Source organism: Epargyreus clarus, unplaced genomic scaffold, assembly GCF_041222505.1.
Source record: "Epargyreus clarus isolate Ecla_fem2 unplaced genomic scaffold, WU_Ecla_fem_2.2 ptg000027l, whole genome shotgun sequence".
Classification (NCBI taxonomy): Eukaryota; Metazoa; Arthropoda; class Insecta; order Lepidoptera; family Hesperiidae; genus Epargyreus; species Epargyreus clarus.
In genome coordinates this window covers 1,040,470-1,284,262 of record NW_027332234.1, presented here as the reverse complement: position 1 = coordinate 1,284,262, position 243,793 = coordinate 1,040,470, and the positions used below count along the sequence as shown (strand labels likewise).

At 36.4% G+C, this 243,793-nt stretch overlaps 13 protein-coding genes across 24 annotated transcripts; 5 read left to right on the top strand and 8 right to left on the bottom strand.

Annotated features, from left to right (window-relative positions):
- Positions 1 to 6,828: 6,828 nt before the first annotated feature.
- Positions 6,829 to 8,942, top strand: jet (F-box and leucine rich repeat protein jetlag). Its single transcript, XM_073088675.1, has 3 exons — positions 6,829 to 7,136; positions 7,199 to 7,665; positions 7,948 to 8,942. Exons 1-3 carry the CDS (start codon positions 6,933 to 6,935, stop codon positions 8,099 to 8,101), a joined length of 825 nt encoding a protein of 274 aa, XP_072944776.1. The 5' UTR covers positions 6,829 to 6,932; the 3' UTR covers positions 8,102 to 8,942.
- A 2,504-nt stretch (positions 8,943 to 11,446) lies between these two features.
- Positions 11,447 to 29,304, bottom strand: enok (histone acetyltransferase enoki mushroom). 4 transcript variants are annotated; one of them, XM_073088732.1, is made up of 12 exons: positions 28,118 to 29,302; positions 27,240 to 27,404; positions 22,570 to 22,748; positions 22,066 to 22,148; positions 20,556 to 20,609; positions 19,997 to 20,216; positions 19,418 to 19,815; positions 15,240 to 19,302; positions 14,607 to 14,710; positions 13,880 to 14,097; positions 13,177 to 13,324; positions 11,447 to 12,468 (listed from the first exon to the last, which is right to left on the bottom strand). In XM_073088732.1, exons 1-12 carry the CDS (start codon positions 28,664 to 28,666, stop codon positions 12,182 to 12,184), a joined length of 6,468 nt encoding a protein of 2,155 aa, XP_072944833.1. In that variant the 5' UTR covers positions 28,667 to 29,302; the 3' UTR covers positions 11,447 to 12,181. The 4 variants fall into 4 exon arrangements, with proteins under 4 accessions (XP_072944833.1, XP_072944831.1, XP_072944832.1 ...); XM_073088730.1 differs by lacking the exon at positions 20,556 to 20,609 and having other exon boundaries at positions 20,983 to 22,148; positions 28,118 to 29,304; XM_073088731.1 differs by lacking the exon at positions 20,556 to 20,609 and having other exon boundaries at positions 13,177 to 13,291; positions 20,983 to 22,148; positions 28,118 to 29,304.
- A 2,107-nt stretch (positions 29,305 to 31,411) lies between these two features.
- Adk2 (Adenosine kinase 2) lies at positions 31,412 to 44,124 on the bottom strand. The gene is made up of 6 exons (XM_073088548.1): positions 43,902 to 44,124; positions 42,662 to 42,826; positions 40,628 to 40,771; positions 36,901 to 37,090; positions 36,383 to 36,553; positions 31,412 to 35,010 (listed from the first exon to the last, which is right to left on the bottom strand). The coding sequence occupies exons 1-6, from the start codon at positions 43,913 to 43,915 to the stop codon at positions 34,642 to 34,644; spliced, it is 1,053 nt and encodes a 350-aa protein (XP_072944649.1). The 5' UTR covers positions 43,916 to 44,124; the 3' UTR covers positions 31,412 to 34,641.
- Positions 44,125 to 44,548: 424 nt separating this feature from the next.
- On the top strand, positions 44,549 to 46,651 carry LOC140753770 (heat shock protein 60A). Its single transcript, XM_073088547.1, has one exon. The coding sequence runs from the start codon at positions 44,700 to 44,702 to the stop codon at positions 46,416 to 46,418; it is 1,719 nt and encodes a 572-aa protein (XP_072944648.1). The 5' UTR covers positions 44,549 to 44,699; the 3' UTR covers positions 46,419 to 46,651.
- A 1,249-nt stretch (positions 46,652 to 47,900) lies between these two features.
- LOC140753768 (tyrosine-protein phosphatase non-receptor type 13) lies at positions 47,901 to 52,546 on the bottom strand. 4 transcript variants are annotated; one of them, XM_073088544.1, is made up of 3 exons: positions 52,528 to 52,546; positions 51,620 to 51,719; positions 47,901 to 51,254 (listed from the first exon to the last, which is right to left on the bottom strand). In XM_073088544.1, the coding sequence occupies exon 3, from the start codon at positions 51,243 to 51,245 to the stop codon at positions 47,994 to 47,996; it is 3,252 nt and encodes a 1,083-aa protein (XP_072944645.1). In that variant the 5' UTR covers positions 51,246 to 51,254; positions 51,620 to 51,719; positions 52,528 to 52,546; the 3' UTR covers positions 47,901 to 47,993. The 4 variants fall into 4 exon arrangements, with proteins under 4 accessions (XP_072944645.1, XP_072944647.1, XP_072944644.1 ...); XM_073088546.1 differs by having other exon boundaries at positions 47,901 to 51,247; XM_073088543.1 differs by lacking the exon at positions 52,528 to 52,546 and adding an exon at positions 52,097 to 52,319.
- Positions 52,547 to 53,348: 802 nt separating this feature from the next.
- Positions 53,349 to 63,260, top strand: Vti1a (Vesicle transport through interaction with t-SNAREs 1a). Of its 2 annotated transcripts, none has more exons than XM_073088957.1 (6): positions 53,349 to 53,633; positions 53,848 to 53,906; positions 54,277 to 54,397; positions 56,174 to 56,376; positions 57,377 to 57,544; positions 60,001 to 63,260. In XM_073088957.1, the coding sequence occupies exons 1-5, from the start codon at positions 53,540 to 53,542 to the stop codon at positions 57,524 to 57,526; spliced, it is 627 nt and encodes a 208-aa protein (XP_072945058.1). In that variant the 5' UTR covers positions 53,349 to 53,539; the 3' UTR covers positions 57,527 to 57,544; positions 60,001 to 63,260. The 2 variants fall into 2 exon arrangements, with proteins under 2 accessions (XP_072945058.1, XP_072945060.1); XM_073088959.1 differs by lacking the exon at positions 60,001 to 63,260 and adding an exon at positions 59,547 to 59,962.
- Positions 63,261 to 64,340: 1,080 nt separating this feature from the next.
- Positions 64,341 to 73,060, bottom strand: p115 (general vesicular transport factor p115). Its single transcript, XM_073088956.1, has 9 exons — positions 72,812 to 73,060; positions 71,392 to 71,526; positions 70,176 to 71,119; positions 69,153 to 69,474; positions 68,437 to 68,581; positions 67,794 to 68,042; positions 67,200 to 67,363; positions 66,099 to 66,380; positions 64,341 to 64,533 (listed from the first exon to the last, which is right to left on the bottom strand). The coding sequence occupies exons 1-9, from the start codon at positions 72,887 to 72,889 to the stop codon at positions 64,438 to 64,440; spliced, it is 2,415 nt and encodes an 804-aa protein (XP_072945057.1). The 5' UTR covers positions 72,890 to 73,060; the 3' UTR covers positions 64,341 to 64,437.
- Positions 73,061 to 73,375: 315 nt separating this feature from the next.
- Positions 73,376 to 75,944, top strand: Hap40 (Huntingtin-associated protein 40 kDa). Its single transcript, XM_073089146.1, has 6 exons — positions 73,376 to 73,596; positions 73,768 to 74,017; positions 74,287 to 74,500; positions 74,657 to 74,735; positions 74,850 to 74,962; positions 75,280 to 75,944. The coding sequence occupies exons 1-6, from the start codon at positions 73,532 to 73,534 to the stop codon at positions 75,441 to 75,443; spliced, it is 885 nt and encodes a 294-aa protein (XP_072945247.1). The 5' UTR covers positions 73,376 to 73,531; the 3' UTR covers positions 75,444 to 75,944.
- On the bottom strand, positions 75,901 to 78,185 carry LOC140754185 (serine/threonine-protein kinase RIO3). The gene is made up of 2 exons (XM_073089145.1): positions 76,705 to 78,185; positions 75,901 to 76,523 (listed from the first exon to the last, which is right to left on the bottom strand). The coding sequence occupies exons 1-2, from the start codon at positions 78,034 to 78,036 to the stop codon at positions 76,083 to 76,085; spliced, it is 1,773 nt and encodes a 590-aa protein (XP_072945246.1). The 5' UTR covers positions 78,037 to 78,185; the 3' UTR covers positions 75,901 to 76,082.
- Positions 78,186 to 78,976: 791 nt separating this feature from the next.
- Positions 78,977 to 80,330, bottom strand: RpL34 (ribosomal protein L34). The gene is made up of 3 exons (XM_073089147.1): positions 80,256 to 80,330; positions 80,056 to 80,127; positions 78,977 to 79,304 (listed from the first exon to the last, which is right to left on the bottom strand). The coding sequence occupies exons 2-3, from the start codon at positions 80,118 to 80,120 to the stop codon at positions 79,007 to 79,009; spliced, it is 363 nt and encodes a 120-aa protein (XP_072945248.1). The 5' UTR covers positions 80,121 to 80,127; positions 80,256 to 80,330; the 3' UTR covers positions 78,977 to 79,006.
- A 351-nt stretch (positions 80,331 to 80,681) lies between these two features.
- tkv (serine/threonine receptor kinase thickveins) lies at positions 80,682 to 205,883 on the top strand. 3 transcript variants are annotated; one of them, XM_073089143.1, is made up of 3 exons: positions 80,682 to 80,773; positions 202,400 to 202,587; positions 202,765 to 205,883. In XM_073089143.1, the coding sequence occupies exons 1-3, from the start codon at positions 80,770 to 80,772 to the stop codon at positions 204,016 to 204,018; spliced, it is 1,446 nt and encodes a 481-aa protein (XP_072945244.1). In that variant the 5' UTR covers positions 80,682 to 80,769; the 3' UTR covers positions 204,019 to 205,883. The 3 variants fall into 3 exon arrangements, with proteins under 3 accessions (XP_072945244.1, XP_072945243.1, XP_072945245.1); XM_073089142.1 differs by lacking the exon at positions 80,682 to 80,773 and adding an exon at positions 193,491 to 193,851; XM_073089144.1 differs by lacking the exon at positions 80,682 to 80,773 and adding an exon at positions 193,858 to 194,464.
- Positions 205,884 to 207,360: 1,477 nt separating this feature from the next.
- On the bottom strand, positions 207,361 to 210,376 carry lark (RNA-binding protein lark). Of its 3 annotated transcripts, none has more exons than XM_073088614.1 (5): positions 210,218 to 210,376; positions 209,430 to 210,103; positions 208,837 to 209,099; positions 208,514 to 208,555; positions 207,361 to 207,637 (listed from the first exon to the last, which is right to left on the bottom strand). In XM_073088614.1, the coding sequence occupies exons 2-5, from the start codon at positions 210,093 to 210,095 to the stop codon at positions 207,589 to 207,591; spliced, it is 1,020 nt and encodes a 339-aa protein (XP_072944715.1). In that variant the 5' UTR covers positions 210,096 to 210,103; positions 210,218 to 210,376; the 3' UTR covers positions 207,361 to 207,588. The 3 variants fall into 3 exon arrangements, with proteins under 3 accessions (XP_072944715.1, XP_072944716.1, XP_072944717.1); XM_073088615.1 differs by having other exon boundaries at positions 208,897 to 209,099; XM_073088616.1 differs by having other exon boundaries at positions 208,900 to 209,099.
- A 3,771-nt stretch (positions 210,377 to 214,147) lies between these two features.
- On the bottom strand, positions 214,148 to 216,383 carry LOC140753752 (uncharacterized). The gene has a single exon (XM_073088522.1). The coding sequence runs from the start codon at positions 216,339 to 216,341 to the stop codon at positions 214,800 to 214,802; it is 1,542 nt and encodes a 513-aa protein (XP_072944623.1). The 5' UTR covers positions 216,342 to 216,383; the 3' UTR covers positions 214,148 to 214,799.
- Between the last annotated feature and the right edge of the window lie 27,410 nt (positions 216,384 to 243,793).

The following is a 243,793-nucleotide window of genomic DNA, read 5'->3' as shown; positions in this document are numbered from 1 at the left end:
TGTCCTCGTAACCAGATGACGGGAACTCATCGGCTTTATGTAGACTAGTAACAAAGCTACAATTTAAAAATATAACCAATCCCAGAACTCACACTAAAGTGCCAGCAGAGCATACTAGAATAGCAAAAATCGGATGGATTTTCGACAAATATTTTTTTTCAATCATGTCCACGTGACCAGATAGCGGGAACTCATCGGTTTTATGTAGACTAGTAACAAAGCTACAATTAAAAAATATAACCAATCCCAGAACTCACACTGAAGTGCCAGCAGAGCATACTAGAATAACAAAAATCGGATGGATTTTCGACAAATATTTTTTTTTCAATCATGTCCACGTAACCAGATGGCGGGAACTCATCGGTTTTATATAAATTAGTAACATATCTACAATTTAAAAATATAACCAATCCCAGAACTCACACTAAAGTGCCAGCAGAGCATACTAGAATAACAAAAATCGGATGGATTTTCGACAAATATATTTTTACAATCATGTCCACGTAACCAGATAGCGGGAACTCATCGGTTTTATATAAATTAGTAACATAGCTACAATTTAAAAATATAACTAATCCCAGAACTCACACTAAAGTGCCAGCAGAGCATGCTAGAATAACAAAAATCGGATGGATTTTCGAAAAATATTTTATTTAAATTATTTACACGTAACCAGATGACGGGAACTCATCGGCTTTATGTAGACTAAAAACATAGCTACAATTTAAAAATATCACCAATCCCAGAACTCACACTAAAGTGCCAGCAGAGCATACTAGAATAGCAAAAATCGGATAGATTTTCGACAAATATTTTTTTTTTCAATCATGTCCACGTAACCAGATGGCGGGAACTCATCGGTTTTATGTAGACTAGTAACATAGCTACAATTTAAAAATATAATCAATCCCAGAACTCACACTAAAGTGCCAGCAGAGCATGCTAGAATAGCCAAAATCGGATGGATTATCGCCAAATATTTTTTTTTCAATCATGTCCACGTAACCAGATGGCAAGAACTCATCGGTTTTATATAGACTAGTAACAAAGCTACAATTTAAAAATACAACCAATCCCAGAACTCGCACTAAAGTGCCAGCAGAGCATGCTAGAATAACAAAAATCAGATGGATTTTCGACAAATATTTTTTTTCAATCATGTCCACGTAACCAGATGGCAAGAACTCATCAGTTTTATGTAGACTAGAAACATAGCTACAATTTAAAAATACAACTAATCCCAGAACTCACACTAAAGTGCCAGCAGAGCATGCTAGAATAACAAAAATCGGATGGATTTTCGACAAATATTTTATTTATATTATTTACACGTAACCAGATGACGGGAACTCATCGGTTTTATATAGACTAGTAACATAGCTACAATGTAAAAAAATAACCAATCCCAGAACTCACACTAAAGTGCCAGCAGAGCATACTAGAATAACAAAAAATGGATGGATTTTCGACAAATATTTTTTTTTTAATTATGTCCACGTAACCAGATACAATTATTGTTGGCTACTGGCAACAATTATTCGTTGAAAATCCATCCTATTTTTGCTATTCTAGTATGCTCCGCCGGCACTTTAGTGTGAGTTCTGTGATATGTTATATTTTTAAATTGTAGCTATGTTACTAGTGTATACAAAACCGATGAGTTCCCGTCATCTGGTTACGTGGAAATAATTTAATAAAATATTTGTTGAAACTCCATCCGATTTTTGCCATTCTAGTATGTTCTCCTGGCACTTTAGTGTAAGTTCTGGGATTGGTTATGTTTAAAAATTGTAGTTATATTACTACTCTATACAAAACCGATGAGTTCCTTCATCTGGTTACGTGAACATGATTGAAAAAAAATATTTGTCGAAATTCCATCCAATTTTCTTTATTCTAGTATGCTCTGCTGGCACTTTAGTGAGAGTTCTGGGATTGGTTATATTTTTAGTTTGTAGCTTTGTTGCTAGTGTATATAAAACCGATGAGTTCCCGTCATCTGGTTACGTGGAAATAATTTAAATAAAATATTTGTTGAAACTCCATCCGATTTTTGTTATTCTAGTATGCTCTGCTTGCACTTTAGTGTGAGTTCTGGGATCGGTTATATTTTTAAATTGTAGCTATGTTACTAGTCTATATAAAACCGATGAGTTCCCGCTATTTGGTTACGTGGACATGATTTTAAAAATATATTTGTCGAAAATCCATCCAATTTTTGTTATTCTAGTATGCTCTGCTGGCACTTTAGCGTGAGTTCTGGGATTGGTTGTATTTTTAAATTGTAGCTATGTTACTCATCTATATAAAACCGATGAGTTCCCGCTATCTGGTCACGTGGACATGATTGTAAAAATATATTTGTCGAAAATCCATCTGATTTTTGTTATTCTAGTATGCTCTGCTGGCACTTCAGTGAGAGTTCTGGGATTGGTTATATTTTTAAATTGTAGCTATGTTACTAGTCTATATAAAACCGATGAGTTCCTGCCATCTGGGTACGTGGACATGATTGAAAAAAAATATTTGTCGAAAATCCATCCGATTTTTGTTATTCTAGTATGCTCTGCTGGCACTTTAGTGTGAGTTCTGGGATTGGTTATATATTTAAATTGTAGCTATGTTACTAGTCTACATTAAACCGATGAGTTTCCGCCATCTGGTTACGTGGACATGATTGAAAAAAAATATTTGTCGAAAATCCATCCGATTTTTGCTATTCTAGTATGCTCTGCTGGCACTTTAGTGTGAGTTCTGGGATTGGTTATATTTTTTAATTGTAGCTTTGTTACTAGTCTACATAAAACCGATGAGTTCCCGCTATCTGGTCACGTGGACATGATTGTAATAATATATTTGTCGAAAATCCATCCGATTTTGGCTATTCTGGTATGCTCTGCTGGCACTTTAGTGTGAGTTCTGGGATTAGTTATATTTTTAAATTGTAGCTATGTTTTTAGTCTACATAACACCGATGAGTTCCCGTCATCTGGTTACGTGTAAATAATTTAAATAAAATATTTGTGGAAAATCCATCCGATTTTTATTATTCTAGCATGCTCTGCTGGCATTTTAGTGAGAGTTCTGGGATTGGTTATATTTTTAAATTGTAGCTTTGTTACTAGTCTATATAAAACCGATGAGTTCCCGCCATCTGGTTACGTGGACATGATTGAAAAAAAATATTTGTCGAAAATCCATCCAATTTTTGTTATTCTAGTATGCTCTGCTGGCACTTTAGTGTGAGTTCTGGGATTGGTTATATTTTTAAATTGTAGCTATGTTACTAGTCTACATAAAACCGATGAGTTCCCACCATCTGGTTACGTGGAAATGATTGAAAAAAAATATTTGTCGAAAATCCATCTGATTTTTGCTATTCTAGCATGCTCTGCTGGCACTTTAGTGTGAGTTCTGGGATTAGTTATATTTTTAAATATTAGCTATGTTACTAGTCTACATAAAACCAATGAGTTCCCGCCATCTGGTTACGTGGACACGATTGAAAAAAAATATTTGTCGAAAATCCATCTGATTTTTGTTATTCTAGCATGCTCTGCTGGCACTTTAGTGTGAGTTCTGGGATTGGTTATATATTTAAATTGTAGCTATGTTACTAGTCTACATTAAACCGATGAGTTTCCGCCATCTGGTTACGTGGACATGATTGAAAAAAAATATTTGTCGAAAATCCATCCGATTTTTGCTATTCTAGTATGCTCTGCTGGCACTTTAGTGTGAGTTCTGGGATTGGTTATATTTTTTAATTGTAGCTTTGTTACTAGTCTACATAAAACCGATGAGTTCCCGCTATCTGGTCACGTGGACATGATTGTAAAAATATATTTGTCGAAAATCCATCTGATTTTTGTTATTCTAGTATGCTCTGCTGGCACTTCAGTGTGAGTTCTGGGATTGGTTATATTTTTTAATTGTAGCTTTGTTACTAGTCTACATAAAACCGATGAGTTCCCGCTATCTGGTCACGTGGACATGATTGAAAAAAAATATTTGTCGAAAATCCATCCGATTTTTGCTATTCTAGTATGCTCTGCTGGCACTTTAGTGTGAGTTCTGGGATTGGTTATATTTTTAAATTGTAGCTTTCTTACTAGTCTACATAAAAACGATGAGTTCCCACCATCTGGTTACGTGGACATGATTGAAAAAAAATATTTGTCGAAAATCCATCCGATTTTTGCTATTCTAGTATGCTCTGCTGGCACTTTAGTGTGAGTTCTGGGATTGGTTATATTTTTTTATTGTAGCTTTGTTACTAGTCTACATAAAACCGATAAGTTCCCGCTATCTGGTCACGTGGACATGATTGTAAAAATATATTTGTCGAAAATCCATCTGATTTTTGTTATTCTAGTATGCTCTGCTGGCACTTCAGTGAGAGTTCTGGGATTGGTTATATTTTTAAATTGTAGCTATGTTACTAGTCTATATAAAACCGATGAGTTCCTGCCATCTGGGTACGTGGACATGATTGAAAAAAAATATTTGTCGAAAATCCATCCGATTTTTGTTATTCTAGTATGCTCTGCTGGCACTTTAGTGTAAGTTCTGGGATTGGTTATATTTTTATATTTTAGCTATGTTACTAGTCTACATAAAACCGATAAGTTCCCGCCATCTGGTTACGTAGACATGATTGAAAAAAGTATTTGTCGAAAATCCATCCGATTTTTGCTATTCTAGTATGCTCTGCTGGCACTTTAGTGTGAGTTCTGGGATTGGTTATATATTTAAATTGTAGCTATATTACTAGTCTACATTAAACCGATGAGTTTCCGCCATCTGGTTACGTGGACATGATTGAAAAAAAATATTTGTCGAAAATCCATCCGATTTTTGCTATTCTAGTATGCTCTGCTGGCACTTTAGTGTGAGTTCTGGGATTGGTTATATTTTTTAATTGTAGCTATGTTACTAGTCTACATAAAACCGATAAGTTCCCGCCATCTGGTTACGTAGACATGATTGAAAAAAATATTTGTCGAAAATCCATCCGATTTTTGTTATTCTAGTATGCTCTGCTGGCACTTTAGTGTAAGTTCTGGGATTGGTTATATTTTTATATTTTAGCTATGTTACTAGTCTACATAAAACCGATAAGTTCCCGCCATCTGGTTACGTAGACATGATTGAAAAAAAATATTTGTCGAAAATCCATCTGATTTTTGCTATTCTAGCATGCTCTGCTGGCACTTTAGTGTGAGTTCTGGGATTGGTTATATTTTTAAATTGTAGCTTTGTTACTAGTCTACATAAAACCGATGAGTTCCCGCCATCTGGTTACGTGGACATGATTGAAAAAAAATATTTGTCGAAAATCCATCCGATTTTTTCTATTCTAGTATGCTCTGCTGGCACTTTAGTGTGAGTTCTGGGATTAGTTATATTTTTAAATTGTAGCTATGTTACTAGTCTACATAAAACCGATGAGTTCCCGCCATCTGGTTACGTGGACATGATTGAAAAAAAATATTTGTCGAAAATCCATCTGATTTTTGTTTTTCTATCATGCTCTGCTGGCATCTTAGTGTGAGTTCTGGGATTGGTTATATTTTTAAATTGTAGCTTTGTTACTAGTCTACAAAAAACTGATGAGTTCCCGCCATCTGGTTACGTGGACATGATTGAAAAAAAATATTTGTCGAAAATCCATCTGATTTTTGTTATTCTAGTATGCTCTGCTGGCACTTTAGTGAGAGTTCTGGGATTGGTTATATTTTTAAATTGTAGCTATGTTACTAGTCTATATAAAACCGATGAGATTTCGCTATCTGGTTACGTGGAAATAATTAAAAAAAAAATATTTGTCGAAACTCCATCGGATTTTTGTTATTCTAGTATGCTCTGCTGGCACTTTAGTGTGAGTTCTGGGATTGGTTATATTTTTTTATTGTAGCCATAACGTAACCATTACTAGCCTATGTAAAACCGCTGAGTTCCTTCCCCCTGGTTACGTGAAAATAATATTAAAAAAAGTTTTGTCGAAAATCTTTCCGATTTGTACTATTCTAGTATGCTGTGCTGGCACTTTAGTGTGAGTTCCTGGGTCAGTTATTGTACAAATGTATCGTTTTATTGCTAGGCTTTGCAAAATCGACGAGTTTCCACTTTTAAATAACCTTTTTGCAGATTTTTTTTTGGTTAAATTTTTGTCAATTTATTTTATCAATAAATTATTTTTTAAGTTTATTTCGCGAGAACTATCACTGAAAACTATTAGGAACTCCAGGTATTAGCTAATTACACTAATCAATAGCTTTTTTTTCAATTTTGTAGAAAATGCTCTGCTGTGTGAAGTTAGCAGAGCATTATTTCATTCTGCTTTATCTCCGTGAAATCGCCAGAACTATTCCTGAAAACTATCAGGAACTATAGAACTCATGTGCATGCGAATAGAACTCTCATTTTTTAGTGCTCTGCTGGCAAATGCTGTGCTAGTTTCACGGACACCACATTTTCAGCGTAACAGTTTCTGACTATTAAAATTGGTATATTTTCTTATCTAACTTTGATAGGCTAAATTGGATAATATTAATTTATTAATAACAAGCATAACACGTATTATCTATAACACAGATTTCGTAATTTCAATGCGCATAAGTATGACATTACAAATAGTAGATCCTCTGTAAATTAAGTTAGATAAAACTATAGGTTTGCTCCTTTTTTCTCGATAAATAAAATAAACGCTATTTGTTTTCTGAAAATCAAAGTTTCAGAACATAATGTCAACTTTATAATGCTATATGCCCTATGTCAGTAGGATAATATATCTATGGTTATGGCAATAATGTTATAAATTCAAATTGTCAGTGTCAAGATGTCAAGTAAAGTCCAGTCAAATCGTCGTCCATAACTTTGCTACTTACTAAATGTTATTGTTTTATATAAAAAAAAATAGATAAATAACAATGAATTTAAAAAGAAATACACATCTGTTTGATTTATACTGGGAAGATATATTAGTTGCTAAAATCATGCCGTATTTGACCATTCGAGAATGTTTGAATATGCGTTGTGTTTCAAGGACTTGTCTCCAGATCATAAATATGTATTTTTCAAAACTGAAATCATTGAAACTTATGAATAAAGGGTTTTCTCCGCACACGTTCAACGTAAGTACTCATAAATGCTCGCATTAAACTGATACATTATTTACAAGGAGGAATGTTTCCAGGTTTTCGTGATGACTTGCCGACGGCTGACTTTGTTGAATTTGAATCGATGTTCCTCAGTGAGAGACGCCGAGCTGATACCCATGCTGCTGCGCAACCCTGGCCTCGTGAGCTTGAACCTCAGCCAGTGCAAAAACTTGTCTGCGAAATGTCTACAACCTGTTATTTTATATTGTAATAATTTACGAACTTTAAAACTAGCGAAATGCTCGTGGTTAACAACGGGAGCGATGGAGGCTCTGGCGCTACATCAGAGTAATCTAGAAGATGTGGACTTATCATACTGTATATCTATATCAGAGAGTTGTATACTAGTCTTTATAAAGAAATTCAGGTCCATCAAAACCTTGAGTCTAGAAGGCAACAGGCAGGTGACGGACAAGTGCCTGTACACCATGTCCAAGTACAGCACTTCACTGAAGTTCCTCAACTTGGGTGGATGTGGCGAGATAACTGACAAAGGAGTAAGGTATGTTTGTGTACATAATATCAGAATTATTTCGTACTTACTTGTACTAAATTAAATTTTAAGCATTAGAATTTCTAGCTTTTTAATGAACTATGTACTTCTATGGCTATACCAATCTACCATATAAAGAGCTCTACTTTAATCTCTAGCCAGCAAGGTATGTAAATAAATGATTTACACAACTTCTAAAATCAGAATTATTAACACTATGTAGAAGATATTTAATTTTCTATACTGTTTCACTATTCAGTTTATTTTTCCCTTACTTTTCCTCATTCTCAGGTCTTTGGGATTACACTGTTTAAAGTTAGAGGGGCTGTTGGTGCGAGGGTGTACGAAGGTGACTGAAAACAGCTTGCAGCTGATGAGATCCAAAGTTCATTTGGACCGGAGGCCAACTGCACCTGTGCCATTGCCTGTTTTTGTGCAAATTTAAGTATAACTTTAAAATGGTTGTGTTGCAATAACATAATTTAGGGTGTTTTATATTGTTGTACCTCATTAGTTGTACATTTACCATGAATACAAGATAATTACAGCAAATATGCTTGAGGTAATAGTATACTAAGCATATATCTAAACTTTGATTCTGTATATTTTCTTACAGGAAAAAGTTCAGTAAAATTCCATTGGATTGTAGCAAAAATATAAGGTTTAAGTATTTGTATAGTGTAGTTTATAAGGTGTTATTGCTAAGGCTGTGCCAAAGTATTACCTAGGCTGTTTTATTATAATTTATTTTATACCCTATAAAATTGTAAGGAAATTTAGTGCCAGATTAATTTTATAGTGGAGCTCTTATAGGAAAACTATAATATAAACGTGGGTTTATTTCTATAAGTATAATGTAAATGAGTCCTTAGGTTACTCAAGATACTCCAATTTTTAAAGATAAAAGTTTCTTTATGCCAAAGACATTTGACAATATAGTAATAGTTGGCCAGAAATAGGGTGGAATAAATTTCATCATTATGACCATATTAAAGCAAAATAGGAGCTGGTGTCATTAATCTAACATATTCATTATAAGTCAGTATCATTAATTTTCTTGAATTTTTGGGCTCGGCACAAGAAAAAAGATAACAATAGCCTCGCAGAACATTATGTTGAAACAAAAAACATTATCAAATTATATTCAAATTAGAACTTAACAACAGATTTACATTATTTTGCAAAGCATTTAGTATCATGTTACAATGAAATCTGAGATTATGCTTGTTTATGCAATTGTCATAATTAGATGTTTGAGTTGCTTATTCTCTCTTTATTACTGTACAAAGTATTGGTCTAAGATCCGAAGCTAAATCGAACTGGACCGAGCTGATAATAGAATGAAACTCATTTTATAATGAAATTAGTACATTGGGTAATACATTTAAAAATGGGTTTGCTAAAAAAATCCTGGACAGGATAATTTTAATTATTTTTTGAAAAATTAAAATTTAATTGAAAATAAATTTTATTGAAAATTAAATTTTGCAACAATAAGATAATAAGAAAATTATATTCTGAGTGAATGTTAAAAACATACAGAATGTGCAGGCTTTGGGTTGCCTATTATTTACGTGGACGAACTACTGGGTTGTCAGGTATAAACAGGTATTTCGCTGGCAACTACTTTCACTCATGATGATAATAGATAAAATTTTATATCAGTAGAAGCGCTGTTTTATTGTGAACACGTTGATATAGGGTTGTCTGCAAAATGAAAATTAATTTTTCAAAAAAAAAAAAAAAAATATCCTGTCCAGGATTTTTTTAGCAAACCCATTTTTAATGTATTACCCAATGTACTAATTTCGTTATAAAATGAGTTTCATTCTATTATCAGCTCGGTCCAGTTCGACTTAGCTTCGGATCTTCTACTATATAATCAGCATAATTTGGTAAGCTTCAATGTTTTTCTTTTAGGAATCATTTATCCATCATTTTATGAACCAAAAAATTTATAGTCATTATTTAATTGGATACAAAATATGTATTATTTATTTATTATTCAGTAAAATATATTACGGCAATGCAAATTAGGTAAGCCATAACCACTACATGATATTGATACTTATTGAGCCTACTGTCCCACTGCGATTTATAATATGATATGCCTATCATATAGGATACTGGTACTTACTCGTTGCTTAAAAGAATTACGTTAAATAGACGAATTATAATTAATTGTTAATGTCTTTCATTTCTCTCTATTTATATATTAAACCATCACAATGGCCTAGGCAGGCGTGACATGAACTTGCCAAATTTACTTATTTCATCAAAACACCAACAAATAGTTGAAGCATCTGATTTCCTAATAATATAGGAGTAACATACGAGCATGCAGTTCACCTGATAGTAAGAGGCTACTGTCGCCCATTGACATCTGTAATCAACCCCATATAAGCTGCTGAAGTTAGAAATATTGCTGCCTGAAGTCAGCCACAGGTGCACCACCACCGCTGTATACTGAGCTGGAATGTCTCTTCAAACCACAATAAGGCAGTGCTTAACACTGCTGTTATGAGGAAGAATAGGCAGGGCCGGATTTAAGGGAAGGCAGCCCCGGGGCCCCCACAATAGAGACATCGGTTTTTTTTTTTAATTCAGACTAGTAAACACTAGTAAAAAAAAATTATCTTTTCCTTTGATATTTTTTTTCGCTGTTTTACCTTTATCTACAGTACTTTGTACAAACATCAATGCTAGAAGAATCTTCCTGCGTTTCACAATAAAATATTTATTAAAAAACTCAACTGAAAATATTTTTCATTTTATTCGGAAAATAATTTGGGGCGAGGGGGCCTCCACTCCTTTGTTGCTCCAAGGCCTCTAGACCTCTATATCCGGCCCTGAGAATAGGTAATGTCTGATTAATCTGAATATCCGTTATCCATTCATCACTTTCAAATCCAACCATCCATATTGGCAAGCTATTAACCAAAAATAAAACCCAAATTTTTTCACAAAATTATATTTTGTGTGATAACACCTGCTACATGTTTCTTATGTTAATATATTTACAATATTTTATATACTACACATTAGTAACAAATAACATTCATAACCTTAGAGGAGCAGATCTTACAAATAATTTACTGTTCCAACGAGTTGGGGCGGCGCCGCCGCTCGTCACGTCAACCTGATCCTTACATGTAGCTGGAGGCCATAACTAAACGAAGTTACTTAAAAATAGTCAATTTTCTCGCGAATTAAGTGTTAATAACATTTGGCAATAAATTAACTAGGATAACACGAAAATATTCCTTAAGCATGTAGCATAAAAAAAAATTGTAATGTAAAACTCTATACTAGCATAAAAAAAACTATAATAAAAACCGTCCTTTAGGCCTGTCACTGTCCACCGGGCAAAACTCCCACGGTCGGACAATACTTACCATTTCCTCCTAATACACTATCACATTGATAAAAATCAAAAATCGTTATATCATACAAATATACTAAAATTACGAACTCTATGTATACAGCCTTGTGTTAAGTAAAAGCGGTACATTTACAATATCTTACATAGAAATTATTGATACGGGACGAGAAAGAGGCACTTCCAAGAACAGATTAGAGAACTAATTGTTAAATAATAATTACAAACGCAGACTGTACAGACAATAATGTATTTTACATCACGTATGTGAACAAACAAAACAGGATATACATACAAAATACGATTCTCAAACGATTTTTACATCAAAAGTACATTTTGCGTTTCAAAAATGATTGCACATCACATCAGACGTAATTCAAACACTTAATAGATAGGTTTGTTTCTTTGGAAATTATGAATATATTAATTTAACATGATTTAAGCACGCGCCTACCAGATCGCTGTCCAATCGACAAGGTTATCACAGTACTCGCGCCGACACTAAGTATTACTCGACAGTCTTCAGTATAAAAACATGCAGCGCTCTATCAGGGTACAGGTCACTTATTGCACTATAATATTATGCTACATTTCATTGACACACTAGTCATTATTATAAACAGTTTTTAAATACACTTTATCTGCAATTTTGTACTTTATTCAGCTTCAATATCGGGTACTGTGCTTTCTCAACAAGAGAAACAATCGTTTACATACATATGATACAAAAATAACAAAGCTGCTATCACATCACTGGTGTAACAGGAGGAGTACAACACCCCAGTGGAGTGGAACCGCATAAGGCAACTGAAGTGGTGTTAATAGTTAATATTTACGCTATATACATACTATCTTAACAAAAGCATAATTATCTTATTACTTTGTACTATGCCTTAATTATCTACTATACACTCCGGCTTGTTTTTGGTCAGGGTTTCGCATGCTCAACGAGCGTCCGTGGCGGCCGAACCGTAGAAACGAACAAACTGCCAAAACAAATTTCAACTGGAATGCCAAGTGAGTATTTTACGTACAATTTCGACACTGGGTTTTCGGTTTGACCGTTCAATCGACAACTAAGCACTATTCACTTCACGTTTTGGACACTTAGCATCACTGTTTCCGACACTGAGTCTTCGGTCGAGGCTACCGACGCATAGTGGAGTTCAATGTCTGCATGGCGAGGGAGGGCGGGGGGTTGATGTATGCGGGCGCGTACGCATACACGTTGGGTTGCTGCGCGCGGGGATCGTTTGTGGAATACTGTACAGGCGGTTGCACGTTCATCATCTGCACTGGCAGGTTGTTGAACTGTTGCTGGTGGGGCACGCGGTAGCCGTTGAGGCTGTACTGGCTGATGATGTGAGAGTTGAGGTTTGGCGACATTCGCGAACCGGGACCCATTTGCACGTGCTGCATTGGACTAAGGTTACCTGCAATATGTAAATAGAGATATAAATATCTGTATAACGTCTTAAATACTCCTACGCTTAATACTTTCAGGATGTCGTCAATATAAGCGGAAAATCAAATGCAGTGATAGCCTAGTGGTTAACAAACGCGGCCTCTCGATCGAGGGGTCCGAGGTTCAAATCCCAGGCACGCACCTCTGATTTTCAAATTTATGTGCGTATTAGAAATTAATTATCACTTGCTTAAACGGTAAAGGAAAAACATTGTGAGGAAACCTGCATACCTGAGAGATTTATAAAAAAAAAAAATCTCAAAGGTATGTGAAGTCTACCAATACGCACTTGGCCAGCGCGGTGGACTATGGCCTAGTCCTTCTCATTCTGAGATGAGACCTGTGCCCAGCAGTGGGACAGTAATGGGTTGATGATGGTGATGATGATGTAATCAAACATGCAAAGAATACATGTTTGATTACATGCAAAGAATGCGATCTTAACTAAACAAATAACCCATCCCGAATGCAAGTGTTTCTGTACTCATCTTTCATTCCTTACGGAATTTTCATCATCAACTATAAGTGTACAATCAATTCAATTAATGCATACTATATACTGACTAAACAAATAACCCATTCCGAATGCAAGTGTTTCTGCACTCATCTTTCATTCCTTAAAGAATTTTCATCATCAACTATAAGTGTAGAATCAATTCAATTAATGTATACTGACTGGTGGCGTTCCGCGCATTCCTCGGCGACTCGAGTTGGTTGTGTGCGGGCGCGTAGTACTTAGCGGCCGCGGCGTGGTAGTGGCCGGCCGGCGGCGTGCCCGACTGCTGCCCGTACTGCACATCACAACATTCACAACTGAACGCGAGCTACGTGAATAAACGCGCACATTATATATTATTTTTCAGAAAAACAAAAAACAAACACGACCTTCCACCCATTGTAATGTTAAGCTTAAAGCTAGATACCGCCGTCATTTTCCATTGTCGAGCTTTGTACAGAGACCAAGGATTGTCCCAATATATTATCTATCTAACATGACAGACATATTAGTGTGATTTTCAAGCCACAAGAACGATGTCTTTCGACAGCCACCATGAATAACAATAACACAGATATTCGTAAACATTGCCTTAATATTAAGGTATTGAAATTAAAGTATTCATTTGCATGAATGAATATTACAAGCTGTACAACACACCAAACACCATGAAATAAAACATTATTTCATGGTGTGTGTGTATCAATGTAACAACATTAATGTGAATTTGAACTATGCATTGCCATCATACATATGAAGACATTTGCCTGAATGAAAAAATGTAACAAGTGAACAACTCATGTATGACATTTCTTTGGGATTAATGTTTCATGTCAAGGCTTACTATATGTTTAGTTATTTAGTTTGTGTATCGTGAGTGTACCTGCGGCGCCGGCGGCGTGTGCGGCGGGTGCTGCGGCGCCTCGGCCATCTGCTGCAGCTTGGCGAGCGAGCAAGACGGCGCCCAGCCCGCGTGGTACTGCTGCTGCTGCTGGAAGGACAGATAGCCGCCCTGGTAGCCGCCGCCCGCGCCGCCCGCCGCGCCGCCAGCAGTGCCGCCCGCCGCGCCGCCCGCACCGCCCGCCTGCATCACTGCTCCGCCTGTTACATAAATAAATCAATTACTATCCTCGTAAACTTGTTAATAATTCTAATATTTTGTTAGGTGAAATTATCAATTGAGTCAGTCAAATTCTCACAAAGGAGTCAACCGGTGTATGTGACAAGCTTGTCTTAAAAATTGAAGAAGGTGTATGTATGTATTCATCAATAATTAACTATTGACCCTATAACACAATATTACAAAGCTGTTTGATGGGAGTTCTCTGATATACTTCTTATATAAGAGGTATATTATTTTCAAAAAGATGTAAATGTAAAGATTAGGGTATAGTAAAATCTTAAATAAATTGAATGATTGAAACCCCAGAGTTTAACACTAGTTTTCTTTAGACTGTTCAAATATAAAGAAAACTAGTATAGTCTGATGTGAAAAAGTATGAATATTAATAATATTCAAGATAGATGGAAGAGTATGAAATGAAGTTAAAAGGCTAATAAAGCATCCCACAATGACATAGGAGCGTATGTAGACAATAAATGAGACTCACCGTGCGCGTGGTGCGCGGGCGGCGTGGCGCGGTGGCGCGCGGGCGGCGTGGCGGCGCCGCGCAGCGCCTTCTCCGCGCCGCCGTGCGCGCTGCCCGCCGCGTTCCTGCACACACACAATATTACTAAAATATCATAACGTGAAGTCGTCGTGTGAAGTGGTTCGACTCCGGCGGCACCACCGCCACACCTATTTCTGCCTAATAACCGCCGTGTTAAGCGCTGCTGTGTTCTGGTTTGAAGGGTGCGGTAAGGGAGATATACTTTTCCGAGGCGTTCCAGCTTAATCCTCATTGTGGCTGATCTCATGTAGGAATATCTAATCCTATCTGGGGTTGATTACAGATGTCCATGAGCGGCAGTAATCACTTACTACATGCTCGTCTTCTATTCCTATTTTATAAAAATAAAATAATAAAAAGTTTCCAATATGAAACTGCTTGGTTTTCCTAGAAATTCCTATAATAATACCTACAAATAAATATGTCGCATCTACAATTCAAATAAAAATATGTATATAATCTTTAAAGGATATATAATTAAAATTTTTAGATTTTGATATAATCAATTGCTCATCGAACATTCGCATATACGTTCAAAATATAGGTGTAAAATATTCAGTAAGTGTAACTTACCTATTCCTATTATTAATCTTCTGTTGCTTAGGCGGCTGATTAGGTTGGCTCATAATGGACGGTATGTGTATCGACGAGTGCGGGGGATACTGCGGGCTGGGCACCGGGTGCATGTGCATCATTGAGCACGGGGACGCCAGGTCCGAGCCGATGCTGGTCGGCGACTCCAGGCCTAGCTGGCTCACGTCTAACTCACAAGCCGGGTATTGCACTGAGTGAACAGAATTACTCGTAGAGTCCGGTGTATACACCCCCATAGACTGCAAGGCGGGACTGACCGCTTCGCACATCTCTTCCTTACTGGTATCCTTCGGCGACTCATCCTTCTTCGACTGACGAGACTTTTTCTCGATCTCAGTCTTTTCCTGAGCGCAAGGCCCGTTTTGGTTGAACGGTGTCTTGCAGCCTGGTGACGTCATAACCTGGGGACTCTGTTGCCGATATTCAGCGCAACTCGTGACCACCTGTTGCTCCTGCTGCTTCACTTGTCTTTGCATCATCTGCTTCATTTGAGCCTCGTTTGCGTTATGCGACTGTGACTTCTTAGGTTCGCACTGGGTCTGACACGCCGTCGTCGTTTTAGACTGCTTAGCCGGCTTACACTCGCTTTTCTGAGAACATTCCGAAGCCTTCGACGTTGGCGCTTTCGTTTCCTTAAAATGCGGCAAACCAGTCGTCGCATAGATTCCGCTGGATAGTGCACCGTACGCTATGTTATGAAAATCCTTCTGATCGTACTTCGGATGGAGCTTCTGTGGAGACTTCTGCATTTGATCCAGATGTGGTAAATTGAATCCCTGTAACTTATCCAAGTATTTGTCATTGCTCTTCATTTCTAGGAACCTATTGTGGTCCCACGTTCCTTGAAGTCTCGTCGTATCCCACGGAGCCCACTGTGAATACTGTGCATGAGTAGTATGATAATTCGGAATTTGGTTCATCGCGTAATCGGCTTTCGGGACCAATTCGTTGTCGTATTTAAATTTAGACAACATTTTTTCATTCTGCTCCTTTAGGGTTAGTTGGGTCGAGCAGCTTTTATCATGTTTCACAGATGCGTTTTTTGAGTCACATTTGGCAGCGTTAGACTTTTCCTTCTTAAAAAAATCTTGTTTCTTGGGTGCTTCATTCGGTTTCGTCTCCATTTTACTCGTAACAGCAACGGTGTTTATGACGTTTATTGGGACAGATGTCTCCGGCTTCCTTGCATTTGTATTCTGTTCTGGAAAAAACATCCTGGGTTCTGGTGTACTTCTAGGAGTATCGTTTTTTGTCGATTTCTTATCCGTTTTCTCCAATTTACTGTGAGCCGAATTCACTCTGACATCCCTAAGCTTGCTCTTTTCTCTAGGCTTCTGATTAGGATCATTTTTTGGATCTTGGGAATTTGACTGAATAATGTTCATTGCACTGGCTATTGAATTCTGTATAGCATTACTGTTTACGTAATTTGGATCCAAATCGGTCCTTTCCATTCCCAGGTTCACAGCAGCGTTAGCACTTTGACACCGGGGTAAAAAACTTATGTCGCTTACGATCGGAACCTTCGGCACAACTGGGGTTACAACTGGTGAAGTGATGGGATGTGGAACTTCCAGCTTTGTTGTACTCTTGCTGATCACTGGTGTAGAGTCCGATATGTTATTGATTATGCGATTAGGCTCAATTGGTTTCATAAGAATTTTGTCAGTCTGTACTGCCTGAGATTCTTTCGTTACACTGGCCCTGTGATTGTGGTAGGAGGGATGCATCGAATTTATGGGCTGTATCGTCATGGAGTTACTGACGGCATTCTGATAACTTTGCAAGGTGCTCTCTATTACATTTCTTGATAGGACGATATCATCCTTCTTTACATTTACAGGATCGTTTCTGAAAGGAGTTTCATTCTCCTTACTGGTTATGACATTTGTCAATTTATTTCTATTGTCCATATCAACGTAAGAATCCATTTTTGGAGGATCTGGTTTCTTCATCGGATTTGGAAGTTCTCTAGTAGGATCAAGATTCTGTATTATCGATTCAATCTTGTTTGGCGACTTCTTCTCAGAACCTTTAATCTCATCCATAACTTGAAGTTGAATGACAGTTTCTTTACGCATTTCACACTTTTTCTGCTCACACACAATTTCTGTGATTGTTTTTTCGGGCGACTTCTTTTGGCGTGGTGATTCGCTTATGACCGATTTATTATCATTTTTCTTGGGAGATATACCAGCTTGGGGAGAGTTTGCATTGTCCGATTCACCTTCAACAACGATTGTTTCAATCTGGTGTATCTTGGGCACTATAAGCTCAACCGGCGGTCTTACTGTATTAACATCATCCTGACCTTTAGCATCTAAAACAATGTGGGCATTTTCTGTTGAAACAACAGGCATGACCTTAGACGGGCTTTCATTTTCTTCAACCTCCTTAGGCTTGTTCTCATTAGTTGGCGGAACTGGGGCTATACTGTTTGGTTTGGGAGAAGGCAAGGGGCAACTCTGGCTGTTGTTGTCATCGGATTCCGATATGACAATTGTATCTTTATCATCAAGAACGGTTTTAGCAGGAGATTTTTGTTCAGTGTTTCTAACCACTGGTTCACTCTCGATTATGGGTTGCACATTAGATACTGTATTTGCCACCGTATCGTCACAGCTCATATTGACATCCTCTGTTTTATTTTCAATTGTAATATGTTCATGTTCCATTTTGTCAGCGGCACTAGTTTCATTTATAACTTGATCTTTCTCTGCTATTGATTTTGGGGAGTCCATATGTATACTATCCAGTTCCATGTCGCTCGTATGATGGTCGGTACTATTCTCTTCCACCTGTCGAGGCGTCGCCGGTTTACTCGCAACACTTCTTCTATCTTCCCCTTCCTCCACATCCATTTCGTCATCAGCTTCGCCTGACGAATCTTCTGAGCTTGCATCAGAGTTTTTATTTTTCTCTGAAATCTTTTCGTCATTTGGACCTATTAAAGTATGACTGTTCACTTCATTGGGAACGGCTTCCGCCTTTTCGGGTTCTTGGCTAAGCGAATCGTCTGTCTTATAGTCAACAAGGTCTTCTTTATTAGTTTTTGCTTTCTTGGCGACTGGTGAATTAATGACAATATTTGCAGAATTATTAGTCTTCTGTCGTTTATTCTTACGGCCTCTCCAAGCCAGTTTTCTCTTACTTTTTGGTTTCACTGTATTAACAACAGGTGTACTGTCAATTCTCATTTCAATACTTTCTTGACTTTCTTGACTATCAGAAGCGTATGTTGGTTCCTTGGTACTTCTTCGCCTACTTCTTTGAGATGTGATCTCACTGACATCATTATGTACCGTTCTTGAAGATCTTCTGGCGACACTTTTACTCCGCTGCCTTCTGGGTGACTCGTCATCCTTGTTTTTATCATCATCGAGATTGGTTTCGGAAATCTTTCTAGTAACCTCACGCCTCCTTTTCCTACTGCCGTCACAGAGTGTTGGTGTCTGATACGTAGTCTCACTATATTTCAGCGGCCTCGTGCGTCTCCGGCCCGAGGAAGTGACTTCAATAGGGGGTTCCAAAACTTCTTTCTCGGGCTGTTTCATTTCCGCTTTCGGTGCCGGTGTTTCTGGCTCGGTAGCCGTATCCTCACTTTCTGTCTTCATTTCACCCTCGTCATTTTCCGTATCTTGGTCACCAGATCCTTCTTCCGGTGACCTAAATGGATTTACAGTAGGCGCAAGCAATGGCGTCCACCTCAGGCATTCAGGATCTATCTCCAGCCGCGGTTTACTTCTCACCTTCCGTATGTGATTATCGACTTTATTCCAGTCGACACAAATACCCAGCTTTATGTTATCACTATTGGGAATATATCTTATAAAGCCGAGCAACTGAAATGTTATAGCAATATCATTCATATGCATGCCTGTTATATGCGCTATATCATCAAATGTAAAAGGTTTATCTTTGTGGTCATAGAGAAATTCCAGAATTACGGATTTCCAGTATGCATGATACGAGACTCTTCCAAGATCTGATAATGGCTTTTCTGGTGTCCCCGGTTGCCCTTCTTCCTTTGATAGTAAATAACCTGTGAAGGATAGAAAAAAATCCATTAATAAACCACAGTGCTTGTGTATGGTATGAAGTATAAAAAATTACTTTTAGGATGAGACAGATAAAGTAAAAATAATTCCACCACTCACTAAAATGGATCAGAAATCGTCCGAAGCCTTGTCTCTGGTATTGCGGCATTGTCATTATACAGGATACGTTATACTTCTGTTGACAGTGCTTTTCTTTGGAGAAGTATCCCACTAAATGACAACCTTTGCTGTCATTCTTCGTGAGAACGTAGAATAAGAACGGCTCTACGTCGTAGTAAAGCGTCTTGTGGTCTAGGAAAAGTTTGGCCAGTAGACAAAGATTTTGACAATATATCTTGTTGGCATTGCCGTCCACTTCGAAGACCGATATATCCCCACATCGGTATATTTCGGTGGCAGGCGGATGTCGCCAGAGGCACTTGTCTAAATGTCGCATCAATACGGCTCGACTCTTCGCATACTTTAGGCAGAATTCGCAGAGGAACAACTTCGGTAGCCTGGAATCAAACAACCTGCTATTAATACAACAATATTATTGGAATCTTAGGGTATTGTAAAATTATAATGAATCATTGAAGTGTATTCACAAAAAATATCATGAGAAAGGCCAAAAAGAAGAACTAAATACATAGTACACAAAAAAAACCTCAAAACATTTATAATAAATAATTTAGATACCTCGCGTACTCCTGCGGGAACGGACTGGAGTACCACGTCTCGATCTCCCACTGGCCGAACTCTATCGCGGAGGGACAGCGGGGGGCCGGGGGAGGCCCCGCGGCGGCCGCGGGCGGCTCCTCCACCGGCCCGGGCGCCGCGCCCGACGGGCCGCCCGCCCGCGCCTGCGAGAACAACTCTGCGTCCGCCTCCGTCACACCCGGCGGCAACCGCTTGCCCTCTGAAAGTTGTTCAGTAATGACCGACCGTGCAGTTCGTTGCTGCGTTCAGGCCCAGCTATGATTATGAATGCGTTGATAGATATCGTAGGAAAAAAGAAAAAAAAACAGATACATATGATAATAAAAGAGAAACGAACAAGTGACGATTAATGTGTTACAACATAAAAAAACAATAAAATTTTAATAAAAAATTAGCAACATGAACAAAAATAATAAAATGAACCACTAAGATGGAAAGTGGCTTGTAATTAGTAATGCGAAATTGTGTCTTATTTTATTCGAAATTCCGCAAATGCAGAAGTGATTCATTAAAGAAAAAGATTTTTTCGCTTACAAACCTGCCAGCACCGGCTTGCATTTCACCTTCCATATTAGTGACTTTAAAGTTCGTGCTGAAAATTATAGTGTTGAAATTAAATATATTAAAAAAATAAAATTGGAATAACATAAAAAAGTGGGACACGCACACATCAAGCAGGCATAACCATAACGAGTCACGCTTCGACGTAGAGAAGCGCGAGCGAAAGTGCATGTGTGGATACTGCCGAAACCCGAATAACAAATTAAAGTTTTGTCATCGGCGCTCGGGGTCCGAATAGAAGCGAAGCGGCGAACGGGCCGATAGCACTCACCCGGTCCGAACAGAGAATTCGGGGGAAACGGTACTCGCGAGAGAGAGACAGAGAGCGCCGGCCATCAATCAGAGCGAGCGAGACGGTCAGATCCACCACGACACTTTCACCGCACCTCACGAACCGTTCTTACCCGTCTGATTGGTGGCCGGCCTCGAGACGGCGGAGTGGCGCGCCGCCAGCGCTAAGCCGCGGTACAGTTTATCCGCGTCCGGCGCCGCGCGCGCGCCCGCCGCCGCCAGCCGCACCAGCTGCGACGCGCTCGGCGCCGCCCGCTCCGCGCTGCCCGCGCCCCGCGGCGGGCCCCTCTCGCCCCTCTCGCCTCTCTCGGCCCGCCGCAGCGACGCCTGGTACCGCTTGAACGTGCTCCGCGTCTCCTTGAGCACCTGCCGGTCCTCCTCCTCCCCCTGCTCCCGCTCCGCCTCCCGCCGCCTCTCTGTCGCTCGCGACCGGTGCCGCGACTGCGAGCGGGAGGCGGTCCGCACCGAGTAAAACTCGGAGAGGCCGTCGAACAGTGTCGTGAGGAGCCTATCGCCGCATCTGCTCCGGCGCCGGTGCCTCCTTTCGATCGGAATCGGAGTCGGATTCTGATTCGGGGTCGGGGTTGAGGGCGCGGTCGGCGGAGCCTCTATCCTTTGCGGTGGAGGAGTCTCCGGGCGGAGCTCGACCCGAGGTTGCTTCTGCGCTTCGGCGGCGAAGCCCCACGTTCCGTCCGGGCCCGTGTCGAAGGCGAGTCTCTCGAACACCGTCGATATTTGCGTGGGGGCTGGCGGCGGCGGCGGAGGGGGCGTGGGCTCGCGCGGGGGCGGCGTCGGGGACGGCGACGGCGAGGGTGAAGGTGAAGGCGAAGGCGACGGTGAAGGCGAAGGTGACGGTGACGCCGAAGCCGAAGCCGAGGGCGAGGGCGAAGGGGACGGCGAGCGAGAGGGTGCAAACGCGGGCAGCGACAGGCGGCAGGACGCGGGCCGCTCGTCGGTCTCCGCGGAGGAGTTTTCGGAGGGCGAGCCGCCGCGGCGCTCGAGCCGCAGCTCGACGCGCTGCACGCGGGTGACGCGCACGCCGCGCCACTTAGCCCGCTCCCAGCCTTCCCACTCGCTGGACGAGCCCCTACACCGGCGACGCTTCACTAGATTGAAAGCGGAGAATCTGAAAAATTTCTGTTTCTCCTTCGACATTCTCTGTTCGGACGGGATGCGCGCAAACGGCGGAGCATTACCGTCGGATGGCTCGTCGTCGGATTCGATGCGGCGCGCGGACGACTTCGCCTTCTTCTTCTTCGGTGTCCCCCCCATCGTGCTCCTGTAGAGGAATCGGTAAAAAACAGTTAAACTCCAAGAACATTACTATATCACAGGAAAGACCAAATTTAATTTAACGGGAATTTATGCAGGACAAATTTAACTCCAATCCATAACTACAGGTATTGTCCGCGCCAAACTGTTAGTCGGCTCTAAAGTTGCTGCGCGCAGGTTTAGTTAGCATATACTCCGTAACGCAAGGGCACACTAACAGAGCTATGTACCCGTGGGCAAGAGTAGGCAGCGACCGAGTGCCGGGAGGATCCCCCGCTGCCTTCATCCCGCTAATATCCACAATTTGCTATCGTGACGCGACTCGTTTCTATATTTGGAGCGGACTAGCAGATTGGCGCGGACTATACCTAGGTCTCTTCGTTCGTCCGACCATGACAGGCATGTTCGTGAGCACGTGAACGTCGTACCTAGCGTGTTGCGGGTCGTGTTCGTCGTCGTCGCGCGTGTCGCAGCGCACGCAGCGCCAGGGCGGGGGCGCGCAGCGCGGGTGCGCCAGCCGCGCGCACTGCGAGCAGCGCGCCGCCCAGCCGCCGCGCGAGCCGCACGCCGCGCACCGCGCGCACTCGCCGCACCACCACCGCGCCGCCTGCAAACACACGAACACGAAAACGTTCACGCGACATACATTTAGATACTCGCGAAGAATGATCTGTATTTAAATGATGATAACGAATACAACCGCATAATCATTTGATTCAGGATAAAAACGATACCACGCTGTGAAACGTAATATTAGTGACGACTACCGAATACACCCAAATAAAATATATGCTGGAGTTCTCGGTTATTCGTTTATACTCGGCGAGTACTTAATTGTTGCAAAACAATACATATGTTTTATAAAAAAAACTAAAACAAATAAAATAATGGACTTTGTCAATTGTTTCATCACGTAAACATGATAATGTACGTGTATTGATGAGTTGAACAATTTTAGTTTAGTCTTTGATATTATATGCACAAAGTTGTAACATGTAGCCAACCGTCAATATATCACATAAACCAAATCATTTAAAGAGTACATAGATATGTTGTCGTATAAATTTCATATAACATTAATTAATTTACTAAAAAACAATTTATTTGTTTTATTTAAAGCCACTGTAACTGGAAGGCACAACACTGCAAAATCAAAAACAATTAAGCTGGTATTTAATTGTAAAAATAACATACCTTATTTTTAAAACCCTTGCCTTGCCTTGTGTCTGGTGAAATATTCCGTATCAATTTAATAATAGCATGAACTCGCAATATATTTACTCCCTACTTACGCAAAACATACGATCACCTCAACCGTCTCGTACTTCAATCATTACAGGAGTTCTAGATCTATATTGTTCACAAGTCGAAAAAAATGGGTTTACGATAAGAACGGCACGTGTCTCTCGTACAAAGAAAAGAACCACAATAGCAAGAGATTAGAGATACATATCGGGACACTAATTGAACATATTATATTGTATTGAAATAAATAAGAAAAGAAAAAATATCCCATAGGAAAATTACTTACGTTATTTCACTGTAAGACGAGGCACACAATGTTATACATATTAGGCGTTGAAATTTAATATTCAGGCAAATATTTCCAACCCCTAATATAAGACAAGTCTTTGAAAACTTTTTTTCATACTTAAACATAACACCAGCAAACAAAATAGTTGTGACCCGAACTAATCGTCAACCCATACTGTCTATGGGCATGGGTCTACTTTCAAAATGAGAAAGATTAGACCATAATCCACAGCGCTAGCCAAGTGCGTATAGGTAGACTTCATATACCTTGAGATGTTTTTGGACAAATTTCTTAAGTGTGCCGGTTTCTTCGCGAGATTTTCTTTCACCGTTAAAGCAAATGAAACCTAATTTCTAATCAGAATAGATAAGACCCGAAATAGGAACCATGAAAATCTTACTGGTTATAGGTTGAAAGTATATTTGTCTAAAAGAAGATTTACTTTGCTTTCATACATATCAAAAATGTTTATACGTATTTATTACTTTACCAACTTTGTTTAATCTTACGACAATCCACCTATACAATATAATCGTGATCACAAACGTGATGCCAAATAAGACACGTTAAAACCAAACACCTGTCTAATTGAGCTCAATTATTATTTATCTGCTAAGGATCAGTTTGAATGCACCTATCTTGAAATCGAGTTTATAATCGACACCTGTCCACATACGAACAAAAAACGAAACGTCTATTTTTTTTATTAACGTAAGAAATTGTAAAAGTAACTCGGCCGATTAAAGTTTATATGAGAGAAGTGCAAAATTACATGATAGAGCAGTTAATATTGAATGTATTGGATAATTACTGTAGTTTGAATTTTTCCGTCTTTATTTTTTTTCTGAATAAATGATTTCCGTATACAAGTGTGACTTTAATGTATAGGGTCAAACATTAGCTTACTGATCACTGAACACAGCCCTCAAAATCTATCTTGTATGATGCTTTAGTGAATAAATGTATTTAATATGAGTTTTATTACTGGTTTATTAAAAAATAAAATATCTCAATATTCTCGCAAGTGTGTTTCGTAATCTACCGATCCTCACTTTGCTTATATAGAATGGTAAGCAGAGCATCACTCCATTGTTAATAAATTTACTATTGGAGGACATGTAATATTTTTGTCTAAGTTGTGGTAATTTTACAACTTTAGGTAAAATTTAGGGAGACAAAATTGGTTAAGATTGATTATACAAAAAGTCGTAATTTATGATAATTAAATTTGTAATCTATGTATTCTTTAAAGCAACAGCATTACAGATTTTACAAGTTATTAGACAAACATACTGACTTATTTACAATTTTATCTTAATATGAAATGATGTATATCCATTTATATTAGAGGATAACATATAATTAAACATAATCGTACATCTCAAGACAAAAAAGGACACAGGAAAACCTTTGTCACCTGTAATTACTTTAAGATAATAATAAATAATATGAATTGGTACTGGAGTGAATATCGGCCTCTGCGTCAGATTCAGCATTAGCATTAAAAGCTGATATTTAGTACTGATTTTTATCAGATTTTTGTATTCAAAATGTAATCAATGAAATCTCATAATTAAGAATAAATACTCATAAAAGTTAAAAAAAAAGTCAGTGATAGCCACTGGTTAAGAAACTCGGCCTCTCGATCGAGGGGTCCGAGGTTCAATCCCAGGCACGCACCTCTGATTTTTAAATTATGCGCGTATTCGAAATTAATGATCACTTCCTAAAACGTGAAGGAAAACAACGAGAGGAAACCTGCATACCTGAGAGATATATAAAAAAAACTCAAAGGTACGTGAAGATTACCAATACGCACTTGGCCAGTGTGGTGGACTATGGCCTGATCCTTCTCATTCTGAGAGGAGACCCGTGCCCAGCAGTGGGACAGTAATGGGTTGATGATGATGTAGTCATAAAGGTTGACAATAACAAAGAAGTTAAAAAAAACATTATTATTATATTGCTAACATTGACCTAAGGAGTTATAATCTTCCACCATGAACCGTATTGGAATACATTTTTCCTAATAGGATTTTTTTTATGTCCTATTAATAAAACATTTGTCTTTTCCAAAGATGCCTAGAAATACAATCAAAATAAAGCACAATTGAGCTTTATGCCATGTTAACTATGTGTATTAAAGTTACACTATACATACACATTAGGATACTACATACATACACATCTTAATAATTATTGTTTTATCTGACATTTCATGAAATATCTCTAAATACAAAGATATCAAGAGATTTTTTTTTATATTATGGTTTCAATTACATAAACTACTTTAAGATTTGCATAGATTAATAATCTTAAAGTATGAAGATGAAATAAATAATTGTGGTCATTAAAATAGTAATTATCTCAGTACAAGATATTATGATTACATTCAATTAACTACACAATGTAACCTATTGAAATTGTCGCTCATTATAAAAAGTGGTGTGGGTTTTTTGCTTCTGGGGTAAGAAAACAAAAACACTGCTGTTTTTGTATGTTACTGTTAGAAGTGAACTAAATGTACAACATTTTAGTTCAAAACAAAGATGATAAAAACAAACTATTCAATGAACCAAATAAACAAAGTCTTTTTTTTTTTTTCAGATATGTCAATATTGTAATGTCTCCATTCATGAACAAATGTATGCATGTTTAAGGAGAATACATATTATGTATTTCATACAGCCAATTAAGAATTTATACTAAGTAGAAATTATCCAATAAAAGTCAAGTAACATGCATTGGCAACTTTGTACAGGTAGGGACAGGTGGTCAAGTCAAACTACAGTTAAAACAGACCTCTACATAAAATTAATTGCCTATACCTGTTTGGTTATGTTGTCATTTATAAGTTTTAGAATGAAAAATTATAATTTTAGCTTCATTAAGTTTGCATAAATAAACATTCATAATGTAAATAGTCTATGATTAGATTTTACATGGAATCATTGAGCAAATTGTATTTCTACCATTTTCAACTATAAACTTATTTTATGGCTAACATGTCACTAGGTTAAACATATTTTATGTTCATTATGTGTCCTATTTTCCATTATTTGCAAGGTAATTAAGCAAGGAGCTTTCTGTTGAATTTTATAATAAAATGCATATTATAATTCGAAGACCAATTAAGTTGACGACTGAGATCCCCAAGTTATATCATCCATATGAGATAGATGATATAACTGATATGAACTGATAATATAAGTGATGAAGAATATGAATTCACACCAACAGATTAACTGATCTGTTTCATATCAGATCTATCAGCCTAACTACCTTATGAGCATATTTAATTACTAAATTATATTGTAAAATATAGTAAAGTTTTACGAGACTGAACAATTATGTTATAATAAGATATTTTTTTTTTATTTTATTAATTGATTTTTAGCTTTGTTATTATTTTTTATATTATTGTAACATAAATGTTTCTTCCTGTTGTATTTATGTGTTAGTTTGATAAGTCCTTTGTCTCACACATTGTTCCAGAAAGGTACATGTGAAAGTAGTAAACATATAAAAAAGGATTAGTTGGATGATAAAGTTTTTAAAAATTACCTTTAAAGCAGTAGTAGTGACGTGGTCCAGTACATCCAAGCAGGTTGGATGAGCATAGGACTTGCACTGGTTACAGCAGATCAAGGGTTCTGCGGCACCTAATCTGTTCTTTGCATCTGTACCGAGACACTCTGCACACACTGGCACCCCTCCCTGATTTGGATTCTGGAAATAGTACATATTTAATTATATTTCCTCTCATTTTATTTTTTAACACTTCAATTTTGCATGCATTTATAAGTTATGTGATAAAAAAATAAATGTCATACTTTATTTTAAGAACAATAGTAATAGAGGAACCAGGAAAATTATGAATAAAAGTATTAGAGATGAAAGTTGAAAACATAACTCTATTGTGTTGTAATTTTTTTTTTGTAAGCGAAAGTAAGAGACAGGTTTTTGTTTTTATTTTGTTATAGTTTCAATATTAAATAACATTCTTTTCGCACTACCATCAATGAACAGTTAAAAATGAATGAAACTAGTTTTTTATACATCAATATCTTTTGTCAAGTTTTTGGACAATAAAATCAATATAAACTTTACCAAATACTACATCTATGTTTGAATGAAATTAAATAGATAGTATAACTGAATGTTATGATATTCTTAACATAAAAATGAGGATTTAGATAAATATGCCTTATTAAACAATCACAATGCATACAAACTTTGCCAGATGGTGAGCATGTAAAGTTAAACATTTTTTAATACTTGTTCCAATATAAACATTACTTAGCAAAACAATTCATAGTCTAAATCAACCTGCTTACATTATCTCTAACTCTAAGATTCAATATTTTGATCTTGTTTTCATCAAAAACAGAGGTTGTTTATGTTTTGACAGAGTTTGTTATTGTTTATGTTATGACACTTACATGATCTGGAGAGTCTTTGGGTTTCGACCGTTGCTTGGAGTCGCGGTGGGAGGCGGTGAGGGGCCGCTCCGTCGCCTTGTAGCTCCCCGCGTGGTGCGTGAGCAGGCCGCGGGCCACCGCGCGCCTCGCCCCCGCTCGCAGGATCGTCCGTACGTCAGCTTCCTTCACTACACTCACTTGATAGGCCTGCCACAAGTGCCTCTCGATCGCCTTCAGCGTCGAGCCGTCCCGGTCGCCCAGCTCGCGCACCGCCTTGGCCACCACCCGCGACAGTTCCACATCGGGCGTTATCCTGAGGAGCCTGCTCTGCAGCCCGCCAGGATCCTTGTACGAGCTCTGTCCCTTGTTGTACACCTTCAGCACGGTGCCCTCGCGCACCGCGCGCTCCAGCCGCTCCGACACCACGTCCTCGTGATAGTTGTGGTGCTGCCTGATCGCGTGACATATCCTCTCCACGCTCGGCCTCTGCTTCTGTGCCCGTATCTTATGTATCGCCTCGAGTATCCATCGCTTCCACACTTCTTTGCCGACGTCGTTCGGTTCGGTCATCTTCGTCGACGATTATTTTGTACGGCCGTCTGAGTAACGGTACGGTATTGGAGTCAGAGATGTGTCAACACCCATCGTATTTTGGCGCCTCGAGCGAAATTCCATTTTATAAAATGGAACCTCGCCGGAAGCGGCCGGAAAATTCGGCCGCGCTGCGAGACGCCTGCTTACAGCACGCGCGCGAGCCGCTCGCTCGCGGATGACACATCGGACCTCGCCAGCGAGTTTTGGCGGAGCGAGCATCCAATGGCGGCCATCTTGTGTCGAACTAAATTTACGTAGCGAACAAATACACGCGACGTAAATAATATTATTTCAATACACAAGTTCACTTTAATTAATGATCCAATTCATTCACTGTTCCGATAATCCTCTTTATCTTCACAAATACTAAAATAAAACTAATATACGGTTGTGTTCTTTCCGGTTCTTTTTTTCACAATGCGCTTCACCAAACAAAAAACAAAGTAATAAAACGTCTATAAATTAATTGTTTTATTGAGACAATATATTATTAACACAGTAACAACTATTATATCATTGAAATATAGCAAAAATTACTTGAAAACATTCACAAAACACCAACAAAAGGCTCTTCAAAATGGCTATCAATCAGTTTCCTTGCTATAAGAAAAAATAATTTTGATATCCTGTCGGTCATATAATGTATTGCCATTTTTAATTAGAATTTACATCATAATTAGCTATTGCTTTGCTAGTCTATGGTGCATTTCGTAATAATATAATTTTAATTTGGAATATTGCAAAATAATTATGTTTCAAAATTTAATTATTTCAATATTAACGTAAAATAATATATTTGAATACCTTAAAAGGTTTATTACCTGTGTTTTCGGAGTATGTAATGTTTTAATACGGTTTGAACAGACTTCAAAATGGAAAGTTCTTTAATACTCAATGAACCCAAAAAGCTATAATATTGTTTCAGAAAATTAACTTACTTTATTAGAAAATTATTACTGAAAGCAGATACGTATAGTCCGCGTAAAACTGCTAGTCCGCTCTGAATATAGAAATGAATCGCGTCGCCATAGCAAATTGTATGACTACATCTGCTCGCAACAACTTTAGAGTGGACTAGCAGTTTGGCGCAGACGATATATTATATATTTGTTTACGCATTATATGATGTCACAAATGTGTCTGACTGGACTAATTAGAGGTGTGACTAATATATTACTAATAGGTACAGGTATTATAATACAAGCCATGTATATTCATTTTAGGATAGGCGTATATAGAGTAATAGGTTACCAGGTATTAGTCAAATAATAGAGACGCGTAATAACGAGGCGAGCAAGCGAGTCGCCTCGTTATGACAATATTATTTGCCGGCCGCGGTCATCTCTCATTCACTCGCCGAACGGCCACAGTAGAAATATGGACCTGCATGGAAACTTCTACAAGCGTTCGAAACGGTACACTCACACAAACATGCGCCTGAAAACAACTGAGCTTGTTGAACGATGAAGGAAAATTGAATCGCCTTCACGGTTTCTTTCTGTAATAGGCATACCTACGTGATTAATATCGTGAATATTCTCGAAGTCTTGTATTTCATATTAATTATTGTAGATAATATTACCTACGCAGGTATCAATATTACATTGAGCAGCTAATAACAATCGGTTCACTAATATTAGACTAATACCCAGTAATAGGTATGGTATCATAATATACGATAGTTAATATATTCAATAATAGGATTACCTAAAAGTAACCCTAATATAACATCTCTAGGACTATACGTCATTGTCATGCTGTTTATGAAAATGAAAATTGCTTCGTTTAAAAAAAGCATGAACGTTGGATTTAAATAAAAGCAGAAAGTGCAAATCAAAGAGTATAGTAACCTATGTGCAAATCTACTGATTTTTGACACAGTAATATCCTGTAAATTCTTTGCGACAAATCTTTCATCACTAATAAGAACCGACAAATCCTGATTTCTATTCTGCTATGTCAAAACATTGTATAAATAAGCAAAGTATGACGTTATGTCTGTTACACAGATAATCCCAACCGACGTCGTTTTAATAGGTTCCAGAAAACAAAATTTTACATTAAAAAAATACTTTCTAAATTCATTATTTTTATTAAATTACCGAATGGAAATTTAGGACCTATTTTAAGTTAAAATTTATGTACGAATGATAGCATTGCAACAAATTTTGGTATATTGTCTATGGTGTATTTCAAAGTTTCGATGGATCAGCGCGTTTTTATAAAAGTGTTTATTTTGGATTTGATTTGACTAACTATAGTAACTATCGTATAAGAATGAAACATTGAACAAAGTCAATTTTCAGTTTTAATTAGGTTTGGATTCCTCATTTAAATTGTATCAATGCCGAGAGTGGTAATTTGTTTTATAGCTTTTGAAACCTAACATTTCTAAATATTTCACACTTTTCCGTCTTACGAATGTATAAATGAAAAATGAGGTAAGTTATAAACCAAACATTTATATCGTTGATATAAATTAGGTTGGGTTTACTATAACAAACAATATTTTTTGTTATTCGAAATGCATTTTGAATATATGGTAGTCATGTAATAGAATTACATGTAGGTTTTACTTACATTTGGGAGTTTATGCATTTACTACAAAATTGTCAATAGTTACAACTTGAAGTTTATAGTATTGAAACTTTAAAATTTATTTTATACTACTACAACTTACTATTTACTTCATAATAAAAATACACAATAAAAAAAAACAGATAAATTTGGTAGAAAATTTATTTTTAAGCAAATACAAACATAAGTACAACCATAACATTTTAACTAACTTACAAGTTACTGGTTAGCTTAAGTTGGGTTACAATATTAATTATTTGTCACACATTTTAGGGCTCCAAGGGTGAAGATAATTTTCAGGAATTCATGTAAATTGTGCAGAGCTAAGCAATGTTTTGTTAAACATTCTGTAATATATCCCCATATAACCAGGAGTATTACAAAATTACAGAAGTACATGAAGAACTTTATTATAGTTGAACAATACAAATGCATGCCGCTTTTAGGGGATGAGGAATATGTACCTAACTGGATTGTTCATATTGTGCACTATTCTGTTGTGTTTATGAATAACTAAGCATAACATTCAACAATGCCAAGACTGGTGTTTTTTAAATTTATATTTTTAGCAAGAATCAAATACAAGTAAATACTGCGGGGCCATATTTATAAAAGTATTAAATACACTATTCTAGATTGTAAGGGCAGCTCATTAGAATGTGATCAGTTTATTTTCAACAACTTTCTAAATATTAATTTTTATGGTTTAATTTAGTATTAAGCTTTCGACTACCTAGATATTTGTGGACTATTGATGTATGATGGATATTGCAATACCTTTTAGGAACCATTCAAATATTCGAGAATCTAGTTTTCTTTCAGTTATAAATTTTATAAAAAAAAATCCTTTTTTCCAAAGTTAGCAATTAAAATGCTTCCTCTTACAAATCCATCAAACACTGTAATAAGAGTTGTAGCTAAGGAACATGATGCCATAAGCAAGCTAAGTTTGTTCATTGGCAAATAATCCTACTGTTAATGTGATATATTATAGTTTTGTATTCAGTTACTTCTAAAATGTGTTTTTCTATTATTATGCTGATTTGCCATTAACAAATGAGGTTTCTTGTAACTGTTTCTCAACTATTATAATGTTGCAACTAATATTTAAAACGTTAAAGTGTGAATTTTTTTTGTTTAAACCTTTAGAGCCATTTTGAAATTCTCAGTTATTTACGTTAGAACAAAATCTCAATATATGTTGTTACATGCCATATTGAACTCAGGTGGTTGCAACTTAATGGTTGCGAAACAGTGCTTGAGGTCAGTTATTAATAATCAATCTATCCAATGTTTTGCTGCCAAGACTGATATTTGACAATATCTAGTTCCTACTAAACTAATTTCTTCCTAGAAATTATCACATTTTGATCTTAGTTATGCCAAACATTGGATAGACTCATTATTTATGATGGGCATTACTTCTTGCGCATTGCAGATAATTCAGGCTAATTTTTAAGTGTTTAATTTTTCATTGCTTTAATTTGTTATAAGTTGATAATTCCATGTTGACATTTTTCTGTATATTTTATATTTCATGTTACTATTACTATTTAGGCTAGATTATATATTTAAGTAAGGTGACAAACTAAGATTTAGTCTTAGTAATAGCAATAGCTATTATAATATTTTGTTGCAAAAAGCAATTAAAAGAAATATATATAAATTCTGTTCAATTTCATTTGATTACTCCTATATTTTATTGCTATTTTTATTAATTGCTTAATATTACACCCAGTCGTATGCCATACATAATTATATGTAATATAATACACCAGAGTAGCCTTACAATACATAAGCGAATTTAATGAAAATGTATAGATATGTCTACAAACATAAGTTTACACAAGCTTCTATCATATTATGTACATTGAGATTGGATGTATCATTCACACAGTAACACTTGGTTACATAAGTTATTTGTATTATTGAATAAATATAAATCTCAATTATTAAACACTATTATATTTGTAATTGACTCAGATCTAATAATAATACTACAAATAGATTACCAATATTTTACCCATTGAACACTAACATTAATTGAACAAAAAACCTGAAGATAAATGTAAACCATAACCACAGTTAACAAAAACATACAATTTTGCATAAGTACAATAAGAAAAGTTAATTTTAAATATGTGCAATATACATGTTTACACGCAGCGAGTTGAAAGAACTAGCGAGACACTCAACACTTCAAATATCCAACGAAAATTCCCTAGCTTAGTTAAAAAAGGCACTTCAGTAGATAACTTTCAACTCAAAGTAGGGGTTTTATATAATATTTGTATGATGATTATTCGAGGGCGAACCAATGTGTTCAGTAAAATAATAATGTTATATTTATCTTTATGTTTTTATCGTACTTAAAATATTTCACATATTATAGTTATTTTTGTACAAAATAAATGTATTCATTCAAAAAATTAGTGTAATGATTGATAGTCATATTATGATAAGTAGTAGATATTATGACGACTTCCCGCATTCCTAAAATGATCATGATAACGCAGATATACTAGGAATATGAATTGTTTCCTAAATAAGAGTAGGCACACCAGACATAAATACAGGTAATATTCGATAACATATCATAGTCAATACTTAGGTACACATGTCAACAAATTAGCCATTAGCCACCTATTTCATTCCCAGCTATTGAGCAATTATATAATATGCTTTATAGTGACTATTTTGTCCTACATCTTTATTATGCATGTCTTAAAAGTATCATGTATACAATATACATAATTATTTAGGTAATATTATTATCATTCAATAATTTTGTTGTACCTACTAAAGTAGGGTGCGACTATCAAACCGCATTAATAAAATACAACTCAATACATAAAAGACAATATTATTTAACATATTGAGCAAACTCACTCACTCAACAGCAAAAGGAGACATCAATGTATGATATTTATTTCTAGTGCTATCTAGCTATTTCTAAAATTAATAGAAATTATATTGCAGACTCGTATTGTAGTATTATTTACAAAATTTAATGTATCATTCGTTGTTATGGTACTGGAAGGAAAATATGTATATAATACTGAAATCTTGCTTAACGTCATTTTTGTTCGTTACCAGTGCGGTGCTTCGGTGTAACTAAGTATTTATGGAAGAGGGGAGTTAGCTTTATACATACACAAACAAACTATACAAATGTATGGGTCGAGCATAACGAGGCTAAAGCCTTGCTTATCCAATACCTGCCGGCTGCCCATATAAATTACATTTTGATTAAGTCCCATAGCACTGATACATTCCAATTAGTAATTGTTGTGTTAAAAGATATTATTATTCGATTAGTGTAATTTTAAGATATGTTTTGCTAGAAAGTTAAATAATCCTAGCTAACTACTGAATTAACAGTCCTTAAAGTCACTCGCACCACTGACAGTGCACCCTGAATGTTGGATGATGTGAGTGGCTGCGTAGATACCGCACTTCACAGCCGTTTCGTAAGAGTTACCGAGGACCATTTGACTGAGGAATCCTCCCGCGAAGGCGTCACCAGCACCATTGGTATCCACGATTTGTTCTCTTGATAACGCCGTAACTGGTATTAAAGTGACCTTGTCCCCCTGTACGAGAATAACTGGGTCCTTACCCTGAGTGATGACGACCACTCTTTTCCTTGAAGAGTTCATTTTCGGAAGTGCGGCTATTTTCAACGCGATTTCTTCTAAGTTTGTTTCGGTGATGTTGAATGCTTTCGCAAAAGCATCCGCTTCCTGAAAAGATTTTTTTTTCATTTTTTAAATGAAATTAAAGTAACATACGACCTTAGAGTCCACCTGATGGCAGTCTTGTCCATAAACAAGTATTACCAACCCCTAAAATTTTGGCTTTCTACCTAAGCTTGATCAACTCATTTACGCGTTGGGAACTTGGTACCCTTGTGAAGTAACTTAGGCGGCGTTAAAACGTTACGATGCATTACAGAGGCGGGAGGGGGTCTTACTTAATACACGTTACGTAACATTTTTTAAATAAAAAAATAGGGAATTAAGACTCCTAAATTGGCAACCCTTTTCATTTACGTTTTACGGGGAATCCCTTGAATGAGCGGGTTCAGCCGAACTAAGTCCTGAGTATTCTCATTGTATAGTCTGGTTGTCATTTTTAATTCGTTCCCGCGAGTTGGCAAACCTTTTCGTTCATATTTCACGGGGAATTCCTAGATTGTATTGTACGTCATTTAATGTTGTTTTCGTTGTCAGTATTCGTTAGTGTTTATGCACAAGTAGAGATGAGTTGTACTAGGGAAATTTGGGACTATTTAAAAATACGTGATCCAGAAACCTGTTCCACCTAGTCCCATAAAGTCTCATTAGTTAGTACTATTCGGTGATGACTAGGTACTTATTCTTGGACTAGGAAGCTAGTTCGTTCATGCCTTGCATCAATACGTAAGGGCGGTAGGGTTGCATGCATTTCCTTCATACTTTATACAGGCTTAGGACTGTCAACGTTAGATTCAACGAAATAGTAGTTTGATTTATCATTAAACGTTTCGTGAGCCGGCGCGGCGTCCACCTAAATGACATTCGTATAGATTCGGAATAGATACACGACTGAACAATTCCGAATTTTCACACATTTGACATTTCATACTTAATTCGCATCGAGTATCTGTTGGATCCGACAGCGACTAGGTGTAGTTAGTTAAAAAGGACAAGTATATTTTTGCATGCCCATGAGTTGATGTTTTATTAGTTTTCACTCTTATTCGCATTAAAAATCTCGTTTTATTTCTTAGTATTATAAAGTAAATATATAAGCAAAAGTATCCCAAGGATAAAAACTATAACATAACTTTTTTGCGAGTTTAGGGTAAAAATTGACACTTGAGTGTTACGTAACCTTTAGAGAGGTTTTAGAAAACGTTACGGTGCGTTACAAGGAGGGGAGGGGGGGGGGGGGGGTCAAAAATCTTCAAAAATTGCGTTACGTAATACTTGAACGGTCCCTTAGTAGGTGAGTAGCAGCAATGATTAACACTAGTGTGATATAGTAGAAAATAAAAATACATATAGCGCTGGTGTCTTCACAGTAAAATCATGAACATATTATCTTAAAGTAAGACGCTTAATGACAACTCACCGACTCATTGCCAAACAGTACGTCGACGTAAGGCAGCATCTTTTCTAGCGGTTCCTTGAAGAACTGCGACACGAACGGTGCGCTCAAATTCATTATGAAAATGTGTCCATTATCATGCGCGTGTTTCGCCAGCTGCATTATCGACTCGGGCGATACCGCTACAAAGAAACCCTGGAAATAACAATGTTTTATAGCAACTCTCCGCCTACGTGTCTGCAGAAAAAGTAACATTTTTCAGCCTGATACGAACTATGCTGTGGCGCAATAAGAATACACGTGTCTCCTGATTCAAAATATGAAGTATGACATTTGGCCATTAGGCATCAGCTACCCAATTTCCGACAGAGCCTAAAATTGCAATCTATCTTCCGATTCTTCAGATCAAGAATATACACTTGATTACCATTTTGTTCGATTAATGGCCGGGGAATAAACCACACGTGCCATGAGGTCGCTATTTGTCTACTTAGAAGAATATTATCCCCTTTTCCATCCAAGAAACTTTTAACAAAACTTACCGATGCATAAAAGAAGCGAGCACCCTCAATGCTCTTCTTGCACTCTTCCTTCGCCAAGTGGTCCGGCGTGAACTTCTGGGCAGCGGCCAGGTTGGCGCACAACGACCTGTGCGTGCCTGTGACCAAAACTGCGCAGGTTCCCGTTGGAGCCTCGTCGGTAACTTGGTAGTGGACCGTCACGCCTTCCGCGCTGTGGATTACCAACCGGAATATATTTAACTAGTTTTTGCCCGCGGCTTCGCCCGCGTTTAAAAGAAAATAATACTGTACCGAAATAATACGTACTAACATACGTCGAACTGAAAATTCGTACCTTCATTGGAATTACAGTGGCGCCACCTGGCGAAAATTGGTCGGACCAACTCTGAAACCCTCGTGGACTCATGGACAACAACTTTGCTAAAGATCATCACTTGATCAGATGCATGGTTTACGATTCAATCCTTACTAATATCGATTAAAATAATAGATTTTTTTGGTCCAAAAGATCGATTCTCCGATGAATGTATCTTAGATCGCCATGCCCTAGTTCCCGTGGGATTTCCGGGATAAAAACTATCCTATGTTCTTTCTCAGGTCTCAAGACTATCTTTGTACAAAATTTCATTAAAATTAGTTCAGTGGTTTAGGCGTGAAAAAGAGACAAACAGACAGACAGACATAGTTACTTTCGGATTTATAATATTAGTAAGGATTGGACCGATTCAACGAAATTATCGAATTTGTGTTGCTTTCCAGATCTACTTATCTGACTAAGCCAACAGACATTACAAGTATATTCTATGAAATACAAAACGATTTAGCGTTTGTGTAAAATATTACACAAATTCGATTTTATAAGAATTTTATAGAAATTTTCCAGATATAATTACTTGATTGATTATACACGTAATCTGGCGAAAAAATTATGTGAGTGATCAAAAAATTTCAAATATTGTCTAATTAGGTAATATTATCTTATCATAAGTTTCAAATTATACATTTCAAATGAACATCGTGACAAAGTCATATCTATTTTTAAGTAATAGAAATGAATGTACCAAAGTAGTATGAAACTAAAATTAATTAAGTTTTCTAACAGTAATTATGAATAAGGAAAAGTCGAGCAATTGCTATATAGAAGGGTATGCTATATAGAAAGACTAGTTGTTGCCCGCGGCTTCGCCCGCGTTTAAAAGAAAATAATATAACATACATAAAACTGTAAATTCGTACCTTCAATTTTGCTAAAGATCATCACTTGATCAAATGCATAGTTTACGATTCAGTCCTTACTAATATCGATTAAAATAATCGATGTTTTGGGTCCAAAATATTGATTTTCCGATTAATCGATCTTAGATCTCCATCCTAGTTCCCGTGGGATTTCCGGGATAAAAACTATACTATATCCTTTCTCGGGTCTCAGACTATCTTTGTACAAAATTTCATTAAAATCGGTTCAGTGGTTTAGACGTGAAGAAGAGACAACCAGACAGACAGACAGAGTTACTTTCGGATTTATAATATTAGTAAGGATGATGTATGATGATGATAAAGGAAAGTACCTCATAAATTAGATGTCTAGGTTTTAATCTCATTAAGTACCTATATCTATTTTGGCAATCTAATCGGCAGAGATCCGTGGTTCCGATGTAAATATCATACCGTGTATTTCTTTGATAGTGTTTAGGCCTGCAGTATCTTCGCGAAAAGAAGCATACCTAATATTATAACTACAACTTATGATCTACACATGCTTTTGCATTATTTTTATAGTTATCATAAATACGTAACATTTTTATTGTATACCTACCGTAACTGGAACTTATGAACTTAAAACTAAATAGGAGTCAGTATAATTCTATTTTCAAACCGTCAAAGATATCAATCAAAGAGCTACTGAGGAATAAATTCGCGTAGAGAATTATTTAACATAAGTAATGTTAATATCAGATGTATATAGTTATGTGTACTTAGTGGCATATACGCACTCCGTTTACTAAATAAATAAACGAACAGCAGTTTGACGTCAACACTCATTACAGTCAATAAACGCGGTACTACACAAGGCATTAATTGCACGAAACAGCTCGATTCAGCCTTGGCATCTAGTTAAAAGTTTGGTTGGGCTATTGCCTGATGGAGTAATAAACGAATATGCTCGGAATATTAAATAATTTTGAGTGTCCGTAAAAGAAAATCAATAATGAAGCAAGCATAATGAACAAGTACCTACATAGTAGTATAATAAAGTGGATGAAAAAAATGCAATTTACGATTTATTAATTTTTAACTTAAAAAAAAGCATACTAATCTATGAAAAATATTTATATATTACAAAAAAACGTAATAGGGATTTTTTCTAAGATGATGGCGTAGCCTATTAAATTTAATAGCAACAATTAATTTTAAAATGATAACCTATTATTGAAAGTTAGGCTTTAATTATTTGGTAATATTTTACTCTAGATGTATTTTACATGAGAAGTATACATTTCGCAGTACTTAATACGTTTGCAGATGGCCATTGATAACACGAGCAAATGTTATCAGGCGGCGCGGGATCACTGTACACACAGCGAACGCTAACAAAATATCTGTTATCTGCTGTTACATCACCCGGCATTCGAACCGTTGACTTTTCAACACAAAAGCTTATTATTGAATTGATAGCATCAAACTACATTAACGGGCATTTGAATTTTTTGAATGAAGAAAATATTTCGACGAATTACTACCTACAAATGTTTGTAGTCTGTTTATATCAAGAACTTTGGTATATGCTACAGTTTTGAATTTCAATCTATATTTGTTCAATTAACAGAATCTTGATATAGTTGATATTTTATGTAGGTATAGTCCGCGTAAAACTGCTAGTCCGCTCGGAATATAGAAATGAATCGTATTGCCATAACAAATTGTATGACTACACCTGCTTGCAACAACTTCATACCGGACTAGCAGTTTGGCGCGGACTATATTTAGGTCACACGCGTCCTTTTTCTACACGTACATACATACACCCAAAATTGAGTACGAGTCATAAGATTTCTGATTATCAAATAAATAAACAGAAAATATGAGATTTGAGAAAAACTTTAAATTTTCATTAAACATTAAGCAACGCTGTGGTATAATAATACTATCGTGAGATATCAGGAAACGTGACATACTGAAATGACATTATCATGTATTACTACGCGATAAGAATTTATCGGAATCGTAAGATCCCTCCTACATGGATTTTTATGATAGGCCGCTGTCTATCTTATTGTCATTTTTATCTAGACAGAAATCCCCGAATCGGATGATCTCGATAAAAATAAAAAGTACTTTCTCAAAGAGATAATGGAATGAAGAATGTTAAAATGATTGATAATGTAATAAATTAAAGTAATTCGTCATCGTCATCATCATATACCCATTACTGTCTTACTCCACTCGAGGGTGTGTGTGGGCTGTGGAGTACAATATGACTTTTATCATGACTGAACGTCGTATAATGAAGTTGTCGTTTCGCTCAGGAAAGTAGCGACATAATTATGTATATGTTCCAACCACCGATTTTGAAATCAAACAGACCGTTTTTTATGAGCACCGTATTATGCCGTTCTGGGAACCTCTATAGAAAATTTGCTGAAACTGCGGAGAGGATTTTACCCAGAAGTATTGTATCCAGTCTTGCAGATTTTTTCATCTTAAATAATTGCTTGTTCATCGAGCCGATCGAAAATGATATACTTACACAGCTCGCTCCTTTAGAATCTTAGCATAATCGTCATTGCCCACGCAGCCGAAGTACACGCTCATGTTGGGCTTCTTCAGGATCCACTGGGCCACCCTCAGCGAGTTCTGGACACTGCCTCCCGCTATGAACTCTGTCTTGTACCTGAAGTACGTTAAGTTACATTTCAGCCAAGAGTAAATACTTTAGATAATATATTACCTAATACTTTCAGTTTCTTTTTTTTATTAATTGTGGTGGGACCTCAATGCCAAGTTAAAGAAATGTACAGGTAGTGCTATGGCACTTTTTACCCGGTAAATTAATTATGGGTTCACACACATAGGGTCCACGTAAACTACGTTTGGATCTTTGTCATTTGTAATCAAATATAATGTAATTACAAATCATGAAATTTAATATAAAAGTTTATTTTATTAGACTATTGAGTAAGTATTGAGCAATTTTTGCTCCTCTTCATTTTCGCCATATCGGTATAGCGAACAGGCATGCACCTGATGGAAAGTAACTAGTGCAGTCTGTACACATCGGTAATCCACCTCAAATAGGATTCGAGTCTAAGCCAGTCACCAAAAATGCGTTACTAAACGTTACCATATTCTTCAAGCACAATATAGAGACCTTCAATATTTTTATAACATTGCGATATGTGCCACCGTAGTCTCCGTTTTTTTCTCGGTAAATATATCTGTTATCTTAATCATAAGTTAATATTTCTTAATAAGTAGCTGAAGGCTATGGTTAACCGCGATGTAATTAATTCTCATTATAAGAAATACTAAAATAAATCAGGCTCATATGTGGTTTACGATGTAGCTCGCTCGAGTACAAGACGCATTTATATTACTTATAGTATTTTCTGAAAACAGAGTGAAATAACAATACTGGTCAAGCTAATATAAGCGTGGTAAAAATATGTAACAGATTTCCACTTTTAGAAGAAACATTATATTATGAAAAGTCCGTGGGTGTAGTTATGTGTATACTATGGATGCTGACCGGAGCGCAAGTTGGATTAGCTGAAACGAATAGATCGGCCAAAAAAGATAGTCAAGAATTCATATTATATATAAAATTCTCGTGTCACAATGTTAGTTACCGTACTCCTCCGAAACGGCTTTACCGATTTTCACCAAATTTGAGTCTGAGAATCGGCTACTATCTATTTTTCTTAAACCTATGTTATAAGGGTTGTTCACCCTTAACATTTTTTATTTATATGGCAACACGACGTTTTCCGGATCAGCTAGTAGTCTATAAAATTTGTTGGCAAAAAAAAATCTTCCATTTTTTCTCTCGCCTAAAATTCCTTATGGGAAAGTACTCTCACTGTGGGGTCGGCCTATGGATATGTCGTTAGACTTATGTAAATGACAACATTATCATACAGTATATAATATGGAAGAGATTATTGCTAGATACAACTACAAATTATTATTTTTTAGAATTCCAAGCTGAGTATCATTTTTTTATTCGTTTTCACAATCCAACTACATAAAGTACCCATATGCCTTGTTTTACCTTATCATTACATTAAATAGTAATTAGTTCCGAAAATTAAATACAATGGTATTAACTTTATCTAGCAAGGGAACAATGGAGGAAAGTGTAATACACCTACTGTAGTAAATTAGCCTCACATTATGAACGCAATAAAATTATGATTGTATTTACACTGTGACAGTAGAATTAAAACTTGATGCTTATATAACATGTAGATTAAAATATATAGAACAGTGAAAAAAACCTAAAAAGAATAATAAGCATTAAATGATCAATTTTTATAATTACAAGTTCTTATCTAATTTTCTTTTTGTATGCATGTGAGGGATAGCTTGCAAATTAATTACTACACACCTTCATGGTAGGATATTATATAAGTATCCGTTATTTCCTAAAATAAGACAAGACACATAGTTGAGAAATATATAAGGCATAAATAGAAACAATCTCTGGGGTTGAGCTAGTGGGTGGTTATGTAGGTAGGACATTAAAATACTTTTCATGGCATAAAAATCCAAAAAACCAACATACTTATCCATAAGTTCTCTATACAGTGGCATGTGCTTAGGCTCAGCCATGATAGCGTCATCTGGGTGCATATCATATTTCTTCAGAAGATCCTCATCCACCACTGCCGAAATGTCCAGCAGTGGGTTCCCAATGCCCACAAGAAGACCTTCTTTGTCACATAAGCACCTGTAAATTATAGTATTAAATATGATAGAAAGTATTAAAGGTGCTCTATCTCGCAGAATATTACAAATAATTAAAAGTTCTGGGAGTCAAAAAAATACCACCCACATTTATAATAGAATAACACATTATATTGGAATAAATCAAAATATGAATATTGTGTTGTGGTATTCTATGATAACCAGTTTTGAACCACCAATATTTCCTGTCTGTATGTGACAATCTTTTCAATTTCAGAATTGATTTTAATAGCATTAGTTAATAACTTTTGGTCCTTTAAACCCTTTTATGTCCCACAGCTAGCTTCCCTACATCTGGGGAAGGCTCAAGCATACATGACCACATTACTTCAAATTGTTACTGTTGATACAAAGTTTATTAGGCATCTGAAAAGATTTAACAACCTTCCAGTAACAACCATGGCAAGCAGGTTAACATGAGCTCCAGAAGATGGACAAATAGCCACTAATGGATACCCATTCAACTCGTTGTGAAGTTTACCTTTGAGTTTGGTTACTTAAACATGCTGCAAAACTAGTTCATAATGTAACTAGTTCATTTTCTTCCTTGAAGTTTCTTAAAATACAATGTAATCCCAAATACTTAGTGTTAGTTAACAATATTTTTGTTGGCAACTCAGACTACAAATATTAAAAGATATTTGAAATTTGTTGGCGTATATCACATGCCAAAAAAGTATGTAAACTGTATATACTCAGTTTCTCATTGTTAAATTGTTATAAATAAATACAGAATGTTTACTTCCTATTAGTAACAGTAAAATGAAAGAGATCCGAATATTTGAAACCAGTATACCCAATACATTAAAATATAGTTAATAATTTGAAGATAATGTAAACTGTGGCGGTGTGTTTAACCTATAGAACAATCAAATTTGAATAAATTAAAACGGTATAATAAACCTAAACGTTTCAAGAGATTCAATAAATAATAGAATGGTTGTTCTCTGATTTACATATTATGTGAAGCTTAAACAAACTTAATGCGATGACCCGGTCATGCAAATTAAAATAATGTCTCACAAAAAGGATGCTATAATAAGCAAAAAATTACTTACGCTGGAATATTCATTATGTAATAATTATGTCCTACAGTTAAATTTTTATTATAACAGCGTGCCGCTCACTATCAGCAACTATGTTTAAATAAAGAATTTAATTAACACGTTCGATTATAATATTATCACCGCTTGTTTTCTCCCCAGAAAAACGTGCTCACGCTTTGCTACCTGAGCGAAGAATAGATATTTTTTTTGCATGGAATTGTCAACAATGTCACCTTTATCTCGGCATGTTTCTGTCACTGTCAATTTATTACTTATTTCTAATACCTCACAGGCTTAGATTATTTTCATTCACCCAATGTAATTTGAAACTATGTTGCCTTTGATAATCTGTCATAATCTAGGCAAAATAATACGATTTTTACTGAGATTAAGATGTGAGGATCGCGGCCAGTGTATCTTAATATTTCTAACATTAATTATTAGAAATATTTCGATACACTGGCCGCGATCCTTTTGCATCTATAACCATAAAAATGAAAAAATCTTATCCTATTGGTAGATTTGATACCCATCGCATCCATAAGCTTAGCTACCTCACTGATTTCTGGTATAAGGTATCCTTAACAATTTTGGAATTTGTATTCATTAAGCGACTATCCTGCCATCTATACTTTGGTTCCTTATTATATTATTTTGTTATTATATAGTCTGTGGCGTTCATAAAGTTTCATATAACCTATAACCGGCGCAGAAAAATCACGTTTTGAGATTCCGACCGCGAGAATCTTCGAGAAGTGCGCGATCACTGGAACATTTTAACTCCTTTGTATCATTCCATTATATTAAAAAATGCTACGTTTGCCTCGCGTAGTTCGTAAAACTATTTCACTAAGCAAATCTCAACAATTTGCAAGATTTTACGCCAAAGATGTAAGGTTCGGTGCTGATGTAAGAGCACTGATGCTCCAGGGCGTCGATGTCCTCGCCGACGCCGTCGCAGTCACAATGGGTCCAAAAGGTAGAAATGTAATTTTAGAACAGTCGTGGGGTTCTCCAAAGATCACCAAAGATGGTGTGACCGTAGCAAAGGGAATCGAACTGAAGGATAAGTTCCAGAACATCGGCGCGAAGCTGGTCCAGAACGTGGCTAACAACACGAACGAGGAGGCCGGCGACGGCACCACCACAGCGACGGTGCTCGCCAGAGCGATCGCTAAGGAAGGTTTCGAAAAAATCTCGAAGGGTGCCAACCCTATCGAGATCCGACGAGGGGTTATGTTGGCGGTGGATGCTGTAAAAGACAAGCTGAAGAACATGTCGAAGCCCGTGACGACGCCGGAGGAGATCGCGCAGGTCGCCACCATCTCCGCGAACGGGGACCTCGCCATCGGGAAGCTCATCGCCGACGCCATGAAGAAGGTGGGCCGCGATGGCGTAATCACCGTCAAGGACGGCAAGACCTTGACCGACGAACTCGAAGTTATCGAAGGTATGAAATTCGACAGAGGTTATATTTCACCATATTTCATCAACTCATCGAAGGGCGCTAAGGTTGAATTCCAGGATGCCCTAGTTCTGTTTTCAGAGAAAAAAATCAGCAATGTGCAAACTATCATACCTGCACTTGAGTTGGCTAACCAGCAAAGAAAAGCACTAGTCATTGTCGCTGAGGATGTTGATGGTGAGGCATTATCTACATTAGTAGTTAACAGGCTTAAGATTGGTCTCCAAGTAGCTGCGGTCAAGGCCCCTGGCTTCGGTGACAACCGCAAGTCTACTTTGAGTGACATGGCCATAGCAACAGGTGGAGTTGTATTTGGTGATGATGCCAATCTCATCAAGTTGGAGGATGTGCAGGCCTCAGATTTCGGACAGGTTGGAGAAGTTATTATCACCAAGGATGACACATTGTTCCTTAAGGGTAAGGGCAAGAAGGCTGACATTGACAGGAGGGCGGAACAAATCCGTGACCAGATTCAGGAAACTAATTCTGAATATGAGAAGGAAAAACTGCAGGAGCGTCTCGCCAGGCTAGCTTCTGGAGTAGCTGTTCTTCATGTTGGTGGCTCCAGTGAAGTGGAAGTCAATGAGAAGAAGGACCGTGTTAATGATGCTCTGAATGCTACCCGTGCGGCTGTTGAGGAAGGTATTGTCCCTGGAGGTGGCTCAGCCCTCCTTAGGTGCATCCCAACACTTGAAGAGCTGAAGACTGCCAACTCTGATCAGGCTACTGGTGTTGAGATCATCAAGAAAGCTTTAAAGATGCCCTGCATGACGATTGCTCGCAATGCTGGTATTGATGGATCAGTAGTTGTTGCCAAAGTAGAGGACCTCGGCCCTGAGTTTGGATATGATGCACTGAACAATGAGTATGTAAATATGATTGAAAAGGGTATCATTGACCCCACTAAGGTTGTGAGGACAGCACTTACTGATGCCAGCGGTGTTGCATCACTACTGACAACAGCCGAGGCTGTCATTTGTGATATTCCACAAGAAAAGGAACCAAATCCAATGGCTGGTATGGGAGGCATGGGTGGTATGGGGGGAATGGGAGGTATGATGTAAGCCCATAGACTTAAAATGCATTTCTAGTGTAAAAAACTCTGATAGTTACATCACCTGTTAAGGGTATTGCAATGTTAAGATGAATGATGTTACAAATGTGCCGTGTATGATTTTCTTTTTATTATTGAGTCTGATTGTGTTACAAATGTAGAAGACAGCTGTCTTAGAATTATTTAGTTTTAATGTTTGCTTTAAAGCAAAATGTTATTTTTAATAAATTAATAAATAATGTTTTTCCAAGTTTTATTTTTTGTCATTCATAAATATCTAATTAAGAAGTTTCTTTTAAGGTATATAGTTATTAAAGTCTGACTATAATTATTGCGCATTACGTAATTTCATAAGCTTGAGGTCATAACACACTACTTTAAAATAATTTTATTAAGGTTAAACTTAGAGAACCTCAATTAATTGGAGATTTATAATAATTAATGTGAATAAATTTCATTTTATATTTTAGATGAAATTATGTACCTGTTAGGATTTTACTATAATATTTAATTTTCTTATCAGATTTCATTGTTTCATTCTCATAAAAACCCTGAGAAGTAACAGAAAAAGTACTTAAGCAATTATAGTGAAAGCAAACTGCCTAGCTCTTATTATTATCTATTCAATAGGATTCAACGACCTCTCGTACGAGGGCGAGAGTACCTACCTAACATACTATAATTCCGACCAATGTACAAGTACACTAGTACATAGTACTACGAGAAAACGAGCAGATATTTATATATAGCTCGGTTATTGTATGGTCATTTACCTCAAATTCTAATATTAAAGTACAGCTCACAAACATAATATCAATAAACGTGTTTTAATTCTGTACATTACTAAACTTTATTATAAGAAGTAATTTTAAATTGAAACCTCTAAAACTACTTTTAGGTACCTACTGTGTTATCAGCTACAAAATCTACTTCGTTCGCGACAGATCTGTTACGTAAGACTTGACGCACGATTATTTGAATATGGCCGGAATTCAAAGTACGACTTTTTACGATCTTCACAGAATAGTAGGTGATAGTACTGATAACACAATGTTTCAATGCTTTACTTATTTACTCTTCGATATGAACTAGTCAATCGTGAGGTAACCACGTGTGGAACCCAGAATATAATGCAATGTGATGATTTGTAATGAAAAGCACGTTGATACGTGATCATTTATATTCTGCCACAGGAAATTACTCCTTAGGTGCTATCTTATCTAATGCAAAAAATGAGCATTTAGTGAGTTAGCGTTAGTTTAGTGAGTACAATCTGTAGTGCTTTATTGATATTTTCTCATAATATTGTCAGTGGATGCCCTTTACCATTAATATCTTTTTTAAATTCTCTGCACATTCGTCGACATTTCTACAGTTACTTTACATAACAGATAATACACAATGAATTATAGGTGTTGCATAACTGTTAACTACCTATTGTTATGTATTCAAGCCATGCGCTTCGGTTAGTTTTATTACTTAAATAAAACACTTTCTACCTTATAAAATATTGCATTTATTATTTTATATTTGTCATGTAAAACTTAAAGATACCTTTATAACATAATATACAAGATCAAGTTAACTATAAAAATATTTGATCTTCATCTGAATCTCCAGCACCATATACGAAATGCCTTCTAACTACATCACCATCAACAATTGCACTTCCAGTATTTATATTGCTATTCTTACAAGGCGTGACTGGGTAACGGACGGGGCCGAGCCATCGCCTGCTGAGTCCGAAATTCCTCGGGACCGCCACGATTTTACCTTTAGAGTTGTCTAAACTGTTTAAGGAGGATTGGATAGATTTCAACGAAGACTTCATTAACAAGTTCCCCGAATCGTCGTTCAAATAGTTCTCGGGTAAATGAACGTCGGATGGAATGCTCAAGCTCAAAGGTCGACGCTTCGGCCTGTACGGCACTTGCCCCCGCCATGTATTAAACTTTTGAGCGTTCCTCTTCTGTGGAGTATTTTCCTGCGATGAGTCGACAACATCAGATTCTTCATGTACTTTATTAATTTTGTTCTCTGAATAACTTTTCTGCAAGTTACTCTTGTCTGGTGTAGAGTGCCTACCAGATTTATCTTGCATTCTACTGATCACTTTTTCTTTCGTTAACTTTATTAGTGCGTAAATAGTTTTTAGTGCTTCTTCGTTTAGCAACTCATCGTCCGTTATCTCGAGATCTAAAGCGCTGGCAATGCTACGTCTTAAGCTTGCATGATTTATATCTGGCTCATGATTACTTTCCGGTGTATTCTGTGAAAAGTTAAAATGATGATCCATGGTATTATTTTTATTTACTGTTTGTAAAACTATCAGTTCTACTTTTTGGGGAGCTGACTGCAACAGGTTTAAAGCTTTGTCGTATTTTAAATTCAACAACGTTTGCCCGTTAACTGATATGATCTGATCCCCTGGTACTAATTTCCCGCACAAATCAGCGGAACTTGCAGGTGTTATTGACTTTATGTACACATTTCCATCAGATCCTTCTGCTACTTGTAATCCTAAGGCATTCATTTTATCTCTTTCGAGAACGGCCGTCACAAAAACTCTTTCACCCTGTACACATTCCATATTATCTAACTTTTCAAATATGGAGGTGTTCAAGCAGGATTCGTTTGTGGCTTCTCGGAAGTTAAAAACGTCTGAGTAAACCTTAGGAGATTCTAAAACGTAGGCAGTTGGGGCCTGCGACATATTTTGACTATATGGTCGCTCAGGCAGTAATTTCATACTATTTACTGTACAGTGCTGCCTTTGATCAGAACCAAGATCGTCGGAATCACTATGATTAACGCCAAACTCCACAACACACGTATTGTACCTTTTTGGTGGTGTTCTGGTGTGATTACCATCTAAGACAGTCTTCATTCCGTTAAATACTCTTGTCCCCATCTTTACTCCATGCCTTCGAGGTAGGCTGCTCTCTGATGAAGACAGTGCTTCATTAGAACTGCCTTGCAAGTTAGATGTATTCAAAAGACTTTCATTACTGTGTTTAGGCGAAAGAATTTGCCTAAGCAATTCCTCAGTGTCAGGTCTTTCATTCTCTTTATTAACTAATTTCTTATCTCCAAATAGATCAACTCTAAATCTTCTTCTAGCAGGTCTCCTAATCTTTATAGGATTTCTTACAGCTAAATTATAACTATCTTGATAGTTACTGCATTCTATTTTCTTTGGGCTGCCATCTGTATTTAAAGGACAACCAAGTTCACCTGATAAATAATTAATGAAGTCCTCTTTTGCATACAACTTTAAATACAATCTGTGATGCAGAGAGGCCAGCCAAAAGGTGAAGTAGCTTTTATTGTCAGTCATTTTAAGTTTATACTTTATTCCGATTTTCGATAAGCCTGAATATGTATTAGGCATTATATAAAGGCTTTTTTTGTTGTAATAGAATGTGTGAATATGATGCCATGGCAAGCTTTGTAATACTATGCGATTTGTGTTAGATCCTGAACTATCTGTGACGGGGTTGGTTCTTGAATAAAGAGTTACACCTCTTGGTCCAATTGATAACCAGACGTCTCTGCAGAATCCGTCTCTTGTGGCCCAAACTGCAGAATAAAAATGTGCTCCATAATCTCGGAATGTTTGTGCTAATGTTATATAATTCAGTATCGCCTTATTTTTGTCCAGTCCACGTCTAGATTCATGCGCTCGTTTCATTCGCAATTTTACATCAGCCATGTCATTTGTTATTATATTTTCAGGCAAATAATGCTCAAGTAGAAAATAATCTGCAGTACCATGTTCCCTATACGAAAATTCTCCAAATTCAATGTGTAATGCATAACCAGCCAATAAAATGAGATTCTGTATTGTTGATGTCATTTGTCCTTCTACAGTTGCTCTCCTTAGTTGTAAATATACTCTATGTCGCCATTCCCCACCTTGAATGTTACTAGCAACATTTTTGGGTAGGAAAAACTTTATTCTGAGAAATACAGTTAACGAAATATCTTCTTCTGTAGTTTTGCTTTTTTTATTTACATGTTTATGCCAATTTTCGGGAGCAACCTTCTTAATTTTATAATCGTCTGGTAAAAATACAAAGTCTCCTCCTATAAGAGTTGCAATACCTAGCATAAAGTTGTGCTCATAGTTTTCACTGCGTACCAGTGTTTCAAACAGTTGACCTGCTGTGACTGTATTAGGATCACAAAGCACTTCTACTCTTTGCCCATTAAGGAGAACAACAGTAATAACTCTTTTTTCACAAATAGCTGAGACAGTCAAGTCCAAATGTTTTACAGGCTGCGAGGCTCTGACTATGAACTCAGGACCTGTACAACCTTCTTTGCCTTTAAAACCAGCATCTGCCTTGTAAAGTCTTGATGCAGCTCTTTGAACTGGCTTGTTTCTACGAAAATTTGTACTTAGTGGTGCATCTTTAGGTTTAACTATAGTTTTATCATCAACATTAATTGCTGTCATGGAGAATGCATTATTTTGGATTTTGGAATGTTCAATTTGAGTGCTACAAGCTATGTCGAGCGTGGAATGTGCGTAACTCAGTCCTCCTCTCCTTGGTGTATCAAACAAGTTGAATATTGGATTTCTATGGTGTCTTGGTTGACGGTAACTTGGAAATGGGTCTGCTTCATCTGGAGATTTTATAAGATTTACATAGCTTCTGGGTTGTGTGCTGACCTTGAGACTCAAGTGAGATTTTGCTCCTGTTTTGTTGATCCTGTCTTTCTTATCTGGTAAGTGGTGGGGTTCAAATTGGTGGTGGTCCATGATGGGACTCAGGGTGATGGATGCAGCTGAACAGGAGCTGCGGCCTGAGTCTTCATCACAATTACGAGGCATTTCTGAAAACTGTAGATTATATGATCATACAAAACCCTTAGTTTAAAAAGTTTATGATATTGAAATTAATGAGATATCCTAAATTTTGTAATATATTATAATTCTCTCTTACATTAATACTCTAAGTTACTAAGATTATTGTATCTATTTTTTGAGAATAAGTACTGAATACCTTACAATCAAAATATTTTATTCAAAACATTAAGAGATTTATTCAATATTTTGTTGTTTTGAAGATATTTTTCCCAAAAGTATGAATTCTTTCTTTTTTACTGTACAAATATAACAGCTCCTTTCAAACTTTTTTACAAGTTAAAGATACATCATAAACCACAATAATAATAATAAATAAACAATAAGGAATTCTGTCTTACCAACAATCAATTAAGTCCTTTAAAGCTTTGTTTACTGTTTGTCATCTCATCAATATTCATGTGCACAAATCCGGTACTAAGCAAACTCTGAGTCAGCAACCTTAAACAAAAGTAAATTATAGAGAAATATCTATTGAAATAAACCTACAAAGCAACACTGCTTACCAAGAAAAAAAGAAAAAACGAGAAATTGCGCCAAATTACTTCGTGAAACAACCAGAGTTTGTAATTACTACGTAGAAACGAATTTTACCTCATCAGCATTCAAATTATCATAGACGTTCTTTATTCAAATATTTCGAGACGGAGATAGATGCAGGCTATATAAGTGTAATAAATGGAAGTTGCAACACAATTTACAATAATTATCACTTTCACAATCAAAAACAGTAATATTATTAGAAACTTTAAATTTTAATTTACCTCGATAAAGTTATCAAATTTAATCATAGCTAAAATCACAATATTGGTACTTACAAGAACATTATTTCGTAGAAAAACATACTGTAAGTCCTTAATAGTTATATAATTCAGTTAATTCACATAATTTCTTTCGTTGAGATATTTCATCTTACAAAACAAGACAGTACACTAAAACTTTTTACACTTTCAACTTCCGAATTCTTAACTTTTGTTTGAGGTGAGAAATTGTTCAACTTCTTGTTCATAGCACACAAAAATAGTCTATACTCTATAGTTCATAACTATGCTATAACTCAAGTCAAAAAATAGAATCATAGTCGGCGGCCGAAATCATACTGTCTCGTTTACACCATATCTGCATCTTTGTTTTGATTTATATTGTAAGTTTGTAACCTAAAGTTGGTTTTGGATGGGATGAAAAAAACAATAGTAATTAGATAAAGCGGCTATAGTATTTTATTTATAATAAATTGAATTTGACATACATTACATTATACATTCCTTGTTTATGACTTTCCAGCTCAAAATTCCAAACAATATAACAGGTGGGTTATTTGCATATTTTTATTCCGTAACAGTTTGGTTAGCTAATAATACGTATTACGTACTAAGCAAAAATATAATCGAAATCGGTTTAGGTATTTACAAAATTAGCCACTAGTCACTTAAAAAAATTCACGATTTAGTAGGGTGGAGATAAGGAAGAATTTTAGTTATATGTTTTAATAATGTTTAAAGCTTTCTATGTCCATTATTATTTTTTATATAATAAATGAATAGCAGAAAAGTATGCAGTCCACCTGATAGTAAGTAAGTAGTGGCTGCTGCCACCCAAGGACATCTGTAATTAACCCTTAGATAAGATAAGATTTCTATTTGTCGGTCACAGATGCGCCGCTAACCCTAAGCACTAACGGACTAGAGGACAAAGCTAGAACGCCTTGGATACACATGTTTCTCTTACCACACCCTTCTAACCAAAACATAGCAGCCGTTAACACTGCTGTTATTAGGTAGAGATGGGTGGTGATGGTGGAGTTGAACCACAGAGGATTCTATAACCACCTCATGTTAACGGGTTAACGTTAACGAAAACGTGTTAACGTTAATCGAAGTTTTTACTTTCTAGTCAAGATAGGCCTAACCAAAATAATTTGATAATATTTTTTTAATAGCCCGTTACTATCCCAAACTCATTATTTTTAATTTTTTGTCCATCTTTATAATCGCAACGGCTAAATATTTATTATCTGTGGAGTTTTAATTTTAGTCCATAGATCATATTGACAAGACGAGTCATTCAAGATAATGAGAAATGGGAATTTGAGCTCAAGCTGTCAAAGTAAAGTCGATTGCAGCGCAGATGCGTGTTTTCGTGGAACATTCCCTGATGAATACTCACCCCCATGTAATAACATGCAACAAAATGGGAATTTCAGTGTAATATCCCAACGCATTAGAGTTAATTGTTGAAAGTGATTAGTGAAAGCCCTTAACATGGCTACGTTAATCCAGTCGTACGAGCAACAATACTCCGTTCTTACGGCAGACATTACTGCTAAGATCGGTAGGCTGAAAGTAGCCAATGAAGGTTTGTTTAATTACTTATTCTCTTACTATTTAAGAAGCCATTGATTTCTCGACAAGAATAATAACATTCTACAATTTGTCGCTTTGACTACTAAGTACGGATGGCATAATACGTAGTTACTTGCTCAGTTATTTTTTTGCTATTAATTATTAAATATTTATAAATTTATCGTAAGTATACGGTACTTGAATACATAATTAATACGCAATTACAGAAGATCGTGATCGACTTTCTCGAGAGATACAGTCGAACTTCGATGAAGCTAATGATTTGGTGAGTGTTTTCTTTTCTTATCAGTATTATCAGTATCTCCTAAAATACAAACAATCCAATCTGATTCCATTATGATCGTTACTATTAATTATTCTTAACTACATTTTCCTACCGAAGTTCTAAAAATTCTGAATTTTTCTTGGCAAAATTTGGTACCTACTGGACATTTGGCTGTAGAATTTGCAATATGTCAAAATAATTTTATTTATTTTGTTCGATCTGTATACTTATCTCAGATGAGTCAGCAATCTATCTAAGCTGTGGTTACTTGGCCCAATTTGTCTACAATTTCAATTTAAAAGTTTTAGCCTAATTCCAATACGCCTAATAAAATTATTTATAATACTATGAAGTACACTACTCTTTACAGCTAGAGCAGCTGGAGTTGGAGTACCGTGGCTCAGGTGCTGGATCCAGGGTGGCAGCTTACCGCGCTGAGCTGCAGCGCGTCAAAGAGGAGTACAGATCGGTTTCCAGTAATACTGCCACTTGTAAGTAATACCATAATATCTGTATTTTTCAATGTTTAGTTCATATCTCACATCAATATTCTCTAGGTGTGTAGGTAATGTTTGTCTCTAGTTCTAGATGATCTAGTGTTCATACTCCTAAATACACAATATTTGTATTCTCACAGTATGTTTTTTTTAGTGCCTATAAAAGATGTTTCTTCCCTGTCTTTATATATATAAATGAACATTGTTCCATGGACTACATGAGGTCTGCCTTGTTTAGTCCAGTCAGGAGAACTTTAAATATTACAAATAAAGGCTTCTTTGTATAATTATTAATTAGGCGAGCCAAAAAAAGTTACATTCGCGCGAGGTCGATAGTTACCCCAATTTGTTTGAGGTTAAATAAAAAATATTTTAAGTAATTATTAATATTATTGAATTTATTTTATTACTTAACTATTTATCTTAGTAAATATTTTTTTTTTTGTGAGTATTAGTTTAGTTAAATCGTAATTTGGCAAGTTTATGTCACTTAAAAGTTGTTTTTATATATCAACAAAATAAATGAACAGTAAATCAACAAAATAAATGCATAAAGTTAATAATTTTCAAATACATTCCTAACTAAATTTGAACTACGTTGTTAGTCGCCCGGGGTTGCAGAGACCCCAAACATTAATTTACAGCAAATCTAATCACTAATCTACTGCACAAACAACACTAAGGCGAGAGGGACTGAGGAGTCAGGTCCAAAAAGTTAACTAGAATTTAAAATCACTTGGGGTCGCGCAGACCCCGCGCGCCTCGTTAAAGGATAAATTGTATTTTCAGTAGGAAATTATATTTTTCATTGAACTTTTGGCGGTAAATCCAACTTAGGTGACAAAAATCATTAATAGCAGATAAATAAATATTTTAGATAGTACTTGGATATCACATATATTTTACATTATTGCAAATCATATACATGCAACCGAGGTATTCCAGGTCAATCCAGGTAGAATGCTGGGGGTTGATTACAGATGTCCATGCGCGGCAGTAGCCATTTATTATCAGGTGTACTGCATGATCATCACCTACTCCTATATTATAAAAAAAGTACAAATCTGTCAGTGATGTAAATTGCAAATAACGAATTATACAAGCATTTTCTTTGGGGTCTTGTCTCGTGCTATTAAGCAAATATGGAATGATAAAATTGTTATTTAACATTGTTGTCAACACTTAGTCTGAGTAAGTGACATTTAAACACGGACAAATAGAGAGTGAACTTTAAATGACAAGGTGAACATGTAACTTGTTTAACTATTGCGTCATACCTTTGTTTGCAGATCAATTTTAATTTACAAAATTATTGTTGTGTAACCTAATGTTGTTTGTCAATATATTTAGCTTTATATTAATCTAAAGTTAGTGTAAAAATATCCCCATAATGAATTTCGGTTCTTGATGTATGTTAATGTAATTTGACCCGTAAATAATCTTTAACCATTTGTGTCAGTAATTAGTAAGTTTAACAATTATATTGAATTGATATTAAAAAAACATGGTGAAAAATATTTAAATTACATAATTGTTTGAAGTCTGAAAGTATTAAAAGTTTCAATCTACTTAAGTATTATTGTTCAAAGGAGGAGTATAAACCCTTCAATAGTGTTTGTTTTAGACTTGTATAGACTTTTTTGGTACACAGCTTGTGTCGTAGATATTTAAAAATGTCGATAGCCTTTCTTCCTGAATCATGATAAATGTAACGCAACGACGGCACCATGCGCATCAGCAAGCAACACTTAAGTTGTTTCTTCCCGACAGACAACATCGACCCCGAAGAATACGATGATTGGTCTGGTAACGACCAGCGCCGCAAGCTGCTTGACAACACGGAGCGAATGGAGCGCAGCGGCCGGAACCTCACGGAGGGGTACCGCGTGGTGCTGGAGACGGAGCAGATCGGCGCCGCTGTGCTGCAAGACTTGCATGCGCAACGGGAGGGTATCCAACGCTCTAGGGGCAGGGTAAGTCATTTAATAAATTAATGCTACTTTATAGTTAACTAGTTTTGCCCGCGGCTTCGCCCGCGTTTAAAAGAAAATAAAATGGCATACTACATACATAAAACTGAAAATTCGTACCTTAACTGGAATGACAGTGGCGCCATCTGGCGAAAATTGGTCGTACCAACTCTGAAACCTTCGTGGGCTCATGGATAACAATTCTACTAAATATCATCATTTGATCAAATGCATAGTTTACGATTCAATCCTTACTAATATTAAAATAATCGACTTTTTGGTCCAAAAGATCGATTCTCCGATTAATCGATCTTAGATCGCCATCCCTAGTTCCCGTGAGATTTCCGGGATAAAAAGTATCCTATGTCCTTTCTCGGGTTTTAGACTATCTTTGTATAAAATTTCATTAAAATCGGTTCAGTGGTTTAGGCGTGAAGAAGAGACAACCAGATAGACAGACAGAGTTATTTTCGGATTTATAATATTAGTAAGGATTGTATTAGGCGTTACTTTGCTGAAATCCATGCTACTATAACACGAATAACAATACTACTTTATCTTATTGTGGAATGGTCTGCGTAAAACTGCTAGTCCCTAATGTCCCTATAGCAAATTGTATGATTACACCTGTTCGCAACAACTTCAGAGCTGACTAGCAGTTTGGCGCGGACTATAATTCATTACTGTTCTATTGTTTACTCCAAGGCTGGTTTAAGAATAATGCCAAAGTCTGAAATTCCAAAAAAGAAATGGTTTGACCGTTTTGGAGTCTTTAGACTTTTGAACGGCGCTTGAAATCTCAGATTGACAAGTAATTATTCAATAACACATTGAAATTTAAGCAACAACTTTGGTTGTATTCTGATATCATGTAAGCATTGAACAATTCGGAAATCATGTTAAATTTTGCCAGACGTCTTTTGTCAGGCCTCCTTGAAATGTATACCCAAGAGCAAGGTATAAAGCATCCATGAATGATTAATAACACATTAAAATTTTCCAGCTTCGCGAGACAGACGCGACGCTGAACCGCTCGTCGCGTCTGGCGGGCTCGCTGGCGGTGCGCGCGATGCGGGACCGGCTGGTGCTGGCGCTGGTGCTGCTGGCGCTGGGCGCGCTGCTCTGCACCGCGCTCTACCTCTACGTCACCTAGCTGCAGGCCGGGCTGCAGGCGAGTTGCTCACTGCTTTCATTACAACACACGACAATCACAGTTATGATAACCAATGCTTCAAATTTGAATTTTTCAAATACATCTTCAGGGTCAAATCCGAAACTATAAGAATCAGCTAAAAATGCTGAAAGGAGTTAGGAGGCCGATTGATAAAAACTAAAATTGCATCATTACATTACATTCGAACGAGTTCATTTTGAAAAAAAATACACCCTCTATATTATTCCGTTATCTGATAGTGTTGCTTATAAGGATCAAATTCTGGGAAGTAATGATAAATGACGAAACTAAAGGAAAAGCCTCAATTTTAAAAAAATACATATTTTTTCATATTCGTTTGGCAGTTAAGTTCCCGTCATTCAATAATAATATACGGGAAATTGTGACCTTGTTTTTTAATAGAACGTTGAAGTAGCAAATAAATATACACTTCACGTGATGGTAAGTGGTCACTGCCATCCATGGAGAACTGTAAGTCAGTACAGAACAGGTGCTCTATCTAAATACGTTCATAAATGTGTTGCTACGCCTGTATGTTGCTTGTGGTAGTTATTTCTCTTTATGGTAGGTAGATACAGTTAAGTAATATTTCCCAGTGATTGTATACATATAACCTCCATACCTCCATTTCGAGATCTCGTCGTCTCGTAGGTCGTCTATTCATTATGTGGATTAGGGGCCGTTCAAGTATTACGTAACGCAATTTTTGAAGATTTTTGACCCCCCCTCCCCCCCTTGTAACGCACCGTAACGTTTTTCTATACCCCCCCCCCCCCCCTAACGTTACGTAACATTCAAGTGTCAATTTTTACCCTAAACTGGCTAAAAAGTTATGTTATAGTTTTTATCCTTGGGATACTTTTACTTACATATTTACTTTATAATACTAAGAAATAGAACAAGAGATTTTTAATGCGAATAAGAGTAAAAACTAATAAAACATCAACTCATGGGCAGGCAAAAATATACTTGTCCTTTTTAACTACACCTAGTCGCTGTCGGATCAAACAGATACTCGATGCGAATTAAGTATGAAATGTCAAATGTGTGAAAATTCGGAATTGTTCAGTCGTGCATCTATTCCAAACCTATACGAATGTCATTTAGGTGGACGCCGCGCCGGCTCACGAAACCTTTAATGATAAATCAAACTACTATTTCGATAAATCTAACGTCGATAGTCCTAAGCCTGTATAAAGTATGAAGGAAAGATTACAATTCATTATTACTAGTGAGTGCGCGTGCAAACCTTACCGCCCTTACGTATTGATGCAAAGCATGAACGAACTAGCTTCTTAGTCCAAGAATAAGTACCTAGTCCACACCAAATTGTACTAACTAATGAGACTTTATGGGACTAGGTGGAACAGGTTTCTGAATCACGTATTTTTAAATACTAGGAACAGGCATACCTAGTCCCAAATTTACCTAGTACAACCCATCTCTACTTGTCTATAAACACTACGAACGAATACTGACAATGAAAACAACATTAAATGACGTACAATACAATCTAAGGATTCCCCGTGAAATATGAACGAAAAGATTTGCCAACTTGCGAGAACAAATTAAAAATGACAACCAGACTATACAAAGAGCGTGTTCAGCCGAACTAGGTCTCCTGAGTATTCTAAGTTAGTTTAAGTATAGTCAAAGCATAACATACTGCTATACTGTACTATACTTAGTCTAACTCAGAATACTCAGGACTTAGTTCGGCTGAACCAGCCATTCAAGGGATTTCCCGTAAAACGTAAATGAAAAGGGTTGCCAATTTAGGAGGTTTAATTCCCTATTTTTTTATTAAAAAATGTTACGTAACGTGTATTACGGAAGACCCCCTCCCGCCCCTGTAACGCATCGTAACGTTTTACAAGACCCCCCCTCCCCCCCAAATTGCGTTACGTAATACTTGAACGACCCCTTAGAGTTAACACATATAATCATGTAAACATAATATCCTAATTGTATTTTTTTTACTGCTTCCCTGGATGGTTAGATGTCACACCTGTTGGCATCATTAACTGCGGCCCTTCTGCAGGTACTCAATATTAACATTTAATATAGTTAAATGAAATGGACCCAGCACAAATATAGTTTTGATATATAGGGGATGGATGAACATAGGGGTTGGATTACTAACTCCTATTCATAGGGGTTAGTAATTCGCTCTGAATATAGAAATGAATTACGTCGCCATAGCAATTTGCATGTCTACACCCGATCGGCGCGGACTATACATGATCTACATATTAATGTAGGGAAAAAGATGTTATAGTGAATTTTACTTGAACATTTTTTCTTTTACAATTAAATTATGTTGGACTCACAAGTCATGTCTGGTAATTTTCATACTTAAATGAAATAGTAAGTATTTATAATATATCAGTTAACTTTGCACAAACCAAAATTTATTTCTTGGGTATTATTTAATCTGTATGTTACATCCGCAGGACTACAGATTCGTGGAGCTGCGGTCGCTGACGCAGCTGGTGTACTGGCTGTACGCGGCGAGCAGCGCGCTGCTGCCCTTCCTGCTGCGCGCGCTGCTGCTGCGCCGCGCCCTGCGCGCCGCGCTGCGCTGGCAGCACCTGCGCCGCCGCAAGCACTCCCGGCACTGAACTTGCGGATACTATGTAGTGATGTAGTGATTTGTAACGTAATTGCGTCGCGTACTCCAGACACTGAGACATAGGCTACGACTAACGCGTTATTAGTGATCTATTGGAACTTTTGCCTAACAAATAAGGAAAAAAGGCAATCTTTGGAATACTAATGTTGGTTATTAATAATTTATTGGAACTTTTGCTTACTAAGCAAAAATGGCAATGTTAAGTGGGTAAAACATTGGATAGATTGATTATTTATGTGTGAAGAGTTTTTGAACAAATAATAGGGGGAAAGTGAAATAAACAGTGGAGTGTTACAGTTCTTAGTGAAGTGTTACAAGTCAATCTTGAAGCAGATGTAACTAGATTTTTATATAAAACGATGTAGTGCCCAAAATGTGACTTATAGTGTAATTTGGCATTTTGCTATTCGCTCGAAAAGGCGATATCTGTCGTACAGTTTGCTTGTGATGTCAGAACGACAGTAAACATGTAGTAACACATACACAACAGCAACAACCCTACGTTTACTGTCAGACTGACGTTATAAAGCTTTCTAAATACGCTATTATAGTAGCTTGACCCGCCGCTTCAAGCACTCTCGCCACTGAGCTATCGCCGACAATCTGCTGTTAATGTTAGACATTAATAACTGTGACATTAAATTTTGGGGATATACTGTTAATATGAGACTAATGGATTGTGTTGTGGAAACTGATTGTGTTGTGCATCAATTGTTTAATGTGTGAGACAGATTGATACTCTGTAATAATCAATCTGTTAATATGAGACTTTGATACAGTGAAATATGCAATTGTGTGGATTGTGTTTGTGATTGTACAGTGTTAATTGATAATGTGAGATGTTGATACTGTGTTAATTGTACAGGACAAATTGACTTATTTGTGATTATGTATCAATTGTTACTGCATTGTGTGGATGCAGTGTATGGGATATGTGATAGGAAATAGCGAATTGTGTGTTGTACAGGTAATTGTGTTGTTAATATTAATGGAGCAAAATAAGAAAAGAAGCTGATCCGTTTCCTAATTAGATGTTTAAGATTTGCGAACATTGTATGTTTAATGTGTATCGCGTCTGAGCACAAATTTGTAGTGTATTTAATCAAATAAATTATGTGTGCTTAACTTTGTGGCTATATACATATTATATATTAAAAGTATTATAGACATGTTTTAATACTATCAGTTATGGTGTTTATTTGTAATTATTGGTTATCTTATTGTCAATATTGAATGCATTTACTCGGTGTTGAATCTTTATTAAAATATTATCTTTCCCCTTGGCTTATTAGTCTAATTATAATTATCAGAAATTAATAAATCATAATACTTTTAAAAATGATTCTGTTTAAGGCAGCTTCTGTTCTAAGTAAAGCTACTTTTTTGTCATTAATAAATATATATGGATTGATTTATTTCTTGAAAATATTGAAATAAACCGATTAACTTGTATTGCAAAATATGATTATGTAATTTATATTATTTTATCATATAATCCATATTATTAAAAGCTATCTACGAAATATTATTGTTATTGTGGTGATTTCTAAATTCGTAAGAGAAACATTTTTAAAATTGCTTATTTGTACGCCTAAAAGTAATTATTGAAGTATACTTGTTAAGAATAATAATGTTTTAGACAAAGTATTACAATAAGGAAACAGATATTTCTTTTAAAAATGTTAGATATTGATGTTTCTTCGTGGTATCCAAAATAGTGATATTATTGTGTATTTTTAAGGGAATGAGTTGTATGTATAAGGATTCGAAGGACCAGTGATTGTGAGACATTCCGGAAAGATGATGATTTTAAACTTTGCTATTAAAATATTCATGCACTAATTTAAATACTGCACCAATTTAGTGATAATGACAATTGATTACTCACTATACCTTTCCTATTTCAGTCAGTAGATGTTATATGGACATGATATTTAGATAGTAATTATAAACTAAACTTAAGGAATGTATTATGTCTTAACTCCACATATATGTCATACTTTCCTTTCTAAATAATTAATTTAGGTTAGGAGATATTATCTATCTACACTTTCTTTAAAATAATATTAACAGCTTTTTAGAAGTTGGGAGATACTATTACGTCACTATACAGGCTTGTAGTTCATAACTATAATTAATAAAACCTATTCTTATCTAAAGGGCCCAAATGAGTTAATCTTGGTAGTACTTAGACCCGCTTTTTGTAACTTTATTCCCTCTTGATGTAGCTATAGATATTATTAAAAATATATGTGACATTTTTACACTCTAATATGTATAATATTTGTAGAATCTACTTAAAAGTCACCTCAAGCTTCCATATCAAAAATAAATCGTAGAATAATCACATATTTCACGTCGTATCATACAAAGTATAGTTCGAGAAAGTTTTTAGTGTGTGTAGCAGGGGTGCCACTGGCCATCATAATGTTGCTAGTTTGTCAGAATTACCAAAGAACTGGAAAATTTTAACGACTACATAAGAGTTAAAATTTCGTATATACCGCTACACGCACAGAAAAGTTTTTAGGGCTATATTTGTGATTATACTAATAAAAAAATGATTATGGCTTGTTATTGGCCATTTTCATGTAGATCATTATTCATTATAATTGTTATTATCTGTTCAGATATCAATATTAATGTAATGTGGTCATGTTATGAAATCCGAATCCATCTTGGACATTTTAAGATACTAATAAAATAAAATATAGGTTAATTTCAGAATTATTCTTTTTAAATAAAATTTACATTAACAGCTAAGCATATTTTGACTTATTCGTCCACTACAAACACGGTAAATTATAATTATGTAAAAATACCACTCCTAAATATTCTTTTCTTTTTACTGAAAACATCTATTTTTATTAAACGAAGTTTTCATATATTCCCCTTCTTAAACTTAACCATTGTTATTATTGTTATCTGAATGTCGTGTATTGTTGTTTAATGTGTAAAAGAATATTGTAATTTGGTGTGAGACTGTTCTTAATTTAGAAATGACTATTTATTGTATCCATTGCTTAAGTGTAACTATTATAGCTCAAAGAATTTCGAGGCTAATAAAATTAAAAAAATAAATCAGTTTTTTTTATTTATAATATCCTTCCTGTTTTATCAATTCGATTGGTATTAAAATTGGTATATAACAAAACTTATTTGGCCTAATTTTGTTTTCAGATTTTGGTTAAAAAACCTTCATAATTTCCGGCTCCATTATTCAGGCTCGCCTAAACTCGTGAACTCGTGTAATATAATTTTAGAAAATATTGACAGCGTAATTCATTTCGTGAGCTAGTTCTGTATGCGAGTACTAGAAGATTGTAACACTTGCATTATAAAGCTGATTTTCAGATAAATAATACAATATTTAGTTTTCTTAATTATATGTATTAACATTTTCATTCAATAGTGATATTTTATCGTTTACATTAGAGAAAATTTGTGTAAACATTAGTAGTACCATTTCTTTAAAAATAATATTCAATACACAACTTATCTAAAAAGCTAAATATATAAATATTATATAAATTGAATTGTTATTAGCTTGTTTTTTACTTAGATTAGATCATTTATTGCATAAAATAACCAGAGATTTACTAAATATCAACTTTTAAGTAAGATTATTTATGTTAAAAACAAGTCTAAAAAGCTATTTTAATACATATTGGCAAAAGCACTTAGTAGTAAGTTATTTCTAAGATTTTTTTACTTTAAAATCAAATGCACTATGCATTAAAATTCCATATCTGCAAGTTTGTTTGGTAACTATTGAAAGTTGTTAAAATAATTAGTAATGAACTAGACTAGATAATTCAATCTAATACATAGTTTTATTGTGCTTATTCCTAACTATATTTTTCAAACTCAAACCGTTGTATTTTTAATACGAATTTTCGTGCCCTCATTGCCCAAATTAAAATTCAATAGTAAAAAATAGCTTAATAACTGGCAGCAATTACATTATTATTATTTTTCAACCGGCGAGTGCGAAACGCATTTAAAAACATTTTAATATTTAAATAATATAAAACAGAATGTTTCGTTATTTAATATAACAAAAAATGCTTACTAATTCTATTTTTCATTAAAAAATAGCATCGTATAATCGAATTAAAATCTCGTCACAAAAACTTCCAAAAGAAATAATATCTTCAACAATGAAATGATCACATTTATGCCTAAAAACATTCAGCTAAATGAGTTACAAGGCATCTTTATTTAATTTACAGATTTCATTACAATGAAAATTGTTGTTTTATGTCAAGTTCTGTTCTGGTTCCGGCGGGTTCTCCTCGTCGACCGGCTGCCCCAACGACACGAGACGCATCTTGTATTCATTTAACTTCAAATCCTGCAAAATATATTAGTAGTGACTTTATTTTAAGATTTTACGTGTTACACAAAAGTACCAATATCAGACAGACATCATATTGAATTTTTATGTAATTTGTATCAAAATTGAGTCTCTATTTGTAACCATTGCATTATAAACAGAGGAAAAGTAAGTGTAGTTTAATATTATGCTACTATTTCTATATATGTGTATACTATTTCTATACAGGGTGAATTTTTAAAATGGGCCTTCAGGGCCAAATCGGAAACTATAAGGATTAGCGAAAAATGCTGAAAGGAGTTACGAGGCCGATTTTGATAAAAACTAAAACGGCATCATTACTTTTTTAAAATAACTTTTTCCCTAACCGGGAATCGAACGAGTTCATTTTGAAAAAAAATGCACCCTCTATATTATTCCACTATCTGATAGTGTTGCTTATAAGGATCAAAATCTGGAAAGTAATGATAAATGACAAACTAAAGGAAAAGCCTCAATTTTAAGAAAATACATATTTTTTCATATTAATTTGGCAGTTAAGTTCCCGCCATTCATTAATTTGAACATTTTGTGTTTTAACATTTTTTTTGGCTCAATGTTTCTAATCATTCGAAATGGACGTTTTGTTTCCCAATAATTTATATTTTTATGTCCGACTTAGCTAAGGTTATTTTTAGGACCAATAAAATAGATTTACTTGCTATGGGCGGAGTTTCGTTTAATACAGATGTAAAGTTGACAATTTGCGAGAATTACTTTTTAGAGTCAAATCCGAGTGATTACTAAAAAAAAGAAATATAGAAAATCATATTTAACGTTGAAACGAAGTTGTAAACAACAAACAATAAGAATTTACTATTTAATCAGTTATCTATTTTCATTAAAAAATAAATCCTAAAAACGGCGGTAACTTATTTGGCAAACTATTACTTTCTCATACTAAACCGTATGTCATAGTCATAACATCGAATAATTAGTTGATTGACCAACAAATTCTTCAATGGTATGACTTATGTCTGTTTCTAAAGAATTATACATAAATCATTTGTTATGTATAATCCTTAAGGATTAGTATGCCAATGTATGGAAAAATACGTATTTTCTTCAAAATTTTCCTTTTCCTTTGATTTGTCACATAACATTACTTCCCAGAATTTGATCCTCATAAGCGACACTATCAGATAGTGGAATAATATAGAGGTGTCATTTTTTTCAAAATGAACTCGTTCGATTCCCGGCTAAGGAAAAAAATATTAAAAAAAAACTAATGATGCAGTTTTAGTTTTTATCAAAATCGGCCTCGTAACTCCTTTCAGCATTTTTCGCTAATCCTTATAGTTTCGGATTTGGCCCTGAAGGCCCGTTTTAAAAATTCACCCTGTATAATATGTGGCTTTATTAAAATTGCTTTTCTAAACCAATCCTTCACTGCTCGCAAGTCCTTGACAACCCTAATGCTAATAGGCTGTGATGACTATTTTCGAGCAGATTTAAGTGAAGCATTATAAAAGGAATGTCCGGTACCTCATGCACGGTAGTATTAAACCGGCCAAATCGCGAAGTTCAACAAACAAACCACGAACCTGATCAGCGAGTAACTCCAACAAATCATCCTGATCCTTCTTCAACTTCTCCAACTCTTCGACAGCAGCCTTCTGGCCGTCCTGAGCAGTCTTCACCACGTCGTTCAATCTGGCCACCTCTCGGTTAAGCTGTTCCACGCGGGCCTCGTACTCTGCGACCCGCGGATCCGGCCCGGGGACCGGGACCGGGGTCGGGAGACTCGACGTCGATACTTGAGCTTTGAGTAACGTGTTCTCGTCTTTGAGAAGCGAGTTAGCTGCTATCGAGTCGTTGAGTGCACTCTGTAAAATATTTGACCATGAATTAGTTACCATGCATTAATTCGTAAAACACACATAAAGCGCATATGGTTGTGACGTTGGTATCAATCACGACGTGATTGTATTAATATAATTTTATTTATTAATTTATAGACTACTCTGTATGGCGTTTGAAAAGTGCCCTCATTCAAATACTTCTAGATGTTGGTTTCTATTTTGATCGATGGTGTAATGTGAGATCTCGCCGCTTGTTTGTAAAATTGAATTTTTCTCGGTCTTTCAAAACTTATGGATGCCCGGCCCGGGCTTGTACATGGAATTTCTAAGCTCATTCTAAAGAAAAAGCAAATTATATACTACGTAAAAGCTGATTTTATCGCTCCCCACAACCTTTTTTTTTTCGAGAGGGAACCTTCAGAAGGTACCCGACGACATGGGAGCGACGCTGGGTTATGTGGGATTTTTACCGCACTAAAACCCCGCGGCGGTCGTCGTCAACGCTTGTTGGAGAACTCCGGAATCTCCGACGGAACACAACCGGAGTCCTCCAAGTGCGATACTCCGATCGAGCTTTGCCCTGGGGAGCAATTTTTGCTCCTCCCACACCATCTGGTGTTTACGGTGGGAAGCGACCACACATACCGTCGTCCTTCCCGGGGTGGCTTGCTAGACGGTTCGAGCTCCCACTCTTGCCGTCCGCAACCTGGGAAGCCCCTTTTGAGTCGGCTCTTACGACAGGCAGAGGATACCGTAGCCCTGTTCTAGTCCCGGGACTACGGGGACACGCTCCCCTCAACCCAGTCACGCTATGCCTCTGAAGTTAATCTATCAGTTCTGCACCTGCAGCTGTCGGTTCTGCGCGTCGAGGCGGTCGAGCTGCTGCAGCAGCTCGTGCAGGCGCGCGTCCTGCTGCCGGATCAGCGACTTGTACTGCGCCAGCCCGCCCGCGCGCTCCGGCTCCGGCTCCGGCTCCGGCCGCGCCTCCAGCCGCGCACTCACCGCGTCTGCGGGGGGCGCGGGGAATACATTCATATCCGATTATGCACATACAAACTTAGTATCTAGCTGACACTACTGAAGACCAATCTGAATGCCTTACAAGGTAACTATGGATAATTTTATTATGTAACGGGTACTCACGATATGCGTTTTTAAATATCTTTATTACCGACTAACTGACCCGGAAAAATCACTTAAGTACGTGTCTTTTTTAACCGACTTCAAAAAGGAGGTGGTTATCAATTCGGCCGGTATCTTTTCTTTTTTTTTTGTGTTCCGTGTGTATGCACACACAGAGTGCATAATCTTCCATACCCAAAACATAAATTTAATTTTATCATTTTTCTAAATGCCTAGCCAGAAATGGCATGAAATATATTGCCATGTTAAAACTCTACTCATTTTTACTATACAACATAGGATATAAAAACTCACTCTCCAACGACTTAAACAGCCTGCAGAACTCATAATCAATGAGTATGTCGGTGGCCGCCTTGGCCCGCATCTGGGGATGCTTGGCGGCCTTGTTGTAGAGCTCGTGCTTGCAGACCTCGCCGAGCTTCGCCGTGAAGGTCTCGATACCGATGCGCTTCAGCAGCAACTGCCGGAGACACTCGCCCGTGTAGTTCTCCACTGAGTCGTCGTTGAAGTGGATGCATATGCCCAGCAGAAACGCTGATAGACCTGGATTAATGATGCATTAGATTAGTACTGTTTGTGTCCAATTTAATCCTTAGGAGCAGTAAAGAATATGAGTCTGTGATTGACCCCAATACAGATAACCATGGAAGGCTATAACTACTTAACAACGGGAGGGTTCAATGGTGATTTGTAAGTTATATTACAATAATGAAAATAATATTTATAAAAACAACACATACAAATCATTGAAAATTAAAAAGAAATATATACGTATTGGCCCACAATATTTCGTAAGTAATATTTCAATCTGAGCATCGACACATAGGGGACCGTTAAGTAATACTAGTAGTCCCTGCTCCCCTAACGGTGCCCATCAACAATGTGTGAATTGCATATTTGTTTGCTATTTTAAATCACATCTTATGCGATATGTTACCTTGCAACAAACACTCATTATCATCATGTTCATTGGAGCAGGTCTGGTTGACGAGGTAGCCCACACCGCCGGGCACGCGCAGGAAGGCGCTGACGGCCGCGGGGCACTCGCTCATCCAGTGCGACAGCAGCATCAGCAGCGCCACCTGGTACCAACGTCACACTTAGTCCCACTGCTGATCTCACACTTAGATCAGACTAAAAGATTTGACCTTACTCTACTGTGATAGCCTGGTGCGGATGGATAGTCTTGACAAAGGCCTAAAATAACTTTTCTAAGAGAAATCAGAGGTAAGTTTCCTTAGAATGTTATCTTGGACGGTTAAAGCATTAAATTAATTTTTATACCCACATAAAATCCGAGCTCAGAAGTGAAGACCCCTATGTGAAAAGCTGAAATTTTAAGCAATAAACTATCCATAGCATTGTATCTATCTTTTTATACATCAATTGGTGATTCAACCTAGTTGCTTTATAGGTCAAATGCGCTTACGTGCCTGATGATTGGTCTGCCCATTAGTTAGAGCTAATTTAGGTCATATGTGACATTTGACATTTAAGCACGATAAGCACAACTTATATGGAATAAGGTAACTTTTCATCTTTTTCATAGTTGGTAGATAAAATAACGGCTGTGTATTTTTAAACTTTTGGGAGTGAACTATAATAGTGGGGTAAAACCTATGTATTATACAAAAAATAAGAATGTACACAAACCTTTGACTGAGGCTTAGTAGTCTGTTGCAACAGCAATGTGCACTGATGTAACAGCGACACCGGCGAGCTGCCTATATTAGTGGCCAGCAGGACCCTTAGCAACTGTTCCTTCTGCGCCTGGTTATCAATCAGCGCGTGCATCAGCGCCACCGCCGAGAACCAGTTCGAGAGTACGTCTGATGAGAACAGGCCCCCACAGAGCAACTGCCCGCTGGTCAGGATGGACACGTCGGAGGTGGACGGCAGCAGCGTCTGCACCAGCCCCGCCTGGCTCAGCTCGTTGTGGTATAAGTAGCATTGGAAGCAGTAGAGGATCGCGCACCTGAGGACATCAAGGTTTTACCATCATTAAAAACTAAAGAACGCAGACACACTCGTAAAACAGATTTGGAACAAAACAAAATATTATGGCTTCATTTTTTTTTTAATAATATAAGAGTAGCAGACGAGCATGCAGTCCACCTGATGATAAGTAGCTACTGCCGCCCATGGACATCTGTAATCAATCCCAGATAGAATTAAATATTCCTATCTGAGGTCGGCAGATGCGCCGCTACCCCTGAGGACTAAGCAGGAACGCCTCGGAAAAGTCTGTCTCCCTTACCACACCCTTCAAACCGGAACACGGCAGCGCCTAACACTGTTGTTATTAGGTAGAAATAGGTGTGGCGATGGTGCCGCCGGAGTCGAACCACAAAAGGTTCTACCACTTTCAGAATTTCATTTCATTATTTATCCTTAACCTTTCCTTAGTAATATTTTCAGTGTTCATACTGTTATAATATGTTTAAAAGATGTTATAAGGCACATTTAATTTAAAAGCGTCAAAACATTATTTTATACCAATCTAATAAGCAGTGGAATCATCAATTTTTTTTATAGTTACATAATATCCTATATCTATAAGCAGTACCTACTTATTATTTAAAAACTGGATAATTTGACATTTGATGTTGGTAAATGAAATTAAAATGAAAATTATCAGTTAGTTAATGGATATGAGTTGAATAAAAGTTAACTCACCTTAAATAAATCGGTTGCTTCTCATTCACCATTGACATCAAGAGCACGACGATGGCGGGTCGCGGCGGGTTGGACGGCGCCACCACGTTGCCTATGAAGTCCTGGTTCACCGTATTACCTCTCACCACCTCTCCCACAGTATTAATCGTCTCCGTCAGTATATCCGCGGGAACACCACTCGCCATTAAAATATTGCATAGTGCGTCCAGTAAGCCAACATTCTTCATAATTTTCTGACAACTGGATATGATCTGCGCAGAATTCGTCGGCGATACCAAAGTCCTCACAATTAAGAGCATGCAGTGAACGTTCGAGACCTTCTGGGGCGACCAGCCCTCCTCTGCGTCTTCCGACGTGTTAAACATTGGCAGCATTTTCTGTATGTAACTTCCTTCCTTGAAGAAATTGATGTTACTGCTATTATTTTTTAACAAATTGAACATCAGCAAGAGACAGTCTTCCACGATGATACCGCCGTCGGAGTAACCTTCGCTGGACACGATTTCGAAGAGCCTATCGAATGCATTCTCGAACGCCACTATTTTCTGTATGTTAGCGTTCCCTATAGTCAACTTTATCAGGGAGAGAAGAGTTTGGTTTCGTATGACTTCTCGATTATCGCCGAGGAGATCCATCATCTTGGAGACGCCCATTGGCTTGACGAGTATTACTTCTTGGATGTCTTTTGGTCTGTTCGTCAGCATTGACGTTAAGAGCTGGATTGCGGAGAGTCTGACCCTGAAGTCATACTCGTCTAATAGATCGAGGACCAACTGCACATTGTGATGGTCTTTGAGAAACACCTCCGTGAACTGCTCGCCGATATTCAGAGGTACCATAGGGTTTTCCTCCTCCTCGTCGAACTGTGCCGGCGACATGATATTGTTTAAGGTGTCTAGGGCGTAGTTTATGGTCTCGTTGTCTGCTCTGTCTAGCTCTAGAACCTTGAAATAATACGTAATCGTTTTAGTGTCTAGTCTCGTAATCGTAGTAACGTAATCCGTAAGTCAAGATAGTCTACACTTGTGGTCAAAATCAGGAATGATGTTCTAAGTGAATTGGCCACAAAAACTGCCAGACCACTTTATATCAGATAACTTGGTAATTATGTAACTTACATTTTTTTAGGTCTAAAGGAAGTTCTTAAAAGTGTTACTTTCAACTCTCTCAACTCTAAAGGAAGCTTTACTTAAAAAATTAGAACAATGTTACTAACCTGTTTCAAAGTATCCATGCCCATTGCACCAACTTCCACACGGTATTTCCGGGACATGGCCTTGAGAGCACGACAGGCATCCCGGCGATCCTCTAGCAAAGTGGAGTTGCTAACTCGATTCACAAGGCATTCCACCTAAAAATAAGTTATTTTATTTCTAAGTATTATTATACTTTTTTCTTTAGAAAAGTAGAAATTTAAATCCTTGTATTTTGTTTAATAGGCTCAATTTTTTCATGGTGATAAGGCCGTATATAATTTTCAGGGCCGTATATAATTTTTATAAGGGCGCACATAACTGAATTAAATTATTAATTTGCTACATATATGTAATTGTTGAGCAAATTCTGTATGGTATATTTCACCATGGTTGGCATGCAAAAATTGTAAAATTTTGACGTTCATACATTTTGCACCTTTAGTATATAGCATGTAAGTGCAAAATAGAACTTATTGACATGTACCATTGACATCATGTATGTGATAAAACAAACTTGAACGCAAAGGTGAGGTAGTCTCAACAATTTATCAGTGACATGCTAAAGAGGACTAAACATACTCTGCCATTTGTCAGGTGAATTAAAGAAAGGTTAAAAGAATGTTGATCCTCATCAGTGCTAAGAGGAGGAAGGAGAGGCGTCTAATGCTTGATTTGCCAATTTCTTGGGTACTTATGAAGTAGCCAATGCTACTAATACAATGCATACTATGTATGCATATAGTATGCATTACTGTAATTTTATCCAATTACTTTGTTGCCACAATTTACTGCGATTGCTTAGAACTGTAATTTGTGTCATTAAAATGATTCATGTATATAATTATAATTATTATATATATATGAATCCTACATATCCTAACAATGTTATATACTCTATTTACAGGTCTATGGATACCTCTTTTAAGTTTAGAAATATAGGAGATTTTACACAATTTATTGTATACTATTTACTCATTCTATATTTCAATATAGTATACATAAGAATATCATTGTTTTTAATAGCACTTCTTTAACCAAAAAATACATGTGTCTATCAGCTCCCAAGTGTTGAATATAAAAAGTATTTAATTTCGTTTAATATTTATAGATTTGCGGCAGAAATTGGTCTTCAGAGCAGTTGGCACAAATTCACTATTTTCATCAACTTAGCCAATCTGTCCTATATTCATAAAATTTATTAGTAGAAGAAAACTGCAACTAAAATTAGTTTAAGTTGAACTAGTTAACACCTATAACACAAGCATATTGCGAAGGAGTGGTTTAAAGTTCAATCAATCAATAATATTTATTCATATGAAAAAGATAAAGATAAAATAGAATGGGATGAAAAAGTTCGCCCACACCAACACACTCGTGCGTGTACTTGTCCCAATTATAAATAGTTCGCATTGGATCAAGGGAAATATGTGAAATTCATACGGTTTCGGACGCTGAAGGCTGCTGGCCCGCTTCGGGCGCCCCGAGCACGGTTTTTATCCCACTTTTAAAGAAGTTCATTTTCACAGGATATTTTAACACAATTAAGGTATATCAGTTGCCGCAAAACATCACATAAATTGAAGAAACACCAAAATTATCGTAAACTAAATACACATCATAGCGACACGTCAAAGCCGTTCTTGTAATCAACTTGACGTTCGACTTTACCTGACTTTGAGTGATTATGATTTCAATTTGTTTTTGACATTGACAGTAGACATGATAGGAAGCTGTCAAAATGTATTTTTTCTTACTGTATAATAAAACATAAAAAGACGAAGCATACAGCCACTGTCGTTTAAATGGGTTTAAACTTATAGAATACTCAATGATTTAACTGCTTGTTATATCGCTGTAGAAACCATCAAAAAATATAGTAATGTGAGCTCAGTTGTTGTTTAAAAACATTAAAAATATATATTTTATGGTAGAAACATATTGGCTGTATAATATATTATTCAGTATTCATGGGATTAACGAACACTTGACAATGACATTAAAAAATAATAACAGATTTTGACATTGTTCACAATAATATGAAAATCTGATTGTATGAAAGAAATATAAAACATATAAATATTTAGGTGTATTATGTGTTGATAGAGTTTAAAAATATCTGTATTCTAGTGTAACTTTTACAGTTTACACATTACTGAGACAATGTCGACGGATCTCAATGCTAGTTTCAATGAACAGTACATGAACATCAATACAAAATTAAAAAAGTAAGTTTTATTTCCCTCTTTATACATATTAGCAGCGTTGTCTTCAGGACTGTGGTAATCAAGAAAGATGTTATAGATCCTTAATTAAGAGTTAATAAATGTTTCTCATGACCCTAAAATCTAAGTTTGTACAATAGACAACCATGATATGAATACCTATCTAATTTATAGACGATTTATGCGCAAGCCGAACATCTCTGAGGCGACAAACGAGTTCATAGCTCTCGCTATTCAGTGCGAGCACTCTGAACAGCCGGCGTTCGCGGGGCAGACGTACATCGGCGCGGCCAAGTGCGAAGCCTCCGCGGGCAACTTCCTCGGCGAGGCGGAGCAGTATGTAGCCGCTGCGAGGCAGTTCATGAAGGCGGAGAAGAAGTTTGCGGCGTTGAAGCTGTACAGCCCTAACAGAGAGAATTTAGAGGTAAATTTATCCACTCTTCTTGAGTTGTAGGGCTCGTGCAGGGCTGCAAATAATTTTATAGTTATTTTAACAGCCATTCTTAAACAATATTGTTACTTATCACATGTTGATTTACATATTAAGTAAGATATAGTAGACAGTTATTGATACTATCTAGTATTGTAGTCTTCATTTCATGAATTCTCATAAGTAATAAGTCTTATTATTCTCATAAGTCATATTATGAAAACTGTGAAGTATTCCTTCTTTAAATATTCATTCCATTTTAGGCTGCAATAGGATGCTACATGCAGGCACTAAGCAAGTACCCAGAGAAGTCTCCAATAAGAACATCAATCCTCATGGAACTGGCCAGTGAGTTAGTAGCTCTGAACCACAAATTTGAAGCCCTGGAATACTGTAAACAGGCACTGGATTTAGTGGGAGATGAGACAATGAAACTCATGTATATGAGGAATTTAGTCAATCTTTATATTGATTGTGGTAAGTTGCATTTATTAGGTGTATTTTTAAGCTTTCAGTTTAAAAAAAATATACTCTAAACAAAATAAATGCACAAGTTTGTTATTAACTTTCAATATTTTAATATCATTTAATGTAGCTATATGTCTCTGAAATGAATTGTATTACTTATTTCAGAAGAATATGATGATGCTTTAAAACTAGCAAATAAACTTTGCGATACAATATCAAATATACCAGAAGGAATACTATCAGAGTAAGTAGTCTTGTTATTTTCAATGCTGTTTTAACATTTAATTCTTATAAAAAATATATGATGAATCAACAAGATCTGCTTTAAGTGGTTATTGAGTATTGACTACTGTTGCAGGATACAAGTTACAAGGATATTGTTGTGTTTGCTAGTGGAACCTGATGATGAAAATAAACCAGAATCTCTAAAAAAACTGATTGATGAAATATTGAGTGATGATGATAATGATGGTGAGTATTGAATATACTTGTGAAAAGATATAGTTTATTTTATAAATTATAGAGCACAAGAACAATGTGTCTACTCCCTTATTTGATAAGACAAAGAAGTGCAGTGTCAGAGGACGCCACCTTCATTATACGACAATTTAGCAGTTTAAGTTAGCATAGAATTACTCATTAGTCTTAAATTAATATATACAACAAAAAAAAATTATAAATGTACCATTTAGATAAATAATGTGCTGTTTAGACCAATGGTCGTATATTCAAGTTTAGTGGATTCTATAGATATTAATGTTTTAACTTGTCCATTTTTCTTGTTCCAGAATTGCCTTTTAACACAGATTTACGGCTGAAGCTCCAGTCTATCATAATATCCAACATGATGGCAGACCAGCCAGCACTTATAGATATAGCATCAGATATCAAGCCACATCTGACTATGCAACAGAAGGATCTTCTAGAAACACTCACTACTGATCACAGATAACTCTCAAGTTGTATTCGTGTTTGTGTCTATGTAATTTATACACTTGTGGTATATTCTTATCTCGATGCTACATTAACACTTGAACTTGACTAAACATTGATATTGATAATTTAATTATGCAGTACAATACCAAGTATTTGTATTAGAAATCAAGGTTGTCTTTGTTGCTTCCCTCTTAAATATCAATTTAATAAAAGTGTATGAACAAAGAAAACCTTTGTTAGTAAAAAGCAGCATCAGTTGACAATTTTATTTTACCAAGTATAGTCCAATATTTTTGTAATATCCTTTATTTATCAACATATATCTCATAAATAGTTGTTGTTTATTTTAAGATTTAAGCGTAATGTTTCTATTTATTGTTGCATCAAAATATTTTGTTGGAGAACTTTATGATTATTGTAAAATAATTCCTGCTTATGCTTGCTTGGGTTGTAGTAGAAATATAAACAAGTCATCCATTTGTAATCTTTATTCCAATAAAACTTGACGTTGTCATTGGTACAGACTTTAGATTACCTTTTCTCTCAGAGATTTAAAATAAAAGTTCTAAATTCTTTTAACCATATGTAACATTGGGCAAATACACCATAGTAAAATATACATTTAGTATACCTTTTACAAAGCTCAGTTTGTTTATTAAGACTTTTTATCGATGTCAGTACTACTAGTCCCGCCAGGACCATCCGGTAGAGTAACAGCAATGAGGTTACCGAAGTTAGTCTCTTTGTCAACAATTACAGTGTTACCGGCTGCTTTAATCTCATTGGCAAAGTTGGTAGCAACATCTACTGGCTTGCTCTGCTTAGAAAACTCCCACATTTCATCAAACTCATCTTCTGAACCATCTTCACTCTTGTCACTCTTGGGCTGTTTCTCATTAGTCTTCTGCCAGCAATACTCAAATGGATAGCTGATGTTTCGGTTGTCGTCAGGAGCTATCTCAAAGCGAGAAGAGAGTGAATTATATGTGGTGTGCACACCTTCCAGGAGGTTCACATCAACTTCCTCAAAACCAGTGATGGACTTGAATAGTTCATCAGAAGTCTTCATGTCTGACACTCCTTTTTTCTCAAAGAACTGAAATACAAAATCACATGTTAACATGGTTATAATAGTAAAGTTAAAATTTTTGAAATCTAATTCTAAATAAGATCTTAGCAGTGGTATGAGGAAAATATTTGCATAAAATAATATACAATACTACCTAAGTATCAAAGTGTAAACAATGAATAATGTAAATTATATTATGTATACTCACATTAATAATATTGCGGCAATCCCTTAGCAGGAATTCCAAACCATGAGGATGGTCAGGTTGCACTGATTGGGATACATCAATGAACCAACACTTGTTGTCCCACCACAGGATGTTGTATTCAGAAAGATCTGCATGAATCAGATGTCCCACATTGTACAATTTGTGCATGCCATCAACAACCTCATTATACACACTCTGCCATTTCTCTGGCTTCAAAATGACATCCCTCAATTTTGGTGCCGGCTTATTATCCTTGCCAATGAAAGACATCACTAAAATATGCTTCTTGAGAATAACCATTTCAGGGCAGTTCAAACCAATCTTTTGGATTCTCATCATGTTGTGCATCTCCTTCTCGGCCCACATGTGCACAATCTTACGTGGGTTTTGTTTCGAAAAACGGTCCTTAAATCTATAATCCGCTTCGATGTATTTGTCACGAGTTTTGAACTCATTTAGTGTGGTTTTAAAAACCTTTATTGCACATTCCTTTGGCAAGACCATATCAGGGAATGAAGGGTCACTGTTTGCATGCAGAACTACTGACTCCTTGCCAGTGGAGATGACCCCATTAATGTCTTCAAGCATCCCGTTATTAATAAGCTTAAATAGAATAAGTCTTGTGGCCTCATCCAGCCCCATTTCGGCAGTGGCTTGGCTCTCCTTGCGGTCCAACATTTTGTGCTTACGTGCCTGATTCCACCTTGTATGCTCCTTCAGTTGATTGAACACAGAGTTTGGCAGTTTCATATCGAACCCGGCGCCGTCGCCCGTGCATACCTCAGGCGGGAAGGCCATCACGCGACAAGCATTGCGCCTTCCGTTGATAACGCTGTCGTGCTTCGTTACCATTTCACCATCTTTCATAATAAACCCTCTCTTAGGAAGACTTGCGAACTCTTTCTCGTTAGTTTCGAAGCGGTCCCAATCTTTCTTCTCTGTCTCGAGTTCATCTTCTGAATCTGATTCGTAAACCAGATGTTCGGGAATGTTACGGTAATTATCGTACGATACAGATACCTTCGCATCCCCATTGCGCTTCTTCTCAACGCGTTTGAGTTCGTCGTCGTATTCCTTGTCGAACTGACATTGCAAAACTTTCGCAATAATTGCGTCCGAATCGCAATACCCACTCACTTTTGATTTCTCGATCTCTTGTAGAATTTCTGGAGGCACTTCATCGCTTGTCCCAGTCATATTCGAGTCTGATATATGTTCAGCGAATTTGAGGTCTTCTTTGTCCTGAAGACCTTTAGCATATTCCTCGGACATGATGTCCGACAGCTTTTGTACGTCCACGGGCTCTGCGACTTTCTTCCAAGGGTTCGACATTTTGTATAATTTATGACTATATCACAGTTTAAATTGTTACTAAAATATATACTTAATTACTTAATTATTAGAAAATTATTTCACAATATTGGTGATAATGTCACGCACTCCACACAATTTTTATTCAATTGACTGACAGTTCGTTTGACATCATGATATGACGTAATGTAATAAACTTGTGACAGAACCAAGGTCGAGTTACCAGTATAAGGAACACAAAGAAATTATTTTATGGTTTTCAGTTTTCAATGTAAATTCAAGAATCTCTCTAATTTTGCATATGCCTTTCAATTAATTTATTACTGCTATAACTTTAAATAATTAATTCTCGAATATGCTCGACTGAATATTATTCTACCAATCTCACATGCAAGCATGCATGTGAAATTGCATTGCATGCATGCAAGGTTTCAGGTTTGACCAGTGGTCAAGCACATATGAATCAATTTTATGGTTGGGTGTTTGTGGATTCATTTCTATGTGCTCATGGTACTTACAAGTAATCATGGTATTGGAATGTGGTACTCTTTTATTTATTGATGCTTAAAATGATAAAGTAATATAGGTCATTGAAATGTAAAATAGTTTAACACACTTGTAACTTAGAAATACCTTAATTTCAAGTCTTCAATTTACTAGTAGGTAGGAGTTTGACGACTCGCGTGGCAGAGCGACATACTGGTCTGATGCGCGAGAATTACCCTGTAATAATATTCTATGGCGAGGGTCCCGGGTTTGATCCCCGGCCATACCGATATCTAAATGATGGATTAAAATGTCTGTTTCTGGGTTTGGGTGTTTGCGCATTTGTCTCTGTGTCTATAGCACCCACTACACAGGGTATCCTAGTGTGGGGCTGTGAGTATACAAAGCGTTTTTTTTGATGAATGTATTACCATTACATCTACTTGACAGATATACTTAAAAATAAAACAACCAATGGATTTTTTTATTTATTTACACCCTAAGTTCATTTCGCCGCCTTCTTCACACTCTTGCCTGCGGTGGCTTGTTGAGCCTTGAGGACCTTCACGATCTTCTGTTCCTCAATGAGGAAGGCTCTGACGATGCGCTGCTTCACACACTTGTGGCAGAGCACACCACCGTATACCCGCTTAACGGTCTTCTTGCGGTAACAGAGGCGGGAGCGTTCGGCGGGGCGGGCAGGCTGGATACCACGGAGCTTGCTCTTGCACTGACCACACCTTGGGATCTTCTTGGGCTTCTTCACATACTGGTACACAAGCCTACCACCTGGTGTTCGTACTCTGTAATAATAAGTAGGAAGGTGTTAAAACAAAGAAAATGTTTATTTAGAAGTGAAGTAATGTTTACAATGAAAATTACGAAATATACCGCTATTATAAATACATATTGTTTTTTGGTAAATAGTCTTCAGCTGTCACATGCGATATATTACATTGTGTTGTTTAAAATTTCTGTAACATTCATTATGAATTATATATTGCTTAAAAATCTAGTACTCATTTATATCATCCTCAGAGATCTGTTGTCATAAATATTTAGATGGGCTTCAAATTACATTTATAAGCTGCATGAGAGGTCAGTCTTCATAAAAAGTTTTAACATTCAATAGGTCACAATTGTAAAACACTTTGGTTTTAAGTGTACACTCAATACTAACTTCAGTGTACTTGTACTTTAATTCATTCGCATGCACAGAATATAAAAGAACACGTTTAATTTCTATTCGATATTAGTCTTTCACTTTATCACTTTCTATTGCTCATAATTGATTGTTAGGTTATTATTACTTTTAATTACGGTATATATACCATACACAGGAAATATAACTATAATATTTTACATCAAGGATACTAAAAGTATATCAAAACATGTAATTGCCATGTAAGTGCCGACAATTTGAGGTTAAGTTTTGGTAACATTTAGAAATTCATGAATGGTAGATACATACTATTTATATTTGTAAGATCTAAAACCAACACATTTTACGAAATAGTTTCTAATTAAATGATATTAAAGGTAAAAAATACTTACATTCTCCTCTGATTTGACTTGGTATTGTACGACAATCGTCGTCTAAATGTTAGACGCTGCACCATTTTTTGGCTGAAATATAAAAGTAATTATGAATAACAGACGTTAACACTTTAGACCACCATAAGTTTTTTAATATTCCCACACAATTTTCTAGGATTAAATTCGATTTTTATTTAACACTTGCACAAATCCTGTACCTTTTTGACAGCTGTTGACAAGAAAAGAATAACAAATTGTAGGTTATGGCAACATCTGTCAAAAGTATGTTTTCATTTTCATTTTTCACAGATATAAAATAGGCATGAAATACAACAAAATAAAACATTTTATAAATATGCTTACTGCAAAACTGCATTAGTTGCAAAGTTAATATAAAAAACATGTATTGTAATAAATTCAATGTATGAAATTATTAATTAATTACATATTTTTTTGACAATTAGTGTAAAAAGTGTTTATTTCTTTTATTTTATAACCATGTTAATAGTACTTAACAATCAATCGATGTACTTACATGATATAAATACAATATTTGTAATCCCGAAAGATAAAATCTTAAAACAAAATGGTCAAAGAAAACACATTTATTGGTCTACTTTTTATTTATAGCTAGCAACATTGATATCAGTAACATGGCTGCTGCAAAGTGATGTTTGTGGTGTTTGTGTATATAAACTGAACTATCGTGTTTTTAGCGGATTTTCCTATAGAATGGGTGAGTTGGTTCACTTCTAATATGTTCCATATAAGGCCTTGTAAAGGTTTATGTGCAAATAGGTTTCATTAATGTTTATTTTTGGTCATGATATTCATGGTGTACAGATGATCTGATTGTATCAAATGTATTTTCTAAATGTGAATAACATCGTCTGTTATGTACTGTGCTGGGTCTATTAAGAGCATCGTTCGGAGTACAATTAGCAGTAGTAGCTTTTGATAGCCTGCACCTAATTTAAATTACAAACGATTAGCTATCTAGATGTTTCCGTTCAAAACATTGGCAGAACATTGTAATAGTGTCTTAATGTCGCGTACTTAAACTAGATTTTACTGCAAATTGTTAATTAAAATGTATGTTCTTTTATTTCTAACGTCTATTGCATTGTGTGGGCTACTTAGAGATTTATTAATAAACTTTTTGATAGCGTTATCTTGAGTTTATTATTAGTTCGCGTGTTTGTCAACAGATGTCTGTACTTATTTGATTTTCGTGTACTTCTAGTCTATTTATAACTTTATGATGCACGTATCATGAAACAGTTGATATCTATTGAGAATGATAGGATGTAAATCATATAAATCAGACCAATAACACATTAACAAGTTTTGTTGTATATTTACTATGGCTCAGGCCCGATAAATGTGTATCTAAAATTTAACAGATTTTTTATTTTATAATATATAAGTAACAAATTGAGCTTGCAGTCCTCTGGAGGTAAGATGCCAATGGGGCCGGGGCATCTGTTATCAACCCTGGATAGGATCAGAAGTTTACCTGCAGTCGGCCACAGATTTGTTGGTAATCTACAGGACTAAGAACATTTTGTATAAGTGTGTCTGGCTTACCACACCCTTCAAAACACAACACAGTGCTTAATAATGTTTCATGAGGCAAAATTAGGAACTTTTTGTAACTGAAGAATAGAATTGTATGTAGAGGTTAATGTTACAGAAAAAGGGCAAACTTTTAATGCTTGTTGTAAAAACAGTAGTATCAAATCGTTATTTGTATGTATCAAGTACATCATTGTCAACCAATTGTTGTACTACTGCTGGACACCAGTCTCTTCTCAAAGTGAGTCCATTGCTCTGGCCAAGTACAGTTTAGTAGAGTTCACACACCCTTGAGAACTTTTTCTGTGTAGGATTTTTCCTGATGTTTTCCTTCAAAGTTTAAGCAAGTGATGACAAATTTCTAATATGCACATAATATTGAAAAACCAAGGTGAGTGGAGTGAACCAAAAACCAATTTCAATTGGTAGACTAAGTTTTTAATCACTTGGCTATTGCTGCTTCTTATCAAATACATAATACAAAATGTTCTAAATCAAAATTTGGCATTATGATGAATTAGGTATTCATTATTTTGGACTAGGTACTTACATTTGGGTGGTTGTGTATTTGCGATGGTCTGTATCCATAGCGCCCAAAGGATATTACATAGTGAATTTAAATTCTATTTAACATTTGACCGCTGGATTCGCCTATAATGTTAGCGGAAAATGCATGTGTGGCGACTTCCTGCTACTTGACAAGAGATGGCGCCACGCCATTCAGAAACACGCTATCGAAGTTTCTTAAACATCTTGGATATATACAAGCTCGGAACTGAGACTGGACTGACTGACTGTACATGTCTCGGAAAGATGTCAAAGATCGATAAAAATACGTGGTTGAAAATTATATAGCTTGTACACACATATACGAGTCATATTTACTCTCACAAATTGATTCGCTTATGATATGGGAACTCTGAAAACAATGATTCTAACGTTTATGACATAGATATAAGTATAGCTATTTCATCGCCTTGTAATTGAAGGAAGCCTGGACAAATGGCTTAAACGACTGACAATCCTGTCATCCATTTAATGGCTGTCATAGTGTAGTTTACACGGAACAATGCCGACATACGCCGTTAAGTGGTGCAAAAACACGAAGTCGTAGAAAAAGTGTGGAGAAATATCGTTTCATTCGTATATGATCTAAAAATTACACTTTTTTAATTTTTTTCAAACACGAAAATAGATGACAGTGACAATTTCAATTATCAAAACTGGTTACATTTTCTTGTTAGGAGTGAATAATCTTTACTAATCTATGGTTTATAATAATAATTTTTGCCAAGCCAGAAATCGAACTCAAGAAATGTTAAAAATTATTTTCCAAATTTTCATAAAATGTATAGCACACACCTGCAACATTTATCGATAGGTAAATTAATATTAACAAGCTTAATGCGCGCACGAAATCATAATACCTACAATAAAAAATTAAAAAATGTAGGAATAATCCTTTCACACATATAAATGGTCGTAACCAATCCGGAATTTAACTTTGTTAATACTCCTTTATGGTTGTACGCTGCGCACACGCATTCGTTACCCGCCATGTTTCATCCGAGGTGTCAGAAATGAGCCTTTATGAAAAGCTCAAAGGCGCTTACGCTATATATTAGCCGGAGAGGGTCTCGATTCTTAGAACCGTTCGACATTGAGATGGGTCATTTTGTAACAATAGCGGGGGATTTAGGGTTGCCACTACTTATTTTGAGAATTTCCTAAAATGATGCAGTTTTTCTTACCGATATTGCATTTTTATTAATAACCTAATATCGCTAAGAGATATTGCAATCAAATAATTTTTACTATCTTCGTTTTTCAAACATTTATATTGATAACAAAAATATGTTACTGTCTTCTATGTACTTTTCGAACGCCTTATTCGGCGTATTAAATTTTTGGTGTGCTATTGATTAATCTATTATTGATCTATGTAACAAAAAATGTTTAAATCAAAATACATGTATCAATACAAAATAATAATAATGTTAGCAGTTGTTAAAATACATCACAAATATGGCAGGTTATCAAACGTAAGACAATTTAGTTAACTATATAGCGTAGTCCGAAGGCGATTACCGATCGCGTGAGCTAAACACTTCGATACTCCAGTGCCACTGAGCTGAAGTGATTTTCTATAGGTTATAGGTACTTCTGTACAGTATGGAATTATTAGTTACAGATTGATCGATGAATCATTGTGGTATGATTTCTAATTTCGGAATTTATCAAACAACTTGAATAAAATACATTACAGTAGTATTCGTATTGATTTATTTCAGGTTCAATGGAATTTTTGTCAAGTGAATCATTTACATGAATTACAATACTAATGGGGAACTTATTTATGTCGAGATTAATGTCATTGTTATTTTATGTGACATCATAATAAATATTCTTTAAAAACATGCTAATGTGAATGATAACTTTGTGTTAAAATATAAATATTTCTTGAAGGAGCTAAGTTGTTTTCACAAATTGCGTTAAATTTATGAGATACTTATACATTTATGAAAATAGACACAATATTATATTAATTGCTTTTATTTCATTAATTAATTATCAATACAACTCTTTGCAACTGTTGCTTATTGCTTATTCGGTTTAAACAATTTACAAAGAAATCACCTCAGGAAAAATATAAAAAAATATATTTTTGAAAAAATGAAATAATATTTTTCTTTATGTTGTCGCAGCCCTACGTCGTTGGGTTTACAAGCGTTACCTTTTATTTTCTCTCGTGCGGCCGACACCTCGTGACAACGGACGGGACGCGTGACCTTCGGCCCTTAGTGTTGGGCTCAGTCTCCTGTTGTTGTGTATACAAAAGAGGGTTTCAAATTATGAAGTTGGAGATACGTGATTTTTGTGGCAGGGTGTACAAGAGAGTTATAAACGATAACCAATTTGAAAGACTTTCGGGTTCGAATCCAAGGATTAAGGGTTAAAATTTCCTTATGAATTCTTTCAGATATGCATCTACCCGTTATCTCGATCGGAACTAGTAAATTTCATTTTTGTTTGGTAATAAAATTGGTTACATTCAACTATTTACAAGGCCTATACAGACAACTTTGTGAACTGCATGGCATTGGACTAGACTAGTCTCTAGTCTCTACATTATAAAAACAAGTTTATTTGATATCTTATTACCCTTAAAACGAGATGAGATTGGTATACATGTACGAAGTATTGCATCGTACATACATTATTTATGTTCATTTCTTTCATCGTAAGACATGTATTGAAAATTGAATGCAGCTAAAGTTTATTGTTATTGAAACGAACCGATCGCTGCGACGAATTTTGTTAACAATAATTTCTTATATTCACAATGACACTGAATCCGCCTACGGTCTGAATGCCCGATGGCCCTATTGTAGCAGGAATGACGCTAGGGTTCGAGTATAAAGAATTCCTTCATCCAGGTAGGCGTTAATCAAAAGAAACTTCTCTTAATACACTGATTCTTTGAGCTCCACCCACACAGTACGTGTGTAAAGACACAATGAGCATTAACATTAATGTTGTAGTCACTAATAATTAATTAAATTTACTTTGACACGTTGAAAGAGTCAATAAGATAACGCTTATAACAACTTGCTGGTCGAATATTTAAATCACTGTATTTGTACAATACGGATTGAGTTGAACAACAATTGCTATAACGAAACGTTAAATATAAGCTGTGAGTATAGCTAGTTTCGAATGTAATCCAGCCTTAATGGGGTTACTTTTGCCATGACGAATCGGAAACTCTCCGTAATGTGGCCATATAATATGAATGCCATTCCCACTCGGGCCATTATGTAATTTTATCCTGAATCCACTTCGGCCACAAAGCGTTGGAACATAAAAGATCGTGGAGATCAATACGCTGATTCGTCGAGCGTAGATTCCCGATCTCGATTGGTCTTTGTTGCCACTAAAAGCTTTGAGTTATGACGCTTTTGGATACATATCGATAACACTCCGTTTGTGTTATTGTCTAGAAATTGTGGGCGAGATGCGTCCGTATTATGTTTAGGATTCTGTTTTGTGACTGACAAAAAAGTAAGTGCTGTACGAGCAATGTTTATTTAATGTTTAAGAACTTGTTTGGAAACGTTTTTCTTCATGCTTTTTTCTACTTTATATCTTTTGAAAAGTGATAGAACCGATATCGAAGTCACCTCCGTAATACCAATTTCTAGCATGTATCAATTCTTGCGTTACGATAGTTGGTTTCACGCCGGCTGATGAGAATAAAAAAGTGTCGACTATCTTAAACTAGATCACTTCTTCTATTTGGTTACAGATGTCTACAGATGCGTGGTAATAACAACTTATAATCAAGTTGACTGCACTACTTCAATAGGATACCTAATATATTTAGATATACTGAAGCCTGTTTTGATTTTTAAAAAATCGAAGAGTGAAGACCGTTGTTAAGTTTTTTAATAACGTCTTTTGATAAAAATGTTTCGTTTTATTACAAACAATTAAGTGAAATTTGAATTTTAATGTGCGATCGTTTGGGCACGTGTTTTCAAACAACACCGGAGGCTAACTCGTAAAAGCTTTTTTTTTGAATAACAATTTAACGAACATGGCGATTGATTTTCTGTATTCCGTGGAGAATAATAATATAATATGCAAAATTATACGGTGAATCAATTTTGATCTTTCAGTATCGGCTGTGTATTTGTCTGTACGTAATGTTTTTATAACGTTTTATCTTATTTATTTATACAGAATTTATACAAATGATCTTAGACACGTAAAAATTGCTATTGATAAGAATGGATGCAAGGTGAAGCAGCGCACTGGAGCTGGTCTTAATTTTCTTATATATAAAATTCTCGTGTCACAATGTTAGTTACCGTACTCAAATTTTCACCAAATTTTATATATCTACATATTCGGTAGGTCTGAGAATCGGCTACTATTTATTTTGATAAGGATAAGGGTTGTTCACCCTTAACATCTATTTATTTATATGGCAACACGACGTTTGCCGAGTCAGCTAGTTAAATATAGGTATCTTATGGTTCCATCGAATCTCGTACGTAACAACATTATTTTGTCTTGTTGACACTGTGGGCAGTGTGTTTAACGACATGAACGTCAGCGCATCAAATAATAAATCTGGTCACATTCCTGAAGCCAATGTTTTGTGAAATAATACAGAATTAGCCCAAATATTCATGCCCACATCAATTCTGCGTACGTCATGGATTCCTGCGACATGCAGTACGTTAGTTAGCACGTTACATTCGTAAGTGTATACGATCAGGCTCGTATGTTTACGAGTCGTCGACCTGAACACAAAATACTAAGAACGTATTGTTTTAAGTATAACAGTTTACAATCTAGGGCGTTACCCCTCTAAAATAAGGTATTTGTTGAACAACAATGCTTTGTTTAGATTATAAACAACGGATCACATTCCATTTGGGTTCCTTTACGAATATAGTTTCTCCAACAATGTTACTCTTGTTTACAGCAATTGACGATGGAATTCAGGTTACGTGGCTATAATTGAATGCCGATTATATTTCTTAGTCCGAAATTATGCAAATTCATTTGTAGCTTGCGAAGTCGTTGGGAATATTCGTTACCTACAAGAACACGATGTTTCTAACAACTTCACAACGGATTAAAGATGTTTTCCAAATAAGATATAGTCATAAATAGCTGCTTATAAAGGTGGAAAAGATTTATTTTGTAGCCGTACCGATGCAGCATGAAGCCTTTTTATGTTACATATTTTTTACAAAAAGCATGTAATTATGACTTTATGATGAATTCATAAAGTAACATCATTTTATACGCAAATTAATTACTAGACGTTTTAAAAGGATAACTTGTTTTGAAATAGAAATACCGCTTAGGTTCAAGAGCAGATCAGATTCTGTGATAATTCTACATGTTTTGTTTCCTAACGAGCTATCTTCAGAGGCTCGCGACGCGTATTAATGCGTTCTGCGATGATGTATGCCACCTGTCATAATGTTGCACGCCAATATGTTCAGTATTAAGTGCAGCCAGAGCTTGTATGGGAAAATCTATCTAAGCGCAGGTATTAGTCTTGACTGTGAGTGTGGCAGACCAACTTTCGAATCTTCTAAATACCGTCAAATTGTTTTTTTTGGAGACATATTGGTTCGATGTATGTTTTTGAAGGAACTGATAAAGGAGTTGAATTTGAATATAAGCTACTGAAATATTTAGACCATTTGAACTAGTTATTAACATAGTGATAGTAACTGAAGGTTTTAGCCGTTGGGGCGCGGGAGTCGTGACTCACGAACTTGTGGTCTTGACTCGATCTGAATGTTGATCATGACAATTTGAGGTTTATCTATATCATTCAGGATATGAGACGCAGAAACTGGGTTAATTTTGAATAATAAATCTCACTCGGGTTAACAAGTGCCCGCTAATTAATCTACATTGACAAGAAATGCTGCCCGTGATTTAGAATCCAGGTTTACGTGGAATGATGTGGGCGTACCGCTGAGCTGAAGTTATCTATCGTCACGAGCGGGTCCCTAATGAGATCACGCGATTTATATCGGTGGATTATGTAGACACAGATTAAGATTTCCCAATCTTTTAAGTGCGATTTCCCTTTCCTGGTTGTTGTTATTTTTGCTGTGCACGCAAAAAACAATTGTTTGTAGCTGTTTAGTAGATATAAAATTAATTAATTACTGCAAGGGATGCCAAAAAGTATGTGGAAACAAAAATATTTTAATTAAACAAAAAAATAACGATAAAAATAATGAGTGAAAACAGTTTTAAGTTCAAGTGAATTCTACGTATCGTCCTCACACTGTCCTGGGACATATATGTTTACGAGTTATGAGCAACCCATAGTCTCTATTGTGAGTAAAATGCATGGCGATATATTCGACAGTTAGACTTTATTGTTGTCCGACGTCCGTACACTCCATGGTATCATCTCCGTTTTCATATGCAATTACATGCAATAAGACACTACATAACATGGCAAATTATCACCTAACACGCCAAGAGATAATCAAAGAGGTATTAAGTATCAAACACATATGTATGCACATATATGGTGTCAGCAACAGTGCTCGTCTGATGTTTCCTGCATACAGTATATCAACTAGACATGCTAGTAGATAATCTTACATCATTGTGCGTTGTAAAGCACGTGAGCACATAAACATTGGATGTGTAGTCGTATTTTTCTTGAAGACTGCGTCTCCGCATTGAACAGGCTCGGATCACAAGAGATGGCGCGATAATCCTGATATTTATTTATCCTCCCTCGCATTTAATTAGACGTAAGCTCAACCCATCGTCCACTAATGCTGACATATTTGATGGTATTTATTTTAGAGATCCCCATGCATTCCTTCAACGTTAAGCTCCACTTAATGACCCCTTTCCGTCCTCAGTTGAGGGGATGCAGTCCTCCTATAAAAACAGAATGCATTTTAGGATTACATCATTGATTTAATTTATGTTATTTTCATAGGTTGACATTTTCTTCGTAGGTACATCACAGCTTCTTGTTGCACTGCTTATTCTTGTATTTTCAGTAATGACTCTAATCGGAGCGATTTTGATAGTGTATTTCGTACCATATTTCATACTGTATAGTTTCCGTTGTGCATGATTACGTAACATTTACGGGCGAGTGGCTAACCCATCAATGTCGATTTTTGCGATATTGGCGTTGTGCGTGCAGAGAGTTCGCAAGCAGTTTTTGCGGTGGAGGGCTGAACCACTATTGCCCGCAATTTGTCCGTACGTGCGAAGAGGAATTGCCTTTCCTAATTGCGGTCGGCGAGCACTGCGCCGACAGTTGTTTATATGGTATAATTTCTTACATCGAATTCGCTTCTCGGAACCGTTCGGTCCGCAATGTAGCCTCGGCATGTATATGGGCACAGTCGATTTCCTTGGGACCCATCGATGGCACCGTAAAGATACTGAGGTGACATTATCAGCGGAATTCTGATAATTTCCCATTTATCCATGTAAGCGTTGTGTTAGATCTTGATAATTTGAACTCCTATTAGGGTAGCCGGGGCTGTGCTCGTGGAGCGGGCGACAGCACACGTATAAGGCACTAAAATAGACGCCGACGTCGCGGATTGACTGTGAATGGCGAGGATCGCGAGGCGTGCTTGGGGCTCTGTTAACTCGATGGGGTACACGTCGTTTTTTGTCGGGCGGGCGTTGCAAACGAAATTATGCCTCGTTCGGCGCCGCGCGGCCGCACCGACTCCTCTTTTTTCCTCGTCCGCGTCGAATTTTATTATTTTTATTTAACACCTGCGCCCAGTAATCTGTATTCGACGATCTTCCGAACGCTTAACTCTTTTTGGGTTTATTTTGGTGTCGGGACCGACCAATTTATAGCATCGGAGTTTTGTCCACCGAAAAGTGTCGTTTAATTTTCCCCGTTGCTCCGTTGACAATCGATTATGATCGCCCTTGATTAAATTCCTGTCAGGCTGTCGTGACTCTTATTTTATTCCCTCGTTACGGTTCGCTTTCGAGTTTACTCGCGGTATGGGAATAGTTAGTTTTGGTATGGTTAGTTTTTGCCGTTTTTAAACTGTTTCTGATGTTTTAGTAATGGAGCCGCTTAATGGCCTGGAGATCGGCAACGTCATGCTGAGCTTTTACGTTTCTTGGTGATTAAATTTCATGTAATGGGTGTTTTACTACCGAATTTATAATGTAGAGTTTCGGTCAATATTATAATAGTCAGACGTTATGCATAATTATCGGATATAGTCGGTGTCAACGGTCATCGGCCCGCGATGGGCGTTATCGATTAACTCGATAGTAAGAGGCACTCAGTATTAGAATGCTAATTGGTGGCGCAGCGGCCGAGGGCGGCGCCGGCGCCGCTGCTCTGACCTCTGAACTGGATTTATTGTTTTACTTATTAAAATATAATTATACTTATCGCTAATATACACATTACCATAATTTCGTTTCTAGAATTCTCTACTATAGACGAAACGTAAATTATAACTCATTAGGTACTAGACGTACAGAAATACGAGAAAAGAATTGATAGCTTTGTGGCATTAAGTTCAACTTCCCACTTCGGTGATGTGGACTTCGAATCTCTAACCATTGTAACATTTCAAATGTATGTATGTATGTAATAGAGTTTGATCATCACTTTTGTAGTAAAAGACAGAATCCAGTACCTATTCGATATTATACAACTAAAAAAGTGAGGTTTAGCCGTAGTCACTATGCTTCGCTGTGGGTATTGGTAAACAGCCGTGAACTAAGCAATGTAATACTACGTATAATATTTACACATTACAATATTATTGACCTATTTATGTTTTGTAGTAAAATTTAAGTAGGTTGTATTTTAAGTTGTAATCCGTCACCCCAAATATAAAAACATTACTATCAATTTCTCAGAATAAAGATAGCATTATATTTTTAATGGAACCAGCGTCTCAAATGCCTCGAATACAATCATAAGATCATAACCCCACTGTTATCGTGAGCAGTGCGAGCACGCGCTAATTAAATATGGTAACGATATTAATACAACGGTTCCGGATTAGTAGGAACAGAATGTACGGCGGTCGTGATGACCCTTGCACCACGATAACAGTGTCTCTAATCCAAACTCAGTTTATTGTTATTGCTCAGTAGTAATTATAACTAGGCGCTAGTCGCAGTAGTCGAAATTTGATCGTAATATTAGACGCAAATAAAAACAAAACATGAACATAACATGAATTGTTCCCAATATTTTATTTTTATACTATCAAATAATAATTCGAAAACAGTTTTATCTACTACAAAGTTTTATTTATGTATTCTTCTCCAATTTAATGTTCGAGTTACATGCAGTTAAAACCACGTAATATAGGAAAATGAGGTTGAACGACATATTAAATAGCCGTTTTTTGACATAACAGTTTCGGATTAGTAGAAAGAGAATGCACGGCGGTCGTGATGACCCCTGCACCGAGATAACAGTGACTCTAATCCACACGCAGTTTATTGTTATTGCTCGGTAATATAAATAAAAAGTATTGTAAGGTCGCTCTGTGATTGTAACATGGGTTTGATATTTTATTCCTATCCATTTTCATCATCATTAAAGGTGCCAAATCTATTACTGTTTTATGACAGCAGTGCTAAGCGCTCATCTGTTCTGGGTTACAATGTGTTGTGAAGAAGATACGAGGCGCTTCAACTTAGTCCAATGGGTCAGCAGAATGGACGGCTTCAGACATGACTGTACCCCTATTTTATCACAGATGTTCATAGCCGTCAGCGAATATGATTATGAGTATTTGTAAGCCATTACACACGTTTTCTACTTTTTTTGAGAACTGATAAAGGGTCATGTTGCGCCTGATGTTCTATTTGATTTGATTATGTGTCTAATAATATTCAATTTTTGTTTGTTTCAGGTATGTAGTGTTTATGTATGATTAACAATAAGGATGTAAGTTATTGAAGCATTTTTTTCAGTTTTTACACGTGTCAGTTTTATGGCCCGTTTTTGCGCATTACATTATCTACTCGTAATTTGTTAATTATCTGCATCCGATAGCCGAAAGCCTTATTTATTGCATTTTTGGTACTTTTTTAATAACATAGTAAATAAGATTCTAGATGTTCTCGAACTATTTTATCGATTAATAAATTATTCACCAACACATTTTTAATCCGAATTAGCTTATCATATTTAATGGAATATTTGTTCGTTATGAAATTATTAGATAATCCGTATAATGCTAAGGCTTATGTACTTACTATATTCTAAAGTATATAAGCCATAATTTAAACGGTCATGATTTTCATCTGTGTTTGCTTCGTAGCATTTTATTTTACTTCACAAAATTTCAAAAGTATTTTTGGTACGTTGAGACCGACATTCGACAAATTCGACTTTAACTTATTTGTTAAAAATATTAACTCTAGTTTTGTATCATAGCTCGATACACCTCAGCCTTTTTTTTTGTTTTTTTTTGTTTTGTTCAGATTTTTAAATTTTGACATAGTCGTAATGTTTACCTCGCACATGACAAACTGTACCACATTTTTACAGTAAAATAAATCAATTTTTCTATGATCCGATACGATATATCCACCCGTTCAATCATTCAGATCTAGGCTTAAGAGTTCCGTAGATAGCGCTATCTAGTCTGAAGTATTATGTAGGTATTTGTGAAGCGAGAGAGCGGTGATTGATCGGAACAAAAGCCCGCGCAATAATCTGCTTAGTGCTAATGCCGCTGGGGGATTTGCGGACACGGCATCCACGGGCATAGAACCATTAGGTACGTTAGTCGTAAGTGGATATAGTAATATGGACTTTGTTACAAAATAGAGCCCTAACGTAATACTAGATAATACTACTATAGGGTTAACCTGAGTTTCTTGTATAATATGTTTATCAGTCAAAAAGGTGGAATGTTAAACCAAGTTTCCTTATTGGTGCAGTTATGTAGCGCACAATCCGCGTGGAGTTTATGGAGTCTGAAAATTTAACCTATGTGGAGTCTATTTGGTTAGTTTGTCTGTGGATCGTAATTAGTAACTTATGTATCTTGCACGCACATGTAATTGATCTTATAAACTTCTTCACCACCTGGCATGTTACAAAGATAAAAAATATTGATTTATTATGTCTATGTGGGTGGGTGTTACTGTACTTGTGTGTCTATGGCATTAACAACTAGACAATCCTAGCGAGTATAGAAAGCGCATATTTTTTATTGCACTTTCAAAAGTGCATACGAAAAGCAGTCTGAAAGCTTAAGGCTACTGACTACTTTTTAAGTATGCGTAATCTGACATGGACTATAATATAATACATCTTATAATCAATAATTCAATACTGAGAGGAGAATTTGTATAGTGCGCGTAAAACTGCTAATCCACTGTGAATATAGAAATGAATCGCGTCTCCATAGCAAATTGTATGACTATACCTGTTCGGAACAATTTAAGAGCGGTCTAGCAGTTTGGCGATAACTATACTTTGCGTTCTTTTTTATGGTTTATGTCAATTATATGTTTATTTTTAAGACGGGAGAATGTGTACAGCGTAATTATATTTTGAATGTACGGAAGCATACCTAGGTATTATAATTATCGCTGTGTTTAAAAATAGCTCAATTTCAATTTCGAATAAGAAATCGTAGCTCCCATCATAATCACACACATGTTTTACAAACAAAATAAATAAAAGGTGGCCCAGTGACCGGGCTGTTTAGATAAACGGTGCGCTACTGGTAAATTACAAAATTACGGGCGAGGTCCGGACCTCGGCCGCGCTCCACAGTCCACGAGCCCTATCGTATCTTACCTGCGTATGCTGCCTGATATGTATGCTCTGTTATTATATTTCTTTTTGTACAAATCCGATACCACCATTAAAATCTTTTGTAAGTGTTTAATTTGACTTAAGCGAATTGGGGATTTCTTAAATTTGTCTAGGTTTGATTTTGTAGGCGATTGGTACGTTTTTATTTGCTTTTGTTCAATGTTTAAGAAATATTTAATAAAAATAATAATTTTAGTGAAATTAATAATTGAAATTAAATAGTAGGTATTTAATATAGCGTATTTATCCAAATTAATTTATTTAAGGAGCGAATCGTCGATCTCAACTTATTACTCTCCCACTGCTGGGCATGAGCTCGCCTTACAGAATAAGAGGGATTTAGGCTGAAATGTAAACTTAAAAGAACCTTGAATACGAGAATGGTATGTTATAAATATGAAAAGTAAATCAAAAGCAATTTATTTCGAAATAAATCCGAACTATTTTTATTAATGTTGAACCTATGACACATCGTAGATATATCATAAAACACATCTACCTGTATATTCATGAAGCAAACCGGCCGGCGGTATTCTGAGTCCATAACGAATTTATACGAATAAATTAAAGCCATGTAGAGACAAAAAAGATACATTTTAACAGATTTTAAACTAGCTGCCATTTTCTGGGTTCATACTGTAATACAAAGTACAAACAAAGATAAAACACTTTTTCGTTTGTTTGTCTATATGCCATAATCTAGTAAATTATTATACCTATTTAGACGGGCGTTCACACGATAAAATAGTGTAAAAAAATTACAAGTAAATTTTTACACTGAAAAAATACTGTAATGTGTGACAAATCCGCGGGGCGAAGTTAGATACCTACACTCGTCGTAGAATAAAATCTATTGTGTTTTTGAGAAAAAAAAATGGTTTATCATCTGAATATTTCTACTATTACCCAAGAAATACAGTCCATTGTACTTATCGGAAGGTAGGTGTCAGTATAAATCAAACCGGACCGTGCCCTATGAACGTTCTACACAAATGTACATCATCAACAAAACGCTTAAACACAGTGCTCCGAGAAAAATGGCCGGACATTAAGGCCGGGGGTGTCATTATAAATTTTATTGTGCTATGATTTGTTTGAATGGTCTCCTTGTCGTATTTCTGAACAACTAGATATAAATAAAATCCATGTGTCTGTTTTTAATTCAAAAGTAGACGTAGTATTCTGTCCTCGTAACTGTAGCGATGATATAGTATATAGTATGCAGCGTAATAAAAACCTTTTTATATATTTATTTTGTTCTTTTCTTCAGCCTGTATAATCTTAGAGACTGAATTTATTTGGACTTGTTATGGGTTTTGTATTAAAGATTATAAAGCGCACACTTTCCGTGCCGGAAGAATTAGGACATAGAATAAAATTACTATTCTCCTCTCCTAGCTCTACACTTTGTAACCCTGCGTAATTTATATCGGTGCCATAGACAAACACACAGGCAACAAATGTTTTTTGGCAAAGTATTAGGGCAAAATGTAGAGTCCTAATATTCAAGTTTCAAGTGCCATAGACTAACGCAGGCAACAAATATTTTTTGGCAAAGTATTAGGGCAAAATGTAGAGATTCTAGTTTCAAGTGTCTTAGTAAGGTAGGCGTATTAATTGTATACACCCCAATAATTGTTGCGGGTACCGAAATAATATGTTTACTTCTAAGAAATCAAATGAAGCTACCGGAAAGGTCAGAATGTCAGCCGGTTCAAGTAATGACATAAAGCACGTCAAATGAAGTACGTCAAATACAACGTCATGCATTCTGATGTGGTTTCGTTTTAGCGTAGGGTGGAGGTGTTAGGCTCCTTTAGGAGCGATTACGTCTAACGTCAACGTCATCCATTGTTATGGTATCTTTTAAAATACAAGGCAAACATATTCTATAACTTCCTTTTTAACTGTCGTTTTAAATATGGGATAAGAGAACTGTTAATATGTTTTCGATATTCATGTGTTGCAGCACTTGCAGCTATAGCTTTTTCAATCCACGCATTTGTTATTTTTCTCTTTCATAATTTTATTCTGGAAATATCACACACATTGAAATATTGGATTTGTTTATCTTAAAAATAGTGGCACAAATAAAATGTTACATCGTAAACCACAAAAATGTTGCAGTTTGTAAACGACGTCTCCCGCCAAACGCGCCAATGGCGTCCGTTGGCAGCGCTCGTCTCGTAAAAAACGCGCAGGGACGTCTTGCCGCAACATTCTTCCGCGACACTTGTTGTTTCTTATTTATTTTATTTGTGATTTTTGGCGCGTGAGAAATGTTTTGTATTTCGTTTTTCGAATTCTTTATAGGCTGGTGTAACATAGACCTACTTTATACGATAATGTAGAGATAAATTCTGAAACTTTGGTCCGCGACAATCGACATTGTTTGGAATCGATTTTTATTTACTTGTCACAGTTGCAAGGAGAAGGTCATATGAGAGGTTTAGGTTTATGTACAGGGTTATACAATAATTACGTAATAATAGCACAGTTAATTGTGTCAGCGAAGTCTAAGTTGAACTGTAACAGCCTTCACAATTACTATAATAACTTAATTATCCTTCCACGCGTACGAAGTTGTTGGCAGAAACTAGTATTAGAATAAATTGTACAACGACAGCACTTAATTTAATTGCTAATGTTAATGTTAATAATTATAATAAAGATTTGAAAAGTTGCGTATCGTAGCAGTACAAAATATACCATCGAGGGAATCATAAAACTTTCATTTAATTGGTGTTGTTGCGGCTATAAAACCCAAGTCGGCGAATTCAAAGCGCTCCCTTTCCTACGCATCTATTAAAAGTATTGACTTTTTCTTCAAAACCATCCATTACGTAAAACGCTAAAACTAATAATTAGAGAATAGTCAGAATTATGTATTTATCTCCGGAAATGCCACCGTTGTTTGAATTTGAAACAGGCGTTCGTGATGTCTCGTCATAATGTTTATGCTAATTCGACGATGTTACAACAATTTCTTCAGATTTATTAAATAAAAAATAGTTAATTTGTGTTTGGACGAAGTCTTCATTGATGGCACCTTAGCACGCTTCTTTTATTCGTTTATGGCAACTCGTGTCGTAAAATTACGATAATTTATTCAAATATTACCCGAGTATTTTTATAACTCGTGTCGGTAGTGTGTCTAAATAAGTGATAAGTAATTGTTAGTAGGTAAAGAATGTTATGGTACGCAATAATCTTTACCATAAGAAGCGTCAAATTATTCAAGTGTGGGCGTGATTACACGTATGTTATGTGTTTTGTATGTATATTCATGAATTTTTGTTCTATAGTGGGAAGAATCATAGTATAAATTACTTGATTTAAATTTGGGAAGTGACTTTTATATGTCGCTAATATTAAGTAATGTATTTTACTAAAGGTCAGGTCAAGTTTAAGTTTTAGAAGTAGTATATTCATGAAGCGGCAATAACATAAGGGGCAGAAAAAATAATTTAATATCACCCGCATATAGTTAATCTTTTACAGTAAAATTGTGATGGGGAATTATTTGTCCTACTAGATTTACAAAAAAGTTTTGATTTTCATAAAAATATAAAATATTAATCGCTTGTAGACTAAGCTTAAAGAGTATAATTATTGTGGTTTTATTTATTGTGTTATGTTTGGAATAAAATGTGATACATAATTACATACTCTCTGTTATGTACAAAAGTGATTAATATTGTGGAATGTCTTTGTCTATTCGAGTGATGGTTCTTTCATGGCCAAGTATTATATATGGCTTATATCCCTTCATGGCTAATATCCCTTCACATAACGAACATACATTTTTCTGCATTAGGTTTTTTTCTACATTGAAGCATTACTTTTTAGTAATAAATAATAATATTGTTTTTATTTTGACATACAAAATATAACTTAATAATGCATTAATAAAAATTGCACAATTATGAGCATGTATGAATTATGTTTTCCAAATTCACAGATATCACAATATCTTTTGAGTTTTGGATGTCATTCAAACATATAAACGAGTACGCAAATCTAAGATACGGAACTGAAAACAGTGAAGTCCAAAATCATCAAGGTCTCTGCTTGATCAGGCGTCGGACACGGGAACCCTTTGCGTTTAAGTCCGATATGAAGACCGCTCTGTCACGGGAGTCATCATGATGATAAATGGTAAAACTTAAATATGAAAATAGTCCAACGCGATGCGAAAAGTGCAGACAAGTAAACTCCACACACCTTCGAAAACATAAAATTAATTTGCATGTATAAACAAAAATGATTAAATACATGTAAATTCACACCGGGCAACGGGTCAATTAGGCATTGCCTTACGCTACCGTAGGTTTACGACGTGTGATATTTCGTGGGTCGCGGCTAAAAAGGCTGTGAGCCGCTTATTGTTCTGTGGCCGGACACTCTTGTTGCTTTAGTTTTGTAGGCACATAGTATATGTACTGTGAACAGTAATTCAAGTTCATATAACTGTGATAATAGAAACGATATCTATTGATGTGATGTGTAATTTTTTAATTGGAGAAAGTTTAATTAACAGAAGTAGTTATTGGGTCTGTATTCAATCTTATATTAAGTTTTCATTGTATTTACAATTCCCACGTAGAATACAGTAGATGCGTAATCGCTGTATTGTGAGGCACACTTAGGTCAAGTTGAAAAGAACACGCCTTTCAAAGCAGGACAGCAAAGTTACACTTCTATTCTATAGTAGAAAGATGTGTATAATTATTAAAATATGCACACCCATGTCTTGTCTCAGTGGATCGCATGGGATGCTATCGTGCTATGCTGTTCATATATTTAAAGTGAGGTAGTGTTGTATGTATTGGAAGTACTGTTCACTTCATATACGAGTAGTATTGTATACAGAGTGAATTTTCCTTTCATTTGTCACATAACATGACTTTCCAGAATTTGATGAACTCGTTCCATTTCCGGCTAGGGAAAAAGATATTTTAAAAAACGAATGATGCAGTTTTAGTTTTTATCAAAAACGGCCTCGTTAACTACTTTCAGCATATTTCGCAAATTCTTATAGCTTCGGATTTGGCCCTGAAGGCCTATTTGAAAAATTTACCATTTATATTAGAAGTACTGTTCACTTCATATAGTATTGTATGTATTGGAACTACTGTTCACTTCATAATCACTTCCCGTCTTCGTCAGTCCCCCGAGCCGCATTGATTAGGTGCCCTCGGGCCGACGTTAAAAGTGGGTGTTTTACAATGTCTCCGGCGCCTGCTACGATTGCCAAATAATATTGTAAAATACAAATAATAAAATATTTTTACTGTTCGTTTTTATTGAGTTTGTATCTCGGTCTCGTGACCTTAGTTTATTTGAGGAGAGTTCGGGTTTCGAAGGTGAATTGGTAGGGCGTATACGTATTAATGAATGATTCTATCTCTAATATTCATTTATTCCAGCTGGAAAGTTAAATATACTAGCGCCTATTCTTGATGCATTATAAGCGAAGTAGTGTTGACATTTTCCTTTATAGAGATTTTTTAAAATAAAACTCTTTTATTATTGCTTTACTTTATATGGAACGCCTGTGTAGGTACATACTACATACATAGCTACATTCGATTCTCCGTATCGCCTTATTAATATTTTTTTCAAATTTATCTTCTCATAATTCAATTTAAATCTTATTAAGTGTTCTCGAAGCCTAATCCTCCGCCCTGACAGATCTTTTGTGAGCTCTTTACGATTGGACCTTTTCTCGGATTTATTGGAACTCGCTGGTTCGAACTTTATTGCATTTTTTGTGTTCTCTTTGATATCTGGATATGATACAGCGTAGGAGGACAACGTTGCATCATGCTAGTTATTTTTTTTGTCGAATATAAATTTTTGAAGTGTCATTTTAGAGCTGAGTAAGTATAAAATATATCAAAGATCATAAAATGTTTTACGACATGGGTTTTATGTATTGAAGAAAAAGACGGAAAAAAGGGTCAAATGTTTTGCTATATCGTGTTTTGGCTTGTAGCCTGTTAACCATTTTTATCTAATTGCTGCAATTTATTAGGAGAGCCTTATATCACAGTGTGGTTTTAGATCAATTCCAGTGTGTAAAATAAAATAAATGTACTAAAATATTTCTAATTATTGTCTTACATCATCCAATATTCATGATATGTAACAGAAAAAGCTGTTGGACTTATTAGATTAGCATGAGATGATTATAATTGTATAACAAGCATTGTAATTAATCTATCCATATTGGAAGTACAATTTTGATTCAGTCAACTAATTCGTTCCTTATACGTTATTAAAGGTGGGCGCCAAGAAATGATACCCGTCACTCAACGTGATGGACGGCATCTCGGCTCTACCTCGATCAAACTGACACTGAATTAACAAAAGCTCGCTTTCAATATTCAAACTATTGTGGGTTTAAAAGCATCTTATTGTAAATTTGAACTTATTTTGTTTGAGCGAAATCGCAGAGAATGACTTGAGATATCACGCGCTTGATATTTTGTTTGGTTACATTACCTTGTTATTTAGGCTGCCTTTTATTAAAAGTCATAGCTTCAATAGCAATAGTAGATAAATTAAAGGAGAAAGTCAAATTTGTTTTGAAAAGTTTCCCGATATGCAAGGCATTATCTAGTGTTATTACCTCGATGACCTTTTGGTTCTCTGATCATATATTAAGGGTGTCCAGTTGAAGGTACCGGAGACGAGCTAGCATTCAATATAAATCATATTAACAACAAGGTCGGAATGGCAGCGTGGAGCAACATCTTCAATTACGCGAGTTATCTGCGCATCCATCTCCATTACACGGACCCGGGCGGGTTTCATTGATAAGTATTGCGAATACCGACAATGTAGAATGAATAGTACCTATAGATGTGTTGAAGGAGTACTATCAATTCTTCAATCTAGTCAAAATCGCTATTTAAGCCCTCATTGGATGAGAATGGAATACAATGTGCTATTAGAAAAGTCGTTACATTTCCTGAATGTAGATCTAAATCTACAGAACCATGGTTGATACAGAAGATTTATTCATCTTTATACTTTGCATTTACTAGTTCTCAATGATTTGACCAAATACATTTTTTGGACACGGAATATTTTATTTTTACTCTTCATAAGATATGTTCTTCCTACTCGTAGCATTTGTTAGATCCAGATGATTTGGCCAAAACTATTTATGATTTTCTTCTTATTTGGTTATGTAGGTTCAGACCGCAATTTGAAGAAAATTTATTTTTTGGTACCTCACACGTCGACGCATACTCTCGAAAGTCTGTTTGGAGATAATTGCTTGTTTATCTTGTCGGTCGGCGGGCTCCACTGCTAACGGGCCATCAGATATATTGACACGTTGCGCAACCAAGGTTCACTTAAGTTGAGCCCGGAAGAAAGTTATGTGGTTTACGCATTATCCATCCTAAGTTTGAGATACTTATTGTGGCTTTCGAATTTAGTTCCTCAGTAAGATATCGACCTCGGATAGGATTTCCGTTTTTCTTGGTGGTGGTGGGGGAGATGTGGATGTGCAGTTGTGGGCATTTGATATCAGTTTCGTTCCACGAATACTGTTTTACAAAATTAAAACTCTGAAAAAGAAAATATGGATTCAGGCCGACTACAGTACACTCAGTATATTGTCCGTAATAGAGAATGCATCACACTTGGATTAAACGTAAAGTTAAGCGGTGCGTGCGCACAGGGCGTTAGATGCGTAGGCGACGAAAACAAACCACGGTCACATTATAAATTAAAAAATGTAAATGGTCATTCGTTACGCCTAAATAAACGATTTCCCGTCGCCCCGCGGCCGGCGAGCCGGGCCACAAAGGCGGCTCATTAACAAAATCCAACACCGCACCAAATCCTTTCGTTAGACCCCCATTGTAATCCTAATAAAGGTTTCAAACTCTCGCCGGGCTAGAAAAACTATTGTCGTTTATTTGTACACTCAATACGTCATTAGTGCGTCCTGCGTTAGGTTCCATAGCATTTTTTGACTATTAATGATAAGTATTATATTAAGGCGCGTTGCGAGAATGAATTGCCTCTTAATTTTCTGAAATGATATTAATATTTGTATATTTGTATCCAAAATTCATAATGAACCCTGATGATGAAAAAAGATTTCTGTTCATTTCTACTCTGTTCAACTTCTTGTAAGAAATAATGCGAATGTATGTTTTTTTTTTTTTTTTGAAAACTTAATCAATCTTATACATTTTAAGATTGTTACAATTTAAATGTGGTTTAAAATTGGTATTTACTAAATCGAGGTATTACGGTCTTTTTTGAGACTTTTTTTTGGCTGAACTGCTACCGCGTCTTCGTAAGTCTCGACGCAATCTAATAAAATTTTGCATTCACAATAAAATCGTCTCTCATAACTTGTATCAAATTCATCTATGTATTGCGAGTAGAACTTTGGAGTATGGCGTGCGTGACCCATATTCCAGTGATACATGATACATCCAGGCAGATTCACGTTTGCAAATCATGAAGCAGCCACAACGAGATACAATTGAGACGAATGTCAACTGTAATCAAAACGTGACATACATTGTTCTTCCGAATTGTATTCGCCTTGCAGTTGTTAGTGGAGAATTGAACTGTCTTATGATACATTTACATGTATGTATGTAGCCCATATATTTAGGTTCTTGACGTTCAAAGAAGACTATAGGTCCTTAAAATATTTTTGTAATAGTAGCTTAAAACATTCTTAAGGAAAAAAATGTATAAATACATTATCATGCAACAATTTTCACTTTTATATAGATTTTTTTGACTGAGAATCACATAGGTCGAAGTTAACTTTTCAAAGCCGTATCCAATTCCTTTGAAATTTGGATTTCCTTATGGTATTAAGTACGTTTTTATCCGTAAACAAAAACGCTTAATGTGGAGAAAAAAAGTTATTTCCGCCCCTTTATCCATGCATCAAAAAGATGCATAACTCTGGCCATTGCATCATTCTAAGTGTTATATGTATTACATCTGCGATAATATTTGTTAAGTAAGATGCAATCCGCCACATGCTTTTCTATATTCATGCAGAATTCAGGTACCGTATGTAATTTAAAGTATGACATATCTGTGACAAAAATCATCCATTATTTCCTGTGAAATCGTCTCCTTTTTACATGTGAAATGTTTTCATACGTTCCAAATAATATGTGATAGAAAATGGCAGTGTAAGTTGAAATTACATGCTTTATTATGCTTACAGTCTATACATCTTTTTTTCTATGTAGACACATAATATTTGGATTGTACTTATCATCAAACGGAAATGTGATATCCAAGCGAGACTGACAATAAAGGAATACGTGCACCAATCAAAGCGTGACACACATTCGCAAATCCCTCGTCAAATATTAATATTTGCAGTTGTTTGCGCAGTTGTTTGGGATGATCTCATCACGGCTAGTTTTTGTATCTGGACACGCTTCATTAGGACCACTTGGTATTGTGGCTCGGTAAATGCCTTATTGTTTTGTGGTTATGTTTGCTTCGAGCTCTGATAGTTATCGATTAGCTTCTTAAGACTCGTTTGTTCTGAGATTGATATAATTTGGAAGAAGAATAAAAGGAAACATTAGTTCATGGCTATACAATGATTACGATTTATTTGCGCTGTTGCCGCTTTAACGCAAAATTAACTTAATAAAGCTTAAACCTTATTTTGACAGCTGAGATATGCGGATGACAGAAGTATCTGCGGTTATTAAGTTACACAGAATACTTTCCTAAAGAAATCGAGATATTGAGTAATGTGTTTTAAGCCGAATTTTAAGTCGTTTTCCTTATACTCACTGCCCATATCTACAATATTTAATTAAAACTCAACTGTTTTAAATTTTTATCTTACATTTATTGTGCAAGATGGAAAAATACTTATTAAATTATATAATGTTTGTGAGTACATTTTTTATCTTATTTTACAAGATTATTTAATGTCACATTGTGCTCATTATTAATAATCGATCCAATTTTGTACCAACAATTTCTAGTAGGCAAAATTGCTAAATGACGATTATTGGTTAGAAAAACGTTGAATAGGTCGTTATGATAATTAATAACTGGCGATAAAGGAGTATACACATTACTAAAAGTCGCCAAAAACCATAATTCTAATTACAACAAAAAATAACATATAAAGTGTGAATTTTGGATCTCTGACTTAAAATATGGTATCATTAATCTCGTAAAGTTATCGATTACCTAACATTTATATTTTGGTACGGCACGTTTGAGCAATTATAATCGACTATGTAACATTTATCTATAGTTTGGATTTTTGTTTTATTCAAAACGAGCTGTGCACCGTGGTCTCACCCGTTTAAAATTGTACATGGGTAGGTAGGTACTCTGGAGGATTTTTGTTTTTTGTACGAAACTGCATTTTTTGAATAAAAGTAGCCTTTCTTACGATTTATAACATCAGCTAACTGCCAGTGAAATTCCCATCAAAGTCGGTGCAGCTGTTTCGGGAATCAGCAAACAGAAAATCAACCATACGAGTAGAATTACAAGAATTGTTTTTTTATTATGAGTACCATACATACTTTTATATGCATAAGAAGCATATATTTTGATATTAGAAACATACTCCTCATTTATTTTATTTTTTGTATAGATTTAGAAATATACTAACGTAACTTTCTAATCCAATCGGGTTTTACATTTTATTTTCGGGTGTGCACCTAAACGTTTCTTCCGCGTTGGTTTTATTAACCCGATCCTCTGTGGCGGCGAGATAAAAGGCGGCTTTATCTGTCAGTTGACAGCTTACAAAATCCTTTTAATTAGTCGGGTGCTTCGGACCCAACGCACCTACAGAATGTGACCCGCGGGCAGATTAGGGCTGCGACCTGATTCCTTAAGGTCAAGCTTAATTATCAATTTAATGAAACGTTCGATATTAAAAATTAAAGTTACATTGAAATCATAAATGCTTAAAATAAGTTTATGCTTTATACTTTTTAAATGTTTGAGTAACACAAAAATAGCGTGAAATTTTAGGCAACATGTATTAAATATTGTATGTTTCCCAAATAAAAAAATAAAATAAAAAAAACATGGACAAAATAATATATATTGAAAAAAAATATATAAAAACGATTTTTTTATGTTTACTTATATTTTTTATATAAAGTTCACGTGTATAATATGGATTTTATTCGTAATCAAAAATTTAACTAAATGTTTTAAAGTTTTATTGGTAACTTGAATCCTTGTGACACCCCTACAAAGCTACTCCCACGCCGATATTACCGGCGTCGCACCTTTTCATTAAGTTTTATTCTTTTAAGACTAAGCGGTCATTATAATAAGTCGGTAATGACGCCAAAGTTGGACAATGACATCAATTTAGATAAAAGTTCGAGCTAAGCGGAGTCGATGTGTGATTTAGATGTGTTCGCAGATATATTTAAGAGGCAAGGATATACTACCATAAAAGTTATAATATTAAGATATTGTGAGATATTCCTTTTTTATTAAGTACTGTTTCACGACGTTAAGTACGGTTTTATTTCGTGTCTGTGGTAAACTACTGGAGCAGTGTGTGGGTGTATGGTAGCTGACGCTATGGCAATATACATTCCTTAAGGCATTTCATTCCTTGGTAATGTATTCATAGGTTTGATGCTCTTAAAACTGCTAAATATGTAAAGCATTTTAGTCGTCAAGGGTTTTTTGAAAATGTGGTCAAAATCTTGTTGCCAAAGGTCGAAAAGGTTTTTTTTTTGCCACGGATCAGACATAATTAGTGTATGGATAAAATTGACTACACACATTACACACGTTAATAAGATTCTAAATTGTTTGAAATACATCCATTTAGATAAAGTTTAGAGTTTAAATCTCCAAGGTGTCGTTAAGATGTGTTCGCAGATGATGCTTTAAGATAAAATGATGCGACAATGTTATAATAATTAAAACTCGCCTTGAGAATAAAATAAGTGGCTTAGGTAAATAAAAAGGTGAATTAGGCTGATCATGGATGCCAAAGTCTTAACGAGCTTATGTGAACATTGATATCGAAGTAAACTTTACGTCGAATTTTAACATTATCGGCAGTAGTTAGTGTATTTTTATTTTTATTGTATTGCCTCACTTGAATTGTATTCACCTATTATAAATTGATTCGGGTCTTTTCATCTTTCGCTGTCTACGAGATGTATAGAAAGTAAATAGATACTCCATTATTTTGTTTAACTGGAACCTGGAAGTGGCATTAGCATTAAGAAGTTCAAGCTGACATAGGATTTATCACAATACTTAACAGTACACTTAAAAAATAAAGTATGTTTCTCAGAAAAACACATTAAAATCAATACACACGGACGAGCATGTAATATTTACATTTCTATTACGTGCATTGGTAATTAAACTAAACAAGATTTGTTTGAAATGCTTGCCGTGTTTGGATTTCGGTTTCAAAGCTTCATAGCTAGCTGATTCTTTGAACGGTAAAATCGGCTTCTTTGAAATATATGTTTATTTGAGTCCGCATGTAAACATTCATGTTAGTTTTGACTTTGTCTTGAATTATTCTCCGTAGACGTTAAAATATCATTCGGATACATTGTAACTTTGTAACTTCGTGCTAGTAGATCCCCGAGCGCATCTCTACCGGTTTCGCGACACCCCCTGTATCCTGGCTGTGTACCTTATATCCGTTGTTCTAGGGCATGTATCAGGATGTATCAGAGGTCATGTCCTTCTGGACAAGCCGTAGTTCGCTGAATGAGCGTAATCGGTGAACTCGTAAAGGACGCCCTTATCGACTGCTCCCGTCGTAAAAGTCCGCATAAACTTTATGCCGTTGGCCGTATGAAAACGCCGGGTTATTTATATATTTGTGGATTTACTGCCGAGGAAGCCTATGAGCATCCGTTCGGACCGAAATACTCTTCGCTCGCTAGATTCCGCGACGTCTCGCCCGGTCGACGAACTCCTAATGAAGTACGAACCTCAATGATAACATTAAGAATACTTTTATTATTAGCCACGCCGAGACCGATCTATATTAATTAGGTAGACTTCTGTACCGTAAAGCATATTGATTGATGCTACCGAGAAAAATGTCTCCCCTCTCAAATAAACTTTATCGGTCGACGTTCGAGTCGCGACGATCGTTGACCTCCAACTGAAATCGTGATTGATAATTTCAAATCAATCTCAATTCGTAAACGTACGGAGCATCATTTACGCGACGAGGTTTACTCACGCTATCTCGAAAAGCAATTCGTATTGAAATAACGATTAAATCCAACGTCCTCAAATTCCATTCCTGTATCATATATTACGTCGATTCGGTTTTTCGATTCCGAACGTCAAGTGCTATAACAATTTATTGTGATACAATCCGACTGGCGTGTTTTTATCTCGCTCCGACCTGTTTAAATTTGGGAAGTGTAAGAAAAGGAGCGTACGTTTCGGAAGATGGTTGCAGGATGGTGTGAAGTCCTGTGGCGTCCAATTATTCTGACGGCGGTGGTCGTCGGGCAGGCGCCTCGCCCCCTATCGCGGCTGCCATCGATAATACAAACCGGTTCGTTTTTCGTTTATGGGCCTCGTACCATCTCGATATGCGCCTCCGAGAGCCCTTCGTGTTTAATAAGATCATAATTTCTCTCGAGCCCGATTATTGTTAAGGCTCGTTAATGTAATTTTTAAAATGCGCTTTTGATACTTACTTTCGTCGATATTTTATTTTACTTCTATAAATTCTTCGATTCGTATAATAAAGTATTCGAACACCATGTTCATAAAGAAAATATTCCTAAATGAATTATGTCTTGTTATTGAGCTATTTACTAATATTGGAAATGCTAAATTTAATTTTACGGTGGCAATTAAAATAACTATCTTGTCTTGTTTGATTAATTCCAGTAGGTAGATATTACTGTTTATATCTTAAATTTATACGCAAAATTAAGATTCGATACCAGTTCGTTTGAAATATAATTAATGTCCTGTTGATTACACAGGCGAGGCTGTGCTCCTGCAATTAATATTCACCTTTGGAACAGCAGCAGCGCTTATAATGCGCATTAAAATCATTTAAGTAAGCAATTACAGGCTGCCTGTGCGTTAGCTTAAACGATAATAGCGTGTACGGGCTTGATAAATGGTCCAACTTGATTCTGTGCTGCTGTACTTTTACAACAGGTTTTATTAATTTAAGTTCCTTTAAGTTCGCTCTAGCCCTCCCAGTCTTCTAACAGTAATTATTGCCAACAATGATTGTCTCTCCTCAGTAATTTCCTGTACTTCATTATGACATTCTATAACTTTTTCTTAGCTGTCTTATTGGCCATCACTCGTTGTGTGTCGTCGGTCCGAGAAGTTTCTAGAATTCGTATTTTCATTCAACCAGCTATTACCACATATGGACAAACGAGCTACGCTTATTATTCATACTAGTTTGATCAACTTCTATAAATGAGTAAATGATACGGCGACGGAATACGAAAGCTTGTCGCATGCCTATAATTAATTTTATATTCACAGATAACTATTAAAAGTGTCTTTTTATCAATTTATTAATAAACGGACAGCGAAATCTATTATGTTATTATCTTTCAGAGTACATTTAAATTACTATTTTCATTAAATCCTAGGTATACCTAGTTTGAATGACATCACTGTAAGTAAATTCTCGCAAGGTTTGTAGACCTCGCGAAGGATGTAATTTGTCTCAACTTGGTGTAATTACTGTTAGGGCTGTATTTACGTTATCTTTATACAGCGTAACTACTATGTTTTCCACGTGAGGTAATAATTCTACATCATCGTCGTTGCTATTTTCGTCCGCGGCGACGTAAAAAAATGTTATCATTTACATCTTACACGACTGGAAAGGATTCCGTGACTCGGGCTCCAAGTTATTTTAAAGGCAGTCATTAAGTACAGAAGCAGCAATTTGGTTCCCACATGACCCCGTTCCGTGGGCCGTGAGATAATCGCAAACGGTAGTGTCCAAGCACGTACTAGGTCCTTATTAGGCGAGCGAGATCTTTTCTTGCGCGGACGTCGCCAGCCGCCTCCGAGCCATGGGATTGAGCCCGCATGCGTCGCTGGAAACGTTGTTACCGAGAATGGATTTAAAAGCTCGTTGAATATGTCTTGAGCTTTCTCTTTAAACTTTTTGTTGCTTTTCTTCAATTTCGCGCTTCATTTCGATGCCTACTTGTTCGTTTGTCAGGTTAAAGACTTTTTATAGAGACAGAAATTTCACCTCAAGAATTAAACCTTTGATAATTGTTTGTATTGTGTCACATCTCTTATAGGAATATTAAGTTTAATATTCACAAGCTGCAAGTGTACTACGATTTAATTTACTGCATGATGAGAACAAACGTTGCATTATGTAGGCAATTTACTTGTATTATAATGAGTTAGCGTGTGTTTATGTAAACTCGTAAAGACAGTAGTGAGAGATGGATATCGTACCACGAGAACCGCACACGTATTTTTTGTTCCATTCCGAATTTAAATTGCTTCAAATTTTTGTACAAATCTCATCGCGTCGGGGATCGCATCCCATTAACGTGAAGCGCGAACGTTACGGTGAAATATGATAATTTCCGAGCCGTCACATGAGTGGAAGCAACAAAACCGGCGGCCATTGGCGCCAGCGGTCCTGGACCTGGCGATCTTTAACAACCTCGCTTTTTATTCACTACGAATATGGACCATTAAAATGAACTGAATCTCAACTTCGCGTTATGTCCCGCATGAATGTCGTCCCCGCTTCTCGGATGAAAGAGACATGATCGTAAAATTTAAGTTACGTACGAGTAGTTGGCCTTTTTTCTTAGAAACTATTTCAAATGATGAAATGATCTTGCCGTATGGATCTTATGTTTATGTTTTATGCTCTTACTTATAATTTACTTGCAAGAAATATAATTTTCTGCGTTGTTGCTACTTAAGCGAGGTACCTTGTAGTCTTATAACATTAAACAAGCAATTTTATATACTTGTTACATACATTTTATTGTATACGTGTCGCACCTTCCCTTTATGGCACTGGATGTTTTACGACAACTTTCCGTTTCTCGTATTCTGATGCTTTATATGAATCTGTACGACTTTTTATCCACAAGGTTTTTAAGGTACTCCGAATATTCTCGTTGAACTCCCCTTTAACGATTATGATTATTTTAGACATCTTTTAATTATTTATTATTTATTATACATACTATGCATTAAGCTTCCTGGCACACGTTGATTCAGGATAATAAAACAAAATAACTAAAAATTAATAAAAGCCATAAACTTGCAATAAAACAAACTTAACTAACATGGAGAAGGTTTGACCTTGTCCGCCGTTTATCACTACAAATTATTAACACCTGCAACAATTATCTACTACTAAATATTCTGTCTGTCTCTACATAATTAAATTGTATGTGCGTGGACTGTTACGAAAGGATAGGTTAACAGGTATAGAGGATAACTGATAGTTTAGGGAAACACGACGTCGCTGGGGCATACAAATGCTTTGTTTACGGGCGACGATTACGTAAATAGAATTTAATGATCACCGTCCAAGGGATCACAGTAAATAACGCGCAAAATTTGAATTCCCTCGGTATTGAAAATTTTAGTCGTGGGTGGCGGCAGTCTGAAAGAGTTATTTTGAAATAAATGTGCTAATAAATCAACTCTCAGAAGCGTATAAAATCGTTTCGATTTATCCGCGGGTGTCGTAAATATGTTGGTCGTACGCGACGGAGCGCCGCTTGCGCATTATTTTTTACATGCCGATACACGTCACAGATAAAATACTTCAATTTGATGTTTAAGTTATAACGCTGCCGTTTTAGGTGCGTTGCGTGTACCGATATGGGAGTCCGGAAGCGGGTGACAACGCGAATCGGCCAGCAGTGGTCGGAGGGCCTTATGAATTATCCAAACGTCGCGGCGTCTTGCCGGCGCCTGCGCAGCTCCAGTAGCGCTCGCAACTGTAAACACGAGCCGAGATAATAAACGTGTGCCTCTTCGCTTTCCTTCAATCTCGTGCTTTTTTGTTAAACGAGTCGCTGCTCTCCAAAGACATCCAACGTCAATTCCTGTCTGTATAGGTCTGAGGTAAGCCAAGGATTCGATAACCCTCAAAACTATGTCGAGTCTTATATCCTCAATACAAGAACAGCGTTGAGCGTTATTGCTGCAGAAATAATTGTCACATTCGTTCACGTTCGCAGCAAAATCTTCCATGGAAATCTCTTCAGGCTTCAAATTCTTTTCTCCTATTTTGTTTTTGTTAATTTTCCTGTTGTAACGTTTAAACCTTATTTGCCCCTAGTTTAAATGGCACCAAAACTAGAATATCGCAAGATGGTGATCGTATAAATCTCCTAATCGAAGCAAGATAATGATTTCCCATGATCGAACATGTGTCTTTCTCATGACGGGGTTTCCAGCTATCATAGTATATCTGCAGCACAATTTCTTGTTACTTATGCTTCTGTACAGAGATACGGGCTTGTTAAATGCGATTACGTAAAAATGCAACTTTTTGTTGGCCTCGCCGGCGACTGTATCGATTATGCAGTGACTACTATGACATAATAAAAATTCCAGCTGCATACGTGTAGTTGGATGTTAATTAAGGATGATTAAGGCGACGTCCCTGGCATACGCAGTGAAAGCGTAAGATCAGCTAATCTTGTAAATTGTTTCTTCTGGGCGTGGAATGATCAAAACCATAATCGATTTGCTTAAGAGTCCAAGCTAAGATATGTTTCTAATTATTTATCAAAAACCACTTTGTATTTCGAAGATTTTAAGCATTTATCTGCTGCATTTTTTGGTTTTCTATTACAACACTTTCGAGTCAGTGGCCAAACGGACAACGTGGATTTTTATCTGTAGCGTAACTTTATTAACTCTTTCGCTTCATGGGGTGTTTTGATTATGTGGTAAACCCAATCAGCGTCAAGAATAAGAAGAAATATCTATAGCATTCAAGCTTAGGTAAACGGTAGGTTAATTTTCTTACGATTGATTGGAAAAATCAGCACTCTCATCATCTGACACTTCGCCAGTCTTGGTTACCTTCTGCTATGCTGTTTAACTCTTGTATTATATTGAGGTTTTCTGTCTTGAAAAGTTCTCTTAAACCCAAAATTGGAATTAAAAAAACAATGTGAGCCGTCACGGGACGCCTGGCAGATGTTAAACATCGACATTATTTTGTAAAAGTAATATGCAGAAAAGAACATATTGTGATAGGAACTAAATATGTCATAATGATAAAATAAAATATTACGATTTTTGCGCATGGCGACGCGTCGCCACATCGTACACACTACTGCATATAGACTGTATATATATACCATCGTATAGCGTGGCCATGGCATGCGTCGCCACGCCAGAAATCGGTTTTACGTGCGGCTATAGATGTTTCACATCAAAATTGCTGAAAGTCTTATAGTTCTTGTATTCCTATTGTGTTTTGAGGGGTAGAGTGCAAATTGTTATATCAGTTTTTCCCATTTAACACATTATACATTTAATTAGCACAGAATGTCACCAGGTATGAAGTTTGCTCAGTTCATAACATTTTATTACTATTGCTTGCTTAACAAAGTAAATATTGTAGTTGTTGATATCACGTCGATGTAATGGTATTTTAATAGAACAAGTCGAGGTATTTTTTATGCTAACCCTTCCTTCACAACTCATTGGGAACTGTCGCCAGCCATCTCCGTACACGACCGACCTCGTATACAACTTGCCAAACGTGCAAACAATTGTCGTTCGTATCACGTAGCACCAGAGACTACATTAACATGCCCAAACGTGTCCAAGTGTAACTAATGTGTTCCATCGTGTAGATCTGCATTTCTGATTATTAAAGCTCACTGTAACGTGATTTAAAGGCAGCGGTCACATCCATTGAAAGTTTTGTTGACGATGACAGAAGGGAAGGATTCGAAACTTGCAATGTACGTTGCAAATAGGAATATATTTCAGTGTACATTGATTGTTATTTGTGACAAGGGTAAGAAAATGCACTTTGTAGCCAGCAGTGAATGTAAACATTGGGGGATTTTTGAAATATGTGTATAGTGTTGTTTCAGTGGTAGTGGGACTTATGATCGAGTTTCCATAAATGGCAAGGCGACTTGTAGCCCTTCTGCGCAGCGTATAATTGTAATTCAATAGTGGCATTGTTTTAGAAGGGCCGGGGCTCGCTAGGCTTAGTGTAGTGTAGGCGTTCCCTCGTTTGTTGCGAAGGGGAATAACTAATTAGCACGTTTAGACAATGTAGCCGGTAGAAAGGTTCCTTGCGTTGAACTTTAGTGAACGGAAGTCAGTTCTGCTTTTTAGTTACCGTTATACCTTTTTATCCTGCGGATGGTAATGTTTTTCGAGCGTATGTATGTTTCATTCTTTGGCACGCCTTGCAGCTAAAATGGTTTGAGGAATTGTAACATATGTGGTGTCGTTGGATTCGACTAAATACTGCGTGTGAAAACATGTAAAAGTCCATAGGTTTAAGCAATCGGGATTTTTGTTTTTGTAATTTTTGTATTCTACTACAATAGGAACTGATATTAAGAAGCCTAGGCTCTTAAGGCCTCTCATTTTGTTATGTTACTCACGAAAGCTCTATTTCATAATGGTCTCGTCAAAATCTGATCAAGTGATTCCAAGGCTGAGATAAGCCTACACAGAGAAACAAATAGATGAAACATGTTAAAAAGTGTGCTTAAAAAGGTTTGACTGTCATGCAGTATAAAATGTTCGTGTTGTTATTTGAAATTTTGTAGATTTTGTGTACTTTTAAGAGATTTTACTGCTTGACCCGTACTATTAATAACTAATATAAAATTGGAGTTACGTGTATCGGTCCAGACATCTTGTGTCAACGCTGCAACAAATACGTAACACAATTTGGGTTAGGTTATCGCGTCGGTGTAAATTATTCCTTTATTGTTTGTTTCATTGATTGCTCGACTACGCTCCGTGACCCCGTCGCTTTCTACCTAGCGATGATAGAAATGTTATCTCTCATTGAATGCTGCTGTATTTTATTAAGTTATTTTAATGTGATCTGGAACTGATGAAAAATATGACTTGTAAAAAGAGGTGGATAAAATGGGAAAGACATGAGACCAATTGGATTAGGATAATTGTATGGATTAGGACGAAAAATAATATATTGATAAGCAAAATAATGTACACACCATTGAATTGAAGTATTGAATGCATTTTAGCTAAATTATATCTCTGATCCGTGTCAATAATTTTCAACGTAGTGATTCAAAAGACATGTTAGTCAGCGATCCCTGAAGTTAAATTTATTTAAGTACTACAACCTGATGATTTTTATTAGCCTGGATGTCATCGTCCGAGTCGCTTCGCAACATTAATAGACCAGGCGCCACAAAATAAAACGTCCACCAATCTACTTTTCCCAAACAATCTCTTCCTTTGATGTCGTCCAATGTACACAGATCCGACGTTTGTTTGAACCGATGTCTGTTATTTCTTCTTTCTAATTGTTATTTCTATGTACAAATAATTTTTTTTGAAGCCTAATCTATTTTTGTTGTTCAAAATAATGAGGTTCATTTATATTTGTAGACTTACGTTTAAAAATATATACTCTATTCTTAACATAATACTAATATTTCAAACGAAAACTAGTTATATCTCTTGAATAATACTAATTTCCAAAAACACGATAAGGCTAAGCTTTGCTCTGCATATAAAATACAGTAGTTATTTCTAACAGTATCTCTAGACATTTGACCGCACCGGCCACATATTTAAAGGTGTGGTAGCAGTCAACGACCACACACGCGGCTCCGACCTCTGACACCGACCATTAAGACCGGGGACCCGAAATTCCTCCATTATTCACGAGCTGGTTTCCAAATGTCCATCGCTTACGCATTATTTCCCCAGCGTCCCTCTAATTGCCATAATACACATCTAAATGTGAAATTAGTTAACTTTTATTGATCCCCGATACTCTATTAATTTGTTTTATGTTCATAACTCGATTCGGAAATCGTGGCTATCGTAACTCGATATCATATTTTATTGACTCGCCCATTATGGTTAATCGACGTTGTAAGTGGCTCTCAAAATTCTTCGATCCATATTATACTAAAAACTAGTTAAACTCCTATGAGGTTGTCAGTGTCATGTATTTTTTCCTATACTCATTTCGTATATTCTGTTTTTACTTAGGGGTTTTATTTATGATCATGTTTTGGATATTTCTTCATATATAATCATTTTTACGTGTTAGTAAATTGAACAATCTTTAAGATATTAATTTAGTTGTGACTTAAATCATTTCGCTAACATGTTTCTGCAAAATAAGCCAAGACAAGGAATTAGTATGATTCTCGTTTTATTTGAGGTCGCTTACAATAATCAGTGACCGGTAGTGAGCACTTATCATGGTGGACTGCATGCTTGTTTGCTACGTTATACGGAAAAGAAAAAAATATAACTCATTTCTCTAACATCTACAATGTTGAATGTTACATTGTATATAGTTATAGAATGTTCCTACATTGTGTTACCTGTTGGTAAGTAACTTACTTTTTAACAACAATATTTTTACTTCAAAACCAATTAAGATCTTTTATATTTTTCGTACTGATTACTGAACATAGTAATTGTAAATATAAAAACTCTTTTGGTTTTAAATTAATTTTAATTTACTCTGTAAATGCGCATTCGATGCGCGGAACCATTAAATTTATCCGTGTAATAGATACTTTAGTTTTTTATGGAAGTCATAAAGGAAATATAATCCAATTACGAAAGTTTAAAGTTAAACGTGCATCATAAAGTATTATGTTACGTGTTTTATGATTTGCAGATTAGCGCAAAAAATTGAGCAAATTGTGTGCGGTGATGTAATGATGATTGTTTGGGATTTGTTTTTTGCATATAGGTACAAATTCATACAAATAAATATAAAACTGTAAGATAAGAACTAGAAGATATAAATTGGTATTGCAAAATACAGTTTCTTTCCACGTTGTTTAAAACTCAAAAACTTAACACGACACGGTGTTGACTTTAAACTTGAGTTGCAGTAGATATAACTCGAGTATGTCGATCACTTTGTTGTACGTAATTGCGACTCTTGAACTTGAGCGTCGACGCAACAACGCGAGTCAATCAGCCAACAGCGAGTTACAGGCGTCATCGTAACGGGTAATTAGCGTAGTACATTCAGCTACACGCAACCAGGACGCGTACCCGCTTGATAATTGATTGTAATGTGGCCCGCGATGTGGTGAATGGGCCGCTATGACCGCCCGTGTGGAATATACAATCGTGGGCTAAGACGCGACCACAGCCGTGACGAAAGATCATGGTGAAGATGAACATAATGTTGTGAAAGGTTTTGAATATTGAGATATACTTTTCGGAGGCGTTCCAGCTTAGTCCTTAGGGGTAGCGGCGCATCTGTGGCCGACCTCACGTAGGAATATCTAATTATATCTGGGGTTGATTACAGATGTCCATGGGCGGCAGTAGCCACTTACCATCAGGTGGACTGCATGCTCGTCTGCTACTCCTATATTATAAAAAAAATGGAGATTGAATAGCTGATAAATTTAAAGAAAATATTTTTTTTCCGAAATTGTGAATCGTATGAATAATGTTACTTTTACGTACACTGAAGAAAATGCAATTACTTACTAATACAAGATTCTTTATCATGCAAAGATTATAGTCCATCTGCCGGCAGAGCTTGGAATAAATTACCAATTTTTCCAAAAGTTCGCATCTATGTAGCAGACTCAAGTGATATAATAATTCTGTTTTGGTATCAGGTTTTTCTTTAAGACACCTTTGAAATTTTAGGCATCGAAATAAGCTTCAGGCATGTGGATTTCCCCATAAAATGTATGGCCTCTTTAGCGTTTATGTCCTATTAATAAAATGTCATTACTTGAAATGTGTAATTGTAATGTTCGGTGAACGTGTTTAGAGATAATGGTCGGTATGTGAAGTATTAAAGGTCTCTACAGTCGTGATTGTTCTAATCTAGAGGCGAAAGGTAATCTTTGCGAAATATAATATTGAGTAAAGGGCATATTGCTTCTTTTAACATAGTGTAGGTAGATGTTACAACGAATCCAGAAGATATTTTTATGCATCATTCCCATTAACATAATTGCTGTGTTACTAATATCATTTATGCTTGATTCCGGCTCGAATTTGAGCAGCATTGTTTATTACCTACGTGTACAATGTCTCTTCACGTCGGTAATGTATCAGACTTAAACACGTTTCCTGGAAGGTGTACTTTGACCCCGTCGTGTGCACGAGTCCTAAGCCTAACCGGGCACGTACAAGATAGGTGATTTATCGGCAACGATGTTGTTTTTACTGGTGTCCATTTTGGACGCGAAATAAATTCTAGAGCCGGTCGTGGTGCGCGACGTGAGGCGCTAAATCGTCAATGTGACGTTGTTCCAAGACGCCACGCTCGCAAAAATTATATCCTGCATGCTAATAATAAACTTGTTTTTATTTAGTAGTCGAAATTCGACCACAGATATTATAGAAAATTTCAAGATGTTTTTTTCATTGATAACAGGACAAGCTAAACAAATAAAAAATCGGTTGACAAACAAAAGAGAAGAAATTATTCAACCGTCTTAACCTATTTATATAATGATGATATACCACTTACATTATGTTTAGGGACCCGGCTATAATGGCTTCTGGGATATAAATGTGACCGGTCGTAGAACTCGCATCACAATTTTCGGGATATTTTCAAATCCGCTTTAATGGTTACTGCTTTAATGTTCACCCTTCTGACGGGCGATTTGTCATCCTCCTAATTGCAATGAAATATGAGCATTCTGAATTTCATCTCGGGGTGGATCCGTCCAAGTTTTAATTACTAGGAGTAATGTAGTGGAACTGAAATATTGCAGCGATCTAGTTTCTCGGCAGCTAGAGCGAGGGAGGCTGTCAGGAGCCATGATAAACGAGCGTAGCGTGATATCGGGGATGCTTAACGCGATGTTCCCGAGGAGAAATATTCAATTGAAAGCTCGCACAATAAAAAGGAAAATATCGCCTCGCGGATTGCGTCGGGGCATAATTCGCTCTTGCGTGAGTGGCTTTGAACGCCATGGTGTATTTTGTGAATGTTGCGAATATAAACTTTTTATGTGATTGTGAATTATTTATTTCATCTTTTTAATAAATGATAACATTTGTTTTCAAGCGTACAATCATAAGGAAAATATAACGAATTATTTGAGATTCTTTTTTGAGCTGCAATTTGCAACCGCAAAAATTTAAATAAATATAATTGACCAAGCATATGTACGTTATTTCAGTATAATATGCAAATAGTAGAATCAATTACACAATTAACAGTGCATACGACAGGCATTTACGAAACATATTTTCACGTAAATACAGCCATATTAATATATCAACAGGAATCATTTGTCCACATCAGTGTTAAAATGTGCATTTCCAAGAACTCGAAGATAAATATTCAGTAACTGTTATTTATGTCAATGCTGATTTAATGCGTCGCCTTTGAATAAGTTGCAAATCCGTTGAAATTCCTCAGTTCAACAGCAGTAATAACTCAAAAGCGTCAAGGGATATTTGCAAACTGGTCGATTAAATTCGTGATCGCGTCGTTTAGAGGCCCTTGTCCCAAACTATCCCTACGTTGTTGTTTCTCTGCGTGACAATGCTAGAACTTTAACATTGAATACTTTTTCAATTTAAAGGAGATTATTATGGGTAGATTAGTTTCTGCTTCTGATAAGACACTTTGCAAATTGATTTCATTGGGGCCGGGTGGTGGACTAGTTTGTTCAGTAAATATGTCCGTGATTTGCAAATTGCGTGCGCCGAGGAGCGAGCGGACCGTGCCAGCCCCTCGCCACGGCAATTAGTGATTGGCAGTGTTGCCAGGGCACTACGATTCGTTTCCGATACGCGAGCTAAATCCAGACCAATGCATTAGCCACTGAGGAATATGTAGTGGTTTAACAGGAACATAATTTGGATTCAGGGTTACGCTTGTCTTTGGCAATCGATATTGAAATTTTGGCAAATTTAACACACCCTTCTCTGATATATCTGATACACTTCACGGTGGAGAAATTATGGAGTGTATGGCAAAAATTGATATTGGTATATGATTATGTGAGCTGATTCTTGTGAAGATTACACGTGCGCCCGAAACTAGTGATTATATTGAGAGGTAATGGGCGATGCAAATATTCTGCAGGTGCGTTTAGTGCGGTATTTAAAAAACTGGTAAAACCCAACGTGTTTCGAATGCAGAAGCCCTAACTCCACACCTAACTATGCGTTGAAACAGTAACATTAAGCTATACTGTTCTAATTTTAAGAGTGTGGTAAAGTAGAGTTCACAATATGAGGTGTTCCAACTTAATTCCGAAGGGTATTAACATATCGGTGCTTATCCTTAACAAAGATTATACTCCTATTAAGGATCTATGCGGGCCGTCGACGAGGGTAACAAAAGTTCCACCTTAGAAAATGAACACGAGAACAAGTATGCAAGGTAGAGCCGCATAATACTCATAAATTAATGTAAAAACTTAAGAAATTACTTTGTACCTATGTAATGTGATACTAAATACCTATTGTTAAGTACGGGTGCGGTGATTTCGCCTCGGTACCGGAGGGAACGTGGACTGTTGACTCGGCTAATTGCGAAACGAGAATGCACAGTTGCAAATGCAAATTTATTCATCGCGCCTTCGATTCCGAGTGCGGCGTCTTATTTACCGGCGGATTGTTTGTCGGCTTGCCGATTGAATGGGGTGGTGGGACGTTTCAATTAAACTTTGGTTGGTATATGGAAAATCTTTCGTATTAAGGTAGGTAGGCACTGAACTCAGCGAAGTTTCAAATATAGTTTCGGTGGTGTCACGAAATATCAAAAGGATGGGGAGATTAATATTCATCTTAACGTAGGCGCTCTCAAACGTATTGTGATCAGCAAGGGAATGTAAGTCGTTAAGCTTCATAATGTCATATTTATTCAACTTACTTAAAGTGTAAATACACCCAAATAAATGTTATATTTATTTTGAATCATTTATTTTAAGAAGGTTTTTATTTACTAAAATACATACTATTAACATAGGAGATTTTCCCTCTCTCATGAAATCATTAATTGAATGTGTCAAAATGCTCGCAATTGATTTATCTGGATTAATTGTGAATAATATCTTGGTTAGTTCGCTTTAATGTATTGGGTTTGTTGAATGTATCCTTGTTTCTTCAGCTTCAGAGTTACGTGTTTTAAGATTCGGGCCAATAAACAAGTGAATTCGGATTGTAAATAAACGATCCCGAACGCACAAATCTTATTATTTCCGGATGACATCCGGAATTCTGTCTAAAGATATTTGCTAAAGCTTTCGCGTAAATCGTTTCACCGAAACACAAACATCAATTTAAAAATAATGTCGATACGATAAAAATAATCTTCTATGACAAGCGCTAAAGAATGTTTGTCCGAAAATATCTCACGGCCGTTTCAATGAGGGATCCGAGAAAATTCTCACATTTCGCGTTATGGAATGAAGATTTGTCGACAATGGGTGAACGGGCACAATGAATTTATTGCCGAGACAACAGTGCTGCTCGGCGAAGTGAGCGGCACTTTATACAATGGGGCATTCAGAAATTACGCTGGCGCTCCGAAGTTTAGCGGGGTGTCAGTCGCATATACAAAGTTGTAAATGTAAATATTTGCTAGATTGAGTTGTAAATAATATACGTAAAAGTTACTGTCTAGGTAATTTATGAATTTGTTACTACAGCATCATATTCGAAGTACCTATACTATTAAAATATTATTTCTATTTGTACAAATTTGCAAATATGTATAGGTATTAGCATTTGCATAAACACAATGTCTACTTAATTAACATTTAATTCAACTGAAAGTTATTCTAGTTAAAACACGTACTACAATTACAAATGAGATACTTAATGAACATTTAATTCGGCAGTAAGGCATTGTAATCGAAAGAAATATCGATCTATTATATTTAGACAAAAGTTCGTCGTGTATAGAAATATCGTGCATAATTACACTTGGCAACCCTGATGAAGCCTATGATGAATCGATGATAGACAGACGTCGTCTCGCAGTAACGAGGTGCGGCCGATTTGATAAATCGTTTCGCACTTGACAGCACCAGTTTTGTTCGCAACCCGATTGTTCACGATTACAATACATATTTTAAAAGTGTTGTCAGCTGTCCGACGAGTTTACATTACGAGCTCGATGTTGTATTCAGATCGTTCAAAACGGACGCCGAAATGTAACAAGAAACGGCTTTTATATTCAGATTGATGCTGGATTTGTGGAGCGTAATTAAATGCATTGTTGATTTGAATTTATAATGAAACGAGGGCTCCGTGCTCGTTTAAATTCAATCCGACCTGACGAATTGCAGAAAGTTTCAAAGTAGAATCGGAATTCGTGACCCGACTGACGAGTGCGAGATCTACACACTATTAAAGTTTCTCAGCTTCGCCTCTGACTTATCCGCGCTTAACGAGGCATATTATTGTGAGATTAACCGCTCAAAGTCCGATCGGCGCACATCTCGAATTGATTTAATCCTGGCGATCGACTGATCAAGGCTGGCGCCATGCAGATCGCGGACAACAACAAGTCACGACTCCTTATTGCTACACTCTGCGCTTCATGCGTTACGACAACACCCGGCACATTTGTCTTCTTAAAACGCACCACGAAATGTGCTTTGAGCCGGCGCCAATACGTGGAATGGTCCATTCTTCGTTCCCCTAAATCGCGAAATGCAAATACAAATCTCTTAAATCGCTCTCACGATACACAGTTCCAGACCATAGTCGATATGGTTCTGCAATGTTTGAATATATGCAATGCGTATGCAATGCCTTTTATAGTGAACTAGTGAAACGTGAACCTACCCGGTGCGCAAGCGTGAGATAATTTTTTTCAACAACCTTATTTAGATATCGATAAGAAAAACAGAAGTCAATCGACATCATTAATGCGACCATAAAACATTTCAGACATCTAATGAACCTATTCGGATGCCATGTAGAAATACGTCTGAGACATATTAAAGCTTAGTGGCAATTAACGTCAGCGTAATTATTATTGCACGATAAATATAATTATGTATACTAGGAATAAAATAAATGAAGCATGTAAAATGTTATACCTGATTTAATACTATGTGTTATTACAGCATTTCCTGATACTTTGTATGCGTAGATAAGGATAATATGCATAGCATGAGTGTTTTGCCTGGTCTAATTATAGTGTGTAAAGACGATAAAAATAAGATATAAGTTTTTTTTTCTTATAAAAAAAATAAAGCACGTGCACGTCATGGCCACGGATACTTAAGGTCAAATAATACTGGAGTCCTACTTGAAATCGAATACAGTTGCGTTAACAGCTCTAAGCTAACAGGCTAATTGGCTGCAACCGCATGCTGCATTGCTGATCACTTCTTTCATAAAGTCAAATATTTCCCCATATTAAGCTTGGAACGTACTACGTACGCACGTTGTTGATGAGGATTAGTGAAGGCATGTACAGGCTAACGGCCAATTCCGCCCGCTAATAACCGACTACTGTCCAACAATAACAGTCGGTACAAGCAGCTTTAGGTCCCTGAAGGATGAAAGCGTGCTATTAGGCCTGCAGGGGCTATTATCTGGGGTTGATTACAGATTTACATGGGCGGCACGAGCCACCTACCATAAAGTGAACTGCATGGTCGTCTGCTATTCCTATATTATAATTATTATAAAAAACCTATCCAACACCCAACTGCATCTAGCGTTGCACAATTTTGTAGATCATCGATCCACGTAAGCCATGTTATTCGCGCTTCCAATCGCTAATTGAGTTCCTCATAAAAGCCATCGCATTAGTATTTAGTTTCAAATCTGTATAATGTAAGATATTTTATATTCATAGTATAACGATAACACCTGTGTCCATTGTGTGGTCAATGTATCATATGACTAACCAGTCGGGCAAGTATTGAAACACATTGTTAACAATTTAATAACTTGTGTAAACTTTCAAGAAGTGCATAGTAGGTACGGTTGCTAATTAAGTTATGTGTTATTAAATGTATGTTGTATAAATATTAACAATGGATGTAATCACAGTCCCAACAAAAAGAAGTTACAAGTAAAATGGATTTTGAAACATTGTATATTTTTTGTAGATTCGACAACACACTCGTGTAGCGCTCCGGGAGCGGTGGGCCGGAGCTCGTAGCCCGCCCCGGGCGACACATTTCGGCTGTTGGCAAATTCAGCTTTTCTATTTAATTTAATCTAATTACATAAGGTGCATTTCTTATAGGAACGGTTTTGAAATTTAAATTGCGCCTTTAAACGGGAATATGAAATTACGGCATAATTTTCTTTGTCACTGAATCTACACTTTGCTACTACATCATGTCTCCTCCAGCAGAGAACCCAACTACCCACGCAGTACCAGTGTCAATGTCATTACGCTAGCGGCACTCATTTATCGTTTACTTTCATTCATTCCGAAAGTTGTCTGTACGGTTTTGCTGTGCTTTCAACAGAACACACTGTTGGAACATGACTCACCGTGGGAATAGTACGGCCGACGGTGTAGGCTGACATGTAGGCTCGGGTTAAGTTTGTTTACTTACGACAACCACTTGGTCAAGTACTTGCTTGCGAAATTACTTCAATAAGATATCGAGTACTGGAGCTTGGCTTCTCAAAAGGTCAGTACGAATTATAAGAAGTTTTTTTTATTAAGACATGTAAATTATGTTTTACATAATTTAGCCCGCGGTACAACTAGGAATAGCAGGTGCCATCAGATAATAATCTAAATTATTGGTATCCGAAACAAAACTTCATGCTATGCTAAGTTACTATACAGAATTACATAAATACCTCAATTTAGAACATGGAGAGCTTGTATAGTTACAGAATAAAGTATCTCGGCATTATAAAAGAAACATTATATTTAAGGTTCTCGACATAAATTCAATTTATACTCTTATCCATCAGAGGCGGTAAGTGATAGTTATATCACTTACCACTTCATAAAATAATAATTATCTCTCGTATCTAAACGAGGCATACCTTCACGTCACTAATGATCAGTGTGTACAATTCGACTACATCCGTCGAGATTTGCGTTCAGAGTAACTGTTTATGCTATTTCCGTTCTTATGTGTAATCTGATATACACCATATTGCCGTCAAAGCGAACAACATCATAGATTTATTATGATCTAACGCAATACACGTACTTACTAATTCAGCTTTTGAATGACAAGTGATAGTTGCACAGCTGTTTCTGGCAATTCTAATTTGATGATTTGCCCATCTAAATTAAACGCGTGTATCGTTGGGAGTGGTGACTTGGGTGGATTGCATGTAATTATAGCTTGTATGGACGCGTGAGATGTAGTCTAGACTCTAGAGTTAGCGGACACTGCAGTGTTCAATTATTCAGGAATTGTGACTGTTACACACTTTGGTAAATGAAAATACTTAGTTGAAGTATCAATAACAAAATAACGTACCAATTACAAGAAGGTTGAATTAATTTGCAAGATTTTAATTGAACGTTCAGGGTGCGAATAACATAAAGAATATGTTTACAAAAAATCTTAAAATTTTGCATTATTTAGCCTAATTCTTACAATTATCGCTTAATGGGATTCTCACTAAAACCTGTAATGTTGCATACCGGAAATAACGACTTACTTGCGTCCATTCGGTACTCACAGATCTAGTTAATTAACGCCCCATGATCCGCCCGCTAATGAACATAACTGTACGTGATCCGGTCGCTCGCTCCGTTCCTGTTTCAAGTTTATTTTGCAAATGAACGATGATTTCATTCATTAAAACTGATGTGATAATAATGTTAGTTTACGATGTGAATTTTTTACAATAAAATATGAAGTCTATTTTTTGTGATCAGTTCATGTATTATGTTTTGATATTTCTGGAATTTTATATATGAAGCTTAAATGAAGATAAATAAATAATATTACGTCCGCTGTTTTACTTAGTTTGTAATATATCATTGATTTCTAAATCGTAGCTAATTATAGAGTTAAGATCTTGCAGACAGATTAAAGAGAGCTTGTTAGGTATATATAAATTCTGCAAAGCTTATATGTTACTTCATTACTAGCAAGATGGAATATAGTAAACAGTTTTTTCAATAGGTGTTTTTGATCTTATATTTTTGCGTTATCGATGTGAGCTTAACGACTCCGCACTGCGGTACAAGTTGCGCTATTGTGTAAATTGTATCCAATGCAAACAAAATCAAAGCAATTTACTCGACAACATTACATTTTGTGCTTAAATTTTTTTATCACAGATATTTATCCCAAGATTAAATTTTGCTGCGTGATGTTTTATGGGGTTTTAAATAGTATGTTTCGATAAATAGTTCTTAAAGAGATCTGTGTGTTAGACACTGACATGTAAGAGATGCCGTGTACATTGTACAGTCCGTGGCCAAGCATGCATCGAAAATATGAATTTAAACATCTGTTTTCCCTTGGCGTTTGGTGTTTTTGAACTTGTCAACTGTTTTACCCACGATAGGTTATAGGACTAGGAGAGTAGAAACTGTTGATATTATTATTGCAAAAACCTGCCGAAAAAGATTGAACGTATTGAGTTACACAGACACGCTTATTAATCAAATGTCACTAGATATTTATATTTTTTATAATCTAATAATCTAATATTAATATTCGACAGCGTATCGATGACGATCATAAAACAGGAAACCGATCGGCAGTATTGAGTTACATTACCGTCAATACCGCAGGTGTTGATGCTGAAGGTCGGATCTAATCAATATAACTACATTGAAATGTACGTACGTCCGATTTTGCATTAAATGCCATTTTCTAAGTAAATTGCAAGATTTTTATTCATGTCTATTTATAAACGTATTTTCTAAGTAAATTGCAAGATTTTTATTCATGTCTATTTATAAACGTATAAATAGTTTAGTTTTTACCAAATTCTAAACGTGTGTCAAAATTCAAATTTCGTACGTAGGATTCTCGTAGATTTATAAAACAGAAAAAGATTTGATGAGTTCTAAGACGAAGACATAAATAAAGGTAGATAAATGAAATACCTATAAATTGTATCCGTGATATTTTATAACGTTTGTTTTTCTTGCTCTTTAAAAAAAAAACGAAACGATTTCTTTGCTCTAAAGTCTGAGTTATTTTTACACAAGCTATTGAAACATACAATTATTATTATTTAAGACAATACTTCACATGATTCACGCCATTATTTGCGGTGTGTGACAAATTATTGCAGGATTTCAGTAATGACAAAGAGGTATCGCAAGTCGCGCATCTCGTAGCATCTGGTCTCATTCAGCGACCAATCTAATACGAACACAATATATGTTATTATGACGTGTGGCAACAAACGAACGTTCGTATGCTAACATTGCGATTCAAAATTTATGTTGTTTGTTAGGTATGAAATTTCTTTTCCATGTCAAAAACACTAAACCAATGATGTTAATGCTAAGATACTCCATAAACCCCGATTGCAAGTAGCCCCTTCGCATACCGAATTATTACATATTTTAAAGTTAATATTGGTATTGACAGGGTTTTTAATAATATAACTGTTATTAACATAATTGTGCAATAAATCATTTGCTTTACTTAACCTGCACCGTAAACTTGTTCTTCTGTTTACAATAAGGCACTCAACTGCCTTTTTGCCTTCGTTATCTTACTCAGTATTCTCGTAAAATAGGTATGTATCGGCAAAAACGGTAATGATGTGACAAATGTGAGCAACATCGACATATAAATTCTATGACCAGTAAATACGCTTAATTACTATAAATTCTATAAACGTTTCTGTGGCTTCTTATTCAATGGACATGTACCTTTTACCTTATACAAACAATTAATGCGATACGACCACGGAACGCCATCCGTCTTGCCGCGTTTCCGTTTTTTACCGATTGTACCCGAGATGCCCTTCCTTATATAGCTGGAGAGGAAATGCTGTGGCGGGAAAATGATAGGGTGTATTTAGAAGCTGACTGGTTATCAGCGCCTAAACATCGTTGAAATGCGCGCTTTCGTTGAGTCACACGAAGGATTTCCTATTTTGTTTATGAAAGAAAAGCAAAAGAGTATAAAATCCACCTTTTGGTAATTGTCTGCCTCCTATATAACACTGCTGTGCTTGAAATTGCTGTTATACAACAATAGTAGGTATGATGGTGGTGCCACCGGATTTTAACCTAGTTTGTTTTCTACTACCTATAAATTACTTTTAAGTTTATTTTATTCCGCAATTACTAAATATAGTTTTTTTATTTATCATTGTAATTAATTTATATTATTTAGCCTTTCTCTTTTTTTGCTACCAAGTTTTGATCGCCAGTTTTGTTTGTGTTTTGCTGGTCATTTATACTTCCTGTATTTTACAAAAGGCACAATTTCTTTATTTGTCAGAGCCGATCATAAAAGAATCAATTTGGTCCTTCATTGTCTCAATAAAACTCAATCTCAAAAGCTCTTTGTTTAATAGTCAATTAGTCGAGTAATTACTTCGATTTCTCTGAATAACTGGTGCAGATTAACTGCGGTCCCGTTTCGGTGGCGTTTAAACGTCGCCATAAACGCAACGCTGGGAATTATAACAAGGTTGAATTGCATTCGTAAATCTCATTCGTGTGACAGTTTGGATTTGTGTGACACTCTGAATGTAATTGGGAATGTGAGATTGTAAAATGTACAAGATTTTTTTGGTTACCGATATTTCTATACTCATAGCACTACACTGAAAATACCGTAGTGAGGGTGTAATGAACAAATACAAAGACTAGCACACCCAGAACGGATCTATTATTTACGTTTGAACTCAAAACAAATACACACACTTTCACGGAATCATATAGAGACTCCAAAAACTGTATTTGCCTGTCGACCAAATATTTTCCTTCAGTCATTGTTTCGAAATCAGTTTGCGCAATTATGTCTGCGTCATTGACAAATTAAAATCTTTAACTTATGTAGCAATGCTACACATTAAAATTGAAATAATTTGCAGATTTTAAATTTTAAATGATCCTAAAAATAGCATTCTCAAAAAATCCAATTACTGTCCATAAGTTTTGGTCCAGTGTTGTCTTCACGGTTGAATTTTTCATCGGACGCAATCAAAATTGAGTTAAGATTAATTGCCTCTGAAACACAACGCTAATGATCAATTTGTTTCCGATGTTGCGTATCATCAATCATCATTTTAATTTGGAACGGCCGAATCCTGAATTTGACGACCGCGAGCTTAAGACGCGGAACACGCTCAACGATCTTTTTGGATTTACTGTTGACGTTTCGTGGAATATATTGGGAGTGCAATTACATAAAGTACGTAATTGCATTGGGTCTGAAAAAAATGGTAGGTTTGCTATGTAATTTGATTACTCCGGGAATGTGTAACCGGCACTAAATGCTCTACTAAATAATAAACACATTTCATGTTATTTCATGAAAACATATTACTTCATGTGTACGATACCTTGATTTTACGATCAATCTAGGTGAAAACTTACTAGACGTAAAAAATATTATTTTCTAAAAGTCCTATTTTACTTTTCGATTTGTTTGGAAAACATTAGAAGTATATAGGAACATAGAATTATACATTTTTGCGTCAGCAATAAATTTGCATGAAGCTCTTCGCTTATTTATTCTAGCAGTCAATGTTGCTCGTATTAATCCCTGGTCATTTACCTAACATCATGTCGACTTCCTACGGCTGTCGCATAGTGATGATTTATTTATTTCAACTGAAAAGCACTCTTGTAAATATCTCGTGAGAGCGATTGCTAAAGCAGGTGGAAATGTCGTTAGCAACATTGTAGTGGCACTTAATCTCCCGCGCGGCGACGGCCGGCGGGGTGCCCGTGGCGCGCGCCACTCGTCTTAATGCGTTGCTGCGAAGGTTCATTGAAAATTTATTAATATGCTTATTAATTATTTTTATACTCCTATAATGTGCATCTTAAAATATGATAGAATTAAAAGGTTGTAATTTTTTGTTGGTGCTATTGCCTGCCGTTCCTGCATCTAAATCTTAGGTCAGAACTGGAGATATCATACATTCAAAGGTCCCTCTGGTTTGAAGGATGTTTTAAGGACACATAGAACTTCGTTCACAAGGACATATAATTATTACTTTAGATATAAATATTTATTAGCTATTAACTTTTTCCAGCAATAAAATGCGAAATTTGCGCATTTAGATAAAAACATGAAAACATTCGAATCGAAACATTTTATCAATGTAGGTATGTGAAGTATTTTTATTTTTCCTTATTATTACAAATAGTACCCACTTAGCATTTTAACGTAACATTATCGATTATTAATATTCACATATGTATGTAAATGGCATTTACGAGTACTTGCGTGACAAGACGAAGAATAATTTAATGTGCACACATGTATATTTTCTCTCGAGTCGCTCACAATTGAGTGAGATCACCAGATTCCGGTCATCACCTACCAATTGCCGTGCTCGTTACCAATTGCGAGTCCCCAATTGAGATTGTCTCCGCGATGATGACGGATGCAACCACCCCGCCAACGGGCCAATTGGCTTCCGGCGATCTTTCAATTGCTTCCCTCGATACTATGCGGGCGGACCGATAGCTGATGAGTGCCGCCGAGATTGCTTCCAATTGATGTGAATGTCCGCTGGGTGCACGTGAATTGGATCAAGTGGATACGGGTTAAGCTGCCGAGGAAACGGATAAACGGGACGTGGTCAATTGTCTTCCAATTTGCTCTGCGTTTGCGGATCTATTTCTATCGTATAGTATCGGTAAAGCGAACAAGGGTACCTTAGCGTTACAGAAGTTACCTTTTTTGCTTCTTATTTCACACATACACACATACAATCTGATAGTAATACTACTGTTGATGGTGTTGTCATAGAAGTTTAGAGCATACGTTAAATCAAACCCAACCTTTCGATACGGTCGTAGGTAGTATAAGATATTGTTACTGACAAATTCAACGTGCCCCCGTAGGCTACAAAATAAATACATTTCATATGATTAAAAATGTTGTTCGCAATTTATGGCCTCTTGGTCTTATCGAGCGTTTGTTTCATTATCGCGTGAGGTCTAGGAAAGCTCCGCGATTTATTCCACTCAAAATGCCCCCATTATCGGTAGTCATCGAACAACTCCTTTAATACGGGTACGGAATGTTCGATCACAAATTGATTTATTCACCGCGCTCGGCGTCGGTAGCATTTATAGGTCGTAATGATGATTAATGGTGCACTGCGAAAGTGGCATTATTTTTGAGGTGGTTGCCGATAAATCAGTCGCGAATCAATGCGTATCCATGAATTTGCCTCTCAGCTTAATTCTCGATGGAAATACAGTCCCCTGTGATCGGAGGTAAATCAGAGTTGCCGAGTGTGCCCGTAGCAGTAGGTAACATTACTTTAGGTTTGTCTTCTCAAACTTAAGTGATTTTGTTTACTAAGTAAGGAGGAATGCTAAAAGTAAAAAAGTAATTTAAGTTGGACAACTTTATTTTTGTCTATGTTATCTTTATAGTTATTTCTAATATTTATTTTCCTCAGTATCATGAATAATGTTAAATTGTATTATAAAATATAAGAAAACATCGGGGTAATGATAAATACAGTATACTTGTTAATTATCACCGTACGAAATTACCTACTGCTCTCTAAAATTCTTCTTGTACGAGGGTGCGTTTTTAAGTCCGCGGAATGGCAGGGTTGGAGGGGGGATAGCGGGCTCGTTAAGGGCGGTACGTGTTAAGTGACTCATAAATAGTATAAATATAAAGTTTTATCACAATTGCATCATTAGTTTTAAAACTATCGACAATTAAACAACTCAATCCGGAAGAAAATTGGAAGTATGGAGAAAATCGAGCATCGCGCCGTTATAAAGTTCCTTACCAAGCAAGGAAAGTCTGTGCAAATCATAATGGAAGAGATGTCATCGGTTTACGGGGACTCTTGCCCTGGAAAAACGATGGTTTACAAGTGGAACAACCTTTTTAAGCAAGTCAGGGATTCACTTGAAGACGACCCACGACCAGGACGGTCTGTTGAGGTGACCATTCCGGAAACGATAGCGGAAGTCGAAAAATTAGTACTGGAAGATGCTCGGCTAAAGAAGAAACAGCTTGCAGAAATGGTTGGAGTATCGGATACAACCATTTTTAAAATTCTGCATGACCATCTTGGCATGACTAAGGTCAGCGCGCGGTGGGTGCCGAGAATGCTCACGCCGCCTCAGAAACAACAGCGCGTTGAATGTTCCCGTGCGTTTTTGAACCTCTGTGGAGAAGATAAGGATATTGTACTGAATCGAATTGTTACTGGAGATGAAACTTGGGTTCACCATTATGAACCTGAGTCTAAACAAGACTCCATGCAGTGGCATAAAAAGGGTACAGCACCTCCTAAAAAGTTTAAGGTGTCACAATCGGCCGGCAAACTCATGGCGACAGTCTTTTGGGATGCAGAAGGAATTTTGTTAATAGATTACAAAGATAAAGGTGTCTCTATAACCGGAGAATATTACGCAACAATCTTGGAGCGGTTAAAAGAAGCCATCAAAGAAAAAAGACGAGGAAAATTATCCAGAGGTGTCCTGCTGTTGCACGACAATGCGCCCGTACACAAGAGCCGTATTGCACTGGCTGCCCTGCATAAGGTGGGCTTTGATATTTTAAATCACCCACCCTATAGTCCAGACCTGGCTCCCAGCGATTATTATCTCTTTCCAAAAATGAAAAAAGAGCTTCGTGGAAAGAAATTTCCACAGACGAAGAAGTAAAGAACGCAATTTCCTCGTATTTTTCCGACAAGGACAAAACATTTTTTTATGAGGGTTTAAATAAGTTAATACAAAGATCTGAAAAATGCATTCGTCTTGCAGGAGAATATGTAGAAAAAGAAAAATAATTTTGACATTTTATTTTCGCTCCTTGTCCCTCATTCCGCAAACTTAAAAACGTACCCTCGTAGTGTATAATCTGTGTTCATTTTGCGCGTGTTTACAATTTCTCGCAAGTCCTCGGGGTATGAACAACCACCCTAGCCTTTCATTGATAACTTTCGGAATTGAGTTACATAGGTACATACTTTAGCGATAAAATTCTTGTCAAAGTATACCCATTAGTTTTTGGTCACAATGAATTGTATGAACCAACGCAACTTGCATGGACATATAAGAGAACCATTGTAAGTTCTATAAGTCAATAGTACAGTAGATATAACTAGCTACGCGCAAAATAATTAGCTTTAAAATTTAATTTCCAAGCAAATTCCTGTTTTGACTCTTACCTTTGTTCTGCGCCAGGTGCAAACTCTATCTGACATCTAGATGCTAACGACCCAGTATTCGATCCCACGCCCAAACTGGGTGCATATTTATGCTGCATTAGATACAGCCCCGTCCGGATAATATTTATGTGCCAATAACACCAACTCCATTTGAATTTGTAATCGGATCGTGCGATTATGCTATCAAAGCCTAGTCATTTATTCATAATGGTGGATTTGAATTAAAGTTGTGCGAGACAATGATGTGCTTGAGGAGATTGTGTTATGAAACTAATATACAGTTGGTATATTACTATTTGTCATTTTTTCTTGAAAATTTACATTATAACCTAGATGTAGATAACGCCTGTTAGTAATAATTATTTTTATCATTTAAATCGTAAACATCGTAGAGTCTATTACGTAACCTGAAACCATCCCCAAGAGGCGCTAAGCCTATCAAATATGATAAATTACTTACTGTCAAAAATGAAATCACATTTAGAACCATAAGACGCCCTGCGATGACTTTAAAAATAAATCACATCTTAATCCTTACCTACCAAGGCATTAAAATCTAAATAAGAAATCAAACTCACCGCGTTACCTACCGGAAAAGACAGAAAATGTGTAACGTCTACATGCAAATCTAGTGCTCTGTGTGAAAATATCTCTATCAGCAGTAATTTTTGCCGCGAGCCGCAATACTCTTTAGCACAGCACTAGTTTAAATCATTATCCCGGCCTATACATCAACGCCTCGTTCACTCGCTCGCCGATTTAGTTAAACACTTAATTTGAAAGCTATTACTGAAGTATTGACTTCGTAAAACTTGATACTACTTTATCAGGTCATTAGATAGATTAATTTTGGTCATTGTTTCTCAGTATGATAATTGATTTGAATTTCAAATTTTGCTAATGAATTTGTAACCAAATATTATCATCTATCAGAACTTAAAACTAAAACTTACTTACGCTTATTTTACCGATAATGGAGGTTCTACACTGGGCATTCGGTCACTGATGCTTTGTATTCGTATTGAACTTCTGAAGTATATTCGTGTACTATTATAATCCAATTGTTACATTCGCTTAAAATTAATCTTATAATGAACTTAAAACTATTCTGAATAGATTTTAATCAATTTAATGTTTCATCAAGGTAATTCTAAGGTATTCAGGGATTACCTTACATATAAATAAATTTGATTTGTTCTCAATATTTGTGTATCCAAAACCTATGTAATATGTCTTGTTATATCTAAGTAGCATTACCTCCTTAGTGGAAAGCTGTCCGAACAAGAGTAGGGGCGCTGCGGGACACGTCCAATAAATCGGGCCGCCATTGTTCTGTCGCGCTACACACAAAATTGCACTTTTGTTCCCGCCAGCCTGGAGATGTGGAGTCGACTTCGTACTATTTTTTTTAGAATATTGCTTTTTGATTTTCTTGACTTTTGCTTTTTGCTGTCGTAAGCAAAGTATGAAAATTGTTCGTGCTAAAATTTATGTAAATCTTGTCAATTTAAAATTCAATTACAGTAGTGGATTATATAACAAATATGATCGAATGTGTTTCATTTTAAGGTACAAAGTGATAAAGCAAATATGTAACACGTTTAATGAATGATTGATGTGACGTATACTTCATCCGTTAGTTTATTTATCGTATTCACTACACGTTCGATGTTCCCCGCGGGCACGCTCGCCAGCCTCTCCAATGTTTTGCAATTCCTGCTGCCGACGCGTTTTTGGACCTCGCCGCGGGAAGTGTGAAATTCGTATCGACTTATCTCACCCCGCAAAAAGTTGCATTTACATCGAAACACTTGTATCCGAAGAACGAAGAGAAAATGCCGAGACGAACGACCAATAAAAACCAAGGAGGTTCCAGTTTAGACACAAGTCTCGACAATAAAATCCCAAATCCATTAATTCGATTTGAACGATCTTCACTATAAAAATAAAAGTTTAAAACACATCAACTATTTGTGACGGGCTGGTACGGCATTGTAGTTTGAACACCACACGATTTATTACAGTCTTCTCGATATTTTTATTGATCTTCCATAAAATCCTGTTATTATCGATGGGACTGTAAGGCGCGGCACATCGCACATTTCTCCGTCTATAAATCATACGGAGGTGAATGGGTGCTTATTAAAGCTCGTCTCGTTCTAAAGGATGCTTCGTTTCTTCACACTGTTTTATTTATTGAGAACACTACGCTATTTTTACCTTCAAATTGATTTTCAATCTAGCTAAGGATAATGGTAGTGCAATCGTGCAAAATCGAAAGCTCCCCCGGAATGCTATCTAAAAGCTATTAATTGTATTAAAAGGAAACTGCTTTATGGCTGTCGAGTAATGAGCGCACATTGTTAGCGCTTAGAATAGGAAACTAAAGATTGGAATTTATGCGTTCCGAGAACAACTACATGTGCACGGAAATGCCCTGTTTACTTGGATTCCGTTTTCGGACAAATCCTTTTAAGTCTCTCGTTTATGCGCCGTGTTCGGATAACAACAGATTTTGTAACGCTGCTATTTCTGGTGCACAATGAAATTAATGGTATCCACCGCTGGATCGCCATCTGCGAGCGTTCGAATGCGCCCGATTTCGTAATGTTCGCCATTTTGACGCTGTCCAATCGCACAACTAGTAGTTGGACTTTGATTTTAAGTGCCTTTGATATTGGAATGTGAAAGACAACTAAATTAAGCGGGTTGTTAAAATTTTCGTAACTCATAAATTACAGTACCTACTTAAAAGCAGTGATATTAATTTAATTTCTTTTTGTAGTAACAACTTAAATTAATTATTTTAACAGCATTTTTTTCTTCATCGCTCCAACTTAAATCTTTTCAATTTTTATTAAAGTTTTTATAGTTTTCATTTATTTATTTTAAAGTTCTCGCACGATCTGGCCTTACACAAGAAATGGATGTACCACAATAGAATGTGGCTCGTTCTATATGGAAATGCGGGCCGCGGCGTCGGCACAAAGGCGAGCACTTAATAAGGACGTGTCTCCTTAATTCCCGGCGGTCGCGGTGTGGCCGCGGACATTCCGACACAGGTTTGCTCTCGGCCTCCCAGCATTTTTGTGTTTACGCGTCTCGTTTTTCTCGCCTACCATTTCCCACCTCGTCCTGTCCTAAAGAATTTAAACGAGCGAACCGATTTCCATCGGTTGTTCAATTTTCGATCGCGTTTTGTGCGAAGACTCGGGAACGACGATCAGAAGAACGATCAGTTTAGGAATGGAACTTGTTTGTTTCTCGAATTTCTCCACGTGGCTATTTCGATGTTTTTGCTCTCTTATTCTTCGAAGTGGCAATGGTTTTGACGATGAATGTCCGGAGCACATCAAGTTTTTGCGATTTAGTAGCTGCGCCCAAAAGCGAATTAGTTTAATTTAATTGGAACATTTTATCTGAAGCCGATGAACGATTGACTGCTGAGGACTATTTTGGGACGCCATGTATGAAAGAATATCCTACCATGCTTTTCAAAGTATTTGGATATGATATAAAAATAATACCCATTTATACGTAGCAGAAATAGTCGATGCCGTTGTCAAATATTTGTACCATCTTTGGCGTTAGTCGTTTATATTATTTGTTTGTTATATAACTTTACGCTATTCAAGAGTTTTAATAAAACGATGAATTTCCTGTTATAGTTGTATAATGTGTATGAATCCTTAAAATTCGCCGATATGAAATACATGCACTTCATACATAAAAGACATTATACCGCGGCCGGGGTTGGAGCTCCCTATTGTATTGGGACCGGTATTACGTGTCCTTGCTTTTTTCGCTTCGATCGGCCGGTGGATAGTTTTGTTTTTCGTGTGCATATAGCGCGATGGATCGGATTAACAAGCGGGTTGGCGCCAGGCGAGAGGCCGCGGCGGCGAGTGGCCAGTAAATGCTCTGCCGCCTGTCGTCGTGCTGTGCGGGCTCTATCGAGATGGTGGATGCGAGTGCGCTGTTCAGGACTTATGTTGCTGTGGTGTCACAAAAGTATAATTTAGTGCAGAAAACGATTTTATCGTAACTATACACCTAAATCAAATATATACTATAAACGCAGCGAAATTTATTTGCTTGTAATTTACAAAAAAAATGGCATTTTAAGATATGATTGTGTGTGAATACGGTATAAAATATATTTATACCTTCATATAATTATATTGTTAATGGTTGAATCAGGAAAATCTTTTAGGTGAACTATGACGTGTAATACTTTGTAGAGTTAAATGTTGTAAGTAAATAATCTCATACGATTTTTCATATCGTTTTAATAACATTACGAAATCATTTTACAGAATTATAATTTGAAAACAAAATGTTCTAGCGAAAGTGAAGTGACATTCAAGGTAAATTTATTACGAGTTTATTAAAGTCGGCAAAATAAGATCGATTAATATTACTCGTGTCAAAACTTTCGCTTATACGCTTCGATCTCACAGACGAAGTTAGAATATTACCGATAATATGAAGCTTTTATATTTCTCTCGTATCTTTCAAAACTGTCTTAAAACTAAATCTTTATCGAAAAGAAGTTGTAAACAATAATATAGTGGGCTTTTGAGCTTTTAAATGTAGTAGAATTATCCACAGGTCGACGCCGAAGGTACCTCCACTACAGCTATCTCTGTCAGCAGAGTTAATCGCTACTATTTGAAGGATATAAAGCAGTACCTGAAGTAAAGGAATAATCACAAGATACGTTTATTCGACTTACATTAAGCTTAATTATGTTAAGTTAAATGTAGCAACGCATTGGTGGCTGACCTCATAGGACTTCAGTCATATTGAGAGTTGACAGATAGATGTGTATAGGCAACAGTTATCAACTTATCACTTACCATCAGGTGGTCTGTGTGTTCTTTTGCTATTCTATTTAATAAAAAAAGATTGTAGGGTTTTACTGCGAGTTCGTGTTCACTCGAATACTTTGTATGTTTATTGTCACGATTTTTTCGTCGTTTCGCAGGAATGTACTCCGAGCGACTATTATTCTCGTGTTGCGGTTTGTTACTTTTTTTTTATATAATGCTGTTTTATCCGACAACGGAGGGTAATGTTTTCAAGCGTATTTATGTATGTATGTATGTATGTCTCATTCTTTAGCACGTCCTACAGCCCAAACGGTTTTCAACACATGAGATGTCGTTGGATTCATCTAAATTCAGTTTATTATTTTTAAGCAGTTGAATATTTTGTTTTTATAATAATTACACGATTAAACTGGTTATTCATTAACTTAATTTACATTATTTTTAACAAGTTCTTGTTAGTTATTTTCACGCCTGAGTTGTTGTTCCTCTGGTATGACAACCAATCATTCCATATAAGTTTATAATGAATCAGTTTTTAGAATTAGATTTAAACAGGCAATGGCATGCTTTTTATTTGTAATACTATTTGTAATTATTGACCAATGACTTAAATTAATTTTATAGATTTAATGGTGCATTTTCCTATAGGTCCCTAGACTACTAGATTTTTTCCAATAGATAAAATAGAATATTATATTTTAACCACCAATTATGATTGGAACATTTGGTGGAATGTGCTTCAGGCCGTACCCAATTGTGGGGACAGATTTGAGTCGGCAAGCATGTTTTCAAAACATCATATTTTTATACCAAGAATTTTTAAAATATTTTTACTGTGTACGAAGGAAATTATCGTTTCTAGTATTAGTGTGGAATGAAGCGATTATCTCCTCGGCCCGTTGGTTCGTACGACGCTAATTGACACACGTGGGTGTTGTGCGTTCAAATTGCGCTCAAATATTGGCCGTTCATCCCGCGGAGCGCACGACAAACACCGTCCGTCTGTTTGTCTGTTTGCTCGGCCCGATGAGCTGACTCTGTTTGGATAAGACATTCGACGCACAGGGACGCCTTTTGTTCGGGTTTTCGTTGAATTGGATCGAGTTTCACGACGTAGATGTGACTTTGGTATTGTATGTGAAGCGTTTGTTGTCTTTTAGCTTTCGTCTAGTGTTGCGCAAGAGTACTGCTATGTGATATGTTTTTAATTATTCAATTTAGGGTTGTCTTACTTCGAAAAAAAACAACGAAATCCGAAAAGTAAGTTGAAAAATAAAATTTAAATTTGACAGTGCAGGAGGTAGAGTTTGCTCGGTACAACCTTTTACAATCTCAATTTTTACATAAATACATTGGTTACATTCCTATTAAATCTTTCTCAAAACAAAAAAGTGGTATATGCAGGCATTGTACCTGACCTTCTTCCAATTCAAATTGGAACAGCCAACAAGCAAACACTGTCCAAACATTTGAAAGTCAAGCAACAATCAATTCCAAACCGAAGTAAGCCATTACCCGGAGTAAATAGTTACGAACACCATCGGTATCTACGCGATCTGAACTAGACGGGTCAGTTTACGGCCGTTTCTTTGTCTACCTTTTAAGGCGCTACTTCTATACCGACTACACGCATTTGGCATTAAGCGTGCAGGTACCTGGTCGAGTGCTGCAGACGAGTGCGGTATGGTAAAACAGCTTTTTGTTAGCCGTGCGATGGGATGCTGATTAATTCAAAATAATTGCTGTTTTTAAGTGTAATATATTTTCTTATATGGGAGACGTGGCATGGTATGCCGCGTGTTAGTGTTTTTACCTTACAGTACACAAAACACAACAGCAGTGATTAAGGATGCCTTTCTACAAAATATGTGCGAGGTAGCTAAGCTAAGGATGTGTGTGAAATTCACCGATCGGATTGCGCGATTGTCATTAAATGAAATTTCGTTAAATGAAAATAATACGTCTATCATCTTGTAGTCGATTTCGTACAGCTTAGCTACATTATTATTATTAGTTTTGTTATTTTTTAGAAGAACATGTTATTATTTTATTGATTAAGTAGATACAATTTCATTATATTCGTTAACAACTTACGTTACGTTACTTACATTAGAAATAATCAATATTACTTAGATATAACTTGCCATGACAATTTGCATATAATGACTGATTGTAAGATTCCTAGCAACTATTGTGAACATCTTATTGTACCACTATTCCCGCAAATAAATATTTCATTTCATTTCATTTCGTGAAACATCTCTCGTCGGAAGACTGTCTAAACACTGCTAGGACAACGGCAGCAGATCGCGCAGTAGAACATCAAATGTTTACTCAGAATGTTACGATTAGAGAAAACACTAACATTTTCCAAATAGAAGTTATTATGCATATGTATTCGTATATAGGTATAGTGTAAGTAGTCAAGTATATCAAAACATATCACTATGATAAATATCGCATGTCAATGATCTTTACTTTGCGATATCCATCGGCAACATCAACTCTGCTACAATGTAATGGAATTAATTCCAATGGAGATTGTAGACGTGTTTTGCCTGATGGTAATCCTGGGTTTTTGTAGGGCGTAGACCGAATCCGGTGAATATTAACCGCTGGATGTTTTTCATATATTTGGAGAGAACTAGCGTAGCATTTTTGAGTTTTCATTCTAAAATTTACGTAAAAATACTGTTAATCGGGTAAAAATCATGTCTATCTGACATTAAAGAGTAACTGGTTTTTCGTTTGTAATGTAATCGAATGGGCTCTAAAAAGTAAGACATGCACTTTCCGGTATTCATCATCAACACATTAATGTCCCACTGATGGGCACGGGTCTCCTCTCAGAATGAGAAGGATTGCCATAGTCCACCGCGCTGGCCAAGTACGTATTGGTGAACTTCACATACCTTTGAGATTTTTTTTATAAATCTCTCAGGTATGCAGGTTTCCTCATGATATTTTCCTTCGCCGTTTAAGGAAGTGATAATTAATTTCTAATACGCACATAATTTTGAAAAATCAGAGGTGCGTGCCTGAGGATTGAACCTCGGACCCCTCGATCGAGAGGCCGAGTTTCTTAACCACTAGGCTATCACTTGCTGCTTTCCGGTATTAGAACACACAAATCATCAGAAAAAAGTACCTATGCAGTGCCACGAGTACGTATGCAATATTAAAGACCATTAACTCAATTACGAGGCTCGGCCGAGCTGATCATCGTTCAATCAGGCCACCGATACGTACGCATATACAAGAAGTGCGTTCGATGCCGGTCCGTCATCCGGTAAAAAATCGGACGCGTGCAAGCGCTTTAACGTAATGCGATATGACGTGAGCCGTGAGGCCCAGTTTCTCTGTCCACATAGGGCTTTATGTCACGACGCATCGGAAATATCGCCGGGCGGATACGAGTGAGCTTGTTAGCTAGATGCTTACTTTGTGGTCGGCTGCGTTTTTGCAACGGAATTGAATAAGTGCAGTGACTGAGGTTGAACTCGTGCCCTGCTTGGACTGTTGATCTCATTTTGATTTTGACCTAAAAGTTCAAATATATTTATTTCTGAATAGTTCTTAAATTGGATGTAACGCGATGTCTTTACTATTAATAATTCATTTTTATTGTAATTAAAATACAAAAAATCCTAAATATGGAGGAAATTTGTTAAGAGTCACTTTAAAAAAGAGATTATATTTTTATCTTCATACAATAGAGATTTCTAGAATACAGTATCTTATAATAACTTTGACAAAACCAAAATACTTGACATTAGTAGCTTTTAAGGTAGTCAGAGAGTTCTAGTTGTACTGACTAAAAATTATGTTTATATGATAATTTTATTAAAATGTGACTTATTATATTGTTACAGGTACGTATACGGCTTCAGTCTGTAGATTAACTACTCACAACCTAAGTAAGTGACAGGGGTCAAAGGCTGTTAATACTCGAAGAAGTCTACACAAACATCTTGAAGCATTATTATTATGTTACCAAGGGAAATTGAATGGAATAACTAAGGTGTTAGGTGTACTTTCCTACACATGAAGATAGTAGGTACACAATAGTTCTAGTGCTGTAAGGTACAAACAAATGTGATGTCCTAGGAATCGAACCATAAGGTCTATGACCTTATCACTAACACTCAAAATAGAAATCTATTTGAGAGTCGCGCGAAATTTATAAGCTTTTTTATACCAAAGGTTACTAAAGGTTCTTTATACTAAAGGTTCTTATACTTAAGGTTAAGGTTAAGGTTCTTTATACTAAAGGTTTTTTATACTAAAGGTTCTTACTCACTATTCCGTAAGATTATACTCGCCTCCGTTATCCGTCCGAGTTATGCGAATTGATGATGCCGCTATGTGAAAATGATTTTAAATAATGATATAAAAATGCCTTGGAGTTATTCAATTGTCGGGTAAGTCTGGTTCATTATTTACCACCGCAGAATAAACAAGCCACGGCGACAAATGTTTGGGATTCTTGTGAGAATGCTGGATTCTTAGTGTTTTTACCTGGATGCTATTCTATAGAGGAATCTCGGACGATGAGCGTTAAATTACCTACTTGTGGTTCAACTGCATTCATATACGAATTGCGAAAAAACCTCTGATTATTTATAATTATTTTATCCCTATTTTAATTATCTTCTAAGACGTTATTTATATTAATAGAAGTCGCTGACGGGTTTGCAAATTACTTGATGTTAAGCGGATACTGCCTTTAATGGACATCTTTATACAACTTAAAAAGCCTTAACTTACGGGGAGTTCATTATGGACGTTTTGTTCCCACAAAGGATTATATAATTCTCATTTGTGGAAATTGTCACTTGCGAGTATCCTTTCGATAACCGATGTCGTTCCCAATTCGCCAATGTCACACACCCACACACACGAGTGCACGAGTGCTGACCAGTTTACAGTAATTAGTTACAAGTTTAAAGTTACCTTGATGAATTTAAATGTGCATTTTATTTACGAATTAGTCTTAAAAAGAATTCTGGCATCGTTACGGGCTCACCGTAAATGCAAACAATTCGCTTTATTGTCCACCCCGGTATCCCTAACGGCCATCGCATGCTGCGAGCGGTATGGCCACTATGGTGACTTCGCAGTAATGGACCGTCTTCGTCGGTCCTCTGCCTATTTTGCTATATACCTCCTAAGTAATGGTGACATTTTTCACATACTACACGCTCATCAATGGTACCACCCACTGTTTTATCTAGGGTACTAAATGTTTACTACAAATTACTTACGCAACGTAGGTTTTGCAAGGTAATGTTAATGAGTGTTCTTTTGACGGATAATCGTAATTTAAACTCTTAAAATGATGGACTGCATTTAACAGTGGAATGTTCAAGCAAAAATAAATAATTTTCCTAGGTTTATAAGTGTAGTGCCTACTATATACGGTAATCTATGAAAAATAAGCTTTGCGATTTAAATTCTTGATCAAATCAATTTCTGCATCTAAAATGGAAACGTCATAAAGTTATTGCATAACCCTGTTAATCTCAATAACAAATATTTCTCAACTTTAAATTAAATTCCTTAGCATCTCTGTATAAAGTTGGTTTGGAATAAATAATGAAATTACATTATTCCCTTTTATATATCTCAATATCAGCAATTAAATTAAGAATTTTAGCATTATATTTTGTTGTCATCTCATGACATAATACATATACTGGATGTTTTAAATACAAATCTTTGTAAATAAAATAGATAATAAACTCTGGGAAGTCAATAAGCAATCCAATAAATAAGTTTAGAACTACTCGTATAATGCTCAGTCCGCTGATTGCTTAGGAAAATCAGCTGTCTGTTTTATAATACTCGTTACATTTTATAGTCGAGATTAACATAATAAAGAGATGACACGCATTGCCGGTAATCGGATGACCGTACCGTTTGTCTTCCTCCAGCATATAGAAGTTAATGCTGTTGTATTATTCATGCGCACAATGATCGTCCGGCGCGACTGACGACATTGTAAATATCCTGGGGAGACTTACAGCGTCGTTTTCTATAAAGCAATAGAGGTAGGAACTCTGTAGAATGCTAATCGATGTAATATTGAAAATGTTAAAATTCGGATGTGTTGCCGGTTATACAGTGTTCGTTAATGCTAATAACAACACCAGTTTCTGCCAAATAACCGCAGTGTTAAGCTTTTGTGTGTTTTAGTTTAAAGGATAAGGGAGACATCATTTGTTGAGGTTTTCCAACTTAGTCCTCTGGGCTAGGAATCTTAACATATCTGGGACTACAGGCGTCCATGGACAATAGTAACCACTTATCATCAGGTGGACTACATGCTCATTTGCTAACTACTATACTTTTAAAAAGCAAATAAGGTAATTCTTAAAAATAAATTATACAATATAGACTATTTTCTATAACAAAACTTTTAGGAGTAGTTTCCAATTAGACTGTCTTCAATATCAGACATAAACTGTCGGTAATCGGATTGGAGCGTATCATTTATCTTTCTTTGGCGTAATTGCTGTCAGTGACCATTACACCCGTGTGAACTGCAGTAGTTAAGGCATACTATAATAAATAATAGCGTAGTGTAGTGTTGGGCAGTTTCTTGCAGTTCAGTCTAGGTAAATTTATCGTTTACTTATACAGAAATGTCAATTTGAAGGTCAAAAATTAGCGAATGTTGTGTTAAGTTGAAAGTCCTAAGTTTTGGGATAGTAAAGTTGCATCATCTGACCTCAAATCAGACACCAAGTCTGATTAAAGTTGCGTTAATGGCTACTTAATTTGAATGCAAATCCGTTTACTGCTTTGATGACAAAATACTCCAGACTATAAATTACAATTACTAATTTCTTGTTCGATATTTGAGGCTGTTAGAACTAGAGTAGCCTAACTACAAAAAACATGATTTACAATATGGAGAAAAGTAAAAGTTTGCAACTTTTTAATTTACGAAAATACAGATAGGTCAAAAGTCATTAAAATGCAGTTAGGGCACTCTGGTTCTAGCAGCCTCATTTCGTTTGTCATTAGAAAATCTGGCAAACGTGCATTTTGTAGCATTATCTAAATATATATAACTCAAAGATGACTGACTGACATAGTGATCTATCAACGCACAGCCCAAACCACTGGACGGATCGGGCTGAAATTTGGAATGCAGGTGGATGTTATGACGTAGGCATCCGCTAAGAATCCTTTCTTATTTATTTTGTTTTGATCAATTCTACACCCAAGGGGATAAAATAGGGGATGAAAATATTACTTCGTAACGCGAGCGAATCCGCGGGCAAAAGCTCGTTAGTTATAAAGTCACAATCGCACATCACCGTTACACAAACGTCTCATATTATTCACGCGTGCAACGAACGAGCGTCGTGACAGCGTCGCATCCCGCGGCGACATCGTAATTGCGTCCGGTGTGGTTGACACTGGCCCTGGATCTGAATAACGGACCTCTTGGGGCCCTTGACTGGGATTTGAATCAGCCCTGCACGTACATGGAACTTAATAAATCACACCATACACGGTGGAAAATTATTGGAGTATTGAATTCATCTAAGGCTATATGCGGAGGTCTATAGTTTCTAAAGGAAATTGATTTGTATGTACGTTATCTGAATTATATTGAAACCTTATATTATTTATAAATTTTAACGGTGTCTGGTTAGGACGAGGCAAAATTTACACATCTTCGGATTTCTACAAACTGCTACAATCTTTTATTTATTCATTCCTCGTAGGAACAACTACATTTTTATTTATTCCTAGAAAAGTTTGTTAGCTAGTCTGAATTCATAGTTATCTTATGTTAATAAGAGTTTTCTTTGTATTATTTAGTCATTAGTAGATCCTGTTATAAAGTTTTATGTTTTTCTCTGTCTGTCTAGTTCATATCGTTTGAACCATCAGTATTGTATATTAAGAGATGATCTAACGATAAATCCACTGAACAAAAAGTAACTGGGTGTATTCGCGATGCTCTCTGTGGTACGCTTGATCGGTTTTCTCGTTTCCTTTTTTGCATGCTGCAGCGGCAATAAGGAAGTCCTGCTTAATTCGATCGCCTGACCGGAGACATAGTGATTTATCTTTTCTTAACACCGAATTCGTCGCTACATTGTTGTTCTTTTGACGATAGGCACCTATAGCGTAGTTTTTTATTGTGATTTTCATCCGATGTAGCGTAGACTTAAAAAAATGAAATTATTTATTTAGGTATTCTGCGGCATTTGCAAATTGGCCGTTACAAAATAATTTACTTAATCTGCAGTGGATCGGAACACAATCTATGTTTGAATAACCGTTGATTGTTTAGTAAATAGCGTTATGTACAGTCCGTAATGGATCGATGATAATGAGAATTTAAGCCTTAGAATCAGTTCTAGGTGTGGATTGTCGTAGTACCTAAATTCTGCATTTTGTTCTACGTCAAAATCAATATGTAACAAAAAATAGATGTTTTAGATTTTTTTGTATTTAAATCCTTATAATACATACATACATACATACATATGATGGTCATACCTTCACTAATGAGTCAGTTATTTCTCCGTAACGGCGGACCTAAAAAGGAAGAAATATAAGAGTTTTAACGACAATATAATGAATGGTGGTTTTTTGGACTCTGAGAGGAATTGCCCCTCGCCGTGCGGACGCAAAAACGCTAAGTGCCCCGCAATGTCCCATTTACCCCGCTGCACTGCCACGTTAATGTCCGTAATTATGGGCACCTCGCTTTTACACGCGGTTTCACTCGTGCGTTCACTGAACGTTGTTTTATAAGATTGAAGTAGGAAACGAGCGTGCAGTCCACCTGATGGTAAGTTGTTAATGTTGCCCATTTACCAATAGATGAATGGATCTAGACCAACTCAACATAGACCAGATTGTACCTAAATCCAATAAACGATGCGTTGTCAATTCTGAAGACTTAAGATGATTGCCTCATATGCAGAACTGCTTCGCGCTAGAAATGTTTGTAGCGTTGGTACTTCCCTGATTGAACCAAATTGGTTCTACCACCGAATTCCGAAGCTTAAAAGATTTATTTTTACTTGATAATTAAATCTCTGTCGGGCTGAATATTGTATTCAAACAAAAGGACACTTCAGTGTTATTTATTTATATACGGATTAATTATATCGGTATTTTTAGATGGTGATTTTTGTCCGCAATAATTCGCGATATTCGCCAGTTGGATGTCGTGCCACGATCTCGCGTCTCTCGGAACTATGCCGAACATTCGCTTCGGTCCTCTGCGACATGCAAAACAGACACACTGAATTATGCGTCGGTGTCTGAATGCGAATATGTGCAAAAAAATGCCAATAATCCACAATGTAGGTATGGGATGTATTTGGCGTTTATTTATATAAGTATGCAAATATGGTTTATATTAAGAGAGAAAATCGTAGGGAATAAAGGATGTATCTATTTGTAGTACCTATTAATGTATTTCCTCTATAGGGTGTTTACATATAAGTACATATACTAATACTGGTGCACAGTTTTCAAACTTAGGGAGGTAATACCCAAGCGACAGTCATTGACGATGGTCGCAAACGCGGGGTAGCGTTCGTATATTGGCTCCCACTATAGGCATCATAAATGTTTATGAGCCAAAAATTACATCAGGCCTTCCCTATTCGTTAGGATTTTGTATCCTACAACGCGTACTTGAGCTTAGAAAAACAGAACTATTATGTAGAGTCATATACAAACATATTTTTCTTATTTACCGATATAGAAAATGGTGTATATAGAATACAGTGGACCTCCGGTAATCTGACAAACATTATGCAGGGCAGTGTCGGACTATCGAATTTGTCGGATTATAGAGTACTGCCTAAGACCCCCTATAGTCCGGAATCTTTTACAAAAGAGTACTTTATAATCCGACAAATTATATATCCAATGATAAGATTCTATATGTTATATGTACATATGTACATACTTTGAAGTACAAATCATACTTAATTTATGTATGTCGAATTTAGTAAATTAAATAACAATAGAGAGCTTACGTTTTATTATAAAATTAAGCATAAATGCACATACATATGTACCAAGATTGTCAAATACATATGTAATACATATTTAAAGTCATGTCGGATTACAGGGGGCGCCGGATTAGACGGGGGCCGGATTACCCGGGGGTCCACTGTATATAAAATCCAACTGTATATATTGCGTATAGCATATATGCGATATAGAAAATCCAACTGTACTTTCGTACTACTATAAAATACATTGCACATGAATGCGTGACCTTTGCCGCTTTTCCACATAACTTAATACAATGAGCATCAATCGCTGGCAGGCATAACTGTCCGCTCGGCGCATCGCGGACGCATGCCCCGAGACATCGGATACGTTGCGGCCCGTAATTGCTAATCAAGTGTATTCAATATCGAACATGTTTATTGAGCAGCCACGGACGGAGGTGGGCCTGTCAGGGCTGCAGAAACCGCGGTGTCGGATATCTGATCTTTTTTATGTGATTGAGACGGCAAATGAGCGCGCAGATCCGATGGGGAGTGGTTCCCGCCCATGGACGCTTGTAATGGATTCGTTTTTCTGTGGTTAAAGCAGCAAAATTAACCTGTCCGTTTAATGGTAAGTGGCCATCGATAGGCAGCTATCGATATCTTGTAATCAATTCCGTATTGATGAGGTAAAGAAGTCATGGTGTAACTAGAAATTGATCATATATACATGGCTATCACCGAGGCCTAAATTGCAACGACATATCAAGTTTTTCTACCTTTCCACGGCCTTAAAACCCACCACAGAAATTATCAAAACTTTTACTATAGGATATATAGATGTAACGGTGGTGCCGCACCAACTTTGACCAAATTTGCGTCCATTTCATCCGTTATATAGAAAATCGAAATTTAAAGCTATCTTAGGAACGGATGGCGAACTTACGGAAAGCAGTAATTATTGTCGTATAAGTATCAGCCCTGTATGATGGTAGGGGTCGACCGAGCGTGACATGGACCCGTTGCGCTATGTAGACCGGTGCGTTGAACTGATTGCTCCAACGAGCACATTGGTTTCGGGATACCCTATCATTGTCTATAGCAGATCTACAGAACAGTTGCTACAATGTTGTGTGTATACAATAGGTAATTGGAAACACAAAATGAGAATGTTCTGTGTTGAGCTGAAGCAGACATTTGGCAAGTACAGCAAGTTGTTGTAGGTTCCAATACTGTGAAGGAGTTCTTCAACAACTGCAAAGGTTTGGAGTATTCTTCACCGCGTTGCGAAAGTAGGTCTAATTCTTAAGTGCTTATCGAAAACTGATAACTGGAGCACCCCACGCTTTTTTCACAATTATACTATTTACTGTTCCTTAATTGATTCCTAGATGGAATATTATTTCATACTTTGTAGTTAATTTTATCATAAAAGCGTGTTTTTAGTTTTTAAATTATATTTATTTATCATGAACTTTAAAATCACGTTTCCCATGTTGAGCGTGAGGGGAATTTAAAGAAATTTCCATCAGGCCTGAACGGAAAGTTCAGCATTAGCTACCAGAGACTGACGTGGCACTCGACGTTTTAAAAACATAGCTATGAATTAACTGATGACAGTTAATTCATAGCTATGACTCGTTTCTTAACGATTTTTTACGACGCAAAAACCTTCGAAAACAAATTATCTTTATATTCTGTGGATACTATGTAAAAGCTGTGCAAGTAAATACACGACTCACGTCGTATCTTACATCGCTAAGGCAGTAAAGTTTAACTTATTTATTTAGTTTTTTAAATATAAAATTCCTTTTTTTTCACAGCTACAATCCGTACAGATCTCGAAACGAAATAGGTGTGAAATAAATTGGTCTGTGCGGCTACAAAACCACAGAGTTGACAGCGGACAATTTACAGGTCTCGTTCGACGCGCGTTCAAAGAATTCCGTCTTTGTTGTGTCGAGGGCGCGTCTCGGAATCCCGGATATAGGGATGTGCTATATTTATAAGATCCGATTTCTAGGATCGTAATACATCAGTAATGTCCCAAACCGATCTGGATTGAATCGAATGCCATTGGGCCGATATTTAGAAGAACAATCAAAAAGATGGGTAACAAAGTTCTCGTGCCAAAACCTACAACTTCTGTTTATATAAGTTCTATCATGTTCATGGCATCTTTTCGTAAGCATAGTGTGCTGTTTACATCTACGATTAATTCTATCCATGATCTATCCGATTTCCGACGTTATTGCATCCATCCAAAAGTCACTTCATTGTATTTTCTTGATCCGATCTTCTGAAAAATATGTTCGTATATGGGCATTACTACACGAATACCTCCGCGTCGCCGCAGCCACTATCGTGTGGGTCATCGTTTTGTTAATTTTCGTGAACATTTGTCGCCGCGGCCGCGCGCGGAGCCGCTCGGCGCGAGATAACAAGCAATTGATCATATCGCGGTGGTAGCGGACGCGTTTTTCCAGTTCCCTATCGTAATTGGTGATCTCGCAACTCGTTACTCATTTTTCTCCGAGATAAGCTACATTTTGAAGTATGGTTTTGTGTTTAGCTTGATCGTTAGCTTAATTGTTGCTTGGGAAATAAAAAGATTAGATTCTATGTTGACATTTTAAAATAGGAATAAAACGTTGCAAAACAGCTGTACTTAACAAAAATGGGTGAAAACATTCATGTCTATTATTAGTTAGGTATATGTCTCATTTATATATCCAACATCGTGCACGAATGGTTTCAACACACGTCGGTATTGTTCATTCACTAAGTAATCAAATAGACTCCCAATTTAATAATAATAATAATCATTTATTGCCATACACATGAATAAAACAATAGAATACGATACATAACAAATATTTTTTTTTAACAAACATGCGCTGGGGCAATACGAAGTGGCTCAGCTTTAGCTAACGCGGGATAGAAATCCCGCGCAGCGCTGTTTTTCAGCCACTCCCTACTCCCAAAGATATTATTAGGGAGTTAAAGTAAGCGGTCCCCATTTACCGATAGACAAAAATTCATAAAGCCATCCACAAAAAAAAAAACAGACAGAAAGATATAAAAATAATAACAATTAATTTATGGACTAAGAATATCGTGTTAGTGTATGTGTGTGTGTGTGTGCGTGTAAGTATGTGTGTGTAAATATAAGTATTGTTACTAATTGGTTGCATTGGCTTACTAATTAGTTTCGAAAAACTTTTTTAGGCTCAGGGATTTGTGGTAGGAATGTTTCAGGTTTTCTGCAGCGAGTTGCCTTTTTAGCAGAGCTAATTTATATTTTGCTTTGAAGCATTTAATAGACATGTGTTGTCTCATAGGGGGTGGCAAGTCGTTCCAAATTCTCGCTGCAGCGAACCTGAAACATCCTTTTTTTTCAGGTGTTAGAAGTCCATCTGCCACATGTATTTCTGCTTTATAACGGCAATATAATTTTATAGATAACTTATATCTACCTATCTATCTACTTGCGTATGAAGCCACTTCAAATATTTTTTTAAAATACCTTAATGCCCCTAAAACATTTACATGAAAATCACTTTAAAATCAATTTAGTCATTACATGCTTATATTCGCCTGTATTAATAACGAATATAAAATTTACTTTTCATGTCTCTTTATTTTGCAATTAAGCTAGCATACCAGCATTTCACTATATATTCACAATTTATAGATCTGCAGCATCATTTACTCATTATTAATCCCCGTTTCTCTATTTTATTGTCAAGTGTGTAGGTGTTTTATAGTCTTCATTCACAATTAAACCAAATTATTATTAACTTTTATTGCCATCATACACTTCAACATTTAATTTCTGCACATTAGCAGTCTATACGTTCGTTTCGTGTAACGATATGATCGGTATCCAGCGCGCTCGTGCCCAAGCATCCACTTTTTGCTCGTCCCGCGCCGCCGTCTTTCCGAGAAGCTGCCCTTTCGAAAAACGGACTAAAACCGAGTGGACGAAGGTGTGAATATAATTAATGGTTCGTCAAAGGGCCCCGCCTCGGACGAACCGCTGCGACCGAATCGACAACTGATTGTTTAGCACCAACTACCGATTTCGTGTTCTGCTGTTCTTGTTTTTGCGTGTCATTAATTAATAACATTATATTAATGAACGGTTAATTAATAATATTATATTAAAGACGGTTTTCGCACTATCATTATTGGTCTTACGCCCGTTATGAATAATAAATTTAATAATTGATAAATTATAATAATTTTTGACTAAAGTTTATTATTTGGCACGTTTTTATTCAACGATTATTAAATTTTGAACTGTGGTAGATAAAATAATGTAAATAACTGTTTACTCACCTTAATTCCCACATGTTTTTTTTTCGATTTTACTCTACCTAATTACAGCCCTCAAACTAAACCATTAGAACCACGAAAATATGGTGTAGTTCTTTAGTTGCGGTGGTACGCTGCTTTGTAATCTTGCTATGAAGTAGATTTATATAAGGGTTTTCAAGTTGTCCTCGGGGATAGCAATGCATCCGTGTTGAGTTTAGCTAAGATTCCCTCCGTGTTAGGCAGTGAAGATTTTGCGAACGCATACCTGTTACTTCTATTATAGGAAGAAGACACCTAAATACCGCAACAGTGCTCGCAGACAACTTGAAATCACCCATCAATCACAACTGCCATCGGGATTAATTAACTGAATCATAATTCACTTGTAGCGAGGTTCTATTCTAATCCGGGGCTCTTTGTCGGTTAGTCTGGACAGGTCGTTAGTCGTTAGTCGACACCTCTGTGTTGCGTAACGCATTCGACGCATTTGTCGCGCGTCGTCTGAGTTCGGCTATTTCTGTATCCTTGTCTGGACGAACATCTAGTTTGCATATCGGCTGCGTGGTGACGATTACACTTTTGTTTTGGTTAAGGAATTGTTGGTTCAGATATGCATTTGTTGTATGTAGGCAGAGACTGTAATCTTCAATATCAACTGTTTTGCCTTAGTTAAAGGTTGCGTTTCATAATTAGAGTATAGCCATCTACCTGAATACCTCTAGTAATACTAGTCTGAATTACAAATCTTCAATCTAAAAACATTGAAGAAGTGTAAACTAGACTTAAAAGCTTGTAATAAGATTGCGTACAGCTCACGTGCAAGATGTGGAACAATGTTGCATTGCAGCCGTGCTATATAGTTTTTTTTTAAAAAGAAAGGTCTCTGCCACTTTATTAATTGTTTTGATTTTGTTCGTCGAGTGGACATGGTGAAATAGAATACTTAACAATTAGAATAATCTCCGTTTATACATTCCATTTTTTTTTCAAAAGTAGGCTAAAAGATCACAGGATCTGGTAACTTTCTCTGATGCTGACGGCTCACTTGCGTTCCTTCTTGGTGACAACCAAACTTTATATCTCTAAATCGTACGACATAGTTTCATTCATACGTCCAATATAACGTTACATTCGGGCCGCGTTACCGCCGGTTAACCATACTGGTCCGGGGCGCGTCGGGGCGGAAACTCCTCATTGTGATGATATGTGATACCAGGCACTCGCGGTATCAATGACACGGCTAAGCTAACTGTTTCTTTTGCTGAAGATTCATTAGGACAGTCATATCCTTAGCAATACATATATGCATTTATACGTCCAGTTCCATTCGTACGTCCAATATAACGTTACATTCGGGCCGCGTTACCGCCGGTTAACCATACTGGTCCGGGGCGCGTCGGGGCGGAAACTCCTCATTGTGATGATATGTGATACCAGGCACTCGCGGTATCAATGACACGGCTAAGCTAACTGTTTCTTTTGCTGAAGGTTCATTAGAGTATTCATACATTAGCAATATATAAATGCATTTTATTTTGTGAAATGAGTGAAATAAATGGACATGCGGTTCACCTGATGCTAAGTGCACGGATATCTGTATTAACCACTGCCGTAGTCAAGTTTTCCTTTGTGTAGGGGCTAGATTTTGGTTGGTTCAAAAAAGCGATATTTCGAGGAGTTTTAAATACCAGAGCCAACCATTACGGTTTCGGTTTCAAGCACAAATAAGTTTTGGTGTTCTACTCAACGTCACCTAAAGATGTACCCTGAGGACTAAGTTGGTTGCCTATATATGAAAGTCAGACATCCACAACTCTTCCCCTGAAACGTAGAAGGGCTTGACACTAGAAATGGTCACATACACCACACACCTCTCCTATTGAACTATACTGGCTCTACCACCCTTCAATGATTCCACCACTTTACCACAATTACAATAGTATAGTGTTATTTTGATTGGTTTATTTATCCTAATCATCTATCAGCGATCAGCCGATGGTCCGGGAACAATAATAGCGATGGCTACTCAGGGTCATTGAACCGCAGTTAGCAATGATTGCTACCGCGAAGTGCTCAGGTGTTTCCGTCCGTGATGGGGTAAACTGACGCCAACTTGCCATTGTGTGTACCGTTTGGGTTCACCAAGCTTTACGGATATAACAGGACTCGTTATGAAGACGACTTCACTTTGATTTTTGAAGCGAAACTGTTGTTGCTAAAACATTAACTAAATAACCGGTTTTTAATATTTACTTTTAACAACCAGTATTACAACTAGTTACCACTAGTACCACCAACTAGTTAATATCAACACCAACTATTTTGCTTTAATTCATCATGAAATAGAATAAAAACGGATGCCTTTTATTCGGCTTATCAAATTTTACTAATACAGTGTACTCAAAATTCCGTTAACTTTCCTTAATAACGACTTTCTGTCTTTTCGACACAACATTATCTCGTTAAGGACGATTTTGTATTCCTGTTTTTATTTCGTATTGTCTTGCAAATCGAGAATGTCCCATACAAAATACAAATCATAACACACAGCCACCCTACCCCGCTGCATTGTCACGTCTCAGCTAGCCGATCTACGCAGAAATCGACGGGTGAATGACACACTTATTGGCCGGCTTACTCTCGTTAATTGCAATATGCAACGCGATACTACAGATATGATAGTGTTAAAGAACCATGTCTTATGTCAATCTACTGTATCGTGTTACTGCGTGCGTGTGGGTATACTTATGGATTACTTACGTTACGTGTATCAATGTAACTGTTTCTTGAATAATGTTGATACTAAGTTTTAATTAGTAGGAACAAGTGGAACAATTGGAACAATTAATATTACTAACTGAAAATCGAAGCATGTATCAGAAAAACTCCAATTCACAGCACAGTAAATACTTTTATTCCATTTTTAACACTTTTATCAGCCAACTAGCATAGTTTCCACGAAACAACTTATCACCTTGATGGTTAACGTACGACTACCAACCGACTACCAGAGCCGACGTTATCACAGACTTTTATAGAGATTTTAGGTGCATACTACCCACAATATAAGTTTACTTTAATATCAAACTACCTATTTTAATATTAATTTTTCAATCATTTCTGTTAAGACGACAACAAAATAATTATTAAATTCGAAAATCATGACACATGAAATAACAATAAATGCAATTAAATACTTTTTAAGGATCTACTTGGGATCTAATTATAATTTGGTAAGCAACTATGCTTGTTTGTAGCCAATCAAATATGAAAAACCTGGTTCGTTTTAATTTTAAATTTTTCTTAGTCTGTATGTGGGTTATTTTGCTTAGTAAGGGCTGAACCGATGTTAACAGCTTAACAGGATGGTATATAGATTGTTTCTTAACCACCTTAACTATTGAAAATAATAATCGGACACTTAAATACACTTTGGCGGAACCGCACTGCGTATGTTCAATTATGTTTCTACAAATTACAAAAAAATTAAAAATCTCAAGTATATTTTATTAACCGACTTCCCAAGGAGATTATTTGTTATTTGTGCGTGTTATTTATTGCCCATATGTAATATTTTACATAATATAATAATAAAAACCTGTGCTCAGTAACGTATTAAAATGAATGTTCATTCTTTCCAAGCTTTTGTAGTAAATATATTTATCTTACACATTCCCAAGAATGATTTCTATGCATTCTTTGTACCGAACACGTAACAATGAGGCACAGGTACGATACGGTTTTTGAGCAAGGGGTCTAACAATCACATCTATTGTTGTATCAGACGACACCGAGTCTGGCAGATGCGACCCGCCATTGTGTCGTATCCGGGAACTGTGCTCTTCTCGGAAAACCATTCGTGCACATGTGCAGCACAACGTGTACCTGCTGCCGTAACCATCGGTCAACATAACACAAGACCCTTTGTAGGTTTTACAACATTCCGTAGAATTCTTATACGGTGTTTGTTGCGTTTGGGCACGTATAAGGATTACGATGCTTTTTGAGGCGATTTCTTGGTTTGTAAATCTATAAGACCGTATTCTAGATCGTTATCTAATAATGAAACCGCTGGTTGTGTCTAAGATTATAATTTTATGGCTCACGGAGGTATGTATATATTTCACGTAAGCAAGTTTGGTGTTTAATCAAGAGAATTTGTATTGCAACCTAGACCAGAAAAAACATTCCTCATAAACGTCCTAAGACATTATAGTATTTATAATTAACAATTTTTTTTATTGTTGAATATGTATGTATAATGTATATGTATTGAAGCCGTGTAAATACGAGTAGATTACTTTATTTCTCTTTCTAATTCATCATAATATCTAGTCTCACGTTAATTCTAACTTGTAGCTTACTCGTAACGTGTGCGACAATTGATGTTTTTTATATGCACCAATACAAAAATGTGTAATAACAAAGTAAATAAGCGGTACTGTTGTTTTCATCTCATTGCTGAGGACAGGAAGCGGTTTTTTGTAGCGCTTTTTTATAGCGGTGTCTTGTAGCGGGGTTTTATAGCTTTAGATTTCAATTAGGACTGCACGATCGCTTTTTCCGTTTCAATAGACAACATCTTGTGAAGATGACCGTCGCTTTGTTGCGATTCCGCATCGATGGGAAGATAAAAACATAGTGTAAGCGAAATAATGATTGGTTTTCTGACAGAAAAGTAGGTATATACATATTTGATCAAATTGAATATTTTAAAATTATTTAGATAAATTTTTTTCTAGCATATTTTATATACTAGTTTTCGAAGCAAATGTTGTTTCTTTGAAAAATCATTTATCTTTGCTTCAAATTATCATTAAATTTGGTAATATTTCTCGAGATGTCTAGGACTTATTAACGGTCAAAATAATTCTATTAATAGTTCGCTCAATAATAATAATACGTCGGCTTTTTGTATTTATTTTAGTTTTCATATTCTTCTAATGTTAAAGTCTATCTTGATTAGGTACAATTATCGCTCATAAAATGATTTAACTTCTATTTAATTGCCGCCCATATTTTTGGCTATTTATCAGTATGTTTTTGCATAATATATTTCCTAAAAAAACTGAATATTTACATTGCAAATTGGTTTCAACAATAAAACATAACTGATGTTTGACAAGTGTATTTTTTATTTTATTGATTATGAATAGATTTAGTGGAAATTAAGCTATTTTTTGTTGTAACTGCTGGATATACCTCTTTTAAAAATAATGAAACTATTTGTTTATAGCATTTATAAATTATTTAATAACTCTGAAATTACACTTATATGAAACCGTAATATGGTAAAAGAGCCTGAGTCAAACCATGAGTTTCACTGCCACATTTTTTTTGTTTTAAGGCGTAAGTATATAAGCTGCAGTGATCACAACGCCAGTTAAGAAGGGTAACATAAATATGAGTAACACTGAGTTAATACATAAGCGATAGTTCACTTCGACGACCGTCGCCGACAGGCGCTGACGACAGGTGGCGAGAACCAGCAATTTTCGTCATCATGTATTGTGTATTAGCTCACTAATTAAGTTGCATGTCCACTTAATACTTAATTATTTAAAGGTGGCAGTACCCTTTGTGGTTGAACTCCGCGGGCACCACCGCCACACCTATTTCTGCCTCATAACAACAGTGTTAAACGCTGCTGTGTTCTGGTTTGAAAGGTGGAAATATGTTTTTCCGAGGTGTTCCAGCTTAGTCCTCAGGGGTAGCGGCGCATCTGTGGCCGACCTCACGTAAGATCTAATCCTATCTGGGGCTTACCTATTATAGATGTTCATGGGCGGTAGTAGTCACTTACCATCAGGTGGACTACGTACTCGTCTGCTACTCCTATATTAAAAAAAAAAAACATTACAAAAGTACGAAGCGGTGACAAGCCAACAACCGCCCTCATTCGATTGTTCCCACCGGTGCGATGATTGTCGCGTTATTTCTGCCGCGCACCGCGTCGAGCGGTCTGCGGCGAGCGCCCGCTTTAGTCATCCCCCTCACCGGTGTCACGTGCCTGTGATAAATTTGTGCTGTTTTATTATTAGTTTTAGTCGGAAATGTAATATAGAGTCAATTTGGAATGATGGATACATAAAAATATTAAACGTCAAAGGATAATCCTTCTTAGATACTTAATTCATAAGGGAATTGTTTTAAGTGTTCTGGATAGATAAAAAATATAAATTAAAAGGAAATTAAGAAGTAATAGTATAAATTAGGTCTCAGCACACTACGCTTTGATTTGTCGTTAGCGCTCTAGACATCTTCAACGACACCCTCAACAATCCAAATATGTATATTATTTAGAAGTCTGACAGACTTAGGAGCGAGCGTGATAACTGTTAAACACTATATACCGTCTAATACTTTATGCTCAAGAAAACAGCAAATTCCTACATTACCAAGTAATGTAGTATGTTAACCAAACATATGAATAGCAAGATTAGAGCGAGAAGTGTAACGTTACGATGGTGTGAATATAGTTATCGCGGCAGCTGTCGGAAGGTCCGTCAACCTCGGACGGACGACATCCGCCCGGCCGCCGGTGACAGCAGATAGTGATTGGACGTCATACCGAACGATGGATGGTGGACCGTGGTTGGTGTAGTGTCGATGATACGGATCCGACGTGGGAAAGTTTTGCAATCGCCCAATTGTGATCGCGGTTGATATTTTTGTGGCGCTTTTACTGTGTCTAACGATGGGTTCTTTATTGGCGGACTATCAGTAATTGTATCGATTTTGCGATAAATAAAGGTTATTGTGACAGAAACAGTGTGATACGCGGTAACTTTTACTTTTAATTATCAAAAAACCCTAAACTTAATATAGGTATAAATAACATTTTGCGGCCACGAAATTTAAATCGCTCCCAAAATGGTTGCGACATTTTTAATTTAATTAGATCAGTCTCATTAAAATATTTAACGGTCTCGCTTCTTTATCGGCCGGTCATCTGTATATTATTAACACATTTAAAAATTACTTCAATTTCATTTCAAAGGTACTTTAGTAAACATACCTCGTAAATAGATAGATAGGTTTATCTACAAGTGTGTTAGATAGCCAAAGAAACCAATCATCTCTGAGTGCTAGCATCTCATCTATTTCCGCGACGAAGTACCGTTTGTTACAGTTAGTCTGATTTCGATAGTGATAGCGAAAATATAGATAAGGTTCTGTAGTTCCAAGGACCCCGCGCGACCGGTCGGTGGGGACCCCCAGCAACATCCGCAAATAAATCCATCCGGTATCAAGATCGTAATTTGTTACTCGATATGCCGTGCGCTATGATCGCGATAATTTATTGTAGTGTCTTTAAGTATGTTTCTTAATAAATGTTTTAAGAATTATTATTAAATATATTATTACTACTGAGATTCCGCTTATATGAATAAGTAACGACTTGGCTTCTTATTCTTGTAATAGTTACCCTAATATTTTCATTTCTAGGTATTTATTTCTTTTTGTTAGTTTCTCAAGTTCTAGAGTTTAAACAACGTTTATTTTAACGTAACTTCAAACTTACAAAAAAGAAAAAACTTAAAACATTTCATATAATACCGACGCGTATCAATTTTCTATTTCTGTAATCGAAACATTCGTTCCTTGTATTATCCGATTAACTGTAGTAAGATAAAGCTATCTACGCAACATATTACTTCAATCATAATTATCAGTGTTCTAAGATGTACTGTGCCAAATGCATTATTCTGAATCACCAACAGATTAATGTAAACAATTACAAGGCGAATGGTTCGCTTGATATTCTTTAATTAGCCCATTAGTAACCCGATATGGCATATGCGGAGGTAATTTGCATCGTGGATAGATCCTGCCCCTACGATGTTGGACGTAACTAGGAAAATATCTCGCTAGAGATTAGACATTTATGAGCGTTGTATACGATGGCTACGTTATGAGCAGTTATTATGATTTTTATTTGAATTATTATAATTATTGAACTTACTGCACTGAACAGTTTATGCGCATAATGCCTTGTCTATTTTTATCTTTCTCGAAAAACTATTATTATTTTTGGCCTTTGTACTATTGATATTTAACTTCTATTTCATTAAAACTCACATTAGATACAATAAAATTGCTTGTTACAAACTAAAAATGGATTCAAAATATCGACTTCGAAGTAAAACTCTTCATTATATCTATATTTGGTTTCATGAAAACTATCATTCTTGAATGCTTATTACTATTTACTAAAAATAATCAACTTTCTAAATAAAGACGAGTCACCAACATTTTACTGTTAGACATGTACAATATACATACATATACATATATTATGTGAAGATTTATATGTTGGTTATGTAGGCACATTTAAATACAGGACATGGCAGTAAGTGCGCGTCCAAAAGAATGCTGGCACGACCCCGTCGCCAATAATAGTCTAATTGGCTCATACAATGTTGTCGCAGGCTTGTGCGCACTCCATGCCAAACTAATCAGTGAAGCTCGCTTTAAACTTTTATGTATGTATAAATGTCACTATTATAAACGAAATCCTCCTCCTTTTTTTTTTTAATATAAGGGTAGCAGACGAGCATGCAGTCCACCTGATGGTAAGTGGCTACTGCCGCCCACGGACATCTGTAATCAACCCCAGATAGGATTAGATATTCCTACCTGAGGTCGGCCACAGATGCGCCGCTACCCCTGAGGACTAAGCTGGAACGACTCGGAAAAGTATGTCTCCCTTACCACACCCTTCAAACCGGAACACAGCAGCGCCTAACACTGCTGTTATTAGGTAGAAATAGGTGTGGCGGTGGTGCCGCCGGAGTCGAACCATAAAAGGTTCTACCACCTTCAAGTCACCTTCACCTTGCGTCGATGTCCTCAATGCTGAGGGTCGTGACCCCCTCCACGGATCACCTTATCTCGGACTATGTTGCGCCAACGGTGCCGGTTCTCAGCAACATGGATGGCTTCCTGCATCTTGCTGTTAAGAGTGGTGCGGATTTGATCCGACCAGCGCATCGGACTACGTCCGCGCGGTCTCTTTCCCTGGACTTTGCCGGTGATGACTATCTTCTCAAGATTGTCGCTACTCTTCCGGGCAATATGGCCGAAATACTCAAGGACTCGCTGTAGGCAGATGGTCGAAAGTCTAGTTGAGATTTTGAATTCCTTGAGTATTGACACATAAACGAAATACAAATATATATATTTTTTATTTAAAAATAAGCAATAGGTACAATAAAAAGTTGATTCAATGGTGTCGAAGTAATGTGGTGAAACGAGATATATTTAGTTTTATAGAGGCCTGCGAAGGACTTACAAATTGTAAGTTACAATATTTTTCTCTATTACTACCTACTCTACTACCATACCGCAACTAGGATTCATCTGCGCCTAATGTCTGTAAACTCGTATCATTTGTATAATTAAGTTGTCTTTAATTTGTAAATTTCAATTGATTTAAATTATTTACTAAGTAAAATTAAAGTTTTTTTCGTTGCTATACGAATAGAAGACCTTCTTTATAGCCTAGCTTCAAGTATGCCAATGTTACATGCGCTCATTTTTGCATTGCAATAGTCCTCAACCCGCCCCTACCCGCTCCGCCAATGACACGCGCGCGATATAACGATCGGTGACGCAAGTACGCCGATCGACAGCGGAGCGGTGCTGTAGTGAGCATGCGTACGCGACGCGTCATTCACATGCGGCCGGAAGTTGCCGCTGTGTGTGTGTGTAGACTGAGCGGGTACGTGGTGGCTGGTGTGCGTGAGGGAGCTGACACACTTGATCTGTGATCTGCCGATTGAGCCATTGATTTTAGTTTGCGATGCGATATAAATCAAATCAAATCATAAATAATTTATTCAAAGGATATCCCATATACACATTTTTTTTAAAACGTCAACCACTTCACAAGGTTTTTCATATGGGGAAAAAGCGGCGAAAAAAACTCCACACATGTTTAAAAAATATATATTGTGTGTGTGTGTGTATATATTTTTCGTTTTATATGTATGTACATGCGTACACAATATAGGTACATATTATGTATATGTCTACGTCTACATGTACATATAAATATTTAAACCTAAGATAACGATGATAAATGAAAAAAATAGCACGAAAATAGTTATTAAAAAAAACACTAAATTTAATCGTTTCAAAATTAGGTGGAGTAAAAAAGTATTGTCTTACAATGACTGTACTGGTTTGGCAGCGCCCTTAGAGAAAATTATGAAGTCATTTCTATACCAACCATTCGCTAGTAATAATGTTTTGAGGATCCGCGTGATGTTATGTCTCCCACGTGCACAGTTTCGACTGCAATAATACGATAATGCAACAGTCCCCCCTCTGTTATGCAACAGCTTCCTATTGGACACTGCACTGATTGTATAAGATTGTTGCGATATTATAAATCTGCATGCAGCACTCAACTTCCTTGTAGCGAATTTATATTCCCATTCTGTTGACTGCAAAGCTTTTGCCCTATGAATTCCAGTACTGTTATAATGGTCGTGATATATTTTACGATCTTGTATCCGTATCCAGTAGCTCGTAACGACTTTGCAAGATACTTAGGACGCTTTAGGTGACAGCGTGATTCCTTGTAGCACTCCTATTATATTTACACTTTGTATGAAAGTTTTTGAACAACTAAACACATTTTGTTACGAAATAGATCTAATAAACGACTATGCCTTCCACCTGATGGTAAGTTGCGAATGACTGTTATGGACGCCTGAATTAATCACAGAAAGGATTAGAGTCCTATCCGGGGTCAGGCATTTATGCGTTGCTACCAGTGAGAATTTAATTGGAATGCCTCCTACAAGTACTTCACGGTAACAATATTGCTGGACAAGAATACGTGTGGCGGTGGGACCTCCAGAGTTGAGCCGCGATGTATTCTTAGAAGATTCTGATAATTGCTATAATTATTCTTCTTTAACTAAATAGCAGGCGAATAAATTTATATTTATAACACTTGAAATAAAGCACAAGACGATAAAGTCAGTGCAGTTTAAATATTTTATTGCGGCCCACGCGGCTGTTAAGATCTTTAACTGTACGTACTCGTATGTTAGCCGGCGACATTCTGCCTGTCGTCGGTACAACAAATGTGTTTAATTAACATAAGATACACGAGCTGTATCCAGGTACGTTTTGACTCACTTATCTAAACTAGTTTATCTAAGTTCCTTGGCCTGTGCTGCTCGCGAATGGATTTGTTGTCTTCGAGGTAGGAAGATTGCAAGGAATAAAATTTTGTAGCAATAACATTTTCAATGGTTATGTTTTAGGTTTAGTAAAAGGCAATTTAAGTTATTTTCATACGTGTCGTCATCAACGCATTACTGTCCTACTGTCGATCAAAGAACTCTTCTCTGCGAGGGATTTACGGCTCAGTCTACCGTGTTGGCTAAGCGCAAGTTGATCATACCGTAGTTTATAAAAGAAATAGTGCAAAATCAAAACTTACACAATCATACTGTTTATTTTGTTGCACTTTGTTAAAAACAAAATCGTTAAAATGGATATTTTTCATTTTTTAATTTTCTTTAAACATATTTCGAATAACCTGTATTAGCAATGTAAATAGGAGAGCATGCTGATGAGTTTTTGTAATTTCACCCGCTGTAACTGGTTTCCGTCGTGACCCCTCGGCCCGGCGTGTGGCGACAGGCTCCGCTGTGATGTCAGTAAAACCTTATCGTCTTGTGAAACTTGAATCTGATTCAACTGTTCTAAGATCATTATCGTGAACGTCATGCGCCATTGATGGTCGGGCTTGATGGCACATCTGCAATTTGAAGTTCTGTAGAATTTTTAGTAATAATGCTGTTGAGTAACGTTGAAAGTTGTCTCTTGTTGTCGTTTACCTTTATATTTTATTGCACTATTTCTTGTGTTTTCTTAAATCTAATGTTTCTTAAATCATAGTTTAAGTCATTTTAAAGATCGAAACATTTTAGTTTTTTTTTACCATTAAAGTATACGAATTTGAATGCTACTTAGATTAGAATCATTGCAGAAGTTACACTCAAAATAATTAAAATTTCTCAATGTTGTATACAACGTTATGTGTTACAACGCTTGTCACATCGGTCAATGAAACTCCGGCGGCTACATCTCACCGCAAGCACATTTGAATTTACACGATTCAAGAATTTATATTCACCTTCCACCACTACAACATCTCAAGAGTCAAGACCAGTCCGTAACTGCACCGTTATAACAGCGCGGTCGCTCCCGTCAATGGGCTCGGCTGCGTTTGCATAAACCGCCTCATTTAGACCAACTTCATTCATTAAATCGACCGATGATACGAGCTTGCCATGTTACAAAACCGGAGTTCATATTTCAATAGCCGATATGACGACCTCGATATAACGATGATAGAGATTCGAATAGTCGACTCCGGCTTAGCGAGTTTCGTTGTCTCCGGTACATGTTTTAATGGCTTTTATCAGTATTCTGACTTACCATAACAAAATCGATAATATTAATAGCAAATAGCTAACTTCTCGATTATGATATAGAAAGTGCCTGTATTAAAGCTCAAGAAACACTTGTTACAGTCTCGATTTCTAAGATTTATCTTAATGTACCTTATTTCAAATGGACCCTTAGTTCAACACCTTGCTCGACAGCTACATTGTATAAGCTTTCAAAATCGTTGTGGAAACGAAGATAAATTCGCGTGGTGGGCGTAACGGTGACAGGCGAATCCACCGTGGAACATTGTTCATAATGTTACCCATTCGTAGTCGTCCATAACGCCCGCGCATATATTTGCTCCATTCATATTTGTTCAAACTTGTGTTACCTCCAATTTTATGTTGTCCATAACGGTGAATGATCTGTCTATATTGCTTCCTGCCACTAAGTGTTGTTTAACTAATATACAAAATGTATACACGTTTCTAGCGAAATTAATTAGGTGGAACCGGTATATTGGCATCTCTATATTTTTAAGTTTTGCGGCTTATTATAAAACGTGAAGAAACTGGTATTCGGAGGAGACTAATAAGTCATTTCTACGTTTGATATTATTTTATTAGTCGTAGAGAGATGGTTTAGTGTATCTGTTAATTTGTTTTTATATATTTTGCATTCGATTTATATTACAATTTTTACTTTGTGAATTTCCGGTGGTTGCATTTTCTCAAGCTTTTTTCTTCGTTGATTAGAAACTTAATTGCTAATATAATTTGGTCTTCGATTTAAAATTTACCGTCTTTCCTTTTCAGTATTACTATTATTCGATTTAATTTACGGCTTCAAACGTAAAATTTATTAACAATTAGCGTTATTCAAAGTGTTTAGAATTCATTCGCTACTTACGGTATTCTCTCTGCAATATTAGTTACTTGTCAAAATTTGCACAAACGACGAGTATTGTGAGTAATTATAGCATTCTCTCTTTTATAGTTGTGTACAAAATAATGTTACTTTATCATTACTTGTTTTTGTACCTCGATATGATTTATACTATAATAACAACAACTTTATTGTTTGGCTTAGTCTTAATCTTTTACTAAATCTAGAACTCCCTGTGAGGTCCAATAGGTTCGCACAGGTCTAATGAAATAGACATATAAAAGAAACCTCTTGCGCTAAGCATTCATATTAGTGAGTTTAGTCATATTATTTTATGCAATATATTTTTTAAAGATATCCTAATGCCCGTTTGTTTTTAGAACAAAATATAAAACTAACATTCGCGGCTATTCCTATATTAAACTAGTGTTCGCCTATATCATAAGATAATATCATATATGCCTTATCATATATATCTTTATGATTTTATTTGAAATGCACAAATTACACTGACAAAAGTTTTAAATGAGATATTACTTCAATACTTTTTATATTTTAAGTTTTTTGTTTGTATCTGCCCTGTTAGCAGCGGACATATTTCTATTGCTTAATTACCTACTTATGTAGTCGTTGCTTCCACATCACCATTACAGCAAAGAATCATTTCTCCAAAAAATCAAATTTAAATAGCAATACAAAACGGAGTTGGGCACGCAAAGTGCACATTTTTATGGCGTTTACAGTAAATTAGCTTTCCAGTATCGGTTACAACGAGCGAGATCTCGACTTGCAATTACGTTGTAACGATCGCCTTTCATTTTGTTGTTTCTTACCGTTTCTGGTTAATGTTAAACTTTTTTAATTTCTTGTAAATTTTTGGATTTGTATTCTATGTACCTGGTTTATTTTAGTTTTTAGGTCTGGTTGCCAATGTCGAAAATGAATTATCGCGACGACAACTTGTATTTTTATCTGTATTGCTACAAGTAAATCAAAGTAATTAATATGTACAGCTAATCGATAATCGTTTTTATGTCAGTAGGTACTTTAAGTTCTATGTCATTTTGCTTGAATTATGATTACGGCAACTCGTTACATTATCTCCGTTATAACCACACATAAAATTAATCAATCCGTCTATTTCTCCAGCAAACGGAAACTTTGCCCGATTGTTATTGTTGAAAACGGAAACACCGACGCACAAATCTCAAAATCGAAACGCATTAGGGGGCACTAAAGCGGTATCGGGCCGTCGGATCGGCGGATCGGTAGAAAGTTCGGCCCACGCGGGACAGAGGCGCAAGAGGTCACCCGCCCACGGCCGAACCGCGTTTTGTAACTTGGACGTAAGGCCGGCTGCACGCCGAGGGTGATGTAAGGGATGTGAGGTGGTTAGTGCGATTTGCGGTTAAGTATTGAAAGCTTAATGCTGCGTAAGCAAATCAGGGTGTAGTCGGCTTTTAAAAATTAGATTAGTCACAAAAAAGGAGATGGTTTTAGAAGCCAGATTAAGATATATGTTGTAGTCATACTGTCCTAGTTGGAACTGTGCAGGCCACAAAATTTACCCCAAATTTACCATCAGTCTCAGCAATTTCTCTTTGGAAAACTCGTCTTATTTAAGGCCTTCTATCGTTTTGCTGTTTCACCTGAATTTCATTGCGCATTTATCTGCTTGTTGGGCAATGGCGCATTAGTCTACTAAGTTCATGATCTTATGATCGTTTACAATCTTAACTTTTTCGTGGAGTTACTTGGCTAGTCAGCTTATCCAATCCAACGAAACATGCAACCTCACTCTGTGTAACTTAAATTTAAGATCAGAAATATTTCAACAGGTTCACAAGTGTAACAAAGTTAGCGTAAAGCGCGCCTCGCTTGCACTGAATGCCTGCTCAACTCTCCGGTGCAGCAATTGCTATTATTGCTGGTGTAATTGATGATCGTTGGTGAATACTGCGGGGGAGGCGGTGTGAGTGCGGGCCATTAGCGAGATGAGCCGGGGGTGGATACCCGACTGGAGCTTTGGACACTATCATTATGCACGTGTAACGATTACCCCCAATACATTTATCACTCGAAGCTATGTCGGTTATCATATGAGTCTATATGGATTGTTATGGTAGGATAGAATTGACGTTGCATTGTCTTCTGATTAGAATGCTCGTCTGCTACGCCTATATTATAAAAAAAAAAAAAACAAATTTACTCTTCACACGCCAATGGAGTGGGCCTATCGGTGTTAATTACATGAAAATCGCCAATATAGCTTTAATATTAATTATATGCTCTTTCGCTCCTCAAAAACTGGTAATTAAATAGCAGTCGCTTAATTATCAACGATAACAGTTCAACATTCTATTATTTCGTTGCCTACTTAAGATTTTTGTGATACCAATAAAAGTTAATAAAACCGATATAATAAATCCACTCAGCCCACTACGAAATAAACGTACATTTGCGGAGGTGGATAGGTTAATGCACATTAACAAATTGTGCCCATTTCGAAACTACATACACACACACGCACACACACAAATACACACATCGGTTTCATTAATAATAAAAAATATCCATCGAAACAAAATATCGAACCAAAAGTCTACCTACGTAATCGGCTCACAGTTAAAATCTTAAACTATAACGACGTAAAGTTAAATTAATTAGGTGTTTTATGGTTTCGAGACGTAGCTTGTGGGAGGGAGCGGGTATGGGAACGGGATTAAGGAAATGGTTCGAATTTCTATAGCTTCATGTGATATAACTCTTTTGGGTTGTACGACAATAAATAAAAGGATTTTATGTTCTAGTTAGATAATTAAATGTCATGTCGATTTGTATATCATTTTTGAGTTGTTGATTTTGAGTTTAAAATGCAAAGATTGCGAACATGTCACTCATTTGCTTATTTTAACTTTACTTATTCATGCTAGCTCCGTAGGCGAGCTGTAATTACTCTTATAGTAGAAGAAGCAGAACGTTGTCTATTTTTATTGCAAATACTTTTTATGCAATAGCTAGAAAGTTATCATCACATTTGGAATTACAAATCCAAATGTTGGGCGGCAGTGGCCAGTTACCATCAGGTGGACTGCATGCTCATCTGCTATATTATAAAAAAGTTACAAATCATGTCTAATACTACATTTCAAGTATATTATTATTTAGGAATGTCAAATGTCAATAACTTCCACTGGCACTTTGCAAGAAATTTAATGTATGAAAAATAATCATTTGTATTCCTATTTATATCGCAAGATCAAAGTATATAAATAAATAACAATACAAAATTTCCAAACACATTTAATATCAGAGTGACGCAGATGGAGGAACTGGAGATATCGTGTCGCGTGCCGGGTCAGAGGTGGGCGGCGATCATTACTGCAGCATAAATAAAAATAATCTGCCCGTTAAACACCGGCCATCATGTAGAAATGGAGTTTTAAAACGCTGCCCATCTTTATATGCTAATGATTCGGTGACGCCATTATTAGAGAAGTAATGGAAGTTTCTAAGAGGACCCCAGATAATGGAAATGTCTTTATGTTAGGATCGCTCGTGGCTCGACTCGCGTGTTAGCGCTTTCGAAGTCTTCCATTAGTAATTTAAAGACGATTGATTTAGCGATCTGATTATTGAAATGAAAATTAAATAGGTCTTTTGTGAATATTCTGGTTCAACTCTGTAGGTATTATTTTCGATATACATTCTTTATCGTTCCCTAAAGTTCTCATGTATTGCATATATGTTATGAAGGATTAATGTGAACATTTCGAATTGAATATTTTATTACGTTATATGATTAAGATACGTACCTATTATATGCTCAAACCGTTGTTAAAAATATTGTATTATATCACAAACTTCTCATTGTTAGTGTTTTAAATATGAGGAATAATATATTTTTAACAAAACAAAAATATACATGGCAGTCACATTACAAGTATTCAGGCGACGATACGCGCACGAATGGTTGGCTATGACTAATATAAAAATATTAACAGTGTTTGGGATTCCACAGTAAATATATACTATGAGTAACATAATAAACAGAATTATAGTTGACAATGTTTTGTATAACATAAAATATAATGTAACAGGTGTACTGCTGTTAAGATGTTTACACACACCTCTATCCTTGAGATATACTCTTTATATCATTCAAGAAGTTTCAGATCTGTCCAAAAGTTCTCCGTCATTTAAATGTAAGGAGATTTGCGTTTACCAGCCGATAAAAAATTGTCAAGGTACTTTTTCGGATGAACTTAAAGCCATACAAAGTAGGGTTAGCTGTCAAATCATTTGTTCATCGAGTTTGGTTCGAAAAGGACGTTCATAATCGTGCATCGGAGGGGAAATAATTCGAAACTTCGAACGAAACTACGAATTATGTTATAATAGGATAAGATGTTGAACGTAATACAGATTTGTTGAAGCAGATTGCTAGCGTGCAACTTAATAAAATGAATAATAACAGAATTATATGAATTAATGTGCAATGCAATTAAGCAATATCAAGCAGATATGACTTACTGTAGCCATTTGATATAAAATACATTACGTATTCATTTCGTATGCAACATTGTCTCGTAAATGTAAGCGTGGATAGTGTCTAGAAGCCTTAAGATGGCCGTAATGAATGTGTTACTCATTATAATGTTGTAAGTAGAGGGATGGTAAATAAAATTTATCAAATTACAAACTGTGTACATTCCTTAGTCTAAGAATAGTTTGTTTTAGTCTATATTTAGTGACAAGTGGACTTTCTGAATCACTCTTCATAAATAGACTCATGTTTATTTTAAAGAGATAATATTACCTACTACAGAATTGTTACCAGAGATAGGATTTTTGTGTCATGAAAAGTACATAGCAACGAACCGCGTATTGAGCTTAATGCATACGACTTGTAAGATGCTTAGTTTTTTAAAAAAATATTTATTTTGATTTCAAATTAATTAATGGAGTTCCGTATAATTCAAATAATTTGAGAAGGAATGAGGATATTTCTTAATAAATCCTAATAAATTCCCAATTTCTCTGTGTCGTAACAAAATTCGTGCCCGGAACGCAGCAATTGTGTGGCTTGCTCTCCGGATCATAAGCAAGAGTGATCACACGACAGCTGTCAATTGGCCGTATTAAGTTTCGAGAGAGATAAAATAAAAAATAAAAAAACAGATTTTGTCGGGAAACGCGAGCTTCGAGGCGACATTTTTTTCGTATGTTTTTTGTTTTTAAACTTAGTCCTTCGAGCCGGATTGAACGCACCTCTCGGATGATATCGGATTACGAATTTGGTCTCCGAACAACTCGACTGTGATGTTAATGTTACATAGGGTGTTACCTATGTACAGAATTGTAAATTACATAATAATAATAGGGGCTCTAACACACTAGATTTAGCTGTTTTACAGAAGCTAGAAGCAGCGTTCAAACGCTCCGCAGCACATGATTGACCGCCAGTCGCAGCTACTTTTGAACCTTCGTTTAATGTAGTCGCTAAAACGCATGTTTTGATACAGTCAAACGCAGCTAGTCGCCAAAATACAATGCAACATCAATGCGATCGCCAATATGAGAATCGCCCATACTAAGAGGGCCATTAGTAATCTTAATGCATGTAAACAAAGTTGTAGTGATTCTCAGATATTACAAATTTATTAAGTAATTATGTAAGCGATAATATACGCTTTATTTATAAGTTTATACGAGAGATTTATATACGTTCTATTACTATACATAATCGTCATAATACTAATAATATATGGTCGGTGTGTTTGTATGTATGCTCTATCTCTAATTGTATAAACCTTTCAAGTAGAGGTAAAAACGAGCGTCATTGCTTATTTTGTACCTTAAAAGCTCGTACAAAGATTATTTTTCCCATATAAATTAAGTACTCCTTAAATAGTTTTATGTATGTTGTAGAATATAGATTCTATTCGCGTACAACATGTTATATTAATGCCCTTTAAAATATACCTCCGTTAACAATATCCCGTGGAGCTAACCCTAATTACTTTTATGGTGTGATAAAGATTAGTATAATTTATTATTCATTTTTCCGATGCACTCATTATAATACTAATTCCTTGTGGCTTTTAGAGTTGAATAATTTACGTCGGTTGATACTTTCATAAATTTTATGAAACTTTGTCGTCTCACATTAGTGTGCACTAAAGTGGTTGTGTCTTAAAAGATCAATGGATAAGCGTACGTGCTTTTACTGAGATGGGGAGATTTATGTGTCATCTCACACGAGATGAAGAGTTTTATGGTTTTGGAACGGTGAAATTCGTATTTTTAAGCATATAAAATTATTGCATTACCTATTAAAGGACTGCTGCCGAACTGCCGAACAAATGCGTGATGTAGAGCTTTAATAAACTTATTATTATTAACTATATTTTCTATATCTATATTTTTATTTATACACTCAAAGCGTGTTAAATAAATAAGTAAGAACTACTACTAAGCCTCGTCGCGGGTGTCAGCGATGAGTCACCCCTGGATGACGAATATGGGATTAAGGAATAGTTTTCCTGTGGAATTATCTTTTTATTACGGTCATGAACACGTAGGAAGTAAGGAACAGCTATGAAGAACGGTAACCACAGGAAAATCACCCTTTCTAAATTAGATTTCTAAATTATGAAATTTTGGAGGCTGATATGGTTTGCTAATTAAGAACAAGGAGTTATATCGTTGAATTTGTAATAAGTAAAAATAGCAATATGTGTTCTCAAAATTATACAGATGAACCGTAACGGGCAGTTTGGCGGTCGGGGGCCCGTTGTTAACGTTCTGCGGGCCCCTAACGACGCGGAAGACGCCCACGCCACCATTAAAAGTTCAATACGAAACTGTTTGTGTCAGTAGAGTAACCATGTAAAGACATTTCCGCGGATGTCTCCTTTCGCAAAATGATAAGTTAAAAATTAATTAATAATGATTACATTATGAAAAGATCAATTTGCTATTAACGATGATATTTCGATAGTTATAATATAATAAATACTTTAACCATTTAGGAATGAGAATATATCTGTTTAAAATTTTACATTTTTCAAAATAAATATTTACTTTAATGTCAGGTGTGCTCATAAAAATAGGTATATACTAAATACTTTTAACGTACGTTTTGCAGAATCCGATTTTATACGAAGGTGAAAGTTTCATACAAATATATTTTCTTTATATATCATGGTCACCCTACACGCCTGCCGCTCCGAAAGGTGTTTTGACCACATATCACTTTATGTGGACATTTACGGTCTTCTAGAAGACATTTGTACGTTCTTTTTGGCTATTTAATATAACGCTGATAGGTTTATGGTACCTCTAGTCCTAATTAAGGCTCTTAATGTAGCAATGAAGTGCGCATAGTCTCATATCTTGTGAAGATCTTAAGCGATTTAAAACCTAGGCGCGGTTGAGATTTGGATGGGTAACCGCTAAGGGCTAAATTATATGCGTGATGCCGTGCATCAGAGGGTACGTAAAGCCACTTATCTCGGTTGTTAAACCTCATTAGCTACTAACCGCTAACTTCTTTCCAAGATTGATGAGTTGCTACCCCTGAGGACCTATTTGGAAAGCTATATTGCTTATACACAACAACATAAGCGCTGGACACAACAGCACTCAGCACATTACTTAACATTGCTTTTATAAAGTAGAGATAGATGTGTCTGTGATAATACTGAAGTCGAAGAGCGAAGAGGTCTATCTACTATATGTTATATTTATATACTCTACGTTACTTTATCTTAGTTTTTCCTTATTTGTGAAAGAAATAAATGTAAAAAGCACAATGTGAGTTAAGTTTTCTGCTTTGTCATACAGTTTGTCGTTCTAAAAATAATCCAATGTGTCTACTTCAATATATACATATTAAACAAACTAAAACAAATAATTGCTCAATAAATACACAACTTTCAAGGATCTGCGAGCCGCCGTTTTATGACTCGAAAGTTCCGTTAATCAAATTTTGCATATTACGGCTGCACTACGCCCACGCGCCGGTCAAAAGTTCGCCCGTTCGCCGCCCACGCTACATACCGGACATTTGACGAGTGTGTTTGACATACCGGACATTTGACGAGTGTGTTTGTCTGTTTGTGTGACAATTCACTGTTGTACTATACCGATATTGGTCTGATTTGGAGTATGTGATAGACAGACTGACTTATACTTACTGGGCGAACGACTTACATCCTTTATTAAATCTTAAAATAAATTTTAGATAGGTACGTTAAATTTTTATTTAAACATTACAAGAAAATTGTGACATATTTAAATTTGGCTATTTCTATTAGGAATGGTGTAATTTCAATTTTGTTACGCAATCATATCCTTGAATATTCCTTAGAAGAAGTTACGCAATTTGTAATCGGTTTCAGGTAGAATCCCTGTTCTATATAGAGTTAGTAACATTTGGGCAACAGTGACCCCAAAAAATCTAATTATATTAAAATATCATTATGTTGCGTTACTAATCCAGCATTTCTGGGATTAGTTTGTTGCAGATAAGCTTTATAAGATAGTGATAATAGTTAAACATTGATTTGCATGGATGTAATCAAAGAATTTACAGGTTTCGTCGTTACATTAACGTTATTGTGAATCTGTTGATTAATTCAATTCATTAAACTGGTAATAAAATTTATTGCACGTACAATTCATTAGGTGTTAGTGGTACGTAAAACATTTAACGATTACTCAATAGAGATTTGCTGTAACGCCTACAGGAGTTCTCAATCTTTCTGAAGTTAATTTAATATTTCGATATGCGATGGGAGGGAAAAGATTAAGAGTGTATGAGTTCAAACGCCAACGCCCAATGGGTATGTGTGGGTCATTAGAAATAACATACGTACATCGTATTTTTTAGTAGTCGCAATTTAATATTGTAGGCTGTCTTTGGTTAAGATATATTTCCATTATTTTATTACGAGCCAATCATATACATTTGCTAACTAAGACCATCTAAATGTACTTAATTATAATAAAATAATAAGAGACATTAACGTTCAAAATAATGCATCCTAAACCATTCCAAGTTTGATCGAATCCCGGACTCGTAGAAGTGATCACTGCGATGATACCGCTTGATGATGATAAGCGTCATATTGTCAATAGAAATGAACAAGAAAACCTCAGTACACCCAGGTCAACCGTCATCTCGCAAATCTTTACTTTTTACGGCTTAAAGTACCAGTCCGACTGTTTCCGTGAATGTCGTAAAATAATAATTTAGGAGATGAGTCGAACCATTTATCGAAGTTATTCTGCTACAGTCAACTACACACACAGCCAAATGTAACAAGGATATAACAATGAATTTTCTAAGAACTAATGAATGAAAAATGTCCATGACCTCTAACTAGCACGTTGGCTACTTCAATACCCCAAGAATAGGTATCTAAATAATTAAAGCAGGCAATTATCGTGGCCGTGTTCGCCAACTGACGATTATGAGCGGACTGCCCTCGAGGCAATCGATATGGACGTTAGATTGGATCGGAGTCATTAGAGATCGACCTTTTGATCTCCGAAGAGGTTTGAATAGGTAAAGGTGGGCGCTGACCGAGTACGAAAGTATGGAACAGTGTGGTTATTGTAACGTGTGTCGTGAGCAACGAGCTCACGTTGTAACATAAAGTAGGTAAATCATGTCATAAAATGATCTGTCATGATTTTTAAATGCGTTTTTTGGATCCTGAGACTTTTAAGGTACTCTAATATTACCGTAACATGTAACGTATCTACATATTTTTAGTACATTACTGATCTATTCCTATTTTGATTGCGGCTTTATCATTGCTACAAGTATTTCAATCTTAGAACTGTATATTCATGTGCGTGCACACATACCCAGATTCAGATAACATTTTTGCTGCATTTCCAAACATTGTTATAATTGTCTATGGCCTGAAAATCCGCTTTCTCCTACAGTTATACAAATAGTAACGACAACTTTAATCAAGGCATGAGGAAGTTACCGCTTAACAGTTTTTATCTTATTACACGGTGTCACTCAAGTGATCGCCCACCCTTATCCCAGCCTGCGGGGTATGTGTCGCGCACACGGAGCGCGACTTTCACGGCGGTGGGCGTCATCTGCCGTGCCGTACTGTCCACCATCGTGAGCCTGCACCACCGCTAGATATCAAAATATAAACCTTATCACCCATTCGTAAAGAGGAGTGTAAACGCAACAGAGCACGTGTTTTACTGTCATCCGTGCAAAATTATCTTCTCGCACTTCATACAAAAGTTATATCTATGTCATCGTGTTAAGGATAACACGACGGAAACTAGAGAGCTGGCCCGCGCCCACGACGTAATCACACCTCGCGGTATGGTCTAATAATTTCACGGCGGTATCGAGGTGGGGTCGCAGAAATGTCAAATTTGTGCCCGTAATCACCTCAAGTACCACATTTTCATGTAAATTGCACGTTCGTTAAAGGTGCTGTGGAACGGTCGCCAGTATATTCTGAAAGACTGTCAGTAACTGTTCGATGATCGTGGGAGTCGCGTTAGATAGCGTAAATGAAAAGTGGATGCCATTTTGCACGTTTTGCTTAATACTGATTTGACATTATAATTGATATGCAAATTTTGCTAATTGCATCTAAATGCAAGGAGAGATTATTTCTCATACGGCCCACACGCGCTGTCAACGAAGATTAAGACCGCTTTTGGATTTTGATTGGTTGCTGAAATAGTATAATGAAAGGGATTTTGAGCAAAAAATATTTTAGGTAAAGTGTAATTTTAGTAATCATTCAATAAACATTAGGATTTTTTGTTGCATCACAAATATAAAAAACGGAGCGTCTGATTTTACGGGTCTCCTCGCAGCTCAGAAGCGTGCTCGTGTTGTCTATATTGAGAAAGATAAATTAGTCATTTGATTGTCTGAAGTCTGTAAGCCTCTCGAAGGTCAAGGCGTAACGATTGCTATCTAGAGATAACAACCGGAACTCGTTAGATTTTTTTTACAAGTTGAAGGTGTAAACGAAATGCAAGAATACAATTCATTTAAGATAAACTTAGTCTAGTGTAGGTATTGGAAGTACTATAGAAGTAGATGACAGAATTAAGACACAGAAGAGTTGTTACCCTTGAAAATTGAGCGAAGCGAGTTGTAGTGGGTATTTTAGGAGAGAACACCCCCCTAAAGCATGAAATCAGCATAATATTCAGTAAAACATAAAAAATCCTAAAAATAAAACCGTACAAAGATCTCATTGTTACCTAATCTCCGATATTGTTTTTCGTCCATAGCCTGAGCAGTACTATAAGCGTCTGTCACGCAAATAAAAGGTCGGCAGTAACGTAGCTATCAAATTGAATAATACATTTGTACATGAAATCCCGTCATACCGTGCGCCCATGTATCCGCGGCTACACGATACAATTTTTTATAGTGCCAATAAAAAGCATTTGTCTCGTGTCACACACTTGACAAGAACACTGATTGACTGACAGACGGTATTCTTAAACCGGTAGATATGTGATCGCCCACCAACGATCGTTTATTTGTCTTGTATAGGATTAAGATTTATATAACGTGTAATGGTGAATCTGTTTGGCATAATGGTCACGTACTGTCAATTGCTCTGGGTGGGTTTTGATTCGACATGTTTCTTTTTTGTGTGTTCGATTTGGGTGTCTTTGGCAATATTTTATCTTTGAGTTACGTTTCAAGTGTATCCAATTGCGGGTAGATTACAGTGGTACAATAGGAAAAAGCTTAAACACGCACATGGACGAGAATGGACGAGAGTGGTCGGAAAGTTGATTGTAATGGAGGCGCGTTTATTGATTTTCTTGTCATTATTGGAACAGGGTGGGATCTGAGCTCTAAGGCCACGTATACAAGAAAAGAACCTATGAAACTTATCCTGTAAGCTTTGTGGCCCATGAATGGGTGTTAATATTGTTTTATGTGACTCGATGTTACTTCCAAATGGTTGTGGTGAAAACTTCACCCTTGGCACCAAAAAAAATCTATATCAATGTATGATATAATATTTTATCGCGTACTTTTTATGCATGTTTATTATATTTATAAAAATAGTAACAACCCATTATATTTAAGCATCATGATAAGCGTTATCTTAAGTAAGTAGAGAGTGATTATAAATCAAACATTATGCGTGTATAACATGGATGTAAGTGTGCCACGTGCGATAATGTTATACTTATGTAGTTTTTTTCCACGATTACAAGGAAGCTATTAATAGATACATATAAATGAACGTCCTATCATCGCCAAAATATGATCATGATCAATCATTAGTGTCATTGCATACTTATCTGTGTATTAATTATTGTGGAATACTTAAAAATATCATTAACCGAATATATTTGAAACGTTATTGATTATCTTTCTTTTATCTCAGATTGCGAATTACGCACATGTAAGATTTACATAAATGTTAAGCTAATGTGCATGCATGTGTGCGTGTACACATGACTGTGAACAGACACAGACACGGTTGTTTGGATGTAAATATGTTTGCAATGGAAAGCGCGAGTGACACTGGGTAGGTACGTAAAAAATAATAAACATGTAAATGAGTGCTTTTCGGGTAAAGTGCCTTTTATACCTATATCTTTTTACCTGACTACAGGTGGTATTATTTTTTGATCGTATCTACATATATATAGTATGTCACAATCTTTGATACACTCTGTAGCTCAAACTTGGCGGATTTAAACATATAAGATATTGTTGGATTCGTCAGAATTGTGAGAGTAACGTAGGCTATATTTTTTAGCAGTTTTTGTTTCTATAATAATTGTCTAGTTTACTTTGCCAACATGCAATTAACTGACAGACCTAAAATTTATTTCATGTACAATGTAAATAAGCGGTTCTGAACTTAGATAATGTCATTAATTTTGTAACCGGATATTTATGGTATCAATATTTTACAGCACAGTAGACAGGCCGGGTGTACTATTGATTTACTTGCAAGCTTATTTATAGGTCATAAATCTAGGCACTCAACTAGAAGTTAATAATTCATGTTGGTCGTATTTTAGGCAAAAAAATGAAAAATATATAAGGAACATTACAAATGAACAGACATAAAACACGTACAAAGTTGATATTCCACAGACAGCAACTAATCCCGGCTGATGTATGGCCGCCGTTAACTTTACGAGCGGCATTAACCCAATTGATAATATTAAACCAAACAATATTTTCGTGTACGCACCAATCGTATAAGTCCTGCCCACACTGCGCGATATTTTTTTAAAACCATTTTTGTGTTCTTTTATTTTTTGTTGTTGTTGTTGTTGTAGAAAGTGATTAAACGATATGTCGTTAGCTTTGTCTGGGTTAGAAGTCAAACTATTAGATGCACTACAGTGCTTATGGTACTTGATCTATTGGACCGAAAAGACCTGTTGTGTAGGAAACTAGGAATCAAACAATATTTTAGTGTATGGACCAATCGTATAAGTCCTGCCCACACTGCGCGATAAATTTTTAAAACCATTTTTGTGTTCTTTTATTTTTTGTTGTTGTTGTTGTAGATAGTGATTAAGCGATCTGTTGAAAACTTTGTCTGCGTTAGAGTTCAAATCATTAGATGCACTACGGTGCTTGTGGTACTTGATGTATCGGACCGTAACGACCTGTAGTGTAGGAAACTAGGAATCAAACAATATTTTAGTGTATGAACCAATCGTATAAGTCCTGCCCACACTGCGCGATAAATTTTTAAAACCATTTTTGTATGTTCTGTATTTTTTTGTTGTTGTAGAAAGTGACTAAGCAATCATTTGTATTTGTCTGGGTTAGAGTTCAAATCATTAGAAGCACTACGGTGCTTGTGATGTTTGATTTATCGGGCCGAAACGACTGGTAGTACGATACTAGGATTCAAATAACATTTTCGTGTACGCACCAATCGTATAAGTCCTGCCCACACTGCGCGATATTTTTTAAAACCATTTTTTTATGTTCTGTATTTTTTTGTTATTGTAGAAAGTGACTAAGCGATCTGTTTGCTTGTTAGCTTTGTCTGGGTCAGAGGTCAAGCCATTAAATGCACTACGGTGCTTGTGATGTATCGGGCCGAAACGACCTGTACGATACTAGGATTCAAATAATATTTTTGTGTTCGTACCAATCGTACAAGTTCTGCCCACATTACGCGATAAATAATAAAAAAAATCTTTGTTTTTTTTTTGTTGTAGAAAGTGACTAAGCGATCTGTTAACTATGTTTGGGTAGGGGTCAAGTCATTAGATGGTCTGTGATGCTTGATCTATCGGATCGTAACGACTTATAAGCCGTAGGTTGTACGGCACTAGGAATCTATAGAATACTGTAGGAACATTTCTCTATATCGTTAAACTAAACTTCGTTTTGTCCATGAAATGATGACTAAATAATTTAATAATATTTCGTTCATCAATAGAGTTGTTCAGTATTTTGTCACTTTACCAATGTCAATACTGAATTGTTAACTACATTTTGCGATTATTGCAGGTTACTGTGATTATATTATGCTGGTGTCCGTTGTATCTGGTGATTACGTGTATAAGTTTCCGGGTTCGGTCTCAGATACGATTATAATAATGCAATTATGATATAGATCTATGTCTCCAGTGAATCATAACTTACAGAGCATACAGCGTGAAGGCACTAAAATCATTAAGTCAACGTTTCAACTTTCATCATAAATATATTTTTGTCGTATTTTCCATGAAGCGATATATATTATAGATACGTATAGGTAATAAAATAAATCGCCTCCACCTCTCAGCAACATTCTATCATCAGATCTCAAGTACGAAGTGTGCCCTGAGCGCAGTTGGCCCGTTTGGATTTCATAATCTCGGTAATCTTCGATAGCGGCGATACGGTGGATAAATTACGTATATGATAGATTGTGTATCTGTACGTGGGTTGTATTGTAACTGCGTAGTACTGCCGCCAGCGTGTCTGGAGCCGCGTGACAACCTTCACGGTGGAACAATGCCTGTGAGATTGTTGATGCGCTTCGCTTGCGACGGCTCTGTCTCGGTTGGTCTGAAAATTGTTGTTTGGTTGTTATGTTATGTAATGCGTAATGGTTTTGTGCGTAATTTTGTTTATGTTTGAATTGATTGAGGAATGTCTGTTGGAATTCGTGAATATAATAGTGTAGGTCTCTGGATTATTGGGATGTTTTATATTAGCATGACTTGTTCGACTGAAGAACTGTTCTAAGTTACGCTATCAACGATCATCCTGTAGTTTTTGAATTTAGTTACATCTTTGGAGTAGGTACGTGTAAATCAAACATTATGTTTATCCAACTCTTAAAAAAATAATAACCGTTCACTTAACGATTAATAATACATGACTTGGCGGAAACAGCTTCAATAAATGTTTAGCGCTTCCAGACATTCAGTGTTGGTAAACCTATGATTTGGTTCAATTATTCATTAAATGATTCCCGAGTGGAGCGGCTCCCGGTCCGCTGTCGCCCGCGGCTCGGATGCACCAGTCATCGTCCTTAGCAATACAGCCTCCCTCGGTAATGATAAATCTGGGATGCAATACCCTAAGGACACTGCCACTATCCCAGGACACTGTATCTGATCTGCATCATATAATAACAAGATTTAAGTATTACAGACAGTGTTTAAGTTTTTTAAAAATACGTTTAATAGTGAAAAAATGATCTTGTATTCATGCAAACATATGAAAACGAAACGTATGTAGGTACATATAGCTTTAAGTTAAATTAAAGTTACATTAAAATAATTATTCAACAAACATTTAAATCGTAGCGTGCGATGTCGTAATATGGGAGGTAGTAAACTAAAACACTCATCTTAAACAGCAGGTCTATGTTTAAAACCATTGGAAAATGTATGATTACTCTTATTCGTTGAATGGCAAGCTCACGGCTCCTGAGATGCGCAACGCCCGCAGCGCGGATGTTTTTGCTACGTTTGTGTGTACTTCGAAGGATTTATAAATACAGGATATCGTAGCTTTAAGGCAGAGACACAGAAAAGGAACATTGAAATTAAAGCTCGCTGGTTGGTTCTAGACTAGTTATTAGGCAGTGGTCGCAGTTGCGTAACTGGGAGACCTAATGTAAATTAATTGCGTGGCCTTAAGAAATTTTCGCTCACGAATACGGACTTTAGTGATGTTTCAGTTTTGGAGACCTTTTTTTCATGTACATACTTTTAGAAATATTTCAAAAAAATATTTTTTTCTCTGATTTATTTCGACACTTTTGAACTCTTGCCTTTGAGCCTTTCGGATGGATCGGGGGACTCGTGGCATTGTGCCAGTCCTGCCACCCTACGCCACTGAGCAGTCGTCAAACCTTGTTCTACCATGACCTTATGAGTGGTTTGAAGTCCTGATTTGATCACAAACACATAATTTATTTTACCGTGGTGGAGAGTGCACGAAGCCTCAGCATGAATATGTCTTCCAAATAGCCATGCCCGGGAAAAGAACATACCAAGATTACAGTCAATGTGTCCCTGATCGAACTTGGGTAGCATGCCTGTCTTACTTGCCGTCGGGAACAGATGTCCAAGGGGGTTGTGACAATAAAATCACATGGGCTATGTTATTTTATACTCGTTTGCTATTCCACTCACACACAAAACAGAACAGAAAATTACACAATCGTTGTTGACACAAACAACTTTAAAGGGAATCGTTTCTTTACTGTACATTTTTTTTCACAGTCTTCAAACAGATTTGTCTGAGCTGTTAACAGGTTGGCCGTAGCCACCTCGTCGCCGACGCAGCTCCGTGACACACATCACAGAAATAATACCTCGCCAGACGTATGTCTTTGTGGTTTATTTTTGTCATGCTCTTCAATATACACTTCCTGTATACTAACCCAAATATGTTTACGGCTAGACGCGTTTTAGGGTGGTCTATAAAATGTACACGTTTTCGAAGTATATAGAACTGTCGTGTTCACAGTTTCATGTATTTTAAAGTCTTTTTGTTGGTCTATTTCTATACTGTCCGAAATCGAATCAAAATCTTTATTACATGAAATATATGAGTTGATTGATAAATGCTTAAGTTTAGGTTAATAAATAGCCTCCAAATGTTCGTATGCATAAGTATGATTCCATTGGGTGCATCTTGTATATGGATATTCTTCGATAAATCCTCATCTTTGATACATAGTAAAATTGCTAGTTTTTTTTTTAATATGTGCAACTGCTTCTACATGACATTACACAAAAATAACTTCTAATGACTTAATTTTAAGAGAATCCGGCTCTCAGCTCCGACGGTCTCCTCTCCCGGTGATAACGGCCGCGCCCCTATAATTAAGATTATCTCGGTGATAAGCACTAATCGCAACTGCGCAGTGCTCGGTGGAAAATTCACAAAATTCGTGAGCGGTTGCGTAAGAACAAAGAACGGTCCCCGTTGACACGTTTATCTGTTGCGTGCCGTTATCGCGCTAAGACAAGCCTGATTGACTCATCACGACAAGCTAAACTGCCTCAGATAGGGAGATGTTTTGTTTTGTTCGTGTATTGGTTGGAAGTGTGGAAGTGGAAGGCGTTTTATTTTTCGTAGGAAGTTCCGAAGCAGATGTGTTTTTTTTATAGCAAAAGAGTATGTCATCTGGTGGAAAGTTGTAACTGCCGCTTGTGGATATGTAATTAGCTCAAATAGGATTGATGTAAGGTCGGCCACAGATGCGTTGCGACATGTGAGGACTAATTTGACATGCTACATATAAGTCCATACTCTTTAAACTAGATTATAGCAGAGCTCAATACTCCTATGACTTCGAAGTCACACTTAGATATATTTATGTTGAGAATTATTACTTGGAAGTTTTCTAAAATTTGTAGAAAGGCAAAGTTATGTGTGGAAAGAAGCAAAGGAACTTACTTTATTTTTTTAATAAAGTCGATTGAGTTATTAAAACAACTAGAATTACGTTTTCTAAATGGTGATTTAGATACCTTAATTATTTATTTTTCTACATCATTCGCTAGATATATTCGTTCAAACATTATTACACCATTTCCGTGCGTCGTCTATATTTAGCATGTGTACTGAATGTAGTGAGTGACACGTACTTTGTCGTTATCGGGTCATATTGGAGCGCAATCGATCCCGCTTCCGCGAATTCTCTTCATTCATTAGTAAATAGAGGTATAGATACAATAGCTATCGATTGGAGGCCTGTAGCTACTTGGAAATAAGCGGTTAAGGTTTTTTTGTAATATTGCTTCTTAATAACAGATATTGTTAGTGATAACATTTTATTTGCACACGTCACTGTCAGCGAAATTTTCAAATGCCCATCAACATCATATGTAACACACAATGAAACAATCTAAAGTCATTAATTAAATCTAAAGAATTAAATCATTGTGGTTCTTATTATTTTCAATAATTGTGCAAGTAGATACAAAACATTTACAGATTTTTGTCTTAGAAACACCCTATAACTGAAGCTTAAAATAGCTCCACCAATTTGAAAGTGTATCAAGTATAAGACTTTCGCAATAAATCATAATTTTCCTTGTTCAACAAATTATACAACAAGATCGCATTATTAAACAATGAATCACTCGATATGTATTTAAAAACATCACTTGACAGCATTGACTAATTATCGTGAGCTGATACAACGCGGTCACATGGTGGCCATTTCGACTATTGTACGTGACGATGGCCACGAGCTCAGTGATTTAATCAGCTCCAATCAATTATCTATGATTACGATTTGCATTTACAAATGTTGTGGCACTGATCCTCCGCGATATTTATGACAGACAATTGTATATTTCCATTTAAAGTAGGTACAGGTATCAAATTCCTACGCAGTATTCAAAGAAATAGATAATGCTTGCTAAAATAATGCGCATTAATTACTATATGTTTTTAAATCATGATCTTAATTGGACAACAAGAGGAAAAGGGTAATTGTTGATTAAATTAAAAGTCGCTGTTATATTCGTTAACCTATTGTGATAGAATTAGGAGCATATTAATTCTATTTTCAAATTTGCCGGCTATAAAATGTATTAATTTTTCTAATTTTTAAAGCTCGACTTATATTGGTATCGGCCGCGCTAAACTGCTAGTCCGCTCTGAAGTTGTTGCGAGCAGGTGTAGTCATACAATTTACTATGACGACGCGACTCAATTCTATATTCAGAGCTGACTAGCAGTTTTACGTGGACTAAACGCGAATTACATTTTTATTTATATTACTGCTAAGTTAAGTTATTTACACTGTAGCCAAGCCTGATAAACAAATATGGATTCGTAAGAGTACCTGCATGTTTGTGTATTACAGTTATGTTTATCAGTATCGCACATATCTAGTGTGACCGATTGGCAGTGTCATCAGTTGATAGAACGTGGCGTTTTAGGGGTTTTTAAACTTTGGATTGACACTCTTACTGATAATGGAATTTAATGGTTTGTGCATAATGAAGGGCATAAGGATTCAATTTTGTTACTTGACTCCAATCTTATAAGGGTATTGCCTCTTATGGGTCTCTACATGGCATACTAAGGTCCGTTATTAACTAATCTATCGAATGTTTTGCCTACCAAAAATTTGATAATTCATGCCTACAAATATTATAAAATTTCGATCATTAAATAGATATCATGATAATAATGGGCGTGAGAAAGCTCTATTAATTTTTCTTAATTGTCATCTATTTCAGGTATGTAGATTTACTCACAATGTTTCCTTCCATAAGGCGAATGGTAATTAATAATTAATATCAAATATAGTCTTTCGCTGGCGGAGGAATACTGGTAGCAAAAACTGATTTTAACCTGGCACATAAATTCGTGAAATCTCAGCATATTTTATCAGCAGATTTAGACCTTCGTTTCTCAGAATGAGACGCTACAATTCATACTATTCCATTACCTCTGCTCTATTAACAAATTATTACTTTATTTATATCAGTACGTGACAATAACATGTGACTGCACGGACTGGGCGAGCAGGTAACTGTTAACAGATAAGTTGCAAGTTTTTGTAAATATTGAGATTCGATTGGCGTTGTTTGCGAACGATACGTTGAACCCGCGGCCCGCCCGATACCGGCCGGCTTCGTGCGAGCTCGCCGATAGATACGATAACTGGACAAAGTGATGAAATGACGGCGGTGATCTGTTTTTTAACTTTACGCGAATAGGTGTTAAGTTTGTTTTTATTTTAACTTGATTAAAATAGTTAATGCAATTTTATGTCTGTCTGTCTGTCCAGCCGCTTGCCCGTATGTATGTAACATTCATACACCTATCTTGTTTTATTGCGCGTATTCTCTTTAAAGTAGAATCTTTTTAGATAAAGGTCACTTAGTAAGTCTATGCATGTGGAATAACGCCGGATAGTAGATGATATATAAATCTTAATAGATTTTTACCTACCAAAGTTCGAAATTTGGCTGTCTCCTCTAGGCAATAATTCAATCCTTACTAATATTATAAATCCGAAAGTAACTCTGTCTGTCTGTCTGGTTGTCTCTTCTTCACGCCCAAACCACTAAACCGATTTTAATGAAATTTTGTACAAAGATAGTCTGAGATCCGAGATAGGACATAGGATAGTTTTTATCCCGGAAATCCCACGGGAACTAGGGATGGCGATCTAAGATCGATTAATCAGAGAATCGATCTTTTGAACCCAAAACATCGATTATTTTATTCGATATTAGTAAGGATTGAATCGTAAACTATGCATTTGATCAAGTGATGATCTTTAGCAAAGTTGAAGGTACGAATTTTCAGTTTTATGTATGTTAGTATGTTTTACGTTCTTTTAAACGCGGGCGAAGCCGCGGGCAAAAACTAGTAGGCAATAATATTTTCAACCGTACCTTGACCAAAAATAGTTAAAATTAATTGTTACTAACGGGCACTAATTGATTGAACTATTAGCTTACTTTATAATATTACTTCACAAATTCTTATCTTTGAAAATTCGTAATTTTAAGTGACCTATATAGAAAATTATTAAGTAGTAGATATTGACTTCTATAAATAAACACAAGCTAAACTTTTATTTATATAGCTGTGTGATATGATAAGACAATTTATAGCTTATTGCAATTTACGAGTATGTATGTTACGTTGTATTATGAATAACATTGCGTCATACATGAGTACCATTAAACTGAATTGATAATATCAAATCAAATCATTTATTTTGCTTAATATAGGTATACAGTTGTTATATCATAAAATTGTCCTCTATATTACACCTCTTAGAGGTATGCAAAATTTTAGTTAATACATAATTGTCTTCTTAATCTAATATTTTAATATTACAATTGTTATATTACTATATCTTTCTTGTTAGCCTTTAACTATGTCCATATAGTTCATATATTTTACAGATAATATCTCTATAATAACTTTTTGATGTCTAGCAATGATACAACGTACTCGTACCTACTGCAAAAGTTTAAATTACCAATTCTGATTAATTGACCCCGTCTATTGGCTTAGTCTTAGTTGGAATAAGCAATCATATAATCAAATCAATCAATGGTTATAGGAATCTAACAATTACATCTTGTTCTAAAGACATAAAAAATAAGATCTGTTTTTTAATCATTTTGAAGAACCATAACGGTCAATGATTCTGCGAGTCCGATCTTATAAATATGCATACATCACGCATGCATATCATTATAAGTATCACACAGTAGGAACACGAACACGATTCATTACGAGAGGCGGTGCGTCCCGAGCGGAGCCGCGGGGCGCGTCGACCTGCGCATGATTGAGGGTGTGTAAAATCTATTATGTAACCTGCGTTTAGCCTGATACACCCTAATCCTCGCCACAAAAAACCATCGGGATCCAGTTTAAGGCGCGCGCGGGGCGCGGGGGCGGTCTCGGGACGCGCCACTCTGCCGCCGAATAAATTATGCTCCACACACGCGCGCTGCATCTCCGACAGTGGACGGCGAGCGATATGTTTGCGCATGGAGTGATTTTCAAGTGCATTCGGACAAAGTACCTACGTTGTGATGGACAAAAAATGACTTTTTTTTTCAATCTGCTCTTTCTGATCTACCTTTACGAGTGGCAGAAGCTTTTACTAGGAGTATTAAATGGTTGAAGTAAAATATATACCTATAGGTGAATTCGCATAGGACAGTAGATGCTATGGAGTAGTGTTATTGTTGTCCGAAAAATATGATAAAGCACACGAGATTTCTGAGATGAGGGGCGTTCTGAGATGTAACAATGCACCATAAACAAAAACAAGTCTGTGCAATGGACTCTGTGATTTCAATATCACGATTTATATCCTATTTAGACTGTATTGATTACAGAGACCACTTCGCTTCAGATGGACCTTCTGCTACTGGCACTTGTGAGTTGGCTAAAATTTAGCTCATATTGTCATATTGTTAAGTACACCTTACTTTCTGTTACTCGATTGCAATGCAACACACACCTTACCCCAAAGTCGAGTCCAGCGCACCATCGGATCCTTATCGATCGAGTCGGATAATCCGAGGTCGCTGGATGGCCGGCGCCCGCGCCGCTAACCTCCCGCCTCGGCCGATCGGAACGTATAACGAAATGCCATTCGCAATAGTCACGACGTTACCGTTGAGAGATAAGCGCGTGACACGCGTGACGCGTGCGCGTGCAACCCGACGTAATTATAATCCGCGTCGATGATTGGGAGATATCGAAATGACAGGAAAGGTACAGTTCGCAGTGAACCGTATCATCTGTCTGTCTTTCAAAAAAACAATGCAGATTTAATATATTATGTTTATGTAAAATACATTTCGTTTAATAAACTATGCGAATGGTAGAGTTACATTTATCTACTATCTTCTATCTACTATCTGTAATCAAAGAGTTACAATGCATTTATAATATAGTTCAGAGTGACAAAGGCTACTTAATGTCAAAGAGCTTAAAATAATTTATTAGGTATCATATGAGATAAAAATATACAAAATTGTTAACGTAATTGTCGTTATAAAAATAGAGACTTATGTTGATAAGTATACAATTCTCTACTGTTCTTTATTAACCTAGGTAATATCACGTCTCAATCCATTTTTCGACGCGACAGTACCTGTCTTCGGCGGTGATTGTTCAAAATTGACAGTTCAATCGATTTCGCAACGACACGGCGATCTGAATGGCTCTTGTTGTCTGTACTGTTGCTAACAATAAGCCGTTGCGGCCACCATTCGACAGTATTGACATACTCCCACATTTAATGGAATTACACAACCAGTTCTGAACAATGGAGCTTGGATCGATCTTAATGGTTTTGCCTAAAATGAATTGATAGGTATACGTAATTTTACTGCTATGATGCAGCCTATAAAATACATAGGTATACCAGAATAAATTAATACTAACATTTTTTTACCAGAGTTTACACTTAAAATTTTTGCTGGTTACAGTATTATGTTTTTATAAAGAACTTTTTAGCATATACCTACGTTTTATCACTGCGTTTTCCTTCATCGTCGCAGGATCGCAGCATCTCTACATTGAGATCCCGTATTTTATTTCACAAATATATCACTGCCGGCAATCGCTTACTCTATCGTTAATTAGATTAAATATGCGAATTTAAACATAAAGCAAAAGGGCAAGGCTCTAGCTATAAAATGCTAAATGAAACAACATTGATGTACAGATGCCGTGCATGTAGCAGCCATCGGTTGAGCGATGTTCCGCGAGATTGGATGTTTATCACCACTCGAGTCCGGTCAGCGCCGCATTGGCGGTCGTATCTAAATCAGATTGAGTGCCATGTAGTGCACAATACACATGTCACGGGTTTACCTCGGTTTCTGAACCGACTAGAACTTTCTTAATTGTCAGTCATATAAAGTTGTTAATGTTGCAACCTATATAATGTTCTGAATGTTCGCCTTTCTGGGATTGATTTTTCACAAGAACGCTAGAAAAATATTAAATATGTTTACACAATTGTTTTCGGGCAACTGTTGGTGTAACTATGTCGGACCACCTGTTTGTATTGTCTTTGTAATAATTAATTTTGTAATACCTTTATTTACAATAGTATCAATCAAAATCCAAATAGGGCCATGTTCGCAAAAGGAATTGTTTAATAGTTAAATGGAATAACTCAATGTTTATACAACACAGCTTAACTTATGCAAAAGCTTGGGAAAACTAAATTAATTCTGAAAACAAATGAATCCCATAACGCACTCATCAAATTAAAATCGATCGCTCGTTTAACCTTATCTGTATTACAAATCGATTCTCCGTTCAGTAGCCGCGTTCGATTCGTTCCCGCTCGAGATGGTCGGCGTCCGGCTTATCGGAAGTAACTGTCCGTTTCGGAGTTGTGTGTTGTGATTGCGTGCGTCGGAAAGTAAACATTGCGACGATTACACGATCCGACGGCGATGTGATAAGGTTAAGGTTTTCATTCTATTCGTGAGTTGCAGGGAAATAAAAATTGATTCTTTTCTTATGACAGTTGTGTAGTCCGTCAAAGTCACTTCATGAGGTTAAGTGGTACATTCGTAATAAGCCCAACGTCTGTCCTTAATAAATCTTTAGCCGATAAGTAAAATTGTTTTCTGTGTTGATGGCAGTTGTTAAATGAGTGTCAGTTTTCATAAAGTCACGTCTTAGTCATAATATGTACAGTGTCTTTATCTTCCTTATTAATTCATCGTTCATCCTTAGCATCCTAACATAACGCATCCATTTGTCGTAATACATCGTATCCATTTGATAAAATTTGATGTTGGATTATAGGATAAGAATAAACAGATGGTACAAATCTTAGAACTTCATAATATATTTGTAATAGTTTGCAGTTGAAACAAAACATTAACCATCCCGACAACATTGTAATTACATCTTTATAAGTTCCGCGACTCATTATATTATCATTACGAACATTGTAGCTTAAGCAACTGCATTGTATCGTATGTGATGTGAGTAGGAATGTCCCAACCCGGATTGTCCGGGAGACTCCGGTTATAATCTTTAACCTCCCGACTTCCCGGAGAGCTATATATATATATATATATATATATATATATATATATATATATAATTTCTCCGTTTTTTTTATTAAATGCATCCGTCGTCGCTCGTCACTGTTCACTAAAATATCGTAAAAACCGACAAAAATATTAGATACTGCTCGGAAACAAATACGTATAAATTTAAAAATTAACTATTGATTATCTCGCCCAAAATAAATTTCTTAAACAATAATTCTCTGGTATTGGTCCTTTCGAGGGTTGGCAACCCTAGATATGAGCCTCTCGCTTGATGTGATTGCGGTGGTAGTGAGGATCGCGACCGCCGGACGGCCGTACCGTATGTCGCCACTTCTCACGGGAAACGCTGCGACCGCACTGATACTGTACCACGTTCTCATATTCCACGGTAGCTGGCTCATATGCACTATATTGGACCATAGATTTGAATTACTGGATGTGAACTGAATTATTGTAACAGTCGGCTTTTAGAATCTAGTATTCTGTCTGTGGTCTTGATTATGGTGATAGTCGGCTACCTGCTTATGCAATGATCTCGGTTTCCGATGTTAATAATTACTTTTACGTATTACAAAACGTCGTGCGGAAACGTACCAGTGCCTTTTAATGTTTGAAATGTATAAATAATATAGTACAAAAAATAAGTAAATCATATATTTAAGATTTGTTTGTCAACCTAGGCATGACTCTCTATTACATTAAATAAAAACATCACGAGGCATCACGAGAAATTCATTATTGATATCACATGTCTCATATCGGAAATTTATTATTAATTGTGCAAATTTATACCGAAATTGCCAACAATGTTTGTTGTTGTCAGAAACTTCTAGGCATATCTAACGATTTATATCTGTGTATCAAGACGTGCCATTCCCTCACCACCGACGGTTAACTTATAATTGCTACGCTGCAATAACTTAATCGCTTTCTTATGTTTCTTTTAACCACATCTCATTACTTGAAACATTAATGCTAACTGCCCTTTTTTCTTGATTATTAGAAGTCCATTGCTGTGCATAGGCCTTCCCTAGAAAGGAGATAATATCACAGTTCTCGCGTTCGGTTTTATGTGTTGGTGACTACAACTGGGGAATAATTTCGTAGATGGACTTTGCTGGTCATGCCATTGGTTTGTTCTCTTACTCGTTTTATTATTCATTATCAATCAGTCCAATGTTTGCCTGCCAAAGATTGAAAACTGACAAATTGTAGTAGGTGGAAAATGTCAGATTTAGATTTTTGATAGGTAAACATTGGTTAGATTGATTAATAATAATGTGCGTTAATTGCATCATACGAAATCTTTAGAAAGAGTGAAAGTGATGTTGTTTGAAGGCACAGTACACGTCAGTTGCCAACTTATGAACCTCTCCCATTATCGATTACATCATAAATCATGTACCCACTCGCAGCGTTAATTGCAATAAAATGCAATGTGGTCTGAGTAATTGTAATAAGACGTTTTGACCAATTTAAGCGTCGATTATGTTAATTTCCGATCGGCCATTACTAACCGGTCCAGTTACGATAGCGTCGTCTGCATCGATCACTTTGTTAGCAACGGAATCTCGTGCAGATGTATTTGGACGTACGTCAAAAGCGGAGATATATCGTATGGGCCGTGATTGCAGGCATCCTTGAGATGCATTAATGTCGATGAATCGGTAACCGTTATTCACAGCGGCAATTGGCCGGCGGCCGGCCGGAGCGGCGTGACGCGCGCCGCACGTGAGCCGCATGGGCCGCTCGCGATCTGATCCTCTTTGTGTTTCCATATGTTCACATCTAGAAATAATAACCGAACAGGGAAATTGCAAAAGTGATATTGGCGTATGTTATGAATGACATGAATGATAAATGATATGAAGTGCAATATGACTTGGCTTACAAATTAGTGATATCTACAAATAACGAAAAACATTATTTGGAAATAGTAATAGTAATATCGAAATGTACGATCACTTAAATGATAATGATGCATCGTTAATCCCTTTGAATCCATAATGTTCAACTTCTTATCTAATATTATTATCTTCGAAGTAGTTATTTGGTATTCTGACCAAGAATTCTTTAAAATTTAGTTCAAACCAGTTTTTATTGAAATATCAACATTAAACTGACTTACAAATTACGAGATAATTTGTCTTTTTTGTTTAAATTGAAGCTTGAATCAAGTTGAGCGTCCTATGAGACAGTTTATGACACTGTAAAGCTTTTTCCACCAAGTGACATAAAGATATAATCAAATTGAATTCCACGTTAAAGTTAAATATGGCGATCTTTGTAGATTCGTTCTGCAGTTCTGATGTAGGTATGTAATTATGTATGTAACCTGCAAAGAAGAATGCAATAACGATCACAATATTCGCTGTGAACGACTGTGAACAGAGAATTTCACTCAGTAAACAAAAGGCAAGACTGAAACATGTAACAAATAGCCTTGCAAAAAGTGGTCGTGTGACATCGACCACATGGCGAGTGCTGGTGGCCTGGCGGCATGGCGGGCGGATCGCGATAATGCTCAGCGCCCAATCTGGCCGCCCCGAGCCCACCCCGCCGAGACCTTCGTCCGAACACACGTTGCATCTGGGAACTGACACGCTGCAGTTCAAGGAAGGTCGCTTTACAGTTTTACACATTGAAGTTTCGTGAACGATGTTAGGCGCATTAGGTAGAATTTTTTAAGATTGAGCTTTAGTAGTGAAGTTTCTCAAATCTGTTTATTTGTAGAAAGGTTTGTGGACATCATGTTATTTGAATGAAATGTTACGTTTTATCATGGCTGTAAGCACGATTACTTTAATCTGTTTGGTTCATGATTATTTCATTTGTGGGTTTTCTCTCAAATTTGTTAAAAACTTCGATGTAGAGTTAGATCGTGCCAGGATAACTCTGCTGCTGAATGAACTGGAACATTATATAAGTATTTAACTTATAGTTTAATTTGCTTGTAGGAACAGTCGAGAAATTAATAAGCTACCGAAGTCTGAGGAAGGGGCGATAAAACGCTAAACGATGAGCGGGTCGTAAAAGAATCACTTTAATAGCCACGTGATTAGCTCTGCGCCGTAATGTTTTATTGGATTCGTTTTCTCCTGCACGAAGGCAACAGACAGTACGCGCCGGCCGTAACCTATAAAAAAGCTTCGGCTTCCGTTCAATTTCGAGAAATACTGTTTGTGTCGCTAAAATTGTACGCCTTTGATGACATACGACCGCGTCGGCTCTTATCTTGCGCTATAGGCCACTTGTGAGACGTCTTTATTTTGTTTCAGTGACGACTATTGTTTTTATATCTTGCCAAAATATTTAGTTCTCTTCCGGGAGGCGGAACAATCGCACCTTTGTAGCTGAAGCTGAATGGGACTGTTGTGTCTTAATGTCAATATTTTTCACGTGCACGCCCCGCAGCACGATAAGCGTGCGTTGCGTTCTCGCTAACTCTATTCAATAACGATAGTGCCGGTCGATTATTTGGCGGGACGCCGATCTCATGTTTACGTGTCGTACAAACAGTTGGCATTATCTCGGCCGGCGTCAATGAAACGCGCGCTCGACTCGTGTGCCCCGGATCGCTGGCGTCCTGACACGGTTCGCGGTTGGCTCGTCGCGTTATCTTCCACCATGTGGACTCGTGGAGGCTGCAGCGGTGCATAATGCACGGGCGCGCGGGGCGGGGGCCGCGGCCCGGGGGACTCCGCTCGCGCCGCCTCGCCTCTCATTCGCGCCGCGATCGCCGCGACACGAACACGTATCGCTTCCGCGCGCGTCACCGCACCGATCGCTGTGTCTCCGTAGACGGCGTGCGTTGTCACCGTTCGCGTTTAACAACCGCCGTGTAAAAATAAAGCCGGCGACAGACGGCGGTGTTTCGAGTTATATTTAAATGATAGCGCGGACGCCGTGCCGGGCTCGCCTCGGACGCTCGCCGACATGAGACTAAGTACGTGCGACACCTTGCTTACTCGTAAACTAGATCGTAGACGTGAGATGCTCCGTGTGGAGGCGATTCGAATCCTCGCCGATGACCGGTGTCCCCGTGCCGATCCGTTTTGTGTTCCGTACGTCGTTTTGCGTGATAGTGTTCGCAACGTCGTTGCAGTTCTCCTTCGACGGCGGTGGTTTCGATGTGGCCGAGTTTCCGTTTTTGAGCGGATTTCTATAGTGAGAGGATGTACAAGTTGAATTATTCATCGTTTCCTGTCTTTGTCGTTTTGTATTTGAATCGTGTCGTAAGTAAAGCTTGAGAATATGCTAAGGCGTTCCATGAATAACCCGGCTCGTGGTCGTTCTGGGAATGAACTGTAGATTTAATGGCAATAATGGCCCATTGAGAATAATCGCGCGCGGGTGTGTCGGTAGTACAAGCGTGTTTATGTGTAACTGTACGCCGGCTCTCGGGTTACATACGTCGTCGGTCGGTATCTGCGTGTATTTACTGCGGTGTGGTGTTATTTCTAATCGTGTACACAGATTTTAATGCTCGCGATTGGACGAGTTAATGATTCTCGAACGGGAATCTATATGAACCCTTAAGTTTGTTTACGTAGACGGCGGTAAGATTACTAGTATAATCTGTTTTCTTGTCTACATTACATTATCTCTACTCCACTTGAGAACCGTTGAATACTATTGGAATGAATGCATGCTATAGTTGTTCTATTTCTTAGCTGTTTTCGTATTTTGTAAAATAAACTTTTATCAATATTTAACTGGGTCAGGGGCAAATGTGCGTTAGTTCTAATTTCGGATAAGTTTTAAAATGAAATTGAAGAGTGTCCTGTAGATAGTTTGGAAGTGATCTCAGATGAAATATCACTTCTATTTCAAAATGGCTGTGGAGACATGTGGGTTGGCTTTACATCAGGTGTAAAGATATTTTGCAATCCCCGGAAAATTAATTTGAGCGATTCGTTAATGTAAAATAAGCAAAAGTTTTATCCAAATTCCGCTTATAATTCAAGTTCACTGATAAAAATAAAATTAATTGGTCGTATAAAACGAGTATTAACTTACGAGTACTAACTTCTGGGTATCATCAAATAAGTTTCTACTATCGAATGCCTCTCTATTAACGTTAGGATAAACATAAGATCATTGTACTAAAGGAAGAAAGTTTCAGTAAGATTTTAAATGTCACACCTTTACAAAAGTTACTAATTTATTATAGTTTAATATGCAAGTATGCACCTGAGGACTATGTTGGTACCTTTTGGAATGTTATATTAATGCCTTCCGCGGCAGGCTGTATTGCAGGAAATGATAACTCTTTCAGGCTCCCCGGTATTAATACAATAAACATAACAACAACACAACAACACTTCAGTGTGTCTCTACGTGAGTAAAATATAATTATAAAGCCCAGCGCCCACTGGTTACGCTCCGTGTGTGCGGTGTGCATGTCACATGATTATAGTGTTTTAGTGCATCTGCTGTGTATCTAGATTCTAGATATCTGCAGTGTAGGAGCATTGTAAAGCTGCGACTCTACGTTTGATGTGTAGTTGTGATAAGTGCATGCGATTACTGTCTCTGCGATGTAAAGTCAAATGTAGATTGTAGGTGCACTGCATAACTGCATGTTTATGTAGAGTTGGATGTGAAAAATGTGTTAGACGATGACTCTACATAATGTAGAGTAAGTAAATTTAAAAGTAGCAAAATAATAGCAAATGTCTTTAAACAAGGTTTTAAGTGTAACCGCAAAATTTTAAGACAATAATATATTCAGTAATTATCGCGTGATACGTACAGACAGCTTTTATATATAATAGTATACGTACAGAAAATTGCGTACATTAAAAAATGTCAAGCTTAGTTAAGAAACGTATTAAATATTATTTATAGCACGTATGTTTCTTGGACATTCATAAAGTTCCTAGGAATTCCATATGACGACACGTTTGATACATTTCTAGTTACATAAAGTTAGTATAAGGTAAAGTGTATTATTGGTATACAAGTAAGAATGACTAAGGTACCATCGTTAAGTGACTAGTATTACTTTGTCCCAGTTTTTATGTTTCCATGAAGTAGATATTAATAGTAGAATAATAGTTTCTATATATTACCGAGATTGATATCGATCTGATTTGTTTAACATAATTGCTATACACTTATTATATTAATACCTGTTTACTATGATTGTCAATGAGATATATATTTTGAGAACTATTATTACAGCGGACTTATAACTTTACCTATGTCTGTCTAACTTACAGTATTTTTAAGAAAAGTTGAAAGGTGTGTACGTCAGAGATATCAATGTGTTCAAACTTGGTCCTCGAGGGTAGCAATAACTTCGCATCTGTGAATGACCCCTTCTTTTAGGTTTATTACAGATGTCCATTTTACATACTTAGTTGGTACACGTAAATGGAATGCATGTAAATCACATCAAAAAATTTAATGTTCAATTTTTTTTTTGAGATGTAGAGTTTCAGAGTGGTAGAGATTTAATGATATTTAAAAAAAATCAATTAGTCGCCCAGACTATTAAATCGTAGGCATTTTGATAGCCATTGCGCCATTTCGGTCTATTTATTTTAATACTAATATGTACCTATAACATAAGGGACCCTCCGCAGAAAAAGAAATATGATCATATTCATATTGTCAATATGATTTATTGTACGATTCATTATAAAATGATAGATTGATTTCTATTTACCGAGCTTAGGAATATTGAAAATAAGTAGAGGGTGCATCATAATATATGATTTGCTAGTGAATACGTAGGCGATTCATTTGTATGAAACGCAGCAAAAAACTTAACACCATACTTTATGAAGCTTTGTCATGGTGATACGACACGAAATTATGGATATCATCATGTTTAAATTACGAAAGGGATGCCAAATTAGAATAACGTATATTTTTATGTAAGATGTAAGCACAGCAGTGATTGCCTTGTGGTTGAAACTTGGCCTTTCAATTTGGGAGATCCGAGGTATCTACCTCTGATTAATTATGTGCATATTAGAAATTATTTATCTATTCGTATAATGGTGACTAAAACTACCACACCTGATTTCTTAAAAAAAGTTTTCAAGGATATGTGAAGTTTACCAATCGAACTTTGCTAACGCGGTGGATTGTGCCTTAAACCCCTCTCACACTGAAAGGAGACCCGTGCCCAGCAGTGGGACAGTAACAGGTTGACCACGAAGATATAAAATTAAAATGTAACAACAATTATTATATTATTTCATATTTAACGACTTGTTATCTCATAAAATTGAATGTTTTTCCGATGCGCATAATAAATCTTAATTGGCTGGCAATATATTCACGAGCATATTTCTTAATTGGACAATGCTGTATCAATATCGTAAAGGTTAATTGCATCTGACTTACATAATAATATATTTTCTGTGTGCATTCAGAGGTAACTAATGTTTTTATAGACTGTGTGATGTAGAGTAGAGATTAAATATATTTGTTGATTTGTATTTAGAGGTGTGAACGTTTAGCATTGGTAGAGTGAAGAAGTCTAATCACTGTAATTATTTTGCCTTATGTAGAGTGAGTAAATTTAAAAGTAGATATTTCTTATTTAGATATTATCTGATACATAGTGTGTCTCATATATATTTTTAGTTTTGTATAGCGTGCGTTGTGGGAATTGAAAGTGAAACTTTAACATTATTAGCTTTTCTATCTCTACCGGTATAATACATTACTTGGATAATAAAATATGTCATTGCTTTTTTAAATAATGAAGCATTTTACATTTGAAATAATTATAAATGATCATAATTCGAATAGCCCACCACAATAATAATTATATATAATACGTTAATAGATAAAAGAAGCATAGAAAATTTAGCGCGTTCAACAGGTAGCCGCCTTCGTCTAACCGTCCGTAGGGCACAAAAACCCTCAGCCACAAGGGCCGAGCCAGGTAGAGAGAGCTATTCAACTGTGGCTAACAAAAAATTGGGTGCTATTTGATATTCAATATATGCTGGTGTTATAGGCAACTTGATTGCTCTTACACAAATTCGGGAATCTACGTTATAAAAGTAATGCTGGTGGATTGAGCACTAACAGATTTTTTTTGTTTGAAAATACGTTTTTAAGGCTTAATAGACAAATTCGTGGTATACTAGTTATAGTTATGTGATCTGCCTCTTGTAGTCTTAACATTCCTTTTAGTAATACGAAGATATAAAAATATAGTGCCAACACGATGGGAAAAAATATTTTTGTTTGGACGACGTACTATTAAATAATATGTAACTTCCAACTAACGAATTATAATAGAAACAAAAACCCGAGTACTTAAAAATATAGCCTATGTTACTCCTACAATTTAGAGTGCTTAGACGAATCCAACTATACTTTATAATTATATTAAAATCTGTCAAGCCATTTGGGCCAAAAAATAAGATATACGTCCATACATACGGTTGAAAAATATTACCCAGGCGATAAAAAAATAAACCGTACAACAGATTTGAACCCAAGTCTCCGATGCCAGTCTATTTGCGAGCGTCTATCACATTAGCCTACATGATCCTTCTACGTACACATTACATGTTTCTACATACAGTTTGCACAAAAACTATGTGGAACATGACTTCAAACGATCTTAATTAATTTCCGCATACCCGTATCGTTTTCTCATAAGGAAAGAAACTGCTATGAAGAAATCTGTGTGACACGAGCGTTCGTTAACTATTTATTTCCTTATGAAGTACCTATTTTCTAATAGTGTCTAATATAGCCTTAACCGCAAATTGTCTAATCGTGTCGGCTGTTTCCAAAGGGCTATAAACCCATTGATGAGGTTTTACTACTATTACTACTTAAACTCTTCGTGATAATAACTAAGATCATCATACACTCTACATGCACGCATAAGATAGCCAATATCGGTTGACTAGAACCATAGTAAAGAAAAATTCTTTCTATGACCATAGTGAAGAAAGACTTTCGAACGTAACTCTGTAGATCAGTAAGTATCTACAAAATTTGCGTGCAAAATTACAATACAATAACAATATAAAATGTAGTTTAGTGCAGACAGCAGCTACATTCCGTCAGCCTACGATCAGTCAAAACATTGTGTACGGACAAAAAGTAGCAAGGCCGTCTCTCGGGAGGCGGCCGCGCTCAATTATATACGATTGATGCAATGAGACAACAATTTTTATATAATACATGTTTTATATATAAACACTAGCTAATCCGGCAAACGTTGTGTTGCCATATAAATAAAAAAATGTTAAGGGTCGACAACGGTTAAGGGTCACTTAGGAATATGAAAAATAGATAGTAGCCGATTCTCAGATCTACTGAATATGCATATAAAATTTGGTGAAAATCGGTAAAGCCGTTTCGGAGGAGTACGGTAACTAACATTGTGACACGAGAATTTTATATATAACATGTATATTTGAAATATTTGAAAAATACCAAAACACAAAATTTACGAAAAATAATTGTCGTCGGTATTACATTTATTTTGGTCTATCTTGAAAAAAGCGTACGTGATTTATACAGGATTTTAGAGTTAAAGCAGATTATTCTACAGGAAGTGAGATAGGCTGCGTTAACTAAATATACTTGGAGGTCCAGGTAACAAATTAGAAAACCCTTCATGGGTACAAGTAGTAGTAATTGTAATGAATATTATTCATGAAATGCGCAAGCGCATCTTTCCAACGTGCATAAAAACGTGTATATGCCAATAATGGAAACTTAGATTTTCTGACTTGTTTTTTACAATACGCCATAGGGTCTCTATCAGTATCTATTTGGATCGAGTAAGACATGTTTTATGTATACGTGTGAAGCAGTCTTCAACGTTTAATAGGCTAGAAGCTACCTAAAGTAGGTGTGGCGTTGATGAATCCGCAATCGAATCCAAATTATTCAGAATAAATACCACCTTTCCATTACACAACACGGCCGTAAGTATAACACGGCATATCCTAAAGTAATCATTGTAAGTTGAGGGTAAAAGCTTAGGCAGGACTTTAATTCTAATTGAAAATAATATGTTCATAGGTAGTAGCAAACATTTACTATGACGTGTATTGCATATGCCAAGTTTTTAATGTCTGTGAAATCTATTATGAGAGGAGACGCGTGTTTAGCCTTAGTAGTAATGGATTGAGAATGACGTACTGCATATTCCACTGCTACTTACTTTTCTAATTAAAAATAAAATGTACGATTGAGTATGTATGAATGTATGTAACGTTACATAGGAAGTATGCTATGATATGTCCGATGTTAGTACTGCTTCACCTCACAACATAATAGATCTCTTAAAAACTACCACAAAACATATGAGCATCAGATGAATAATTCGGTTCCGCACCACCGAGCGACGGCCGCTCGTGAGACTTGCGTCGTATCGTAGGGATGGCGATATGAGATCGATTAATCGAAGAATCGATCTTTTGGGCACAAAAAAATCGATTATTTTTATATGTATATCTCCTGTTATGGGTCTGTTTAGTGAATCGATATTTCATCCTAGAAAATAAAAAGTCGTTCTTTTCGAAGTTGGTTGAATGTGTTAAAGACATTTTTGCTGACGGATACGTACGTATTTCAGTGTTTGTTTGGCCCTGATGACTTTTTCTATCTTCGCTCTTTTTAGCTGAAAAGATCGAAGATCGATTTTTGGAGAATTTATTCTTTCGGCCTCGATTTTTTGTAAATCGATTTATTGCACTTCGATTCAAGAATCGATCTTTTTCGGAAAGTATCCCTTTCGTATCGTTTACTCGCATTCAATCTATATGGTAAAGTGAGTAACCTACTCTAAGAATTAATGAATATTTAGTTTAGTTTTTCCGTCGTTGATCGGTTGCAGGCCGCTGGTCTCCGTACATGGTAGAATTGAGGGTATAACGTACGTTTAAGGTAACTGCTAGTAGGTAGTTTAGCACCTATCTGAAAGTAGGCAAACTATACGAGTAAGTATGAACTGTATAAGTTTTTGTTTTGTATCCTCGTGCATTTTAGTCTTAAGCTTGACTTTATGATACTATGATAGACCAGGGTAACGGCGATTTTACCATGCTTGCTTATTCAAGATTCTATATAAACAAATAACGATTTATACAATTATAGTCTACACTAGGATTTTTCCTGTGCCCTCAGTGCCATGGACACACATAAAGACGACTACTCAAACACCTAGACCCAAAAATGTATCACGTAACTGAACAATTTTACCTTCAACATTTCACTAAAGCTGATGGTTAATCGGTGAAGTAAAGCTCTGTAATCGGACCCAATAAATATGTTCGTCATTTTTTGCTTTTCTTAGCTATTTTATGCCAGCTTTATCGTTAAATTTACATTACAACTTCGCTTTAATTAAAATAGAGTAGATATTGGAAGGTGCTTGTTAATGTTAAATAAAGATAATGTTGCGTAAATAAATACTATAAATATTTAAAATAAAAGTAAATATAATCTTGCAGTTATATGTTACATTTTGTTATGTATTATTGGATAAACTGTACGCATTTCTTATATTTTAAAGATTCCATATTAAAGATTTCCATTTTCAGTGTACATATTTAATTGTAGTAGGTCTACTTTACCTTTAGTACTGTGCGTCATAGATGCATAATTTTCACAGGAATTACGATAATTGGTGTGTAATATGATTTGTGCGTCATATTCATGCATTGACACAATATTTTATCAATGTCCTTTCTTTATTAAAATTCTCCTACTTTAATGAAACTTACAAATGTTTGTATCTCATCACCGCATGGGTAAGGTAGACTGCACATAAGTACGTATATTATAGACCACGTACTAAAGTATCAATCATCAATTTTAAAATCTTTGATCTATCCGTACAACAAATAATTAATACATATTAAATCCGTCTATATCCGTAAAATATCAAATTATGTTTGATACTTTTGTTGATATTCTCAAAATATATTATTTAGAATTTGATTTAGTTTCACTTATAATTTAGAATGCGTTATAGTATTCCTCGTGTGTTCATCAACTTTCTACGTATTTAGATATAACCAAAGCAAGTAGAGTTGCAGTGCCATCAGTCTCAGTTTGGAGCTCGTTTAGATGCAATGTGTTAAAAATCCTAACGATTATGTGGCGACATCTATCATCAAGTAGCGGCAACTCTGCACAAATTATTAACGTAAAAATACGTTGGGTTGTTTTGATAAGGTCCTGTCGTTTCACCTGGTGCAGTGTGGTGTGCAACGCTGTGACTGTGTTGCCAGGTTACCACTGATAAGATTGCGGCGTCGATAGTGATTACTCTTTTCGTCGTATCGTCTTTTGTTTTCGATAATTGTGTATTTGTGTCGTTCCGGGTATAGCGGACGTTCAATGTGAAATTAAAGGAATTTAGTTATTGAGTCATCTATATGTTCATTTTTTTTATCAGCACGTTGTGATGTTCTGTTTTTTCTTGAAAGTCTTTAAGTAAAGTTTGTTGTTTGTCTACAAATGTTTAACAGTTTGATTGTTTATTTTTACAGGTCGGGGCATTGTGTGCGAGTGCGCGGGCGCGAGCGCGTGCCCCGACGGCGCAGCGAACGGCACTTGCGCCACGCAGCCCGGCGGCTACTGCTTCGCCACCGTCGAGGAGGTGCTCGACGACAATGGCCTCGTCGTCCTCGAGCGCACCGCCGGCTGTCTGCCGCCAGATGAGTCTGGATTCATGCAGGTTGGTTGCTTGGATTCATTTCCATCCAGAATGTGCTAGTGACGAAACTTTTTTAAGAGCACGTCTAGTAGGATTCCCTCTAAGTCAGTTAGTCATTCACTAACATCACGAATAAATATATTAATCTTACGTCTACCATAATTACATTTTTTCATTAGATGCATTTCTTCCTTCCAGTGTAAGAGTTCACAAGTGCCCCACCTGCATCCGAAAGTGATCAAATGTTGCGAGAGTGACCTGTGCAACCGGCGGCTGCAGCCGCGGCTGCCCGCGCCGCCGGCCGACGTCACGGAGTCGCCGGGCGTGCGGCCGCCGCCGCCGCCCGCGCCCGCCGCGCTCGTGGCCGCCGCGCTGTGCGTGGCGCTCGTGGCGTTCCTGGCCGCCGCGTGGCTGCTGTGCCGCCGCCGCCGCCGCGCCGGCAAGCGCCCGCCCTCGCCGCCCGCGCCCGCGCGCCCCGAGATCTCCTCCGGCTCCGGCTCCGGCCTGCCGCTGCTCGTGCAGCGCACCGTCGCCAAGCAGATCCAGATGGTCGAGTCCATCGGCAAGGGCCGCTACGGCGAGGTCTGGCTGGCGCGCTGGCGCGGCGAGCGCGTCGCCGTCAAGGTGTTCTTCACCACCGAGGAGGCGTCCTGGTTCCGCGAGACCGAGATCTACCAGACGGTGCTCATGCGCCACGAGAACATCCTCGGGTTCATCGCGGCGGACATCAAGGGCACCGGCTCCTGGACGCAGATGCTGCTCATCACGGACTACCACGAGAACGGCTCGCTGCACGACTACCTGCAGACGGTCGTGCTCGACTCGCACGGGCTCGTCGCGATGGCGTACTCGATCGCGAGCGGGCTCGCGCACCTGCACATGGACATCTTCGGCACGAAGGGCAAGCCGGCGATCGCGCACCGCGACATCAAGAGCAAGAACATCCTCGTGAAACGGAACGGGCAGTGCGCGATCGCGGACTTCGGGCTCGCCGTGCGGTACGTCGCCGAGCGCAACGAGGTGGACATCGCGCCGAACACGCGCGTCGGCACGCGGCGGTACATGGCGCCGGAGGTGCTCGACGAGCGGCTCGACGTGACCAACTTCGAGGCGTTCAAGATGGCGGACATGTACTCGTTCGGGCTGGTGCTGTGGGAGATGTGCCGGCGGTGCGCGGCGGGCGGGCGCGCGGTGGCGGCGGAGGCGTACGCGCTGCCCTACCACGACCGCGTGCCGCCGGACCCCAGCTTCGAGGACATGCACGCGGCGGTGGTGGCGCGCGGCGAGCGGCCCGCGGTGCCGGCCCGCTGGCGCGCCGCGGAGCCGCTGGCCACGCTGGCGGGCGCGATGGCGGAGTGCTGGCACGCCAACCCGCCCGTGCGGCTGACGGCGCTGCGCGTCAAGAAGACGCTGGCGCGGTACACCGCCGAGCCGCCCGCGAAGCTCGTCTGAGGACTCTGCCGTGCAGTGGACCCCGATTCGATGTTAAGTTCCTCGATATATTTCTATTTATTATCGATTCGAATGTGGTGATGCTAAATTGTTTTTTTTTTATGTAACTACGGTTAAGTAGCGATCGCGCCCCCCATCGATGTTGGAAATTCCGTTCGACCACCGTTCTGTTTAAATCTCAGTATTGTTAAGTTTATATTGAATGTCACATTTCCTACCAGTGAGTTGATTCGTTGTACATTTTTGTGGTGTATAAATTATTGTGGGTGAGCTTTTAATGTGTTGTTAAGAGTTATTTAACATAAGTGAAGTAATCAGATTAAATTCTAATAAAAAACAGTATTTCATACAATTAAATGTATGAATTAACCGTTGACAAAACATAATATAATAATTTAAACAATTAAAAACCAACTTTATTATATGTTCACACTATTTCAATAATTACATTATAATATACAAATGAAAAAAGATTCGTTTTTCATACTTTATTTCAATTGTAAATTCACAATTTTATTTTTACATATGAATTGATTAAAAAAATATTTGATTACTTCAATTATGTTAATGTAATACAACTGTGTAAATTAAATTATATTATAGGTATGTATTTACGTATGTGTTAAGTCGAAGTATATGTAATATAAATTTATTTGTAATAAATTTGAGATTGACATGTAAAAAGCTCACACTGCAATAAGCTGGCCTGCTGGAATCTCCCCAAACTTTTGGTTCTTAATTCGTTCTAAAGTATGATGTATTTTATGATTGTTATATGTATTGCGTAGGGTTAGTGGATGATTTTGTAAAAAAAATATTGTCTTCCGTTTTGATATGTGACTCTGAATGGCAGCTCGGGAACCGCTGAGATTGGTCTCTGGTTTTGTTTGTGAAGCTATATGGATTGTGATATTTCGACAATAAGAAGTGTTCTACATACAGTAACCTCACAAATGGCAACTCTTTCACTAAATAAGTATACAATTTCTCACGTATATTATATTTGAATGGACTGTAAGTACTTAAAGTTTATGAAAAGACTAAAGTTGATGTGGGAAGTATTAGATAGTTCGAGCAGCGCAGTGTCTTAATGATGCCTTCGATTAGTATTACGTAATGTTTTGTATCGCGATGCTCGGGTTTCATACTTGTTTTTAGTCTGTCTTTAGTCTGTGTTAAATATAGCTACTTTTGATTAAAACTTTTTTGTAAACATTGGTCCGAAAGAAAAAAGGCTAATTTTGTATTTTAAAATAACATTTATTGTGGGTTTAAGTGCCTTATATAAGTAATACGAGAACGTTTTGTAAAGTTCTTTCTGCAAAATACACAGTTTGATTGTATGTCTAAGTTTTTGGATATTTATGTATTTGTAAATAGTTAGGGTATTTTCTAAGTATTTATAAATATTTCGAATTAATTATCAGCGCTGATCCGACCATATTAGAAGCTTTAGACGAATGACTGGAAAATCAAGTATTTTTAACAAAAAATAGCGTGTTGTAAATGAGTGCTGACCAACTATCAACATCATGTCGGTAATGCCCGTTAGTACTTGATTATCAATTTTAACCATTTTTTGTATATTCGTTATAAATTGTGGTAAACAAAAAGTAGTTAAGATTGATTGGTGTTATGTACTTTCGTAGCACCCTCCAATTTCAAGCATCTTAAGCCGTCGTCTATTTTTCCAGTATGGTTAATTCAGCCGTATTGATTAATTTATGATGATTAAAAACAAGTATGTAATCGAGAGACGCGAAGCATTTACAGCGCGCGCGCGCACCGTGTACAGTGTTGTGTGTATATAGTAGAGTAGGATACATGTTGCTAGTTAAGTTACAATAAAATATTAAGGGACATAATGCGCGATCGTTTTATTTTAAATCTATACGTTAATTTTATTTTATCCCTAAACAATAATATGTAAATATAAGTTGATGGAATGAGTGTTTTTAATAACCTTTGTATTTTAAAGGCACTATAGTTTTTTACTTTTTTTGATTACGAGTTGTCTTGTAGTCGAGGTCTATAAAAATGGATAGACACCAAGATGTAGATAAATATTTAAAATTTATTACATTATATTTTTTATTTGAAAGCTGACTCATTTATGCATTCAAAGTAAAACCAAATAATTACATCATAATTATTTGGGATCAAGCATCAATAACAAGTTTATTTATTTGGGACCGATCACAAAAAATTTCAATAGTCCTATTTTATTTTTTGTACAGATAATAAAAAGAAGGTTCGTTTTATTCATTATTGACGATTAAGGTCATCCTAGCTACTTGTTATATAATTATAAATAAAAATTATCTGACTAATCTGGCAGAAATTAATAGAGTCTCGAGGGTACTTATCTTCTCTATTTGCTACAAAAAATATTTAGTCTCCTGGAGGTGAGTTCATTTAAAGACATTACTTACCTATAACCTCATTGAATTTAATTTGCTATTGTTTACAGTGATAAAAGTTCACGGTTTTTATGTTCATGGTTTTTATTAATATATTGTGTTGGCATTCTTACTGTACCAAAAACTGGTGTCCCTTTTGTTATACATTTATACCTACAACAAAATATGCACACACAAGAACAGACAAGACAGAAGATGAATGAAAAAAAATTAAAGAAATCTCTGTTTTTATTTACAATATTTTTTGATTGATTCCTAACATTTTAACCAGAATTTACTTACAAATCGATGTCGGAATTTAAGGATATCTCTACTTATTTAACTGGGTTAATGTTTATATTTTTGGCAAGTATTAATATTCAACGAATAAAAAGCGCCTGATAAAATAGACTGAGCAATATTTTTATTTCATACAAATACTTGTGCAGGAGTTTAATGTTTAGAACCTTTTATTTACTTTCACTTGTCGATGTGTTTCCTTGTACTGGAATCTTTCAAAGTAAATTTACCCACTTCGTAGTAAACGATTGAACTGAAATTTCGCATGTAATTCAATGCAATGCATTGCAATAAATATTATTGTCAGACCAACTTTTCTGTGTTCATTTGTTGCCAACTTCAGAAGCGATTTTTGAATTTCCCCAGGTAAAAGTTTTTACGTCATGATACGAATCAATTGAAAAATTTCATCTGTTACTTGATGATAAATTATTAGAGATTTGTAATAATATGTTAAATACTGTTGAATATAATCGGTAATTATTTCCACTTCAAAGGTAGTTTTGACCAAAGAGTATAATAACCTATGTTTTGACGTCCCAATAACATTGTTATTGCCAGTGGCGCCACACTCACAGAAAAGTTTGTTAGACTATATTTTAATTATTATGTTGTTAATTCATGGGGTAAATGAAAACAAAAATTGTACTTAAAAATGATATTTATTAAACTTATTTACATTCAATCTCAATACATACTCTTTACGCAACCATTCAGTCACACTATGTCTATGAAAAATTGCAAATCAGTCACTGACAGTCACCTTTTACCAATTAATTGTCCATAATCTATCAGATTCATTGGACAGTCAAGTATGATCACACTAGATGATTGGCGAATTGTGCAATATAACTATCTATACATGTCCATCTCAGTAAGGCGCATATCTCCGAGAGGGCGATGGTCCCCGCATGCCTGGCCTGTGAACAAGATTATATATCATTATTTAACTATATGCTACATGAATTTTTTCATGTCAGGTGACCATAGACCCATTGTCTCTATAGCAAGCGCCGCAAATAAGTAATTGTCTAATAAATTACTATAATTACGGTGCTTGAGTCTGGGCATAGTATGCTGCGGCTCCCGCTTTCACTGAAGTATTAACTATGTGAAAGGGGACTAATGTGTTAACGCACGTCGCGTCGCATACCAGGGTTCGTCTGAGAATACATCGAACTAGAGCGATTCCTTTAGGTCTCTTGCCATTGTCTCTAAAAAGACCTGGAGGTTCTAATGTCGCTGGAATAGAGACAGTGACAAGAGCCCCATGAATCAAACTGTTCAGAGTCCCGTGACGATATAGCTTGCCGGTACTCCTGGTACAGGACAAGCCATGCTGGCCCAACATGTCCACTTCCTGCCCACACTGACAAAAATTAAACTTGCAAACTTTGGCACCGAACCGGAGACCTATAGAAATACGTATAGTTATAGGATCATGCACGGTGCCAATGGTGATATGTCTGTGGAGAAATCCTTACCAACATAATTTCAAATCTTCTAGTTCAAAAGATGGAATAACACAAATGAAATTTGTACAATAAGTTTAAACAGATAATCACTTTAATACTAATTTTGTTTCTAAGTGCTAATGATAATTTAACATGAGTAGATTGCACAAATTTACTCATCATTACATAAGAAAAAAATATTTTTATAGATTTGTTATAGGTCCAGTGACTTTTTTATCAGCTATTATAATATATTACTATTTATAATATCCATAAGTAAAGGATAGCCTGGTTAGGAAGACTTTTTATGGCCAAATGAATTAGTGAGTAAATTGAAATTACCTTCTATCATCAAATGTGTCACGGCTGAAGTCTTCATACAACCTGTAGCAACGAAATCATATTGTTAAAACATCAGAAGATCCTTTCTTTTTATGTTCTATAGATAGAACTATAATAAATTTGTGAACTACAGAGTGAGTGGTTACATAGTGACAGGATAATGAATTTATTTACAAAGTGAAATCGACGGAGTAATCGAGGAGTTATTGAAATACAAAATGCAAGTGAAATCTAAAATTACTGTCGCAGAGTAAATGTTACTAGCGTGGTAACAAAGTTAATAATGAAAGGGGGAACCACATCAAGTGACAAGTCAATCTCACCCCCGGGACATTTGTGGTCCGCGCGGGGGACTCCGTCTGCTGAACATAGCATCATACGACGACCTCATGGATCCCATGCCGCTGCGCAGCGGGGGCAGGCTCGGCATCGGCGGCATGGGCTCGCGCCGCAGCGGCGGCGACACGAACTCGCCGCGCGACCGCGACGAACTCAGCTCGGAGCGCGATGACACCGAGTAGCGCCGCTCGAACAGCTCCCGTGGCGAGTCGAACCGGGCCCGCTCGTAGTACCCATCGTACGGATCCTGCAATGTACAGAAACCATCATGTAGTGCCGGCCGACCATCGAACCAAACGAATGATTTCAAGTTAGCCCTAACGATGAACTTTGCGATCCGTTCCTCGACGCGACTGAGGCGGCCCGTTTAAGGATTCGAAGCATGCATATCGGTCTAGGAGCGGTTCGAAGCAGAGATGATTGTTTTAGTTTTAATGGCAGAGATTATTTGTAGCATCACCGAACCCATCGGAAGCGTCGGTCCGAGTTAGGTACCGCGGAGGGGTTGTCCACGCTCGGCCTACGTGATGCGGTGGCGGTACGGAACCGGCGGTGAGACATAAAGAGAACGCGTTACCCCAAATCCTCCCATCATGCGATCGCGTAGGAAGGGCGGCGGCGGCGGCGGGGGGTAGGGGTCGCGGCCGAATGCTCGATCGCGGAAACCGTTGCGGTCGGGGCCCATCGCCTTGGGGCACTCCTTGGACCAGTGGCCGCCGCGTCCGCAGCGGTAGCACTGCTCGGGGTCGCCCATGCCGGGCCGCTGGCGCACGCGACTGGTGGACATCTGCACCTTCATGGGCTGACCGTCCACCATCATACCGTTCAGCTCTTTGATCGCTTCGTTCACGTCGCCCGTCGCGTCCAAGTGCACGAAGCCATAGTTACGAACGATATCGCACTCGACGACCGTGCCGTACTTCTGAAACAGCTCGCGGACTTCGGGCGCGCGCGTCTTGTCCGTAAGGTTACCAACGAAAATTTTAGTAGTCGACGACGACGGCGCCTTGCGGCTCTTGGCCGCTTCTATTTTAATAGCTTGACCATGAACTAGCTCTCCGTTTAAGTTCTGAATGGCTTCGCGGCCGACTTGCTCGTTTTCCATGTGCACGAAACCGTAATTTCTGACGATATCGCATTCTACGACCGTACCGAACTTTTCGAACAGCGGCCTGAGATCGGCGTCCGTCGTTTTATCGGTAAGATTCCCGACGAAGATTTTGAAAGTACCGGCGCCCGGCATTTTAGTTTCTGAAACGCATACACAATTTGACGAAATGAGTCAGCAGCGTCCATGACAAAGTTCGGAATACCGAGGAATGACTAGCATTTGATTCTCAATACTCGCACCAAACGATTACTTACCTATAATTCTTAAATGAAAAACACCAAAACACTTTATAAACTAAAAATAACACACAAAAATTAGAATTAACTTTCAGTCTTCACAATGTACTGTTATGTAGGCAACAAAATGGCGCCCGTCCGGCCGCTGCACCTGCTTGAAAAAAACAAAATGGTCTGATGACCAAAGACAAATAATGCTTTTATAAGTTGCCAGTTTGAATAAATGGAAAAGAATACTCATTAAAATAGTAAGTTCTATTTTAGATATTAGTACTGTTGCAAATGTTCACTATTTAAGTTTGTAGAATTTACAAAATAGTTTATTTATATATTTTCTTGGCATGCTATTTAATCAAATTTCATTTTCATTGGAATATGGTAATGGCAACATTGGCAAAAGCGGAAATAAGAACGAGTGGTCGAGTAACATGATACAATTATATTCACTCATTAATTTATGCTTAATTAGTGACTCTATGGACAAAAAATGAAATGTATTAACAAAAAGATTAAATAAAATAATTAAATGAACTTATTAAAAAAATATTTGTATCTAACTAATTTCTCTAATAATTTCCAGTAGCGCAGCTAAAATTAATTGAAAATATGGAATTAGATATTTTTCATTATGTGATGTTTATTAATTGATTTACTACTTAATTTTACAGACTTCAAAAAAGTTAATTAAACATTACAAATATTGGACAGTAAATATTATTTTATTCTTAATAGTTTTTTTTTTTTTTTTTTTTTTTTTTTTTTTTTTTTTTTTTTTGCGATGGCTTCTCGGTCTTATGACCATTTTGCCAATGTCAAGTTGATGTACGTTTAAAAACGGGGAAATTCAAAATATAAAAAAGTAAAGATCGATTAATTTGGAAAAGGACAAGGATCAGGGAAGTTTAGGAAAATATAGATAAATAGGAAAGGAATATAAGTATTAAGTAATTATCAAAGGTTGATATTGTTTGTAGATAAATAAGATGCTAAGATTGAATATATTTGTGGATTATCAAATATTAATAGGGTAGTAATACAAAGAGGAAAAGGAACACGGAGAGAAATAAGGCTTTGCAACAAGGAAGAGCGGTCATAAAGTGGACAAGCAAAAAATATATGATTTAAATCCCCCTCATCAACACCACAAGGACACATTGCGTTATTAACAATACTAATTCTAGCTAGATGTTTGGGAGAACAGACATGACCCAGTCGTGAACGTATCAAAATAGATGTAACTTTTTTACCAAGTTTAACCCGAGAGAACCACGGTTTAGCTGGAATGTTAGGTTGAATAAGTGCATAAAATCTACCTTTAAATTTACAAGTTTGAAACCAAATTTCATTCCATGATTCTCGAAGGTAAACCTTAGGCAAGGTGAGTAAATCATAAGTATAATTGATGTATGGACAAATATCACCACATTCTATAGCATCAGTCGCAATCTCGTCAGCCCTAACATTTCCTTTGATGCCGCAATGACTAGGTATCCATGCAAATGATACCTCAGTATGATTAATGGAACAATTTAAAAGTAATTTTCTAATTTCCATAATTGGAGGACAATTTTTAGCTTTAAGTGGAAATTTAGCTAAAGCTTGTAAAGAACTTAAAGAATCAGTAAATATGACGGCTCTCCTTAATTTCATGAGTAATACATACTCCAAAGCCTTCAATAAACCGAAACACTCGCCTGTAAAAACAGAAGATTCTGGTGGTAATTTAACTTTCTGTACAATCTCATACTGCTGATGATACACACCCACACCCACGCATCCAGCGTTTGACTTTTTTGATGCATCCGTATAAATAGAATGCCAGCCATTCCAATTAGTTGCCAGAACGTTATTAATTTGTTTATCTATTTCTTTACTGTATTTATTTACACCAATATTGGAACATATATTTGGAGATATGGTTATACACTTATAGTCGTATTTATAAACAGGTAAAGTAACTGACCGGAATGTTGGAGATGATAAAGATTTAAATTTTTGATAACTATTAACAATACAGGTTTTATGTTTCCAAAAAGTTGATTTATGAACATTTTGTGACAAAATTTGTAATATAGGAAATAAGGGATGTTCAGAAAACTGTAAAGATCTAAATATGAAACGATCTGATAAGTACTGACGTCTTAAACGCAGAGGAGGATCATTACACTCAACTTGTAAGGCGTTTATTGGACTCGACTTCATACAACCTGTTATTAATCTCAGACATTTTGATTGAATATTGTCTAATTTTTTCCAACCGTGTAAACATCCAGGCTCTAATAGAAATGTACCATAGTCAAGGACGCTTCTAATTAATGCATTATATAATAGCTTTAATGAATAAGGGTGAGCGCCCCACCAAACTCCCGTGAGACACCTTAAAATATTAATATTACGTTCACACTTAGAAGCAATATATTCACAGTGTGGAAGACCAGTAAGCTTCGAATCTAAAACTAAACCAAGAAATTTGGTTTCTGACTTTATCGGGATTTCATCGTTGTCAAAAAGAATTTTTACCGCAGGGATGCTTCGTTTTCTAGAAAAAATGACTGTAGTACTTTTGGGGGCAGATATATCTAAACCATTTAAAATTAACCAAGACTTTAATGAATCCAGTGAATGTGAAAGTAAATCACAAGCAATGAGAATATTAGCATTATTGGTGTATAAAAGAAGATCATCTGCATACTGTAACATTTTTACGGGACTTATGATGGAGTGTACTATGTCATATGTATAAATATTGTACAAAAGTGGACTGAGAACAGACCCCTGTGGGAGTCCTTTCCACACAAGTCTCTCAATACAGGTGCCGTCATTAACAAACAATTTAATTTTCCTCTCAGTGAGGAGGTTTGAAACAAAGTTTGTGAGCATCTCCGGAACACCCAAATTATTCATCTTTTGGCGTAACACTGGAAGAAGGACACTATCGTATGCAGATTGAATGTCTAAAAATACAGCTACAAGTGACTCACTATTTGTGAATGCAAGTCGGATATCGGTACAAAATATAGCAATGCTATCTAATGTACTTTTACCTTTTCTGAAACCAAATTGAGTGCTTGAAATGAAGTTATTATGTTCAATGAACCATTCTAAACGATTTTTTATTAAATGTTCAGCTATTTTTGCTAAAACGGATGATAAGGCTATAGGTCTATATGATGTAGGTTGTTCAGGGGGTTTGCCCGGTTTCAATATAGGAATAATTATCTGTGACTTCCATAAAGGAGGAATTGTGCCTGATAACATTACAGAATTAACGATATCTAAATAATAACTACGCATAGATTCATTAAGATTTACAATAAAAGAATAGGGTATAAGATCTTCACCCGGGGCAGAGTCCTTAAGATTTGATAAAACATTATTTAATTCAGACATTGTAAATGGGGAATTAAGACCGATTTGCTCATCGATTGAACTATTAAGATGCTGAAAACATTCCGCTTTTTCAGGAGCATAAGGTGGAGCTAACTTGTCCATAAAATTAAAAGCAAGTGTTGTCGAAAGATAAGTGAAATTGGATTCTTTGTAGACTGAACGGAATCGTTTAATATTTTTCCAAACAACTGAAGATCGGGTGTCGGGTGAAACTAATGAGCAGAATGTTCTCCAACCGTTAGACTTTTTCTTTTTCAAAAATTTATGTGTATAATTAATAGTTTCAGATAATATTTTGAAGTTCTCAGGTGTAATTTCACAGCTATATTGCTTTTCAGCTTCTTTTCGCTTTTTAACGGCCTCCGTACATTCTTCATCCCACCATGGTGGAGATGAAATTTGGCAATTTTTTGTAATGTCATTTCGTTCGGGATATATTTTATTAGCTGCCCCTTGCAACGTGCTTACAAAAGCATCATTGCAAAGAGGTTCGTTATTATAACATACTTTAGGAAGTAACGTGAATTTAGAATCTGTATAATTTTGATAATCTGCCAAATTTGTTTTATTTAATCTATATCTGGGCCGAATCATATGTTTTTGTGACAAGTTATGGCTAAACGGTGAAGGCATGTTTATTAAAATTGGATAATGATCACTGCCGTATGTAAGAGGAAGTGTATCCCAGGATAATACCGAGGCAAGGTTAGGTGAACATATGGACAAATCAACAGCACTTATATTCTCAACGGGACTAGTACGGCGTGTAGGCTTACCTGTATTCAAAATACACAGATTATTACTATCTATTATTTCTAACATTTGTTCGCCGTAATAGTTATTTATGGCGCTGCCCCATGTTTGGTGATGACAGTTAAAATCTCCTAAAATTAAAATTGGTTGCGGCAGGGTTGGTAATATTTCTTTAATTGTATCAAATACTAGTAGGGAAGGATGAGCAATGTAAACTGTCACATAACATACATTATCTATAGATATTGCGAGAATTGGAATATCATCATTAACAGGGAGAGAGACAGAAGAGAAATTTACAGAATTTTTGACAAGGGTGGCTATGCCACCATAACCATCTGATCTATCCTTTCGGAGACATGTGTATCCAGGTATTTTAAAGAAACTACCCGGAGACAACCATGTCTCCGAAAGGGATATAAGTAGTGGGTCATATTTATTAATTAAATAAGCAAGATCAGTTTTCTTGCTTATTATGCTTCTGCAGTTCCACTGCAGGATTTTGGATTTGTGATCCATTATCAATTGTGATTTGTTTCATAATTTCAACCAGAGCAGCAGCGTTGTTCGGTGAACATATATTATTTTGTAACAAAAGATTTATTAAAGATACTATTATTTCATTTACATTTGTTTGTTTATTTACATCTACATTTGTGTTAATTAAACTGCCATTACTGGGCAATGGAATATCATATTCTCTAATCATAGATTGATGTGTAACTTGATCATATCCTTTCTGTTGTTTAGGAGGGGAGCGAGGTTTCAAAAATACTGTTTTCTTATATGAAGATCTATTTTGTTGGACAGTTGAATGATTGGCATGACTTAACTTATTTGAATCCTGGATAACATATTGTTGCTGAGGTGTTTTTAAAGCATCTGAGTAGGACTTTGGGATAGGAGGATGCAATTTTGATGCTTCTGCATATGATATACAACTTTGAGCCATAGTTAATTTTATTTGTTTTTGTCTAACAAATTCGGGACAAGACTTGTCAGTTGCAAAATGAGCACCAGTACATGAACAACATAGCGCACAATCATCCTCAATATCACACGAATCACCAGTGTGGCCTTCACCGCACTTAAAGCAGCGTGGCTTGGAGCGACACTGGGTCTTTGTATGACCATACCTACAACACTGATAACACTGGATGGTAGGGTAGGTGTACAGTTCAACAGCAAGGGCATTATAACATATATAAATATGTTTTGGTAAAATTTGACCATCAAAAGTTAACACAACAGTTTGTGAAGGTTTCCACACAGGAGAGCCATCAACCATTACCTTATAATTAAGACGTCTAATTCTTATTATTTCTCCACAACCAAATGGTACTGTTATAGATTCTTTAATATCTTCAGGCGACCATTCTACTGGCACACCTCTAATCAAACCCATTCTAGTAATACAAAATGTTGGAATAAAAGCTTTTAAATTATTTGAATTTAAACTGGAGTGTTGTAGGAATGTATTAGCATCAACATGGTTTGAGAATGCTAGGGAGATCTTGTTCCTGCCAATCTTTTTAATGCTGCCATTGACAATATTTCTAAAGGAGAATTTTTGGAGGAACCTTCCAAATGAAACGGGATGAAAAGTAGTTGGATCATTAGGGGACAGAAGATTACGTTGCACATGAACTATGTATGGTGAAATATCTGAATTTAAAAATACTTCACGATATATTGTTGTGGGCTGTATAGGATTTGGATTTACAGATTTTTCTATTGTACCAGATTCAGGTTCAACTGTTTTGTTACGATGTGATGAACTTTCATCACTATCACAGTTACAATCGTTCTTTGTATGTGATTGTGAATGACTGCTTTTCCTTTTTTTATTACAATTTTTACAAATTTTCTTATGTTTCGGACGCTTGCGATAGCTTACATTTATGGAGGCATCTGTATCTACACTAGAATCATTGTTGGAAATTGTAATATTACACGCAACCGGAGGAACTGAACCCCCGGGATCCGGGGGTTCGTCCATAGTAAATAAAAATATGAAGAAACTAAATAATGTAAAAACTTACCAAGGTATATAATGAAATAAAAGAAACTAATAGGCTAATAGAAGTAGTTAAGAAAGATAATTTTACAAACTCCACTGATCTATGTTTAAAATTTAAAATTTCTGCTAGAAAATGCTCCCGCCGTCTTCAAGATTTCCCGCGCTTTTTTTTCTTCTTAATAGTTTAATAAAAGAGATATACGATATAAAAATATTTTGTCTGTCACAATATGTTGTCTACAATATGTTAGTCTTTAACTTATCTGTAGCTAAAGTACTTCAAACGTCACAAGCTGTCACTGGTTTGTCGACAATTGAAATACTTGATTAATTGAAGTACTAGAAAATAGTAAAATATTGAATAATCTGTTCTGTAATATAGTTATCGGTGGTGTAATTATAATTTTATGTTCCTGGTGCATTGCATTTCCGCGTCGTGTTCCAACATTCACTAACTACAGGTGAGTGATAATAATATTTTTGTAATCGTATTGGTCGGTGCCGAAATAGATCTAATGGCTCACTAAAATGCTCATATTTTCTTATTATGATAATCGGTTTATGTGTTTTTGTCAAATAACATAATGTTGGCACAAATTATTAGCATAATTTAATGTAAATATGAAGTTGACAGTTCGGTTTACAGCCAAATTGTTACATTATTCGATAATTAAACTCATTATAAAGATATGTTATTATTTTACATTTTGCAGTCGTAATCTCATAAACAGGTTGTCTTTTAAGCACTTTCTGGTTGTTTGTATTCACGGAGCAAGTTAATGCTACAATATGTAAGGTCTTACCGTGTCACAAACATAGCGGCGGTCTAATTGTTTCCGTCAAATATTTCAATATATTCATTATGTTATCGCCGATATAGCTGGCTATACGATTTTAATGTCGCCAAAAAATCTACACATTTAGGGTTCAATACTACTAGACAATATACTACATTGTGTCATAACAAATTTACCAAAAATTTGTTTAATTCCCTATCTTTAAAGCTTTTTACTCAAATGGTTGGTTTATTATCATACTAAGCATAAGCCTTGTATTTACTTCCCTTGAGATGGAAAAAGTCTTCCTGTGGAGTCTCTTTAATCTTTAACTTGTTTTGTTTAATGAAATGCTACAAATGATATAGAATTATCATGTTTTGGGGCGATTTTCTTAGAGCTTCTGGTTAGTTGAAAAATACAGTTTATAAAAGAAAATAGGTTGTTATTTTAGTAGATATGTGAATGGATGAGTAGCTTGAGTAAGAGACTTACTTTTAGAATGTTTTGGTCCAATGACTTAAGTAATTAGAGCACTAATTATGTATTTTAAAACAAGCTTTTTAATGCTTATTGTTATTAAATGTAAATTTATTATTATTTTACTTCACAATAGGAATTTAGCAAAATATTTTACATCTCTAACCATTTTTTATGTAAAACCTACTACCAGAGTGTAGCATTGTTTAGCTGCTGTGTTCCAGTTTGCTAGGTGTACTTGTATGTTGTCCTTGAATTACCTGGACCCTACCTAGGACTATGGTATCCCCTGCCTGACGTAAGAGAAAAGTAAAAGGGGCTTCCGGGGTTGCGGGTGGCAAGAGTTTTAGTGCAGCTAAAACCCCCCCTGGTTTTAGTGCGGTAAGAGTCCCACAGAGTGCCATGGCCTCAGGGAACTTTAGAAGGCTTCCCCCTCATCAAAAAAAAAAAAAAAGTTCCTTAGTCAAGTTTTATTTGAAGTTGGTTGAAGATGATATTCTGGTTTTGCAGAATTCACTTACTTGAAAACTTGGAAGGCTATGACTTTTTTTTATGAAATAAAGTTTCCAATGATATGCTCATGACATCTGATGTCAAGTGATCGCTGCGGATGTCTGCAATAGCCCTGAATAGGATAGAGCTCCTATTTAAGATTGGTAATGTGCATTGTTACCCCTAAGGACTAATTTGCCTCATCTCTCTTTAAATTGGTCTAGTGGTGGTATCACCTACTATAGAAACTGTTATTCTGTTATTTCTGTTGTATATATACTGTTATATCTGTTGTATAAGAAATGTTTGAGGCAAGGAAAATACAGTTGTGCTTATGACCCTCTACAACATTGTTCATGCAGATTTAATTTGGTGAAAGGCAATGTTGAAGTATTTCATAATAATTATTAGTCACATCTATGTATGACTAAATATCTCTGCTATGATATCGCGCGTCGCTTCAGATGTACGCATCAATTTCCTTCGGCGCGTATCTTGTTTAAAATCAATGGCGCGGACGCTCTCCATTGTCACACGTTGCCGCGTGACCGTCATCGACTTTGTTACGCTTACAAACCGCCGATGAATGGCGCCCATGAAGAGATTTTGTCACATCGGGGGAGATACTACCGCAGTGCGAGCGAGAGGGCCGCCCGTGCGAGCGAGACGCCGCGGCTCGATACGCCAGGGCGTCCCTACCCCGCGCCCTGTATTTTATACCATTGCTATTTAAAAGTGAAGTAATTTTATTGGCTGTCACTATCAGCTGTAAATCACAGCAATGCTTTTGCAGGAAATGAAAACAGTCAGTTACCCGTTTCAGTGCGAATATCCTGTAAGTGTGAGATTAGATAACGTACAGTCATATTAGGATTCTCTGACGTGGGTACTGACAACGCTCTTTAAAGCACATAAACTCTTTAACTACACTTACACACGAAATGAAGTCTATAATTTAGTTCCGCCATTGTCAAATCTCTTCACATATTGACGATTCCTGGGAATGAAAATGGTCGAAACTGCCACCAAATTCCGTAGAATTATCCGCTGTAAATAGCGGAATATGTTAAAATTTATATTATACGTTCAAACCGAAAATATAATGATGATTAAGTACATTAAAATTAACTTATTTAAAGTATCCAATACTCCATAATTACAGGTCTCTATACATTTTAACTGTAGGAAACCATATTTTAGGTCTCCTTTTTCGAAATATTATATATTCTAGCTAGTCTTAAAAGAATTATATTAAAGTCTAAAAATACTCTATACACATGTCTCTAAGCGATTTGTATGGAAAGGGCGCGAGGCGAACGTTCAAGCGTTTTGCCTAGGGTTACCACTGTATAATATAACGAACATTTATTATATGTACCTTATAATATACCTATAATACATATAATATTATTTTTTTATAAGAAAAAATGCTATATAGTTATTTAGACTATTTTTACTGTATTTTCATGTAATCGAATCAAAGTAGATTCTTATTTTTTAATTAAACTTACGAAGTTCTGTCATTGCCGTACTACGTATACTTTTACGTTCCATTGTAGGGTCGGGGTCTCCCTGCAACTTTAGGAGGGTCGAAAAACGACAATACGGATATATAAGAAAATAACAGTAAAAACTTAGCACATTGCGTAATATTTACGTTTCGAACAGTACACCTGATGAAAATATAGCATAACATGTCACATTATATCATCCGGGGTGGCAACCCTGCTAGGAGCCGTCCGCTGCAGTGGCTCGTGACGTCAGCGCGATCAATGGACCTGACGTAGTTCGGTGGGGGCCGAGCCTACAATGGCGGGGTGACGGGGAATACCGACGCTCGGACAGACCTGGGTGACAATGTTGCGTATGTGATACAGCTAGACCACACCACTACACCTAGATTGAGGGGGAGGGGGAGGTGATTGTTAAATTGTTCGGACACTTTTTGATTGTGTCGATTCGTCAATAGTTAAGCAACTTGCCCGCGTGTCCCGTTTTATGGATTATTTCTTCGTTGAAGGAATCTGGTAACTGGTCTGCGCACTATCTTTTGTGAAATCTCTCGGTTAAGGAAGAAAAGTAGTATATTTTATCACATACGTTACTCGTACATTAGGTGGTTTATAAGATCTGCCTGTAAAGTAACTAACTTTTATTTAAATTGGTTGGTTGAAGATGGGAATTTGATGTATGATGGATTCGCCTGGGTAGTTGGGACCACTTGTGCAATTGTAGAATTGTTGATTCTTAGTAGGCAAAAATTGTTAGTAGTTTAACTTAATTATATAGATTTTTTTTAAATTAATCCAAGACTTCTTATTGCATCTAGTCCAATTATGCATTGAAGTCATCAAATAAACTCGAGCATGCTAGTTTCCTACTTAAGAAAAAGAAACCATACAAAATGAAAATCTTTATAATAGTCATTGAAGGTAATGGAAGTACTACTTATGTCTATTATGATCCCGTGCCTATCGATTACAGTTATATTTAAATAACTAATCCTTAGTTAGCATAAAATTAATAAGACGTTTTTTCCTGTCGATTTTGTGTGACGGTGACAGCCTATATTAACACGCTTTTTCCGCTCATATAACAATCCAACTTGGTAATAAAATTTGTAGACTGCTTTTACAGTGTTGCGGACAAAAACACGGCAGAATAATATTTATCATCATCATCAACCCATTAATGTCCTACTGTTGAGCACGTTCCCTCTTAAAATGAGAAAGATTAGGCCATAATCTACCGCGCTCACCAAGTGCGAATTGGTAGACTTCACATACGGGTACTCGTGCATTTGAAAACTTCCTTTTTTTTAAGATTTCTCAGGTATGCAGGTTTCCCCACGATGTTTTCCTTCAACGTTTTAAGCAAGTGATAATTAATTTCTAATACGCACATAACTTTGAAATATCAGAGGTACCCACCTCTGATATTTCAAAGTAAGCTTGGTATTTGAATTGATCCTCGGACCCCTTGATCAAGAGGCCGAGTTTCTTAACCACTAGGCTATCACTGCTTTTATATGTATAAAATATTTGTCATTTTGCTTTTAAATGATAGTCATGCTAACTTACTGCGTACAATAATTTTGGTGAGTAATCTAGATTACTCACTAAAATGTTGTAAAAACCGAGAGCAAAAAGTCTTATTTACCGACAGTTAATTTCGATTGTAGAAAGGAATCTTTTTGTATGCAATGTCTGTATTTATGTTGTTATTAGTCATTACTCGACTATAAAGTGTTTAAGTTATTGGACCATAATGACTTGCTGTATGATGAAACAAGTCTCAGCTTACAGCTCTTCCATAAGGAGAGGCTAAAGGCTCTCCTTTATATTTTGTGCAGTATTTCTACAAGGGATTTAATAACAGTTAACAATGAAAGAAAAATATAAAAAATAAATCCCACTCTTTGCGCTAAATAACCTTAATATCATCATGGTCTAACTGATTTATACGAGAATAAAATAATATAAGATTATTTAAAATGTCAAAATATGAAGTGGGACAAAATTTTAAATGATGCCAAAAAAATAAGTAAATTTCAGTGCCGTAATTATGGGTACTTTATATATAAAATTTAAGATTCTCGTTTTGATATAAAAATAGTAGACAACATGAATAATGCATGTGAACAGGAAAGGTCAGACTTAATAAAATGTCTAGTGTGTGTTGAAAGCGTCCAATAAAATGGTTAATCTGATGAATAGCACAGACGCGAGTCCATTTCGTCCAATTGAAATCCAAAGCTAAATATTGGCTGCACTCTCATCTGCAAATTGCGCTTTATCCAACAGAGATAGACCTCGTATTGGAGTCTAATGGGATTGCTTCAGCGTTTCGTTTTTCGTACGGACAGACGGCAAGCAGTTTGATGTTGATGCGAGCCGAATATATCGAAATGAGTGAATTCAGCAAACCTATTGGAGTTTGCAGTGTGAATTGAAAACGTGTAATGGAAATATGTGTCCCTTGCATATAGAGAAATACAGAATTCGTATACTCGTAATAACTTTTTAGTTCTATTCGTTCAATTTTAAAATTATGATGGAAGGAGATATCGCAAGATAAATAAATCTTATGAATGTTCAGAGTTTGCGATAACTATAAACGGCTAATAAGCAGTGTTTGTTAAGTGTTTTTTTAACCATTTAATTGTTTGCGAATGAAGAAGTACTTCTCAATTCTTGCTTTTTTCACCTGTACTCACAAAAACCTCTTCACAAATTATGCAAATTAGGGATTTAGGAATAATCTCTGCACAGGTTGTGCAGTGTTTTTCATGCCAACGATGTTTGATTATATTACCAAGTTGTTATTTTAAGGACTTCTTTAATTTAGAATTCCCCTTTGAGTACACGATTAAAACATTTCATGTTATATTTCGATTATCATATAGCCTAATTCTAATTTCTATAAAATGACTGGCAATTATTTATTACTTTCGAATCAAATCAAACTTCCGCATATACCGAACATCAAAAAACGCGACATAGGCCGGATTCCGACAAAAACCGTAGTTGGCAGTAAAGGGCACGTGAAGAAGGGTCCGGCCACTCCGGGCGACAGGTGGACCGTCCGGGCATTATGCCGGGGAAAACGTTAATGGCGCCGCGCTTTATTGCATTTCGCTGAGAGGCCAGAGATTGTCCAATATTGTTTGGCTTATTCTTTGTTTCTTTTTGTTTGTTTCTTTTTTATAGTGTTATTGCATATGTTCTTGCATATTACGCCGTGATAGCTTAGCCTTGATTCACCCTCTCCACTTGTGTTTAGCAACAGAACATGGATGGCCACCTTTGAAGGCCCAGATAGCCGTCTCATACGTAAGGCATCCAGTTCTTCAACTTAAACGCAAAAGCGATGCTTCCCTCCCGTCGAACCATATCGGTTTCCTCTACTTTTTTTATTATGGGAGTAGCAGACGAGCATCCAGTCCACCTGATGGTAAGTGGCTACTGCCGCCTATGGTCATCTGAAATCAACCCCGGATTAGATTAGTTTCCTACCTGAGGTCGGCAACAGATGCGCAGCTACCCCTGAGGACTAAGCTGGAATGTCTCGGTATGTATGTCTCCCTTACCATACCTAACTATAGTTTTCGATCAGTTATGTTGTAATTGTGTTGTGAGCCACGTAGCTATAAGATTGAATCGGGTGAGGTGTTTGTGTGCAATTAAGGTAATTTGATGAAGTCTAACGTAGGTAATATGAATACATGACATCATCAGGATTGTGGTGACAAATAATCAGTGAATTCGTTATATGTGAGTGTTGTGACAATTTTTATGGATAATTCAAAGGTTGTATTAAAGTGATTTAACTATGACTAACATCTTCACAAGGCACGTACAAGCTATGCGTCTAGATCGTAACTGATGGAACAGATAAGGAATTTAGGACGCGGTCCACACTTAGATGACGCCACGAGAATAACCACTAGTTATTTTATGCACCTAGGTTTAAATAATTTTATTGTCTAAAGAGATAACAAAATGTCACTTATAAGACAAACTTAAGCTACAGTAAAATACCTTCAGTAAGCGTGCTTATAAATACATAATGTGTTACTTTAATTAAATTTCAATATTTTTAATGACGTGCGCTAGTGCTTCCTTTTTAAATTTATTTATATTTTTATACCTTTTTTGGATTTAGGTAACGTATTGTATAATTTGGCCCCCACCTCATACGATGTTATAACATCAAAATCTAACAAAAGTGTTAAACATATAGTGGTGTGTTATATATACTATTATATGTCGTTGCCTATAATTATTCTAGCACGTTCCTTGGACTTTTGTGTATTATTTAATTTAAAATGTAAAGCTGTAAAGTATGTTGGAAACCTTTTAATAAATAAATATTACTCGTGGTGTTATATGTGCAGTGGATAGAATTTATCAACACACCAGAAATATTTACTTAGTCGGCAAACAATAGATTGATATTAGTAAACAAATACCAAAACAGTCATATTTGTCGAAATGTAAAAACTCATGGTAAGGGTTGCTGGTTTAAAAAGTGCGATATGACTGGCATTTACACGAAGTCTTAGTTCGTAGACTTAGCTTTAGGAGTAGTCTCGCATCATATGTCGATTTTTGGTAAGACGCATATTCAATTTTGAGCTTGATTACAGCTGCTACTATCTGATTCACAACATACTCGTTCGTCACTTCAGTTTCGTAAAAATGTGTACGGGTCGCCTTATAAATGCTTCAATGTTACACTTAGCTGTTATTACACGATTGGGATAGGCTCCGTTATGAACGTATGGCCTTATACTAACCTATACTTATTTACTTATAAGTTTTGACATCCTTAAATAATGTTAAGATTGTACTCGGTCTCGGCAAATACATATATGCATATTTCCATTTTGAATAGCTATACGAAATTTATAACATAAAAAAATTAGTTCGTACCGAACTTTCATCAATTCCTAAACTATGTTGTAATTAGAATTGTAATTAACTACGCCGTACAGTACAGTAGTGATTCTCACCGGCTTGTTGATGTTGATACACTCGGTAATGGGCCCATTTATCAGTTAATTTGCGGCCGGCCAACAAGCTACGGCAATTTACGATTTGTGTTTACTTAGTGTGTTTTAGGAGTTCCAATGGTGACGGTTTTATTGTATTAGTGTATTAATTCGTTTGTCGATTAACTAGTGGTGGTACGTTTTCCATAATTAATGGATTTAAACAACATTGTTACGTTTTTTTTTAATATTATGATTTGCACTTCTTCGTGGTAAGTAGCCGTATTTACCTGAGGCAGGTTTTAATTTACTGAAGCAGTTAGGATTAGATTGATTCTTGACAAAACTTAGGTTATTACTTATTATAATCAGAGTATTTTAGTTACCTAACTAATCCTACGTTATACTTTTCCGCCTAGGCAACGGTTTCGATTGGACTAAACTTTGCAATTAATTTCGCTTAATTGAGTTTATTCGCAAGTTTCATAAGCTAAAGAAAGTGCGTACTAGTTGGCTCTAGTTATGCTTGTTTGCTGGAACCGTCACTTAAGAGTTGGAAGTGACGTATCCGTTCGTCCGGTTACCGCCGCGGCACATCTCCGTCGGCTAGTCTTTGTCCGGGGTGGCGGTTCCGCGCAGGCAGGGGCGCACGCCGCGCGGCAGTCCGCCCGCGCCGCCCGCCGCGACCGCACGCACGCGCCCGCCCACACCCGGCGCTACCTCTACACAACACACCACTCTCACTAAATAAGTGTTCCATCTGTGCAACGACACCACGGAAGCAGCCGGTGAGTTGAACAACGCGGAAATTCAGGCACCCTGCCCCGCCGCGCTCCGACAGATGGCGCCACGGCACCGCGTCCGTATTGCAGTTGTAATCGTTTTGTGGACTTTTTCGGCTGTAACTTGTTCATTACGTAATTTTTTTGGTCCAACACAAGTTACTTGAAGATGGTTTAGTATATGTATGGATGTTTTACCAAAAGTAGCAATGCCGCCCTTCTGAGCGCACCACGTTTTTAAAACGGGTTTAAGGGTCAAAGTTGTGCTTCATATTTCTTTTTACGTACTTATCATGAATGACTTTTTGTATAAAAATATATATTAATAACATTTCCTTATATATTCTTGTAAGAGATAAACAAGTAAGCAATAAATGTTGGTCATAACCAAGCCGGTTTAAGCCTAACCTATTTTCCTTTTACAACACTTCATTAATTGTTCTTAAAAGTTATATAAAAAATATCGTTATGTTGAACTACGTAAACGTTGTTACTAACAAAATTACTAACTTACCATAACCGGCGAAGTTTCTAAATGTATATGTGTATGTAGGTAGGCACATATGAAGTTATATGGAAGTTAACCTTAAGTTGTCGTAAGTGACAATATGTACGATAGTTTTTACGTGTCTTCAGCGAATATACATAATATATTCTTAACAAATAAAGTACATATCGTTAGACAACCCGCGTAGCACAGTATTCTCCATAACATTATCATGCACTAAGTTCTACATTCGTTACCCGAACGAATAAACACCTAGCTGAACCCTTATTGCAGATTCTGGGTATTTTTGTAATTATGTATGTGTGTATCCTTTGTGATATATAGGGAATTCTGTATTTACCCTTACACATTACACACACAACAAATACGTATACCAACATACATTTTGTCTGTGTGAAATGTATTTCTTACAGTACAAAGATGTCCTATGTCACCTTTGTAGTACATTGCTTTCTTCGCTTTCAAAGCAGTTTCTTGCTCGAGTTTTCTTTGTAAATGGATTAAAGCGTATGTCTTTAGTTTATAAAAGATACATTTTTTTTCTTTTTTAAGCTTCTTAGTTCTGCCTAAACGTTTTATACGTAAATTATAGTGGATAATAAAATAAAGAATTGCTTTGGATTACGTGTTATTATGCCAAAAAAACCTTTTCTTGCTGTTTACACTTAGTTTGCATAAAATAGGAAGAATATTATATGCGTAATGCAAGGACTACGTATTATCTATTATCACTTTTATGTATTTGTATAATTACACAAATATTTTTATATTACACTTATACTTTCTTTACGATTTACTTTGTAAATGTATTGTATTGTAATTGTATATTACATTAAACATGTAATATACAATTCGGCAAAAAATGTTTTTCTTTGTTTGTTTCTATGTTTTGTTTTCTTCTTAAAAAATCTTCTTCTTGTAGAGTTACGGGCAGAGTCGCAAAGGTTCATTGATTGTACTGCGGTGTTTTAATTGCGTGAATAGGCTGCAGTGGCCACTCTAATCTATGTCTATCTATAATTTTTTTTGTGTGAGAATGTATCGAATGCCAATGCGACCAACCTTTTCGCAGTTTTAAGGGCTCTTAAATTATAACGCGCATTATAATCGTCACATTAAATAGGTAACTAAATGGTTTAAATAAAAAATTAAGCTATTTATACGAATTTTCCAGCTCGCCTCTACATGTGTGTACAGATAAGCTCTCCCGTAAAGATTATAATTTTTACAATAAGTTTTCAACGCTATGAGTTAGTTATATAAAATTCCTGTTCTAACATAGGCCAGTGAACTACAATAGTTGTACATTTTTTCTTAATTGAAAAATAGATGGAATTCCGTTTACTACGTAATACTCGTAATAGTTTTTGTGTACCATTTTATTAATCTTAATTGGAATCGTGGCTTAATTGGAACTTGAAAAGTATTGTGGAATTGAAATAGAAAACAATTTTTAGACAAAGCTACACTCCCAGCACCTATTTCGTGCTCTTCCTGAATGGGTTCTCTGGATAAGATTGTAAACGTGCACCATGGACATCTGCACCCAACTTCATATGAAACATGGGTTTATCGGAAGTCAATCGCATAGCATTACCACTCCTATGTCAACCGGCATACTATATATAGATGTGGTGTGGTACTGTCAAAGTTGAATAAGTTCCCAGTTCCTCTACAAACACAGGTCCTTTCTTTATTCATTGGATCTAGATCAAAGATAAGGACTGACTGATTTATTTACATAATATATTATACAATATTAAAAGTTTCCTAACTTCTTTTGTTTGTTTTTGTTTGAATGGCTTCCAAGATTTTAGGAATTTGGAACTACAATTTGGAGTGTATCAGGATAGTCAATTTAAATCAGGGACGTTTATTATATGTACATATTTAAAGAAAGAAATGGAATGGAAATATAGTCTGCAGTGTATTCAAATTTAGTGGACATCTGAATATTGCGAAAGTCTGAAATGGGTGTGCAATCCGCCGAATGCCTTTTAAGATGCTATTCTTAGCTACGAGTCTCCCTCATAACTGAAGGAAACTTGGAACATACTTCATCTTATTGCCACAATACGGCTTTAAGGAAGAAAGTACGTGCTAGTCACCATTCCGTAACGGATGTTTTTAAACCCCCTGTAAGATGTTCCTCAGTCTCGTATTTCATTGTTCACAACTGAATTGCATGTCCAGTGATATGCAAAATTTTAAGCAAAATTATATAAATATGTATCGTAATGCTGTAAACCCGATATAGCGAATAATCTTAAATATAAAATTCTCGTGTCACAATCTTAGTTACCGTACTCCTCCGAAACGGCTTTACCGATTTTTACCAAATTTTATATGCACATTCAGTAGGTCTGAGAATCGGCTACTATCTATTTTCATACCCCTAAGTGATAAGGGTTGTTCACCCTTAACATTTTTTTATTTATATAGCAACACAACGTTTGCCGGGTCAGCTAGTAAATAAATAGTAGTAAATATTGCCGCAATACAGAAAGAAAGTGTAAAGAAAACAAATGAGTCAAGTCAATTTAATAATGCCTTAAATATGCCATGCATAATGCCTTCGAAAACCTTGAACGACTGTTATCCTATGATTACAATCAAAACCGAGGATTTAAATTATCCTCCGAAGCTAATGTTTAATATTTATGACAATGAATGAACATAGTTTAAAAAAATTAAAATAAATACAACTATGAAAGTTTCAATAAGAAACAGGTAAGATAGTTGGTACCATAGCCTCTTCGGAACTATGCGGAAGGTGCTACAGTGTAGCCTCAAGGCCTGTCGCAACCACTTTGCGACCTTTAAGAATATAAATCATCCCTTATTTGACCTTGTCTCTCCGTGTCACGCATCGTCATATTTTCGATACCCTTGTCCCACATTCAATTATCGTACGAGTGTATGGCTAGGAAATGGCCTAGTGTTGTCAATTTCGGTCTACATTGATTAAACTCCACAGCGAATCCTATACGTAATTCTCATGTGAAGTTATGTGCGTATGAGAGTTATGTGCGCCTGTGAGTATGTACTCCATAAGGTTCTCAAAAGCGTTTAGTCTAGTCTATCTAGTCGTAAGTGGTTGTAAGTAAACGAATTTTATTCAGAGTCCGAGTATACTCAAGCGCAGCAGTTTCACTGTAAAAAATGTTTTCTACACTTTCAGACCCACATAATTCCTTGAATCGTGGTTTCCATCGGCTCACAATAATTAATAGGGAAAAAGTTCACCCTATATAAAATACTTAAATCATCAATCAATATATTTGCCTGTCTGGATTGAACCTGAAACACCCTACAATATGTTAAACCGGTTTAAGTATCATGACGTCACTTCGTCGAAGTTACACGGTGAAGGATAAAAAAATATAACCATACGCGTTTAGCACACATACTATTTTTAAACAAAAAATTATAAGAAAGTATATTTATACGTAAACTAAAAACAACTAAGCTAATAACAAAACAACTACATAACACGACCTCCGAAACCTATTTACGTAGTCCCCGGAGCGTTCGATACAGTTTTATTATTTGGCGACCTACTTCCGCGGCGGATGGCACCGGTCACCAACATACTGATATAGTATCACCGTCCACTCTAATGGACTCCATAAATGCATTAACAATCATGTTTTCAGTGCCTGGCTGCGTCGCCGCTGCTAAATATTTGAGATAAATAAAGGTGCATTTTAATGGCATAGTGCCACTGTGTTTATATGGTTAGCAATTTCGCGTGAGAGTAATCCAGTGTGATTTTGAATTCACGATTAATGTAGCAGTTTTGTTTTATGTAGCATATTAATAAATTTAGTGTAAAAGGAATAATAAGGGAAGTTTTTATTTTTGTATATCGTCTTTTTCGTAAATACAGTTATGTAAATTATAAGGTTTGTTGTTGTATTTATCTAACAATAATCTTGTTATTTCTACTGTAAAGAATTATTGTTATTTCTTTATTCATTCATTATTAAATTATTTAATGGACTATCACGCATAGATTTTTATTTACTTTAACCTGTTTAGTTAATTTAACATTTTAAAGTATCTTGTATTGAAAATGTCTGTAATTCATAGAAAACCGATAATGATTAGCCGCTGAACTAGAAAGAACTGTTTCTCGAACACAACCTCAAGAAGGGTTGCAATTGTCTTTTAAGAAAACGAATGAAAAAGGAAAAAGAAAGTAAAAGATTGGCCTCATTACTCCGCCGGCATCTAGGACATTCCACAGGACAATGGGGAGATCCCGCGTTCATTATCCACACCACATTACGCTTGCAAATAACTGCTTTTTTTAGAAATAACGTTTCTTATTTCTGGAAGCTTTGTTTTTGTTTTATTTTGTTGTATCCGCAGCACTTACTGTGTGGTGCTATGTTATATGTCGATCACAGGGAAGACAGAAGTTTGACACATTGTAATATACAACGCAATAAATTATTGATATACTCGTATCAATATGCCTACTGTTTTTTTTTCTTCAAAATCAAAATCATAAATCATTTATTTAAAAAAATATATGGTAATTTACAAGGTTTCGGAACTCGCCTGTCAGTTTATAGAACATGTGGTAGGAGACTTTCTTGTAACACTGAAGTAGTAAATGAACATGTAGTTCACCTGATGATAAGTGCCACCTGCATTAAACTTAATATAAAGCTAGGGTTCCCTCTAAAGCCGATACGTACATACATGTGTTTCTATTGACGACTAAGATGATGTCTTCATATTTTATTTCTTTGACAGGCCTTAAATATTGGACGAATTGGACTAAATATTGGACTCTAAATATTGGACTAAATATTGCCCTTTCATTTGTCACAAGTCTGGTTTTTTATTTTATTAATCGGTGCTCATTTCAAGAAACTTAACTGCAAATTACAACAACATTAAAAGAAAATTCTCAAACTTTTGCTTTGCACAGTCTGGTTTTTGTTTTAAAACTAGGTCTCTTGGTAATCAAAGTGCTTGAAAGAAACTTGCTACAGTGTGAGTGTAGTGTTATTTAGTGCAATCAATATAAGCATAATAATTATAAGAATTTTCATTGTAAATATTTTTTTTGTTATAAACATTTTTGAAGGGTAATAGAAACATTGAAGTTGGACTAGGAGGTATCACCGCCACACATATTTTTATAGTTAAGTGACTGTCGCGTTTCAAGTTGATCTACTTCAAGTTTTTCAATCCTGTTTTATACGGAGTTAGTTTCAAATGTTTAAGTGTGAGCCACCCAGTGTCAGGTAAATGGTAAATGCGTACGTCAAACTTCAGTCTATTAATCCATTCAATCTGTTACACGCGTGATGAGTGTCATCTAGATGATAACCAGTATACTCTTTCGTACCTACAATAACACATGGTATCCTCGTTAGCGAATCCTTCCGTCGGACTCCATAATGGCGAAGTCGCACAGATTAAAAAGTGTCCCCCTCGCCAAACACGGTGCCATTAACCTCGTTTGCGTTGTCACCCGACCCTCGGCCCTTGTCAACTAGTGGATGTATGTTTGTGTGTGTATGTGTATATGTATGTGTGTGTTATAGTGTTTCTAACTGCGATTTTGCACGCAATGTGCCCTGCTGAGTTTTTGTCGGCTTTGGAAAGGAAGTTCGAAGTTAGGAGGAAGAAAAGTTCGAATGAAAATTTTATAAATATCTCAGTTACCTTCTAATATTACAGCCATTTGGTACTATTCAAAATGATCATTACACTTCACTATAATTTTGAGAATTTGACAAAGATATATTAACAGTAACTACAAGATGACATCACTTGTCGTATGAAGATATGACAGGAGTATGTATTTTCCACATAGAGCCGAAATTAAACTTCGCTCTTATCTACACTAGTATTATAAAGAGGAAAACTTTGTTTGTTTGTTTGGTTGTAATGAATAGGCCCAAAAAATAATAGACCGATTTTAAAAATTCTTTCACCATTCGAAAGCTACATTATCCACGAGTAACATAGGCTATGTTTTATATGAATTATAATTGATAAATAAATTTTGAGGCGGTACAATGTTTGCCGGGTCAGCTAGTTTTGTATATGAACGAATATTTTATGGTTGTATGAATAATTTATGAAATTACTTTAGAAACATCTTACTTCAACCATCATTTGGGAAAATCGTGGGCTAAAACTTGCAGTGACAGTAAAAGCTACAGGTATTGACATCTTTAATGTTAATTGGGTTGGAGTCTTGTTTGTCACCCAACCCTTGTGTTAACAAAGGTTTTGTTGTTGCCTTGTGGATTGTCTTAAGGGCGCAAACTTGTAGTTTAACCGTGACTTTACGTTGATTCCTGCCGAACAAATTACCTACTAATTTTAGAAAAGTAGCCTACTTACAGCAAAAGTTACAGGTTCTATCTTCGGTCATAGTTATGTAACTAAATTATGAATTTTCATATTTTGTATATATGCGTTATGAATAATCATCAACATATTGATTCCAAAGAGTATTGTTTACTTGACTGCGGAGAGTAATGTTTTTCCAGTGTATGTATGATTCATTCTTCAAATTCAAATTCAAATTCAAATTCTTTGGCACGCTTTACAGCGTAAACGGCTAATTTACCATATAAGTGTCGCTGTTTTTAACACGCTTTTATTAGCTTCAGACGTATGTATGTTAGTATGTAACGGAATCTTTGAACATGATTTTAACCCCCTTCAAAACGTCGGATTAACTCGAAATTTGGCATACTTATTAAGGACCGATGACAATTCAATATTTTAAACATTAATAATTTTGTACCATTGTCCTTATCAACATCCTCAGGATTAACGATTTTCGAGGCGAGATTTTTCAAGCACCTTCAGCAAAGTTCATCGCAACTTTAGATTGCAAATTATTGCTATTTAGTTTCAATAGGCGTAACTTTTATATCGTGATTTTTAGTTTAGAAAATAATAATGTTAGTTCCCTATAACTCAAATGTTCTGAAACATATCTATAATGCCGTCTTGTAGAATAATTTTTAGGATTCCGTACTCAAAGGTTAAAACGAAACCCTCTGCGGACTGTTCGTCTGTCGTTGGGCTTTATCTCTTAAATCGTAATAAATAGACACTTGATTTTTTTAACAAACGATGAATAATGGTGGTCGCTATAACGAGAAATACTAAAAATTAATAAATAATTATAGTTCAAAAAACTAAAAAACACGCTTTTATGATAAAATCAACTAAAAAGTAGAAAATAATTTTCAATCTAAGAATCAATTAAGGAACAGTAAATAGTATAATTGTGGAAAAAGTGTGGGGTGCTCCATTTATCAGGTTCGAAAAGCACCCCACACTTTTTCCACAATTATATTTTCTAAATTCTGGGTATGACACAGGCTACATTACTTCCCTTTTCAGTTACTTATTTATTATAAACCAATCGTTTTTATTTGTTTCCTAGATAGTTATCTAGATTTACTAAATAAGTTTTATACTGCTTTTTATCTGTAATTAACTATAATTTGGATTGTATTAGTGTTGCTTAGATAATCCTGCACATTGGCGCGGCGCCAGTAGCGTTGCGTAACAGCTGAACAAGGAGATAATTAACATCATACAGATAACACTACAAAAGCTTAACTTTTGGCTAATACGAGCATTTTTACAACTTTGTGGTGATGTCTCTCGTTTTTATTCTTTGCAATTTTCAGTAATGAAAGTAAGATAAAAATAATACGACAAATAATTGTAAAAATAATTGTCTTAAGTGATTTATTACGTCAGCTATAGCAAAGTGATTTAGGATCGACTTTATTCGTTTCTTTTATATTTGAAGGGGCTTATTTCATCATGTAAAGAAAAATATTTGCACACATGCACATAGTATGCCTCGACCTTAAGATTATTTCAATAATTTGTATGAAAATAAATGTTTTTGTGAATCTTATGGCGATAAATTTAGTGATATTTTGTTAGGTACAGGACCAAAACGATATAGACGTTTCCTAGAAAGTTATTACCACGCTTTTCATATAAATATTGTAATTAGCCATATTTAGTTCTAGTTTATTTATTTATTTTATTGATCTAATTAGAACGGCTGTGGATTATCTAACAGGCAGACTTCTCACAGAACTCCAAGCATACCGATATGATCATTTATATGTACAAGACAAATATATTTTATTTTATATGAATTGCTGATTAAAAGTTGTTACATTTTAATAAATCTCATACCTACATTTTCAAAGCACCTACTGACATACAAAAGATTTTTTGTACCATAAAAGCCGTCATTACCTAGGATTAATGTCTAAATTATTCCATTTGGATGCCGCTACTATCACAATGTTAGGCTTTCCATAAATAGTGTGTGACCTGCGCGACCCTGGGCGGGGTGACGGCTGTAGGACACGGCTGTCTGCTCGGGAAATTATTCATATAAATTACACTTTTACACGACAGACTAGCTATGAGTTTTGGGTTTTGTAATATAAGGTTTTTTTAATAATATAATAATATAGGAGTAGCAGACGAGCATGCAGTCCACCTGGTGGTAAGTGCCTACTGCCGCCTATAGACGTCCGTAATCAATACCAGATAGGATTAGATCAAACATCAAAGTTCAAACATCTAAAACGATGAAAAGGTAGGAACCCCAGTATGTTAGACGAATTTTGAATTTCTATTACTGTTGTTTTGTTTTGTTTGGAAACGATGACCTGGTGTTAAGTAGTCATTACCCCCTATTGACATCATTAAGTGATTTCAGATAGGACTGAGTCCTATCTGATTGGTATTAATTTGGGATGTTACAGTAAATACACATTCTTTATACGAGGGTACGTTTTTAAGTTCGCGGAATGAGGGACAAGGAGCGAAAATAAAATGTCAAAATTATTTTTCTTTTTCTACATATTCTCCTGCAAGACGAATGCATTTTTCAGATCTTTGTATTAACTTATTTAAACCCTCATAAAAAAATGTTTTGTCCTTGTCGGAAAAATACGAGGAAATTGCGTCCTTTACTTCTTCGTCTGTAGAAAATTTCTTTCCACGAAGCTCTTTTTTCATTTTTGGAAAGAGATAATAATCGCTGGGAGCCGGGTCTGGACTATAGGGTGGGTGATTTAAAATATCAAAGCCCACCTTATGCAGGGCAGCCAGTGCAATACGGCTCTTGTGTACGGGCGCATTGTCGTGCAACAGCAGGACACCTCTGGATAATTTTCCTCGTCTTTTTTCTTTGATGGCTTCTTTTAACCGCTCCAAGATTGTTGCGTAATATTCTCCGGTTATAGAGACACCTTTATCTTTGTAATCTATTAACAAAATTCCTTCTGCATCCCAAAAGACTGTCGCCATGAGTTTGCCGGCTGATTGTGACACCTTAAACTTTTTAGGAGGTGCTGTACCCTTTTTATGCCACTGCATGGAGTCTTGTTTAGACTCAGGTTCATAATGGTGAACCCAAGTTTCATCTCCAGTAACAATTCGATTCAGTACAATATCCTTATCTTCTCCACAGAGGTTCAAAAACGCACGGGAACATTCAACGCGCTGTTGTTTCTGAGGCGGCGTGAGCATTCTCGGCACCCACCGCGCGCTGGCCTTAGTCATGCCAAGATGGTCATGCAGAATTTTAAAAATGGTTATATCCGATACTCCAACCATTTCTGCAAGCTGTTTCTTCTTTAGCCGAGCATCTTCCAGTACTAATTTTTCGACTTCCGCTATCGTTTCCGGAATGGTCACCTCAACAGACCGTCCTGGTCGTGGGTCGTCTTCAAGTGAATCCCTGCCTTGCTTAAAAAGGTTGTTCCACTTGTAAACCATCGTTTTTCCAGGGCAAGAGTCCCCGTAAACCGATGACATCTCTTCCATTATGATTTGCACAGACTTTCCTTGCTTGGTAAGGAACTTTATAACGGCGCGATGCTCGATTTTCTCCATACTTCCAATTTTCTTCCGGATTGAGTTGTTTAATTGTCGATAGTTTTAAAACTAATGATGCAATTGTGATAAAACTTTATATTTATACTATTTATGAGTCACTTAACACGTACCGCCCTTAACGAGCCCGCTATCCCCCCTCCAACTCTGCCATTCCGCGGACTTAAAAACGCACCCTCGTATGTTTATATTTAACAGTACAATGCTGTTCACTTAAAAGTTATCGCTGACAATATATCACTTGTCGTCATGGGAGCTATAATGAATGTAATATCACATTTATGGGTGTTATTCGGCCTAGTTATGCCGGCGGCCTTGGTCGAAACGCCATCGTGCCTAGAGTTATCGCAATAGGCCCATGACAAACGGTTTTACGTCAATATGTTGTGGAACAGGCCTTGAAATGATAGGTCTATAAACGTGTAATAGTATTTAGTTTATTTTAGTATGAAGTTTTTTCAACTAATGGTAAGTGGCAACTGCCGCCCATGAACATATGTAACAAAATGTTGTGGTAGTCCTGAGGATTAAGATTCATCTTTTATGTAACTCTCGTCTGTTAATATCGTGACTAAGACGAATGGAAATCTTATTTTTAAAAAGAAGTAAAAATATGTTAAAGCTTAAATTACCATTCTGATAAACTGCTCTATTACAATGCTTTTTTTTATAATAGGAGTAGCAGACAAGCATGCAGTCCACCTGATGGTAAGTGGCAACTGCCGCCCATGGACATCTGTAATCAACCCCAGATAGGATTAGATATTCCTACCTGAGGTCGGCCACAGATGCACCGCTACCCGTTAGGACTAAGCTGGAAAGCCTCGGAAAAGTCTGTCTCCCTTACCACACCCTTCAAACCGGAACACAGTAGCGCCTAACAATGCTGTTATGAGGTAGAAATAGGTGTGGCGGTGGTGCCGCCGGAGTTGGACTACAAAGGGTTCTACCGCCTCCAAACTTGTACACAAAACGCGGTGTTACGCGCCTTTTACCTTTAAGTAATCAAATATAATCTTTTGGACATTCACCCCTGTAAATGTACGGCTGGTTCCTGTCAAATACATCCACGTAATTGTACAAGAAACACTCCGAAGCCCCCGCCAACGGACATCATCGCACCCGCGTGTAAACGCCAATGTGTGTTGTACATTTTTGTAATTGAGTCGTTAATCGCTTGCAATTTCCACTGAATGAACGCATTCACTGCGGTATCTGGTGTGCATATTAACTCATTGCGTTTGTAACACACGAATAACGCCTTTATTTCCCTGTTATTGAGGGTATATTCGCATAAACTGTCTGAAAAAACATGAGCCTGATTGCCGATAGAGCGCGTGCCAATATCGCTCTTATCTTGTCGTGTTAAGGGTTGTAATGGCGTGAGGTGTCGGTGTGTGCTTAACGTTCCCGGTTAGCGATCGATGGTCATTGTTTCTTTTGATGTAACGCCTTTAGTCGCTCGGTTAATAGACAGTGCAGGTGCGGAGAGCACTTTATCTTGCGTCACGTAATTAATATGGTTACGTTTAGTAAGATGTAAAGAGGTGTGTTTAATTATGTACAAGACGATAAGTCATAGATAATGATAGTGTTGTTTTTTCACGTGACATCACTGACAACATGTTATTGTATCACTGCTGGGTAGGAGTTTCTGAGCGAGAGTAGGACATAGTTCATCACGCTGGCCAATGCGAATTAGTAGAACTCACTTACTTAAAAAAAACTCTCAGACATGTAAGTAACCTTCACTGTTTTCATTCACTGCAAATAAATATAACATTATAGTAAATAACAATTCATTTCTAAAGTGATATAAAGTGGCAATTAAATTCTAAAGTGACGTACGAGCCGCGTAACAAAGACTTAGATTTTCTAAATGTAAAGTAAAGAAGTAGTTTGTAAAACTCGTAGCAAATTGTAAGGTGCAAATGTTTTTGCGAGCACTAAATCCGCCAAGTAATTAATTAGTTGCCGGCTTATACGCTTACGAGTATACTTTTACTGTTTATCTGAGATATATTTACTTAATCTACATAAGTGTTTGTGAAGTAAGATTCGGCTTTAGTCTATCGCGACATCTGCTTAGTTATGAACTAAGATAGGCCTTAGACTATCGCTATCTGCTTTATATCTTGGTTTGATTTTGGGAGCAACACTCAATTATGTGAGATTTTTACTTACTAAAACCCTCCCTGATCCGTCTTCAATACCACTTAGAGCATGCCAGGAGGATCTCCTACAGAACACAATCGGAGTTCTCCGAGTTTGATGTTCCAGTCAGCCTCGGCTCTGGCGAACATTTATATTCACCGCACCTCCTATGCGGCCATTTACACCGTTGTCCTTTCCGAAGCCACTGACTGGGTAGTTCGAGCACCCACCTGCAACCATGTAAGCTTCCTATTGGTAGTCTCTTACGACAGACAGGGAGTAACTGTTCTGTTCCTGACTACAAGGACAATCTGTTTTTTCCTCTTCAATTGTTCACCTTTTCTTTTGAATAATTTACTTTGGCATTTACGATAAAATATAAACGAACTATGATAACCCAATTTGTTAATTCGCGTCACGCAAGCACCGATTATTTCCCAGAGTAGCTCGCGTTCGAGGGATTTGAACTAATTTATGTAACTACTGCGGTACTTAGCGTAGGGCGCAAGTCAATTGCTTGTTGGCTTTCTTAAATTAATATTTGGGACCACAGAAGAGACTTTAGTAAATAAATCGTATAACTTTCAAAACGTACAGGAGTTCGGAATTTACTTTCTCACAATACTAAAACTAAATATTGAGAGAGTTAAATGCATAGCGCGTTTATTTAACCTATTACAGTATGCAAGCTATAATATAAAGTTATTGTCGCAGTTGCTAATATGGATTAATGATGTCTTGCTATTTGTGAGAACTAAGTTGGAACGCTTCTTGCACATCGGCCCTAGCAAGATTTATAGAGTAGAACATTTATCGCTACATTCCTGTTACAATACAGCCATGTGTGTTCGTGGTGTCTCCTCATTCAAAAGACAATAAATTACTTTTCAAACTTACTCAGTATACAAGCTTTGTGAGAAATTATGAGTTCAAAACTTTGTTTTCGAATAGCTACTTCATTTATTCCAAATCATATTAGAGATGAAAGTCTGGGTGAAAGCTAATTAAAACGGCGATTACTAAATTAGTTTTGCCGGCGGCTATGTTAATTCGAACCGCGATCAATGTTAGTTGCGCAGGCTTAGAACTTTGGCATTAAGTGAGCTAGGATTACAGAGGTGTTAGGATGCTTTGTTCTGTGTTTATACCGTTTAGCCGTGACGGTGGCTACTTTAAAACAATTATGATCTATTTTCATTGTAGTGGAATTAGTTTGAGCAGATCATTTGTGGAATTTAACTTTTTCAAAATGTTTATTAATGTTTTATGTCGTTTACCCTATTATTATGTTTATCTCATAGCGAAGCCAAAGTTTTCTCTTAAATTGTTAAGAACATAGTAAACCATTCCTGCCAAGGTTTATGTTCCACTTGAATTCTTTCGCAAGTACAAATGACAATTAATTATAAATACATGCATAATTTAAATAAATGTACGTTCGTTAGATTTAAATACAGGTAAATAGGAAGTCACAATGTATAACGAAGAAGTTATTTGATAGTGTACTATATAGTTATTGATACAAGATCATAATGCGAACTTTATTACTATTTTGAAAGAGGCCTCAGCCTAAGACTGGCTATTCAACCAACTTCTCTTTATATAAATTGATTTCTTAAGGTTCCATTTGGAGCCAAGTTCAACAGACTAGTTAACAATTATTAATGAATAAGTTACCGGCTCGGTTTATACAGGCTCTGAATTTCAGGGCACGCACAGTGTCGATTACATCGGCTTACGACTATGGACAAGCTTTTGGAGTTGATTAATGGTGAATGTAATGTAACGGTTAAAACCACTGTAATGATTTAGATTGTTATCTAATTTAACGTAACGGTTAACGGTAGAGATAGTCGTTGGCTTACATAGTAGCCGTGTATTGTGTAAGCTAGTGGTGTCGGGTATACAGTCAGAATTTGACAAAAAGTAATAAGTTTACACGGAATAAAAAAGCAATATGGTCATGTAGGTTTCGATACACACAGTACTTTGATTGAGCCCTTGGTTATGTTTTTGTAACCACGTAAGTCACTACTAACATAAGTTTTTCAAATATTCTACAATCATATGGTTATACTCCCAATACATAATTCTTAGGTACCAACTGTCACGTCTAAAAATAAGAGCATCTCGGCGTGACGTCACGCTGTTGTCCCCAAGAACACTCATACCGCTGCCTTCTCCAGCAAAATGGCGGCGTCTAATCAAGATGGGCCTTGTAAACTTAACTATTAAGAATCTCGCCACTTTGTATATCAAAATGTGTATCTTAAACAGCGAAGTTACAAGTTTGATTAAACATTTTCCCTATTTCCCACTCTCGCTTTTGATGAACAAAGTCTCGTTATTTGATTAAACATAAATCTTTTTGTTGCAGATAAGCGTCCAACTGTCGTCTAACTTGGGAGCTGGTGAGATTTTTGACTACTTTACAAACTTTACTAGTGACGTTGTTTCATTTTTGTTCAACGTTTAACTTGTTTGCCGGCTAGCTCGCGAGCTCTACGAAGTTGTAGCGCCCGCTACGGTACGTAGCGCTACGGAGCGCTACGAAATTGTTTATTCAGGTATTTGTAGTTACTTCTAAGTCTACTTTGGTATGGAATTGTTTTGCTTCAATTTCAGTATTGCTTTGATGGGTTTATTTCTCATGATTTGAAGTTTTGTAATGGTGACAATAAATTCTCGTACTGACTCGTGATTAGTTTGCATTCAAGTGGTTTTATTTCTACGTGGCATAGTTTATTTATGGTAAAAATAACGTACCTAAAATTAAAAGCAGGTTAAATAGATAGTTAAATAGATAGATAGTTAAATAGAACTAAAATAAGTTAAATTAATTATAACGTCATTTATTGTAGGTTGTTAAGTTTTCAAATCATTAATGGTGTCGATGTAAGTGCAAAAGTTAATTGTTTTCAATACAGTCCCTATATAGGAAACCTCAAATAAGAAAAGATAAAGTCCCTTCTTTTTGTTAGCGTGAAGTGAATACGTGGAAGTGCGTAACGGAAGTGTCAAGATGGATGGGAAGAAGTCGTTTGGGTTGGGGTTGGAATGCGGCCCGTACGGGGTCGCTTTAAAACGCATTAAGGTGATATGTGCGGACAGTGCCCTTCCTTAAACGTACTATAAATAACGTTAATTTATACGGTTTGCGTTTAGGGAAATTTAATTAACGCCTGGAGGTGATTTCGTTGTGTGTTGGAAGCAACGTGAGCGAGCAGTACCCTTACCATGAGTTTTTACGTGTCGACAAATATGACTGTTTTAGTATTTGTTTACGTATTTGCCCATACTATTTCCAATCAGCGTCCCTAGCGGATTATGTCAGAACTTGGAAATTGTATGGGTCAATACGTAAACAAATACCAATCGGTCTATAAAATTAAGCAATACAATGTGCGGTTGGGCATTGGATTGGTGGAAAACATAAGCGATTCGTGCTTCGTAAAGTGTGTTGAGTTCATTTCTTAAAAAATTGTGTTTCTTAAAGCTGTTTTCTGCTTTTGTCGGAGGCCAAATTGGTATTTTTCAAATTTATAGCGCGGGTTGACTGCTTTCCATAAGCCGAGTAGGAATACTGTGGTATAGTCCACGTAGAACTGCTAGTCGGCTGTGAACATAGAAATGAATCGCGTCACCATTGCAAATTGTATGACTACTTCTGCTCGCAACAACTTCAGAGTGGACTAGCAGTTAGACGCGAACTATAGTATGCTTTAGGCTCTTCCCAATTGAAGTTCCCAAGTGACTAGTAGAATATAAACACGATAGGGATTCCATAAAGTGTTATAATACTGAGCGTTGAGTGTACTGTTGTGTATTTGAATATTACTTAAATTCTATTGTCTACGTATTATTTTCAGGAAACTGTCTACGTTAGTTCCATTATAAAGATGTTCGTAGAGCACGCATAGAAAATGTACAAAGGGAAGTACCAACATCCAACTTCTAGTACGAAAACATTTTTAATATGCATTAAAGTAATTTAATGCAACTGGTATTCGCGGTGTTTTATTTCGCTGCTGTTTGGCTCGTGTTATTCGCGAGATAGACCCGACACGAGTTCTCGTTACGTTGAATGCCAGTCACAAATAAGCCCGACTAAAATGTACGAATAAAAGAGGTATCTCCCTAACGAATTCTGGCTCTAGTACCAATCTGCATATGGAGGTATTCAAATAAAATCGTACGTGTTTTTCGTATGATGTAACGTGTTGTGTTTAACTTTAATTAGGGCTTTTACGATTACATGTTTTTTGTTAACATTTATGGGAGTGAAGAGTAGATTACAAGTTGTCCTAGGCAATCTCTTATCCCCAAAAAAGTAGGTAGTATAATCTCTTAAAATAGTGATGGGAAATGTGTTTCGAGCGTATAGATATACGATATCTAATAAGATTATTATTAGCGCGCCTTGCAGCTCAAACATTTATCTACTTTTTGTCTCCTTTTGGAAACATGATTAATGAACCAAAAACCATTATTGTTACCATTAGAACCAACCATTTGAATTATTTGAAATATTACCATTAGAATTATTTGAAAAAATTGAAATATTACAATTGTACATTTAACAATAAAGTAAGTAGTGTTTATACACAATTCCGATAAGATATCAATTTGTTTCGCTAAATAAATTATACAAATTACGCTTAAAGCTCGCGGTATTTCGAGTAGCCGATTTAATCCTTCCAGATTATGGTGGGCTTATCAGATTGTGGATTGGCTTTCTGCGAAAATATTTCGGCCTGAGACCTCCTTTGGCGTTCCGAATTCTTGAAATGTTTTTATATCCGGCCGTGATTTATTGATAACTTTATCTATGTAAAAGATTCCTCATGGACCCCTTACTAATGTTCTAAAATATAAAGGTTTAGGGCCATGAAGGCTGAAATTTATTTTCTTTGCAACGGGGACCAGCAGTAAGCAGGCGTGTTCAGTGTGAGAGGTTTTATTGAATCGATAATTACGTCAATTTACCACCCTTGATCTCTTCAGTAGGTCACACAAAAAAGTCACTCATCTTTTGTGTAGTATTTTTTTTTTATATATAGATATTATTTACAGGGAGCGTAAACTTTTCGAAAAGTGGCAATATGCTCGGTGTTTCTGTCAATATAAAAAACTAGCTGAACCGGCAAACTTTCTACCGCCTCAAAATATATGTATCAAATAAATTCCATTAAATATAGCCTATGTTACTCGTAGATAATGTAGCTTCCGAATGGTGAAAGAATTTTTAAAATCGGTCTAGTAGTTTTTGAGCCTATTCATTACAACCAAACAATCAAACAAAGTTTTTATAATATTAGTATAGATAACAGATATTATACAAGGACGGAAGTTCACGAGAATTAGTCTATAGTTTTATTTATAATCGGTTGATAACTTTCATTTAGCATAACTTACCTGTGCATAATCTGGAGAACTCTTAACCCTTTTGGCGTAATAAGTAACCCCGTTCCGCCCTATTACCAAAAATAAAGCAAACAACCTATAGCAACCCTTTGCTCACTGGAGGACTCTACTAGGGGTTCGGCGTCGAGGACTGGTTGAAGGGCTCGAAGGATACTCGCAATACTCACCGGGTTGAGTTGTGTTGTATAATAAATATAGTTCAAAAAACTAAAAAACACGCTTTTATGATAAAATCAACTAAAAAAATTTAAAGTGCACGCTGTACTACCATCAGTTAACCATTATCCAATCTCAGGTCTGCTGGAAGAAATTTCTTTAGAAATAAGCAGTGCCTTTGCACTAAATTTTAGATATAAGCTCTCTTTTGTATTATATTTTTGTGTGCATAAATAAATAAA

What these genes read in the sequence shown, in the direction of transcription:
- LOC140754185 (XM_073089145.1), bottom strand. Translation starts at nt 78,036, where the DNA reads ATGTCGAACCCTTGGAAGAAAGTCGCAGAGCCCGTGGACGTACAAAAG. An exon ending in ATTGCCGCAATATTATTAAT is followed by an intron (nt 76,524 to 76,704) that starts GTGAGTATACAT and finishes TTTGTATTTCAG; the next exon opens with TTCTTTGAGAAAAAAGGAGT.
- LOC140753752 (XM_073088522.1), bottom strand. Translation starts at nt 216,341, where the DNA reads ATGGACGAACCCCCGGATCCCGGGGGTTCAGTTCCTCCGGTTGCGTGT.
- Vti1a (XM_073088957.1), top strand. Translation starts at nt 53,540, where the DNA reads ATGGCTACGTTAATCCAGTCGTACGAGCAACAATACTCCGTTCTTACG. An exon ending in TTCCAGTAATACTGCCACTT is followed by an intron (nt 54,398 to 56,173) that starts GTAAGTAATACC and finishes TCTTCCCGACAG; the next exon opens with ACAACATCGACCCCGAAGAA. An exon ending in TCCAACGCTCTAGGGGCAGG is followed by an intron (nt 56,377 to 57,376) that starts GTAAGTCATTTA and finishes AAAATTTTCCAG; the next exon opens with CTTCGCGAGACAGACGCGAC.
- Adk2 (XM_073088548.1), bottom strand. An exon ending in TATAGAGAACTTATGGATAA is followed by an intron (nt 40,772 to 42,661) that starts GTATGTTGGTTT and finishes AACGTACTTCAG; the next exon opens with GTACAAGACAGAGTTCATAG. An exon ending in TACTGTTTGGCAATGAGTCG is followed by an intron (nt 35,011 to 36,382) that starts GTGAGTTGTCAT and finishes AAATCTTTTCAG; the next exon opens with GAAGCGGATGCTTTTGCGAA.
- jet (XM_073088675.1), top strand. Translation starts at nt 6,933, where the DNA reads ATGAATTTAAAAAGAAATACACATCTGTTTGATTTATACTGGGAAGAT. An exon ending in TTTCTCCGCACACGTTCAAC is followed by an intron (nt 7,137 to 7,198) that starts GTAAGTACTCAT and finishes GAATGTTTCCAG; the next exon opens with GTTTTCGTGATGACTTGCCG. An exon ending in ATAACTGACAAAGGAGTAAG is followed by an intron (nt 7,666 to 7,947) that starts GTATGTTTGTGT and finishes CCTCATTCTCAG; the next exon opens with GTCTTTGGGATTACACTGTT.
- RpL34 (XM_073089147.1), bottom strand. Translation starts at nt 80,120, where the DNA reads ATGGTGCAGCGTCTAACATTTAGACGACGATTGTCGTACAATACCAAG. An exon ending in AAGTCAAATCAGAGGAGAAT is followed by an intron (nt 79,305 to 80,055) that starts GTAAGTATTTTT and finishes TTATTATTACAG; the next exon opens with AGTACGAACACCAGGTGGTA.
- LOC140753770 (XM_073088547.1), top strand. Translation starts at nt 44,700, where the DNA reads ATGCTACGTTTGCCTCGCGTAGTTCGTAAAACTATTTCACTAAGCAAA.
- lark (XM_073088614.1), bottom strand. Translation starts at nt 210,095, where the DNA reads ATGCCGGGCGCCGGTACTTTCAAAATCTTCGTCGGGAATCTTACCGAT. An exon ending in GCATGATGGGAGGATTTGGG is followed by an intron (nt 209,100 to 209,429) that starts GTAACGCGTTCT and finishes TGTACATTGCAG; the next exon opens with GATCCGTACGATGGGTACTA. An exon ending in GGACCACAAATGTCCCGGGG is followed by an intron (nt 208,556 to 208,836) that starts GTGAGATTGACT and finishes TCGTTGCTACAG; the next exon opens with GTTGTATGAAGACTTCAGCC.
- p115 (XM_073088956.1), bottom strand. Translation starts at nt 72,889, where the DNA reads ATGAACTTCTTTAAAAGTGGGATAAAAACCGTGCTCGGGGCGCCCGAA. An exon ending in CTACTAAGCCTCAGTCAAAG is followed by an intron (nt 68,582 to 69,152) that starts GTTTGTGTACAT and finishes CGTTGGTACCAG; the next exon opens with GTGGCGCTGCTGATGCTGCT. An exon ending in TGGAGTTACTCGCTGATCAG is followed by an intron (nt 64,534 to 66,098) that starts GTTCGTGGTTTG and finishes TATATTTTGCAG; the next exon opens with GATTTGAAGTTAAATGAATA.
- Hap40 (XM_073089146.1), top strand. Translation starts at nt 73,532, where the DNA reads ATGTCGACGGATCTCAATGCTAGTTTCAATGAACAGTACATGAACATC. An exon ending in ATCAATACAAAATTAAAAAA is followed by an intron (nt 73,597 to 73,767) that starts GTAAGTTTTATT and finishes TCTAATTTATAG; the next exon opens with ACGATTTATGCGCAAGCCGA. An exon ending in CCAGAAGGAATACTATCAGA is followed by an intron (nt 74,736 to 74,849) that starts GTAAGTAGTCTT and finishes CTACTGTTGCAG; the next exon opens with GATACAAGTTACAAGGATAT.
- LOC140753768 (XM_073088544.1), bottom strand. Translation starts at nt 51,245, where the DNA reads ATGCCTCGTAATTGTGATGAAGACTCAGGCCGCAGCTCCTGTTCAGCT.
- tkv (XM_073089142.1), top strand. An exon ending in ATGAGTCTGGATTCATGCAG is followed by an intron (nt 202,588 to 202,764) that starts GTTGGTTGCTTG and finishes TCTTCCTTCCAG; the next exon opens with TGTAAGAGTTCACAAGTGCC.
- enok (XM_073088730.1), bottom strand. Translation starts at nt 28,666, where the DNA reads ATGACCGAACCGAACGACGTCGGCAAAGAAGTGTGGAAGCGATGGATA. An exon ending in GCCCGCGCACCACGCGCACG is followed by an intron (nt 14,098 to 14,606) that starts GTGAGTCTCATT and finishes TTTATGTAACAG; the next exon opens with GCGGAGCAGTGATGCAGGCG. An exon ending in GAATGCGCGGAACGCCACCA is followed by an intron (nt 12,469 to 13,176) that starts GTCAGTATACAT and finishes TACATATTGCAG; the next exon opens with GTAACCTTAGTCCAATGCAG.